The 280449-nt window shown below is 37.9% G+C and overlaps 14 protein-coding genes, 2 long non-coding RNA genes and 63 other non-coding genes across 94 annotated transcripts; 8 read left to right on the top strand and 71 right to left on the bottom strand.

Moving 5' to 3' along the window:
• Positions 1-14223: 14223 nt before the first annotated feature.
• Positions 14224-17320, top strand: mus81 (mus81 structure-specific endonuclease subunit). Its single transcript, XM_090181109.1, has 14 exons — positions 14224-14550; positions 14612-14890; positions 14951-15028; positions 15090-15170; positions 15237-15325; positions 15392-15678; positions 15887-15986; positions 16050-16290; positions 16362-16481; positions 16543-16638; positions 16718-16828; positions 16892-16995; positions 17055-17138; positions 17211-17320. Exons 1-14 carry the CDS (start codon positions 14410-14412, stop codon positions 17275-17277), a joined length of 1878 nt encoding a protein of 625 aa, XP_090037235.1. The 5' UTR covers positions 14224-14409; the 3' UTR covers positions 17278-17320.
• Positions 17321-29108: 11788 nt separating this feature from the next.
• On the bottom strand, positions 29109-29271 carry LOC149935955 (U1 spliceosomal RNA). The gene has a single exon (XR_016472624.1). It is a non-coding gene; the product is annotated as a U1 spliceosomal RNA (small nuclear RNA).
• A 3774-nt stretch (positions 29272-33045) lies between these two features.
• LOC149935954 (thyroid receptor-interacting protein 11-like) lies at positions 33046-60854 on the top strand. Of its 4 annotated transcripts, XM_090154418.1 has the most exons (18): positions 33046-33240; positions 33426-33502; positions 36591-36704; positions 50834-50908; positions 51168-51330; positions 52078-52256; positions 54962-55109; positions 55188-55432; positions 55515-55924; positions 56019-57054; positions 57140-57314; positions 57382-58322; positions 58393-58464; positions 58531-59020; positions 59855-59936; positions 59996-60110; positions 60172-60339; positions 60405-60854. In XM_090154418.1, the coding sequence occupies exons 1-18, from the start codon at positions 33147-33149 to the stop codon at positions 60729-60731; spliced, it is 4911 nt and encodes a 1636-aa protein (XP_090010544.1). In that variant the 5' UTR covers positions 33046-33146; the 3' UTR covers positions 60732-60854. The 4 variants fall into 4 exon arrangements, with proteins under 4 accessions (XP_090010544.1, XP_090010545.1, XP_090010546.1 ...); XM_090154419.1 differs by lacking the exons at positions 33046-33240; positions 33426-33502 and adding an exon at positions 33707-33750; XM_090154420.1 differs by lacking the exons at positions 33046-33240; positions 33426-33502 and adding an exon at positions 36399-36416.
• Positions 60855-61046: 192 nt separating this feature from the next.
• LOC149935953 (uncharacterized) lies at positions 61047-63085 on the bottom strand. The gene is made up of 7 exons (XM_090154422.1): positions 62903-63085; positions 62662-62843; positions 62489-62606; positions 62322-62425; positions 61968-62254; positions 61606-61901; positions 61047-61551 (listed from the first exon to the last, which is right to left on the bottom strand). The coding sequence occupies exons 2-7, from the start codon at positions 62779-62781 to the stop codon at positions 61268-61270; spliced, it is 1209 nt and encodes a 402-aa protein (XP_090010548.1). The 5' UTR covers positions 62782-62843; positions 62903-63085; the 3' UTR covers positions 61047-61267.
• Positions 63086-64180: 1095 nt separating this feature from the next.
• On the top strand, positions 64181-64343 carry LOC149935952 (U1 spliceosomal RNA). The gene has a single exon (XR_016472513.1). It is a non-coding gene; the product is annotated as a U1 spliceosomal RNA (small nuclear RNA).
• Positions 64344-69732: 5389 nt separating this feature from the next.
• LOC149935951 (endoplasmic reticulum membrane sensor NFE2L1-like) lies at positions 69733-74228 on the bottom strand. 2 transcript variants are annotated; one of them, XM_090180910.1, is made up of 6 exons: positions 74091-74228; positions 73943-74022; positions 72374-73872; positions 71945-72310; positions 71387-71597; positions 69733-70928 (listed from the first exon to the last, which is right to left on the bottom strand). In XM_090180910.1, the coding sequence occupies exons 3-6, from the start codon at positions 73644-73646 to the stop codon at positions 70295-70297; spliced, it is 2484 nt and encodes an 827-aa protein (XP_090037036.1). In that variant the 5' UTR covers positions 73647-73872; positions 73943-74022; positions 74091-74228; the 3' UTR covers positions 69733-70294. The 2 variants fall into 2 exon arrangements, with proteins under 2 accessions (XP_090037036.1, XP_090037035.1); XM_090180909.1 differs by having other exon boundaries at positions 73967-74022.
• On the top strand, positions 73806-75990 carry LOC149935950 (uncharacterized). The gene is made up of 3 exons (XR_016482317.1): positions 73806-73976; positions 74170-75743; positions 75810-75990. It is a non-coding gene; the product is annotated as an uncharacterized LOC149935950 (long non-coding RNA).
• Positions 75991-84606: 8616 nt separating this feature from the next.
• Positions 84607-128521, bottom strand: LOC149935949 (uncharacterized). Its single transcript, XR_016472348.1, has 3 exons — positions 128452-128521; positions 87375-87620; positions 84607-84869 (listed from the first exon to the last, which is right to left on the bottom strand). It is a non-coding gene; the product is annotated as an uncharacterized LOC149935949 (long non-coding RNA).
• A 1880-nt stretch (positions 128522-130401) lies between these two features.
• On the bottom strand, positions 130402-137221 carry LOC149935948 (uncharacterized). 3 transcript variants are annotated; one of them, XM_090154925.1, is made up of 3 exons: positions 135049-137221; positions 132109-132434; positions 130402-131731 (listed from the first exon to the last, which is right to left on the bottom strand). In XM_090154925.1, exons 1-3 carry the CDS (start codon positions 135603-135605, stop codon positions 130635-130637), a joined length of 1980 nt encoding a protein of 659 aa, XP_090011051.1. In that variant the 5' UTR covers positions 135606-137221; the 3' UTR covers positions 130402-130634. The 3 variants fall into 3 exon arrangements, with proteins under 3 accessions (XP_090011051.1, XP_090011052.1, XP_090011053.1); XM_090154926.1 differs by having other exon boundaries at positions 135058-137220; XM_090154927.1 differs by having other exon boundaries at positions 132109-132431; positions 135058-137068.
• A 28142-nt stretch (positions 137222-165363) lies between these two features.
• On the bottom strand, positions 165364-165435 carry TRNAC-GCA (transfer RNA cysteine (anticodon GCA)). The gene has a single exon. It is a non-coding gene; the product is annotated as a tRNA-Cys (tRNA).
• Positions 165436-165582: 147 nt separating this feature from the next.
• TRNAC-GCA (transfer RNA cysteine (anticodon GCA)) lies at positions 165583-165654 on the bottom strand. Its single transcript has one exon. It is a non-coding gene; the product is annotated as a tRNA-Cys (tRNA).
• A 107-nt stretch (positions 165655-165761) lies between these two features.
• Positions 165762-165833, bottom strand: TRNAC-GCA (transfer RNA cysteine (anticodon GCA)). Its single transcript has one exon. It is a non-coding gene; the product is annotated as a tRNA-Cys (tRNA).
• Positions 165834-165943: 110 nt separating this feature from the next.
• On the bottom strand, positions 165944-166015 carry TRNAC-GCA (transfer RNA cysteine (anticodon GCA)). The gene has a single exon. It is a non-coding gene; the product is annotated as a tRNA-Cys (tRNA).
• A 107-nt stretch (positions 166016-166122) lies between these two features.
• TRNAC-GCA (transfer RNA cysteine (anticodon GCA)) lies at positions 166123-166194 on the bottom strand. The gene has a single exon. It is a non-coding gene; the product is annotated as a tRNA-Cys (tRNA).
• A 106-nt stretch (positions 166195-166300) lies between these two features.
• Positions 166301-166372, bottom strand: TRNAC-GCA (transfer RNA cysteine (anticodon GCA)). Its single transcript has one exon. It is a non-coding gene; the product is annotated as a tRNA-Cys (tRNA).
• A 107-nt stretch (positions 166373-166479) lies between these two features.
• Positions 166480-166551, bottom strand: TRNAC-GCA (transfer RNA cysteine (anticodon GCA)). The gene has a single exon. It is a non-coding gene; the product is annotated as a tRNA-Cys (tRNA).
• Positions 166552-166658: 107 nt separating this feature from the next.
• Positions 166659-166730, bottom strand: TRNAC-GCA (transfer RNA cysteine (anticodon GCA)). Its single transcript has one exon. It is a non-coding gene; the product is annotated as a tRNA-Cys (tRNA).
• Positions 166731-166837: 107 nt separating this feature from the next.
• On the bottom strand, positions 166838-166909 carry TRNAC-GCA (transfer RNA cysteine (anticodon GCA)). The gene has a single exon. It is a non-coding gene; the product is annotated as a tRNA-Cys (tRNA).
• A 107-nt stretch (positions 166910-167016) lies between these two features.
• On the bottom strand, positions 167017-167088 carry TRNAC-ACA (transfer RNA cysteine (anticodon ACA)). Its single transcript has one exon. It is a non-coding gene; the product is annotated as a tRNA-Cys (tRNA).
• A 107-nt stretch (positions 167089-167195) lies between these two features.
• On the bottom strand, positions 167196-167267 carry TRNAC-GCA (transfer RNA cysteine (anticodon GCA)). The gene has a single exon. It is a non-coding gene; the product is annotated as a tRNA-Cys (tRNA).
• A 107-nt stretch (positions 167268-167374) lies between these two features.
• Positions 167375-167446, bottom strand: TRNAC-GCA (transfer RNA cysteine (anticodon GCA)). Its single transcript has one exon. It is a non-coding gene; the product is annotated as a tRNA-Cys (tRNA).
• A 107-nt stretch (positions 167447-167553) lies between these two features.
• TRNAC-GCA (transfer RNA cysteine (anticodon GCA)) lies at positions 167554-167625 on the bottom strand. Its single transcript has one exon. It is a non-coding gene; the product is annotated as a tRNA-Cys (tRNA).
• A 107-nt stretch (positions 167626-167732) lies between these two features.
• TRNAC-GCA (transfer RNA cysteine (anticodon GCA)) lies at positions 167733-167804 on the bottom strand. Its single transcript has one exon. It is a non-coding gene; the product is annotated as a tRNA-Cys (tRNA).
• A 272-nt stretch (positions 167805-168076) lies between these two features.
• TRNAC-GCA (transfer RNA cysteine (anticodon GCA)) lies at positions 168077-168148 on the bottom strand. The gene has a single exon. It is a non-coding gene; the product is annotated as a tRNA-Cys (tRNA).
• A 126-nt stretch (positions 168149-168274) lies between these two features.
• On the bottom strand, positions 168275-168346 carry TRNAC-GCA (transfer RNA cysteine (anticodon GCA)). The gene has a single exon. It is a non-coding gene; the product is annotated as a tRNA-Cys (tRNA).
• Positions 168347-168472: 126 nt separating this feature from the next.
• Positions 168473-168544, bottom strand: TRNAC-GCA (transfer RNA cysteine (anticodon GCA)). The gene has a single exon. It is a non-coding gene; the product is annotated as a tRNA-Cys (tRNA).
• Positions 168545-168651: 107 nt separating this feature from the next.
• TRNAC-GCA (transfer RNA cysteine (anticodon GCA)) lies at positions 168652-168723 on the bottom strand. The gene has a single exon. It is a non-coding gene; the product is annotated as a tRNA-Cys (tRNA).
• A 107-nt stretch (positions 168724-168830) lies between these two features.
• Positions 168831-168902, bottom strand: TRNAC-GCA (transfer RNA cysteine (anticodon GCA)). The gene has a single exon. It is a non-coding gene; the product is annotated as a tRNA-Cys (tRNA).
• Positions 168903-169009: 107 nt separating this feature from the next.
• On the bottom strand, positions 169010-169081 carry TRNAY-AUA (transfer RNA tyrosine (anticodon AUA)). The gene has a single exon. It is a non-coding gene; the product is annotated as a tRNA-Tyr (tRNA).
• Positions 169082-169188: 107 nt separating this feature from the next.
• On the bottom strand, positions 169189-169260 carry TRNAC-GCA (transfer RNA cysteine (anticodon GCA)). The gene has a single exon. It is a non-coding gene; the product is annotated as a tRNA-Cys (tRNA).
• A 107-nt stretch (positions 169261-169367) lies between these two features.
• TRNAC-ACA (transfer RNA cysteine (anticodon ACA)) lies at positions 169368-169439 on the bottom strand. The gene has a single exon. It is a non-coding gene; the product is annotated as a tRNA-Cys (tRNA).
• A 107-nt stretch (positions 169440-169546) lies between these two features.
• Positions 169547-169618, bottom strand: TRNAC-GCA (transfer RNA cysteine (anticodon GCA)). Its single transcript has one exon. It is a non-coding gene; the product is annotated as a tRNA-Cys (tRNA).
• Positions 169619-169725: 107 nt separating this feature from the next.
• Positions 169726-169797, bottom strand: TRNAC-GCA (transfer RNA cysteine (anticodon GCA)). Its single transcript has one exon. It is a non-coding gene; the product is annotated as a tRNA-Cys (tRNA).
• Positions 169798-169904: 107 nt separating this feature from the next.
• Positions 169905-169976, bottom strand: TRNAC-GCA (transfer RNA cysteine (anticodon GCA)). Its single transcript has one exon. It is a non-coding gene; the product is annotated as a tRNA-Cys (tRNA).
• A 107-nt stretch (positions 169977-170083) lies between these two features.
• TRNAC-GCA (transfer RNA cysteine (anticodon GCA)) lies at positions 170084-170155 on the bottom strand. The gene has a single exon. It is a non-coding gene; the product is annotated as a tRNA-Cys (tRNA).
• A 272-nt stretch (positions 170156-170427) lies between these two features.
• On the bottom strand, positions 170428-170499 carry TRNAC-GCA (transfer RNA cysteine (anticodon GCA)). Its single transcript has one exon. It is a non-coding gene; the product is annotated as a tRNA-Cys (tRNA).
• Positions 170500-170625: 126 nt separating this feature from the next.
• TRNAC-GCA (transfer RNA cysteine (anticodon GCA)) lies at positions 170626-170697 on the bottom strand. The gene has a single exon. It is a non-coding gene; the product is annotated as a tRNA-Cys (tRNA).
• A 126-nt stretch (positions 170698-170823) lies between these two features.
• Positions 170824-170895, bottom strand: TRNAC-GCA (transfer RNA cysteine (anticodon GCA)). The gene has a single exon. It is a non-coding gene; the product is annotated as a tRNA-Cys (tRNA).
• A 107-nt stretch (positions 170896-171002) lies between these two features.
• TRNAC-GCA (transfer RNA cysteine (anticodon GCA)) lies at positions 171003-171074 on the bottom strand. Its single transcript has one exon. It is a non-coding gene; the product is annotated as a tRNA-Cys (tRNA).
• Positions 171075-171181: 107 nt separating this feature from the next.
• Positions 171182-171253, bottom strand: TRNAC-GCA (transfer RNA cysteine (anticodon GCA)). The gene has a single exon. It is a non-coding gene; the product is annotated as a tRNA-Cys (tRNA).
• A 107-nt stretch (positions 171254-171360) lies between these two features.
• On the bottom strand, positions 171361-171432 carry TRNAY-AUA (transfer RNA tyrosine (anticodon AUA)). Its single transcript has one exon. It is a non-coding gene; the product is annotated as a tRNA-Tyr (tRNA).
• A 107-nt stretch (positions 171433-171539) lies between these two features.
• On the bottom strand, positions 171540-171611 carry TRNAC-GCA (transfer RNA cysteine (anticodon GCA)). Its single transcript has one exon. It is a non-coding gene; the product is annotated as a tRNA-Cys (tRNA).
• A 107-nt stretch (positions 171612-171718) lies between these two features.
• On the bottom strand, positions 171719-171790 carry TRNAC-GCA (transfer RNA cysteine (anticodon GCA)). The gene has a single exon. It is a non-coding gene; the product is annotated as a tRNA-Cys (tRNA).
• A 107-nt stretch (positions 171791-171897) lies between these two features.
• TRNAC-GCA (transfer RNA cysteine (anticodon GCA)) lies at positions 171898-171969 on the bottom strand. The gene has a single exon. It is a non-coding gene; the product is annotated as a tRNA-Cys (tRNA).
• A 107-nt stretch (positions 171970-172076) lies between these two features.
• TRNAY-AUA (transfer RNA tyrosine (anticodon AUA)) lies at positions 172077-172148 on the bottom strand. Its single transcript has one exon. It is a non-coding gene; the product is annotated as a tRNA-Tyr (tRNA).
• A 107-nt stretch (positions 172149-172255) lies between these two features.
• Positions 172256-172327, bottom strand: TRNAC-GCA (transfer RNA cysteine (anticodon GCA)). The gene has a single exon. It is a non-coding gene; the product is annotated as a tRNA-Cys (tRNA).
• A 107-nt stretch (positions 172328-172434) lies between these two features.
• Positions 172435-172506, bottom strand: TRNAY-AUA (transfer RNA tyrosine (anticodon AUA)). Its single transcript has one exon. It is a non-coding gene; the product is annotated as a tRNA-Tyr (tRNA).
• Positions 172507-172613: 107 nt separating this feature from the next.
• TRNAC-GCA (transfer RNA cysteine (anticodon GCA)) lies at positions 172614-172685 on the bottom strand. The gene has a single exon. It is a non-coding gene; the product is annotated as a tRNA-Cys (tRNA).
• Positions 172686-172792: 107 nt separating this feature from the next.
• Positions 172793-172864, bottom strand: TRNAC-GCA (transfer RNA cysteine (anticodon GCA)). Its single transcript has one exon. It is a non-coding gene; the product is annotated as a tRNA-Cys (tRNA).
• A 107-nt stretch (positions 172865-172971) lies between these two features.
• Positions 172972-173043, bottom strand: TRNAC-ACA (transfer RNA cysteine (anticodon ACA)). The gene has a single exon. It is a non-coding gene; the product is annotated as a tRNA-Cys (tRNA).
• A 107-nt stretch (positions 173044-173150) lies between these two features.
• Positions 173151-173222, bottom strand: TRNAC-GCA (transfer RNA cysteine (anticodon GCA)). Its single transcript has one exon. It is a non-coding gene; the product is annotated as a tRNA-Cys (tRNA).
• Positions 173223-173348: 126 nt separating this feature from the next.
• TRNAC-GCA (transfer RNA cysteine (anticodon GCA)) lies at positions 173349-173420 on the bottom strand. Its single transcript has one exon. It is a non-coding gene; the product is annotated as a tRNA-Cys (tRNA).
• A 272-nt stretch (positions 173421-173692) lies between these two features.
• Positions 173693-173764, bottom strand: TRNAC-GCA (transfer RNA cysteine (anticodon GCA)). The gene has a single exon. It is a non-coding gene; the product is annotated as a tRNA-Cys (tRNA).
• A 126-nt stretch (positions 173765-173890) lies between these two features.
• Positions 173891-173962, bottom strand: TRNAC-GCA (transfer RNA cysteine (anticodon GCA)). Its single transcript has one exon. It is a non-coding gene; the product is annotated as a tRNA-Cys (tRNA).
• Positions 173963-174107: 145 nt separating this feature from the next.
• On the bottom strand, positions 174108-174179 carry TRNAC-GCA (transfer RNA cysteine (anticodon GCA)). Its single transcript has one exon. It is a non-coding gene; the product is annotated as a tRNA-Cys (tRNA).
• Positions 174180-174286: 107 nt separating this feature from the next.
• TRNAC-GCA (transfer RNA cysteine (anticodon GCA)) lies at positions 174287-174358 on the bottom strand. Its single transcript has one exon. It is a non-coding gene; the product is annotated as a tRNA-Cys (tRNA).
• Positions 174359-174465: 107 nt separating this feature from the next.
• TRNAC-ACA (transfer RNA cysteine (anticodon ACA)) lies at positions 174466-174537 on the bottom strand. Its single transcript has one exon. It is a non-coding gene; the product is annotated as a tRNA-Cys (tRNA).
• A 107-nt stretch (positions 174538-174644) lies between these two features.
• TRNAC-GCA (transfer RNA cysteine (anticodon GCA)) lies at positions 174645-174716 on the bottom strand. The gene has a single exon. It is a non-coding gene; the product is annotated as a tRNA-Cys (tRNA).
• Positions 174717-174842: 126 nt separating this feature from the next.
• TRNAC-GCA (transfer RNA cysteine (anticodon GCA)) lies at positions 174843-174914 on the bottom strand. Its single transcript has one exon. It is a non-coding gene; the product is annotated as a tRNA-Cys (tRNA).
• Positions 174915-175020: 106 nt separating this feature from the next.
• On the bottom strand, positions 175021-175092 carry TRNAC-GCA (transfer RNA cysteine (anticodon GCA)). Its single transcript has one exon. It is a non-coding gene; the product is annotated as a tRNA-Cys (tRNA).
• A 5390-nt stretch (positions 175093-180482) lies between these two features.
• TRNAC-GCA (transfer RNA cysteine (anticodon GCA)) lies at positions 180483-180554 on the bottom strand. The gene has a single exon. It is a non-coding gene; the product is annotated as a tRNA-Cys (tRNA).
• Positions 180555-180661: 107 nt separating this feature from the next.
• On the bottom strand, positions 180662-180733 carry TRNAC-GCA (transfer RNA cysteine (anticodon GCA)). The gene has a single exon. It is a non-coding gene; the product is annotated as a tRNA-Cys (tRNA).
• Positions 180734-180840: 107 nt separating this feature from the next.
• TRNAC-GCA (transfer RNA cysteine (anticodon GCA)) lies at positions 180841-180912 on the bottom strand. Its single transcript has one exon. It is a non-coding gene; the product is annotated as a tRNA-Cys (tRNA).
• Positions 180913-181019: 107 nt separating this feature from the next.
• TRNAC-GCA (transfer RNA cysteine (anticodon GCA)) lies at positions 181020-181091 on the bottom strand. The gene has a single exon. It is a non-coding gene; the product is annotated as a tRNA-Cys (tRNA).
• Positions 181092-181198: 107 nt separating this feature from the next.
• TRNAC-GCA (transfer RNA cysteine (anticodon GCA)) lies at positions 181199-181270 on the bottom strand. Its single transcript has one exon. It is a non-coding gene; the product is annotated as a tRNA-Cys (tRNA).
• A 107-nt stretch (positions 181271-181377) lies between these two features.
• TRNAC-GCA (transfer RNA cysteine (anticodon GCA)) lies at positions 181378-181449 on the bottom strand. Its single transcript has one exon. It is a non-coding gene; the product is annotated as a tRNA-Cys (tRNA).
• A 107-nt stretch (positions 181450-181556) lies between these two features.
• TRNAC-GCA (transfer RNA cysteine (anticodon GCA)) lies at positions 181557-181628 on the bottom strand. The gene has a single exon. It is a non-coding gene; the product is annotated as a tRNA-Cys (tRNA).
• A 107-nt stretch (positions 181629-181735) lies between these two features.
• TRNAC-GCA (transfer RNA cysteine (anticodon GCA)) lies at positions 181736-181807 on the bottom strand. The gene has a single exon. It is a non-coding gene; the product is annotated as a tRNA-Cys (tRNA).
• Positions 181808-181914: 107 nt separating this feature from the next.
• TRNAC-GCA (transfer RNA cysteine (anticodon GCA)) lies at positions 181915-181986 on the bottom strand. The gene has a single exon. It is a non-coding gene; the product is annotated as a tRNA-Cys (tRNA).
• A 106-nt stretch (positions 181987-182092) lies between these two features.
• TRNAC-GCA (transfer RNA cysteine (anticodon GCA)) lies at positions 182093-182164 on the bottom strand. The gene has a single exon. It is a non-coding gene; the product is annotated as a tRNA-Cys (tRNA).
• Positions 182165-195331: 13167 nt separating this feature from the next.
• LOC149935886 (uncharacterized) lies at positions 195332-199094 on the top strand. Its single transcript, XM_090181586.1, has 6 exons — positions 195332-195438; positions 195506-195550; positions 195613-195654; positions 196912-196954; positions 197015-197077; positions 198136-199094. Exons 1-6 carry the CDS (start codon positions 195341-195343, stop codon positions 199045-199047), a joined length of 1203 nt encoding a protein of 400 aa, XP_090037712.1. The 5' UTR covers positions 195332-195340; the 3' UTR covers positions 199048-199094.
• On the bottom strand, positions 198120-206189 carry LOC149935883 (proteasome assembly chaperone 4-like). 2 transcript variants are annotated; one of them, XM_090181589.1, is made up of 2 exons: positions 205656-206189; positions 198120-199927 (listed from the first exon to the last, which is right to left on the bottom strand). In XM_090181589.1, exon 1 carries the CDS (start codon positions 206048-206050, stop codon positions 205658-205660), a length of 393 nt encoding a protein of 130 aa, XP_090037715.1. In that variant the 5' UTR covers positions 206051-206189; the 3' UTR covers positions 198120-199927; positions 205656-205657. The 2 variants fall into 2 exon arrangements, with proteins under 2 accessions (XP_090037715.1, XP_090037714.1); XM_090181588.1 differs by lacking the exon at positions 198120-199927 and adding an exon at positions 205520-205597.
• LOC149935885 (uncharacterized) lies at positions 200098-201124 on the top strand. Its single transcript, XM_090154405.1, has 5 exons — positions 200098-200135; positions 200200-200241; positions 200320-200340; positions 200491-200553; positions 200754-201124. The coding sequence occupies exons 4-5, from the start codon at positions 200509-200511 to the stop codon at positions 201012-201014; spliced, it is 306 nt and encodes a 101-aa protein (XP_090010531.1). The 5' UTR covers positions 200098-200135; positions 200200-200241; positions 200320-200340; positions 200491-200508; the 3' UTR covers positions 201015-201124.
• On the top strand, positions 204511-205570 carry LOC149935884 (U20-hexatoxin-Hi1a-like). The gene is made up of 4 exons (XM_090181587.1): positions 204511-204659; positions 204729-204774; positions 204855-205100; positions 205315-205570. Exons 1-4 carry the CDS (start codon positions 204639-204641, stop codon positions 205461-205463), a joined length of 462 nt encoding a protein of 153 aa, XP_090037713.1. The 5' UTR covers positions 204511-204638; the 3' UTR covers positions 205464-205570.
• Positions 206190-206403: 214 nt separating the features above from the next.
• Positions 206404-210609, bottom strand: LOC149935882 (ornithine decarboxylase-like). The gene is made up of 10 exons (XM_090181254.1): positions 210542-210609; positions 210249-210344; positions 209988-210084; positions 209843-209919; positions 209609-209781; positions 209409-209546; positions 209023-209339; positions 208859-208956; positions 206920-207164; positions 206404-206859 (listed from the first exon to the last, which is right to left on the bottom strand). Exons 1-10 carry the CDS (start codon positions 210575-210577, stop codon positions 206826-206828), a joined length of 1311 nt encoding a protein of 436 aa, XP_090037380.1. The 5' UTR covers positions 210578-210609; the 3' UTR covers positions 206404-206825.
• A 10645-nt stretch (positions 210610-221254) lies between these two features.
• On the bottom strand, positions 221255-225115 carry LOC149935881 (ornithine decarboxylase-like). Of its 4 annotated transcripts, none has more exons than XM_090181314.1 (9): positions 225022-225115; positions 224853-224948; positions 224698-224794; positions 224205-224281; positions 223967-224139; positions 223772-223909; positions 222646-222962; positions 221607-221919; positions 221255-221529 (listed from the first exon to the last, which is right to left on the bottom strand). In XM_090181314.1, the coding sequence occupies exons 1-9, from the start codon at positions 225073-225075 to the stop codon at positions 221487-221489; spliced, it is 1308 nt and encodes a 435-aa protein (XP_090037440.1). In that variant the 5' UTR covers positions 225076-225115; the 3' UTR covers positions 221255-221486. The 4 variants fall into 4 exon arrangements, with proteins under 4 accessions (XP_090037440.1, XP_090037441.1, XP_090037442.1 ...); XM_090181315.1 differs by having other exon boundaries at positions 224205-224272; XM_090181316.1 differs by lacking the exons at positions 224698-224794; positions 224853-224948; positions 225022-225115 and adding an exon at positions 224399-224542 and having other exon boundaries at positions 224205-224334.
• A 5222-nt stretch (positions 225116-230337) lies between these two features.
• On the top strand, positions 230338-233131 carry LOC149935880 (threonylcarbamoyladenosine tRNA methylthiotransferase). Its single transcript, XM_090153604.1, has 11 exons — positions 230338-230464; positions 230636-230733; positions 230793-230894; positions 230952-231182; positions 231251-231371; positions 231442-231545; positions 231607-231773; positions 231834-231979; positions 232037-232097; positions 232538-232804; positions 232865-233131. Exons 1-11 carry the CDS (start codon positions 230343-230345, stop codon positions 233129-233131), a joined length of 1686 nt encoding a protein of 561 aa, XP_090009730.1. The 5' UTR covers positions 230338-230342.
• A 113-nt stretch (positions 233132-233244) lies between these two features.
• On the bottom strand, positions 233245-267855 carry LOC149935879 (neurocalcin homolog). 4 transcript variants are annotated; one of them, XM_090180869.1, is made up of 4 exons: positions 267819-267855; positions 239442-239503; positions 234932-235442; positions 233245-234869 (listed from the first exon to the last, which is right to left on the bottom strand). In XM_090180869.1, exons 3-4 carry the CDS (start codon positions 235307-235309, stop codon positions 234669-234671), a joined length of 579 nt encoding a protein of 192 aa, XP_090036995.1. In that variant the 5' UTR covers positions 235310-235442; positions 239442-239503; positions 267819-267855; the 3' UTR covers positions 233245-234668. The 4 variants fall into 4 exon arrangements, with proteins under 4 accessions (XP_090036995.1, XP_090036996.1, XP_090036998.1 ...); XM_090180870.1 differs by lacking the exon at positions 267819-267855 and adding an exon at positions 256647-256758; XM_090180872.1 differs by lacking the exon at positions 239442-239503 and having other exon boundaries at positions 267819-267835.
• Positions 235615-267855, bottom strand: LOC149935878 (neuronal calcium sensor 2). Of its 3 annotated transcripts, XM_090180866.1 has the most exons (5): positions 267819-267855; positions 239442-239503; positions 236526-236698; positions 236174-236446; positions 235616-236100 (listed from the first exon to the last, which is right to left on the bottom strand). In XM_090180866.1, exons 3-5 carry the CDS (start codon positions 236637-236639, stop codon positions 235897-235899), a joined length of 591 nt encoding a protein of 196 aa, XP_090036992.1. In that variant the 5' UTR covers positions 236640-236698; positions 239442-239503; positions 267819-267855; the 3' UTR covers positions 235616-235896. The 3 variants fall into 3 exon arrangements, with proteins under 3 accessions (XP_090036994.1, XP_090036992.1, XP_090036993.1); XM_090180868.1 differs by lacking the exons at positions 239442-239503; positions 267819-267855 and adding an exon at positions 237337-237411 and having other exon boundaries at positions 235615-236100; positions 236526-236649; XM_090180867.1 differs by lacking the exons at positions 239442-239503; positions 267819-267855 and adding an exon at positions 237337-237453.
• Positions 267856-280449: the final 12594 nt, after the last annotated feature.

Below are 280449 nucleotides of genomic sequence, written 5' to 3'. Positions count from 1 at the left end.
AGAATAATTTTCCGCCCCTGGGCATTGTTAACGGGTTGGTCAGCTAAGTCGGGGCAAGCCAAGTACTTCGACCGTGCGGCTTTATCAAAGTTTGGCGCCCCTAGAAAAATGGCGCCCTAGGCACGTGCCTACTCTGCCTAATGGTTAATACGCCCCTGTCTTCAGGTGGGAGCCACCGAAACTAACGATGAGTAGAACTTAATTGTGGCGGTAAACCGCATTATAAATAAGCGCACTATTTTTAATGAGTGATATCACTCAGTAAGGAGGTTACGTAGTTAACATATTGTTAAACATTTACATCTCTATAAGGAGCTCTATATTTAGTAAAAATTCCATAAGGAATTATTAACCGTAATCCTCTAGTTTAATTAGTGACGCGAATAAGGGTTAACCCGTCATTTTAAATTATTAAATATTGGCCTTATAACGTTAGGTAGCAAAGGAATATTCCTGGGGGTTAGTGTATAAGTTAGCTAGTTTGAAAAGTATTAATTGGTTAGGGTTGTAGGATTTGTTTATTTTGTATTTGCTATTTCATTAATGATATTCTGTTTTTATAATTAAAACTTGTTTAATTATTCACTTGGAAATCTTGCCCTGTTAATTTAATTACTTAGTTAATATAATTTAATAGTTATAATATGCCAACAATGCCTAGTAAGTTGGTCGTTCGAGATAATTCTCGCTAGAGCAACCAAAAGATTGTTGCACCCAGTCCACTTAAAAAATACTTCAATTGTCAGAAAATAAAAAACAAGAGCGTTTGGAAAGCGAAATAGAAGGTATCCCCCATCAAATGAAATTGCACGGAGAGAAAAAGATATAATATATATAAGAATATATTATTTTCACACAATAGATTTCGAAGTGGACGTAGCAATTTTGCTGTTTTGCACTCTTTTCTCAGAAAAATTGGAATATTTATATTGCATTGGGGTAAATATTTGTTTTAAATTATTCATATGCATATACTTTTAATGTGTTAGGTAACAAATAACCAATAGTTAAATAAACTATTTCGTTAACAAACATCTGATCTTTTTCTTTTAGGCTGAACCGAAGCAAGTCACACCGACGCTATTGTTTTCAGATGAAGATCTTTTAAGATCTGATGTTTTATTGAAAATTGAAACTAATACTTTTTATCTCTCAAATTTAAAAAAGGAATTGTTTGTCTTTTTGCTTCGTACTTTGTTTTCCAGCTACAATAGTTCCAAAAGGTAATTTTTGGAATAGACCCCAAAAAAATGGCAATTTCTGTCTGCAACGTTGTTGGCAAATTAGGTACATGAAAGAAAAATAAATACTATTATTTTGACTTATAAAAATACTTTTTTCATGATTTATCCTGCTAGTGGGAATAAAACTCATAAAGAACACTAGGCTGATAAAGCTAAGCTATATAATTTAAAGCAAACCCAATACAATCTTATAGGATTTGGAGTAGTATTATTTGTGGTGAAGGGCGGAACCGTACTTCTGAAGGTTCTATATAGAACTATAGAGTGTTGAAATAGAATCCCTGGAGATGCTGGCTTTTCAAAATTAAAACGTTGAGGTGGTACCTAGAACTGTGAATGGCTTAAAAATGAACCTCACCTCTTAAGAGGAAAAGTAGAACCGTTCAGGGTTTAAACATTAACCCCTAGAGGCGCTTGATAGAACTGTATATGGTTTAATAAAGGACCTATGGAGTGCTGGGTAGAACCGTGGTGTGTTTGAAGAAGAGCCCTTGGACGTGCTAGATAGAACCGTAAGGTGGGGTGGCGGAATAGTTAGCACTTTCGCCTCGCAGCAAGAGGAGCCGGGTTCGATCCCAACTTGTGGCACTGGGTGAAAGCTCGGAACAACTCCTTCTGCGTTGAGTTTGCTAGTCCTCTTAAACTTTTCCCCCGAAGTTCTTCGGTTTCCCCTTCCATAAAAACTTGTTGAGTTTAACGGTAATAGTTAGTGTAGGGAGCTGTAGGCTCGATCGCGTGGCACGCAGGGCTTGCCACCACCCTCCTACGTGTTTTAACCCGGCCACCTGAATTAATGGCTTGAAAAGTCGCTTGATGACTTAGGCCTAAGGTGGTGCCTTGGGTATTAGCCTAGCCTAGCTGATTTTTTAAGCGGTTTAAGCTGGAACCCCTTTCGGCACTAGATGGAACCGTGATGGCGGTCAAATCAAACCCGAGGCGGCGTCAGGTAGAACCGTCGGGGTGTGAAGAGGGACCCCTGACGGCGCTTGATGAAACCGTGAAGGGCTTAAAATTGAACCCCTGATGGTGTTAGGTGGAACCGTAAGCAGTTTAAGCTGGAACCCCTTTCGGCGTGATGGTGGTCAAATCGAACCCAAGGCGGCGTCAGGTAGAACCGTCGGGGTGTGAAGAGGGACCCCTGACGGCGCTTGATGAAACCGTGAAGGGCTTAAAATTGAACCCCTGATGGTGTTAGGTGGAACCGTAAGCAGTTTAAGCTGGAACCCCTTTCGGCTTGATGGTGGTCAAATCGAACCCAAGGCGGCGTCAGGTAGAACCTATGACAGTGCTAAATAAAACCATAAGGGGGTTCGATAAAAGCCCTTGGTGATGCTAAATGGAACCTAACTACACTCTTAGAAAAAACCGTTCAAAAGGTGTGCAAATTTGAACGCTCGCGTTCATTGTTGAACACAGCAATATATTTTAGCGTTCAGCCAGAGACAAGCGTTCAAACACATTGAAATAGAAAAAAAGTGTGTAATCCTGAACAGAAAAATTAGCAGCATTCTCTTTCTCCCTCCTCTCTTGGACTCATGACTAGACGATAGCCTGGCTGATCAAAAGGCCCCGCCACCGATAAATTAAATTTATATTTCGCCGCCGAATTCATTTTTGTTATTAAAGTATAATAATTGTGTTTTGAGCTTTAAATTCGAACTACATTGATTTCTATCAGTAGTGCTATGATTTCTAGGCTGTTGGGTGTACAGTGCTCACGGTTAAAATTGGAATAATTAATAATTTCCAAAAGGTCTGGCACTACCACTGTTACTGTGTCTAATATTGGGACAAATACATTGGACTAGTAAAAAATAAGAGCAAGGGGTCATTGGTACCAAGGACCACTTAAATAATTGTAAATGTAGGGTCCGAAGGTCACAAGGACTATTTAACAAAAATCTGGGCCGCGTTCAGTAACAGCAAACGATTGGATCGTTGACTGCGAATACACTTTTTCTACTTCCGGGGGTGACGTCACGTTTGCAAACGGAGAGTGAACGAAATAAGCGGCTGGAAGAGCCAGTTATTTTGTTGATGAACGCAATCGTGACGTCACAGCACGCGGGAAGGCGACACGGCAGACGATATTTTATAAAATTTATAACAATCGTAAAAAAGCGTTCAGCAGATGTTGCGTCACGATTACAAACGGATATCAACGGTTAATAAACCCTTTCCCCTCCGTTGAGCGTCACCGAACGCAGCCTTATTTAAAGGCCTAGAGAGAAACGGAAACGGCTTTGAAAGTTTGGAGCAGCCGCGTCTCGTGAAAGAGTAGAGCTCGTATTTTGATTGGGAAATTTCAACCCCTCCGACGCATGTAGCATGTCAGGCCTAGGCTTAAATATTTTCAAAGCGAACCTAAACGAAATCTTATTTATGTTCCTCATAATGGCATTTAAATATTCCATATAATAAGTAAATATGAAAACAAAACTAAAAGTTCAAAAATCTTAACACTATTATTAAATAAAAATCCAAAAACGTTGAAGTGGTTCATGTGAAAAATTCCAGCAAAAACCTATGGGAATTTTACGAGCTTGGATCGGATGGATCCTGTAAGAATCGTCTGATTTTTTACTATTTTTAACCGCCATGCTATGGCGCTAGCGGCTTGCCGTAGTCAATGAATGGCCGCTGATTGGCTGAAGCCTAAGCAAAGACTATATAATCATTAGTCGTTGCTAAAAATGTCTTGGCGTCTCCCGCAGACGGGAGCATTCTAGGTAGTAGTATAAGATTTCTATGGGGAAAAACTGTTTTCGAAAACGGAAAAAATTTATTTATCCGCTCCAAAAAAAGGGAAAAATAAAGTCGCCCTCCAAGGTGCGTTCGTACCATAGATATAAGAAATGTATATAAAGGTCTAGATAAATTTCGGGGCGTCTAAGCCTAACATAAAATACGGAATTGACACCTAGCACAGACTTGGGGCCAATGGCTCTTAATAAAAATCAGTGGGCTCTTAAAATAAATCATTCGAACGGGGGTTGCGAGCCACCAGGGCTCTCAATTTAATTAAAAAAAAATTATTTAACATTCTACAGAAATTTCTGGAACATGATTTGTACGCCTTTTTGAAACTCTGTTTTCCTACCCTATACGAGAGCGGGATCTAGCGTTACAAATGATTATGTGTGATATTATAATGTACTTGCTTGTTTTAAAGTTAATAAATGTTATGTAAGTAACGTAATTATTTTTTATTTTCCTATTTTCCCTACCTAATTTTAAATTTTTCCCCCTAATTTCACCTCCCCCGCTTGGGCCAGTGGCTCTCAATAAAAATAAACTTAAGGGGGGTCGGGGGCCCGCAGGGCCCCCGTAAAAAATATCACTATTTCCAAGTCTGACCTAGCAGACACCGAGGAAGGCACGTGACCAAGAGCGCGAGCTCTCTTAACTAAGTGCTTGACCTTTCCGCAGGCCGTAGTCTTTAGACACCATATGTTAATGACTTTTAGTATAATTTTTAAGCAGGAGACAATGGCTCTCGCGACGATAGCACAAGCTTTCTTACCGATAGATAGCGCCTTATAAGGATAGCCTGCAGAAATTACGCGTTTCTGCTAGCTGTCACCTCCGTATTCACTCCATTTGAAATATTTTATCTAGACCTTTATATACGTTTCCTATATCTATGGTTCGTACCGTAAGTCGTGGTGAAACTAGTGATAATTGTGTTTTTAGGCCTTGTCATATAATTACAGGTAATGTATATAAAATTAATTTATTCAAAGATTGATATTACTAAATTATTAATTATTATTTTTAATACTGGTTCGTTGGGCACCCATCCCGAAATATTCTACGGGGTCTAAAGGTTTATTCAGAATGTTCGGAAACTTCCGCGAAGAGACGGTCAACGGCAATTTCGGCAAAGCCACGCAAGGGATTTAAAGAAAAATCTACGGTCCAAGAGACAACTCGATTTAACTTTAGGAGACCCAGTTAAAATCGAAGATAATTTATTGGGAAATAGTTTACATCACAGTATTTTTACCAACCTTGGTTTACATCTGCCCCAATACTAGTTTTGGGTAACGTAGGGTACGCGACGATTGTATTAATAGTTGTAGATTAAATTAATGTTTGTTTCATTAGAAAACAGGGTATTTAAATACGGATCAGCTACCAAAGAGCGAGAAATGGCTTGTTTCAATAGAAAACAGAGTAATTAAATACGGAATAACTACAAAAGAAACAGAAATTTCTTATTTCAATGAAAAACAGGGAATGTACATTCGGAGAAGCTACAAAGAGCCAAAGATGACTGGTTCCAATGGATAACAAGGTAATTAATTACGAATCAGCTACAAAAGAACCAGAAATTGCTAACCTAACCTAACTTAACCTATCCTAACCTTAACCTAACTTAAAACTTACCTAACCTAACCTAACCTAACTTAACAATGACAAATAGAAAACATTTTTTAAGATAATAAGAAACTAAAATCTTAGTTTAGTCTACAACTATTAATACAATCGTCGCGTACCCTACGTCACCCAAAACTGGTATTGGGTCAGATGTAAACTACAGTCATTTATTGCATTTGTTATTTTGTTAAAAGTAAAAAGTATTAAATAGTAAGGTAGATTATTAACAAAGTTAAATTTATTAAAGGGATCCTCAACCTGTATTGCAGAAATTTGTGAAAAGTTGGGTATAGTGGGAATACGAAGTAGGCGCGAAGCTACGCAGAGGGAATCATTAGCTAATAATTTAAGGACCTAGAAATTCAAATATGCAACGTAGGTTTCCACCCCTTTTTAATTAAGGCTTTCGTCAACACCCAATCAGAGCTTAATATAATTTGTTTGATTGTCTATTTTTTTATTTAAAACTTTCGATTAGTTCTAGATGTTACTTGAAAAGATAAGTAATTAAAAAACACGAGTCTCGATCTTAAGGTTAATGATTTAGAACTAGAAACCCAAAATTCGTCAGTGTTTGAAGTTTTGGGGGCCTTCTATTTTACGCAAGACCAAATTACTTATTACTTTCCAGGGGCGTAGGAACGTTCTAGAAGTTGGAGGGGGCAAAGAGAAACCAAAAGGGGTCTGGAGAATGGTTTTGAATTTTTAATCGAGTGTAGCTTCTCCGAATGCATGTGTACCTTTTACTACTATGTAAATTGGCGGGAAAAGACTGAAATTTAAACACAGTTGAGGTTCTATAAGCTTTTTATGCTTTTAAAATGAGAATTTGAGACTTGTGAAGATTTCTACTGACCAAAAAGTTGGAGGGGGCAATAACATTAGTTGCCCCTCCAGCAAAATTCTAGGGAGGGTCATTGCCCCCCTTGCCCCCCCTGGTTCCTACGCCCCTGTTACTTTCTTTTTTATAACTGTCAGGTGACTAGGAAATTACTTTACTTTCAGAAATATATTACAATACGGAGAGAGTGGTCATATTTAACAAGGTTTATTCTTGTACTATTTGCACTGAAGTGGTAAAACGTCACACGGTCTCAAAATGGCGAAAGCATTCACGATTTATTTTCATCATCATTTGAAATTTTAATTAAGAAGGCCAGCTGTGAAGTTACTACTATAGAAAGCGCAGTTGCCTCCATTTTTTTCTGGGTTCTACACCTTCCAATTGCAGTACTCAAAGAAACTATCGAAGACAATGGAATATTTGCAAAAAGTTGTATTTAAAATTCATTGTAAAAATGTGTCAACGTCTATCATAAATACGATAAACAAACTTTCTTAAAATTGAATAAGTAAATATTGTTTAATTTGTAAATCGATATCAAAACATTAAAATATCAATTAATCATGTATTTATAATATTTTAGGTTCAAAATAAATTATCACCCTAATGTTCAATCTAAGGAACCTATCGTTAAAATTACTTAAAGGGACTTTCAAGAGAGGCCTAGTCGTATTGAAATACGTCATTCAGTCGTAACTTTGGCTTCACAACTAACGGCGTCCGAATAACATATTTCAAATTAACAAGACAATTTTACAATATACGGGCATGTTCAAGAGACATTTTAAAAATTTTGTTAAATAACGAAACTAACTTCGGCTGTCAAAGGCAATTTCGTTTTTTTCACGAATTGGTTAAAATGTCTTGAAATTTTTATTTCGCCAACTATTGCGTTCCATTTAGTCAACAATGAAAATTAATTTTGCTAAGCACAGCGTGCGATTATGTTAACAGCAACGTTTGGTTTTGCTAACCACAACGTGTGGTTTTGCTAAATAAGCGTCCTATTTCAGCAAACAAAATGTACGATTGCGCCAGTTAGAACGTTTTATTGTGCCAATTTTATCGCTTGATTCTGCTAACTAATGCGTTGGATTCTGCTAACTAATGCGTTGGATTCTGCCAACTAATGCGTGCGATTCTGCCAACTACCACGTGTGGTTCTGCGAACTAATACGTTTAATAATGCCAACTAATGCGTATAATTCTGCCAACTAATGCGTTTGATTTTGGTAACTAATACGTTTAATACTGCCAACTAATGCGCGTAATTCTGCCAACTAATACGTGTCATTTTGAAAACTAATGCGTTTGATTTTGGTAACTAGTACGTTTAATAATGCCAACTACTGCTTTTGATTTTGGTAACTAATACGTTTAATAATGCCAATTAATGCGTTTGATTTTGGTAACTAATACGTTTAATAATGCCAACTAATGCGTTTGATTTAGGTAACTAATACGTTTAATAATGCCAACCATTTCGTTTGTTCTTGCACACCTGGTGACCAAATCTTCCAACCAAATCGGTTATTTGAGTCAAGCTAACCGTTCACTATTGAACATTTAAACGTGTTACATTCCACAAAAAGTGATCACCATTGAACACCGTCTTAGTGTGCGATGTAGCACGCAATAAATCGCGTTCAAACTTGAACAATAATACGTGCTACTGGTGTGGTGAGCCTTTGCACACTAAATTGTTCAACTTTGAACAATTTCTTTTAAGAGTGTAGGCCAAAAAAAGGTTCGAAATAATTGACGTTTTTGAAAACCCTTTTTCCAACCTACATGGAGCCTTTTTTTCCTAAACATAACTTTCCTTATTCAAGGTTTTGTAAAATACTTTCTGAGTTGCCGTATCCCACCCTGGTTAGTTTTCTTCCTACAACTTTCAACTAATTTGAGGGATTCTACTATTGTTTGAATTCAAGAATGCATTTGGGTATTCAAGTAAACCTTTTAAACCGATAGGTTTACTGATTATTTCTTGACTCAATCACTGCCTTCTGTAATCCTATGCCTTAAAGAACGCAAACTGTTACGGAACACATGGCTTTGATTCTTAAGATTTTTACACTCATTTAATCCCGCGGATCTAGAGAAAAAACTACTTGTCGTAGGCACAATCTGACAAAATTACTGTATTCCTGACGTCGCAGACAAGTGCCTTTAATATGTTTCAATTTAATTAGGTTTATTTTTAAGTGCATAATCATTGATTTAAAATGATTCGAATATTTTTAACGGCTCGCGTAAAAATCAAAGGTTCAGCGTATCGCTTAGAAGGGCAGAGACGAAGGGGAAAGACAACGGGGAGAGAACCGTTCATAGAGAGGGAAGAGAAGGGGGAGGCAGAGGTCATTACTGGTCAAGAGGCTTGCCAAAGTTCGGATTTTCAGAAACCGGAAAATATAACTAAAAGTTACAAGTCTGTGACTAAATAGGTCTTTCTATAAATTAACATTGGCCTTCTTGTTTAGAAAGAAAACTGTTTTTGCAAGGATGATTTCAATTGACCTTGATATGTATTATCTTTGGGTTTTACTCTCGCTGCTGTTCTCCTTGTGTCGTCTGCTTATTATTTTTTAAACTAAAATGTTTTGAAGTGCGCCAAGGCTGCATTTTTCTTCTGAAACAATGGCAACTAATTCCTCAAACAGGTATATATTTAATGTTTATACTATGAAAATAGCAAATTCATGATTTATTATTAATTTTATTTTGACAGAATCGAACCAGTTATCTTTACATTACCAGTTGGAAACTGGACGAAACAGCTTCTTTTTCGTTCCGTTATGAATTTCTAAAACCAATATATTTTTCAGTCATACTTAGCTTTACATTCATTTAAATTTGACACATATAGTAAGCCCTGACAAGTATATGCTAGGAATCAATGTTACATAACAGAAACGTATCAGATAAGCCTATATTTAGAATAGGCATTGAAAACAACAAAATAAATATATTTACCTATAAGTTTTCATGAAAAGCTTTAAAATACGACCTTCTTATTAAATTTTTAAAGAGAAATTAAACCTTAATCCACCGTCTACACTTGTTAGGCCTAACAATAACTCGTAAAGTTTGCTCTTCACTGGATGTGGCTGCCAAGAGGAAATAAAATAGTACTGCCAACTTTTATTGGTGAAGTTGGCGTTGCGTGACGTCGAAAAAACAGGAAAACGGCCGTTGAACATTTTATAGAAAGACCTATTGGCAGAATCTAACGTTCGTACGTTGCAGCTCTAGGATAAGAACCTCGCCCCTCCCCTTGAAATTCAATCAATTCCAGGCGGCGCATCATTGGCTCCCTAAATATTACGTCCTCTTGACGCGATTGACGTAACATACGTATATCCGCTTCGAGAGGCGTTAATAAGAACGGCTCCATTTACATTTCCTCCCCCTTTAAGTTGATTCCCCTGGTTCATGATGCGTCGCGACTGTCGGAATATAAACATTCTCTCTATAGAGTAATATCGGCGTGACGTATGTCGACGTCACCCATGCTTTTTCCTATAGATAAAAAACTGCCCTCAAAATGGCGGCCATAGCCCAAAGCTACAGAGCGATACTACTCTATATATAAAGGCCTTCGACACAGTTTCCCATGATTTGTTAATTAAAAAACTTAATAAGGTTGGAGTTCGTGGGCTTCCTCTAGAATGGCTCAAAAGCTATCTTCGAGACCGTTTAACTATAGTAAAATTAAATAGTATCTACAGTGATTCAATAGCAATGACTCATGGTATTCCACAAGGGACTATTCTAGGACCGATACTGTTTTTGGTGTACGTAAATGAGCTATGCAATCTACAAATTCATGGGCGTATAATATCATTTGCGGATGATACATTAATTTTATGTGAAGGTAATTCATGGGAAGAATCCTTTTTAAACGCTCAGATAGCTCTTGATCATCTGTATAAAATATTAAATATGAGCTTATTAACCTTAAATTCAGATAAATCTAAATATATATGTTTTGCTCAGAGACCTAAAATAGAAAATTACTATAATTTATCCATAAACATCCATAACCATTTTTTACATAACCATTGTAACCATGACTGTACCGAAATTGAGAGAGTGGAAAGTGTTAAATATTTGGGAATAACGATTGACTCAAAATTGAACTGGAAATTGCTTATTAATAATATTTCGAAAAAATTACGTGCATGTCAATATAAGTTCTACGAACTGAGGAACTTACTACCTATATGTTGGTTAAAAACAGTTTATTTTGCTATTGTCCAATCGATAATTTCCTATGGTATGGTTGGATGGGCTGGAACGTATAAGGCTACTCTGGAACCCTTAGGAGTTATCCAGAGAAACATTATAAGAATTTGTTTAAAGAGAAATCGCTACGAACAGAATGTTAACCTATATAGAGACTTCTCAGTCTATACTATTAATCAACTGTACGCTAAAATCATTTTGATCTATACTTACAAAAATCGAGAATCATTAGCTTCTCAAACGATTTATAGTACCCGTGGTATTACGAAGAAAAATTTACCAATTGAGAAAATGTTTAAATCAATTGGCCACAATCATATTACTTATCTAGGGCCAAAATTATATAACTTATTGAACACTGAAATTAAAAACTGTACTAATATAAAACTATTTAAACGCAAAATTTGTCAATGGATCAAAAATTATGGTGACGAAGGATTGAAAAATGTGTTTTTTTCTTAGTTATTAATATTTAAAAAATTTGTGAACTGATTAACCTTTAATTTTCTTTCCTAATCTTAAATCTTAAGTAGAATGTAACTCGATTGTTTTTCAAAGCCTTGATTTGATTTAAAACTATTATTATCCCCACCACGCACAAGTTTCCCTCATGTGGCTGGGGTGATGAATTAAACAACTATAAACATATTTTTGTAATGTCAACATCAATAAATTATTATTATTATTATTATTATATAAATAGATCAATTCTTGCCTCATTCTTGTTGACGCACGAATAGAAAACCATGCGATAATTTCCATGGTACCCTTTTTCCCAAAGTAGAACCACCCCAGTAAGGCCCTTCTTCCCCTTTTTCCCCATGTGATAATTACCGCGGTACTCCCCATTTTTCCCATTTGATAATTACCGTTCCTCCCCTTTTTTCTCATGTTATAATTACCATGGTACCCTTTCCCCATAGTAGAACCACCCCATCCCTTCCGACGGCGGTAGGCGCTAAAGCGTCTAACGTCTAACCAATGCACGACTTTTGATGGGTTGCGTTGTCCTTGTGTGGGGTGCTCCTAGCTTGATCTCTAGGGGAAATGAAAAAGACCCTGATGAATCAATGAGTGGTCAGAAATTTATATCCCGGTGCTCCAAGCGATCAAACAGCCTACTACACCGGCGGTCTCATCAGAATGCCCTACGCCAGCGTCCACAAGCCCGGACAGGTGACAAAACCAGCATGGGTAGCAGAACCCCACTACTGATGGTATAGAGAGCGGATGCTCTGGCAACGCCAGCCGACACCCTACCGAGAAAGGTAGAGAGCCAAGCCCATTGGAGAGACCTCCTGAAGGGGAACGGCGGGCACACAGCAGCCCGCATAACCCGGCACAGCTGGCACCGGATATCCCGGTGGAACCCCAAAAGGCCGGTAGATGGGTCCGACGTGCCCTCATACGGAGGCCCGCAGCCCCACAGCAGGCTACTCAATCCGCCGAAGCGGCCAGGTTGCCCGGCCCCTCTCCGTTAGCCTGGGCCGAAGCCCAGTATCCAGCCCACACCTGACTGAAGTCGGAGGTGGAGATAGGACCATTTGGACGGAGCTAACATCTCCCAGTGCGCCACCGCCCTTATGGGTTACAAGAGCCGGACCCCGACTCCCCGGTAAAGCCACCAGTTATTGCACACTCCGACCCCTTGAGGGCCATGAATCAATGGGTGCCTACATTATTTATAAAGAAGGCCTGAACATTTAAGAAAATGAACTTCCAAGGAATGACAGAGATGGCGATACTTTCATCATCCGCCATTCGAATAAGGGTTCTAGTTATTTCTACGATTTCTATGTATTGGTCATTGTTTTTAAGGTCAATTATTTTATTCACTGAGGGCGGAGCTCGAATGTCTTAGTACCTACTTACAAAGCATTAACTAATTAATTAGTCCATGAATAAAGTGGTAGTTCCGACCACTTCGCTACTCCTATTCGTTTATCATTCCAAGTCTGGTCGCCGACAACGAGGTAGAATATGAACTAGAGATACAAACAAATTTGGGATTAGTGGGACAGGCTTTATTTGAGCAGGAGAAATAGGCTAAAGTTTCAACTTTATCCGTGTTGGCGCCATCTGTTTCTATAAGCAGACACTTGCAAGGTATATTAAGGTTTAGTTTTCCAATAACACTATTCGCGACCGAAATGGTTCTAGATGACGCTACGGTGCTGAAGTTTTCTCGCCACTGCTTGGGTGTGTAGTGTCTGCTAGAGTCTAAATTACGTAAATCTGGAAGTCTATGCTGTTCTGTATTGTATTCTAATACTAAAAAAAGTAACTCCAAAGGGGAATAACAACTTTTCATAAAGTTCCTCGTCGGTTTTAAAACTTTGATTGTCAGTAACGTCTGCTTATACGCTACCTGTTACTGTTTTCGCTTGTCGCTAAAAGAGGGCGTACCCATAGTTTTCGGTCGCGAATAGATGTCGCCAGCACGATTTGATTAAGTTAATTTCCTAGGGCTAACTCTTCAACTCAACAAATACTGTTCCGCAAAACGGTAGGTACTAGAAAGCGGATTTGGATCTCTATTTATTCTAAATCATTAGTCAAGGTTTTCAAGGTTTTATTTTTGACTTGTACAAGAGTACACCCCTTTAAAAAATTGAGAAAATCGCTGAACTAAAAAGACGCCATGTCTTAGCAAGGTCTTAGGAGTAGTTTTTGTGCGCGTCGGAAAGGCGCGTAGGTGGGACAAGGATCCTATCTAACATATAGGATCCTTGGGTGGGCCGAGTGTTTCGGCTGGTGGACGTTGGGACGCCATGGACCTTTATCGGTTGTAAATATATTCTTTTCATTGTATATAATAATTTGTTTGTGTATATTTTTAATTTTGGCCTCACCAGCCTTTATATTTTTTTAATTAAATACTTCTATAACACTTTATTTTTTTTCTCTAATGTAACACTTAATTCTAATCTCAATTATTCTAATTAATTGCCCTAGTCAACTTAACCATAATTTAAAATCACCATTACTTTACCTAAAGATAATTTAAACTCGTACCCTAGATTCGAAATCACTCTCTCGCGCGTTGCCGATAGTGTTTACCCACTTCCCGCTGGAACTCAGAAAAAATTCGCTCCATGGTTTGCGCCTTACCGCAACCGATGGAGCCCGATTTTTCTGAGGTCACGTGCCGGAAAATGGTAAACACTTCGTAACAAAACCGTCAATGGGAAAGCTCTCAGTATGCGAATCTAGGGTACGAGTTTAAATTATCTTTGCTTTACCCAAGGTTCTTACAAGCGGCACTATATGTACTTTACCATAATATTTAAATGTGTTACACCACCACGGCCAACTTTGATCTCTCGCGCTACAGCGGCCAACCCATTCGTCGAAATTCCGTGAGCAAGGATTTTCCCCCCTATAAACTGTAGGAGTTCAGCGCCACGCTCGTTTTTGTATTGGCTTCAATCTCGGCTTCAATGCAAAAACTATTCGAAAAAAAATATTCGGCTAGGGGTGCTCAAACCATATACATCTTTTGCTCATAGATTAATATAGAATCTTCAACGAATGGGTCTGCCGCTGTAGCGCGAACAAAGTCAGTCGTGCCGACACCGACTCACCGCAGTTTTTAAATTGGTGTTTTGTTTTAGCAGGATCTGCAAGGCGTCCCAACTTAGCAGTTATTATTTTTCAAATCTTTTTATTCAATGTCGTAATTCTTTTTCTATAATGAATATAAGAGAAACTCAATCTAGACGAAGGAAGAAAATACAAATTAAAAACCCAAATCCTTTATTTGAAAAATGGATTACAGAATGGAAAGTTGAAGCAGCTAATAAAGGCTGGAAAACACAATATGTCTATGCCAAGGTTTAAGTTGTATATTGAATATTTTTAAGTTTGGCTTTTTAACTTTTGCAATATTATTTAGGCGTTGCAGTCATTACGTAGATACCCCTTGCCTCTCAAAAGTGGCAAGGAAGCCAAAATTCTGGAGTATTTTGGTGATAAAATATGCAAAATGCTAGATGACAAGCTTTCCGAATATCTTAAAACACACAATTTGAGTGATGTATCTGGCAATGATTCTGATAGCGAGCCATCTGGACCAATCTTTCAAGCTTCTCAACCTAAAAAGAAAAAAAACTCTCCAAGCTCACCCCGAGGTTCACCAACAAAATCTATTGCTTCACCAGCTAAATCTAAAAAAGTTGGTATTTTTCACCACTGATTATGCCTTTGAATCTAACAATGACAATATTATTTGCAGACTTCAAAACCTAAAGGTTACATTCCAACTCCAGGAACTGGCCCATTTGCTATATTAGTCACCTTATATTTGGCAGACGTATGTTTTTCTGAATTTTTATTTTGGGAGCCAAAAAGTGATTAATAATAAATTTATGAAGGAACAAGAAGATAAGCATTTCATGAAAAAATGCGAGCTTCAAGAGGCAGCCCAACCACGATGTGATACCTCCTTCACTATAGTAAGCGCACTTGAAGTCTAAAAGTTGTTGATGGTTAAAGGCTTACCATTTTCTTATTATTTCAAGCCAGTTGCGGGAAGTCGTTATACTGCATGGTCTTCTATGAGTACCTTGATTACAAAAGGCCTAGTAGTTAAAGATGGAAATCCAGCTAGGTTAAACTTGATAATGGGCTTGAAAATATATAACTCCTAACATAAAAGATATTAACTTTTTATCAGATATTCTCTGACGAATGAAGGAAAAGAAATCGCATTCAAATTAACTATTTCTGTCAACAATAACCCATCAACAACATCGTTAACCAATGATTATTCAGGCTCAGCTTCCAGCTCGCAATCAGTTTATTCCCAACCATCTCATTCTACTATAATTGCATCTTCAATATCCACCTCTTCTTCCGTCGTAACAAGTGCCTCATCGTCAGTGCCAAGCTTTTCCCAATCTACATTTAGCACATTCAGATCATCTCAGTCAAGTCAAAACAGTGTAGATGCAATTAACTTGGGTATATTTTCAAGTGTTATGCCAAATATGTATTTATACTTAAGCAAAATAACTATGTTGATACGATTTTGAGAATTGCTACAAATCCCTCTCATGCTCGAAAATCAAATCAACTCAGTATCTCATTGGTTTCCTTTTGCTTACATAATAAATACATTCTTGGTTACTGTTTTTGGACAATTGTCTGAAAATTTTGATCAAACTTTTAGTTAATGATGAACCACTAGAAAGCTATAGTCCTCAGTATACATTGAAACCTGGGGAATACTCTGTCGTTTTGTGTGTTGACAATTGTGAAACGCAAGGAGGGTTGGTTTTGGCATTTTTGAATTTCAAAATGATTGAATGATTTATCGAAATTATTTATAATAGGTCTAAAGGCAGCTGCAAGAAAGCCATAATTCCGGAACTTCAAAAGAATGGAGTTCAATTTGAAATTAGAAAATTGCATGTGGGTGATTTTGCATGGATTGCCAAACAATACGTTTCACCCATTCCTGGACAATTGCATATACCTGAACCTATTGAACTAGTCTTAGATTACGTTATTGAAAGAAAACGGCTTGATGATCTGGCACAGAGTATTAAAGATGGCCGATATAAAGAGCAGAAAGTACGCAACTTTTTCGTATTTACTCTTATTTGTAAAACAGCAAATTTCAATTTCAATTTTGATCTCTAAAGTTTCGCCTGAAACAATCTGGGGTAAGAAACCCAATATATTTAATTGAAGGCTATGGAGTTAGCGGCTATAATATGGGTCTGCCTGAAAAAACTCTAAAGCAAGCTTATACGAATACTCAGGTAATTTTAAATAATTTTTTTTAAGTATGTAATATGAATTAAAATACCCACGCCCATTAAGATACAAGACGGAATGTTAAAAATCACGAAAGACGTATTGAAAGATACAGTGGCTTATTTAACAATTATGACTAGACACTTACAAAGGCTATATAAAGTAAGTTTTAATTTTTTAAACTAAACATTATAAAGTGTGTAAAATATTTTGTATTGATGAGCTTTTATTTATTTTTTAGGATAAGACTTTGCTAAGTTGCACGAAAGATGAAATTAAAAAACCAGGATTATGCCCGCAAAATTCTTTTATGACTTTCAAGAAATTTAATACAGAATCAATGAAACGAAAGGTGAAGTTGTTTTTAATAATTCATAAATTTAATATACAATATTTGAATATTTTTTGTTCTTAGAAATTATCTGTAAAAGAATTGTTTGTTTTACAATTAATGAAGATCAGAGGATTGTCCAAAGAAAAGGCTTTTAGCATTACTAATAAATATGAAACGCCTGCTAAGTATATACACAATTATATATTGAGTATAATTATTTAAATTAATATTGATTTTCCCCAAGATTAATTGAAGCTTACAAAAATTGCTTGACTGAAATTGAAAAAGAGAAATTACTTAGCGCCATTAAAGTTCCCACAATTACTAGGTATTACAAAATTTATTATATTTTAGATGGAGTTAGTTGATTAACTTTGATTAATTCTAATTTATTTTCCAGTCGGAATTTTGGACCAGCTTTGAGTAGGACTGTTTATCAACTTTACTGTTCTGAAAAATTACTCTAATATTGCTTGCATCTGTTGAAATAAATAAATATTTTTATTACTATTTTATATAATATTTTAAAATTTGGAAATCTTATAATTTAAATAGATATTGTATATACAGCTTTTATAAAATTAAAATAAGGTGTTACGTTTTAATTTTTTTCATGATGGTACCCTATAACACCGGCCTCTTGACAGTGCTGCCAGGTATGGAAAATTATAATAGCAATTATCGATTTAAAAAAAAAACTTTTGCTATGAACATTGGCGGGAAATTTCAATTTTGTCAGATAAGTGGGGCCTTAAACTTAAATAATTATCCGTCAGGACATAGTAACATAATATTAGGTTTATTATGTTACTTATGGTCATGGACATAGTAACATAATATTAGGTTTATTATGTTACTTATGGTCATGGACATAGTAACATAATATTAGGTTTATTATGTTACTTATGGTCAGGATAATCTATCATTACCGTTCCTCTTCAAAAACACTAACAAAGAATCAATTTATTTATTTATTCAAGAAAAACACTTGGAAAGCCTCAGGGGCTTATGTCCAAGCTTCAGAATACAGGGAGTAGGATCATAACCAACAATAATATCAGAAATACATGAACCGAAATTATCAACGTCCAATTTTTATTTTTGTGTGACCATATCATACGGCAGGCTATTTCAGTCATTAATGATGCTGTGGGAAAAATGGTTTTGCCGGGTTGTTACACGGGCCCTTAGCGGCCCTAGGCTTGGACAGCTTTAGGGTATGACATTGAGTAGTGGAATTAGAATGAGGGTGAAAGAGTCAGAGAAATTGAGATCGAGGCCGTTATAGAAAAACTTATGGAGTAGGCACAAATTATTGAATTTGTGCCTTGTGGAGATGGGCTAAAATCCTAGGGTTTTCAACCTGGAAGGGGCAGGTTGTTTTTCCAAACAAGTGACTAATTTTGAAAATTTATTTTGAGCTTTTTGCAAAGAAGAGAGATCGGTAACTAGGTGTGGAGTCCAAATTAGGGAACAGCATGGAACAGTAATCGATGACAGTGCCCCCGCCAGCAGTAGGCACAAGTAGGCACTTGCCTATGTTGAAAAATTTTAGGCCTATTTTAGGGGCCTCTAAAAGTTTAAAAAATACCCTCTGGGGCCTCCAAATGTGACCGAAAATGATTTTCAAATTTCATTTATTTTTAAAAATTGGTCATCTAGTCCTCTAAAAAATATATCCCATTCAATTCCAATTTCCAAGAGTCCTAAAAGGCCCTTAAAAAACGTTATCTTTTGAACCACCTATTCTCAAAATCAATATTACCTGAGTACACTACCAAAGGCAGCAAACTGTGGTTTCTGCCTTTGGTAGTGTACTCTGGTAACATTGATATAGACAGGAGACATGACTAGGAGTTGACAGCGGTTGCCGCGTTGAATGAGCCCTAGCATCGGCAGCACAAAAACCAGTTCTTCCCAATCCCTGCCGCTTTTAACCCTCCCATCAAATTTTTCTCTGTTGGTCATCTTCCTGAGGTGTCTCTACAACCCAGTCAGAACCGCTTCTTTCTTCAGCGATAGTTCCCCCAATCCTCGCTAGGTAGCCCCAGGGAGCCCGACTAAAATATTTCATCTTGGGTCCGTTTCGAGAACGGAGATACCATGGTTTGGGAGGGGGTAAAATTTTGAAAAGGGGGAGATGCGTGTTCGTTGCCAACGCGAGTTTCGAAAAGCGCGCGGCAATGACAAAAGACTAGCCCGTATGGGGAAGTTCGTCTTGCGAGGGAAGCAGCAAAAAAAATGCACCTGTTCGCCTCAGTGACACCAACACAATAAACATAAGCTTAGTTTCTAGGAATTCTACAAAAGGGGGCATAAAGTGAGAAACTGGATTTCTTTGATACGACTTAAACGAAGGGAAATAACCGCGGAGCTGAAGTCGAAGCGTAAAGCATCGTATCAGTTACTACTTTGAATAGAGAGGGTCCTGGGGATTTGGGGTTTTTCTTTTTTGCACTTTGTCACTTTGGTGAAATCACGTGATTTCAGTGACCACTGACAGTAGAGAATGGACCTAGACCTTCGGTCAGACTTGTCGGAGATAACGCGCGTTTCTTTATTTAGTTTTCTGCTCCTGAACAAACAAGGTAGTTCTCGATTTCGAGTCTCTCCCAGGCAGAAATTTTTCCAAAGTCTCATTATAGTAGCTGATTTGCCAAACAGCCTATATTAAGGCTAATTAGCTATTTACAGCTAAAATAATCAAATAGCTATTCTAGCTAAATTATTAAAACAGCCTTTTTCAAGGCTAAATAGATATTCTAGCTAAATTATTCAAACAGCCTTTTTCAAGGCTAATTAGCTATTCTAGCTTAATTATTCAAACAGCCTTTTTCAAGGCTAGATAAAGCTGTTATTATTATAAAGTCTGTTTGAAGACTACAAAGCTTTAACTTCGCTTCATTTCCTTAAACCTTTTTAAGGTTATTTCGCTATTGCATTTTTAAAATATTTAATATGATAACCAGAAAATTTGTATCTGGGGCCAAAAACGACAAAAAACGGAAAAGGGAAGATAGTTTAGTTAGTAGTCAGAAAGGTGCAATGGTACGTTTTTGAAATCGTCGGCGCAAAGCCATAATGACAGTTCTGAGGAAAACCTAGGCAAAGAATTGGGAGAGGGTTTAGAATCCTTGGGGACTGATAACAGTCACTGTTTTAGTAATACTGCTGAAGTTCTTCCAAACGTCAGTAATGATATGGAAATGGAACTAACTCATGAAGGAGAAATTGCAGAAGTAATTTCAAACCCCAACTCTAAACATGCACAAAATTGATCAAACAACGTGTCCTATTTAAAAGAAATGGGCTTACACGCGTTGAATAACTTGGATATTAGTCTAGATAAATATTCCCTTCCAGTTCAGCCTAAACTAAATTATTTTCCTAAAAGATTAATTGGAGGTAAAAATCGAGGTTTCAATTCTTCTTGCTATGACAAATATCAAATGATTGAATATTCAGTTGCAAAGGATGCAGTGTATTTTTTTGTTGCCGTTATTTTTTAGGCAGTAAAAATACTGGATTTCTAAAGGGATTTTCGGATTGGAAAAATATGGGGAAACAATTCGAAGAACACTTCACTTCCAAAAAATCTCCTCACGGACTAGCCTACAAAATGTACTTAGACAACATGTAAGCCAAATCCCGTGGATCAATAGCTTGCCAGGTTAACGACTACCATAGACTAGACATAATTAGAAATAGAGAGGTCCTATCTACACACGTGGAAGTTATTATTTTATGTGCCCAACAAGATTAAGCACTTCAGGCGAACACTTACACATCCGCTGACAATATTGGGAATAGGGAAAATTTTATTGCAATATTAGATCTTTTAAAAAGAAAATGTCGTGATTTAAAATCCACGTGCGATAATATGCCGAATAATGCCAAATATAAGCACAGCACCATACAAAACGAAATAATTGGCATTTGCGTAAGTTTAGTGAGGAAAATACTTGTTCAAGAGTCAACGAATCCGGTGGATTCTACTTTGTAATAGCTGACGAAACTCGAGACAATGCGGGAGTAGAGCAGTTAAGTCTTTGTATTCGATATACTAAAGCATGAATAGTTGTCGTAGAATGAATTCTAGGGTTCACAGATTTACACAAGTTTGATTCTGAGAGTATCAGCTTGGCAATTATTAATCTTTTAAAAGAGGGTGGTTTCAAACTGGAGAATTGTGTTGCACAGACTTATGATGGGGCTAGTGTAATGAGTGGACATGTAAAAGGAGTAAGGGTGAAAGTAGAAGAAGCAGTAGGTGGCCATTGTCCGTACGTTCATTGCTACGCCCACCACTTAAATTTAGTTTTGGTTGACTGTTGCTCCAAAATATTGACAGTTAGGGAACTACTTGGTTTGACTCAAGCCATTTACAACTTTCAATTAGAAGTGAATATTTTGAAAACTCCCAAAAAGATCTAGACTACGATATACTAAAAATGCCACAGAGCTGCGACACTCGATGGTGGAGCAAAAAAAGGGGATTCACTATTTTAGAAATAGACTCGATTCCGTAGTTTTAACTTTAAAGAATCAGATTGAAAACGGAAAACACGACGAGGCTGCCACGTGTCATGGGTATATCCCAATTACAAAACTTTAACAATTTAATATTAGTCGTTGCATTAGACGAAGTATTAGGCGTAACAAATTCCCTGTCGGAATATTTACAAAGTTCCAAAGTTATTTTTACGTAAGCCGTTGCCATTTGCCAAGCTACTGTCAAAACCTTAGAGTGTAGAAACTCTGAACGCTTTGATTCTATTTGGGAAGAAGCTACTCAAATCGCCAGATCGGCTTTTATTGCAGTACATGACCGTTACAGCGAACCATTAGCTTTACGGAAGCGTAAAATTATCCCTAACAGGAGATTAAAACATATTGTGGTAACAAGTACAACGGGGACCAGGGAAACTGAAGCAAAAACCATGATAGACCAGATGAGGTCCACCTATTTTGAATTAATAGACAAATGTATTTCTGAAATGAAAATACGACTATTAGAAAACTCTGGTCTATATAAAGGTATTATGGCGTCTGACCCTAACTCTGAGAACTTCCTAAACTAAATCGATATCCTAACACATTGTAACACATACGATAGGTTTCATTTCGACCTTGATTCCTTAAAACGTAAAATTAAAATTGCGAGAAATCTAATTATCCCCAAAAAATTTAACAGCGTAAGCGACTGCTTCCACTATTTAATGACCATGGAAATTAGCTTCCCTGACCTGGTTAAGTACTACAAGGTTGTTTCATGCATTCCTGTGGCAAACACTACCTCAGAAAGAAGTTTCAGTTCACTGAAAAGAATAGAAACACGTCTACGAACAACTATTTGACAATTTAGACTTTCAAATCGGGCTACGTTGTCCATTAATCGGGATTTGTCGAATTGTTTAAAAGAAAACCCTAATTTAGTGGTTGACGAATTTGGTAAAAGCTCTAATCGAAGAGTGTCATTCTTTGATTAAATTGCCAGGGAAGAAAATTTTATCTTTCCTAAGAGAACGTTTAAATTAACATATTTCTGTCATAATTTTAAAATTTAAACTATAGTCAAAAATGTTCTTTAAAATAGGGCATTTCTAAATTAAAATATTTAGATGAGGGGCCTCTAAATAAGACCGGGCCCAGAAAACGTTTAAATTAACATATTAGGGTCATAATTTTAAAATGTTAACTATAGTCAAAACAATTCTTTAAAATAGGGCATTTCTAAATTAGAATATTTAGATGAGGGGCCTCTAAATAAGACCGGGCCTGTGTGTTATAAATTCCTGGCGGGGGTACTGATCGATGAGTGGTAAAGCTAGGGAGTTGTATAATTGTTTGATAAGGGGTGGGGATCGAAAATTTAAGTTGCGGCGAATAAGACCAGCAAAGGAGCATATGCGCTTAGTAATTTTGTGAGTATGAGTCGGAAATTTAAGACTACGATCCATTGTGATACCGAGGTCACGTTCAGAAAGAGTCAATCTACTGGTCAAAACAAGTTCGATCAGCTAAAGGCCCTATAACCCGCACTAACACTTAAAAATATTATCGGCATGATTACGTAGATCACTCATACACCTTATGTATGTAACTTCTAGGCATATTGGAAATAGCTATATTCTTACCGGGTTTCCCAAGGACACACGACCCCTTCAAGTCTATTTTTCATGGAAATGGGAAAGAAAATGAACCCCGAAAAGCTTAGCCAGCCAACTCTGACTTAACCCCATTTCAGAATGCAAGAAATTTGAATTAGGCTAGTTTTTGGTAATGGGCGGGAATGAAGTCAGAAAGAGTTGATAAACGGTAGAAAAAGCATATAGTTTCGGCAAGGTTTCGGTTATATTTGTAAATTTTCTATTCGCGACTGAAAACCAAGGCTAAGCCCCCTTTGGTTCGCCATTGAAAGCTAGATAGGTATAGTGGCTAAAGCAGCTGCTATTAGTTTTTCCTCGCCAATCTGGCGCCCTTTCCAATTTTAAGGGGGTACATTGTACCCCTGTACGGTGTACCACCCCGTTCCTACGCCACTGGATGCTAGATCATAGGCGCTAGCACGTTTTCACCACCTAGACTCGTTTCGGTCGCGAATAAACGGCTCTCATTTAAATTAGATGTCCCCTTTTGAAAGATTTATTTCGATTGCCCGGGATTTTTTTTGAGTGTCAATGACACCCGGACACTCCCTATTTCCAAGTCTGTTTCTAGGTATAACGACGTAAGAGGAATCTCCTTCGCTCGCTAACTTTTGCTTGATAGCCACGCCTCATCAAGAATGTATTTAGTTAAACCATAAGTCTATAATATTGTTCCATAAGCTTGTCACTTTGAGGAATATTTTACTGAGAGCTAGTAACGGAGTGACGTCATCACAAGAAGAAAAACTCCCCCTAGCGAAACGCTGTCAAAGGCTAGGTGTGACGCGTTAGCAAGCGGACGCAAAACGGCAACGAAGCCAGTAAAGCCGTCTGTCTTGTGAATAGCTCTCAGTAAATGTTTTGCATGTGAAGAATAGGAAGTGTCACACTTATGTTTTATGTTATACACTTATGGTTATACTTAGGGAAGATCCGCGGACATCATGGTAGAAGTTTGAGGCGCCAATGAGATAAAGAGATGTAAACTAAAACGCTTCCATAATGAAAATTGACGCTTACTTTGGCGAACTAATGACAAATTATTAACTCGTAACTTAAAATTGAGTCAATTCACCTTGGCGACGAATCAGCTTTCTCAGTCTTATCCAATTTTGATGGGAATTCCTCGGGGCAGTTCCGTCAGCCCCATCTTTTACAGCGTCTTCCTGCATGGGGTCCTACAGCTCACCCCCCCCCCCCCCCCCCTCGATCACCTAGGTGAACATGCTGACGATATCGCCGCCTGCGTCTGTGACCCGGCTTACCCACAACTATTCTCGACTATGTAGTATGTAGATAGGCCGGGAACTGGATTTCTTCGTTTGGTGTGGTTTGGGGTTCGACTCTTCAACCAATCAATTGCAAATATATGACAGTCATGAAAGCTCCCCGGCTACCAGACCCCTGTCACTTACGAGGAGACTACCCGATTTGATAATCACAGATTTTGTTGAAACTAGGTGGGTATGTAGACCTTATGGTAACATGAAATTTCACCAAGGGAAAAGTTGCAATGGGCATTAGTTTTGCCATGGCAACCGAAAATGTTTTTGACAACACAGTCTGTATATTGTCCCATTGGAAATAACAATTGATCAATTTTTACACATTTTTTTCATCAAAATATTTTAAAATTCATTTCATTTGTCAATTTTGATCTATTTTTTTTATTTAGAAATTTGAAATTGTTTTAAATTTTTTTCACAGGGGGGTACCCTTAGAAGTGCTCAGATTCCCATGTTATTTTCAATGAGAAAATATACATACTGTGTTGTTAAAAACATTTTCGGTTGCCATGGCAAAACTAATGCCCATTGCAACTTTTCCCTTGGTGAAATTTCATGTTACCATAAGGTCTACATACCCACCTAGTTTCAACAAAATCGATGATTATCACCTCGTTAGTCTTGACTCCACACCAATTTAACGTTCACCTCGTACCGGTATCTTAGGTGTCTTTTCGATGATCGCCTCACTTGGTCTCATCACATCGCCGCTCTACGAATGTCCTCGTTGAAGTGGTCAAATCTCATGCGCGCGATGTCGGTGACTCGTTGGGGTGTGGGCCGGAAAACCCTGTGGATTCTATATAGTCATATCTTCCGCTCTGAGCCCACTCTACTCATCGGCGACGGCTACTTCACTTGCTACGCTGGAGAAAACATAAAATTGGGCGGTTTGCACTTTTCTTGGTGTCCCGAATTAAACAAAGATTGGAGGCAGAGGGGGTCTTCTAACACATGCGCTTTCGGCGAGCCCAGATGGATCTTCTCCCTCTCACTCCATCTGGAGCGGTAGACACGCCTGTTTTCTATCCTGCAATACTTCGGGCGCAGTTAAGCCCGCTGGAGGCTCTGGAACATCGGTTCCCTTTTTACTCTCGGCTTGGCATCTCGCTCAATCCCATACTGGCTCTACCATACCACCAGGAGCCACATCCGCATGATCGGAACTCCACCTCTAGGATAATAGCGGCGTTGGATTGTCCAATTCAGTTGATTCAATTCTTTTTTCAACCCTGGACCGGTATGCATGCTAATGGCGCGATAGTGATTTATACGGACGGCTCGGTAGCTACAGATTCTCGAGTTGCGGGTGCGGTGTTCTCCTTTTCTTTTCTCGTTGTGGACGCACTTTCATAGATCGACTCTGGCCATTCCATCAATTGAATTGAACTATTTGCCATTTAAATGGCTTTCTCTTATGCGTCGTCGCATCTCCACGGCGATATGGTTATCTGCTGCGACTCTCGGAGAGCCCTAAACCCAAGCACGTAGATATAGAAAGTCTAAGGGGGGGGACGGGTAATAACACAACCCGATGAAATCGCGAGCGCAGCGAGCTCGAAATTTTTCGTGAGCAATAACGCATATTTAAAGTACTGGCTAGACTCGGGACGAGTGACAATGACATTTCCGCACGTGTATCAAACGAAGTTTTTTAAGTTTTTTAATACATTTAATGTTGCGCTCCTTTCGTAAGAAAGGAATCGAGTCCTAAGGGGGGGGGGGTTTAAACCCCCTAAACCCCCCCTTATATACGTGCTTGCCTAAACCAACTCTGCAAGTGGTCTCTTGATCCCGGTCGTTACAAAAATCCATGATCTGTGTGATCGTTACCTTGGTACAGTCTTGTGGGATCCCGCTCACGTTGAGGTCTGGGGCAATGAATCTGTCGATGGTCTCGCGAGTGTCACTCGGTTCGTGCGGGCTACTACTATTGACCAAATTCTTCCCTTTACTCTGGAGGAGATTAAGGTAGCCTACGTTCGGACAGTCAATTCATCGTGGACTGAGCTCTGGTGGTCCCATCCCGATCGAGGGCACTTTTCGAAACCTTTTCCGATCTATATCTTGTTCTTCAAGCTTCTGCTACGTAATGTCACGTTTCTGACTAGGATCGGATGCAGCCGATTACCAACTAAGGCCACTCTTCACCAGTTCCACTTAAGTCCCACGGATCGCTGCTCGCACTAAAGGATTTGAGAAGACTCCCCAAGTTTTATTTGACCTGCACACCAGGGCCGTCGGGGTTATCATCATCGTGCTCTTCGGAACCATGTTTTCCATGAGACATTAGTGGGAGTGCTGACGGCGGTCCATAAGGGCTTACTCCCCCGCCTAATCTGACGTTATATGTCACCAAGGTCACACTGAGGTATGATGTCAACGTACGATTCTCGTCTGCTTTGTTGCCTAACCGAGTATGAGTCCTATATAATTGAAACTGACTTATTCTGCCAAACAAAGAAAGGTTCTTCAGTAACTGAATTATAATGTTTCGTCTATGTAGACGAGGTTTATAGGGTATTTAAGATATAGGTACCATAATCACTCATTATGTTACATATAATGAAACAAAATAGTCAGGATTTGGGAACCCTTTTATTAGGATTCCACTGTACGCGAGGTTGTCCTAAATTGGGTGTTGGTTTTAGCTACCTGGCTCCCTCCAGCCTTATAGCCCAAGACAGTGGCTTATCCATGTTATTACCATAGATATAAGAAATGTATATAAAGGTCTAGATAAATTTCGGGGCGACTAAGCCTAACATAAAATATGGAATTGACACCTAGCAGACACTGAGGAAGGCACGTGACCAAGAGCGCGAGGTCTCTTAGCATTTTAGTAATAACAAGGTGTTTATTGCCGATTTTGTTCAAAGTCGGGCGTAATGTAGACCTATATGAGATATGAAATTTCCCAAAAGGAGACGTTGTACTACCCATTCGTTTTGCTATAGCAACCGAAAATGTTTTTGATCACTTAAAACGATAAAATCTCCATTTAAAAAAGCATGGGATTTTCTCGGTTTCACGAAAATTTTGAAAAATTTTGAAAATCACGAAATGTGTAATTTGGACCACATTTAGGTAAAAGTTTGGGTAAATTGAAACATTTTTACGGGAAATTTGTAACAAATTTTGGGTAAAATAAGGGAAAAATCTTATTTTAGTTGTAAGTGGTCAAAAACATTTTCGGTTGCCATGGCAACGTCTCCTTTTGGGAAATTTCATATCTCATATAGGTCCACATTACGGCCGACTTTGAACTAAATCGGCAATAAACACCTCGGGTACTCTCCTTGTAAGTGCTTGACCTTTCCGCAGGCCGTAATCTTTAGACACCATCTGTTGGTGACTTTTAGTATAATTTTTAAGCAGGAGACAATGGCTCTCGCGACGATAGCACGAGCTTTCTTACCGATAGATAGCGCCTTATAAGGATAGCCTGCAGAAATTACGCGTTTCTGCTAGCTGTCACCTCCGTATTCACTCCCTTTGAAATATTTTATCTAGACCTTTATATACGTTTCCTATATCTATGGTTATTACGGCTCCTTCTTTCCTATGAAAGGTAAAGGGTTACGTCTATTTTTCACCTTCGCCATAAGTATTTGCGATACAAGCCATATCGTATGATATAGGCCTCAACAGTAGCGGTTCTATGGGTATAGAGGGTACCTGAGCCAATAAACCGGTCACAGCCTTTGGGCCTCAGGAAATTAGATATATCTGAAACCGTTTAATTGATAAAGGTAAATGATAGATCAATAAATAGGAAATTAAAAGCCTTCGTGGGTGCTATGCCAATTTTGGAAATTGCGACCCATAAATTGGTCATTAGATATCTTTGAAAACGTTCATCTCTGTTGATTTATTATTTACTTTGCTCGCTTAAATGGTTACGAAAACATCTGATGACGAATTTTCCGGACCCCAAATGAAAATATTGAAAACGTTCATCTCTGTTGATTTATTATTTACTTTGCTCGCTTAAATGGTTACGAAAACATCTGATGACGAATTTTCCGGACCCCAAATGAAAATATTGAAATCGTGACAAAGTTGACTTGATATTTATAATCGATCGTCGTACCATTTAAATGTTTTACCCTAAAGATCCGATAGGTACCAAATACCTATCCTGGGGCGACAAATCACAAATCTTAAAGGGAATATAACTCCGACAATTACTTCCGCAACCAACCACTAAGCAGCGTTGGAATTGTTAAAAGTCATAAGAAGGAGCCGCAATATATTAACCGTTTGGAGGCAACAGAAATACTACAGCTTTAAGAGGACAGATCAAGGATTTCTAGAAACGCCGGTGATCTAAGATGAGTTTTGGGAGCGGAAATTTTCAAACTAAAGACCCTCAACCACGATGAGGTTGTCTAACAAATTTCAGTACTCTAACAAGAGTACTTTTAAAGTTATCAGTTGAACATCGTCTTTAACACGTTATCAGCTTAACGTCCTTCTTTATTTTGGCCTAACATTGCTCAACTTCCTATTTCGCAAATCAGATCGAGTCAAAGCTAGTTAGCCATAAAATGTGACGGGGAACACCTTTCTAATTGGAACCAACTTCGTAGCTCTTACGGTTCTCAAGTTAATTTTCATACGACCTTGACGACATGGTTCAAGGGCATTGCCATTTTCATAGTTGGTTGACCCCCTGAGCGCTCTATAACAGATATTCGCCCTGGTCCATTTTTAAGTTAACACCTTGTATAATAAAAAATTAACAACTGCCTTTAACACATTCGAAATTTCCCATATTTAATAATTAATTTATGACTCTTCTTCCAATTTTTAGTCACATGTAGGTGAAGAGCTGTGTGTTTAATTTTGGTATTCTAAGAGGGGGGATGAGCGCGTACGCAGATCCCCGCTAACAAAAATTTCGAGCACCATCTATCACATTTTGTGAAAGTGGCGGGAGTCAACCCAACCTGAGTGCAATGGAAGAGTCTCATCCCGGACCGCCTCCTTAATGATCAAGGCCAGTTCCACTCCAGGTAAGTATGCCTGAGTGCCGGATACCCAGATACTATAAGTACTACTCCGCAGATCTAGCTACCGTATATATTTTCCTAGAATTTCAAAATTTATCGTTTAAACGAATAATTTTGGTTTTATAATAGTTGAAAACATGTTTCGGGTATATTATCCAGGTTCTGTTGAAAACATTTTTTGATAAAGAAAATTAGTTAAGCTGACAAACGTACTTACACGCTGATTTGGCTATTGGCCTTGCCCAGAGTTCAAGTTGGTGTTCTGGGAGAAGCCAACCAAACAATTTTCGGTCTCCTAATGCTTTGCTTTTACTGTAAGGAACTCACGTACATAGAATTTAAATTATATATTTCGAGAATTCGCATATTTGGTAGCGTATTTTTCATAAAGTGTAAGTGAGGTAGTGTTAAATTTCTGTTAATTCCGATCCATTGAAACTGATTCTAACTAGAAAAATGGTAAAATCTGATTCTGGAAGAATAAATTTAAATTCGTTTTAAGTGATTTAAAGTTTGTCTGTAATGGGAAAATAAGTGAATAAAATGTCATATAACAAATTTTGGAAACTATTTGCGAAAAATATACTTCCAGCTTCTCGGCGCTATCATAATTATATTTGTACCAAAGAATGAATGGTTTCCTCCCTGATATAAAAATGATTTTTTCCAATGGTCAATTTAGCTAGGAGAGACAAAATTCTGGGCAGTGAGGAAAATCTATACCCAAAATTTAGGTCCTAAATAAATAATTAACCGATTTTCCTCCTTTTACCGTCGGGACTCCAAACTTACTTGACTACCTTACAAAACATTCCTGGCGCCGCACAGTGGGGCAAACTGAGCCCAAACCTGGCCAAAAGTCAAAAAAATAAATCGCGCGTATGAATTTTATTTTAATTTATAATATTTGTTTATAAACCACCGCACAATTTACCGGTGTTTGATTTTTGACTGCAAAATTTTATTCTCCACCAGGCTCCTTAGAAATAGTAGATTTTTTTTAGAAATTTTAAGTAGGAGGTAGGAGTTTTTGCATAGTTTTTGGTATACATTCAGGCTTGATTTAAAAGGTAAAGATATTTTTTTTGCAGTCTTTAGTTTTGGAAATATCAATACCAAGTAGACATCGATATTTTAGAGTTATGAAACTATTATACAAAGCCACGTAGTTCAAATAGTGGTAATTCTGGAAAACGACGTTAAAGGTCTTTAACTAATATATTTCTATTTCTTTTAGAATTAATGTGACTTTTAGTTACGAATTTAGGTAGATTAAGTTACAATTTTTTATTTAAGTTGATGAATGTTCATTATTTATCACAATATCGATTAAAAAGTTTGCCGATATTTGGCTATTTTCTATTTTTTTTGTACAAATTTTCAATAGAGATAAAAACGATCCACGTCGATAACATCAAAACCGTTTCCTGTAGTAATTTCAAATTTTTGTGGCACTTAACACGTGTTGGGCAAAAATTAAAAATGATAACATTGATGACCTTGAACCGTTTCTTCAAGGTCATTGAAAAATTATCTCGAGAACCGTTTGATTTAGAAACTTCGTTCCAATTACAAAGTTGTTCCTCATCATATTTAATGTCTGAATAACTTTGACCCGAATTCATTTGAGCAATTGAAAGCCGAAACATTTCACACTTAAAACCAGTTGGTCATCAAGTAAATAATGCTAAACTGGCTACAGGAAAGTTATTATGACTCGGACATAACATATGTACTGTTCACGAATATTCTATTTATTCAAATTTATGTTGACAACCATAATGGATATTCAAAAAAAATCCAATTAGAAAAGTGTTCTTCGCCATATTTTATGCTAAATGGGCTTTGAGTTTGAAATGATTCAATTTGTAAAAAAGAAAGCCAAGTAATCGAAAATTTATTTTTTAATAGCGTTTCCATTTGACCGCTCTAGATCGATCTGATCAACATTTTATGTTCCATTTGCCTGCTCAGATCAAGTTTCGCGTGTTCCATTTCCCGTTCTCGGGTGCTCCCAGATCGCCCAAAACCGATCTGCCGATTTCGACAGATCAACGAATCGAGATCGAAGCAAATTTTTGCGTGTTTCTTTTAGATTTTTTGCCAAATCAGCCGAATTCAAATTACAAGCAGACGATTGGAATGTACCATTTGCGGTTTTACTCTAGTCGATCTATGACGTCAGAGACAGATTAGGAGCGAATCTTGAGCAATCAAATGGAAAACGCTATATGAAAAAACGTTCTTATCATCTTATGACATTTTAATTGGTCTGTAACAGAAGCTAGATCATAGGCGCAACCTCGGAGAAGCTAGCGCCGTTACGTCACCTAGACTCGTTTCGGTGAAACATTAGTAATGGCTTTCACAATCTATAGGCTAATTCGTGCCTCGGGATAGCAAGATTTTCTTTCCATAGCAACCTTTTCAAAAGCTCCAGGAATAAAAGAATTTTCCTAATTTTTCCATTTTTGTCCGCTTATTGGTGACCGAAAACTATTGCTACGCCCACTTTGGTTCGCCATTGAAACCTATACACTGTCTGTTGAAACCTAGTTAGATAATAATAATAATAATGACTTCCTCTTATGTTTTTTCACTTCGTCTCAGGGCACATGACTTCCTTTTATGTAATAATAATAATAATCAGCTAGACTAATACCCAATTCACCACCTTAGGCCGAAGTCATCAAGCGACTTTTAAAGCCATTAATTCAGGTGGCCGGGTTACAATGCGTAGGAGGGTGGTAGCAAGCCCTTCATGCCACGCGAGCCAACAGCTCCCTACACTAACTATTACCCTTAATCCTCAACAACTTTTTATGGAAGGGGAAACCGAAGTACTCGGGGGAAATCCCTTAAACCAGTGGGGAGAGAACTTACAAACTCAACCCAGAAGAAGTTGCTCCGAGTTTTCACCCAGTGCCACAAGCTCGAATCGAACCCGGCTCCTCTTACTGCGGGGCGAAAGTGATAACCACTCCGCAGACGCTATTAGTTTTGGCTCATTAATTTTATTCGAAAATTTGACTATATAAATAATAATACTTGCATTTTAGTATAATTTTTGCATCGTTTGCTTATATTAAGGTACGATTATTTAAGAAAAAACGTTCTTGTGACTTTTTACATTGTAGCAGACGCTATATCATAGGCGCAACCTCGGAGAAGCTAGCGCCGTAACGCCACCTAGACTCGTTTCGGTCGCGAATGAGGAAGCAGTGAAGAAAATTTCAAGAAAGTGGAGTAATCGGAAATAAGTATTTCACAGTCTCTTATTTTTAGTTAAATTATTTTATTTAGTTTGAGTAATTACTCTTACAAGATTTAATAACACAGTTTTGAACCATTGTTCAACATTTAATAAAACCTCGTTTCAAAATTTAAAAAAACCGCGTTCTCTGGTTTCAATAAAATGCGACTAGCGAGTAGCTTGAGACCGCCATTTTATTTTGCTTTTTTAGGAGAGTTAGTTTTTAGTTCTATGCGGTGGAGATGGCGTTACTGTCGTACGCCAGCAACGAAGAGCTAAAGGTACGGTTCTAATCGGCGCGCACTTAAATATTATGAAAATCGTTCTAGTTATTTCTCAGATTTATATGGTCTACGATTATTATCCTACACGTCAGATTTATATGGTCTACGATAGTACGATTATTATCATACGTCAGATTTATATGCTCTACGATTATTATCGTACGTCAGATTTATCAGTGAACAGAAGGTAGCACTGCTTTGAGTGAAATTGAAAACTGCAGTCTGCAGACGACGCGTTTCTTAAGTTTGTGAAAATGGGGTTCGTCTCTTTTAGATTGTAAATTTTGTATATTATATTATGTTTCGTTATAATTATTAAAAATAAATTTAAATATCTAAACTTGTAATAATGTCGTGGTTAGGAAACAGTTTAAATTCAATAACTGGTCACTTATCAAATTTTACAAAGGAAGTTTTGATAGAGGGCCGAGAGGAAGTTAGCGGTAAGCCTTGGTTGACACTTAAGACAAATACATATACACGTAGGTCTGGGACGCGTTTTCATTAATCGTCCGAGGGTCTTAGCTACACCCAAAAACTGGAATATCCCTTACATTTTTATTGTAATTTTTCGAAAGACTGTGTTTTTAATTAACCGAAGTACTCAAGTTTTACCTTTTCATTTTAGATCATGGTGCGGAATTAAGTATTGCCAGAACCCGTGTTAGAGAATTGGAAATTCAGTGTAATGCACAGCGTCATGAAGTAATTAAGCCATTCCTTTGAATTGTTTTTTTATGAGTTTGAATTAGCGAAAATTATTCGTTTAGTCAAGGATAAAAAGTGTACATTTAATGCACTTTCTAAAATTATTTGCTTCTTGATTTGTACTCCTAATTACATTATATTGTATTTGTAAAAATTAGGGCTGTTTGGTGGTTGTGGTGTGTAGACCAAGTGTTGGCGAATCTTGCATCAAAATCATACCCAAGAGTATGTGGTCACACACTGAGGTCATCTTTGACTTGATCTTTACTCTTAGCATTACACTAAATAAGCGAATAATTTCCGCCTACTAAACCACACACATCTCGTTATGTACAAACCCTTAAGAGCTATTGCAAATGCACCACGATATTATTCTTCCATGCAACCATTATCCAATTTTTTAATACCTTAATGGCAGAAATACATGTATTTCTGTTAATGGTATATCCATATTTTTAAAGGCCCTATAGTTTTTATTTGTTGGTCTCACCGTGGCATAGTTCCTTTATGTTAATTCGGTGTATTCATTTTAAAATAACAAAAAATGTGAAGTCAGCAGAAAAAAATGTATTTGTCACGAGAAAGCTGTCTCTGGCTGGTCTAATTTACCATGACTCGGTATAAAACGCTCATTCCCATCATCTACCCCCAATAAATAATCAGACAAAGCATAAGGCTTGAACCAAATCAATAATATAAGCCTATAAAAAATGACAGATCTCCTATTCCGCTGTGTATAATAGGTGCCATAGCGAAAAATTGGTAATTTAGTAACCGTACACCCACCTTTAGTTAGCACTTTTTTACTCTAATAATACAAAATGTACTTGTAATACCAACTGACAAACAGTTTATTTGATACAACTACTAAGAGCGACATATCGTGGAATGTATTGTATGGTAGGTTTCATAAAAGACCCTGTCAGTGTAACTGTATCGAATTAATTTGCTGGCTAGGTTTACTAATGTTTCAAAATCTAGTCTCTGAGGCCTTCAATAGGTACTACTCACTAATCTCAGTTTATGTAAATAAAAATTGCAAAAAAAAAGAAAATAGATTAGAACTTGGAACTGCTATTTCAAATACGTGTCTTCCTGGCCCAATATTACTATTTTAAAGTCCAACTTTCGTGACTTCCGTAATCAAAATTATAGGTATTGGCTAGCAGTTTTAAAGTTCAACATAAGTATAAACTTTCAATCATAAAAAATAATATTAGTATGAAAATTAAAATTGTTATATTTAGGTATTTTTTACATGACATAAATTATTATAACAGGGTTCCCGCAAGTATAACTGAAAGTAACTTTTTCTTCTAGGTCCTTATTTTACCCTAACATTGACATTTGGTACCTAAAGTACCCTATTTTCTATAAATCAGGGTAAAGCACCTTTAGCTTAAATTTTTTTTTTATACTGGTGGCATTTTACAAAATGTTCAAACTGAGCTTTATTGATATACAATGAACATGAGTCTATTTTTAGAATAATTTAAAACTAAACACGTTTTTGGAATCCAATAATTAAAACCTAAATAAGGCTTTGAGATAATTTAGTTTACCATTGACCAATAATTTACCCTATTTTTCATGTTAAAAGTTCCTTTTACTCATTAATTTTCAGATTTTGGTTACTAAATCTGTTTTGACTAAAATGTAAATCAATAACAAAAAAATTCTTAGGAAACATCGACCAAATAAATATACAATATACAAAGTTATAAGCGTTATCGGAACTTATTTTATTTTTGGGAATTTGTATCTGAGATTAATGCCAGTTTCAGAATTTGTCATAGGGTAGGGGTTAATTAATTCACAATAGTTTTCAGTTTTGAACAAGACTGGTATAGGTAACAGTTTTATTTTTGGCATTCTGGCGTGACTAGACAACTACGAAACTAATTTAAATTTGAAAAATGGATCATATTTCTGCCAATGATCCTGATATCCATATTAGGATATGGCACTTTTATATCGTTTCTCTACTTCGGTGTCGCATGATCGCATCGACGTTTCATTCAAATAGAATTTAAAAAGGCTTCCATAAATGTTTGTAATAACTGAAGTCTCCGTAATGGGACCACCGAAAAAACATCCGATCCCATTGTTTTAGAAATTATCATCATTTTTACGTAGGCGATGGAGTCTAGTTTCATTCTATATCATGGGAAGAATAAGTAAGACCTTATTTGTCGAAACTAGTAAAAAAAATGTTTTTATAAACTCCGTCAGGGGAAGTGTTCATTTTTTCCTTACGCGTATCACGCTATGACCGGAAGACCGATAAAACTTTATGCCGGGACATAGGTAACTTGACAGTGAAGTCATCCGGGCTTGACACACGCCGCGAGACCTAATCATAGTATAGGTTTCCTAAACCGCCCCTTTGGCAGTAGTATTACGTGACGGTGGTCCTTAGTATAGTTGGACCCTTATCAGCCCCCATCCGCCCGTTCTCTTCAGTCTACGGAAAGGGGTTTTGTCCGCTCTTTTCAACTAGCGAAAGGCGGGGTCCTTTTTCGCTCTACCTGCCAAGAGACTGTCGAATTAAGTGGGCGATGTAGAATGTATATCGCCTTCCCGAACTATGGAATTTTAAAGATTTAAAACCAATAGACGATTCTTTAAAACCCATTCAGCGATTCGCTAGCGAGTAATATTACACAGAGCCTGGACGTGCAAATCTATATTCTTTATATGGTCCTAGTAAAGGTTTTCAAATTGGCAAAAACGCGGTAAAAGCCGTGACGGTGATAGAGTAGACGCGAAAAACTTGTACAAGGCCTAACAGAGATTTTTTGCGTCTACTCTCTCTCACGTCGCTTTTGCAGTTTCGAAAATTAAAATTGATGAAAGAATTGCGTTTATAAAGTGAATGTATTCCTAGTTGAGTTGATTTGACTCGAATATGGTTTGTAATTGGCTTCTTTAGCTAGCCAGGCGAATCTGATAATAGACCAAACGAAAATATTTTGTCCATTGATACCGACTGGGCTATACTTAGGCCGGAAGCTAAGATAGATAGGGTTTTATTGATTACATATGGAGTTGCTAATGAGTGTTTTTTTTTTGCTGTTGTTCGCAGCTGGAACGTCTTCGCCTGGGCAATCGAGAGCTTGAGGAACGTTGTCAAGCGTCGGATTTGCAACTGGCTTCTTTGACGTCCCAATACAGAGAACTTCAAAGAACTAAACAACAGGTGAATTAAAGTTATTTTACGTTTTTATTCTAAATAACGAATTTGGCTACCAGTTATTCGCGAGGTCTTCGAGGTCACCAGAAATTACGTGGTCGCTTACGATATAGTGGCCCCTCCCAATCGTTTTGTCCAAACAAAAGCGGGGACCTGAATGTATTTGATTTCGGGTGGGAAACCGCGCTATTTTTCAATCGTCCCTGTTTGTCGGGAGGTGTAGCTAGCTCTGGTACCGGAAGGTCAACGCCTTTACCAGAACATAACCTCTAACCTTTGCCGGTCTGGCGTACTTTTTTTGGCTGTTATCGAGGGATGGTGGGTGGGAAGTGGCGTTAGGAAAGTAAATAGGGGGTAAGAGGGGGTGGGTATGCGGCACCACACCTGACGAGAGCTCGTGCGAAAAACGTTGGTGGCCCGTGAAAACGCTCCTCAGGGGGGGCGACCTTTTCCACGTACCGACCCTCCCCACGGTTCAACTTCTCTTTGGTGATATCAATCCCGAAATTATTATTCAACGCTTTTCAGCGGTAGCGGGGAATAGAATTTACCTGACGTTTTTCACTTATTTTTTTTTGTTTTCGAAAAAATATTTGGAACTACCTTTGAACCTTAAAAAACAAAAGTTCAAATACTTAAGTGGGATTAAAGTTTCAACGGTATTAAATGGCTAATTTATAAATTACCCGGTTATATAAATAGTGATAAGTCTCTGGTTAAAATCAACAACAGTCGAAAAATGAAGGACCCTCCGGGGAAACTCGAAACCGAAAAATAGGGTACTTTAACCCGCGACTGCCGAACCGAGGAATAGAGAATGAGACTCGAGTATCAAACTTCTTATAAATATATAAAAAATAAAAGTATATTATTAAATACAGGTACGAAAAGGTGGCGGGTGAAAGGAAGATCTACACTTCCTCTTTGGTTTTTCGCGTGAAAAAGAAGGATGTTGGGTGGTGCTGCGGTGGCAGTCTGGGGACAACGAGATGGGGGGATTCGAGGTGGCTCGTTTCCCAGGCAACCCAGTCTACGATACCTGACAATGTTTTATAAGGGAGGGGTTTTATGTTAATTCTTATCGAGGGCAGGGTGACCATTCTTCCTTTATTTTATAATTTTTCCTATATTTCAATGCTTTCCTATTTTTTTCTATAATTTAACCATTTTTCATATATTTTCTATAATTTAACCATTTTTCCTATATTTTCTATAATTTAACCATTTTTTCTATATTTTCGATAATTTAACCATTTTGCCTATATTTTCTATAATTGAACTATTTTTCCTATATTTTCTATAATTTAACCATTTTTTCTATATTTTCTATAATTTAACCATTTTGCCTATATTTTCTATAATTGAACCATTTTTCCTATATTTTCTATAATTTAACCATTTTCCCTATATTTTCTATAATTTAACCATTTTCCCTATATTTTCTGTAATTTAACCATTTTCCCTATATTTTCTATAATTTAACCATTTTCCCTATATTTTCTATAATTTAACCATTTTCCCTATATTTTCTTTAATTTAACCATTTTCCCTATATTTTCTATAATTTAACCATTTTCCCTATATTTTCTATAATTTAACCATTTTCCCTATATTTTCTATAATTTAACCATTTTCCCTATATTTTCTATAATTTAACCATTTTCCCTACATTTTCCTATAATTATATATTTTGTATTTCGCGCGGTTTTCTAGAATTTCCCGCGTGCCTAGTTCGTTTTTCGTAATACAAATGTACTGAATCCCTTTGATGAAATGTAAACTGCTTCTCTAAAGAACTGCGCTGGACGGAATTAAGAATATCGTCGTCTGCTTAAAAGAACTTCCTTTTATATTAAAACAAATTTAAATTTTATTTATGCAAATTTTCCTATATGTTCCTATATTATCAAAGATATTACTCCAATAAATCGACTGTTGAATTTCCTATATTCCTATAAATCTTTTGGGGTTTTTCAGTGGTCACCCGGCGAGGGTTTTTTGTAATTTCGCCATTTTACTGTCATTTTATAATCGCGTATGTAACGTAATCACCCGTAAAAGCGTTTTCTTTAATGAAACCTTGTTCACGAGATATGACGTAAATGACGTCACTCGCAACTCCTTGGCGAAAAACACGTCATCGATTTGTAGAAGGGAAACGGAAGTTAGCGAAGCGGATTTTGAAAACACTTGGAATTTCTCGCGAGTTTTTGACTTTCACAATCTTATATAGGCTAGCTCGTACTTCGGGATCGGGAGATTTTGTTTCCATAGCAACCTTTTCGAAAGCGCAACGAATATAAGAATAGGCGCTTTAATCAGGGGACTCACTGTTCCCGATATTTTGACACGGTAGGCGTGGCCTAAATTGGAAGGCTTACTGAGGTACATCAGCCGCTTTGAAGCGCCTCAAGAATTCTGTCCAACTATCACCGCGAGTTGGGGCTTAGGAGACAGTACGTGCGAGAAAGTTAGGTTAAGTTTAGAAATGAAATGGATTCCAATAAATTTGATTAAAAAACGTCAGCCATACGTGGCTTACTAGTTATTTTTACTTAACACAATGGTAAATTACCATTACTTAAACTTTTAAAGGCCCAATTTTCAAAATAAATGGTCAAAAACTTACTAAGCCTAATCATTTAACCGACAACAACGTGAACGGTCGAACTTATCTACGAAACTACGCCGGAAATCGACTTCAGCGACGCCAAGTTTGTCCACATTGAACTAAAATTACCCGTGTTTTTCCTATTCCCAGTATTAATGCGTGCTTTTTAAAGCCTAAACAGCGAGTCCCTAAATAAAACATCTTCAAGAAAATTTCCAAGAAGTAACATTTCTGAGAGCCAGGACCTGCAAGTCACTGTTTATTTGGTGCTTGTTGAAATAATGGAAACTTTTCACCGGTAAATAGAACGGCGTGTTTTTGCTAAGCCTTAATATGTAAAAAAAGGCTACTTGGTTGAAAGGAAACACTTGTTGCATACCGTACAGGTGAAAAGTCTCCATTATTTCAACAAGCACTATATAAACAGTAACTTCTTGGCGATTTCCTTGAAGATGTTTTATTGAAGCAAAGAATATAAATATATTCTTTGATTGAAGCCTCTATTTTCCATTTTTGGTCCGCTTCTTCGCGACCGAAAACTATCGCTACGCCCCCTTTGGTTCGCCATGGAAACCTAGATAGGTAGCGGCTAAAGCAGAGCTATAGGTTTTTTTATCATCATTATTCGTAAATTTTACTAAATAAATAATGATACTTGCATTTTAATATAATTTCTTAATTTGTGCATCGTTTCCTTAAATTTTTGAAAAAAACGTTCTTATGACTAGCGCCGTTAAGCGTGCACCTAGACTCGTTTCGGTCGCGAATCGTACGTCAAAGTCTCATTGAAGTTTTTTTCTGTGGAAATGTTATACAGAGGCATACTTATGCGTGATTATTTTACATACGATAATTCGATCGAATAGAACCACGTTAAGGAAAAACAGTGTAATAGTAACGCGCTTAGATTGCCGAATGAGTCAAAACTGAGTTAGCAGATGAGTAATAATTCAACGTGCTAGCTTCATACGTGTACTCTTGATTAAAGGATCTTCTGGCGCGGTTTTTTCAAATATCTTTAAAAGTCCACGTAACAATTTTTTAGGTGATCATTATTTACCCCCGTAGCAGGCGAATTTAAGGGAATAATTGCGCGTGCCCCCGAGCGGTTTATGGCCAATTTCGAACTACACTTTTTGTTGGTACTATAGGGTTGCCACAAGTCAGGGAATTTAAAAATGGGCCTAAAAGGTCAGGGAATTTTAAGAATTTGTAAAAGATCAGGGAATTCGATTTTCTCTTGACACTTTTTGAAGGTAATTTTACTCTAGATCTTTGACAAATTCTTTGACTATCATTTATTTCCTGGAAATTTTGGCAATTTTTTCAACAGTGCAATAACCTTTTTACTGAAATATAAGTCCATTTAAATTTATTAACTTCTGATAAAAGTAAAATATAAAAAAAAAAATTGTCCTTAAAAAGTCAGGTAAAATCTCAGAAAATTTTGTGGCCATCCTGTAATAAGTTGGTAAAAACTGTTCGTTTACCCGGATAATCGTTTTAATAGTGTATCCTAGAAACAGCCACTGCTTGCGGATAAAGCCAAAGGTATTCGCCTAATGTAAATTTTTTATAGCGCTGTAGCTTAGGAAAATATTTTACAACAAATATGATATAATAAAATAGTATAATATATTTAAAAAATATATAATAAAATTAGGAAATGAATTTTTTTTTAAATATTAAAAAAGTGTATTCTCTTTGACTTTTTGGAGTAAGCGAATAATTTCCGCCTACTAAAAACGCTCATAATGAAAAACGTACGTTCTCATGATGGATGTCCCAATCATATTTGCCAGGAAGGTGTATCTGCCCTTCGATTTAACTTGCCTTTTCGCGAGTGGGTAGCCACTTCGAAAAACATTGTACACCAGGTTTCTGATTTTCAAATATTTCCGATATTTCTTAAATTTTTAATGATTTCCAGAAATATCGAAAATATTTCAGTTTTTTTCTCTAGATTTCCAACATTTCTTCGAATTTCTCGAAAATATTTCTTTGAATGTCTCTAGATTCCTAATATTCCTTTGAATTTCTCTAGATTTCTAATATTTCTCCTGCATTTCGAGATTTCCAGAAATATCGAAAATATTTCGGTTTATTCCTCTAGATTTCCAATATTTCTTTGAATTTCTCGAGATTTCTAATATTTCTCGAGATTTCTAATATTTCTTTAGATTTCTAATATTTATAAAATTAGATTTATAATATTTCTTTAGATTTCTAATATTTATAAAATTAGATTTATAATATTTCTTCGAATTTCTCTAGATTTCTAATATTTCTTTGAATTTCTCTAGATTTCTAATATTTCTTTGAATTTCTCTAGATTTCTAATATTTCTTTGAATTTCTCTAGATTTCTTTGAATTTCTCTAGATTTCTTTGAATTTCTCTAGATTTCTTTGAATTTCTCTAGATTTATAATATTTCTTTGAATTTGAGGGCTTTTTAGCCTTTTTACGGCTTTTGAATGGATTGTGAGTTCCTAAAATTATAATTAATTTTAATTTAAAAATATAAAACAAACTTTTAACTATGGTTTTTCTTACAAGGAGAGTACCCGAGGTGTTTATTGCCGATTTTGTTCAAAGTCGGCCGTAATGTAGACCTATATGAGATATGAAATTTTCCAAAATGATTCGATATGCCCTGGCAACCGAAAATGTTTTTGACAACTAAATAAGATTTTTTCCTTATTTTAACCAAAAATTGTTATAATTTTACCGCCAAAATGTTCCAATTTACTCAAACTTCATGAAATTTACCTTAAATGTGGTCCAAATTACAAATTTTGTGATTTTAATTTTTTTTCAAAATCCCATGCTTTTTTAAATGGAGATTTTTTTTAATTGGTCAAAAACATATAGGGTTGCCATGGCAAATCGAAAGGGTAGTGCAACGTCTCCTTTTGAAAAATTTAATATCTCATATACGTCTACATTACGTCCGACTTTGAACAAAATCGGCAATAAACACCTCGGGTACTCTACTCTCCTTGTTAGTGGTTAAAAACGGTCTTGCTGGCAGGGTTGGCAAGTTTTAAACAAAAGGTTTAAAACAAGTGTTTAAAACACGTTTAAAACAATTATTTTAAACAAACACCAATTTGTTTTAAACGTTTTAAACTATCTGTTTTAAACATGTTTTTTATAAGGTAAATTTTCATTGTTTTTTGTAAGATTTTGGTTATTCAATATGAGGGAAAAGGTAGAAAAAACCATTCCAAGGCTCTAAGAAATGTAAATTGTATTTATAACGGGTAGTTTGATTTAAAGATTCTCTGAAAAGAGCGACTGAAAAGGCTCGATATGATTTCATAAATTTCCTACCAGTGCAAAAATCCTACGAGCGCATTGAATTTTGTCTTTTTGTTTAAATAGAATTTATATAGCTGCCAATATACATCTATTTGGGACACTACCTATGCACGAGATAAAAGTAGGGTTGCTGTTTAGTCGGATTGTGCCGGGTTTTAAGTAACAAGAAGCACGGCCGGTCTGGACAGATCGGGCTAAAACCGACTAGGCGGCACTCCAAGATAAAAATCAAGGGATTTCGGTCCCCTTTCTCGATTTTTTAGAAATTTTATGACGTGATGGAAGTTTTAAGATTATAGAGGTACCTAAAATCTTATTTTATGTAACATTGTTTATTTGTGATGATTTATGACTGCAGACGTGCACATTTCAATAAACCAAAACTAAAAACAATGGGTGGATATTTTCCCTTTTCTTAGTTCTATGCGACCAAAAATTCCAGGATGATAGCTATATTAAAAACCCTACTACGGGTTAGGTAGTATTTGCATGGGGCATCGAAAACCCTAAGGCCGTCAATGGTTGGTCAACAACGCTTAGCGAAATTCTTGGCTCGTTTAAATAAGCGTGTACTCATTGGTTCTTCTCCCTGTGAGTTTATTTATAATACCATAAGTGGCATAATTACCCTAAGTGTGCCAATAGGAGCCTTTCCCACAGAAAATCTTCAATTTGAGCTTGTTCTAAACAGACCAAAGAACCGTAGGACTCGCGAATTCCGTTCAAGTACTCTATATGGTATTTTTAATGCTCGCGCCGCAGACGCCGCTTCGCAAACACATTACGTAAATTTCGTCACTGGAAAAATGACGTCATTTACGTCAATTTCGTTAAACAAGGTATCATGGAAAAATTCATCTTATTGACACACTTAGGGTAATTATGCCACTTATGATAATACGTTTAATGATACGTAATATTACTTTAAATGAGTTTACTCGTGATTCATAAGTATAATGATTAGTTTAAAACGTGTTTTAAACATAGTTTTTTATTGTTTATTATGTGTTTTTTATTGTTCGCTTTAAAAACAGTTTAAAACAATGAATCTTGTTTAAAACAATAAAAAACATTGTTTTTGTTCTTTTTAAAAAAAACAAGGATTTTGCCAACCCTGTTGCTGGTTCTTGCTAACCCCCAGTTGGCATGCCTCTGAAAATGACGATTAAATACGGTAAAATAGAACTTTCCCGCCTTCACTTGAAAAATCAAGTTTGAAAATGGAGAAAAGATATTTTTATCGTAACGTTTTGTTTCGATGTTTTGGGAAGGGTAGATGTTTGACAAAATCCAGTATCCCCCCCCTCCCTATTTTTTGTTTAAATGGGCAATTGACGCGGCGTTTTTGACACTCCATAGAGAACTACATTCCTCTCTCTTTCCCTGGTTTAAACACCCCCTCCATCTCCCCTATAACTTTTTATTTTTTTATTTTTATGGCACCCAACGCGTAGACAAAATTCCACCTTGCCGTAAAATATATTTTGTTTGAATATATTGAACGAGAAACATTTTATTGTAAAGTTGGAATATCCACGCCATATTTCAAATTTTCATTCCCCCTTTTTTACGCTAAATAACGGCAACAATTGCCTTCAAATTATTCTTTTCTTTTGGTTTTTGGATATAAATTCGGGAAATGTAGTATTCGATTAAAATATTGACGTTTTGAACGTATTTCATCGCGATTCGAACAATGGAGGTTTTTAATTATACGGCGCTGCGTGTCATGTTTTTATTTTAATGTTATCGAAAAAGTGAATACGTGGATCTTCCCGTTTCCCGCTTATAACTTATTTGTACGCGTATAAACCCTATTAAAACTCCCCCGAGTTGTACGATTTTGTACGTTATAGACGCGCCCGTCTACAATCTAAATGTATATTTAGGGCGGCGGCGTCATATTCGATCATAAACGGTAAACGTCGACGCGGGTCAAAGTGCATTCTATCGGTTGATTCAGTGGGAGGGGCTACGTACCTCCCTGCCTCTAACGGCAATTTCGTCCCCATCTCTTCCTCGCATCTTTCTTACGCGTAGGTAACTATTCAAATTGGGATGGCGGTAGGATTTATGCTTGACAATCCGTATTGCCATATAGAATGAAGAATGCACTTAATTTTACTTAATTATTTTAATTTATTTACTTATACTTCATTATTTTAATTTAGGCATAATTATTATTTACAAATACTTAATCAGGGTTCGTACGGAACCTGGATAACCTGGAGAAGTCAGGGTTTTTCAAATTGGGGAAAAAGTCAGGGATTTAAATAATATCGTACAAAGTCGGAGATTTAAATAATATCGTAAAAAGTCAGGGATTTAAATAGTATCGTAATAAAACAGTGATAATCCAGGGATTTAAATAATATCGTAGAAGGTCAGGGATTTAAATAATATCGTAAAAAGTCAGGGATTTAAATAATATCGTAAAAAGTCAGGGATTTAAATAATATCGTACAAAGTCAGGGATTTAAATAATATCGTACAAAGTCAGGGATTTAATTAATATCGAAAAAAGTCAGGGATTTAAATAATATCGGAAAAAGTCCGGGATTTAAATAATATCGTAAAAGTTAGGGATTTAAATAATATCGTAAAAAGTCAGGGATTTAAATAATATCGTAAAACGTCACGGATTTTATTAATCAACAAATTCTGCATCGCAAAGAAAAATTTAGGTATCTTCTCTTGGGCGCTCATGTCTGGCACCTTTTCCCGAGAGAGGAGAGAGACGCTCTCAGTATGTTGTTATAAAATATAATTCAGTTTGTGATGTTTAAAAAAAATTGTTTCACGTTGTACTTTTACCTATGAAAACATGAAAATTACCAGGAATATTGCCAAAAAACGGTCAGGGATAACCTGGATAAGTCGGGGATTTGTAATGCGAAAATTCCGTAACCCTGTTAATTGTTTTAATTTAATTATTATTTAATTAAACTTATTTTTTAAATTTAATTATACTTAATTTTTTAATTTAATAATACTTTTTAATTTAATAATCCTTTTTAATTTAATAATACTTTTTTAATTTAATAATACTTTTTTAATTTAATAATACTTTTTTAATTTAATAATACTTTTTTAATTTAATAATACTTTTTTAATAATAATCTTTTTTAATTTAATAATCTTTTTTAATTTAATAATCCTTTTTTAATTTAATAATACTATTAATTTAATAATACTTTTTTAATTTAATAATACTTTTTTAATTTAATAATACTTTTTTAATTTAATAATACATTTTTTAATTTAATAATACTTCATTTTTTAATTTAATAATATTTTTTTATTTAATAATACTTTTTAAATTTAATACTTTTTTAATTTAATAATACTTTTTTAATTTAATAATACTTTTTTAGTTTAATAATACTTTTTTAATTTAACAATACTTTTTAAATTTAATAATACTTTGTTAATTTAATAATACTTTTTTAATTTAATAATACATTTTTTAATTTAATAATACTTCATTTTTTAATTTAATAATACTTTTTTAATTTAATAATACTATTAATTTAATAATACATTTTTTAATTTAATAATACTTCATTTTTTAATTTAATAATACTTTTTTAATTTAATAATACTTTTTTAATTTAATAATACTATTAATTTAATAATACTTTTTTAATTTAATAATACTATTAATTTAATAATACTTTTTTAATTTAATAATACTTTTTTAATTTAATAATACTTTTTTAATTTAATAATACTTTTATAATTTAATAATACTTTTTTAATTTAATAATACTTTTATAATTAAAAAAGTATTATTAAATTTAATAATACTTTTTTTAATTTAATAATACTATTAATTTAATAATACTTTTTTAACTTAATTTTACTTATTTTTAGTGCAATGAAATCGCGGTTATCGTGATCGATTTTATACCGGTCACGAGGGGGGATACGTCATAGGCGTGAGCTTCATCTCGGCGGAAGACGCCGGTTTTTAAGATGGCGGGTGCTTTGAATTTTTTTAGGGGGAAGGTGCTTACCCTTTGAATATGAGGGGGATTGTGAACGCCAAAAATCGCCTCGAAATAGTAAATGGTAAAATATGTCAGCAGTTTTCGTAAAACGTACTCGAGGGGTTGGTCACTTCGCGAACTCGGTGTACACTGTCGTACCTCTGACTGTGCTAATAAGAGTTCGTGAACTCTTTAAAATCCGTATCTTTAACAGTACTAAGTACGCGAACTCGGTGTACAGGTCATCCGATAGTCACTTACCCCTCGAAAAATTCCTAGAAAGTGTGAAACAGCGAATCGCGATCTTAAGCAACTTGTTACTAAATTGAAAGAGGGACCGTGGATAAATCTGGCGTATACTTTTAACGGATGGCTTTGGCACTCCGAAGGAAGTTCCCGTTTAATATAAAAACGCTAATTAGAGACCATTAAAGGAACGATCGTGATAAAATGAGCTTTATCCACGAAAGCGGGATATTAGGGTAGCCCTCTCAACCCTCGCCGTAGAGAGCCCCTTATTAGCTAGCGTGACCACATTGCCCTCCCTTCGTGACCCTCCTGGATCTACCTTTCACCCTCGAAGGGAAAAGGGGGGAGGGATGAGACGCGTATTTCATATATTACACGTATATGAAGGGAGCGTGCGCTTCTTTTCCCCTCTTTGTTTAAAATATCAACTTTGGAGATCGGAGGTGGGGGCTTGGAACGGTAACAAAAACGGGTCTCGCTTCCCGTTCTCTCGGCAGACTCTCCTTCGGCCGCGACGCGGATCAGACAGACCCACCGCACTCTCCCGATTTTGTCTCTTTTACGCGATCAACCTGTTGGCGCGCCTACCACAAGTGCCTCCGAAATTTTGAAAACAAAGTTAACTTATCCGCGTTTTAGAATATGAAGTACGCTTTTAATACGAAGTTTTGTTTAAATGTTAACGTAATTGAACCTTCGGCCGTTCGTTTTACTCCTTTCAAACCGCGATTTCGTCCGAAGAACTTTTCCAATCCGTTTTGAAGGCATTTCATCATACATTGACGACTGGTGAGTCAAATAAACCCACTTTAAATATGTATTTCGGCTCCATTATATTCCGTTATTTTTTTTACACGTACTTGTTAAAAAACAGCCCAATTACGCGACACTCGTAAATGATTCGATATAGTACTTTGGTTTTGGTATAACGGCTCTTAGAACTTAAAATTTGGTTTCATTTTTGTTTAGCGGGATGAAAAATGTCTTGGCACGTGCCTATTAGGGGTTTTACCTGGCATTGAAATATGATTTAAACGGAGGGGTAAAGTCTATCTTTTCCTTTACCTTTGGCTGACTTGACAGGTAGCTATAAAGTAAAAAAAGCTACGTAAGCGTTTTATGTGTCTCGGTTCCACTACGCAAGTTTCAAAAGTCCGTAACCACCCTTTTACGCTCCCTCTCCCCCCCCCCCCTCCCGCGACGGTTTTTTTTTATATTTATGTTTATAACAAAACAATAGATCCCCCGTTTAAAAAAAACCGTTAAATTTATAACTCCTCCCCTTAACGTCCCGATTATATCCAAGGTATGACGGTTTTATATGTTAATATTTTAGACTTTATTTCCCAAACCTGAAGTTTTAACCATTTGATGCGCCATTGTAGATGTATATATAACGGCGTCAACAAAATTTCAGTTGTTCTGGGTTGGGGGGGGGGGGTAGGGTGTAGCTCGTTTACAGGAGGCCCTCGTATTACGAAACACATGTGTGTATGGCGGTTTGAAGCGATAAGGGGAAGCTGCCTTTACGAGGGTCATATTTACCCAAGACGGGCGCTCTATAGACATTGTATTAAGTCGTCGTTTATAACCCGGGTACATGTAGAATATCTAAAAACCCATATATCAATTTTATATATTTTTTTTTATTAGCGGCGGGCGCTAACGCTGGCTTCCATGGCAACCGCCTTATCATCCGCTCACTCGCGTATCTTGCCCCCATCTGTTGGGCTTCCCCCGTACCACCTGTCTTCAGTACCGTTGTATTTTAATTAGAGTTAGAACGCGGTACGCGACATCCTGGAAAGTAAATGACTAGAACTACCTTATTCGTTTTTAATTATTGGTTCCCATTTTTACAATTTTGGATTATTAAATCTCGTCTTGGATAGGAAAAAGTCGAACCACTCCGCCACGAAAAATAATCCCTCGTTTTATTTAATTTAGATAAATTTATCAACGTCGGAGAACGTGGGGGGGGGGGAGGGGGGATAAGAGGCGCAGTATCTTTTTTTTTCGTCAAGATTGTACTGGTCGGCGAATTATTTTCATTGTTTTATCTCCGACAGAAAATCCCCGTTCCTTTTATTGAAATACGACTTTGTAGACATTTTACTTTTATTTCTAGGAATATTTTTACTTACTCCATACAGCCAGCTTTGTTCTATCTATCACGCCATAAATTACGTGTTTTTTTTTTCAAATACTATTTCGCAATATCGTACGGTAAAGTTGGGATATGTTACCTGGTACCGTTATCGCAGTCTTGTCTCTTACTAAAAGTGATTTTAATCGAGGCTTAGGGATCATTCTTTTTATAGTGAAATATTTCATTTTCCAAAAAAAAAATTTTGTTGTAGTATATGTAAAATGTAAAAATGTACATTTCCTATGGAAATTTACTTATTTATAACCCATATTTTAATCTGAAATAGGAGTATAAACCTTTTTAGTCTGAAATAGAAGTATAAACCTTTTTTTAGTCTGAAATAGGATTATAACCCATATTTTAGCCTGAAATAGTTACTATTATAACCCATATTTTAGTGTGAAATAGTTAAATAATAAATTGCGGTTAAAACTTTTTGCATTATTGTAATCCTTGACAAATAATAAACCAAAAACAAAAAGTACCTATTGTTAAAAATAGCCCTATTATAACCCATATTTTAGTGTGAAATAATATTATAACCCATATTTTAGTGTGAAATAGTATTATAACCCATATTTTAGTGTGAAATAGTATTATAACCCATGTTTTAGTGTGAAATAGTATTATAACCCATATTTTAGTGTGAAATAGTATTATAACCCATATTTTAGTGTGAAATAGTATTATAACCCATATTTTAGTGTGAAATAGTATTATAACCCATATTTTAGTGTGAAATAGTATTATAACCCATATTTTAGTGTGAAATAGTATTATAACCCATATTTTAGTGTGAAATAGTATTATAACCCATATTTTAGTGTGAAATAGTATTATAACCCATATTTTAGTGTGAAATAGTATTATAACCCATATTTTAGTGTGAAATAGTATTATAACCCATATTTTAGTGTGGAATAGTATTATAACCCATATTTTAGTGTGGAATAGTATTATAACCCATATTTTAGTGTGGAATAGTATTATAACCCATATTTTAGTGTGAAATAGTATTATAACCCATATTTTAGTGTGAAATAGTATTATAACCCATATTTTAGTCTGATAGTTTTATAAACCATATTTTAGTCTGAGATAGTTCTAGGAACCGTATTTTAGTCAGAACATAGACCATCTACCCCAAGAAGGACTCGAAAAAAGAGGTCACAAAAGAGATGCGGGTTTTTTTACAGGAAACTGAAAAAGGCGCGTAAAAATTCTTAATTTTTGAAATTAAAATAAAAAACTCGTGAGCGAACCAACTTCTACAGAACATTTTTATTCTCGTCTTTTTACCTTCAAAACGATCTCTACTTGCCGAGCTCCTAAAAAAGCCGCATCACATTGGAAACATAATTTTTATTAGAGATGCATGCCCCCTCTTGGGGTAGGGGGTCTGAAATAGGAATATAACCACATATTTTAGTCTTAAATCAGATTTTAAACCATATTTTAGTCTGAAATCGGATTTTAGTCTGAATTAGTTATAAAACCCATATTTTAGACTGAAATACCATATTTTAGCCTGAATTAGGAGTATAAACCATATTTTAGCCTGAATTAGGAGTATAAACCATATTTTAGCCTGAATTAGTTTTATAACCCATATTTTATAGCCTGAAATAGTTTAAGAAAGTTAGTGTATTAGCTATTTCAACCCTAACAATTTTGTTCCTCCAAAAACGATTTTTGAAAAAATCAGCGAAGTTATGTGTTGCGAGGGAAAAACATTAGCTGAATTAGTAAAATACTTCACTCGTAAAAATATATATTATAAACTTCTGGTTATATTTTATTCTATTTTCTCTATAGGAAACTGTCCAAACGGATGGCGGCTTACCAGTTGGGAACCAAAATATAATTGCAAGAAACGAGACGCAAACTGAGGTTTGATTCGCCATTTTTTTTCTATCCATCGTATATCATTATTTAACACGGCCTGTTAATGATAATTTACGATGTAACGGGGCCTACAAACTAATTCCCCCTCCCACTTGTTACGGTTGTACCTGACGCCACGACAATTGACTGCCAATTAAAAGAGGCATTTTGCAACGTGTCGCTTGTAGAGCGGCCGTCCTAGTTGGAGGAGGATGAGGTCTCCCAAAACCTCTAATAGTTAATTAGATATATTTCGGCTCGTTAGGAATTATCGCGTCAGTTGCAAGATGCGGCCGAGCAGCACCACCAGCAGATGTCCGCCCTGCAAGACCATCATGACGAAAGGCTTTCTCAGCTGCAGAATTCTTATCAGCAGCGTTTGCAAACACTCGAAAGACAGCTGCGACTATTTCAGGGAGATCGAAACGGTAAGTCTACTCGCGATTCAAATTTACCATCCGCTACCGAATTGCAAAAATCACGCGAGTCTAAAAACTCCATTTTGAGAAAACGCGTTTTTGGTTTTATATCTATAATAAATTCAAGAATGTATTTATTTATACCTAGGGAGAATGTCTATGTCGAGACGGTTTTTAGCCTTTCTCTCAATCCACCCGTTGGTCCCCCAGTACGCTCCTCCGCTTAAAATAAAACGAATAGTCCCGGTATTTCATTGGCTGCTTAAAATTTACGTCACCTAACGCGATGGAAATCTAACGCCGGTGACGTTTTGTCTTTCCCCTCGCGCGAGACGGGGAAAGGCGTCCAACGTGCCCGGCGATTGTCGCAACATAATCATTCTTCCTAAATATAAATAAATACATTCTTGATAAATTAAATAATAATCTAATAATTAAATTTTATTAAAAAGAAGGTTAAAGCGACGTAAAAAATAATTATTGTTCCGAATTTCTTTCAAAAGTCACGTATCTCGACTTACTTGACTCTCGCTCTCAGGTAGTGCATCGTAAACTCCCCTTTTTTTTTCCGCCCATCCCCGTTTCCATTGAACTTATGTCGTGTCTATTATGAAATATCGTGATTACGCGACATACGGGTCGTTTGGATTCCCCCCTCTAAAGACCCTACCCTTTTACGCTTTCCATCGCCTCATTTTATTCTTAGATTAACGGTACATCAAACGGATAGGCTTATACAATTGATATCGTTTTCAGAGGAAGGCACTTCATCGGACGATGACCAAGCGCTCCGTCAACGGCTATCCGAGTTGGAATCCGAACTGAACCAGGTCCGACGGAGAGCGGACGAAACGGAATCTTTGCTTCGAAATAAGGAGAAACAAATATCGCTGTTAAATCGACAGCTAGAGAAACTGCAAACTGAAAAGTTACAGGTGAATTTTAAATTTTTTTATAGACGCGATGTAAGTTTGCAGCGCCACCCACACCCGAGTTCGCGAAATGCATTATGGATGTTCGCTTTCAATACCAATATTAGTACAAGCGTAAGTCTATAATATTGTTCCATAAGTGTGACACTTCCTATTCTTCACATGCAGAAGTTTTACGAGACAAATTGCATTACGGGCTTCGTCGACGTTTCGCGTCCGCTTGCTAAAGCGTCACACGTAGCCTTTGACAATGCCTCGCTACAGTGGCGTAGCCAGGGGGGGGCACCGGGGGCACATGCCCCCCCCCGAAACGTATTGTCGTATGTACAAATATTTTTATTTTTTTACTTTTTTTCAATTGTGTGCACCCCCCCCCCGAAACAAAATCCTTGCTACGCTACTGCCTCGCTAGGGGGAGATTTCTTTCTTGTGATGACGTAACTCCGTTACTAGCTCTAAGTAAAATATTCCCCAAAGTGGTAAACTTATGGAACAATATTATAGACTTATGGTACAAGTAATAGAGAGGTTAAGCCAGCGCCTGAAAACGTGGATGGGGAAACTCGTAGGAGTGTACACGTATCATTGTGTGTACAGCCTGCACATCCTACAAGTTCCCTGGCTGACGTATGCTTGATATTTTCTGGTGCTGGCATAACCTCTATAATATTAAAAAAACAGTTTAAATCGAAAACCCGTAATCCGTTTCGTAGCGTCGCTAGATGGTGACATACGCAACTGGTCTATTTTTCGATAAAAGAAATTTTATTTAAATCTATTACATTTACACGTGCCAATTCGTGTGTTTTTTGTTCCAGTTGACACCTCGTTTAGAACAGTCCCCCCCCCCCCCCCCCCGATAGCGTCAATTAAACCACATATCGCGTAATTTATAGGCGGGAGGGGGGGGGTAAATTTAATGGTAACCTCTCGCGGAAATGCCAAAGATCTTTATTTAGACGGCTGAAAAGAAATTCCTGGCTGGCGCGTATACTAACGGAACCCTGACGAGACGGAAAATATGATATACACCGTTTGATTATGCGCTTTCATAACGTGTCTTTTTAAAAGGGGCTAAAGTTGAAAGTCTCTTTCCGTTTGAATTACCTTTAGCTACGCTGACGCTTTTTTATTTGCTTGGCGGATTGCCGGGGGTAGGGGGGGGGGCGTAGGAACTTCTGGTGGGATGACACCGCTAGATTTTGATAACGCCAAAATTCTAGCCTAGCCATAATACGCGTTGAAATGTTTATGATATCCGATTATATTACCTTCCTTCAATTTTTTGGGAACTGGGAGGGAAGTTTACAGGGAGTGTTCCTAAAGTTTTCGGCAGTATTTATCTCCATTAAATAGAGGGGAGATACGAAACTTTTTAAAACCATTCTATTCCGTTGTTGAAATCGTAAAACTTTTGTGCTTTAACACCTAAAGGTGGTCCGTTTTTCGGGTTTAAAATATATTGACTTTCCTCCAGTGCTTAGAGGGAAATTCTTGTTATTTTATGAAAAGGGATATTATGCAAAAAACGTTCTTTGAACTGAATAAAATAACCTCCAACGAGTTCTTTAGCGAAGACCCCAACTATTTTAGAGATTACTTCCGCACCAAACCACTAAGTAGCGCCGAAAATGTCAATAAGGGGTACGGCCAATATTGGAACCCTTTATTGAGGATAAAAATACTAGAGGTTAAATTTTTTTTAATCATATCAAAGGATATGTTTAGGTTGAGATTAATAAAATTACTCGATTAATACGGAATAGATTTTGAAGGGGTTGTGAGTTAAAGAAGATGGTTGAGAGAACTTGGGAAGTTATTAAAAGACGTTTCTGACTCAATTCATATGCCAAGATGGGAGGAGGTGCCAGCCCAAAATGTCTCTTCCCCCCCCCCCCTGCCTTGGGGTGGTTAGAAACGTGCCCTTGCATAAAGAGTAGACCTGACAGTTCCATATTTAACACGCCTCATACGTGACTTTGAAGGTTTAAGGAACAGTTCTCCTTCGGTTGTGACTGCAGAGGCTATTTGGAACCCCTATAGACTTTTCTCTCTCTACTTTTCCTTTGAAAATATTACACTTATTGAAGCTCTCTTCGCAGTATGTGTTGACGCGGCGTAATGCAAATTCATTCGTATCCCTCCCTCCTAAACTGTATAATATTCTGCTCTTATTCAAGAGACTGTATTGTCAAACAACGTCAATAGGTGCAGGCTACGTTTGAGTATAAATTCCTCATTCAAACTATATTCCAGGTTATCCCAGACTATTACTATTATATTATACACGGGAGTATATTTTCCCATATACCCACTCATTCAGTACAGGCAGTACATAGGCTTCGTAAACATATAAACCAGAGTACCAGACACATTGGTATTACACATTTTCACAAAAATATTATTTTGGCCAATAAAATTGTTGTATGATAAACATAGATTTTGCTTATGATTTTTAATATTTATTAAGTTTGTTAAAATTTTTCTTATATCATATTTATAATATATTATATTTTTGTCATGTACCCTTTTTCGAGTTTTAAAGTTTTGTTTATTTTATCTAATAGCGTTAAAAGAAATATTTGTTTGGTTATTTTATTGGGAAGGTTTTCTACTTTACCGTGTAGATTATTTATCGGTTTTTTTTTAAGATCAATTTATAACCAGTTTTTAATATTTTTTCTTAAATTGTTTTTAATTTTTGGTAGAAATCCCCCAAAATTCAAAGACATTATGAAGAAGCCAAATCAAAAGAAAATGAAACGAATGATTTAACCGATTCTACTTCTCAAACGGAAAATATTGATGAAATTCACGAGCTTAAAAAGGAACTTGTTGGACAAATAAAAACTCTTGGTTTGTATTTCTTTTTGTTGTGGGTTGGGTGGGATGTTTTAAATACAGGTTTTCTGACATTGTTTGTTTAATGAATAGAGGAGCAAATATTATTGAAAGATGAAGAAATACACGATTTGTCAACTGAAAAGCAAAGCTTGGATAGCAGTTTGGTGGAATTGGATGGGCAACATCAAGAAGAAATTAACGCTGTTTTGGTTGTTAAGGAAGAACTTTCAGCTGCGAATAAAATAATATTTTTAAACTTGGAGGATGCTAAAAAGCAAAATGAATGCTTGGAGAAAGAAATTGAGAGCTTGAAGGAGCAGTTAGCTAATTCACACGTAATGCTCATTCCTCAAATCTTATTATAAGTTTTAATATATATTTTTTTGTAATTAAAAAATGAGAAAAATTTTATTTCAGGTAAAAACTGACAAAAATGATCAAGCTGATCACTCGAGGTCCATTTTGAATCAGTTGAATGAGGTCAGCGTTGATAATCAAAGGTTGGAGGAAAAATTAAAGCAGTCTGATGATGAGATTAAGAGATTGGGTAGAGAATCTATAAATCAGGAAGAAAATTATCTGAGGGAGAAGGAACAGTTGGAAAAAGAACTTTCCGAGGTCAAACTGAGGGTTAAAGAATTGGAATCTATAGTTTTGGAGAAGGATGACGGTGGGGCCACAAATACCACGGAATTCATAAGTGGTAACACCAATGCGAACACCATGATTCAACAAATTTCTTCTGAAAACGAAAATCTACAAAATGAAGCTGATGATTTGAGAACCAAACTTCGAGCTAATGCCAGGGAATTAGACCTTCTGAAATTGTAAGATTAAGTAAAATTTTTAAAATATTGATGCGTTTATATTTAGAGTTTTCCAGTTTATTGGATGTTATAGATCTAAAATTTTCTTTTCTAGGGAAATTGATTCTTTGAAGGTTGGAAACGAGAATTTACAGGAACAATTAGACCAAAGAAATGCTGTAGTTGAAGGGCTGGAAGATTCCTTGGAAAAGACGGAAAAAAGCCACGCTAAACAAATAGCGGAGAATGAAGAACAATTATTGGGACTTCGTGAAAAGTTAGATATTTTAGCGAAGGAAGACTCCCAAGTCAAGATTATCCCGGAAATATCATCTTCATCTCAAACTGATAGTGTAACTGTTTCAAATACTGGAAATAATGACATTATAAAGGAACAAAAACGTTTAATACATAGCCTTAGGGAAGAATTATTAAAAATTCAGGAAACAAATTTACTTAGCTGTAAAGTTAAAGATAACGAGGCCAAGGAATTGAGGGACCAACTTAAGGACTTAATGGTGAAAGTTGAAGAATCATCAAAATTTAAATCCAACTTACTTAAAGAAATATCGGAAAATGAGGAATTAATTGCGGAGAAAAATTCCGCTATATCTAATCTTGAAGACGAGGTTCAATCATGCCGAGAAAAATTAAGAGACTTACAACATACCGAGTTAAAAGAGGCAGAGTGGGAAAGCGACAAAGCAGTTTTACTTGAGGAATTAGAAAAATTTAGAGAAAGAACTAGTAAAAGCGAAAAATACGCGGAGGGGTTAAGTTCACAGGTTAATAATTTGAGATCTCAACTAGAGGAGTCTTCATCAATCGAAGAGAAACAAAATTTGGATCAACCTGAAAAGAACCTTCATGACATGAATAACATTTTGCAACAGAAAGACTCTGAAATTAAGTCCTTAACCAGCAAAATAGAATCTCTGCTGCTATCACAGAAGTCTGCTATAAATGATACCTCAACAGGTTGTAAGGATAAAAATTGCAATGAAAGGATTAAGTTGGTGGAGGTTGAGAGAGAGAGGCTGTTGACAGTTCTTAATGAAAAATCCCGAGAATGTAGTAGTTTAAAAGCCGAGGTTCACAGACTCTTTGGTGTCGTTTCTGCTGAAAAACAAGCCTTATTTAAGCTTCAACAAGTATGTTTCTTGTTTTTGTTTATTATTATTATTATTATTATTATGCTAATTCGGTTCTGATCATCAAACATATTTTTCAACCAAGGATAATTTAGATTTAAGTCACCAAAAGCCAGATGAAACTGAAAAAGAAATGACAAAAGAAGCACTTCACAATTTGGCACGAATCATCAAAGACAAGGACTTGGAAATAGAATCTTTGAAGCAAAAGAGCGAAACCCTCCTTGCTGTTATGCATCAAACTCAACCAGGACATAATGGTATTACCATAATAATCGTTTGACTAATATCTTACAAAACTTCTAATTTTATGTTCGTATCAATTAGATAATATTCATTTGGAGAAGCTAATGTCTGAAAAGGATGAATTAATGAAACAGGTTCAAGCCTATCAAAATGACCGTGAACAAATATCGGCGTTGCTGAACCAAAAACATCAAGAAAGTCTAGCTTATCACGCAGAGATGCAAAAGTTAAGTTCTCAGCTGATGATTGAAAAGGGTAACTACCATACCTTAAAAGAACAGCATCAGTCGGTTTCTCTTTTGTTTGAAGAAAAGCAAAAATCCCTAATAAATACTCAAAATGAAGTGGTTTCGTTGAAGCAGAGGGTAACTGAACTGGAAAGGAACCATACTGATTTATCTTCCAAGTATTCAAGCATAGTTGATAAAAACAGCGAAACAATTCAGATAAATAGGGATGAGTTCATTACCAAACAACAAATTTTGGAGGAGCTACAATCAAAAATCAAGCAATGCGAAGAATTAATTATTGAAAAAGACCGCATGATCTATCAGTTAAATCATTCTTTGGAAGAAACCAGCATTATTTTGTTCAGAAAAGAAGAAACTTTAAAGACCCTTCAACATAGACTGGATGAAATTTCATTCAAGTTTTCCGAAGCTGAGATGAAACTGAAAGAAACCGCTGAAGAAGGTGCTAGCAGTAGTGACGATGTGCAAAGGTTAAGGATGGAAAATGAAGCTTTACACGAAGAAACAAAGAGTTTGACCATGTCATTAAAACAAAGCCAGTTTGAAAAAGAGTCCATGAAGGAGAAGATAGCCACTCTAGTTCAACTTGTTCAAGAGAAAGACTCTAAAAATCACGAAAGTAGCGAGAGTGGTCGGTCAGTTTCTTCGGCTCAGTTATTACATGATTTTGCAGTCTTAGAGGAGAAAATGGGAGCGATTACTTTGGAAAGAGACCAAGCTCTCTTAGCTTTAAGCCAACAACAACAAGAAAATAAAAATCAACAGAGAGAGGTTATTAATAATGAATTTTTTTAGCTAAAGGATAAGTGACTAAATTGCACCTTTTTTCTTTCAATTAAAGCAAAAGAAGTTCCAAGAGCAAAATGAAAAGTTACACAGCGAGCTTGATAGACTTAGGAATCATTTATTAGAGGTATGGGAACTTATTTACGCAAGAAATATGGAGTTATATCTATAGTGAAGGTACTTTGCTTTTAAGATTCAAGATAATTATACGCAAGAAATCATGGCAGCTGAAGACAGGGAAAAGGCCCTGCGAATTAAATTAGCAAGTGCCGAAGACCGAGCTAGCCTCTCTACAAATGCAATTGCCAATGCCAGTTTGGAATCCCAGAACAGGGTAGATAGTTTGCAGCAGCAGTTAAGTCAAGTTATGAGACAAAGGGACTCTGCTTTGGAACAATGCTCACGTCTGGAAGACCAAATTCAACAATTAAAGGCTGCTATAACAAATTTACAATCGGCTTTGGAATGTATCCAGGGGGAACAGCGCAGAGAACTCATTGAAGCTTCTAAAGCGTCTCAAGAGAAGCTTCGTCTTAAAGAGAAAGATATTGACGTTTTAAGATCCAGAGTTTCAGAACGAGAAGCTAGGCTAAAGGAGACCTTAGAAGCATTGGACGCCGCTTCCAGACTGAGTGAGCAACTAGACAGAAAAGAACAACTTATTAATGAGCTTCGAAATGAAGGTAAAAAACTCTTTCTTGCATGACAGTAAATGATATGACATTTGTTTGTTTTGGTTCAATATTTTGCATGGTAATTGGGTAATTGGCGATGATCGTATTGCACTGACATAATTTTGCATTAGTTTGTAAGCAGTCAATGAATCCAATATTGAATAATTAGCAAATAGTGTTTTATTTGGTTCTTCTACAATGGATGTGGTTTTTTTTTTTTTTCAACTTTTTTTAATGGAACGGAGATTTTGGATGGCTGCAGCTTGGTTTAATCTCACTTGGTAACTGTGGGACAAATATTTTGTAACCCATGGTACCGGGAGAGATTGAACTATCTCAGTTGATGGTAGCACCATTTCTACACAAATATGTATTATTTGGATTCCTTTGGGAGACTGCACTCTTGAAATGCATTTTGGTCCTGGTTCTCATTATATTTTAGCATGTTTTCAAATCTCAGGTGTATTGCGGAGCGTAAACTCTCACCCTATCATTAAGTTTTTATTTTTTTTAATATTGAATTTTTATTTTTAGTAGTGAACTGTTATTTTAATAATTTGTGACAAGTGTAATTATTATTTTTTAGCATGGTTGTTTTTATAATTTACAGAGTTTTGACTTTATTTTGCATGGTTGCTCAGTATCTGAGTATTACATCAGGTACTGGTTTATTTTTGACTCACCAGTACTTGTGTGATATTCAGCCGCTGGCTACTGCCTGACAACTTTTGTTACTTAATATTTATATTTATAGTTTTAATTGCGAAATTGCATTTCTTGCTTTAAACCATAATAATTTGCTTCTATTAACCGTTATTTTTTTCTATCAATCCAATTCTTTAGTATCTGAAAAGCAAAGGCTTTTACAAAAATCCCTGGATGAGATAAATGAGTTAGAATCGCACTCTGAAGGAAAGGTTGACAAGTAAATATCTTTGTTATTAAAGGTTTTTAAGATCCTCTCTAATTTAATATGAAATTTAGGCAAATTATGAAGAGTTTGGTTTTGGGTTATCTATCTTCCCCTCTTCATCAGAAACCAGAGGTAGTTCGATTATTAGCGAGAATTCTGGATTTCAACCAAATTGAAATGGAGAAGGTATATTCAAACGATTTTTTTTTTAATTTCCCACTCTGTAAGCATTTATTCTGTTATTTAGGCTGGACTTAAAATAGGAAGGGAAAAATCATCTAGTCACTTATCTACTCCAAATCGTGGAGGGTGGATTTCGAATATTATAGGCAAGGTTGTCCCAACACCACCTACACCACCATCCGAAAGACCAACGGTGCGCTCCTCTTCACCAAGTATCACAAATCCTGCACAAGTTTGTTTCTTTTTCTTTTACACAATTTATTAGTTGTATATATTTTAATCTACCTTCTTCTACAGTCTTTCTCAACTTTATTTGTGGAATTTTTGAAGAATGAGAGTCAGCCTAATGTGCCAGCCAGAATGCCATTAGAAACAATGGCCAGCGGAAGTAGTGTGTCGAACACAGTATTAAATACTTCTCGCAATCCATCTAAACCCTCTGTCAATTTAGACTTTTTCTCTCCACCAAAAAGCAAAAGCTTGGTATCTGGTCCGGCTTCCAACCATCAAGACCATCCATTAATGAGACCCCTGTCAACAGCCCTGCCCACTTTTACCCCCATTTTGTCCAGTGAAAATGCCCCAAATAAAACATCCCAGTTTCTTGAAGAAGTTCTAAAATAATTAATCTTAATTTTATTTATAAGAAATGTATGTTAACTAATGTTTAAATTTGTTTTCTAGATGAAGAGAGTTTATATCCTCTTTGATTATATTTTATAATAAAATTTATACTTGCGTAATTAATTTAAAATGTTATATGTACCAAAACATTTTAGCAAATAAGATTGAATGGCAATATATTTTAAACTATTATCAACCGAACAATTGGGTAGGCATTAACTAAAGGTTAAAATTTATGCCAAGTTTAATAACATCGTAACAGCTAGATTTAATTTGTTTAAACTAACAAAATAAATTCATTGGATTATTTAGGGAAATAAAACCTTTATTTTTGCATCAATTTTGGCACAACATGAATATAAGCATTTTCAATTTTTTTTTATATCACAGATAAAAATGCTATAAAAACTCCTATTCTTACAAATATTACACTCTGGTGTCTAAAAACCTTTTGTAGAAATTCTCTAAAAGGGGAGAGATTGATATGCCAGATTTAAGTTAACACTCTTTCTCAAAAAACAATAGGCAAATTTTTGCTAAAGTAATACGCAAGATTTATTCCTGTAATTGGTCCTTAAATGCCTCCTGTTGAGGTTGTAATGCCTTCCTCCCTTGTATGGACGACCGCAAGAAGGACAGCCTTCTTGGGCAGCTTGTACATAACGCTTATATTCCATATCTTGTTGCATAGCTGATAACATTTGTTCCATTCTTGCGGGAATCTCTATAGCCTCAGCGCATTTTAATGAACATGCCCAGTGTTGAAATGGGACGCAGGTGTTTCCCAAATAAGGATTTTTGAATGTGAATACCTTGTAACCTTTCAAAAATTACGATTAGCAACGAATCAAAGTACGCAAAAATTAAGGCATACCCGGATAGTCTTGAAGTTTAGCTGTATTACAGTTTCCACAAATGTTAAATGTTGGATAAATATCAGCTATGTAGTCTACTAAGACATCAGGTAAGCGATATTTCAATTTATTGTTTGACCAATTGTGAAAAATATTCATTTTGGTCCCAATAACTGTTTGAGCACTGAGGAACTGGAGGCTAGACGGAGATTGCAAAACTGGCTGATCATTTTCAGTTTGAACTTCTTGATCAACTGACTGATTTGATTGAGAACCACTAATCGCCAAGATACGATCATTGAAATCTGTATGATACCTGTTGAAAATTGATTTATTGTAGAAAATTTTATTATTTACAATAGTAAATTAAAGTGGTACATACCACATGAAAGTGGCTTTGAAGTAATTATGATTGCCATGTCGATGAACCGTTTGTAAGGAAGGCATCTGAAGTAGAAAACCAGGGACAGCATCCAAACGGTTGTTGTCAATTAAAAATACTCTGAGATTTCTACAGAAAACTAAGGATCTTGGGATGCCATTGTTCTGTAGACGGTTTCCTGTTAACCCAAGGTATTCTAGTTTCTGTAAGCGGCCAATACAAGCTGGTATGGACTCCAGAAAGTTGTATTTTAATGATAATACTTTTAAATTTGGACAATTGAACAGCTTTATAAAAAAAGGTGTTATGAGTCTTATAGATAATTTTTTTTGAAAAGTGAGATGTATTTTTTACTTCATGAGGTAAGACACTCTCTTCCATATATTGATATTTGAATATACTATCTAAGTGAAATTCAACAAATTCAAAACTGTTTAGGTAACGAGTTAATAGGGACTCTGCAAGTAATATTGGTCAAATTATTAAGTAAAAACCTTTTTAAGAATTTTTAAGTAAATAACCTGAATGTGTGGTCACATTATTGAAATAATGAGTCACGATGAGTTGTTTTAGAAATATTGGGAACCTCTCTTTGGTCTTCTCTAATGTTATTGAAAGGAACCACAAATTTGATGGTATCTAAGTGGTATTAATTTTTTAAAATACATTTTTATTAAGGGTTAAGGTAATTAACCTGAACATGAGGTGGTTTGTCTTTTGACAAGTAATCCCTTAGTTCTTGCCAATTTTCTGGATCATTGTCAAGATTTTTGAGAAGTAGAAATTCATAAGAATGAAAAACAGCTGGAGACATTTTACTGATTATTATTTCTTAGGTTAGGATTTCAAAGGAATTCTCAGTTTCTGCAGATTTTTCTACGTAAATTATATTAATTACATTTTCTGAGCTTGAATCAAACTAGTCTATTAGTTACCGAAATACATTCGAGTACGAGATAACAAACCATAAAGCATTAAAGCTAATCTCGTTGTTGGTTGTTATAATAACGTAGGCTCCAGTTGGTCGAACGGAAGGCAGGCTAGGCAGCACGACAGAAGTACTCAATGACGTCATTCCAGCGACCAATAACAAGTGACAGGGTTGCCAATCTTTCCATTATATTTTCGATCTATTTAAAGGGATCCCTCACTCACAACAGGGGAAGGCATAGGGGTCACAAAAAAACTGGTTTTGAAGCACACTGCCAGTCTGGATTTTATGGTACCCCTATGCCTCCCCCTGTTGTGAGTGATGGATCCCTTTAAAACGCGAATTAAAAAAGATTGCCATTTTGGGGAGAAAAGGATGAGAGGCCTTCCAAACACCGATTCCTTTAACCAATTGGTTCACTAATAGTCGGTGAATAGTAGCGGCACCAGGAATGTTTTGTAAGGTAGTCAAAGTAAGTTTGGAGGCCCCGACGGTAAAAAGAGGAAAATCGGTTAATTATTTATTTAGGACCTAAATTTTAGGCACAGATTTTCCTCACTGCCCAGAATTTTGTCTTTCCTGGCTTAATGAACGAATATTCATTGACCATTGGAAAAAATCATATTTATATCATTCGCTGGTACAAATATAATTACGATAGCGCCTAGAAGCTGGACGTATATTTTTCGCAAATAGTTGCCAAAATTTGTTATATGGCATTTTATTCACTTATTTTCCCATTGCAGACAAACTTTAAATTACTTAAAACGAATTTTAATTTATTCTTCCAGAATCAGATTTTACCATTTTTTTAGTAGATTTAACTAGTAGAATCAGTGTATAAACGCCCTCGAGTTTCAATGGATCGGAATTAAAATAAATTTAACACTACCTCACTTACACTTTATGAAAAATACGCTACCAAATATGCGAATTCTCGAAATATATAATTTAAATTCTATGTACGTGAGTTCCTTACAGTTAAAGCAAAGCATTAGGAGACCGAAAATTGTTTGGTTGGCTTCTCCCAGAACACCAACTTGAACTCTGGGCAAGGCCATTAGCCAAATCAGCATGTAAGTACGGTTTTCAGCTTAACTAATTTTCTTTATCAAAAGATTTTTTCAACAGAACCTGGATAATATACCCGAAACGTGTTTTCAACTATTATAAAAGCAAAATTATTCGTTTAAACGATAAATTTTGAAATTCTAGGAAAATATATACGGTAGCTAGATCTGCGGAGTAGTACTTATACTATCTGGGTATGCAGCACTCAGGCATACTTACCTGGAGTGGAACTGGCCTTGATCATTAAGGAGGCGGTCCGGGATGAGACTCTTCCATTGCACTCAGGTTGGGTTGACTCCCGCCACTTTCACAAAATGTGATAGATGGTGCTCGAAATTTTTGTTAGCGGGGATCTGCGTACGCGCTCATCCCCCTCTTTAAATACCAAAATTAAATACACAGTAAATAGCTACTCGTTACCTCAATATCATCAATATTCAACTTATCAATTAGTAGAAAAGTCATGTTTATTAGGAAAAATATGGGAAATTTCGAATATATTAGAGGCAATTGTTAATCACTTCATTCCGTGGTGATGTCACAGTATCAAATTTCAAAATCGGCTTTTGAACAACATCCTCTTACGTCACGGTATACGAACGAACGATAATGCGATCAGAAGTATCAGATTATTTTAAGATTTTGGTTGTTGATCAGATTTACTTGGTTTGTAAAATTATTTACCTTTTGTTAAATTTGACGGAAGGTATCCCAACTTTTGTAAACCGTATTATCATACCCCTTCGTAGAATTGTTGAAACTGTAATAACTAATATAAAATAGAATCAATTAGGCACTAAAAGTATCGAGGGCGATGAGACGCCTAATTATATATTTTTATAAAATACTAAAGGTTTTTATTATAAAATTACTGTTAAGTGGTTACCTATTTAAAGGGGCTCCAAAGTTCGGTGGCAAAATGTGTCAGTAAAGTGCGAAATTTATGGTTGACTCTGCCAAGAGGGGTTGGGGGGAATGAAAATCATGCTCAATTTTCTTTTTTTTTTGCCACCGAACTTTGGAGCCCCTTTAACAAAATAAATCAAACCCTATCCATTTATCTCGCGTCATTCTCATAAAAAAATGACAAAATGTATGGTTTTTAGGTTGTTGGTTAAGTTTCAGATTTATTAAAACAAAAACTAGAGGTTTAAAGAAAAAAATAGCTTCGACCAAATTTGAGAATACATATCATAGACTTACATGTGTTAGTACTATCTCTAAAAGGAACCGTTCTACCAAAAACCAAACTAAAAGTGACATAAATGATTACATTCGTAGGGTTTCCCCTTAAAATGAAAAAATGCAGCGAAAATGTTGGCTCATAATAAGCAAACGGTCCAAACGGAAGGTAATTAATTTAGACCCACGCCCGGCGGTAGAAGGACCGGGCCCGTAGTTTCAAACGACCAAAGCTTATGGTCATCTGTTGGCTTAATCCTGTATTACCTTTTACTTCGAGAACAGCACTTGTAGAAATTCCTGAATGTCCTCATCCAGTGCCCACTAATGCTAATGGGAGCTCCTTCGAAACGAGTATTTTTATTAGTTTTTCTTGGGTTGTATACGTAGTATCAAAAGTAGCATAAGACCCAAAAGTGTGTCAGCTGTACCCTCACGCCTATTAAAATTTCTAATGAGACCTAGTCACACTATAGACTACATAACCTACTAGTTGGAATAGTACTAGCAACATTATATTTAGTCTATAGTCTGGCGCGATTATCTCTCTTCGCGTAGACATACCAGCGTTCTAAAACGCCTCACCTCGATTTTCGGATTTTGATGACATATTTTCCGACCCCCCCCTTCGTTTCCCTTTTTTACTTTGCGACAAACTTAATTAATTTGCTTTTGCGCTGGGTTTGTTTAGTTTATTTAGAATAAAATATATTTCCATTAAAGTTTATTTAATATAAATAAATTATGATTTATTTCGTTGTTTATAATGTCAATCAAATCATAGAGAAAATATTATTAGTAGTGTTGTAAGACAATTTTAAGATGTGGACATGATTTCAGAAATAGAAGAGAGGCTTACAAAAACCCACCTAGAGTCAAGTGGACCATGGGCTAAGAAATGATAAATCAAGGACATGCCTTTCGTTTCTACACGCGAACTACGCTAAAATCCACCTAAAGAAACGGGAGGAAATTTCAGAAGGAGAAGAAAATAAATTTGGGGACAAACTCTCGCACCATCTATCGTTTCGAAAAGCTTTTACAAATGCCGGTTTTTCCATTTCGGCGGTTGTAGTTTGAACTCGGTCTAATTTTTTATAGAAATTTAATCTTTTTTTTTTATCATTTCTAAGCCCATGAGTGCAGTGGTTGAATTCCAAACATCTAGTTTGGTTATATAAATGTAGATGGCACTAGCTTCTATTGTTAAGGCCTATTTGATACCGAAAACTATAACTACACCAGTGCTTCCACTTTGAGGAATTGTATCCCTTTTTAGGGATTTTCCGACCTAAAAGGGATTTTATTTTGGAAGAGATGGACAAAGGGAAAATTAAGGGATTTTTTTCGAAAATTAAGGTTTTTGGGAATTTTCCTAATTTTCGCTAGAAATATTTTGGTCGAGTACTTTAAATGCCGCGCCTCTACCATTATTGGAATCCACGAATGAAATAAATTGGAATTCAGAAGTGTCATAGATTTTAAAATCTTTTTAAGAAAAATCCTATTGTGAAGGGGATAAAAAGGGATTTATTAGAACCGACAGAGGGGGAAATGAGATTGTCCAAATGGAAGCACTGAACTACACCCCTTTTGTCGATGATTGAAACAAGGACAGTAGATACAGGGACGAGAAAGCAGGGAAAAAAATTTCGATTTTAAACGTCTTCATATTCACGGGGAGTTAGATGTAAACAAACCGCGGCCATTTTTAAGACGTGGTTCACCATGGACAGTATTATTGTAGTTAGTTTTTACCATTTTGATGTTAAATTAAAAATAAAACTACGAGCGTAAATAATAAAATGCCCATTTGTTTTGAACACTTAAGCCTCGTTAAGAACCGCTAAAATTAGGCGACCGCCATTTTTTTGTTTACAACTAACTCTCCTTGCGTTTAGGTCATTTTAGGTGATATATTCCAACAGAGGCCGCCAATACACTTTCTCGTCCCTGTATCTACCATAGAAATCTCATAGGTAACTAGAATGCTGCCGTGTAACTGGCAAATGGGCCAAATGCCGTGGCAGACGATAGCCAGATCTCAGCCAATCAGAGCTCAAAGAGTGGTTATGCCAAGAATTTAATGTCACCAGAGAGAATGACGTCACCTATCTCCCGCTATAGTAGCGGATCCAAGGAGGATCTTGGCGGAACCACTCTACGGCCTCTCATTGGCTGAAGGTTCAAGGCGAACTGGCGTCAAGCTCGGCCGTAGGCGGCAGCATTCTAGTTACCTATGAGATTTCTATGGTATCTACTGTCCTTGATTGAAAGTTTGAAACCCAATAGTGTATTTTTCTCTACGAACCTTGATTGAAACCTAGATAGGCTGCATAGGCAGCCGATAAAGCAGACACTATTAATTATTCCTCATCGTTATTCGTAAATTTGACTTTATAACGATACTTGCATTTTAATATAATTTTAATGTGTCGTTTGCTTATATTTTGTTAAATTTAATTCATAGAGAAAACGTCGAGCCGAAAACGTTCTTATGACTTTTTAATTTGTCTGTAGCAGACGCTAGATCATAGGCGCTACCTGCCTACCTCCGAGAAGCTAGCGCCGTTACGCCACCAAAACTCGTTTCGGTCGCGTATGATGCGGATCAATAAATTATAAGTATATTTTACTTTCAAAGAAAGTTCTTCCAAACTCTAACGTTTTCTACCCGTTTACCGTCAGTTGTAATTTTAAATATCTTTTAGAGCTGACTACATTAGTTAAAAATTGGTGGAGCAGACGAAAAATACATAGCGCCATCTCATTATCGTGCGGGCAAATAATTTTTGCAAGACTGCCAATCACTTTTCTAGAAGAGGTTTCTTTTCTCCATGGTGAATCTTGGTGACAGCCTTGGAAATAAGGTTTTTTATTTAATTGGTCCTTATGACCAGTGACCCCCTAGATTATGAAATATTAAATTGGTCTTTGTGACCAGTGACCCCTTAGCTTATGAATTATTAAACTGGTCTCACATCAAATGTTCTAATGTCATTTTATAAGCTTAAAAAAAGGCATAGAAAATCCTAGTACTATCTCACCTAAGACTACTGTCGAAGCCTACAACACCCTCTTAAATTCCCGTAGTTCCCGAGTCCCCGTTCCGTTACCACACGTAGCCTACCGTACTCGGGAGGAAAGCGAGACTAGAGGATTGATGGTTTGAGGCCAGTTCGACTCGTTCGAGGAATGCGGTAGTACGCGGAGTCGCGGACGCGGTACATAGAAATCCGGTGGATAGGGAAATAAAAATTGATAGAAACCTTGTACTAATAAACTGCTCATCTCCTATTTTTTGATATTATTTCGAATTATTAAACTGGTCACCTTCTATTTTTTTGGTATTATTTAGAATTAATAAACTGGACACGGTGACCAGCAGTCTTGGAAATAACACACGTCCACTGGTCCAAAACCAGTTTATTAATTGCTTGGACCAGTTTTTTAATTAAAATACTGGGGCTCACTGGTCCGTAGGACCAGTTTAATAATTCAATTTTTTTTTATGGGCATTGAGGCGGGACCAGTTTAAAAATTAAAGCTTTCTTCCAATTTCTACTCCTACTTTTTTCTTTCTAACACAATAAACGTCACACTTGAGATGAAGGGCTTACGAAGTTACCAGCATCCTTTAGTAGTGGTATTAAGTTACAATGAATAATGAAGTAAAACACCCAGGGCCGTAGCTAGAGAAAATGGCGTCAGGGGCGAGCTGCAATTTTGGCGCCCCTAATATAATAATATGGACCAAATTTGACGCCCCTATACCCTATCGCGCGCACGGCGCCCGGGGCGGCCACCCCGGCTGCCCAGCCCTAGCTACGGTCCTGAAAACACCATGCGGCACGATTCACGATTCGCGCCTTCTTGAATTATAAACATTTGTATTATTTCTAGAGTCTAGACCTATCCACATTTCACGTTCCATAAAAAATAATTTACAATGGGACCAATTGAAAAAAATCATGGTAAGGGTCACTGGTCCTAAGGACCAGTTTATTTTTGTAGACAATAGGGTCACTAATCCTAAGGACTAGTTTTAAAAAATTCCTTATTTCCAAGACTGGTGACCAGTGATGCCCAAAATTTTGAATTAATAAACTGGTCTGAGCAATTAATAAACTGGTCTTTGACCACCTGACCACCGTTATTTCCAAGGCTGCTTGGTGACGCCTTTAATTAAATTTTGGTTGTGACATCTAGGAGCTGTGTTTGTTGCTCCTAGGTGACATTGACGAGTAGGCTTGCTTACATCAATTCTTTAAAAATTTGTATTAAGTGACAAATGGCACAAATTTCATAAACGTCTTCCATAGTTATATTTCCCCACTCAAGAGATTACATATTAAACAAAAAAATATACTCTCTGCTTGCCAGAAACCGAAATAAAAATCAACAATTATGACAATTCTAATTATTATACTCACTATTTTCTGTTAAGTTATGAATGGAACTGCAGTATAAAAATAGTGATAATGAATTTAGTTGAACTAACGTTTTTCAAATTTATCACAAAGTGTCAATTCAAACCCTTTAGTAGTTAAATAATTGAAAAATAAAGATTACACTTGAAACTACATTTTAAGTACTTTTGTAAAATGGTGCAAAACATTTAGAAAAAAAATATTTCACAAAACTGTAAGTAATTGTAATTCAATGTTGATGGCAGTTTATTTTAAAGAGACTTTCAACTGACATTGAAAAGTGCGTGGCACCAAGCCAATATTTATTTCATATAGCGCCAGTGAACTTGTGTAATTAATAGGCCAGGGGGACTTAGTTGGAAATTTATAAAAATAAAACAGATTCGAGAATTAGACAAGTCTACTTCTAGACTTAATTGTGGTAACAAATAAAGAATTGTGTTCAACTGTAAGAATTTTGAGAAGTGACGTAATAGCGTCATATACTGGCAGCGGCACTCTGTCTAAATATATTACCAGTATCATTAAGGTTAACAAATGTTAAATATTTCCACTAATCAGGGGTAGAATTAATTTCCAACACCAGTATATCCAAGCCAAAATAGCTGGAAAGATGATTAAAAGCTCAAATCTTGAAAAGTGAAAAAAATAAAATAAAGCTTTCCATTAGCTTTGATATTTAACTAAATTTCCTCAATAACCATTAGAAATGATCATTTTTTGTGAGCTTTTCTTTTAACTCTGGCACCTCCATGCCCATTGCTCTCTCCGGAATTTTCATGGTTATTATATCTGGTGGAATTATTAATGATAGGAATTTCAGACGAAGGTCTCAATTCCCGCGTATGTCTATTAGGGAAATAACCAGGGGGATCTGGAGGGCCAGGGTTGGGGCCCATGTCGCAAATAAACTTGTACAGTTTATGATATTTTGTTAGGTATAAGTCTCTTCGACGGCTTATTAGGGATTGTTCGTCACTTAATTTTTGCCTTTCAGCCTCAAGCTCTTCCAAAGTTTGCTGAAGCTCAAAAATCTGGTCCATTTTCCGTTTACGGCAATTCTGAGCGGCTATTTTATTTTTGCCTCTGCGTCGAATATCTCGTATCAGAGTTAGCTGTTCGTCAGTCAGCTCGTATTTGGTCAGTCTTTCGTTGAATTCATCAATAGGCAGAGTCGTGATCTCTTTAGTAGTTAGGGGCAAATTTAATTCCCTGGCACGTTTTTCATCTCGACTACTGTAGTAGCTTTCTCTTTCTTCCTCAGTTCTCATTGAGTGCTTATGCGCTTTTTGACTGTCCTCATCTCTCTTGTCTCTGTCAAAAGGGGCATCATTTGATTCCTCATCCCTATAATACAAAAATTAATAATTTAATCAGTATCAACTATCAAGCTTAATAAATAACAACAATTCATTTTTACTTACAATGATGTCAAGAATGTATTTAGGCATATTTATATTTAGGGATAAAATATATGTTGACATTATCCATAGCCAACGAAATGGTCTTATTTTACATGTCACCCGCATGTTTCAATGCATTGGAAGACATAAGTTTTAAGGAATCAATGAGATACTGATCAGATTTGTTTTGACTTTTAAGGGAATGACATACTGTCAGACTTGAGTTAGATTGGGAGAAATACTGAAGATTGTTTCTAGGACTGTTCACGAGCCGAGCTGAGCGAGCTTTTTGATAGCTTGGCTTGTCTCGACTCTAGTTCGTGAACAGTCCTAATTGCCTCAACATATTCATTATCCCTAAGTATAAATAAATACAATCTTGATGATATAATAAAGAATTACTTGAAAATATCTTTTGGGTATGTATGATTGTGCAAAAAAGAATTGAAAGGTCTTGTTGACCCTGAAGCTGATTTTTGATGCGAATTAGTTGGAAGGTCACCAAATCTTCTAGATGAACCAACTAATGAATTGGGGGAAACGTTGTAGCGTTGATGAAGATAGCTACTTTTATCACAACCACTGTCACTACTATAGCCATTTGCATTAGAATCTAAATTTGAAAACAAACCAATTAAATAAATGCGTAAGCGTAACAAATCAGGGTTGGTACTTTTTTAATTTTTTTTATAAAAATCAAATCAATCAATTTTTTGATTGAAATAGAATCTTTTTGATTTTATTGATTTTTTCCTGTATAATTAGCGGTTATTTTACTTTTATCAGTTAGAAAATCTTGAATTAAATGAAATCTTAATTAAATTTAATTTTTATTTAATATTTTAGTTAGCTCAGATTTTCTAGGCATTTAAATTCTTAAAAACCTATTTTTTGCCATTTTCTATTCCTCCATTGAAATTAAATCAGCCAACCCTGTAACCAATAAGTCAAATAAATTACCACTCGAATATTTCTTTACACGGTATGAGGCTCCGTCAGTCTCCATACTATTATCAATACCAGAACCACTAACGGAAGAGGCTGATGACGTTCCATTACTACTATCACTGCCCCTTTCATTCCAATTCTTCTCAACTCTTTGATAAGAAATAGCATCATCGTGCCACTCATTTTCCGAACCCATGCAAGATACGGCGGAATCATTTGAAGCTTGAATTTGCGCAGCTAATGCAGCATCTTTATTGTCCTCGTTTGAAAATGAAGCTGAAGCTGAAACATTCTGATTCATAAGATCCATCACGTCTTCATTTAATAAGGAAGCCAAGAAGTCATTATCAGAAGTGAAGTTATCTTGCAAAAAATTGTCTGCAAAAATTATAAGTAAATAATTAATATAATATTAAAATTATATTGTAAAAACTAATTTACCTGGAATATCATCAAATTCTGTCAATGAGGGGAGAGGATTGTTCGAAGCAGTTTCGTTGGTCATGAGCGAGAGAAGAAACTCGTCTATCAAGTCATTTGCGTTTGTTTGGTCTTCTAACGGTATCGGTAAAGTACTGTTGCGTAACAAGGCATCTGAATAGTTCATGTTCGATGCTCCCATGGCCATTGGAGTCACATTATCATTCAAGCTGTACGCATTATCAACCAAAGGAGGAAGAGTCCAATTGTTGTTAGCACTAGTTGTGTTAAAAGCACGTGCTTCTAGTGCCAAGTTAGAAATTTCTTGAAGTTGTTCAAGAAGAGGTTGATTTGAATCACTTATGTTGTAACGGTCAATGGTAGAAGGAAGGGTTGAGACTGTGCTTGATGGAATCACATCCAAATATTCATTCAATATTGGTGCGGGAATTGGTTGCTGATAAGCATCGTGGTTGTTTGCAACCTGACCATATGTTACCTCTGTTACATCACTTACTTCGTCTTTTACACCCTTGGACTCGGGTAAACTCAAGTCAATATCATTTTCAAATAAATTGAAGGCTTCTTCCAAAGATATATCAAAATCATCACTGGGCACTTCTTGGAGAGTTGGAGCCGTATTGTTGCTGTTTGTTTCCAAAATAATATGTTCCCCAGTTTCAGAATCAATTCTGTAAGAAATACCATCCCAAGGATTGGGGAAGATTTCAGTCTCATTGACAGCTTCACTTTCACTTTTTTTCGTAAGAGCGCTGTCTTTGTATACTGTGTCTTGATTTTTCTGATTATCAGCGCTCCAGGAACCATCATACACATCTCTGGAAATACCCAGATCAATGTCCTGTTTCCACAAAATCTCTATGAGATCCATGTCTTCTTGAGTTAGATCAGAGTCACTGTTTTCTTCTTCTTGAGTTTGATTTCTTCCTGATATGTCACTACTGCCGTTTGTTAAAATATAAGCGAAGATATTGTTCTGGGGTGGATTGCTTTCCCAGTTGGGTCGATTGATCAAGGAATTAAGGTCATTAATGAACAAAGTCCTAGCGATCGAATCATCAAAGTTTTTAGGGTGGATATATCCGTGCAAACGATTATTAAGGTTATGATGAAAATTTGTTTGGGTATAGGCTGAACTGGGCCCTAATATTTCTTCACGTGTTAAAGGTTCTAGGTTATGTAAAGAAGAACTTCTATAAAGCTCCGGATATAGACGAAGCAAACTTAAAATCAACGACAAATGGAATACATCCCAGGCAATATACTTCTTCATGATATCTCGGGCAGAACCCTTATCAATAAGCTGACTTGATCAGGCTCATCACTAGCACTGCTACTCTCTTAAATCGAGATAAACACTGCTCACGCTTGACAATCAGATGTTTACGTAATATCTGGCATTGGCACAAGTTCAAAAACAAGTTTCTCTCGGAGACTTCAGAATATATGGGCTACAACTTTTAGTTCTTCTGACGAGGTCTATGATACACTATCATATCCTATATTAATAGGGAGAGGCGGTTACTGGTTAGGCTTAATGGCTGCGGCAAATATTAGTCCGGTGCTCACACGTTATTCTAAAAATATACGAACCATCCAAGCGGTAAGTAGGTACGGTGTCCGATAAATTGAACAAAGGAAAAATTAGCCTAAATGGTAAAGCTATTATTAATATAAAAACTTATTAAACAAGAATAACTAAATGACCTAGATATACCTATGTAGCAATTTTTACTATACTTAATACGGTATTAAACGACACTCTCTAAGTTAAATATTAATTCTAATTTTTAAAGGAAAACGCTTTGGAAAACGACGTCCTTCAAATAGACTCTTGCTCTTTCTTCAAAACAAAATGACGTCACCTTTTCGCTTTACAACGTAATGATGCAAGCGGCTGGCTTCCCGGGCATGCGCGGTAAACAGCCTCTTTTTTTTGTTCTCCAGAGGAAAGTGGCATTTACGTTTCGCAATAATTCTTATTATCGTTTTCACGTGTGCCAAAACCTTTTATGGTGGCCTAAAAGTCAAGTGTCGCTGTCGAGTTTCTTCGGCGCAAACCAGGAAAACCAAACCAAAAATTACAAGAAGCCGCGGGGCTATATCGTTTCGAACGTACGTAAACATTTTGATACAGGGTATACGGCTCTCGATAACGGCGCCAAATTCAAATACTCCAACGATCGTAACCAAAATAACGAACTCGATTCCAATTAAATAAGTCACAATACTTTCATCATTACTAAAAATAAATTATTTGGGTTAGAACGTAAAACTTGTAAAGAGAGTTTATTTTGGGAGGTTGGAAAAGATGTCGCGATGATGGGAGTTTAGAAATTTACAGAAACTTCGAACGTTGCCGCCCTTTACAGGCCTCCGCTTATTTATCCGCCCGGGAAACGTTAATCTCCAGCGGGAAACTCAAACGGGGCTCAATTTTTATCCGTCACCACCCTGGGGGCACGCGTCAAACACTTCGCTAGTCCAGGCTGCGAGTTTGGCAAAATCCAATCTACATCGTTCGATGACAGTAATGTCAACAAAAAACGGGGGCCTTCTAGTCTCCGAGCCATTGTTTCCCACCGAAGGGACTTTCGACGAGATAGGATAGTTAATGACGCAACGTATTCCCTGCGATCTCCCGGCCCCGTTCCCTCCGCCCTCCACTGGCAATTTTGCTCTCCGTCTCCGGTCCGCAACAAGCGCGTGTTGCCTGCGAGCGACGAGAACGCTTTCCCTAAATACCCCGGCTGCAGCCCATCGACAAAGAGAGGAGAGATAGGGCCAAATTAATTAGTTGTGGTTTCCCTATCGTCCTTATACTATTGGGAGTCGAAGTAGGCCAATTTCGATTCCCATCTTATATCGCACTGCGATACATAAACTAAAGCCCTTAACAGCGCGACGAACTATCGAGTTTTCCGCAGTTTCGTTTCGACCGAGATGATGCAGTTTGTTAAACATTGTTTACTTTCTAAGCCGCTACCGTGGATTAATTAACTAGCTTTGTTAAAGGAACGGCAAATTAAAATGTTAAAATATGTGTTCCCAAGATATGGGCTGCTTTCCGGACCCAAATAAAACCACCACTTTTCTAGGTGGTTTCTTTTCACCTGTTATCGGACTAAAAGTGTACTCTTTTTACCCTAAAACATTTTATTCGCCTGTTACGGCAAAGAATATGAGAGTTACTCTTCCCCATAAACTATTCGCTTGTTCAGGAGTATTAGGGCTACTCTCTTTACTCCTTCTGAAAAGGAGCCTGTGTAAAGGAGTAAATTGAATTTTGTCGTCTGATAGCCAGAATTTATCTGCTAAAAGGCCACAGGGAATGAACCGGAATTGAGTACAATATCCGACTTATTATCCGGTCAGTATAATGGTCTACAAACTCTGTAGTATCCAAAATTCAGCGTTTGCTATATTTTTTCAAAAGGCGACGCTAGTTGTCGAGGGCTACGTTGAGAAGATGCACTTTGGAGAGGATAGCTGTTCTGAAGAAATTTCATGGTAAAATGACTAAAATCGGCGTTTGACTTCCAGAAGTATTCGTGACCGAAAACTATCGCTACGCCCCCTTTGTTTCGCCATTGAAACCTAGATAGGTAGCGGCTAAAGCAGACGCTATTAGTTTTTCCTCATCGTTGTTCGTAAAATTTGACAAATATAAATAATGATAATTGCCTTTCCATATAATTTTTACATCGTTTGCTTATATTTTGATAAGTTTATCCTAAGTGCATTATATTGTTACATAGTGTGACATGCACAAGACAGACTCCATTACGGTCTTCGTCACAGTTTTGCGTCCGCTCGCTAACGCGTCACACGTAGCCTTTGACAGCGTCTCGCTAGGGGGAGATTTTCTTCTTGTGATGACGTCAATCCGTTACTAGCTCTCAATTAAATTAAAATTTTCCCCAAAGTGACAAAGTTATGGAACAATATTATAGAATTATCGTTTATTTAAGAAAAAACCGTTCTTATGAATTTTTAATTTGGCTGTAACAGACGCCAGATCATAGGCGCTATCTTGGAGAAGCTAGCGCCGTTACGCCACCTAGACTCGTTTCGGTCATTAGGCGAAGCTATAAAGTAAATTTGGTCTTAACCAACTGGTTAAAATGGGAAAACAAAAAACACGTGACTATACCAGTCAACTTCGATTCCGTATCTCGTGTTCATAGTTGGCCGTTTGAAGGTAAAGAAAGATACTGCAGACAGCTAATTAACTTCTACCTTTTTATTACAAGATGTTTTAAATAATAATAATTAGATAATTTAGATTAATCGATTAAAATTTAAACCACCATAGATGCTCTGCAGTTTTCCACAAAGTCACGTGACTACCTTCTTTTCAGCCCCCCTGGACATTATTATTTCACCTATTTGACTAACCGGATCTGCTATCACCAGCAGTGGCGTAAATAGCGCCCCCGCAGACCCCGCGGTGCGGGGGGGGGGCAAGAACTAAGGGGCCCCCAAACGTTTATGATTAAAATCGGTGGAATTTAAAAGGGCCCCAAGTCGTTTTTCGCGGGGGGGGGGGCGTAGTTCCTAGTTACGCCACTGATCACCAGATTATGATACGGAAGAGGAGGAGCTACAAAATTTCACTCCGATGTTGCAAACGCCGGTGTGGCCCTTTAAAGCAAAATAATGTGGTCTTGTTTTCTACAATAAGTTAGAAATTATCCTGGTGCATGCACGATTTTTTAAAACCTTGGAAATGATCAATAAACAAGTTCTGTGGAGAAGCCACTTTCTACGGCGGATAAACTCTATTTGTTTTCAAAGGTATGTATGAAGAAAATTTCAAAGATAAACCGCCCAATTGAGACCACACACGAAGCCTATAATAAAATAATAGCCAAGCAAACAATTTGGGGTAAAAAACTCGAAACGAGCGCCAATTCTAAAAAAAAAGTCTCCCACTTCAAGTTTCTCAAGTATTTTACTAAATAACATTCTAAAGCCCCATTTTCATGCTCGCTGGTAGCGGGTAGAAATCGACAGCGAGCATGAAAATGGGGCTTTAGGGTGGCTATATTTTTAAATTTTTATCCCCGTTAGTAGTTACGTTCCTTTTAAACATAAGCTAACGCAAACGAAACCACAGAAAGAATTTTAAATGAAGATTCATCCCAGAACTGTTTAACTTTAAATGTTTATAAATAGACAAGTATCATTTTCCTAAAAATTGGCTTGTTTTCTAAAGGTAACGGCGAACTATAAGTGTTTTAAAATACACGAGGCAAACAATTTTTGGAAGTTAGCCGGAGGGCGTTTGCCTCAATACACTTTCCGCGAGAATTTGAGTACTCCATTTAATGTAGGCAAACTTTTCAAAAAGTGAAAAGTTTCCAGAGAACGGAAGAATATTTCGGAAGAAAAACCCTATTACCGAGAAACTGCAGTTTCTATTTATATAACTGGAGGCGACCGAGAACCGAAGGAGCGTTTTTAGGCCGACATTTTCGTATAGTACCGCTCGAGGTGCTGAACTACTCGAGAACGTGGCTCCATCTGTAATCTAACTTGGGAACTATACATTACCGGAAAATTCGCCGAAGAGAAGCGAAGAAGGAAGAGAGTATTACCGCTAAAAGCTTTTAGTCTAATGAAGGTTCCGTCTCTCTCTTTTTTTAGATTTCTCCGGCAAACAAACTAGGTTTCTATTAGTGGGCCTAGGCTTAACCTTTTATGTAGGCTTATAACTCTTAACCCCTATGACCCCGCAAAAGTGGAAATGAACCATTCGGCCTTTCTTTCTTCTTTCGTTTTTTGTTCGCCCATACGAAGAATGAGCCTTAGATCATGCCAGTGTAGTTCAAATATTTGCTTGACAAACCTTTTCCCAAAAATCTTTACACAAAGGTTTTTTTTTTCCTATTTCCTATCACAGACTACTTCGGACGAGTCGAACCTTACCTAATACGAAACGAATGACCACTTTACCTCCTCTCTTACCTTTAAATACGCTATCAACTAATCCAAAACTAGGGTTAGTTTTTAGTGGTAAAATTCTACTAAATCTTTTTTTTTATATAAATAAGTATGCTCGAACAAGTTAAATTCCAGAGGAAATTGAAGAAAAGATGTATAGAAATAGAGATGATGAGAAGACGCGAAGAAAATTTTAAAGGAGAGGAGAGGGGAGATGTTTTTACGAGCGGAGTTTTCCGAAAAAATATTCGGTAATGAGTTTCTTGACTCGCTCTCGGAGGAAAAGTGTCGGAGATCTCTCAGTTGCGGAGGCAACCAGCCAAAATAAATTAATTTGCGCCGTTGTGTGTAAACCGTAAATTGGTGTTACGATACATCCCAGCGAGTAAAAGATGTATTTATCGAAAGTGAAACAAAAATAGACCAAGAGAGGTCGCTTTTAAACTGTCAAGCGTTGGTTGGCGTTCTTTCCACGCCAGCTATAAAATACGTAAAAAGGGACACCGTTTCAACTTGACAAAAATACACGCGTTCGAAAAAAAAGCGGAAAGTTTGTGTACACTCTTCAATCACACAGCTCGATTATAGTTTTGTTTTAAAGTTATATACGTTTTATCAAATGGTTTTATTCTAGAAGGTTAATTTCGCGTTGCGTTCGAGCAAAAGTTAATAAATATGTATAGCGTAAGTGTGTCAGTTTATTATCTTCCAGATAATAAGAGATGGCCAATACTGAAACGCAAAACTCGCGTGTCCCGAAGCTGAGCTTATGTCACAAGAATAATTATTTTTCAAATAATAAGCAACAAGCCTTATATGTTTTTCTCTTAAACCGAATCAGTGAAAAACCCATTGATTTCATCAGTGGTGGGGCCAGTGGCGTAGACAAGGGGGGGTTTCCGGGTCCAGACCCTCCCCTTGGGCCTACCTTTGACTGTACTAAATTTCCACCCCCTTCTCAACCCCCCTCTTAACATTCACACACTTCGACCGCCCCCCCTTGGCGAATTTCTGGCTACGCCACTGGTGGGGGCCCATAGGCCTAGTCATTAATCCGGCACTGGAGATGGCGCATTCAATGTTAAATTCACGTTTCCAAATGGTAACGTGACCTCTGGGGGCGGAGATTTTAAATAGATATACTTTCGTGTCACGTGATCAGCTCTGAGTTCTTGAAGATTTATCAAGTAGTTTTGCTTGAGTAGATAAGTTGCCGAATGTCGCCACCACAGTTCTAAGTTAAAATCGCTCCTCGTTGAGTGTATACCGTCCCTTATTTGTTGGTCTAAGCCTTTTAATGAGAGTAGTTTTATATTTTTTTGTGAACTTGAGACTGTGTCATTAGCCCTAATACGTGCTCTTTGCAAGCTGTAGAAACAGTACGTGATAATTAATTTTTTTAAGTTGCGTATGGTTCTCGCTAGAGGCGCTGATCAATTTGGGAATGACGTCAATTTCACGTCACGCAACCAGTAGCTATCAGTAATTATTTCGACCAAGTGACACACTTACGGAACATAATTATTGACTTATGATTTTAAAGAGAGAAACTTTCTCTGTTTTGTTATTGGGGCGATTCTAGAATAATTTCCTATTTTTATCTAATCGCGCAATAGACGTTACGGGTAGAAAGCGAAATAAGTTGTCGTGAGAGGGAGGGTCCGCACGCTAGCAACTCATTTAAAACGAACCTTGTCGATCGACACTCCCCCTCGCGACAAATCCACTCCGGAAAATCGTCTGCTTTTGGTCCACCTCCCTCTAAAGAAATAAATGTAAAAACTTCAGAGGCAATTTACTCAGTCGCCCAATTTTGTTTTAGCTGACACGCTCGACATACTTTAATATTAAAAAGAGGGAACTTATTTTAAAATAAATTTGCCAAATAAAAGAGTTAATTTATAATTACGAACTAAGCACCAAAAAATCGACATTAATAATAGAGTATGAACTTTCGTATTTATGGTAAATCAAAGAAGATTAATCTTCTTTGGGTAGATCAACGAATTTCACATTTCTGCCACCAGATTAAACAGAGGTTAGGGGTGATTGGCGCTAGTTACGTTAAAAAAGTAGAAGCAGACGTTTTTTTTATTTAGTTTCTACCATTGAGTTAGGAATATAGTACTTCTAGAGCCATAATTTGTATTTGATGGCACTTTCTTGAAATCACGTAAGAACCGAAACAGTTATTATTAAATTAAATAATATATATTTAAATTAAAAAGTTAATATTGTTAAAACAAATAAACACCTGGGGTAATGTTGTCTTCGGAAAACGTAAAATGGAAAATTATAATCATTATCTATGTAGCGTCTGACGAAGGACCACGGTCCGAAAGTTCCCAATATTTTAATCAAAGTAAATATTTCTAAATTCCATGAAGTAGCAGTTCTTTTTTATCACAAATCTTTTTAACCATTTTAAAATAGAACCATAGATCGAAAATTTAAAAGTTATTATTAGTCGGTGGCGTCATCTACCGCAAGTTAGTTGTGGTAATAATTTAAGCCAGTGGCGCTATCTACCACTAGAGTGAAACGAGTATAAGCAGACGACATTTAAATTATATTTTCTTTGAACGATAGACGACGCCACCGACTAATGATGTATGTTTCGGTTCGTACATGATTTCCAGAAAGTATGTTTTGGTTCGTACATCATTTCAAGAAAGTATTCCTCAAGACCCCAGCCGCAGCAGATATAAATTGTGGCTCTAGAAGTACTATATTCCCAACTCAATGATTTCAACAACCATTATTAAAAAGCCCTTACTAGGGCCCTTACATTTTTGAATACGCAATAACGCGTAAATTTTCCTTTAGTAAAATCACTATAAGTATATTGGGGCTAATTTAGCTCACAGGGCTTATTTTAAAACGGCTCGATCTTTGGATAGGGGTAAACAAAGACGCTCGCTTGGTTTAAATCCAATCGACGAGTGTCCTCAGCAACTTGGCGGCCAATAATATTAATCTTAGTTAAAGATCGAGTTTGGAGAGAAGCCCCTCTCGGAATTTTGTGGTCGTTCCCCGGTCCTCGCGTCTTCAGTCTCTATATATCGGCAGTCGAGGCTTAGCGCCCAGCCGAGGCTTAGGGCCCAGCGGAGAGTGCGGCGGCGGAGGGATATCGCCTAAGAATCGGTGAAGTCGGGGGGGAGGGGAAAAAAGGGGTGTCTCGAAGTACGGATCGAACTCGGGTGGAATGGAGCGGGCGGGAAGGTAAGGAATATAATCAGGGAATCCAAATTCAGCATACTTGCGGAACGACCTAGGCTTAGGTGCGTGGCGAGAGGAGTGCCTTCGTGGATTCGGGATTCGTTGACGGTGCCGTAGAAGCTAAAATCCGCTTCGTAGTTTTAATCCACGTTTGAGTGTGTGGCGTCGCTGCCGAGCGACTTGCGGCGGCGGTATAGGCGCGGGGCGGGGAGGGAAGGCAACGAGAGGCGGTTTCCGGCTCTTCATTGGTAAGATTCCCCGTGTTTGGCCAGTCCTTAAAGGAGGAGCTTGAGTCTCTAAGGTCATAAAACCCACGTGACTGCGAACTTTATTCTACGGAGGCAGCAGCCTGAAATGTATTTTAGCGGCGTTCGGTTTGATATTTTGACTATCAGTTAAAGGCCTAAGTTTCGATTAAGGGAAAATCTTGTACGTATATATACTACATAGGGAATAAAAATACTAATAAAGAAAAACGCGTATAAAATGGAAGATTAAATCAATCGAAATCTACTCGCGATTGTAGTCGAATATTTTATATATCTCTTTTTCCAGTCGCTAGTATCTTAATCATATTATTAAAGATTAAAAGTATAATGTAATAAAATAATATTAATATAAATATGTAACGTAGAATCGCGGTCGTTCCGTTGTTAGTGGCAAACGGGGATAGAATAAAAATACGCTTTTTATATTTGATATTAAATGGAACACGGATTTCGGCCGGTATAATGGAAATTGAGCGGAATAACAATGTGTCATTAGGCTATAGAAAGTGAACTGAATACCGGTATCAAATGCGCACTCTTTTTCGTATATCCGGATTTAAAACGACCATTGTAAATAAATAAACCAAATTAACAGTTTTATTTATTTTTTAAAAACGTAACTACGACTTATTTTAAGTTAAGTGCTTGTTAATCACTAGGCGTCTAGGACGACTTATATTAATATCACTTGAATTAAGTACTTTAAATATTAAAAGCGGTTTTTAAAAATAAAAATAATATAATTAATATATCAAATTTTATTAATATAATATAATGTAATATCAAAAGTAAATGAACCGAAGTTATCAGACTGCTATACTCCTCATGTTGGAGGCGTTTTCCTTCTGAAGTTACATTTCGAGGGGTAAGACACTCTCGGATTACTTGTACACCGAGTTCGAGTACTTAGTACTGTTAAAGGTACGGATTTTTAAGAGTTCACGAACTCTAATTAGCACAGTCAGAGGTACGACAGTGTACACCGAGTTCGCGGCGTGACCAATCGCTCGTATTTGAAATTTTGCGCGCTCCTAGGCCGAAAAAAACACGTTTTTGTATTTATGAAACCATTTTTTATACATGGAAATAGCTATACCCACAATTCCCAAGTGCAATTTATCGCTTCGAAATACGGGATTGGAAATTAGCTTTTATTTGACTCGATTTTCTAATCATTTTCATAAGGAAAACGCCCTCTGATTCTGAGCACTATTTCGATAACTTCGGTTCATTTACTTCTGTTAATATTGATTAAAAAATGAAACACTTCTAAATCTGTCATTTTTACTTTGTATAAATAATATATATAATAAAATGAATTGAGGATTTCAACGAATAATAAATGGTTATTATATAAGAAATATAAGAAATTTTATTTATTTATAAAACTATGACGTTCTTAGCGCACAAAGCACATTTTTATTAGCCATTTCATTACAAAATACACCTGACGACCTTATAGGAAAACAAAATGTAATTTTGTAGATAACGCGTTTCGGCGTTAAAACAGACCAGCTATTTTTCGTTGTAGATACGAAGTAGAAAAAAAAACAGGTGGATTTTTGACAATAGGGTGCAAGGTAGTATAGAGGAAATATTGGTAGGCAAAACCATTTGTAGCACGTGCCGCTGGAGAGGCTCGCAGGTTGAAATACCCCGAAAAACAGTCGAGCTGGCTGGAGAGAAATTGGCTCGGCACGCGCCTTCTCCGTCCGACGCCGACGCCAAGAGCGTGGGATCCTCGACGACGAACGGGCAACAATGGACGGGAATAACTGACAATATCGTTTATGATAAAGCTTCTTTCGGGGTGTCATTCGCTTTTTTTAAACCATACACGGACGAGACCCCGGCCACTCTGTAATCGTAACAAATACGGGGATCTAGGCTGAGAACGCGCGGTACAGTTTGTGCCAAATTGGATTCTAGCTGGGGTTGAAATATATAATTCGTTATAGAGGTTATAAATGGACGCGAATTAGACCCCCCCCCCCCGTATATAATAGATCACGGTGCTCCTTAACGTGGCCCACTCCAATCGAGGGTCAAACGTGGGTATGAATATATTTTGGGGATCGGTCTCCCGTCACTATCTATACCCCAGAATTGGCCGTGTAACGAACACCCGACGCTCCTAAATGTACGACTGCTTTTATCCAAATTGTCCCGTATAGCTCATACAAGAAGGGATTCGCGCAAGATGTTACCAAAGTAAATTATCGAATTTTTGGACGATTTGACGCCGTGTAAAAGCGTTCTATTGATTGAATGAAAGAGAAGCTTAGAAATTTATTTGGATTCAACGATACAATTTAAACGCATTATATACAATCGATAAAAACGTACAACGACATAAATTTACAAAATAATTTGATATTTACAATTAAAATAATAATTGGTACGTTTAAAGGCCTAGGTTTTTTCTGCCTGTCCCCCTTTAAATTAACTTAGTGGAGCACAAATACCCTGGTGGTAGGCCAATCGCTGAACATGTTGGCCTAATTTAAAGGGGGACAGGCAGAAGAAAACCTAGGCCTTTAATAAATTATAGTGTTAATTTTTATTTTTTTATTAAATTTAGAAGCGTAAAAAACAGGCATAAAATATATACAATAAACGAACAAAAGTCAAATTACAAGTGTTCAGGGAGAAGTTAATTTACAGGGGTTTATATTTTAGCTACTAGCACTTTTATCACCAAAAAATAATTATAATATTTTAAAATAAATATAAAAATTAAATATATACATAATTTCAAAGGGTATAACAATATAACCTTGCTACATATAAAAGAAATCATAAAACAATGCCGTAATTTGAAAATTTAAACGCAATGTTTTTGTTTGCGCTATAAAAACGTAACTACGCATTTATCAAATAAAACCTACACAACGCAATAATAAAAAAAATGTGACAGCGCACATCACAATCAAGCCACGTAATCCGGATTAGCAGAATTTTCTAGATCTGTTACGATGGAAGAAAGCGGAGAAGAAAATAAGACGATCCCCTTTCGGCCCCTCCCAGGCCCGGGCCCGGCGCGAGGCCTGTTTACTTTTCGTCTTAACAAATAAGGAGCGTGCGGGAAAAAAAGAGAAAAATATGAGATATATAAAAGACCTTTTTTATTGTTACAACGATTTTGACATCCAGTCGACATTAAATAATAAAATAATTTGGACGAGAAAAATCAAACCAAAATAAAGAGACGAGTTCTCTCCAAAACGTACATAAACGCGAGTGAGTTTGTTTTAGGGATTTTTCTCGTTTGGGTAAATATGCATTGCAGGAAAGAAAACTGACGAGACTAAACATACAAATTATTCCGCATAGTGAGGAGAGAGAGAGTAAGTGTTCAAATAAGCGTAGCCATTGAGTAAATACTTAGCAATGCGTGAAGAAAACGGGACCATGAAACGCTTTTGCGATAAAAAAAAGATTCGGCAAATTCGCAAAAGGGAGTATTCGGAATCGCGAAATCGTCACGACGGTGAGTGGCGATTTAAAGAAAGCTAATTAGTTTTAATACCTTTTTTTTTAAGTGCACGCCGTAGCAGCATTTTGGGCCTAGTGAAAATCTGCCTTTAGAAATGAAGGGCGTATCCATGGGGGGGATTTTTATTATTTTACTTTCTTCAATGGTGTGCCCCCCCCCAATCCCCCCCTGAACCAAAATCCTGGCTACGCCACTGCTTTCTACCGATTTTAATTTTACAGCGATAGAATATGCAAAGTGACCAAAGAAAACTCAAATCAAATGTAGGAAAAATAGGAAATTTGTAGTCGAATTATAGGATTTTATAGAAGATGATTTTTGGAAAATTACAGGAAATATTTTGGATAAATTCCTTTAAAATTATGGGAAAATATTTTGGATAAATTCCTTTAAAATTATGGGAAAATATTTTGGATAAATTCCTTTAAAATTATGGGAAAATATTTTGGATAAATTCCTTTAAAATTATGGGAAAATATTTTGGATAAATTCCTTTAAAATTATGGGAAAATATTTTGGATAAATTCCTTTAAAATTATGGGAAATATAGGTTTTGCAATAGTTATGTAGTGAGAATCCATTGTTTTAAAAGAAATTTTCTTTTAATAATTGGTTGAGTTGCAAAATTCCTTTTTTTTTGAATAACTGAAATAAATATTTCTAAATTTATAGATTTTGATATCAAAAGACATTGGAAAAATGAAGAAAATATAGGAGATTTGGTCACGCTGGAATATGAAATTTGCCTTTATACTTAGGGGCTGAATACAATCTTGATATTTTCAAAATGTTTTGTTCGTTAATCTTATTAAAAATCGTCTTAAAACGATGGTCCTTATTTTAAATATTTTTATCTGGTCCTAATTTTAAATATTTTTTATATGGTCCTTATTTCAAATAAATATTTTTATCTGGTCCTTATTTCAAATAATTCTTTTTATCTAGCCCTTATTTTAAATATTTTTATCTGGTCCTTATTTTAAACATTTTGATCTGGTCCATATTTTAAACATTTTGATCTGGTCCATATTTTAAATATTTTTATCTGGTCCATATTTTAAATATTTTTATCTGGTCCTAATTTTAAATAAATATTCTTTATCTGGTCCTTATTTCGAATAATTATTTTTATCTGGTCCATATTTTAAATATTTTTTTATCTGGTCCTTATTTTAAATAAATATTTTTATCTGGTCCTTATTTTAAATAAATATTTTTTATCTGGTCCTTATTTTAAATAAATATTTTTTATCTGGTCCTTATTTTAAATAAATATTTTTATCTGGTCCTTATTTCAAATTATTCTTTTTATCTAGCCCTATTTTAAATATTTTTTATCTGGTCCTAATTTTAAATATTTTTTATCTGGTCCTTATTTTAAATAAATATTTTTTATCTGGTCCATATTTTAAATATTTTTATGTGGTCCATATTTTAAATATGTTAATCTGGTCCTAATTTTAAATATTTTTTATCTGGTCCATTTTTTAATATTTTTCATCTGTTCCTTATTTTAAATAATTCTTTTTATTTGGTCCATATTTTAAATATTTTTTATTTGGTCCATATTTTAAATATTTTTATCTGATACTTATTTTAAATATTTTTTATCTGGTCCATATTTTAAATATTTTTTATCTGATCCTTATTTTAAATATTTTTTTCTGGTCCTTATTTTAAATAAATATTTTTCATCTGTTCCTTATTTTAAATAATTCTTTTTATCTGGTCCTTATTTTAAATATTTTTTATCTAGCCCTTTTTTTAAATATTTTTTATCTGGTCCGTATTTTAAATATTTTTCATCTGGTCCTTATTTTAAATATTTGTCTTTTCCTTATTTTAAATTAAACCAATTTGGTCTGGTTCTAACTTTAAAAAAAATCTAATTTCTGGGCAAAGTTTCGTAATTACGAAAATGGCGTGTAAAAAGTAAACGCTGCGCGTTTTTAAATAAATGAGGTCTGCATGGGCTGGCGTGGAATGGGGCGGGCAAACTTCGGGTGGGTAAGAATGAAGGCACGTGCCGTGCTATTCGGTATCAGGCGGGCGAAATAACAAAGGCAATTACCTGGACGGTGGATACCGGTGGCAGGCGTCCGACGCCAAGGTGCGTTTCGCTTTACCTCGCCATTGTTCGACGCAGAGTCGCCGTGTTACGCGCAGTTCAGCTTCATTCCCACGATTTTCGCGTCGCAGGTTGAGTTGTTGAGGTGGCCCACTGCGGGTATTGTCGCTAGTTGCGCCTCGCAAAAGGGTAGTTTCATTTACTATCCGACCTCTTTTGGCCTCTGGTGTTGTTAGGCGTAGGGCAAATCTATACAACGGATATTCTGATTTTTACGTAATTGGTGATATTTTGGGGTGTATTGATGGTTATGGCTGTTGAGGTTATAAAACTAATGGATTTAGAAATTGCTTTTATATGGAATCTAAATTATACGCTATCCATTTATGCTGGCTCAATAATACAAAAGTTGTAAGCATTTATCATAATAAAGTGGCGGATTATGTAAAAGTTCGGATAGGGTCGAGAAGGAGATGTAAGAATTTAGTTAAGTTAAAGCTACGGCCAAAGGAGGGTGAATAGTACACGGAAAGTCGGAAAACCCACCTCCTCTACGCCACTGATGACAGTTCACTATTAAAGATATATAATCAATTTGAAACCATTATGAAACTTATGTAAAATTTGGCAAAAAAGACAAAACATTTAATTTTTAGGTTAAAACGTATGGATTAAAATTGAGATTTTAACGATGCAAAATTTTGCTTACGGGGAAACAAATATTTAGAGTGAAGCCCTTAGAGCAGCGGTTTCCAATTTATTTTTGCTATGGAACCCTAAATTACCTACCTAATTCTGTCGGAACCCCAACTATTTTTTTTTACTTATCTTAAAAGACTCTTGACACAAACAAAGATGGCCGCGCTGCGAATTCCGGAATAATCATTAAAAATAACTTCTAGCTGATGATTTAAGTCCAACTACAAAATAAAATTTCAACTAAGAAAAATATCTGCATAAAAAGATTCGCGAATAAATAAAAAATTTTCGTGGTTTTTGCGATATTTAAAATTTTCAGCATTTTAGACTGGTTTCGACGTCTGGTAAGAAAAACTCTACCTAAAATGGCGTTGTGAAATGTTTTACTTTAAGAGGGCAATGCACGACCTTTACGGCTCTCGCCGCACGTGCGACATGGGAAATACAATGCGGTGAGGAAAAATGTGTCAAAATGTTCAACGCGACATAAAAGAGGTATCACGAAAGAAGGTGATGGCTGAGAGAGAGCACTATTATACCAAAATAGAAGTTATTCCGCATTGTCGCGATAACACGCGCCATTCTTGGCTATATCGACGGGGCATATCACTCGGAGACCGAGGTCAAAACGCGGGGGAAGCCACAATAATATCGCGATGGCCCTTTCAAGACCCAAATAATGGGGAATGAACCGACAATGAAGCTTTGTGCGCGGTACAACGGAGCACCTGCGAAACAGCGATTGAACACCTGTTATATGGCTCCGGATATTTTGAACCTTAAATATTTAGCGCGCCAATAACTTACTAAACTTAAAACAAAATAGTTACGATAAGTAGCGAAATTAATCATAATTTTAATTTCTGGTTTTAATCCGCAAACTGCTCCCAAAAAAAAACTAAAAATCTATTTGCTTCGAAACTGTTATCCCTTATAAGAGTGGGGGCAATTGGAAGGGCCATTTTTATGCAAATCGCCGGAGAACGGCGTCGCCAAAGTGTCGGACCATTCCCCTTCGTTTCGGGGATGACACTAAATCATCCGATCCATCGTCCTCTTAATCCTTATCATCATTATAACGCGCGCTCGTCCGTAAGCTACGTACAATATTTACCGTATAGCAGGACGCCCTATTGACGTGAATCATACGCTAGTTTCCAATCTTCCATTCGCAGCGACTTGGCCACATTTAAGGCTCGAACGCTTATTAAGCCTTATTCTAATCTACACCCGAGTTACTAAGCTTCGAAGGATATAAATACCTAATACAACATCTCCACTTTATAATTAAATGGTTATAAAAATGGTTGCGCAAAACTTAAAGTAAGAAGACGAATTTTAAACGGTAGTTAGATAGCTCGTCGAGTTTGTTTATTTCCGGAGTTCGCAATCCGTGGCCAAAGAAAACGCGTCCTATTCGTTGAAAAGTGTGGAGAGAAACATTGGATGGAGAATATGACGCTGAAAATTTTAGAAGGAACGCGGGGGAACTTCGTTAAATAACTGGGAACAATTGTACCGCGTGTACGGCCTACGCCGAGGCCTAGCTGAAAGACGTTACGCAAACTCCGGCAAATAATTCAAATCATTTCCCGAAATCAGTCGAAGGTAGCCGCGTAAATTATGTTCGTCACTGCCGGTAAATTCCGCGGCCAAATACGACAACATTACTAGGGTTTGGTTACGCTCTCGTCGCTTCGAGGGTCACTTAAGGTTGGATTCGCTAAGTTGGCAGTAACGCGAAAACGAAGGGAGTAAGTGTATAGTCTGCACCGTACGCGCATTCCGACTTGACCAAACACGAGGGGGGGGGGATTCCGCTCGTCAGAAAAGCAAATATCCGATTTATTAGCGCCGTGCCCCCCCCCCCTACCCTCCCGCATCCTCGCTCGAATTGGAAACGGAACTATTTATCGCGCGTCGTGTTGACTAGAGATGGCGTTGGCGCGGCCTAGCGAGCGAGCGCCTTAGCCGCTACAACGAGTTTATTTATGAAGCGTAATAAATGTGCAATACATAAATGATGAGAGACGTATTAAGGACTCACTAATAAGTCGTTTAATAATCATCGAGGATGATTTGGCAGAGCAAACTTTGTTAAGGAGTTAGATCGGTTCGCTCTGCTATTTGCCCTGGACAAACACTTTTCCAAGACTAGTTCTCTCTCTCTGTGGCAGGCTGAAGTACGGCGGGTTTGTAGCTCGCCGGAGTAGTTCCAACGCGATATATCGAGGAGTTGGAAATGGAGGGAGGGGGAGGTCTGTAAATTTATTTAAATACATCAAAACCCCGATAACGTAAGTGAATCCGGTGGAAATACCATCTACATGTATTATAGATTTCCGGAACGATGATATTTTAAATGGGACAGTTTACTCAATATATTTAAAGTGGATTTTCCAAGAATTCCCCTCGACGCCGATTCCCCCGGATAATTTCAATAGTTATCCATTTGCGAATTTAAAGTTTTGTTATTATCTACTTTATACTTGTATTTATATATTTATTTCGCGAATACGATAAGGTCAAACGCGTAAATTTATCCGCTTAAAGCCCGACTACATAAATCTTCGGTTTACTCTGTCTTTCACTGGAAGTAGGCTGACTGCATGGCACACGTGTATTCCAGTAAGCCTACTTCCAGTGAGAGACAGAGTAAACCGGAGATTTATGTAGTCGGCCTTTAACTAGGCAATACAGGGCCCTAACCAGGGGGGGGGGGGGGACTCGGGCCGTGCTCTACCTGGAATATAAGTGCCCTACCCAGATATTTTGGTGATCATTAAAGTTTTTCAGTTGAACGCAATTTTATTTTAATATTATAAAATTAATTTTTTTCGTTAAAAAAAAAATTAGCAATATAAACAAATAAATTTCTAAAAATATGAAATGTTAAATATTGGTCGAACCATCGCAACCATAGTCTATAAATCTCTCTTCGTCGTGACACCTGATCGTGGCCGCCTCCACGTGCTCGTTCCGCGTGCAAATCTAACACAAACCCATTGAGCATCAATTTAAAAATATACTCATACTACGCCACTAAAAACAGTGCCCTACTAAAATTTTAAGGCTGGTTTTCGATTTCAGACTAACTGATGATGGAAGAGCGTATCCCAATGAGCAAAAAAGCAAGCAGCGTGTGGTTAGTAATCATTCGGGGAACTTCAAACGCGAGTGGATCCCGGGGCGGCCGGGATTTCCCATGCCCCGAGAATCCTTACATTTCCAGGTGGCCATTTTCTCGACAGCCACTTAGCGCCAAAGCAAACTTGGGCGCCAAAAACACTCGTTGCCAGCCACTACGTACACACGGCTCCCAAGCCTCCCATACTCTGCCGTACATCGTCTGGATATCCACGGTTTCATCGCCGGCTTACTGGTCTACTGGAGTATTAAAAGCGACGCGGAGCCGGTGCGGGAACTTTTCACGTTGCTTCGAACCCAAAAACTACATTTTTAAAGATGGCAACGAATTGCACCCAAACTTATTTTAATTTTGGTTGTAATAACTGAGACAGTTGCGGCGCCACTTTCATTATATCCAGAATATAGCCCAAGGATATCAATTTAGCGATGGTGGGGGGTTGAGAGACGCAATTTCATATAGATTTTTGAAGTGCGCGTGACGCCGGGCCGTCGTTGGTCCTCCATTCGAGTACCACGGCGACGCGTTTCTCGAGAGAGTATAAAACGCCCGCCTCGAAACGACCAAGTGCGGAAAGTGTATGTTCTTCGTATAAAATTTATATTCTCATATTGGCCATCTGTCCAGCGCCTTCGCCAGAACGCGCCGGGATTAAGCGTCCCGTCAAGTTGCCTCTCAAAATTCTAGCGCCTTTTACGTCATATCCGACCACCGGATACAAAATTTATACTCTTTCGTCGCGTATCTAAATTAAATACAAACTAAAACTTCGAAAATTTCGTCTTTATAAATCTAATAGATGAAATAAATTTGTTAAAAATTACTACTTTAAATTTCCTTAGAAATCTAATAGATGAAATAAATTTGTTAAAAATTACTACTTTAAATTTCCTTAGAAATCTAAAATATATTTATTAAAAAATACTACTTTAAATTTCCTAAGAAATCCAAAATATATTTATTAAAAATTACAACTTTAAATTTCCTTAGAAATCTAATAGATGAAATATATTTATTACAAATTACAACTTTAAATTTCCTTAGAAATCTAATAGATGAAATATATTTATTAAAAATTACTTTAAATTTCCTCAGAAATCTAATAGATGAAAAATATATTAAAAATTACAACTTTAAATTTCCTTAGAAATCTAACATATATTTATTAAAAATTACAACTTTAAATTTCCTTAGAAATCTAATAGATGAAAAATTTATTAAAAAATACTACTTTAAATTTCCTTAGAAATCTAACATATATTTATTAAAAATTACAACTTTAAATTTCCTTAGAAATCTAACATATATTTATTAAAAATTACAACTTTAAATTTCCTTAGAAATCTAATAGATGAAATATATTTTTAATTTATTAAAAATTACTCAATCGTTGGAGACATAAATTTGGCGAACGTCACTTGCTCTCCCAATCGAACAAGCGCGTATCCTCTCGCGAATAGAGGATAGGGATAAAAAAACCACGAAACAACGGAATGATCCGGGAAGGTTTTTTATTGAAAGAAGGATTTGGAAGTAGCCTACTCCATTGATAGAGAGAGAGATGTGATGAAGAGAGGAGAACGGAGAATCAAAAACCTGGCGGAGTTTAGAGGGAGAAATCCCCGGGAGATTTCCGACAGAAGTATTTCGGCAAAGAGAGAGAAATGTTCAAGGGGTTTTCGGGGAGCATTGTGCTTCGCTCGCACCCAAGGCTCGGAGCAAACTTTGCGCCGAAAAAATACCGAGCGTCTCTCGTTTTCAATCTGTCGCTTTTTATCGCGCTTGAGCAGATGCCTAAAAAGCAGCCGAGCCCACTAGTGTCGTGGTAAATTGAAATTTTCATCAATTCCCCAATACCCCAGCCTCCCTCCCTCGAACTAAGTCTCCATTAAAATATAGAAGTCTTCCATTCCCTTTCTGGGGAGGACCTGACGCCAAATAAAAAAAGCGCCTCTTTATGCGAATCCTAAACAGCGTATTAAAAAGCGTTTTCCCCCAAAGATTTCCAATGTTTACGAAAGTCACGAACACTGCAAACTCGTATCGTCGCTAGAGGTGGCCATAGGCCTAGTGATAGCCTCCCTAAACAAAATTATAATCAATCTAGCGGAACGGAATAAAAAAATAAGAGAGTCCCTTCTCCAGAATTTCGTAAACATCGAAAATGTTCTACGTTCCGGCTAAAAGTGTACGAAGAATAGGACGAGGCCGCGCTGGATCGACGCGATCAACTAAAAGGAAAAAGCTCCTCCAAGATTCGAGTCTCTTCATTCTCTTTTATACTTCGCTTCACTCCAGTGGCTCCCTCTTTGTTTGTTCGGGGAAGTATAGACGAACGCTTTAGCCCGAATAAAATATTTCCGTGCGCGGGGAAAGCACGCTAAGGATTAACTTAATTTAACGACCCTTACGAAATAGGCCTAAAATACGTACTGAGAAGAAACTGGAAAGGGGGGGGGCTGGAAAGGCTACTTTCCGCTCCCTCCCGGCCTGTCCTCTTTAGCGAACGCGTTTTGAGCGGCGTAACGAACGAAGGAGACATGTAAGGTTGGCATATTCGGGACGTAACGATTCGGCCAGAAAGGTTGGCGAGAGAAGGGAGACACGCGAATTTCGCATCGATTTCTTCGCCGGGGTTCGGCCTCTTTCTTGGCGCTGTTGGGCACTGGAGAGCCGCCCCGCGAATGGGAGGAGAGAACGGCCATTCTTCCCGCTTTGTTGACAAACCTCTCCGTGATGTGTCGCCAAACGCCGTTCTCAAACTAAAGGTCCCCCAACGACGACGCCTAGCCAAGCACCCACCACCCCCGACACTCTTACTCTACAAACTCTACATCACCCTGTCGCGGATGGATACACGCATTTTTCAAGAATCTTTTCTTTGTGGGTGTTTTTTCCCTCGAAAATGGGTCCCAAAGAATCCATTCTTTAAGATAAATTACGTCTCAAAATAATATAGTTTAACCCGTAATATCACCCGATAGTCCCTATTACGGAAAATACGTGGGATCAAATCAGATTCGTAGGTTCGGTTTAACTAGCGGGTAACCGTCGAGAAACGCTTCGGTGTGAGGCGGTTGGAACACTTCTACAGGCGTTTTGGCCGATTTTCCAGAATCTGGCCTATTTCTAAAAAAATATTTTGTATTTATCCGAGCGTTAAATTTAAATTAAAACTAAGGTATTAGGACTGTTTGCCATCTGGTCTACTGAGAAGTTAGAGGGAGAAACTCAATTGGATCGACGTAAAGGGAAGGAAAATAGCAGGGGTAAAATGTTGACATAAAGGAAGACTGAGGGCGAAAAAAACTAGGTTTGATGCCGGAGCTAATTATGGAAAAGTCTTCTTTGGAAGTTGCCTAGCCAGAGATCCTTCAATACACCGGCGAACACTTTCTATAGAACTTTTTAAAGCCTTTTTTTCTTTGTGTTAAGAATTTTCCACGTCTAGCTTTATACGTCGGGGAATTAAAGGCTGGGAGTTTTACCCCGGAACGTACATAGATGGGGCTGACAGTCAATGTGTGGATAAGGACGATATCGGCTAATGTCGGAGCCGCGTTTCCAGCCTCGCTTACGTCGCCCCCCGTCCGTCCCTTAGACAGTAGACTAATCAAAAATATCAAAAGTCTCCTCTCTGATATTTGATGAGGGGAAATTCTCCTTTTCAATATCTCTCTCGCTGCAGGAAAATTTAATTAAGTTTGCCGAGCGTCGACAAAATTCAAGAGAGTTTCACTTTTATTCTTTTTCGTTATTACTCTTTCTGGATAAATCCATCTCGACATTATATCTGATGAGAGGAATTGAGAAAAGTTCTTTTTCCGCGCGTAATCTCCCATTGGAAAACGCGATATTACGTAAAGTCAATATAATATTATAATAAAATATCTTAAGAGAGACGTCTCCATACTCGTAATACTGATCATTTTGTTTTCTTGAAACTTATATCTTCGCGTTGGATTGCTCAAAATACGTTTCGAAACAAAATATAGTGGAAGGATTGAACGAAAATTAAAAATTAAAGGGCCCCTTTATGCGAGCATTCCATTGCAATTTATAGTGAAATTCTTCACCAATGATTGCATTTCGGTCACAGCAGACATATTTTAAGCCTGAGCTTCAGTTGAAATTAAACGTTAAGGTAGTTATATCAAAAGCCAAAATTTCAGCCCCAGATTCCAACAGTAGACCGGTTTCACCCTTTTGGGGCTCCCTGGATGTATACTAGATTTACCATAAGTAACATAATCACAATAAGTATGACACTTCCTATTGCTTTAATGCTAATTTTCTCACCGAACCTTTTTTCGGCACTGTGACTTGGACTTAAAAATTTAATCCTAGGGGCACGTTTAGCAGCGCTCATCGGACTCACCGATTAGTAATCGCTGACATCGGTTTCCTACTGTACGCTTTTTCGCGTTTCCGGTTTTGACGTCACGATAGTCATCGGTTACTCACCGAAGTAAAACTACTATAAAAGCTACGCCATTTAAAAAAACACCGATGACTGAATAAAAGCGTTTCAAATCCATCGGGTTTTTTTCCGTTGACTGCTACTGAACGTACCCCTAATATCGGAGAGCACGTGCTGGAGTCGCGAGGGGCTTTGACTTTGTTTAGAAGCGCGCGTGCGAATCACGCGTGATAAAAAAAACATGAGCTCGTGGCGCCGAGAAAAACATTTTTAATTTTTATCATTTTAGAATAATATTCCACCTATCCAGATATTTCGGTTTAGCGGAAGTCTCGCGTATTGCAGACACTAGATGGCTCTGTTCTGAGAAAACATCTTGATCACGCAATAACTATGAAAATCAGTTTGGTTATAAATCTCGTTAACTGCCATACTTATTGTTAATATGTTACTTATGGATTTACTGAAACCGGTCTACTGTTGGAATATCTGTCTGATTTTCTTAATAGTTCTTTTTATAAAGTAACGTGGCCTACTTGTTTAAATGTAGTTCTTACGTCACAGTATCTTACTTTGACAAGGCTACGGGCGCGCGCTACAGTCACGAGGAGAATAACTTTTTCTAGCGCGCGTGCAAAATCACTCGTGCGAAGAATACACTAATAAAGCTGGGTCTTGTGACGTAAGAGCAACATTTTAACCAAGTTGGTCAAGACCACTTTTTATTTTATAAAATCAACTATTTATTACAGAGGGAAAATATTCTTAATTATTACATACTCAAGTGGAGTAATACATATTAAGCCATGGTGCGGAATATATATCCGCGGTTTTGCGGTAAAATAGCGCCCATTGAAAACTCGAACCTGCACGGAATCTAATTAGAATAAAGGTGAATTTAACGTATTTTAAATGGATCAAACGTAATTTTGGATTAAAAAAATAATCAAATTGGATCCACCCTCACTTATCTCGTAAGAGATATATTATAAAGCTAAGTGATAGCTAGAGCTTTGGGCTAACTTTGCGGTACCTCCGTTATCAGCGGCGCTTTCGAATTAAATGGGGAGGGCCCAGATCTCGAATAAGGAATGGATCGCGGCTATTATTCCATTAACAATAACAATGGCGATAGAATACGATACTGTAAAGGCACTATTCATTGATTTTAAGCCTCGGCTCTGTCGTCCGGGTCCAACAAGAACTGATAAAAAAGAGAGTCGGGGACAAGGCCCGTATATAGCCGCGCCGTACGTGTTATACGAACAAGAAACAGCGCTTTTATCCACCATAGAAAAAGATTAACCCTCCCCCGATACTATACACCATGGTAGAGCTTTATCAGTGTCGGGGGATTTAGTCTCTGTGTCCAGAAGCGCAGTCGCTAATCGTCGTCTTAATCCCTCGTACGAGAGAGGGCGGCACGCGCCTGCCGGATATGAAAAGTTTCCTCTTCCCGCTAGCGACGAGATTTTTAATGCTGAAAAGTAGGCTTTTCCCGCAGATCCCTCCCGACTTTAGAGTTTCGCGTCGCGGTTCGAAGCCACGCCGACTGGACCCTCCCTCGCTACTAAAGCGGAACCATCAGCTTAGTCGTCTCCGAATGAAAGGAGGATTAGTACCTAGAGAGAGAAAATAAGAGTGAACGACAAATGATTCCCCCCCCCCGCGTGATACCGCCTGTCTTTTAGCGGCGACGCGGGGACCCCCCCTCCTTCCACTTTCATCTTTTGTTCGCTTTTATTGTCTATTTGTAGGCGCGTGTAAATAGGGAAACGCTACCCTCCGATTTATCCCGGAAAGCGAAAAACGCGCGCTCTGCCGGAGACAATTCAGACCAAAGTCGGCGGAAAAAGGACATTGCGACCGAGCGAAAATTGAAAATAAATCGAACGTTAAATCTTACTTTTAGTATCCATTGTAACCAAAGCGGAATGCACGCGTCCCTTTCGTATTCTATTCAAATACAGGAGGGGGCCAACATACGGATCGCCACCCCCCCCCCCGTATCTAAACCTTGTTTACGAAATTTTAACTTGTATCGGAAACAACGAACTATATTTAACGGGCGGTAAACAATCTGAATAAAGAATAGACCGTACTTAATTGATTTTGATCTATAAAACTGGGGTTTGCCTCGATCGCTTAACCTCCGTAGCTAATGATTGGATATATAAGTCGGCTTGTAGAAACATCTACGATAATCAAACAATCTAAGTCAAACGAGAATTTAGAAGGCGACCGTGCAAAAACCATTAACGTAAATGTTCGTAATTTTTAAACGACTTCGCAGCCGCGAAACAACCCTTTTTTCGCTAATCTTTTACCTGGAAAAAAGTAGATTTACAATATCAGCTGATAAAGTCAAAATTCGTTAACTTAGAAAGCCCAAAATATCTATTTTATATACAGGTATAAAAAAAACCATTCAAACGAAACCATTAAGGCAAGATGATCCTTAATAATAATAAAAAGAAAACTATCTGGATCAACGAATTACAAAGCACGCGAACGTATTACGCAGTTGATGATATTATATTCGCTAAAGTACCCTTATGGAACGGGTCCGTATTTTTAAACCCTAAGACGTCGACTGAATTTAAATAACGACTTATTCCAGCGCCAATATCGCGAAAACCCCACATATTTTCTAAAACGCGTATCTCGCCGCCAATATCTGATTAACGAAGAGCCTCCCCATTCGCGTTCACATTTTATCTCATTTTTTGCGTCGTCCACGAAACTTTACTTGGAAATTGTGGCGACCACGATCAAAGGATAGATCGTTACGAGTACCGCAGACTCGACCCTTTCCAGGCGGTTCGACGAGCGGTGCCAGTTAGGTCCTGGTCGGAGGACAGCGCGCCATAGGTCAAACCACGTGACCACTCCTATCGAACTCACGCGAATTCGCGGGCAAAGGCGCGTGACCGCGACAGAGTGCAAAGTATAAAGGGGGGGCGCGACGGGGGGTGGCGAGTATTAAAGGCGAAAGCTGGAAAAACGATCAAAATAATGTGTTTGCCTCAGAACACACACGCGCTGTGCGCCATTACTTTGATGATTTCTGGTGCGCAGCCTGTGTCAACAAGGACAAGGCGAACCTCCATTATATTGTCCCGAGCACGCGCTTATAAAAGGGCTATTAGACGCTGGAGTTGCGGAAAACGAAAGAGATATACATTATTGCTGCAGGACGAACATTATTTCAAGCCAGCCAACTAATGGAACACAACGTTTTAATTTTTTTTTCATTATTTCGTCCCAAATGGAGAAGGGAATTAGACCTTTGCGGAGGGTATTAAATGAAGAGGAAACGGAACTACGACCGGCAATCTAGGCACTCCCTCTGAATTAAACGCGTTTTCGTTTTGCATAGAAATATTCATTAACACCTAACTCTACACTTACTTCGACTATATAAACTAACAAAAAAGTTATAAATAGTGTTGTTAAATTTGGAAAAATAAAATGCGGAAAAATTTCCCGGAAAAACAAAATATAAAAAAATTGAAACAAATTACTTTTTAAGGGGTTTTAATTTTTTTTTTAAACTTTTTATCGATATAAAGCGTCTAATAACAGTAAACAATGTCATACTACAAAACATCAATAGTGTTACAATGTTAATCAGTTTAAAGCTAGTCTAGAGGTTTAGTTTTACTTTTAGATTCAAAAAATGAGGCGAAAATGCCGCTTTATTTAAATTTGCAAACAATATTAGACTAATCATGGAATGAAAACTTTTTTTTAAATTTTTTCGGAAAAATACGGAATGTTTTCCGGAAAAAAAGCCTTGGTCCTTTTCTGCGAAACATTTTCTGACTTACAACACTAGTTATAAACTTACTTCGACTAACAATAATAGCTCTTTTTTAATTATTAAAGGGAAATATTTTTTTTAATTATTAAAGGGAAATATTTTAAGTTTAATCTTTTTTTAATTCTCAATAACAATGATATCAAACCAATATAATCCCCTTCATTTTAAAAACTAGATCTTAATTAGAAACCAGTTAAAAATTCTAAACGAAAAAAACCGCAATTTTTTTGGATCATTTTCCATTTTGCGTTCGGCGAATCGGCCTAGAGCACAGCCACGGTATATCAGTCTTCTTATCGACTCCGCAGGTTTCGCGACTCTCTCCCAGTGGCGGCCCCTTCAGTCGCCATCCACGCCAGGCGTTCCAACCGGATATACCTCAGGATATATCAGAAGGGAGGACAGGGGGCGGGGGGGGGGGGGCGGAAAATGAAGGCTGAGGAGAAAACGCTCTTCGGGAGAATCGCCCGAGGCCGAGCGCGAGGAAGGACGCAGACTGAAAGAGAGGAGAAGAACCCCGCCCCTTTCCTTATCTCTCTCGGCCAATAGTGGCTAAGCAAACAAGGACATCACGTGAAACGAGAAGATACAGTTCTCTCCGCTCTCCAGTTTCCGCAGCATCCGCGAAAACCCACCTTACTTGACAGCGCGGGGTAAGTCGCGAACCTACCGTCTTCCGCTCCCGACTATCGCTCAAGTAAATCGGTTGTCGACTCGGGGTACAATATTCAGAGACGCCAGGGGGGGGCGGGCGAAGGGGGGTGGAAAAGGATTGAGAGAGAATGTTCTGCAGGAAATGAGCTTTTGGCGTTTGTTGACAGACGTTACTGCGCCCGCGCTGATGTATTGCGCGAGGAAGGGCGTAATATATATCGCCGGGGCCCGGGGCCATCTCTTGGCCTGGGAAACGTTACGGGAACGTCAGCCCCCGAAAGGCGACAGAGGGCCCGCCAATTCTCCAAGGAACTAAGATGAAATTCCGAGCAATACTCCCTCCCTCCCTCTATCTGGCCCAGCCCTATACGCCAAAGAAGAAAAAAGTCAGAAATATGATCGGAAGAAAAATAGACTATTTTTCAAGCCGTATCCGCTGGCCCCAATATATATTTTTTATATCTAATTCTTTTTTCTTCTTTGGAAGAGTTTATCCGCCCACCTTAACTTATATCCTCTTCAATATTGAGAGATAAGAATAGATATATAAACGGGGATACGAACGAAAGTGGGATAAACAACTAATATATCATTTTCTCCAAGGAGTTGACGACTTCATTATAGCGCTTAGACTCCTTTTACGCGGTTTATTATATAAAGAAAATAATAAGCGATTAAAAACGTATAAATTATAACATACGAGCCGATTTCAGAAAATAGGTCAAACATAGACCTAGCGCCTGTAAAAGTGTTCCAAGGGTTGCGCACCAAAGTGGTGTAACGACACGCACTACCAGGGATAACGTACAATTTATATAGAAAACTACTTTTTTTTTAAAATGAGATTTTGAGAGGTATAATAGCTTTTACGAAATACAAACTAACCTGAAAAGCTGTTAAAACGTATACAACGAAATAACAATCCGCGTGAGAAGCTACTTCCCGAAAGAGACGTTTACGAAGGGAAGGAAGGAGTGCGAGGGGTTCAGATTCTTACGCGACAGGAGAGAGACAACGAACCAATCAGGAACCTTTATTCCGTTACGCTTTACCGCGGTACTCTCTCTCTCTCTCTCAAAAGCATCGCGCGAACACCACACTTCAAAATACACCATCTTCCGCGTATAAACTACGCCATTTGGAAGCGTAGATTAAACCAAAGAAACGCGTCTTAACGGACACCAAGGCTTATTAAGTTCGAACACCGACGAGAACGAACTAGACTCGATCGAGGGGGGTAGCCCCGTTTCCTCGGGGGACGTCAACGGGGGTCCCGAGCGCGAAAAGAGTAACACAATGCGACCACGTGGTAATGTTTTTGTTTAGACCAAAAGCGTCGTCCGGCGCGGTGACTCTTAGAAGCGAGAAGGAGAAACCCAAATCCGAGGATCATTCGCGGAAAAGTTGGTTCTGGTGGCTGGATGACATTGATCGGAGCACCCACGCGGTAAACGGGCCACGGCCGATGGACATTTCGGGGCACGGGCGATGGACATTTGGTGACATTGGCGTCGCGGAAAGACGGACTGGGAAAGCGGGCTGAAGTTTAAAATGTTGAAAGGATATAGACGAGAAGGAAAAGTGGCTGTTACTGGGACGCTATCTGGAACTTAACTGTCTTACAGCGTGCGGGGAAAAGGTCGCTTCTTTTAAGGGGTTTGCGGGGGGGAGGCGGAGGGCTTTATTTTTGGTGTGCCCCCCCCCCCTGATTCCACCCTTAAACCTTCTAGGAACGTCACACTAGCTGGCAAAAGGGAGAAGGGGGGGGGCGGCAAAGCGCAAAGAGAGAAGCCAGGGTACATATTTGGTGGAGAAATATTTACATATTTGCTCAAAGGTAAAAGTGCATCGGTCCACATTTACTCTAGATAGAAAAGGGCCAGACTCCGCTTAAGCCCCGGCTCGCTCTTCCAATATGCACGAATAAACCCCGGCTCTTCCCAAACTCTCAAGCAAATATTTCATACGTACACACACGCCGCAATGTGCCCCGCCAGAGAGAGTAAGAGAAAGAGTCCTAACGTCGTCGCCATATACAGTAAACGTATACAAACATAAAACGCTAATATACCGGAGTCGTGTGTCTCTCTCTCTCTCTCAGAGTACATATAATATACGCTCAAATTTGGAACATTGGCTGTACGAAGAGTGCACCGGCAAACTTCCAAAAGCTCGCGGACTTTACCCGTCCCGCGGCTTTCCTTACAACGTCGACAGTCGGCGGTGGCGGCTGTATAAACTTAGCAATCCTTAAACGTACATGTACGCCGAGTAAAGTCGTTTTAACAAACAGAAACCGAGTAAATGTGTACCCTGGAATCGAGTAGAAAGTATATTTCGCGCTATCTCTTATGCTTTATTATAAAAGTTGACTTTATATCCCCCCCCCCCCCCTCGCCACCTCCGTCTACGTCGGAGAGAGTAAAGAGTTCGTAAAGCCAAGCCCCCCCCCGCGTGCTGGACCCTCTTACGCGTATCCAAGGTTTGTTCTTCTACTCCCCCATTGCGCAAATTTAACTTCTTTCCGATCCCCCTCTCTTAGAGGTCCCCCCCTCCCGTCTCCGTCATAAAAATTCGCTTCGTCTACTGCCGTTTCACCCCCCCCCCTTTTATTCGCACCCCCATTCGTCAGACACAATTTTACATACGAAAATGATTCATTATTTATCCACACTCGCGGAAATGTGTTATTCAAATTTCGAAAAAGGAGGCTTATATATACAAAACATTTCTAGTAAAATCGGTGATGAAAATTTTATTTTTGCTCTCTAAACGGTGTTTATACGCTGTCTTTACAGCTCAAATAGAGGACGAATATATTTAACGTATAACGACTTCCAAAATACACCCTAGAATAAAATAATATTCGAATATTTTTTTGAATAAAATTAAAACCAAAATAAAAATAAGACATTTTTAATTTCCGGTGCATTAAATTCATATTTTAAAATTTATCGCAAACGGTTATAAAATAGACGCTAGCATCTAGGAGCAACAAACTCAAGGAGAACGCAGCCAGCCTTTAAACACGCTAACGAAGGGTTGTGTACGAATTTCATTGGACGAGCGTCACGAGCCTTTACGCTGAACGTTTTACGGGCGGGGGGAAGACAATTTCTGAATTTTCCCCTTCCGACGGCAGCAGGCGCTAAAGCGTCTAACCAATGAAAAACGTACACAAGAAAATCCACGACTTTTGACGGGTTGCGTTCTCCTTTTGTGGGGTGTTGTGTTTGTTGCTCCTAGCTAGCATAAACTCTATGTCATATTCAACTTGTTAAAAAGTTCCACGCGCGTCTTGATATTTTGAGGTTAACGGGCTCGAGCAATTTCGCGCGAGCTCCCTAAAATATAAAAAAATGCGTGAGCCTTTTACGCTAAAACATTAAGGAGCGCGTCACACTTTTTAACAAGTTGAACAGGACAAAGAATTTATGCTAGCGTCTATTATGTACTTTGAAAAGTTTTTTAAATTATTTTTTAAATATATAGAAATATATAGAATTGTAATAAAATTAGAAAAACTTATAAGCACAGAATAGTGACGAAAAATCTTGGGCACCTAACTCGCTTAGGATAGATTTTTATAAATTAATCAATTAACATTTTAATTAAATAAATAATTGAAACCAGATGCTCGTAAGGTATGGAAAGGAGAATTGCCGAACTGCCACGGCTGGTAGTTGTCTTAACCCTGCACAGCGAAGCGCGGCGGGAAAAGTGTTTCTACAGGCGCCAGTAGACCAATTGGCCTACTTCTCCCGGAAAGTGGATAAGGATACGTAATAACCGCGGCGGCTAATGAAAGCGACGCGTGGCCTTCCATTTAGCGCGTGATATAAGGTACGAGGGGGGGGGGACGACGACGACGGTGAAGTAAAAGCTAAAACCAGACGGGCCTAAATTGCGAGGTACACATTAGATCTTCGATGAGACTGGGCCCCAATACGGGCCAGTACTTGGCCGAGAGACGGTGGTGTGCCAGCGCATTCGTCAGTTGTTTAAGAGAGAATACGCCGGGTCCCGGCGAGAGCGAAGAGTGGGCTACACGTACGTAGGATAGCGGAGGAGGAAATTTTAATGCAGGAAGCAAACATTTCCAGAGTTTGCATATATATGAGGCTACAAAATTGAAAAGACCCGCGAGTTGGCTTTTATACAACGGTTCGGCCCCTTCAAAAGAGCCAGCTTTCCAGGATTGCTCCTTCCCCCATCGACAAAATATCGCCTTTTCAACAGTTCGTTAGCCTCCGGTTCCTTTTTCGTTCAGTCTTTCAGAGGAAAAAAACATTTTTACAGAATTTGTGATAAGGAACGAATTTTTTAGACGAACTAAAATAGCATTTTTCTTTCGCGAAATGATACCTAGACGGTAATAAGTCCATTCTAAATTTAGTAATTAAGGAAAGAAATGAATAGTAAAAGTAGTTACGGGTTACGATAGAATTAAATAGCTTAAACTATAAAAAAATAGCTTAAATTTAGAAAACTATAAAAATTATATAGGAAATAATCTAAAATAGCTTAAATTTAGAAGACTATAAAAATTATATAAGGTATAATCTAAAATAGCTTAAATTTAGAAAACTATAAAATTATATAGGAAATAATCTAAAATAGCTTAAATTTAGAAAACTATAAAAATTATATAGGGTATAATCTACATTTAAAATTGGTAATATTATGTCCGCGTATAATACGGTACACGTTACGGATGGCTTAATTGTAATCGCTAAGCGGAGGCAGGTGCCCGTCAAAGATCAACGTCAGCAGCGGCCCCGAGCGATAGCCCATCTGACAAGTTTGATATGGCGCCACTAGGGGGCGGTATATAGATTTGAAAATAAAAATGGCGGAGAAATATGGAGAGAAGCTAACTTCGAAGCGTCGGGGAGAGATGGAAAGAAAAGTAGAGCTCTCAGATTTGCCAATGATAATCCGATAAGCAGAGAGCGGCGCTTTTTAAGGGCGAAGCGCGGGAACGCCAGTTATGAGCGTAATTCAATTTGCGAGACTCGGCTCGACTTCGATCTGACGCGCCAGGCGAGGAACATTCTTTTATTAGCCGCAGTGAGCCCGCGGCCCTCCCCCCTTTGACCCTCGCCGAGATATGGGCCGAGACTTATTACTGGCTTCCGGGCACTGTTACAATTTCCCGCTGCCAGAATTTAGCGCTTCGACGACTCGAGGGCCCCAACTCTTCGCGATCTTCGGCCCCGTGTGTTTATATACGCGAGCTTATATTAGGGACGAGTCCTAACCAGACCCGATTCGAATTAACCCCGCCTGATATTTACATCCAGGATAGTCAGCGAAGACTCTACTCCCTTTTTCTAACCTTCGCCAAAACTGTCGGGTCACTAAATCGGGAACTTCAGCTCTGGGAGTAAAAAAAGCCAACTTGTGTTGGCTCATTCCATATCCTTCGTTACAAAACGTTATGGGGAAGCCAAATAGAAAAGGATTCTCTCTCTCCGGTTGGCCGTACGACTTTCTAGCCAGAGTTTAGTCTCGGTCGTATCGCATCTTCTGTTTGATCAGAGAGTTCTATATTGGGCTACCGCCAAGCCCTCCTCAGTTTGATAAATTAGCAGTTGACTACAACTGGCCCAGAAACCAAAACCAAACAATACCACGACGTAGGGAAAAAATAGTCTAAGGTTTTGACCACATTGGTTTTAAAATAAAACGAAATTAACTTCAAATAAACCGAAATATTTTTACTTCTAATATTAACTCGGTATTGAAAATAGCGCCGTTTCATTTCGGTTATGTAAGCCGAAAAATTGCAATTGGGTTCTATTTTGTTAGCATTTAAATGCTAACTCTCAAATTGACCTCTGAGATAACCTCGCTGCCATAAACGTAACTTCGTTTTATTGGTGACACACATTTGGTATTATGATTTTATTTCAGTACAGTTCTTTCCAGGTTTTTCAACCGATTGTTTCTATGATATTTACAGGTTTTTAAACTGATTGTTTCGATGATATTTACACGTTTTTCAATTGATTTCCCCTGATATGTCTACGCAGGGCCGGATTAAGACTTAGGCCCAAGTTAATTTTGGTGCCCCCTTTCAATAGCGAGCGAAGCGAGCTAGGCGCTTCCTCAATTTATAATTGAGAAATGGAAGGAAAATTCATTTTGATGCCAGATTTAGTATGCCGTCATTGGCTAGACGGCAGTCCGTTAGAGAACGTTTTTGGTTCATAGGGGTGAAAGCATTTACGAAAATTACTCCGGAAAATATTTTGTGAAAAGCAAATGATTAAAGTTTTGTACTTTTATTTTTTTCGAACCCTCTTGGTGCCCCTTGTAGGCTTGGTGCCCTAGGCCCAGGCCTATTCGGCCTATTGGTTAATCCGGCCCGGTGTCTACGTTTTTCAACCGATTTTCCCAACTTACTTTTCTCAAATATTTATAGTTTCTTCAATTTATTTTCTCAAATATTTATAGGCAGAACGTAACAAGACTAGAAATGGCTCCAAACTCTAATTATGAATGAAAATTTTATCTATTACAATCATTACATTCCCAACAAAACATTTACAACCCTTACGAACTTCCCTGACATTTCATTTATATTTTTCACTAGCTGATAATAGACCCGATGGTTTTGGACGTCAATCTAAATCCCTGATTTTTCCAGATTTAACCTGTATTCCATATTATTTTCACGCTACCGAAGTACTAGAAAGGAACATTTACAACGACAAAGAAGTGGGAAAAAAATCTCCAGGTTACGGAAGGGAGTACTTGATGAGCGAATCCCAAAATCAGAGAGGCGTGAAATTTGCAAGATGGGAAACGTGCTGTCGCTTATGGGCGCGCATCGTTTCGAGGCCGGCGTTGAATCATTAACTATTCATAGCCATCATCGGACCAGAGATTTCACGCTGTTTAGTATATGGGGGGGTTATTCGGGTTAAGGGGGAAGGGGCAAAGTACCCTTATTATTTCGGTACCCTCGTAATAAACCCCGCGGCTCACCCTCCTCGCGACGCGGTTATATTATCCATCCAGGGAAGGTTATACAATAGCGCGCTGGGGGACAATAGGTGAAAGCCGGCTGGGGGGCTTCACTGCCGCGGAGTTTTCAACGCCTCTGGGACCAAACTGCCATTGTTATTACATCGAGAGTGAAGTTCCCCGTTCACAGTCAAACGACTGTTTGGTATCAAGTACGGGTTGGGGGTAAAGTTGGCGAATAAACGTACCGTGACATTTCCCACGTAATTGCGGGGTGATTCTCGACCGCTCTATATAGACGGATGATTCGCGTTGGCAGACCATCTCTCTATTCAAGCGAGAAGGGAGATTGCCAGAGAATGAAAAATGGCGGCTATTATTGAAGTTGGTCGGTCACTCGGAGGGCATTTATCGTTCTATATACTAACTAGTTTTGGGTGGTGCGAAAAAAGATTAAATCACGCGGTTTGACCCGTGATCCCCTAAATTACCGCGTCTTTGCGGTTTTAGCTTTTGCTTGTATTTTACCGTAACTTGCGCCAATCACCTGGTGGTATAAATTTTAAATTGGTTGAACCACCATAAGGATGCCTGTTCATACTCCCTTATATATTGGGCTCCATTTCCAAAAACCTGAATATTAGCTTTTGTTACGGGCCAGCGTAGAAATGTGGCTTCAGCTCTACGTAAACATCAAATTTCAATTCAATTTAGCCAAGAGGAAGCGGAACAGATCTGTTGGAAAGTATAAATCCTCGCTCCGGAAGCAGATTTTAAATTTTATTTCATAGGCTAGTAGCGATAATGATATCGAATCTTTAGGCCTAAAGGCTGGTTTTCATCAAGACAAAAATGCCACGACGTCGAGCATCAAAGAAAAAATATTGCATTAGGCCTAACGTGGATTTAATTGTGTCTGACGGGAAAATATTCTATTACGCCTATAATCTGGATTTCTTGTGTCTGACGGGAAAATATTATATTCGGCCTAACGGAAATTTCTTGCAATGACGCCAAAGTATTGTATAAGGTCTAACGGTAGTTTTTTGCATCGACGCAAAAATATTGTATTAGGCCTAACGGGCATTTCTTAAATCGACGCATAAATATTGTATAGAGTGTTGTCGTCTGAAAGCCTGCGACGTCACCATTGTAATTTGCCGGTTGATAAAAAACGGTAACTGTCATGGCGGCGACTATTAACACTACAGCTGTGACGTTACAAGTTTTCAAAATCGTATCAGACGACAACACTATTAGGCCTAACGGGAATTTCTTGCATCGACGCATAAATAGTATTAGGTCTAACGGGAATTTCTTGCATCGACGCAATAATATTTTATTAGGTCTAATTTGAATTTCTTGCATCAACGCATAAATATGGCCTAACGGGATTTTTCGCACCGTCCCGTCGTTTATCTATGGAGTTACATATTTCTAATAATTTTTACGATTATTTTCATATTTTTGTCTAAATTTAATGTCCTTCTCTGAATTTTTAATCCATCAACCGCGATTGCTACAGCACTACAAAATAATAAAAACCTCTTTTTCGCAGTGACACAAAAATATGGTATTAGGCCTAACGGGAATTTCTTGCATTGACACAAAAATATGGTATTAGGCCTAACGGGAATTTCTTGCATTGACACAAAAATATAGTATTAGGCCTAACGGGAATTTCTTGTATCGACGTATAAATATTGTATTAGGCCTTACGGAAATTTCTTGCATCGACGCCAAAATATTTTACTAGGCCTAACGGGCATTTCTTGCATCGACGCAAAAATATTGTATTAGGCCTAACGGGCATTTTTTGCACCGTCCCGTCGTTTTTGCTCTAGTGAAAACCAGGCTTTAGGCTTAAATGAGATTTCTAAAGTCGACGCGGCATCCTTATTATAGTGAACAAACAAGCTTTAGGCTTAAAGATTTCTAAAGTGCACTCTGAGATTTCACCCTAGTGAAAACCAGTTAACTATGGAGGTATATATTTCTAATAATTTTTACGATTATTTTCATATTTTTGTCTAAATTTAATGTCCTTCTCTGAATTTTTAATCCATCAACCGAGATTGCAACAGCACTACAAAATAATAAAAACCTCTTTTTCGCCGTGAGGGTGTCGGCCATTAAACGCGACGCGAAAAAAGGAATAACGAAATAAACACTCAGAAGTTGACGAAAGAACTTTTAAGAGCAAGAATGTCATTGAAATTTTGCTCTCGAGAGAAGAAGCTAAAGGAGAGTGGGAAAAACGCGTCATTTTACGACTGTTTTGGAGGGCACCGTAGTTAGACAACGAGGTGTGAATTCTCTGGCTCAATCTGCCTTAGATCTCACCGACAAACGCGCTAAAAGAAGCCGAAGCGAACCAAAAAAATCTACCAAGCATCTCCGCAGGTGCGCCCTGAACTCTCCTCAAAATCCGAGTCATCATCGTAAAAAGAATATAAATATAGTCAACGAACGCTTCGCGAATAGTACGATGTAAGCTAGAATTTGAGTAAGTGACTCTGCGTATACGAACTTCTCTCGTACCGCGTTGGTAGGTGAACGTTAAAGCGACTATAGAAAATTCAAAAGACTGACGTCCGCCACGAATCGTCGCGATCTTTTGAACTCTTCCTTTACAAGAAAATGGCGGACACGTGCAAAAAACCCAGTAAAAAGATGCCGTAATCATAAAAAGAAACGAATAAAAAGTCTCGTAGAACGCAATAACAAAAGACTTTCACCGTTTCAAAAGTATAAAGAGAAATTCTATAAAAAACCAATCTCGTTTTTATTTTAAATAAGTGAAAATTTTTGAATGATAAAGGATCATTAACCTCTTCTAAACGCGATGCCGAGAAATAAAACAAATGTAAATGAGTGGAAGCGAAGTTTCGCCGAATTGTTGGTCGAGGCCTTTGGCGTGACCCCGCTTATAGGAAGCTTGTGGCAAAAGCGACATTTTGGGAGGTGTGGGCTCGGTGGGGGAGCCGCGGAGAATCGCGAAGGGCCGAATGGCGGGCGCTGAGAGAGAGATTAGATCTCCCCCTGGTGGCGGAGTGCGGCAATATTATTTCGGCAAAGTGTTTTAGGAAATTACGGAGGATATGGCAACGGCGAAGGAAGACCGGTTACAACACGTTTCACACCTTTTTAACGAGGATTAGGAACCATAGGGAGAGACCCCGCCACCGGGGACCGACGCTACAGACTGACACTACCATCACCACCAAAATTCCGAAGGACCCAATGCTCATTTATAAGTAATACCATAAGTCTATAATATTGTTCCATAAGTCTATAATATTGTTCCATAAGTCTATAATATTGTTCCATAAGTCTATAATATTGTTCCATAAGTCTATAATATTGTTCCATAAGTCTATAATATTGTTCCATAAGTCTATAATATTGTTCCATAAGTCTATAATATTGTTCCATAAGTCTATAATATTGTTCCATAAGTCTATAATATTGTTCCATAAGTCTATAATATTGTTCCATAAGTCTATAATATTGTTCCATAAGTCTATAATATTGTTCCATAAGTTTGTCACTTTGGGGTAGTGTTGTAAGTCGGAATATGACCGAGGCCTTTTTTCCCGAAAATTTACGTATTTTTCCGAAAAAAATGAAACAAAAAGTTTTAATTCCATGATTAGTCTAATATTGTTTGCAAATTTAAATAAAACGGAATTTCCGCCTCATTTTTTCGAACCTAACAGTAAAACTAAACCTCTAGACTAGCTTTAAACCGATTAACAATGTACCCTATTTTTTCGAAATAAATAAAACCAAGTTTAAATTCCATGATTAATCTAATATTGTTTGCAAATTTAAATAAAGCGGCATTTTCACCTCATTTTTTCGGATCTAAAAGTAAAACTAAATCCTTAGACTAGCTTTAAACCGATTAACAATGGGACACTATTATGTTTTTGTAGTATGTTTACTGCTATTAGACATTTTATATCGATAAAAAGTTAGAGGAAATTAAAAACCCTTAAAAAGTAATTAATGTTTCAATTTTTTATTTTTCGATTTGCGGAAAATTTTTCTGCATTTTATTTTTCCGAAAAATTAACAACACTATTTTGGGGAATATTTTACTGAGAGCTAGCAACGGAGTGACGTCATCACAAGAAGAAAATCTCCCAATAGCGAGTCGCTGTCCAAGGATACGAGTGACGGGTTAGCAAGCATCAGTAGGCCTTAGGCAAAAATCTCCCATTTACCAACTTTTCGGACCTTCGTAGGCCCTAAAATATGGAATCGTAGGCCCTAATTTCCCAACATTTTCGTAGGCCCCTTTGCCTAGTTTGTCTTATGGATAGGGCGGCTCTGCCGTAATGCAATCGGTTTTGTGAAAAGCGCTAAGAAAACTTTTGCATGTGAAGAATAGGAAGCGTCACACTTATGTAACAATATTATACACTTATGGTAATACGAAAACTCGATCCGAATATAAAAATACCATCGAATTTCGAAATAAACTTTAGTTTAGTCGTTTATCCATTTAAAGTTTCGATCATATTATTAAATGTCAGATGAAATCGTAGAGATATTTTAAGCAGGATCCCTTAATACGATTATTCCTGGCAGATTTTGTTGCTCAGATATTTTAGGTGGGGGGAGAACGAGGGGGGGACAACGTTAAACTGGAGAAAAAAGAAGACCAAAGAGAAGAAGTGCAAGCGCATCTCAAACTTGTTCAAGTGTCCGAAAGCAGAGGGGAGGGGGGGGGGGGGGCGAAAGTGACGACAGAATGAAAAGAAGAAGAAAGTTAAAAGGGCATAATCCCCGCGCGCGCGGTCTTTCTCTAGACGCCCGAAGAAAAGGAACTCGTAAAAAAAGAGAGAAAAATCCAAGAATGAGAAATGAAACGCCTATTTTTCCGGGGCGCGCGCCAGTCATCAGGTGTCCCCCCTCCTCACACCCCGAAATAATGTTTAAAAAAAATCAGGTGGCTTTTTCGTCCCCCGTTACACACCCCCCAAAATTGGTCCCTTCTCTAGCGTGGTTCGCGTACCCCCTTAACCTAGAAAACACGATGGTAACACCGTCTCGGTACCCTCGTATTAATTTGCACCGACGCGTTATATCGTTATTAGCGCAAAATAATATATGGGAAAATTCTGTTTACCCGAAAATAAGCCGAAGAATTTTCAACGAGGTTTTAAATATTTCAATATCTTTCGAGCATGTGTACCTTTTGAATTATTTCGGAGGTAAAACGTTTATTAAAAATTATTAATTATTATAAATCGTTAATTTTCGATTAAACATTGAGATAAACCACAATTTTTCCGACTAATAATTACTATTTAAACGATGATATTTTCAGTCAAAACTACTCGAGTATTTTTTTTTAGTGGAATCCTTTATCGGGTAAATCCCCGAGGACATCCAGCTAGAAGCGAAGGTTGCTTTGAATGGGCATTCTTGGGATCGCTTGGCTTCGCAGGTGCGCGAAGATTTTAGCGCTCTTTCGCGAAAATACCATCGCAAAAAAGGGGCATTTTCGTTAAAAAAAAGTGCGGGAAGAATTGGCAAGTAGGTTTTAACGTTATATTGTTCGATGGAGAGATTGTTCGCTCGGAGAGAGAAGCCCTTCTTTTTGGGCGATCGTGGGACGCTGTTGTAAAAACACCGTATCTGGCTGAATACCTCCGTTCCCCCATTTGTAACAGGTGAGTGTCACCAATGCGTGTGGCCCACTTTATCCGCACAATCGCCCAGGAACTGACAAGGTTGCGTCATGTCGACCAAACGATGGCCAAGATAAGAAAATAGGTGGGAGTAAACTATTTAACGTAAATTGATTAAATTATTATAACACAAATGTTCTTATTATGTAAATTTATTACATTTTTAATACCAAAAATGTTTTATTACGTATATTATTTAACTTAAATTGATTAAATTACCAATAATATTTTACTACGTATATTATATAACTTAAATTGATTAAATTATTAAAATATCAATACTGTTTTATTGCGTAGATTATTTAACGTAAAATGATTAAATTATTAAAATATCAATACTGTTTTATTGCGTAGATTATTTAACGTAAAATGATTAAATTATTAAAATACCAATGTTTAATTGCGCATATTGTTTAACGTAAATCGATTAAATTATTAAAATACCAATACTGTTTTATTGCGTATATTGTTTAACGTAAAATGATTAAATTATTAAAATACCAATATTGTTTAACGTAAATTGATTAAATTATTAAAATGCCAATAATGTTTTATTGCGTATATTTGTTTAACGTAAATTGATTAAATTATTAAAATACCAACAATGTTTTATTGCGCATATTATTTAACGTAAATTGATTAAATTATTAAAATGCCAATAATGTTTTATTGCGTATATTGTTTAACGTAAATTGATTAAATTATTAAAATGCCAATGATGTTTTATTGCGTATATTGTTTAACGTAAATTGATTAAATTATTAAAATGCCAATAATGTTTTATTGCGTATATTTGTTTAACGTAAATTGATTAAATTATTAAAATACCAACAATGTTTTATTGCGCATATTATTTAACGTAAATTGATTAAATTATTAAAATGCCAATAATGTTTTATTGCGTATATTGTTTAACGTAAATTGATTAAATTATTAAAATGCCAATGATGTTTTATTGCGTATATTGTTTATCGTAAATTGATTAAATTATTAAAATACCAATACTGTTTTATTGCGTATATTGTTTAACGTAAATTGATTAAATTATTAAAATGCCAATAATGTTTTATTGCGTATATTTGTTTAACGTAAATTGATTAAATTATTAAAATACCAACAATGTTTTATTGCGCATATTATTTAACGTAAATTGATTAAATTATTAAAATACCAATAATGTTTTATTGCGTATATTGTTTAACGTAAATTGATTAAATTATTAAAATGCCAATGATGTTTTATTGCGTATATTGTTTATCGTAAATTGATTAAATTATTAAAATACCTATTGTTTTATTGCGTATATTAATTAACGTAAATTGATTAAATTATTAAAATACCAATGTTTTATTGCGCATTTTGTTTAACGTAAATTGATTAAATTATTAAAATATCAATAATGTTTTATTGCGTAGATTGTTTAACGTAAATTGATTAAATTATTAAAATACCAACAATGTTTCATTGCGTAGATTGTTTAACGTAAATTGATTAAATTATTAAAATATCAATAATGTTTTATTGCGTAGATTGTTTAACGTAAATTGATTAAATTATTAAAATACCTATTGTTTTATTGCGCATATTGTTTAACGTAAATTGATTAAATTATTAAAATGCCAATAATGTTTTATTGCGTATATTTGTTTAACGTAAATTGACTAAATTATTAAAATACCAACAATGTTTTATTGCGTATATTTGTTTAACGTAAATTGATTAAATTATTAAAATACCAATGATGTTTTATTGCGCATACTGTTTAACGTAAATTGATTAAATTATTAAAATACCAATGTTTTATTGCGCATACTGTTTAACGTAAATTGATTAAATTATTAAAATACCAATGTTTTATTGCGCATACTGTTTAACGTAAATTGATTAAATTATTAAAATACCAATTATGTTTTATTGCGTATATTTGTTTAACGTAAATTGATTAAATTATTAAAATACCAATGTTTTATTGCGCATACTGTTTAACGTAAATTGTTTAATTATTAAAATACCTATTGTTTTATTGCGTATATTGTTTAACGTAAATTGATTAAATTATTAAAATACCAATACTGTTTTATTGCGTATATTGTTTAACGTAAATTGATTAAATTATTAAAATACCAATAATGTTTTATTGCGTATATTGTTTAACGTAAATTGATTAAATTATTAAAATACCAATACTGTTTTATTGCGTATATTGTTTAACGTAAATTGATTAAATTATTAAAATACCAATACTGTTTTATTGCGTATATTGTTTAACGTAAATTGATTAAATTATTAAAATACCAATTATGTTTTATTGCGTATATTTGTTTAACGTAAATTGTTTAATTATTAAAATACCTATTGTTTTATTGCGTATATTGTTTAACGTAAATTGATTAAATTATTAAAATACCAATAATGTTTTATTGCGCACATTGTTTAACGTAAATTGATTAAATTATTAAAATACCAATACTGTTTTATTGCGTATATTGTTTAACGTAAATTGATTAAATTATTAAAATGCCAATGATGGTTTATTGCGTATATTGTTTATCGTAAATTGATTATATTATTAAAATACCTATTGTTTTATTGCGTATATTATTTAACGTAAATTAATTAAATTATTAAAATACCAACAATGTTTTATTGCGCATATTATTTAACGTAAATTGATTTAATTATTAAAATGCCAATAATGGTTTATTGCGTATATTGTTTATCGTAAATTGATTAAATTATTAAAATACCTATTGTTTTATTGCGTATATTGTTTAACGTAAATTGATTAAATTATTAAAATACCAATAATGTTTTATTGCGCACATTGTTTAACGTAAATTGATTAAATTATTAAAATACCAATACTGTTTTATTGCGTATATTGTTTAACGTAAATTGATTAAATTATTAAAATGCCAATGATGGTTTATTGCGTATATTGTTTAACGTAAATTGATTAAATTATTAAAATACCAATACTGTTTTATTGCGTATATTGTTTAACGTAAATTGATTAAATTATTAAAATGCCAATGATGGTTTATTGCGCATATTATTTAACGTAAATTGATTTAATTATTAAAATGCCAATAATGGTTTATTGCGTATATTGTTTATCGTAAATTGATTAAATTATTAAAATACCTATTGTTTTATTGCGTATATTATTTAACGTAAATTGATTAAATTATTAAAATACCAATAATGTTTATTGCGTATATTGTTTAACGTAAATTGATTAAATTATTAAAATACCAATTATGTTTTATTGCGTATATTTGTTTAACGTAAATTGATTAAATTATTAAAATAAAAATATACGCAATAAAACATTATTTGTAACGTAAATTGATTTAATTATTAAAATGCCAATAATGGTTTATTTCGTATATTGTTTATCGTAAATTGATTAAATTATTAAAATACCTATTGTTTTATTGCGTATATTATTTAACGTAAATTGATTAAATTATTAAAATACCAATAATGTTTTATTGCGTATATTGTTTAACGTAAATTGATTAAATTATTAAAATACCAATACTGTTTTATTGCGTATATTGTTTAACGTAAATTGATTAAATTATTAAAATACCAATTATGTTTTATTGCGTATATTTGTTTAACGTAAATTGATTAAATTATTAAAATACCAATGTTTTATTGCGCATACTGTTTAACGTAAATTGATTTAATTATTAAAATGCCAATAATGGTTTATTGCGTATATTGTTTATCGTAAATTGATTAAATTATTAAAATACCTATTGTTTTATTGCGTATATTATTTAACGTAAATTGATTAAATTATTAAAATACCAATAATGTTTTATTGCGTATATTGTTTAACGTAAATTGATTAAATTATTAAAATACCAATACTGTTTTATTGCGTATATTGTTTAACGTAAATTGATTAAATTATTAAAATAACAATACTGTTTTATTGCGTATATTGTTTAACGTAAATTGATTAAATTATTAAAATGCCAATAACGTTTTATTGCGTATATTTGTTTAACGTAAATTGATTAAATTATTAAAATAAAAATATACGCAATAAAACATTATTTGTAACGTAAATTGATTAAATTATTAAAATACCAATACTGTTTTATTGCGTATATATTTTAACGTAAATTGATTAAATTATTAAAATACCAATGTTTTATTGCGCATACTGTTTAACGTAAATTGATTAAATTATTAAAATACCTATTGTTTTATTGCGTATATTGTTTAACGTAAATTGATTTAAATTATTAAAATACCAATACTGTTTTATTGCGTATATTGTTTAACGTAAATTGATTAAATTATTAAAATACCAATACTGTTTTATTGCGTATATTGTTTAACGTAAATTGATTAAATTATTAAAATGCCAATAACGTTTTATTGCGTATATTTGTTTAACGTAAATTGATTAAATTATTAAAATAAAAATATACGCAATAAAACATTATTTGTAACGTAAATTGATTAAATTATTAAAATGCTAATAATGTTTTATTGCGTATATTGTTTAACGTAAATTGATTAAATTATTGAAATACCAATAATGTTTTATTGCGTATATTTGTTTAATGTAAATTGATTAAATTATTAAAATACCAATGTTTTATTTCGCACATTGTTTAACGTAAATTGATTAAATTTAATACTGATAAACGTTATTTATTGCGTAAATTGAATAAATTGTTAACACACTAAAATATTTTTATTATGAACATCATTTAATGTAAATTGATTAAATTATTAAAATATCAAGAATATTTTAGTACGTATATTAGTAAATTAATTATATTTTAATATTTTAAGTTTATATATTGTGTATTTTGATAAATTGTTAAAATATCCTGAAACATTTTTAGAGAGGTTAAGCCAATCTATTTATAAACGTGAACGGGGAACTTGTAGCCGAGTGCAGATTGCAAACAATGAAGCTATTTCTAACACTCAGCTACACGTTTACTCCACACTATTTCAAGCGGTAGATTAACCTGTCTATTATTCAGAAGAAAACACGTGGTTTTACGTTCAGTCAAAAAACCTGATAATTTTTTATTTATTTTTCTAAATTTGCATGGAGCAATTTTGCACGACAATAGAGCAGTGTTTAACAAATACGAAGTCTAATTCAGTATTTAATTAAATCACTTTCTTAATTTATATCATTATATGAATATATTATATTATATACCATAATTATTATTTCCGAGTTTTGGAAAATTACAGACCGAAATGTGAAATCTGTATGAAATTTTCCGAAGGGCACTTAGGGGCTACAAATACATGGTTTGTATTTACGAGGGTTCCAATGTACCCCCTATTCCACCCCCACTGGTTATTTAACGTAAATATAATAAATTGGTAATATTATCAAGTGTTTTATTATGTAAATTACTTGATGTAAATTGATTAAATTAAAATTTCTATCATAAAAATTATTTAGGTCAATTGATTAAATTATTAAAAAATTTACTATCTAAACTACTTAAGGTAAATGGTTTAAATTATGAAAAATTTTACCATCTAAATTATTCTATGTAAAGCTGATTAAATTGTTAATATTCAGAGAAAATAAATTTGATTAAAGGGAATATAACCTGCAAAGCAATCTTTATGGAAGACCCCTTCAATTTTTAAAATTTCCCTGTACAGTGGCGCCAAACATTTTTAAAGTCAAAGGCTAGAGCGGCCAAAGCTGCAAACGTTGGTGTTCCACACCAAATACCTGAGGTTATATTCCCTTTAAATTGTTCAAATATCCAGAAACATTAATTACGTAAATTATTTACCGTAAATTGATTAAAGTATTATCAACCAGAAGCGTGTGTTTTTTAAAATCGAATGGACTCGGATACTATTTAGAATTGTACCAAAATTAAATCCATATAAATGTTTTTTTTTGTACCTCAATCGGAGAGAGAATAACAACTTCTGAGTAGATTTAGGAAGTATCAAATATTCGTTCGTAACATTTTGGCGGGTATTTCCCATGCTTGTGTAAACTGGCGATGTTACGCAAACTCGTAATTAGACATAGCAACCCGCTAACAACTCCCCTGATATAGCCAAAAACGGTGGTTTAAAAAAAGGGGGCAAGTTGAAGGCGGCGAGAGTACACGAGGGGGAATTCCGAGCAAATAATAAATTGCGATGGAAGACGTGGAAACGGCGCTCATAAGCTGGTTTAGGAATTTTTCACGGCGAATTGTTTACGAAGCGTGAAAAGGGAGCCCATCGCAGAACGCAGCTACGAAAAAGACATAATAAATTATTTCTGGCATCTCTTCCAACTCATATTCCTGGGAAAGCCATTCGCAGCGGCGCGGATGAGGGATGCGGAATTAAATAAGGTTAAAGAAACTTCCATCGCCGCGTACAGACTTCCGGTTAGAGCGTTATCGTCGACCACGCCTAAACTACGTCATTTCCTCGATATTTTTTAAAGGGCAAGTTACGAGTACGATTCGCACTCTTGATCTAGCTCTGAAATTTTAAAAGAAACTATATTGTAATAAGCTTATTTTGGTCAATATGAAATTGAGAAAATATCGTGTTATTGAAAGACATTGTTTCGCGAAATATAAAGAAAAATCAATTGCTTCTACGGCTAGCATCAAGAGGATGGGAGAATTCTCATCAGATTCAGTTTATCCCGATAACGCGGGGGGGGGCGAGACGGGGGAAGGTGATGAGATGGAAATCTCTTCTCTCTAGAGCCAAGGATAGGGAAACAACGCGAATCGGAGCGCGGGAGAAGGGTAAAGACTGCGTGATCGGGATCTTCTCTAAGAGAAGAGGCTCTTTCGCATTGGAGATTTTAACCAAGATAGGATTTGGGTTTTCGCGGGGAGAATCTCGAAACAATCTAAAGGATTTTCTCCGAGGAGAAGAGAGATTTGTGGTCCACGCGAGGCCTTCAAACTAAATCCCGCGACAAAATACAACACGCGCTTCGATTTTATTCGAATACGTAGAAAATTCAATTAAACTGCTCTAGACCCAACAAACGGGGCCGGATTTTTGCGTTCATAGGCCCTAGCCGTGCACATGTCTAAATAAACTACATTTTTATAATAATTTTATTTATTAGTAATGGAATTTTTTTTACCATTTTTAATTACAAAAAGAACTCAAAACCAAACACACGAACTCACGGCAACGCGAATAAAAAATGACTATTATAAATAAGGAAATTTCGACATTGTAAATGGTTTTCTCGATCTTTTAAATTAGAAATTTGGGCACCCCGGCCCTAAATTTTTTTTTCTGAAATCAGTAAAAATATTAGTAAATTTTATCTAGAATCATATAAAAAATCAGTCAAAACTTCAGCTAGCCCCCCCCCCCCATCCGTAATAGCAGGTACAACCAATCAGATTGTCATTTTCAGCTTGGCTAATACCCAAGGCACCACCTTAGGCCTAAGTCATCGAGCGACTTTTAAAGCCATTAATTCAGGTGGCCGAGTTACAACGCGTAGGAGGGTGGTGGCAAGCCCTTCGTGCCACGCGAGCCAACAGCTCCCTATACTAACTATTACCGTTAACCTCAACAAGTTTTTATGGAAGGGGAAACCGAAGAACTCGGGGAAAAAACCCCTTAAACCATGCAAGCCCAATATACAACCAATTATTTGGCCCTTTAATATACTTTAAGGCAAATCCGTTCCTGCCAACAAAATGAAAATAAAATATCACCAGAGTAAAGAGGGAGAAACTTTCACCACCTACTCGCGCAGAGAGCACCCTGGTGGTGGGAAAATATACTTAATGGGCGTCGCTTCCAAACGCCCGAAGATCCCGAAATCTCTCGGCGAAAGGGTTTATACCGATAGAGCCACTTTGAACCAGGAGAGAAAATACAAAAACCAGAATTGCGCAAGGTACATGATAGTCGGGCTTCCGAATAGAAACGTACGTCGGCAGTAACCTGACAATAGGGGAAAAGGCGTCAGAGTGGGTAAACGCGATATCTTTCGTTTAAACCCGCTCCAAGTTATAGAATTTAAAACGCCTCGATTTCGATGTACAAGGCAGTCTGGGAATTAGGCGCGTATATAAATAAGAATTTTCCTCGCTTCCGATTAGTTCCGCGGGGTGGCGGTAGGGGGCGGCGCGCACCTGCATCGCGCGGCCATTTTTACCACGAAGCCAAAATACATTCGGATATAATAAAAAGAAATAATATTATATAAAACATAAGTAATTCCCGCGGCGATTTACGTTCAGGGACGACGTTTATCATAAAAATAAACGAAAAACAATATAAAAAGGAAACTAAAACAAGCCCTCCTATTGATGTTTTTCAAAGTAGAAATTCCAGCTTTTCTCCCTATATCGAGTGGAACAAGTTTCCACGTTAAATTTAAATGTTTTTATAAGTTATTGCAGTATTTAGAGGCCGCTTTTGTCTCTATAGAAGGGGTCGGGCTTGTAATATTTCACGCTCATAAATTTCAACGCCAGGCTGGATATGCAAAGCGCTCTTATCTTGCGTGATTTAGTAACGCTGTAAGCGCAAAATATTGCCTCCGCTGCAAACTGCGCTGGGTTTCTATTTACGTCAGTGGATCTGGGACGTTGGAATTATATCTCGCGAAATAGCTATAATAAACAATAAAAGTACAGTTTCGCCGGACTTCTAATTATTTTACCCAGATAAGATAAAACGTTTATTATAAGGATACTACGTCAGCGAGCTTAAACCGAGAAAAATGTCAGTCACCTTTGATCTTTCATACATACGGATCGTTTCGCGAGTCGATGTAAATTCGACGGTTTTACGGAAAAATGGGAATTTATCACGAAATGTAACAGCGTAAATGACTACCCTCTTCATTAGAAACGTTAAATTTATAATAAAAACCTTAAAGGCCGACTACATAGTTATTCGGTTTACTCTGTCTTGCATAGCACATGTGTCTTGCAGCGAGCCAACTTCCAGTGAAAGACAGAGTAAACCGAATAATTATGTAGTCAGCCTTTAATTTAACATTGTTGTATTTACTTCCAAATAACGGGATCAATTCAATTGATAGTTTTCCAATTCAATTTTGGCAAATTTTTGAAAGTTTTAATAGTGAAATATCAGGTATTAAATTGGTTTTTGCTGTGAATTGTGGGAATACAGGTTACACAGTGCTATGTTAAAATAGCCCCTTGTGGGGAGTAACAGTGTCATTGCGTGGCCCCTTGGATTAATAATAACGTAATAGCATGGCACCTTGGATTAATAATAACGTAATAGCATGGCACCTTGGATTAATAATAGCAGGGCACCTTGGGATTAATAATAGCGTAATAGCAGGGCACCTTGGGATTTATAATAGCGTAATAGCAGGGCACCTTGGGATTAATAATAGCGTAATAGCCGGGCACATTGGGATTAATAATAGCGTAATAGCCGGGCACCTTGGGATTAATAATAGCGTAATAGCCGGGCACCTTGGGATTAATAATAGCGTAATAGCCGGGCACCTTGGGATTAATAATAGCGTAATAGCCGGGCACCTTGGGATTAATAATAGCGTAATAGCCGGGCACCTTGGGATTAATAATAGCGTAATAGCCGGGCACCTTGGGATTAATAATAGCGTAATAGCCGGGCACCTTGGGATTAATAATAGCGTAATAGCCGGGCACCTTGGGATTAATAATAGCGTAATAGCCGGGCACCTTGGGATTAATAATAGCGTAATAGCCGGGCACCTTGGGATTAATAATAGCGTAATAGCCGGGCACCTTGGGATTAATAATAGCGTAATAGCCGGGCACCTTGGGATTAATAATAGCGTAATAGCCGGGCACCTTGGGATTAATAATAGCGTAATAGCCGGGCACCTTGGGATTAATAATAGCGTAATAGCCGGGCACCTTGGGATTAATAATAGCGTAATAGCCGGGCACCTTGGGATTAATAATAGCGTAATAGCCGGGCACCTTGGGATTAATAATAGCGTAATAGCCGGGCACCTTGGGATTAATAATAGCGTAATAGCCGGGCACCTTGGGATTAATAATAGCGTAATAGCCGGGCACCTTGGGATTAATAATAGCGTAATAGCCGGGCACCTTGGGATTAATAATAGCGTAATAGCCGGGCACCTTGGGATTAATAATAGCGTAATAGCCGGGCACCTTGGGATTAATAATAGCGTAATAGCCGGGCACCTTGGGATTAATAATAGCGTAATAGCCGGGCACCTTGGGATTAATAATAGCGTAATAGCCGGGCACCTTGGGATTAATAATAGCGTAATAGCCGGGCACCTTGGGATTAATAATAGCGTAATAGCCGGGCACCTTGGGATTAATAATAGCGTAATAGCCGGGCACCTTGGATTAATAATAGCCGGGCGCCTTGGATTAATAATAGCCGGGCGCCTTGGATTAATAATAGCCGGGCGCCTTGGATTAATAATAGCCGGGCGCCTTGGATTAACAATAGCAGGGCGCCTTGGATTAACAATAGCAGGGCGCCTTGGATTAACAATAGCAGGGCGCCTTGGATTAACAATAGCAGGGCGCCTTGGATTAACAATAGCAGGGCGCCTTGGATTAATAATAGCAGGGCGCCTTGGATTAACAATAGCAGGGCGCCTTGGATTAATAATAGCAGGGCGCCTTGGATTAATAATAGCAGGGCGCCTTGGATTAATAATAGCAGGGCACCTTGGATTAATAATAGCAGGGCACCTTGGATTAATAATAGCAGGGCACCTTGGATTAATAATAGCAGGGCACCTTGGATTAATAATAGCAGGGCACCTTGGATTAATAATAGCAGGGCACCTTGGATTAATAATAGCAGGGCACCTTGGATTAATAATAGCAGGGCACCTTGGATTAATAATAGCAGGGCACCTTGGATTAATAATAGCAGGGCACCTTGGATTAATAATAGCAGGGCACCTTGGATTAATAATAGCAGGGCACCTTGGATTAATAATAGCAGGGCACCTTGGATTAATAATAGCAGGGCACCTTGGATTAATAATAGCAGGGCACCTTGGATTAATAATAGCAGGGCACCTTGGATTAATAATAGCAGGGCACCTTGGATTAATAATAGCAGGGCACCTTGGATTAATAATAGCAGGGCACCTTGGATTAATAATAGCAGGGCACCTTGGATTAATAATAGCAGGGCACCTTGGATTAATAATAGCAGGGCACCTTGGATTAATAATAGCAGGGCACCTTGGATTAATAATAGCAGGGCACCTTGGATTAATAATAGCAGGGCACCTTGGATTAATAATAGCAGGGCACCTTGGATTAATAATAGCAGGGCACCTTGGATTAATAATAGCAGGGCACCTTGGATTAATAATAGCAGGGCACCTTGGATTAATAATAGCAGGGCACCTTGGATTAATAATAGCAGGGCACCTTGGATTAATAATAGCAGGGCACCTTGGATTAATAATAGCAGGGCACCTTGGATTAATCATAGCAGGGCACCTTGGATTAATCATAGCAGGGCACCTTGGATTAATCATAGCAGGGCACCTTGGATTAATCATAGCAGGGCACCTTGGATTAATCATAGCAGGGCACCTTGGATTAATCATAGCAGGGCACCTTGGATTAATCATAGCAGGGCACCTTGGATTAATAATAGCAGGGCACCTTGGATTAATAATAGCAGGGCACCTTGGATTAATAATAGCAGGGCACCTTGGATTAATAATAGCAGGGCACCTTGGATTAATAATAGCAGGGCACCTTGGATTAATAATAGCAGGGCACCTTGGATTAATAATAGCAGGGCACCTTGGATTAATAATAGCAGGGCACCTTGGATTAATAATAGCAGGGCACCTTGGATTAATAATAGCAGGGCACCTTGGATTAATAATAGCAGGGCACCTTGGATTAATAATAGCAGGGCACCTTGGATTAATAATAGCAGGGCACCTTGGATTAATAATAGCAGGGCACCTTGGATTAATAATAGCAGGGCACCTTGGATTAATAATAGCAGGGCACCTTGGATTAATAATAGCAGGGCACCTTGGATTAATAATAGCAGGGCACCTTGGATTAATAATAGCAGGGCACCTTGGATTAATAATAGCAGGGCACCTTGGATTAATAATAGCAGGGCACCTTGGATTAATAATAGCAGGGCACCTTGGATTAATAATAGCAGGGCACCTTGGATTAATAATAGCAGGGCACCTTGGATTAATAATAGCAGGGCACCTTGGATTAATAATAGCAGGGCACCTTGGATTAATAATAGCAGGGCACCTTGGATTAATAATAGCAGGGCACCTTGGATTAATAATAGCAGGGCACCTTGGATTAATAATAGCAGGGCACCTTGGATTAATAATAGCAGGGCACCTTGGATTAATAATAGCAGGGCACCTTGGATTAATAATAGCAGGGCACCTTGGATTAATAATAGCAGGGCGCCTTGGATTAATAATAGCAGGGCGCCTTGGATTAACAATAGCAGGGCGCCTTGGATTAACAATAGCAGGGCGCCTTGGATTAACAATAGCAGGGCGCCTTGGATTAACAATAGCAGGGCGCCTTGGATTAACAATAGCAGGGCGCCTTGGATTAACAATAGCAGGGCGCCTTGGATTAACAATAGCAGGGCGCCTTGGATTAACAATAGCAGGGCGCCTTGGATTAATAATAGCAGGGCGCCTTGGATTAACAATAGCAGGGCGCCTTGGATTAATAATAGCAGGGCGCCTTGGATTAATAATAGCAGGGCACCTTGGATTAATAATAGCAGGGCACCTTGGATTAATAATAGCAGGGCACCTTGGATTAATAATAGCAGGGCACCTTGGATTAATAATAGCAGGGCACCTTGGATTAATAATAGCAGGGCACCTTGGATTAATAATAGCAGGGCACCTTGGATTAATAATAGCGTAATAGCAGGGCGCCTTGGATTAGTAATAGCGTAATAGCGGGGCGCCTTGGATTAATAATAGCGTAATAGCGGGGCGCCTTGGATTAATAACAGTGCTTTACTCTAGTGTTATATATATGTAAAAATTATTAATCCAATATGGCACCACGGGTCAAAGGTACGAAAACATTTTAATCCCTATGAATACCCCTAAATTCGAGTGTGGAGTCATACCAGACGCGACAAACTGAATTTCCTATAGGGGGTTAAATAACAGGGGTTAATAGTCGACGCCTTAATGACAGTTTCGCCGCCATACACTTAGTCCACTCTATACGCGATATAATAGCAAAGAAGTATATTTTCTGGCGTGGGCTACCTAGTATAAAGCGATAGAATAATAATATTGAGATCGTAGGAGAGAATGACGGTAAAATAAATGAGAAACATTTAAAACGAAGGTGGCCACGTGCCGTGCCCCGGCGGCCGCTGTCTCTCTCTCTCTCTCTCGAACACCTTCAATATTCCGCAATCATCCGCCGTGATGTCCGCCACGAATTGTCGCCGACAGGTATATATATTCTCGCGAATACGAGTTGAGAGGGTATATTTTCTAGTTCCGTTACGAGCGTCGCCTTTTAACGCGCTGCCTGCCAAAGCGGAAACGCCCTGATCAAGGTCCGGCTTCCGGTCACACGACAAAACCCGCGACGGCGTCGGGACAGGGACTCGTGTCCGGCTCGTTCCCGATTGAGACCCGACACGCAAACCCGGAATCTCTCTCTTTTATTGTCGCGCGCTCATTGTATTCCCGCGACACCGAGCGCGATTTATTTGGTGGTTTCATTCACTAATGTATTCTATTCCCCAATACACAATCGCCCACCCACTCCACCCCCAAATTTCGTGAAATTCACACGAGCAAACCGTAGTAATAATCAGCCGTAATTATACTAGTCATCGTAATCGGGAGGGAAAAGCTATTACGGATACGATATAAACAGGACGCAAAAGGGTAATATTAATCTATATACGTATTAGGTTCTTGTTTGGGACAATTAATTGGCGTAATTCGAAATCAACCCATAATTGGTTTTGGTATAGTTATAGTCAAACAATTAGTAATAACGCGTGTGATCCAATAAAGACAGTCACATTGGGCCAGGCCGGAACTAAAAATGGTAAAGTTATAAGACAAGGGCATCCCACCTATCCGAAAAGTTTAATCAAATCCTTACTCTTAGAAGGAGAGTTAAAGAGTAATTAAATTTAAATAACGAGAACGATTTTAAGAACTGGAAACATTTTATTTTATTTTTTAAACAGTATGTTTAAGTTCTTGATAAATTAGTATTTATAAAATTAAATAAATTTTAACTTCCAACATCATAATTTTTCTAATTTTAAATTTTCTAATGAAAATATAAGTAAGTTTAGGAATTAGGGCTTCATAAATATTTTACGCGGCTGAAACTCCCCCTAATACAGGGTTCGTACCAAATTTCCGTAATTAAATTCCCTGACATTTCCAGATTTTCCCTGGCAACTTTTGTAGAATAAATGAATATTTTGAGGTAAAATCTTGAAAAATATTGATTACGTATATTTAATACATCTTTAAAAAATTATTTTTCTGATTTTTTTGGGGGCATTTTAAAATTCCCTTACAATTCTAGGTCGTGTACGAAACCTGTAATACCCCTTAGATACGCCACTGTACAGTCCAGAATTATTTGACACCCAACTTATTGTAAGTCTTAGACGATAAAATATTTTAAATTGAATTTAAAAAATATTGCACTTTTCTTAACCTCTAAAATATTAGTGTAAAAGAATAACTGAGGCTTATTTTGGGTGAACGTATTCCCCCTTCGTAAAGACGACTATAATCTCATCCCAGCGCGCATCGCCGAGAAAAGATCAAAGCCGAGTGTAAATATTTTCCAAATAACCTCCGTTAACAAACAATCCTTTTTTCTCTAAGACCGCTCTCATCAATTCATCACAATCGAACGCGGCGGAAAAAAGAACCGATAAAAAAATCGAAGCAGCAATAGAAACGTTAAAGTCAAACAAGGACCGATTGTAGCCGTATTTTACACTCTCAAAATAAAGAAAGATTTCGAGCTTTAAGTCGAGCTTCCGGAAGCCGAAGCCGATCGAACGGCGGCACGGGTTCCGTCTATTCCCGCATCGGCTCTCTCCTAAAAGCGCTCTTCCCACGTAGTATTCCCTTCTGTTCGCCGAACTGTCGTTGAATACTAAATTAGTGTATATCTCTCTAAGGGTAGGGTGGGGTGGCTTTGCGAGAGGAACCCTTGGCGAGGCGCGTAAGTGTATTTCTGGGTAACTCCTTTCTTTTTACAGAAAGTGGCAATATTTATTTATATTGCCATTTAACCGAATTCGATTTGGTAAACAAGATTTACTTAAAGTTACAAGAGCCGCCTTGAATACCAAATTCGAACCGATCGCTCGAAGTACACGGACTATATATATATATATATATATATATATATATTGAAACCTCTGTTTGGTAATAGACTGGGTTTACTTAGTGGCCTGTATACGCCAGGCTGATTGGCTCTTAGTTTGCCTATGCGCGAATAGCGTTATAAATAAGCTCTTAAATATCTCGGTATCAATTTACTTTAAAACGCGTTACGTCAATTGGAGACGGTCTAAATTTAGGCCTAAAATAGATCTACCGCGCAACGTCAACCACCAAAGATCGCAACGAAATCCAACATTTATATAACTTAAAAGGCACTCACGGTAATTGGACGACGACTGTTAAAAATATATCCAGAACATCCGAATATAATTGATATTTTGCTCTATGGTCCGCGATAATGAACTTGTAACCGTACCGTATGATAGTTAAATTCTTTTATTTCGCCGTTTCCGCAATCTGAAATATAAAGAGCCTTTAGTAAATTCGATATAATGGTTATATAAGCAATTAAAATATTTACTTTTTTCGTTGAAATAGTTGATAATTTAGTAACCGATTGATATCGGCGATGTTAAGCGGTTGACTGGGGGATATTTTTATTATGTTTGGATAGGGTCTCATAATTACCAAGCTAGTAGAATGAAGCCGCAGTATCGGCTGGGCTGCAATGAAAATATTTGCTAAGATTTTATTTGCTAACGGTTTAAAAATGTACACGAACAAATATTTAGAAAGACCTCGAGCCAGTTTGAATACGTTAGATTTGAGACGAGTGAAATGGAAATCACGTATCTATACCAATATGTATAAAGCGCGCGCTGCTTTGTCTATTAACACGCGCCGTTGAACAGCCCAAACAAAGTTAACGGACATTTAAACACCTCCGGAGAAATTCAAGAAACGCTCTTTAGCGACATTTACTGAACGGGAATTTACTCATTTAAATACAAGTAAATTAAATTTAAATTGAACGGGTAAGACTATATTTTGAAAGCTAGATTGCGCCCTGTCAAGCTATAAGCAAATTAAATTAATATTAAGATAATATTTATGTTGCTCTCATTTAAATTAAGTGTTATTTTTTTTACTTTTTAAATGAATTATACTAGTCTTTATTTAAAACTATTTCACGAGCAAATTGATCTTAGCTTTGTGTTTAAACCAAGGATGCCCATACTTTGACAACTTGGTTTGGTCAAAGCTGTATATTTTAGCCAAGATATATCAATTGTAGGCCTATAATAATGATTAAAATAAAACTTAATATTTCTTACAATACACATTTTCTTTTTATTTCTTAAACAATATAGTTGTGTACATATCACTTTATTTGCGTAATACATTGGTTAAGCCAATTTCTTTGGCTTAATTTTAATTAAGATTAAAATCAGGCCCGATATACCATTTCGTTTGTACAATACGCGCGATTTCTAAATTAAAGATCTTTGACGTAAAAAGAAAAGAATACTAATACAGGTGTGTATAAACGCAAAATAGGTTATTTTTTAATTTAAAAAATGCGTGGAATATAAGTAATATCATAAGTCTATCATAGCTAAGTATGACTGGCTTATGGTAATATAGAAAATACGAAATAAGAATTTTTTTCCTAAACTGCGATTAGCTTATATAGCGATATTTTTCATACATATTGTTCGATATGGCCATAAATTTCATTTTTAAAATAAATCAAAATGAGGCGTTATTTTTTTTTAACCGAATCCCAGAGATTATATTTACGCGAATATATAGTTCATTTTTCCCGCGAAATTAAACTCAGCACCATTTTAGAAGAACCGCGAATTGGTTCGACTAATGTTTTTAAATTTAATTTTATAAGACATTAATGGTACCGGAGTTTATTTACGTTTATGTACATTTACACATTTTTTTTTCGTCTTGAATTTAAACCCCCCATTTTCAGACTGTACAACATTTTATAAATGCGACACAATAATTTTTCTATATTTATACGAAGTCCCATTTTGTCGTATACACACAAACATTTTTCTCGCGAAGTTTCCAATGAGCCTTATAATATTTCGTTTTCAAAATAATTGTTTTAAAGCGAAATGGTTAATTATTGTTTTAAGAGTTTTTGTTAACCGAATTTAAATTAAACGCTTCGCACTTAAAAGAAACGAAAAATATTTTCTTTGTTCAATATCAATTACTTTAGATCATATTGGCCGTAAAAGTGGCTTAATACTAAATGATAAGAAAATAAATATATGTAAGATATATTATATTTAGGTGGGGAATTTTCTTAAATATAAATATACATTCGCTATTTTCGTACCGTCATTGTTTATATTAAATGGGTTTTACGAATTATAGCGAAAAATGAATACTTTTTATAAAGGCCTATTTTTTTTAATTTGAATATGTATATAATATATACACTTAGAAGTTCGAGATAGTTAGACGCGCCCGGCTCTCTAAGGCGATCTTCGACGACACCGCGGTCTCTAAAGGGTAAGGCGTGGGATGGTGGGGACACTATTATAGTCCGGGAGTGCTGACGGAAACTGGAACTCCGGTCGGACTGGAGGCCGAAGTGTGCACCGAGTAGATCGACGCGGCGCCACCGTAGTAATCGTTCCCGTTGGACGTTCCGGGAGTGTTCGATTGGTTCCCGGGCGTCCCGACGTCGGTGTCCGCGGGAGAGGAACTGGGGTGCAGGGGCGACAAGGAGGGCGTGAAGGTGGGCGAGTTGCCCTGTCCGCCGTAGCCCGATTGCGAGTTCCCCGAGCTGCCGAGATCGGCCGAGTAGGCTTGCAGCAGTTTCATTTCGCTCTTGTGCTCCGAGGCACTGGCCGCCGCGATGATGCTGTTGATGGAGAACGGGTGGTTCGAGGCGTTGTAATGAGGGTCCGACTTCAAGTGGTGGTGGCCCAGAGACTGCAGCATCGTCGGGTGGATTCCCAGAGGTAAAGCCGAACTGAGAGAACCCGGCGATTGATGTCCGAGTTGGTGAGAGTTCAGATGCTGGTAATTGTGCTGTTGCTGCTGAGTGTGGTGCAAGGGTAGCGAACCGTTACCCGAGTGTTGCATGACGTGCTGGTGTTGTTGCAAGAGTCCCTGTTGGCTCTGAAGGTGGCCGTTGTCCGAGCCGAGATTGCGAGCGTGCTGAAGACCCGACAGGGCGTCCAGGTGGTTGTTGTGGTTGGTCAAGGGCGAAGGGCACTCCGATTCCGACTTGCAGGTCGCCAATGAGCCGCCGCCACTCGTCGAGTTGAGAGCGGACATGTGTTGCATGTGCTGGTTGCCGTGTTGAGAGTGTTGCTGCTGCTGATGGTGCAACGTCTGCTGGATGGGATGTTGATTTCCGTAGTGAGATTGGTGCAGTCCTTGCACGACGTGGTGTTCCTGTTGCAGCTGGTGGTGCGCGAAAGGATTCGAGTGAAGGACGTGACTGTGCAAGGCCGAATGGTGGTGGCTCCCGTACGGCTGCAGAGACGTCATGTCGCCGGCTCCGCTGCCAGACATCAACTGGTGATTGTGCTGACTTTGGTGAAGATGAGATTGATGGGGAAGTTGACCCAGAGGAGTCGACCTCGAAGAATTCATCGAGAGGTGGCCGTTATTCTGGTGACCTCCTGAAACGTCGTAATCACCCTCGCATTAATAAACAGTAACAATATCGCGGATAGACGCGTCAAGTATAGGACTCTCTTCAAATATATACTCGAAAACTCAAAAGGATAAAACAAACAGAAATTAAGTGTATATAAATAAAAAATCTTTGAATTTGACTCGAGCCGTTTAAGTTTATTTACCAGTCGACGCCTATATAAACCATATCTATAAGAGCTACAACTTTATCATCAAACGAGATAAAAAAAAAACTACGGTTTTGGCCAAATCTCGCGTTATCTATCGCGCGAACTTCTTAAAACGTTCATTTTAAGAGCCCCAAAAACACACGGCCTCTGAACGAATGGTTACGATTTACGAAAATATAAATGAATATTACCTTGATGATTTTGTTGATGCGGCGATCCCAGATCGGAATTCCCCTGGTGATTGTTGTTCTTGGAGCTCTTGGACGACCTTTCCTTGTGTCCGTGGTGTCCGTGGTCGCCCTTGCTGGACTGTCGGACGATCTCCTTCTTGTCGCACTTGAACCTCTTCTGCCTCCGGAGGTAGCAGCCGTTCTCGAACATGTTGCCAGAGTCGGGGTGCAGCGTCCAAAAGGATCCCTTGCCGGGCTTGTCCGGCGTCCGAGGAACTTTGACGAAGCAGTCGTTGAACGACAGACTGTGCCGGATCGAGTTCTGCCATCGTTGCTGGTTTTGTCTGCTTCACAAAAATAACACAAAAAACGGTCGTTCTTAATTAACGGAACCTTAAATGGCGTTTTCGAAGATTTTGTTTACTATATACCGCTTCTTTTGGTTTTTGGGTTTCTATTTGGTTTTCAAACGTCTAAAGTCGAACAAGTGCATGCGTACAAAAGTGAAACGAGTGCGGGAGTTCGAAAATATAAGGTCCACCGGAAATGAAAAAATTGTTTAAAAATGTTCACGTTCCAAACTCTGACCCTTCCCAAAAAAAAAAGGGTTTTACAATAAGAATATGTCGCGTGCAATAGAGTAATATCGGCGTGACGTATGTCCACGTCACCCATGCTTTTCCCTATAGATTAAAAAACTGTCCTACTACTCTATAAGATGAAACTAAAAATATTTATGTTCCTATTTGAAGACCAATTTCGGTACTATACGTCGAAACGTATCAAATTACACCTACATAATTATGGATATAAAATATAGACCTTTCAATATTTTATATCTTTTAATGATAGAAAAATGTAGCCTAAAAATCGTTTTCAAAATATATAAATATTAATATATAAATAATATTTTCGTCTTAGATTTTATTAAGTTAACCCCACTGATAAACCTTGTTAATTTAAACAAAAATAGGGCTGGTTTTAAGCTATCCCATATTTACCCCAACATATTGCTTGTTTTAAGCTATCGCATGTTTACCCCAACATAGGGCTCGTTTTAAGCTATCCCATGTTTACCCCAACATATTGCTTGTTTTAAGCTATCGCATGTTTACCCCAACATAGGGCTCGTTTTAAGCTATCCCATGTTTATCCCAACAAAGGGGTGGTTTTAAGCTATCGCATGTTTACCCCAACATAGGGCTCGTTTTAAGCTATCCCATGTTTATCCCAACAAAGGGGTGGTTTTAAGCTATCCCATGTTTATCCCAACAAAGGGGTGGTTTTAAGCTATCCCATGTTTATCCCAACAAAGGGGTGGTTTTAAGCTATCCCATGTTTATCCCAACAAAGGGGTGGTTTTAAGCTATCCCATATTTACCCCAACATATTTCTTGTTTTAAGCTATCCCATATTTACCCCAATATAGGGCTGGTTTTAAGCTATCCCATATTTACCACCAACATATTTCTTGTTTTAAGCTATCCCATATTTACCCCCAACATAGGGCTGGTTTTAAGCTATCCCATATTTACCCCCAACATAGGGCTGGTTTTAAGCTATCCCATATTTACCCCCAACATAGGGCTGGTTTTAAGCTATCCCATATTTACCCCCAACATAGGGCTGGTTTTAAGCTATCCCATATTTACCCCCAACATAGGGCTGGTTTTAAGCTATCCCATATTTACCCCCAACATAGGGCTGGTTTTAAGCTATCCCATATTTACCCCCAACATAGGGCTGGTTTTAAGCTATCCCATATTTACCCCCAACATAGGGCTGGTTTTAAGCTATCCCATATTTACCCCCAACATAGGGCTGGTTTTAAGCTATCCCATATTTACCCCCAACATAGGGCTGGTTTTAAGCTATCCCATATTTACCCCCAACATAGGGCTGGTTTTAAGCTATCCCATATTTACCCCCAACATAGGGCTGGTTTTAAGCTATCCCATATTTACCCCCAACATAGGGCTGGTTTTAAGCTATCCCATATTTACCCCCAACATAGGGCTGGTTTTAAGCTATCCCATATTTACCCCCAACATAGGGCTGGTTTTAAGCTATCCCATATTTACCCCCAACATAGGGCTGGTTTTAAGCTATCCCATATTTACCCCCAACATAGGGCTGGTTTTAAGCTATCCCATATTTACCCCCAACATAGGGCTGGTTTTTAAGCTATCCCATATTTACCCCCAACATAGGGCTGGTTTCGAGCTATCCCATATTTACCCCCAACATAGGGCTGGTTTCGAGCTATCCCATACTTACCCCCAACATAGGGCTGGTTTCGAGCTATCCCATATTTACCCCCAACATAGGGCTGGTTTCGAGCTATCCCATATTTACCCCCAACATAGGGCTGGTTTCGAGCTATCCCATATTTACCCCCAACATAGGGCTGGTTTCAAGCTATCCCATATTTACCCCCAACATAGGGCTGGTTTCAAGCTATCCCATATTTACCCCCAACATAGGGCTGGTTTCAAGCTATCCCATATTTACCCAACTATAGGGCTGGGCTCAAGATATCCAATATTTACCATAAAATTAAGGCATTATTTTAAGCTATCCAATATTTACCTAAATTTAAGGCCGTATTCACAGCTATCCAATATTTACCCCTAAAATTAAGGCATTATTTTAAGCTATCCAATATTTATCCCTAATATTAAGGCATTATTTTAAGCTATCCAATATTTACCTAAATTTAAGGCCGTATTTACAGCTATCAAATATTTACCTAAAATTAGGGTCTTATATACAATTAAATACAATACGGTTATCTGTTGAGCATCTATTTGAAGTATCGGGACCATAAGCCGTGTTCGGCAAATAATTGTGGTCAGGCAACGCGTTATCAGTTGACTCGCGAACGAAGAGTGCAAACGTGCAAATATTTATATAATGGCAAAAGTAAAAAGACCATACGAGAATTTATCAATATTGCCTTACTGAACTTGCCTATAATAAGGGAACAAATCCATGATGAACTGGTAGATCTCCGAGAGAGTGAGCATCTTGCTGTGGCTATTCTGAATGGCCATCGTGATCAGGCTGATGTACGAGTAGGGAGGCTTGGCGTGCGTGTAGCTGCGACGGTAGGTCTTGTCGGCGCGGGCTCGTTGCAGGGCGGCGGCGGCCGCGGCTTGAGCCGCCGAGCCGCCGTCGGGCGAGACGACCCCGGATCCTCCGTTGGATCCCAGTCCCTGATGCTGCCCGAAATCCCGGCCGTGATGCAAATTGGAGATGGCGCACGGAGAGGCGTTGATGCCGTTAAGCAGGGTGTTGGTGGCGGCGCTGCCGTGATGCAGCGAGGGCGACATGCAGGAAGCCGCCGTCGGAGCCATCATGCCGGAGGCGAACCCTTGGCCCGCCGTTCCGCCGTAATTCATGGCTGAGACGTAGCCGGCTTGGACGGCTGCGGCGACGGCGGCGGCGTTGACGGGTTGCATACACGAAGAGGAGACGCCGGAAATGGGATCGCAGCCCGGATAGCCTTTCGTTAACATATGAACAAATAAAACGTCCGTTTAAAAACCGACTAGCTTCTTATTCGCCACGCGACAGAGTTCGTCAAACAAAGCGATAGAAACGCGCTTGCCAATATCGCCCTGAGAGTTATTGTCTATAAACTAAATCAGTTTGCGGAGCAAATATTTCTTCTCGTTGTTGACAATGGACGATTGGCAGACAGTATGATTTCTTGGTCTCGTTAGCTCGCCTTTTGAACCCTTTCCTTGGCCGGTTGGCGCGGTATTAGTCGTCCTTTTGACCCTAACTATCGGACTGATTAAGAACGGTAAATTTCCTATTTTCGATAGGTTTTCCCTCTAGTTTGAGTCCGTCGAAGGCGCGGAATTCTCCAAAACACATACTTATTCCAAAATGTTTGATGAAGACTCCCTTATCTTTTACGTCGCTAGATCCTTCGACGATAAGACAAAATACGCTCGGAACCTCAGCCGCCTCGGAGCGTCGACTTGATTGAATCACTTTTTGGAAAATTCGCGAATTTAATTTTCTTCGAAACGCGATATTCTTAATTTCGGTAAAAAACGACGCGAAACTTCGGCGGATATCGTGGCATTTTTTAACATTGTCGATAAGGAACGCGGGGGTCGTTTGGACGCGATTGTTTTTTTAGTTTCTTCTCTTCCGGATATTAAATCAGAGTTGGTCAATAATTTCGTTCGTCGTAAAAATGTAAAAGGGAAACTACAACGTCAAATTGGTTTGTTGTCTCGCCGGAGAGAGAGAATGAGTGTAGTTTTCCGGGGACACAGAGGGCACTGTTGTTATTTGGTCAACAGGAGAGACTTAGTCTCCGCGGGTGAATATTGGCGAAACTTAAGGCGCGGAGGCCGGAGTGGGTTACTTTAGTAAACAACGTAAAAGGGCGGGCTTGAAATAGTCGACGCGGGTCCCGACGAGGTGACTCCTCAGCGGCGGGGGGGTCGAGGGGGCGAAACAAAGGGCGTCTTTGCGGTGTCCCTTCTCTCTCCGCGCGTCTGTCCCTATATGCCGCGTGTCAACAAATTGCTGCCTCTTTTAACTCAGTCACTATTTCCCGGGTAAACAATTGGAACTTTTTATCTATTTGCCGTGGCGCGCTAGTTGGAAAGGTTAGTCGGGTCGGTTCCGTCTGCGTGTCCACGCGTCTCCCCGCTCGGGTCTGTGTGTCCTCGACAAACTAGGCGATGAGCACCCGCTATCACTAGAACCGAGTCAGACTCGCGAAGTACACCTTGACAGAAATCGTGTCCGAAAAAGTGTCCCGTTGGTGGCTAGCGCGGCTGACCAATTCCAGTTAACCGTCCCATCAACTGGATGAATTCGACCGGTCAATTAACGATCTAGAAGAATCGGAGACGGGGGGAGGCCACTTTTAAAAAAAGGGAGCTAAATTAGGCCCCCGAAACGTTTTCTTTTTTCGTCGACATCTACTCTGTGGACAATTTCTTTCCTAGTCGTTTTTTCCCCCACTTGACGGCTAAGCCTCGGCCTCGGTATAAGAGCGGGGACTCGGAGACGCGGCCTCTGCCGTGGACCACGTCGTCAGATGCCGGCTGAATCGCGTTCGTACCGTCGAGGGCTTAACCGGGGGCCGTAGTTTTAGTAAGAACCCGGCTCTACGAGTGGAGACTTGAAGTGTATGCCAGACTCTGGCTAAAGTAAATATCCGATTTTTAGCCAGTTTACCCCTCCCCATATAGAACGCCGCGTTAGCCGACATATATAAAGTTTCGGTACTATTATATCCGTTATATTTCGGTACCCGTCGTAAAGGCGAGCCTGTTGGGAGGGGGGGTCCCCGCTTCCCTCAAGAAAACGGCGGGGGGGAGGCAAAATGGGCTGGAACTGGGGATCTTTCTACGTTTTAGGGTTACTACGTTCGGTCCCTGTTAAAACGTACCCCTGGTAAACGGTGTATTCCACCACCGGCGTAACGAGGGGGGTCGGAAATAGTCCCCGCCCATTTGGGAACGTTGGCACGGCCTCCTACCGGTAGTTACGGGCGGTCTTGTTTCGTTTCCTCCGTCGCCATGGCAACGCGATCGGGCAAAAGTTTCATTTTATTGCGTCCCCCTTCACCCCCCCCTCGCCTGGCTCGCGCGGATTTCTATATCGAATATAGCGCGGCTAGGGATGCGTGACGTCATCCTCTCCTCCAATGATCGTTTCGGATTGTAGACGTATCGGCCACCTACCACGGCTACCTCCCCCCGTTCTCCCTCCTTCCAAGACGCTTAAATCCATGACCCCGCAATTTCACCCATTACCTACACTTTTATTACACGCCAAAGAGTCGTTTCTTTCCATTTTTATAGGCCTATTCCGTTACAGGAACGAAACCTTGACAATAATTAAAATGTATTTTTGGTATTTCTCCTCCGAATACGGTAATGGTTTCCATAGTTTCCACGTAAACTTAGAAACTGCTCTAGTAAATAATTCTGGCATCGTTACAAATGAATAATATATATTCTAATTTTTATTATTATTTTTATTGTAATAATTATAATAACATATAAGGATAAAAAATCTGGTGTAAATATTTTCCATACATTTCAAATAAGCTCTATTTTTTCGAGAAAAACATGAAGAGTATGAGTCATGACTCATAAACAGGTGTAAGACCCATCACCTCATGACTCATACGATAAGAGTTTAAAAAGGTCAATTATCATTGTTGCACTTATCAGGGACTATTCTTTGAAAGATGTCAGAGTCTTGAAGACTGACTCATTAGACTTAAATTCAAAAAGGTATTTTTCCACTCAAATTATAAAATTAAGCTATTTTAAGTGAACATACCAGTTCGTTTTAGGGTATAAAATGGAAGTAAATTAACCTGCTAGACTCAAACATGTAGAGGTAAAACTCTAATTTAAAGATCGCAAAATTTCATAATATAAAAAATTCACTTTTATTTCGAATTATTTAACAACAATTAAATTAAAATCTTTGGAAAAGAAAGTAATTTTTATAGCATCATTATTGGGGGAAAGTAATTTTTATAGCATCGTTATTGGGAAATGTAACTTTTATAGCATCGTTATTGGGAAAAAGTAATTTTTATATCATCATTATCGGGAAAAACATTATACCACCGTTATTGGGAAAAAAATTATTACCATCATTATTGGGTGAAAAATAATTTTTATACCATCATTATAGGGAAAAATGATTCTTATAGTATCATTTTTGGGGAAAAGGTAATTGTTATAGCATCATTATTGGGAAAAATAAATTTATGTACCATCATTATAGGGAAAAATCATTCTTATAGCATCATTTTTGGGAAAAAAAAGTAATTTTTATAGCATCATTATTGGGAAAAATCATTTTTACACCATCATTATTGGGAAAAATCATTTTTATAGCATCATTATTGGGAAAAATCATTTTTACACCATCATTATTGGGAAAAATCATTTTTACACCATCATTATTGGGAAAAATCATTTTTACACCATCATTATTGGGAAAAATCATTTTTACACCATCATTATTGGGAAAAATCATTTTTATACCATCATTATTGGGAAAAATCATTTTTGGGAAAACTCATTTTTATACCATCATTATTGGGAAAAATCATTTTAATACCATCATTATTGGGAAAAACAATCATTTTTATACCATCACTAATTGGAAAAACAATAATTTTGATACCATAATTATTAGTTAATAATTACAAATAATAAAAAATAATCTAAACTCGCGGCCGACTTTTGTTTGGTTCGGCGTATAAAACAAACTATTTAAATGTATTAGCTTTCGTAATAAGAAGCCAAACAAAAGTACATGAAAAAGATATCGAGACTGTTTAAACATTTAAATCTCATAACTTATATAGACAAACCATAAATATTTGAGGGTGAAACTCTGACTGTTTGCCTATAATAAGCGCACCTATTTCGCGCCCAGATATTAACCTGGGGGTAAAAACAGTTGTTAATGGAAAGCCTATAATCCGCTAATATTGTTAAAGAAACAAGAGCATTATGTACTAGAGTAATTATTGACAAAGCACTCTCTTAATACGCCGTTGAACGGTGTTGACGCAAAAACATTGACTTTGCCACCGCGTGGACTGCTCAAATGAAAAGTGTATCTTGAGCGGGGGATTACAACGCGACACTTCGTCGGACAGTTCCGCTATAAGCGGCGGGAAAGGTAAAGTTTGCGAGACTCTACTAAAGGCCAGAGTCTTCTCTCAATAGGACGATCTTAAGATCTTTAAAAATAAAGACGACCGCGCCGTTTATAATAACAATATTTATGATTCTTACAATAGATTACGCGATGAGCGAGAGAAAAATCACCTATAGTCGGAATCAACTACACCCAATTGCGCGCTTAAAGGCAGGGGAAAAAAATACCTAGCTATTTTAATGGAATAATACAAACACTCGCGTTAATTAAAATTTATTCAATTCCCCGAATATATAAATCTGTTGGTAAAAATGTATTGGCTATATAGGCCGGAAGATTTTCAATTACCTGAAACTACAATCTAGTCATAACTCTTCGTTAATTGTATTTAAGAAACTTATAAAAAAAAGGATTTTATTAGATGTTGATGATATTTACTTAAATTTATATACGTGATCTTTTTATATCTTTTTATGTTGATTTTGCACTTGTTTATTTTTGGTTTGCTTATGTTTTTTTGGTGTTAATTTAAAATTATCCAACTCATATTACCTGTATATATTGCCCACCCAATACAAGCTATGCTTAATGGGTGGGTTGTACAACCATGTACATTAATTATAAATTATTAAATTCAAAAATTCAAAATTCAAAAAAAAATATATTCTTATGCAAATTTTAGATCTTTTTGAATGAAAGTTACTTCGACGATAAATTTAAATAAAAATACACCTTCGTAAAAATAGCAAATCAGCCCTTTATTTAGAATCCCTAGCTTTTCGACCCCCCCCCCCCCCTCTTTAAATTCCTTTCCCATATTTCATTCGGCATTACCCTAAAACACTTTGGTTCCCCTCATTTCCAAACAACGCCAAGTATAGTGATCCCCCTCTGCTTACCCCCTTCCTTGGGTTCGTTTCGTTTTGGGTACACATACGGGAGAGAGGCACAAAGCAAGCAGAAATATGTTTACATAAATAATCCAACTTATATAATATAGTATAAGGAAGCGCTCTTCAAAGTGACCCCCCCCCCAATTCAAATAGTTTAATATATTTATTAGTGTTTCATCCCCCCCCCCCATCCCCGCCCCAGTATTTATCTCTCAGAGTCAATACGGTACTGTTCTCTTTCGAGAGAGTCTTTAGCGAAGAGGCCAAACAATATTCTTCCGCCGTTAAACACTTTTATTTGAAGCCGATGATTTTAAATATCGTCTCGATCCCCGGCCGACGCTTAAGGATAGTTTCTCGCCCTACAATTTTAATACACCTAATGTAAATACGTACCTTTAAGTAAATAAAGACGTTTTGATTCAATGCCAACTTTATTCTAAGATTTACAAGTATTTATATTTTTATTTTACGAATATTCCGCCAATTTTCATGATTTATTTTCTGACGGATATTACATAAAAGAAATGAATTTTCTAAACATTTTCTTAATTTGTTAATTTATTCTGAATAAGAAATATTTTTATTTTTATTTTACGAATATTCCCCCTATTTTCCTGATTTATTTTCTAACGAATATTACTTAAAATGAATGAATTTCCGAAAAACTTTCTAAACATTTTCTTAATTTGTTAATTTATTCTGAATAAGAGATATTTTTATTTTTAGTTTACCAATATTCCGCCATTTTTCACGATTTATTTTCTAACAAATATTACTTAAAATGAATTAATTTTCTATAATTTTCCTAATTTGTTAATTTATTCTGAATAAGAGATATTTTTATTTTTAGTTTACGAATATTCCGCCATTTTTCACGATATATTTTCTAACAAATATTACTTAAAACGAATATAATTTCGTTAGGAAGGTAATTAAAAATAGTCAAAAAACCTTATATACTAGAACACAGTTACTTCCTTACATAAAAAAGTCTCAACAAAATGAAATTAATAAAATTATATCTCAGTGAAAGAAAATAATGAAGCACCAAATAATTCAGAACCTTCTTTCTCAAACGAAAAATGTGAAATTAATATTTTCGTATACGAGTTAAACTGAAGGGTGAAATTATTCATAAAGAAATGGCCGGCGAATTCCGCGTGTTAAAACAAACAAATGAGGCGCGGGTTGAGGAGCATTTTTGTAAACGGAGTGACCGCTGCGAGGGAGGAATTTCAACATTTTAATCCACGGATCATTAACTCTCAATTAGTGACTAAGACTCGTATTTGTTGTGTACACTCTTTTTCCGCGGGCGGCACACATTTCTAAATATTTAAACGGACAGGTACAAACACACACCGCGAATGTTTGGGTAGGTTTTTCTCGGCTTTAAAATCAAAAAGCGAATACATTGGTCCGTTGAATTGATGCCTTAAATATTGATTTAGCGTTCGCATATTTCGATATCGACGAGAAATATTCTTGTTTCACAGCGGGATATTAAAATGTTACTAAGTTACGATAAACGTTTCCTTAAATTGTATTTCTAAATTTAGCGAGGCATAAGACGACATTTAGAGTGGCTATGTCACAATGAAAACAAAATCGATTTATTTTGTATAAAAGCCCTGATCAGAGCCGTGCAGAGGGGTCATAATCCCCGTGGTCCGGTGAAAAAAGGGCCCGGAAGCATGCTTTTAGGGCCCGGTACAGTAGGGGCCCATCGGCTAACCTTTTACCAGAACCCCCCCCCCTTAAAAATTTCAGTTAGAAGGGCCCACGACGACATAATTTGCCCCGGGGCCCGAAATATCTCTGCACGGCCCTGGCCCTGATTTTTTCACGAGGGCCCGCTGGACGCAGACCCCTCTATCAGGAGATATTCTTTACGAGTCCAGTACTCGCTAATCTCCGATATTTTGGATAATTTTTATCAGTAGTTTTTTTCTAGGAGTTTTGGACTGCTGGACTGCCGCTATTTACAAGTCTGCTGATATCGCTCCTCGTTAATAGCTCTTCAAATGTGAATGGGGTATTTTTGCCCGAGTGGAAATTTACACTTAAAACCAGATTAAAATCCATTATTTTATTTTTATTTATTTTATTATTATTATTTGCTTTATTATTATTTATTTTATTATTATTATTTATTTTATTATTATTTATTTTATTATTATTATTTATTTTATTATTATTTATTTTATTATTATTATTTATTTTATTATTATTATTTATTTTATTATCATTATTTATTTTATTATTATTATTTATTATTATTCTTATTCTTTATTTTAACGGATATCTTTTTCCCTTAAATGTGTTATTGCATATTCATTTTTCTTAATAAAAAGAGAAACACTAAAAATAAATACAATTTGGAAACCAAGCTTTATTTTTTTAGAAATAGATATTTTGTATATAGTTGAAAATTTATTTATTTTATACCATTGTGTCGTAAATATTACCTGCCAACTTCTTCCATACTGTTCGGCAAACGTAACGATAGAAATTGACCAAAAACTGCATCGATGAAGGCAAAGATTAAATTTTAAAGCTAATACGATACGTTAATTTTCAACCACATAAATTAAAATTGTTTACCATGGCCCAAATTTAAATTCATTCAATAACATTGAAAATATATTTAATTAAAGGCTGGTTTAAAAAAAAACAAATCCCAAGAACAACTTGGCAAGTGGTTTTAGGAATATCCTTTTTTATATTTGCCTTAGAAATTGTTTATAATAATGGTTACCACAATTTTAGACCAGCCTTTAATTAAACATGTTGTTGGATCGCTGTCGAAGTTACGTTATTAATAATCGCTTGGTGCATTTTAGGTGTTTCCCAATTTCGACGAAAGTTTGTAAACGCGATAACTTCTCAACCGTTGGTTGTAGAGGGAAAATTTTTCCACTTTCTAAATACGAATCGACCATTGTGAATTCAAAAACGCGCGAGTCAGTGCCGTAGAACCAATATTTAAAAAGTTGTCAAAAATGAGTTTTGACGGTACCTGCCTAAACTATTAATTTTTGGTGGACGAAACATATAAATAACGAAAGATATTGGAAAATAAATAATAGTTGCAATTGGTTTCATCGATCTATCTATTATAGTTTTCTAGCAGAATTAAAAAGAGGGCAAAAATTTCACCTGTCAAAGACTTTTTAAACAGAGTGTACACTTTTTGTATAACATTTCAGGAGTTAAATTATATTTTTTTTGAAAATTGATTACTGTAAAGTAATAAAAATAATTATTTGTATTGAAATTTAACGTTGTTTTAGTAACATGAAATATCCGTCATATTTAAATTTTGGTTACATTACTTTAATTTTCAATACAATTAATTATTATGATTAATAGTTAATGGTAATATTAATTCGGTAAAGCGCAAAACGCAACTTTGACATTTGCTCGCCTCATACAAGAAATTCGCGTTATAAGTATGTCTAAATCGAACTAATACGTAACTGTTATATTTTTGAAAGCTGCTTGGAGCGTTCTGAATTATGGGGGCTTTTACAGATAAGATAACACTAAAGGGGGATGGCAAAAGTTTTACTATAGAGCTCAGAGTTTGCCAAATGGAGCCCCCGACAGGGCTCGCCTATTTTTACGATATTTATCAGAAGCAGACGCGGCTAAAGTTCAACGAGATTAGATTCAATTGTGAAAATGTAAAATAGAGACAAAATTAATCGCCTTTTCGGTTTTTTGTAGGGGCCAATTTTGTTATATTGTTATAATTTCCAAGATCTTGGGAATTATAAATGCTATTCAAAGTAACAATTAACTTCAAATTCTCGAATAGTGAAATGACCATTTCCTAGACGGTCGTTTTTAAACTATTCTTATTTTGAAATGGAATGAGGGAATTTAGTGATAATGTTTGTGAAGCACTTTCTATTTGGGGGATGCGTGCGAGTCGGAACCAATTCACTTTCGACCACTATATTGGAGCGTTATCTCCGAAAACCCATTGACGTCTAGACAATATCCACGATTGGAAATCTTTCCAATACCAAATAAACAAGAAAAAAATATATTCCTCAAATATTTATAAATAATCAAATGGTTGAAAAGATATTTCAATAATTTCTGAAGTTTTTGAATTATAATAAATAATAATAATAATAATATTATTATATACATTATAATACATTACATTATATTAAATAAAACAATATTGTTAAATATTCAACAACCAAATATCGTTGATTTTTATTTTTCATCTTTACAAAGTATGTTAATATGGCGACCACTACTAATAATATCAGGCTCCCCTGTGATAATAATACCAGGCGCCTCTGTGATAATAATACCAGGCGCCCCTGTGATAATAATACCAGGCACCCCTGTGCTAATAATATCAGGCTCCCCTGTGATAATAATACCAGGCGCCCCTGTGCTAATAATACCAGGCTCCCCTGTGATAATAATACCAGGCACCAATGTGCTAATAATACCAGGCGCCCCTGTGATAATAATACCAGGCGCCCCTGTGATAACAATACCAGGCGCCCCTGTGATAACAATACCAGGCACCCCTGTGATAATAATACCAGGCGCCCCTGTGATAATAATACCAGGCGCCCCTGTGCTAATAATACCAGGCGCCCCTGTGCTAATAATACCAGGCGCCCCTGTGCTAATAATACCAGGCGCCCCTGTGCTAATAATACCAGGCGCCCCTGTGATAATAATACCAGGCGCCCCTGTGATAACAATACCAGGCGCCCCTGTGATAACAATACCAGGCGCCCCTGTGATAATAATACCAGGCGCCCCTGTGATAATAATACCAGGCGCCCCTGTGCTAATAATACCAGGCGCCCCTGGGCTAATAATATCAGACGCTCTTTTTCATATTGAATACTTAATAATTAAATTATAAAAATATATAGAAATTGCCAGTGGGCACCCCTCCGGAACGTGGCGCCCTAGGACATAGTCCTACCTAGCTCGTGGGTCGGGTGCCATAGAAATAACCTGGTGCACCAAACGAACACCTATAGCCCATTTTTCATAATCGAAAAAAAACTTGATTAATGCTTGTGTATATTACAAATTTTAGTCAACAAGCAGACTACCAATACTTTGTTGAAGAGCTGGTCCCAAACTCTCCTCCCCCGATTCGTCCCCCCACTCCTTTACTCAAATCCGCTCCCCCCTTCCTCGCCATCAATATCCTTTCTCCATATATGAGCAACTTCCGGGCAATCACCTGAGTAAACAGATCATCTAACTCGCCGCCGCGTTCCTTTTCAACCAGAAAAATAGGAGGGGGTGTCATTGCGAAGCCCCCCCCCCCCGTTCGTTGCTGTAATTTATCTCGTATCAGGAGAAAATATAACAGTTACGTTTCTAATATATAACGCCCGTACGCGCTTTTAGATAAAATGTAAATATGTCAGCGTGCAAGCTCGATACGAAACTTTGAAAAAGTTTGTTTCATCAGATTAAACAACGGAATATCTATGAATGGTTTTCCCCTTTTTAGCCTTCAAGTATAAGACCAAAAGTGAAAGGTTTGTTTAAAAATCGCCGCGTTAGTAGTTTATTTATACAAGAGGAAGGAGCTGCTATTTGGTCTACAGGATCCCAATATTAATACCGGGAATAAAGGTCTAATACCATGATCTTTATCCTGATTTTTCCTAATAGAAGTAAAACCGACCGCCAAAAATGACCGGTTATGGCGAAAGCTACAAATACACATTTGAAGATTCACGATCTAAGCATAATCCTATATAGCAACGTAAAACATTAATTTCATTTAAAGGCCTAGGTTTTTTTCTGCCTGTCCCCCTTTAAATTAACTTAGTGAACCACAAATACCCTGGTGGTAGGCCAACCACTGAACATGTTGGCCTAATTTGAAGGGGGACAGGCAGAAGAAAACCTAGGCCTTAAAATCGAATGCGGTTATAACTGCCATCTAAGTTTTATCAGAGACCTTACTGGGCCCCCTGGAATTGCGATTATGTAATCTCGGGCCCTTTCGATTAAAGATTTCAAAGGAGATTGCTCGCTCACAAGCACGCCTACTAAGGCTCCTGTCGTAGCGGGCCCTAGTAAGCACGCTTATGGGCCCTTTTTCCGACGGGCCCCGGGTATTTTGTCCCCCTCATGTCGTGGCGGGCCCTAGTAAGCACGCTTATGGGTCCTTTTTTCCGACGAGCCCCGGGTATTTTGTCCCCCTCATGTCGTAGCGGGCCCTAGTAAGCACGCTTATGGGTCCTTTTTCCGACGGGCCCCGGGTATTTTGTCCCCCTCATGTCGTAGCGGGCCCTAGTAAGCACGCTTATGGGTCCTTTTCCCGACGGGCCCCGGGTATTTGGTCCCCCTCCTGTCGTAGCGGGCCCTAGTAAGCACGCTTATGGGTCCTTTTCCAACGGGCCCCGAGGATTTTTCCCCCTCCTGGCGTAGCGGGCCCTTTTTCCGCCTAGCTCCCATCACAGGAACGACAAGAGAGGTACAAATGACCGGGGCTCGTGCAACATATGGGCCCGGGTTTGAATGATACGTCTCCCGGGTTTCTCTCCGAAAAAGTATAACGCCTCTCTTGGGGCCCGTAATTATTATTTTACCGGGGCCCTGTCCCATGATAAATCCCCCCCGATTGCGTGGCCATGAGCTGAACTGATTTGCCAGCTTTGGTAAAGTTCTAGATTTAAGTAGAATCTAACGCAAATTTCGTTTACATTTAAATCTTTTAAAGTATTTGACAATACTTATGGAAATAGTAAAAAAACTATAGTGAACAAAATACAAGAGAAATAGACGATAAATTCATTCATAAATCCTTAAAACAAAAAGGCGTCATCGCTCTCCTTTTGCAAATATTGAAAGCGAGTCTTGCAGGGGATCGAGAAGCCCGGAAGCGGGGATGCCATCGCTATACGGCACGCCCCAGTCTATCTACTTCCGTTTCCGAATCTCCTAATTTCCGGTCGCGTTCTTTCCCATTTTATAAGGATGAGGATGCGGGGATGCTATTACTTTTTCCGATCTGACTCTGCGCGGAGACGTCTCCACACCTTGCGAGAGAGCGCCAAATGGAGCGGAACTAAATAGGCGCGCGTGCCTTGGCATTCCCCCGCCCCCCCCCTCCCACGGCCCCCAAGCACCATCCTGCCACAGGGCACGCTTCTTTGTTGCTCTTTTCACGGCCTCCATCTCCCTTCTTCAACTTCATCCCGGATTTAGAATGACGTCATATCCCTTAACCGAACCGTATGAATATCATTACGTTTCATACGACGACATATACACCCTTAAAAAATGAGTTCGCACTAAGGGTTGAGCACCCGTTATCACTGATAATAAATAGCGAAATATCGTTGAAGTAGCGGTGCGAATCGGGTCGCTTGGCTAGGCGCCTCTGGCCGCAAAAATGTTTTCGGATATCATAAAAGGTATCAAAGCTTATTATTATAATCGGCTGAATGGGATTAATCCGAGATGTAAAAAAAGGAAAAAGGGGATTAAAACCCCACCGACATTGAAGGTTGTATCCGTGGGGCGATACCAGCCCCAGAAAAATGTTTTGAGTCAAGCGAGCGTTTTGTAGAGTAAGAAAAACGTTAAAGATCCTTTCCTTTGTGAAGATTAGATTAAGAAGGGGGCGCGTGTTGTTATAGGTGCTAAAAGTCAACTAGGCGTGAGAATTGATCCGCTCAACTTATCTCAGATTATCTATGGCGTCCGCTATTGTAGATTTTAAATACTTCTCCCCCCCCCTCCCCCGGTGGATGTAGAAAGGAAAAATGAACCGTTGCTTATCTGACCCGTAATTTTGGCAATATATTGAGCGTCGGTTTTGTAACCGTATTCTAAAAGCGGAAGATTGCCGAATTCGGTACATAACGGATGGAAGTTGTAAAATATATATTCAAAAAATGATAAGATATCACCATCCCATTCAGAAATATCGGTGACTCCAGAACGACAAGCCTTAATCTGTTACAGTCTATGAATTGGAAACTATCGCGATATATCGGATGACATAATTAGTTAAAAATAAATACTTTTTATGATCTAGTTAACACTACAAAATGCTAAAATAATGTGTAATATAATTATAATATAATGTGTAATATAATTATAATATAATGTGTAATATAATTATAATATAATGTGTAATATAATTATAATATAATGTGTAATATAATTATAATATAATGTGTAATATAATTATAATATAATGTGTAATATAATTATAATATAATGTGTAATATAATTATAATATAATGTGTAATATAATTATAATATAATGTGTAATATAATTATAATATAATGTGTAATATAATTATAATATAATGTGTAATATAATTATAATATAATGTGTAATATAATTATAATATAATGTGTAATATAATTATAATATAATGTGTAATATAATTATAATATAATGTGTAATATAATTATAATATAATGTGTAATATAATTATAATATAATGTGTAATATAATTATAATATAATGTGTAATATAATTATAATATAATGTGTAATATAATTATAATATAATGTGTAATATAATTATAATATAATGTGTAATATAATTATAATATAATGTGTAATATAATTATAATATAATGTGTAATATAATTATAATATAATGTGTAATATAATTATAATATAATGTGTAATATATTTATAATATAATGTGTAATATAATTATAATATAATGTGTAATATAATTATAATATAATGTGTAATATAATTATAATATAATTATAATATAATTATAATATAATTATAATATAATTATAATATAATTATAATATAATTATAATATATTGTGTAATATAATTAAATAATTATAATATAATTAAATAATTATAATATAATTATAATATAATGTGTAATATAATTATAATATAATGTGTAATATAATTATAATATAATTATAATATAATTTGTAATATAATTAAATAATTATAATATAATTATAATATAATGTATAATATAATTATAATTATAATATAATGTGTAATATAATTATAATATAATGTGTAATATAATTATAATATAATGTGTAATATAATTATAATATAATTATAATATAATGTGTAATATAATTAAATAATTATAATATAATAAATAATAATCAGCTAGGCTAATACCGAAGGCACCACCTTCGGCCTAAGTCATCAAGCGACTTTTAAAGCCATTAATTCAGGTGGCCGGGTTACAATGCGTAGGAGGGTGGTGGCAAGCCCTTCACGCCACGCGAGCCAACAGCTCCCTATAGACTTACTATTACCTTTAGCCTCAACAAGTTTTTTTGGAATGGGAAACAGAAGAACTCGGGGGAAAAACCCTTAAATCAGTGAGGAAAGAACTTACAAACTCAACGCAGAAGGAGTTGTTCCGAGTTTTCACCCAGTACCACAAGCTGAAATCGAACCCGGCTCTTCTTGCTGCGAGGCGAAAGTGCTAACCACTCCGCCACCCCACTGTAAGAATAATAATAATAATTAATTACTGAAGAAAATTTAACATTTTATAAGTAAAAATTGTACGTTTCGGGGGTACGTGCCCCTGTGCCCCCCCCCCCCCTCCCTGACTACGTCATTAAATTTTACAAATTAATTTTCTATAAATAAATTAAAATATTGAAGTATTACGACACAGAAAATAACGTTTAACGATCACGAATTTCGAAGTCCCAAACTACACGCCATTTTGTCAGTATCTCGTATCCTGTCGGTTAGTATCCCCGTGACAATGGGTACCTGGGGTATCATCCTATTGTGGCGTTAATCCCAGTTTTCTATGGCGGATATTTCTAAGAGTCAGCCCTAAAAAAGCACGCTTTTCCGCGGTCCTGTTTCACGATAGAAAATCCGAAATGGCCATGTTGGCTGGGTTTGGAAACATGACGTAAACGGGAGGATGCGCTCTGATCCCCAACAGAATGTGGTTTTGTACCTTTCTCATTCAATGTCGCGGATTATAAGGCGAACCCAGCCATAGAGCTCTTCATAAAAATCGCTCCTTTCCTTTCAAATCTTTGACGCCGTAAGAAAATATATATTCTGCTCTTTATAGCCGAGGTCCGAGTGTCATAACCTTGACGTTTCGGGCTTCTATAAAGGGTATTAAATTATTCTTAGCCTAGCACGGGACAACGTCAAAAATGACTTAAACCTTCATAAATTAGCGCAACATCTGTTTAAAGGCAATATAAGGGTTAAGCAATCCTTCGAAAACGTGTAGAAAGCTTCGTTTATACGCTCGTAAAAGTTTATTCTACACGATTTCGAGTGATAGCTTCAATATAGAAAATAGGGTGGCAGAAAGTTAAATAAAATTTCCGTAAATATGGAATTTAAAGGGAAACAAACCTACAAAGCTGTGGCGTAGCAAGCATGGGTGACACCCGGGGCGGACATCATTGTGTGCTACTTACTATGGTCTCTAGTTTGTGTATAAGTTTATATATTTTTCACGGTCGGGTGTCATCCCCAAATCTCGCCCAAACGGGTGGCACCCTGGGCGGACCCCCCCCCCTAGCTACGCCACTGCTACAAAGTTCAATTCAATTATGAGAAGGGATTCCACACCAAAATATTTTAAAATCTACAACTATATCCTCGTCAACCAGGCTTAGAAAGCGTGTAATAAATATACAATAAAGGTTTACGTATCAATGGATCGTTACGGGCTTATATTTCACCCGGACAAATTAATTTATTGTCGAACAAACAAAGAACGGGCTCGCGTTACTAAAATAAACCGAAGCTTTACTCTAATATCCACTATTATTATCGGCGTTGAAAAACAAAATCCCTAAACAAAATCCATAACCTATCAGTCAAATTTAACAAAAACTGGCTTTTCTGTTTGCTCGCGCGTCTCGCCCGCTGACAGCTACTGTAAATTTAATCGTAAAAAAAAACCTGGCATTTTTTATTATTTTATATAGTTTCTTTCTTTTTCATAAAAGAGAGAATCTGCTCTCAGCGAGCCCAATATCAGAACGGAGAGAGAAAGCCAGTCAATCCATCCTTTATTGGAAAAAGAAAATATTAATAAAGTTGTCTTCGCTTTTCGTTCATAGGAGGGAAAAATTGAGGCGCCCCGGGCAATTCCGCAGTTGACCTAGGGTACACCCCCCGCGTCCCTCTTTCGCAGTATCCAACGTGCTCGAATCAGCCCCCCCCCCCCTCCTTGACTGCACCCCAAATCTTCGGCGCAACTATTATTACGTCGAAATTTATTATCATTCATTTCTCCGGCGCTTGATTGACATTGCCAGTGGGGGTTTTTGGCCGAGGAGGACTTGGTGGAGGGGGGTCTCCGCCACCCTCCCCCGCGCATCCACCTCTCAATTCTTCGCCCAAACCACCCGCAGCGCCCCCGAGCGACAGTCACGAGAGCTACAGTCTGCTCGCTTCGTATATTGTATAGTATATATATATATTCCCATCACCATCATCGCTATTACTCTGTTTAGCAGCCTCTTTCCCCTGGCCGCTCCACCGTGTAATTATCGCGCACGCGTATTCCGAACTTTGACCCCCGCGTTTTGCCGAAGTTGATTGTTAGGATGTCTTTAATATATTCAACACGTATTAACATTCTTTATCGGATTATATCGACGCGTTATATCTGTTCTTGTTTACGTGAGTGTAAAGGTAAAAATAATCGCTAACGATTGTAATATTTAGCCTATTTTTCATCTATAACGCCTGTAGAAGTGTTCAACACGCTCGACACTAGCGTACTCCGAGAACACCGACTTTCAGGGGAAACCAAAAATTCGTTTTACAGTCAGTGGCGGATTGCCTACCATCCGGGCCCCAAGGTTTAAACTTTATCAGGGTCCTATGACCATGCTCTCTAAGTTCCGGGGGCCCTAGGCTTAAGCCTGATTAGGGTTCAGCAGAGGTGCTAGTCGGGACAAAATCTTCAGGGCCAGGTGAAAAAGGGGCCCCGAAGCATGCTTTTTTTAGGGACCCGGTACGATAAGGGCCACTGCTTACAGCGTATTAAAAACTCAGTTTTAATCTTATGCTACCCAGCGCTGGATTAACACTATCGGGCGCCCGGTGAAAAGTAGAATTTGGGGCCCCTAAAAAAATTCAGATCTTACTTTTTGACTTGAAATAATATTAAATAAAAATTTAAAAAACATTTATTTTAAAGACTAGGCCCCCTAACCTCGGGGCCCTCTGTGCCATGGCACACTTGGCACATGCCTTAATACGGCCCTGATGTCACCAACTCTTTTCCCTCATAAAAGTGACATTCCGTATTCGAACGACAGAAAAATACATTTTTGAGTTTTTAGTAACGCGAATGTAAACGTTGGCGGGCGTCCTGATTCTAGTGTGTCGCGTGTACGAAATAAGGCGGAACAAAAGACAACAATGGCGGAGGAAACGACGTCTCCATCTGGTGGATGACGTACGAATGCCGAGAAAGACAACTGAGTCAACAATTTTCCGTTCAATTCGACCTTAAAAAAAAGAGAAAAATAGGCAAAGAGAAATATAAGATATAGAAATCTGTCCCATTACGAAACTATTACCAACGAGTTTTTCTAGCTAGGAGCCCATTTCTCTCTGTACGAGACTAAATATGTAGACGGACGTAAAGCCCTGTTCAAATAATCCTGGAAAAATTGATGTTTGATCAGCCCTTACTGGCGCCTTTCCCCACAATAAGCCTCAGTTCTTTCTTACGTAAATTCATTCATAGCGGTTTTTCGTCGTACGAAAATGTATCGCGTCCACAAAGGCAGCAGCCTCTTGAACAAACAAGCCGCGTTATCGATACGGAACGCGACTAAAACGAAATCGAGTTCGGAATGTCTCTTAAAGGATACAAACGTCTCAATTCCGTTCTAATCACCTTTTCAAGGTCAAATTCGTACATTTGTGACATTTACAAATATTAGTACGTTTGGTTTGGCAGGGGGTTACGGACCTACGCCGTTAGCTGTCGCGCTTAGTTTGATGAATATTAATAATAAAATGTAACTTAATTTATCACCCAACCGTTGGACGTATTCAATAGGCGAAACTATAAAGTAAATTTGGTCTTAACCAACTTTTTAAAATGGGAAAACAAAATCACGTGACTACCATATCACAGCCAACTTCGATTCGGTAACTCGTGTTCATAGTTGGCCGTGCGACGGTAAAGGAAAAATTATTCTTTCCTGATACTGCAGCAAGCTAATTAACTTCCACCTTTCTATTACCAGGTGCTTTAAATAATAATAATAATTAGATAATTTATGCGAATCGATCAAAACTTAAAACGCCATTAGCTAAAGAAAATGAATAAAAATTCGTATTTTCTAGTTTAGATGGCGCTGCAGTTCTCCACAAAGTCACGTGACTACCATCTTTTCAGCCCCCCTGGACTTTATAGTTTCGCCTATTGAAACGCGAGTGTACCCGAAATACATGAAAAGCGCTTTCAAATATTAAAATTAAATGGTTGTTAGGACTGAGTGTGCCTATATAATAATGAATTAAAGTGTTGGTTGCACGAAAAATCGATAGTAATAAAAACGAATGAATGCGGGCTTGTTTTGAAGCCCAGGACGTTCTCTTTCCAAAAATGTCATTGTCGAAACAAATTTCCAAGCCTAAGTGTATTAACTTTGAGTCCGAAACTGACCTTTTTCGCTCCCCAAAATCCTGATATTTTCGGCGAATTTTCTCCTCCGTAGCACGAGCAATTTGGGGCAAATCAAAGCTGTAGTTTTATTCCTAAAATAGAAGGAACTGAAGTGGAGGGATTCTGCTTACTTGTAGAAGTTTTCCAACCAGAGGTTTTTAATCATAATATTAGGCTTATTATCGAAATAAAAATATTTTTTTACGCGGGCGCTACGCGGCGCGCGCCACCCGACGTTTTAATAAGAATTTACAAGGAGCCTTCGGTTTCATATCGTTTTCTACTACGTAGGCTTGTGTATGCCTATTTCAATTACTACTGCGTAGGACCTTTTCCTGGGTATTAAATCAACCTGCTTTTAATCCCAGATGTAAAGAAATGTATTACAGACAATTAGCCAATGATACGCTTCGCATTTTCTGACGTCATGGGTGCCGAGAAGTCTGGAAATTCGCCGAAAAACTCGATTTCCACCATTTCGACTTCTTTTTATAATAATTCAAAGACCACTTAACCGATTTTGATGAAATTTTCTGTACTTGCTATAAAATGTTTGCTCTTTCTAATGAACCATTAATTAGCCATAGCTAAAATGTCGTGCAACCAACACTTTAATAAGATAAGACAAATAAAAAACACCCTATCTTAACTACACAACAATGTGTACTTTTCAACGACCAATATATAAAAATGGTGGCTGGATATAACAGGGGTGAAACTGGGGGGGGGGGGGATTGCGGCCAGCTCAGGTCTGACAAAGAAGCGTTCAGATCCTTAGTCCAAACACAGCCGTTCTTTCGGAGGACCTTCTAAAAACAGATTCAATATCTGCCATCCCGGGCCGAGCTCACGTCCGTGGAAATTTATATCGCTGGAATTCTGCCGATTGTTGACACTATACTTTTTAACACATTCCCCAATTTTAATCCTGTTTGATCTAAAACGAATTTTCCCCTTTTTTATATTTGGGCGTCGATGGTAAGTCCAGCTGCGGACGAAGATGGCTTTTTGGAAATCGACGGCGAGGCTTTGTTTAAAGGGACCCCGAGCTGGGGTGGTCTTCCATCCGACCAAGAGCCAAAGAGTCCACGTTGAAAGTATAGTACAGCAGTCCTTCTCTCTTTATCCAATATCGACTTGTTTGGAAAGTCAACACCGATTTCTGGAGATCCTTAGATCAAACTTTACCTGGGGATTTTTTTGGACTCTTTGCCACGTGGCGAGGAAAGGGGGGGCTAAGCCGAGTTGCCGTTACTCTTCGTCGTGTTTTTATACACCTAGTTACCTTTCCAGAGTTTACCGGGTAAATATGTACTCAAAGCGTTTTATCTAACAGATGGATGAGAGCCTCGGAGAGATAGCTCATTTTCTAATTGTGACTCCCGTGGACCGAGTAAACAATGGGCCGTTCTGCGCGACCATCGAACGCGTCCCGTTTCGCGTAGACACACTGTATTTCACGCTCTTTTCAACCTATAGCTCGAGCAAACGACACTATTTTGCAAATACAAACTCTATTTTCCTCGATTTAAAATGAACACTCGAGTTCATTTGAAGTTTATTTGTATACACTCAATTTATATAATTTAGAAATTTTAACAACACTTTTTAACAGGACTTTGTTATAAAATAGGCAGGGCGAGGGGTCGGACACTTGCCATTATTTTGTACGGGATTTCGTAGAGATTTTGGCGATTTAATCATTACTTTTTGAAGTGATTTTGGGATTTCAATGTTAATTAACCAGAGAGAGTTAAAATATTTGCGATTTTAGACAAAGTGTACGGGATTTTGGTAAATGTCCGACCCCTCGAGGCATGGTTGTTCCAAACTCTTTTTGAAAGTGCAAAATGCAAAAGTTAGAAAAAGTATTTTGCATTTTACAATTTGCATTTTGAGTTTCTAGGAAACTATTTAGCATTTTGAATTTTGTGGGTTTGATATGTTGAAAAACATATTTATATAAAAAACATAAAACATTTTTATTCTGGTACTTTCTCTTTTAGAAAAAGTTCGTCTGCTATTTACTCCCAAGTAATCATAAATGGCGATACCCAGTTACTCACTTACTCAGAAGCAGACGAACATTCGTACAGTGCCACCACTTTATTTACCGTTTAAAAAATTGGTATTCTAAAAGATACTTATTAAAAATAATAGGTATTCTAAATTATATTAGCTAAAAAATGGGTATTCAAAATTATATTAGCTAAAAAATGGGCATTCTAAATTATATTAGCTAAAAAATGGGTATTCTAAATTATATTAGCTAAACAATGGGTATTCTAAATTATATTAGCTAAAAAATGGGTATTCTAAATGATAATTATTAAAAATAATAGGTATTCTAAATAATATTAGCTAAAAAATAGGTATTCTAAATGATAATTTTTAAAAATAATAGGTATTCTAAATTATATTAGCTAAAAATAGGTATTCTAAATGATAATTATTAAAAATAATAGGTATTCTAAATTATATTAGCTAAAAAATAGGTATTCCAAATGATAATTATAAAAATAATAGGTATTCCAAATGATAATTATAAAAATAATAGGTATTCCAAATGAAAATTATTAAAAATAATAGGTATTCTAAATGATAATTATTAAAAATAATAGGTATTCCAAATGATAATTATAAAAATAATAGGTATTCCAAATGATAATTATAAAAATAATAGGTATTCCAAATGAAAATTATTAAAAATAATAGGTATTCAAAATGATAATTATTAAAAATAATAGGTATTCTAAATGATAATTATTAAAAATAATAGGTATTCTAAATGATAAATTATTAAAAATAATAGGTATTATTATAATTATATTAGCTACAAAATAGGTATTCTAAATGATAATTATTAAAAATAATAGGTATTATTATAATTATATTAGTTACAAAATAGGTATTCCAAATTATATTGGTTAAAAAATAAGTGTTCTAAATGATATTTCTTCTTGAATTATTAACCAATGAAATTGACTCTTTCATGTAGCCGAGAAATAAACATTTAAGCGATAATTAAAGCAAACCAGCGCAATACAATTGCGTGGAAAGACGCGGGTGGTTGACTTGATCAACTCTGATTGACAGCCGTTTCGTGTTCGTGGTTTTTCTCCGCGAGTTTTGAATTTCTACTTTTTTATTTTATATTATTCCCCGCTTGACTTCGTCGGAAAGGATCGGTCGGCTAAACCGTACCCGCTTCTCTAACTTCCTCCGAGCTGTCAAGGAAAGTGACTCGTCTAAAACGCGGTACTGTTCAGACAACGGAGCTCTAGTTGGAGGGCGCAGAAACAGAACCAAAAGTTGGCGCAGACTACGCAAACAATTTATAGGAACAGCCCTCTCCCCTCCCCCTTTCAACATTTAACCGAAGAAGTTCGTTCACACTCCTAACGAGAATAGAGACAGCGTTCCTAAAAGGTGAAATATAATTTCATACTCTCCGCGAAACCCGATGCGAACGGCGCGGTGAATCTAGTGGTGGGAAAGATTTTAGTCCACGCGAGTGATGGAGAGATGACTAGAGCAGAGAGAGAGAGATGGAGTGGGAGGAGGAGTCCCCGATACTTCTCGAGAGGTTGGCTTTCCAGGTGGTCCCATTCTCCGACAACTTACCGACCACCTCCTAAACATTTTTCTCCTCGGCGTTCGTATGTATTTTAGACCAAGGCCTAACTCATTGTTATACAGAACCCAACAAAAAACGCGTCTTCCTTTCCCGCGGTAAGGTATGGTCCATCGAAGTCATTCCATTTGACGTCCAGTCGTGCCTTTCCGATATAAATAGAGTGAAGAGACAAAAAATGGCACCCGATAGGGTACAAAAGACGAGAAGGGGGCTAAAAGCGAGCCATTGTGCGAAAGTCAGCCGCCTTCGTGACCGAGAATACGAATCGTTCTAATATTTCTTTTCAAACGTTTTCATTTTTATTATTACGAGCTTCCGCGAAAAGTCGAGTTTTTCACTTCTTATCTCCCTCCCAAAAAAACCTCCCTTATAATTCCCGAAACCACATTGGCCACAAGGTGGTTTGTCCATACATCTACTTCTTTTCATCTATTCAAACCGCATCTGTACACCGTAAATACCGCCTTCCATTACAGCACCGAAGATCAACCCATTCTTGAACCCACCCCTGTTAAAAATGAAGAGTAAATTTCTAATGGAATTTAAATGGATTTCGAGTGGTTGGTTTTTCTTCGCGTTTTCTCTAGATTCACAAACAAAGAATATAGATAGTTTCCACTTCAAAATTCTCGCGTATTTTTCTGAAAATACCTCCCCGTACGACCACCCATTTTTTTATCAGTTCAATACAGGGGGCATTTTCTAATCCTAAGGATCCGCCGCCCCCGCGTTCAATTAAATTACCTTTTAAGCCTAAATAAAAATGGTAACCACCATATTTCACCGTAACCTTACCCGCCCCCGATAACCCTGCTTTAGTAAAGAAGAACGTATAAGGGAGGGTGAAAATACTTCATTAAAATCATCCCTACAGACCGGAAAATAAAACGCGATAAGCGGTGGCGCGGCGTAGAGTCCCGCTTTAATCTCGTTACCCGCCTTTAGTCGCGCCCTCTCTGGCCCGACGACGAAACATTTCGGGAGAGCTAATTCTTTACGTAAGGCAGCGGCGCGTCCCCTAGCGGAGAGGAAGAGGAATTAGCCTTCTATTTAAAAACGCCCCGCTAATTTGTAAACCTCCGCCAACCCTCCCTTCGCCTCTTCACGATCGGATGAAGAGCGACTGTTTTAATGCGCGTAGAAGGCGGGGGGGGGACGCCTAAAAAACCAGAAGCGTCCATTTTGTCCCCCCCCCCCAACTGATCCTTGGACCCTCGCGAGGAGTACGCCTCGATTACGGAATGGATGGTCAGCTGATAGTTTAATCAACCCTATAGGATCCGCGGCAGTTTGCGTTTGACGCCGTCCAGTTGGCGATGGGAAGTAAGGTGGAGTCCGGGGTTCAACCGGAGCGAGGTGGATTAGCTATCTCGTTAGGCTCGTTTAGATCGGGATTAAACGTTTCTCTCCTCATCCCTCTTCGTAAAAGGGAGCCCCGCGAAAAACTGTTTGGCAGATTGAACGACAGATGGCGCTGTAGGCGGCTGACCTTTGCAGCCTCCGGGTTACGTTTCTACCCAACGCCCTCTATTATTGGGACTAAACGGCTATAATATCGGAGAACGGGCGAGCGCGCGCCCGAGAGATCAGCACCCCCACGCGGCTTTTCGCGGAATCGGCGTGGACCCTGTTGTGATAGAGACGATTGAATAGAAGAATAAAAATTCTATTGTATTCTTCTAAACCGAAAACTCCTCCTACGTAGCCTTTTCCCGTCCGCGTCATTGTGACGGAGGAGTGAGGCAATATGCCAGGGACAATGGATTCCGTATTCTACGCCAGGGGGCACTTTTGTCATCCTTCTCGTACGGAGCTGAAAACGACGAAATTGAAAGTTTTTTAGATAAGGAAATTATCGAGAATTGACTTTTAGTCCCCGTCCTGTAGAGGGTCGCCATCGTGTCACGAAAACGCTCGAGAGTTATAAATTATTATGATTATTACCATCGAAGGTCGGGGGTGAGATTTAACGTCCTCGTAAAATAGGACAAATTTTCCTTTATTCTATGATGCGCCAAATTTAACGCGCTTTTAGGCACGGGGAAGTAACTGGCTGAAATGAGGGGTTAAAGTTTATATTTGCACGAGCAATTTACGACCTTGGCGATAACTTTATTCGACCGTGTCAACAAAATCTGCCGGATTTTGTTTCGTTGACAAAAGACGATCTTAAGTAAATGAGGTAATATTTTTATATCCGAAAAAAAAACCGATATCTAAATATCGGTGTAACTTGAACGAATCGCCGGAATAAAAAATACGTTGCTTTTCAAAATCGCGGGGTAATTTCAGTAACGAAAATCAGTTGGAAATTGGTGTTTGTTTGATTTTGGATTGATGAGGTCGTGTCGAGGGGCTAACCACTCTTAGAAAGTCTGTACACCGGATTACGCTTAGATTAGCATTGCCAAAGGCAGGGACTTGTAGGATTACGCGTAATCCCATTAATACAGTCAAAGGTACGGCTCTGTACACCGATTACGCGGAGTAATCAGCCCCTCGGGTCGTGTCGTCACAGGTTGTTGAACGGTTTTCTTTAATGTCACCGGTCTTTTAAAACATGGCGGTGAAATATACTATACTCAGTTGCAGGTTAAGAAAGACAAAATATCTAGTACATTTGCCGTGTAAATTCTAGCACGAATTTCCGGTAAATCGTCGGCGAGAATCTCGAATTTGGCCTGTTTACGGTTGAATTTCTAAGTATACCTGCGCGCGTTATATTTCAAAGTGATAATTAACATAGATAGGGTTTAAAAACAATTGTAATAATTTATTTTTAGTACTTCAAGTGAGGCATACTTAAAACATATTTCGTTGAGTCCACATAAACGGGCAATATGATGATTGTTTATTAGCATAATACTAAAAATACGATAAAATGAAGCTCAAAAATAATAATCTACATGAAATATTTATTGATCAATTCTTAAATGGATTATTATAACACGCAAATAATAATTTACATTAAATATATATTGATTACTTTGAAATTTACGCAATAGACATTTCTTAAATGGATTATTATAACACGCAAATAATAATTTACATTAAATATATATTGATTACTTTGAAATTTACGCAATAGACATTTCTTAAATGGATTATTATAACACGCAAATAATAATTTACATTAAATATATATTGATTACTTTGAAATTTACGCAATAGACATTTCTTAAATGGATTATTATAACACGCAAATAATAATTTACATTAAATATATATTGATTACTTTGAAATTTACGCAATAGACATTTCTTAAATGGATTATTATAACACGCAAATAATAATTTACATTAAATATATATTGATTACTTTGAAATTTACGCAATAGACATTTCTTAAATGGATTATTATAACACGCAAATAATAATTTACATTAAATATATATTGATTACTTTGAAATTTACGCAATAGACATTTCTTAAATGGATTATTATAACACGCAAATAATAATTTACATTAAATATATATTGATTACTTTGAAATTTACGCAATAGACATTTCTTAAATGGATTATTATAACACGCAAATAATAATTTACATTAAATATATATTGATTACTTTGAAATGTACGCAATAGACATTTCTTAAATGGATTATTATAACACGCGTAGGAACCTTCTGGAATTCAACAGAGAATAGGCTAAATTCGAAATTCCCGCCGCCGATTTACCGGAAATCCGGGCTATTACCTTTCCGCCAATGTACTAGATATTTTGGCCTTTCTTAACCTGCAACTGACAACCATGGAGCAACAAACACAAGGAGAACGCAGCTAGCCTTTATACACGCTAACGCAGTGTTGTGTACAAATTTTATTGGGCGAGTCTTTAAGCTGAACATTTTTCGGACAATTATTGAATTTTCCCCTTCCGACGGCAGCAGGCGCTAAAGCGTCTAACCAATGAAAAATGTACGCGAGAAAATGCACGACTTTTGACGGGTTGCGTTCTCCTTGTGTGGGGTGTTGTGTTTGTTGCTCCTAGGTATAACAACGCGTGTGACGTCACGCCATAAAAAAATCATTTCTGTAGCTGATTTTTCTAACCGAATTTTTTTAATGAGCGTTATTAAGGAAATATAAATTTGTTGTTTATTTCACTTTACCGATTGAAACAAGGAAACTTACTTTAGCACTTAATAGCTTGAGGTTTAATTCGTCTAATAGTCGTAACGTGAGTCAGTTAACTGGACGTGAACGTTCTTCTAAGGGGGGAATGGAGGGGGCGGCATTTTTCAACTGAGCTATCCCTGGAAATAGGTAGAGGAGAGAGACCCTGAAATCAAATGTATACAAAAGTACCGCCCCGGATGGCCAAATACAAACTGGTTAGGGTCATGGTCGTACGTGGGGTCCACATTTGCCCATAAAACCATTCAGCGCTTTAATTAGTTAACGAATCCGTAAAAATAGACTTACAACAAAAGTGTCTAATATATATCTCTTAATTATGTTAAAAGCTGAAAAACAGTTTTAGGGAGTTTTTCGTGCTATTGTTTTCTTCCGAAAAAGGGTGAGTCTTAAGTGAATAAAATTGTTACATACTTCTGACTACATTATTTACTTAGGATATTATTTATTATTTACTTAAGATACTATTTATTATTTACTAAGGAATCTATTTACTATTTACTTAGGATACTATTTATTATTTACTTAGGATACTATTTATTACTTACTTAGGATACTATTTATTATTTACTAAGGAATCTATTTACTATTTACTTAGGATACTATTTATTATTTACTTAGGATACTATTTATTATTTACTAAGGAATCTATTTACTATTTACTTAGGATACTATTTATTATTTACTTAGGATACTATTTATTATTTACTTAGGATACTATTTATTACTTACTTAGGATACTATTTATTATTTACTAAGGAATCTATTTACTATTTACTTAGGATACTATTTATTATTTACTTAGGATACTATTTATTATTTACTTAGGATACTATTTATTATTTACTTAAGATAATATTTATTATTTACTTAGGATACTATTTATTATTTACTTAGGATACTATTTATTATTTATTTAGCTAACTTTTGTGGCGATAACTTTATTTGACTTTGTCAACAAAATCTGGAGGATTTTCTTTCGTTGACAGAAGACGATCTTGAGTAAATGAGATCTATAATAGCGATATTTATTTAGATAAACCGCTTACATCCTTATCTAAAAATTTTCGCAATTTTACAAATTAATTTGAACGAATTGCCTGAATACATATTTCTGACTACATTATTTACTTATTATTTACATACGATACTATTTATTATTTACTTAGAATACTATATAATATTTACATACGATACTATTTATTATTTACTTAGAATACTATATAATATTTACATACGATACTATTTATTATTTACTTAGAATACTATATAATATTTACATACGATACTATTTATTATTTACTTAGAATACTATATATTATTTACATACGATACTATTTATTATTTACTTAGAATACTATTTATTATTTACTTACGATACTATTTATTATTTACTTACGATACTATTTATTATTTACTTACGATACTATTTATTATTTACTTACGACACTATTTATTATAGATTTAAGGTACTATTTATTATTTATTTAGGATACTATTTATTATTTATTTAGGATACTATTTGTTATTTACTTACGACACTATTTATTATAGATTTAAGGTACTATTTATTATTTATTTAGGATACTATTTATTATTTCTTTAGGATACTTTTGTGGCGATAACTTTATTGGACCTTGTCAACAAAATCTGCAGGATTTTCTTTCGCCATTTTTAACGGATAGAGATTTTATTTGTAATTTTTGATTTTTACAGAATAGCCTAGGTAAGAAAATTAAAATTGAAAGAATGGAAATTGGTATACTTATATTACTTATGATGCTAGTAAAACAAATAATGTGCCACAAACATTAAAATTGTGGTTAGAAAAATCTGACATTGGCTATGGTATAACCAATGAGGTAGAATAAATAGAGATCCAAATCCGCCTTCCAGGACCTACCATGATAGTATTTGTCGAGTTGGAGAGTTAGGCCTAGTAAATACACTAAAACAAATCGTGTTGGCGCCATCTATTGCGTTATTGTAAAACTAAACCTTAATATATTTTGCAAAAGTGTCTGCTTATAGAAACAGATGGCGCCAACACGATTGGATATAGTTGAAACTTAAACCTAATTCTCCTTCTCAAATAAAACGTGTCCCGCGAATCCCAGATTTTTTTGTATCAATAGTTCATTTTCTACCTTTTTGGGTATAACAGAGATTAGGTTTTTTCATCAAGTAAAAAATTATTTTTTTAATTAAAACGTAAACAATAACTAAATCAGATTTCATGCTAAAACCTTCATTTAAGTCCTAACAATTAACAATTCTTACTGCCTGTTGGTTGTGATTTAAAAGCGCGGATTTCCAAGGAATGTCATGTCCTCCTGTGGTAGCTCAATGTCACCCCGGGGGATAGCGTGTAAACACAGAGGGGATAAAATACAAAGGCTGGATGATCCTAAACGTGTACACTCGGTCACGTTTATTTTGATATTTTTTTCGTATGGAAATCACACCTGGGTCTTTGAAATCAACGGCTGGATGGAAAAATTCAAAGTTGAAATTCCGGAGCTGCAAATACCGTTTTTGATCCATTTTTAATCTGGGCATCGTATCCGTTACGAACGGAAACAATATTTTTGTGTCGTATGTTTTCGGACAAAAATTCCTCGTTCCCCCGACAGGGTAGAATAAAAGAACCCACCCAATTTTTAGTCAACGCTAAAAAGTTACTCCGTCTAGATAAAGCCGGATATCCGTGAGCTTGTAATAGCTCATAAATTTATTAGCGGAACCGTTGAAATTTTACCAAAGAGGATTTTGCTTCGAAAGACCACGTGACTTAAACAAATTTATAATAAAATATTTCGTCTAAACCACCGTACCTGCTCTACGTCACCGAGTAGTTGATTACTTCATCCAAGGCAATAATATAACAACGCTACACTAGACGGATTGATAAACTTGTTTTTACAGATTATTAGGGAAGTTTCAAAGTTAGATATTGAGATAGTATCGCCATCTCTTAGTAATTATTAGAATTAATAGGTAGTATTATGTACCGTATCTTTTGAATTTTAAATATAAATGTCCAAAAGGGCGTATTTAGGAGTGTTGGGGTTCAAAGATCAAGGGGGGGGGGATTTAAAACGTTAGGTTTAGTTTCAATCTATTAGGGGAGTGCAAATTTAGGTAGATTTTAGCCTAAGTCAAAGAAGACGGTTCACAGTAAAAAAGCCAAATGTAATAAAACTTTTGGTTAACATTAACTAGTGTTCGGAATTGTTAATTCATTATCCACAAAAGAATAATTTCCACTTTAAACAAAAGGGTCGTAAAGGGGACACTCGGATTTGAACCAAGGACCTCTCGATCTGCAGTCGAATGCTCTACCACTGAGCTATATCCCCGGCGGCTGAGCTAAATCCCCGGCGGCTGAGCTATATCCCCGGCGGCTGTTTGCGGTGAAAATGGCCATCAAAGAGTTAACAATATGGTATGAAAACTGCCTAAATTACGTAAAAGAATAATTTCCACTTTAAACAAAATGGTCGCAAAGGGGACACTCGGATTTGAGCCAAGGACCTCTCGATCTGCAGTCGAATGCGCTACCACTGAGCTATATCCCCGGCAGCTGATTGAAGTGAAAATGGCCATCAAAGAGTTAACAATATGGTATGAAAACTGCCTAAATTACGTAAAAGAATAATTTCCACTTTAAACAAAATGGTCGCAAAGGGGACACTCGGATTTGAGTCAAGGACCTCTCGATCTGCAGTCGAATGCTCTACCACTGAGCTATATCCCCGGCAGCTGCAGCATTGAAGTGAAAATGTCCGTCAAAGAGTTAACAATATGGTAAAAAACTGACTAAATTCCGTAAAAGAATAATTTCTACTTTAAACAAAAGGGTCGTAAAGGGGACACTCGGATTTGAACCAAGGACCTCTCGATCTGCAGTCGAATGCTCTACCACTGAGCTATATCCCCGCCGGTCGTTTACTGTGAAAAATGCCGTCAAAGAGTTAACAATATGGTACAAAAACTGACTAAATTCCATAAAAGAATAATTTCCACTTTAAACAAAAGGGTCGTAAAGGGGACACTCGGATTTGAACCAAGGACCTCTCGATCTGCAGTCGAATGCTCTACCACTGAGCTATATCCCCGCCGGTCGTTTACGGTGAAAAATGCCGGCAAAGAGTTAACAATATGGTAAAAAACTGACTAAATTCCGTAAAAGAATAATTTCCACTTTAAACAAAAGGGTCGTAAAGGGGACACTCGGATTTGAACCAAGGACCTCTCGATCTGCAGTCGAATGCTCTACCACTGAGCTATATCCCCGCCGGCCGTTTACGGTGAAAATGGCCGTCAAAGAGTTAACAATATGGTACAAAAACTGACTAAATTCCGTAAAAGAATAATTTTCAGCGTAAACAAAATGGTCGTAAAGGGGACACTCGGATTTGAACCAAGGACCTCTCGATCTGCAGTCGAATGCTCTACCACTGAGCTATATCCCCGCCGGCCGTTTACGGTGAAAATGGCCGTCAAAGAGTTAACAATATGGTACAAAAACTGACTACATTCCGTAAAAGAATAATTTTCAGCGTAAACAAAATGGTCGTAAAGGGGACACTCGGATTTGAACCAAGGACCTCTCGATCTGCAGTCGAATGCTCTACCACTGAGCTATATCCCCGCCGGCCGTTTACGGTGAAAATGGCCGTCAAAGAGTTAACAATATGGTACAAAAACTGACTAAATTCCGTAAAAGAATAATTTCCACTTTAAACAAAAGGGTCGTAAAGGGGACACTCGGATTTGAACCAAGGACCTCTCGATCTGCAGTCGAATGCTCTACCACTGAGCTATATCCCCGCCGGCCGTTTACGGTGAAAATGGCCGTCAAAGAGTTAACAATATGGTACAAAAACTGACTAAATTCCGTAAAAGAATAATTTCCACTTTAAACAAAAGGGTCGTAAAGGGGACACTCGGATTTGAACCAAGGACCTCTCGATCTGTAATCGAATGCGCTACCACTGAGCTATATCCCCGGCAGCTGATTAAGGTGAAAATGGCCATCAAAGAGTTAACAATATGGTACAAAAACTGACTAAATTCCGTAAATGAATAATTTCCACTTTAAACAAAAGGGTCGTAAAGGGGACACTCGGATTTGAACCAAGGACCTCTCGATCTGCAGTCGAATGCTCTACCACTGAGCTATATCCCCGCCGGTCGTTTACGGTGAAAAATGCCGTCAAAGAGTTAACAATATGGTACAAAAACTGACTAAATTCCATAAAAGAATAATTTCCACTTTAAACAAAAGGGTCGTAAAGGGGACACTCGGATTTGAACCAAGGACCTCTCGATCTGCTGTCGAATGCTCTACCACTGAGCTATATCCTCGCCGGCCGTTTACGGTGAAAATGGCCGTCAAAGAGTTAACAATATGGTACAAAAAATGACTAAATTCCGTAAAAGAATAATTTTCAGCGTAAACAAAATGGTCGTAAAGGGGACACTCGGATTTGAACCAAGGACCTCTCGATCTGCAGTCGAATGCTCTACCACTGAGCTATATCCCCGCCGGCCGTTTACGGTGAAAATGGCCGTCAAAGAGTTAACAATATGGTACAAAAACTGACTAAATTCCGTAAAAGAATAATTTCCACTTTAAACAAAAGGGTCGTAAAGGGGACACTCGGATTTGAACCAAGGACCTCTCGATCTGCAGTCGAATGCTCTACCACTGAGCTATATCCCCGCCGGCCGTTTACGGTGAAAATGGCCGTCAAAGAGTTAACAATATGGTACAAAAACTGACTAAATTCCTTAAATGAATAATTTCCACTTTAAACAAAAGGGTCGTAAAGGGGACACTCGGATTTGAACCAAGGACCTCTCGATCTGTAAAAGAATGCGCTACCACTGAGCTATATTGAGGTGAAAATGGCCATCAAAGAGTTAACAATATTTTTCAAAATCTGCCTAAATAACGTAAAAGAATAATTTCCACTTTATACAAAAGGGTCGTAAAGGGGACACTCGGATTTGAACCAAGGCCCTCTCGATCTGCAGTCGAATGCTCTACCACTGAGCTATATCCCCGCCGGCCGTTTACGGTGAAAATGGCCGTTTACGGTGAAAATGGCCGTCAAAGAGTTAACAATATGGTACAAAAACTGACTAAATTCCATAAAAGAATAATTTCCACTTTAAACAAAAGGGTCGTAAAGGGGACACTCGGATTTGAACCAAGGACCTCTCGATCTGCAGTCGAATGCTCTACTACTGAGCTATATCCCCGCCGGCCGTTTACGGTGAAAATGGCCGTTTACGGTGAAAATGGCCGTCAAAGAGTTAACAATATGGTACAAAAACTGACTAAATTCCGTAAAAGAATAATTTCCACTTTAAACAAAAGGGTCGTAAAGGGGACACTCGGATTTGAACCAAGGACCTCTCGATCTGCAGTCGAATGCTCTACCACTGAGCTATATCCCCGCCGGCCGTCTACGGTGAAAAATCCCGTCAAAGAGTTAACAATATGGTACAAAAACTGACTAAATTCCATAAAAGAATAATTTCCACTTTAAACAAAAGGGTCGTAAAGGGGACACTCGGATTTGAACCAAGGACCTCTCGATCTGCAGTCGAATGCTCTACCACTGAGCTATATCCTCGCCGGCCGTTTACGGTGAAAATGGCCGTCAAAGAGTTAACAATATGGTACAAAAACTGACTAAATTCCGTAAAAGAATAATTTCCACTTTAAACAAAAGGGTCGTAAAGGGGACACTCGGATTTGAACCAAGGACCTCTCGATCTGCAGTCGAATGCTCTACCACTGAGCTATATCCCCGCCGGCCGTTTGCGGTGAAAATGGCCGTCAAAGAGTTAACAATATTGTACAAAAACTGACTAAATTCCTTAAATGAATAATTTCCACTTTAAACAAAAGGGTCGTAAAGGGGACACTCGGATTTGAACCAAAGACCTCTCGATCTATAATCGAATGCGCTACCACTGAGCTATATCCCCGGCAGCTGATTGGGGTGAAAATGGCCATCAAAGAGTTAACAATATTTTTCAAAATCTGCCTAAATAACGTAAAAGAATAATTTCCACTTTAAACAAAAGGGTCGTAAAGGGGACACTCGGATTTGAACCAAGGACCTCTCGATCTGCAGTCGAATGCTCTACCACTGAGCTATATCCCCGCCGGCCGTTTACGGTGAAAAATCCCGTCAAAGAGTTAACAATATGGTACAAAAACTGACTAAATTCCGTAAAAGAATAATTTCCACTTTAAACAAAAGGGTCGTAAAGGGGACACTCGGATTTGAACCAAGGACCTCTCGATCTGTAATCGAATGCGCTACCACTGAGCTATATCCCCGGCAGCTGATTAAGGTGAAAATGGCCATCAAAGAGTTAACAATATGGTACAAAAACTGACTAAATTCCGTAAATGAATAATTTCCACTTTAAACAAAAGGGTCGTAAAGGGGACACTCGGATTTGAACCAAGGACCTCTCGATCTGCAGTCGAATGCTCTACCACTGAGCTATATCCCCGCCGGTCGTTTACGGTGAAAAATGCCGTCAAAGAGTTAACAATATGGTACAAAAACTGACTAAATTCCATAAAAGAATAATTTCCACTTTAAACAAAAGGGTCGTAAAGGGGACACTCGGATTTGAACCAAGGACCTCTCGATCTGCTGTCGAATGCTCTACCACTGAGCTATATCCTCGCCGGCCGTTTACGGTGAAAATGGCCGTCAAAGAGTTAACAATATGGTACAAAAAATGACTAAATTCCGTAAAAGAATAATTTTCAGCGTAAACAAAATGGTCGTAAAGGGGACACTCGGATTTGAACCAAGGACCTCTCGATCTGCAGTCGAATGCTCTACCACTGAGCTATATCCCCGCCGGCCGTTTACGGTGAAAATGGCCGTCAAAGAGTTAACAATATGGTACAAAAACTGACTAAATTCCGTAAAAGAATAATTTCCACTTTAAACAAAAGGGTCGTAAAGGGGACACTCGGATTTGAACCAAGGACCTCTCGATCTGCAGTCGAATGCTCTACCACTGAGCTATATCCCCGCCGGCCGTTTACGGTGAAAATGGCCGTCAAAGAGTTAACAATATGGTACAAAAACTGACTAAATTCCTTAAATGAATAATTTCCACTTTAAACAAAAGGGTCGTAAAGGGGACACTCGGATTTGAACCAAGGACCTCTCGATCTGTAAAAGAATGCGCTACCACTGAGCTATATTGAGGTGAAAATGGCCATCAAAGAGTTAACAATATTTTTCAAAATCTGCCTAAATAACGTAAAAGAATAATTTCCACTTTATACAAAAGGGTCGTAAAGGGGACACTCGGATTTGAACCAAGGCCCTCTCGATCTGCAGTCGAATGCTCTACCACTGAGCTATATCCCCGCCGGCCGTTTACGGTGAAAATGGCCGTTTACGGTGAAAATGGCCGTCAAAGAGTTAACAATATGGTACAAAAACTGACTAAATTCCATAAAAGAATAATTTCCACTTTAAACAAAAGGGTCGTAAAGGGGACACTCGGATTTGAACCAAGGACCTCTCGATCTGCAGTCGAATGCTCTACTACTGAGCTATATCCCCGCCGGCCGTTTACGGTGAAAATGGCCGTTTACGGTGAAAATGGCCGTCAAAGAGTTAACAATATGGTACAAAAACTGACTAAATTCCGTAAAAGAATAATTTCCACTTTAAACAAAAGGGTCGTAAAGGGGACACTCGGATTTGAACCAAGGACCTCTCGATCTGCAGTCGAATGCTCTACCACTGAGCTATATCCCCGCCGGCCGTCTACGGTGAAAAATCCCGTCAAAGAGTTAACAATATGGTACAAAAACTGACTAAATTCCATAAAAGAATAATTTCCACTTTAAACAAAAGGGTCGTAAAGGGGACACTCGGATTTGAACCAAGGACCTCTCGATCTGCAGTCGAATGCTCTACCACTGAGCTATATCCTCGCCGGCCGTTTACGGTGAAAATGGCCGTCAAAGAGTTAACAATATGGTACAAAAACTGACTAAATTCCGTAAAAGAATAATTTCCACTTTAAACAAAAGGGTCGTAAAGGGGACACTCGGATTTGAACCAAGGACCTCTCGATCTGCAGTCGAATGCTCTACCACTGAGCTATATCCCCGCCGGCCGTTTGCGGTGAAAATGGCCGTCAAAGAGTTAACAATATTGTACAAAAACTGACTAAATTCCTTAAATGAATAATTTCCACTTTAAACAAAAGGGTCGTAAAGGGGACACTCGGATTTGAACCAAAGACCTCTCGATCTATAATCGAATGCGCTACCACTGAGCTATATCCCCGGCAGCTGATTGGGGTGAAAATGGCCATCAAAGAGTTAACAATATTTTTCAAAATCTGCCTAAATAACGTAAAAGAATAATTTCCACTTTAAACAAAAGGGTCGTAAAGGGGACACTCGGATTTGAACCAAGGACCTCTCGATCTGCAGTCGAATGCTCTACCACTGAGCTATATCCCCGCCGGCCGTTTACGGTGAAAAATCCCGTCAAAGAGTTAACAATATGGTACAAAAACTGACTAAATTCCATAAAAGAATAATTTCCACTTTAAACAAAAGGGTCGTAAAGGGGACACTCGGATTTGAACCAAGGACCTCACGATCTGCAGTCGAATGCTCTACCACTGAGCTATATCCTCGCCGGCCGTTTACGGTGAAAATGGCCGTCAAAGAGTTAACAATATGGTACAAAAACTGACTAAATTCCGTAAAAGAATAATTTCCACTTTAAACAAAAGGGTCGTAAAGGGGACACTCGGATTTGAACCAAGGACCTCTCGATCTGCAGTCGAATGCTCTACCACTGAGCTATATCCCCGCCGGCCGTTTGCGGTGAAAATGGCCGTCAAAGAGTTAACAATATTGTACAAAAACTGACTAAATTCCTTAAATGAATAATTTCCACTTTAAACAAAAGGGTCGTAAAGGGGACACTCGGATTTGAACCAAAGACCTCTCGATCTATAATCGAATGCGCTACCACTGAGCTATATCCCCGGCAGCTGATTGGGGTGAAAATGGCCATCAAAGAGTTAACAATATTTTTCAAAATCTGCCTAAATAACGTAAAAGAATAATTTCCACTTTAAACAAAAGGGTCGTAAAGGGGACACTCGGATTTGAACCAAGGACCTCTCGATCTGCAGTCGAATGCTCTACCACTGAGCTATATCCCCGCCGGCCGTTTGCGGTGAAAATGGCCGTCAAAGAGTTAACAATATGGTACAAAAACTGACTAAATTCCTTAAATGAATAATTTCCACTTTAAACAAAAGGGTCGTAAAGGGGACACTCGGATTTGAACCAAAGACCTCTCGATCTATAATCGAATGCGCTACCACTGAGCTATATCCCCGGCAGCTGATTGGGGTGAAAATGGCCATCAAAGAGTTAACAATATTTTTCAAAATCTGCCTAAATAACGTAAAAGAATAATTTCCACTTTAAACAAAAGGGTCGTAAAGGGGACACTCGGATTTGAACCAAGGACCTCTCGATCTGCAGTCGAATGCCCTACCACTGAGCTATATCCCCGCCGGCCGGTTACGGTGAAAATGGCCGTCAAAGAGTTAACAATATGGTACAAAAACTGACTAAATTCCATAAAAGAATAATTTCCACTTTAAACAAAAGGGTCGTAAAGGGGACACTCGGATTTGAACCAAGGACCTCTCGATCTGCAGTCGAATGCTCTACCACTGAGCTATTTCCCCGCCGGCCGTTTACGGTGAAAATGGCCGTCAAAGAGTTAACAATATGGTACAAAAACTGACTAAATTCCTTAAATGAATAATTTCCACTTTAAACAAAAGGGTCGTAAAGGGGACACTCGGATTTGAACCAAGGACCTCTCGATCTGTAAACGAATGCGCTACCACTGAGCTATATCCCCGGCAGCTGATTGAGGTGAAAATGGCCATCAAAGAGTTAACAATATTTTTCAAAATCTGCCTAAATAACGTAAAAGAATAAGTTCCACTTTATACAAAAGGGTCGTAAAGGGGACACTCGGATTTGAACCAAGGCCCTCTCGATCTGCAGTCGAATGCTCTACCACTGAGCTATATCCCCGCCGGCCGTTTACGGTGAAAATGGTCGTTTACGGTGAAAATGGCCGTCAAAGAGTTAACAATATGGTACAAAAACTGACTAAATTCCGTAAAAGAATAATTTCCACTTTAAACAAAAGGGTCGAAAAGGGGACACTCGGATTTGAACCAAGGACCTCTCGATCTGCAGTCGAATGCTCTACCTCTGAGCTATATCCCCGCCGGCCGTTTACGGTGAAAATGGCCGTCAAAGAGTTAACAATATGGTACAAAAACTGACTAAATTCCTTAAATGAATAATTTCCACTTTAAACAAAAGGGTCGTAAAGGGGACACTCGGATTTGAACCAAGGACCTCTCGATCTGTAAAAGAATGCGCTACCACTGAGCTATATTGAGGTGAAAATGGCCATCAAAGAGTTAACAATATTTTTCAAAATCTGCCTAAATAACGTAAAAGAATAATTTCCACTTTATACAAAAGGGTCGTAAAGGGGACACTCGGATTTGAACCAAGGCCCTCTCGATCTGCAGTCGAATGCTCTACCACTGAGCTATATCCCCGCCGGCCGTTTACGGTGAAAATGGCCGTTTACGGTGAAAATGGCCGTCAAAGAGTTAACAATATGGTACAAAAACTGACTAAATTCCATAAAAGAATAATTTCCACTTTAAACAAAAGGGTCGTAAAGGGGACACTCGGATTTGAACCAAGGACCTCTCGATCTGCAGTCGAATGCTCTACTACTGAGCTATATCCCCGCCGGCCGTTTACGGTGAAAATGGCCGTTTACGGTGAAAATGGCCGTTTACGGTGAAAATGGCCGTCAAAGAGTTAACAATATGGTACAAAAACTGACTAAATTCCGTAAAAGAATAATTTCCACTTTAAACAAAAGGGTCGTAAAGGGGACACTCGGATTTGAACCAAGGACCTCTCGATCTGCAGTCGAATGCTCTACCACTGAGCTATATCCCCGCCGGCAGTTTACGGTGAAAAATCCCGTCAAAGAGTTAACAATATGGTACAAAAACTGACTAAATTCCATAAAAGAATAATTTCCACTTTAAACAAAAGGGTCGTAAAGGGGACACTCGGATTTGAACCAAGGACCTCTCGATCTGCAGTCGAATGCTCTACCACTGAGCTATATCCCCGCCGGCCGTTTACGGTGAAAATGGCCGTCAAAGAGTTAACAATATGGTACAAAAACTGACTAAATTCCTTAAATGAATAATTTCCACTTTAAACAAAAGGGTCGTAAAGGGGACACTCGGATTTGAACCAAGGACCTCTCGATCTGTAAACGAATGCGCTACCACTGAGCTATATCCCCGGCAGCTGATTGAGGTGAAAATGGCCATCAAAGAGTTAACAATATTTTTCAAAATCTGCCTAAATAACGTAAAAGAATAAGTTCCACTTTATACAAAAGGGTCGTAAAGGGGACACTCGGATTTGAACCAAGGCCCTCTCGATCTGCAGTCGAATGCTCTACCACTGAGCTATATCCCCGCCGGCCGTTTACGGTGAAAATGGCCGTTTACGGTGAAAATGGCCGTCAAAGAGTTAACAATATGGTACAAAAACTGACTAAATTCCTTAAATGAATAATTTCCACTTTAAACAAAATGGTCGCAAAGGGGACACTCGGATTTGAACCAAGGACCTCTCGATCTGCAGTCGAAAGCTCTACCACTGAGCTATATCCCCGGCAGCTGATTGAGGTGAAAATGGCCGTCAAAGAGTTAACAATATGGTAAAAAACTTACTAAATTCCGTAAAAGAATAATTTCCACTTTAAACAAAAGGGTCGTAAAGGGGACACTCGGATTTGAACCAAGGACCTCTCGATCTGCAATCGAATGCGCTACCACTGAGCTATATCCCCGGCAGCTGATTGAGGTGAAAATGGCCATCAAAGAGTTAACAATATGGTATGAAAACTGCCTAAATTCCGTAAAAGAATAATTTCCATTTTAAACAAAAGGGTCGTAAAGGGGACACTCGGATTTGAACCAAGGACCTCTCGATCTGCAGTCGAATGCTTTTTTTTTTATTCAACTATCAAGAAAACTATACATATTCGTCATATACAACAATGCCATACATCAAAAGTCAATAGAGAAATAAATACTTTTAGAATTGTCACTACTTAACACATAACAGATAAAATGTTAGGGTAATAAATTAAGAAAATTGTTTAAAACCTTTACAAGATCAAATTTAGAGGGATGTTTCAAGTATACCAGGGTGAGAAGTCTAATTTCGCGCCGTATGTTGGCCAGAAATAGTTGAGAGCACCACACACTAGGTTTGTTTAGTTCCTGCTCAAAAACTATTTTACATCGATACTTCCAAAGTTCATGCTTAATTACACTCATTAATAGAAAAAGGCAATGCCAAAAGTCGTTACACTGTCCCAATTTCCGATCAACGCGGTGATAAATAATAAGTTCGAAATGTTCGCTACCGAATTGAAAGCCTGGTTGTTGCAAATAGACAGACAACATTGTGAATACTTGGTGCCAGGTGTTTCGCGTTACCGAGCAAGACAGGAACAAATGTGCAACCGTTTCGGGGGCATTGTCACATAATGGACAACGATCCGTTGTCACAAGACCAGCTTTGAAAAGTCGACTCTTCACTGCGAGAGCTTGATGAATAATTTTGAAATTGGTAGAGGATAAAGTGGCTCCAAGGGTAGTGTTGGCCAAAGTTTTAAACTTCACTCGAGGGAGGGGACCCCCAAAGAAAGACCGCCACCGTTCTTCGCCGGAAGATTCAGGGAATGTCCCCGCAAAACGATCGAAGGCAATAGATTTTAAACTTTGCGGCGTATTTAAAATTTCACTAGCGTTACGGCGGATTTCGAGGTAAGGAATTGACCGATCCGACGACGTGAGCACCGGAGGCGCTGAAACATGAAAGAGAACAGCCCAGTCAGCTGGCAGTGCAGACCGGATCAAGGTGTACAATTCGAGAAGTCGATCGAGAGGTAATTCGCTATAAGGGAGTTCGATCTGGCACTGTTCAATCAAGGCATGAGGTCGTATAAAACCGGGGATGACTTCGTAATGGATGTCGCGCAGTGTTTTGAAGCCAGCCTGAGCCATAATACGGATTCTTTGTGATAGCGCTGTGGTAAAGAAATTCGAGGATTCAGAAACAGTGGTTCGGAAAGTGGATCTGACCGAGGCATCACGGTAGAGCCTATAGTCGTAAGATGCGAGTGCCAACTTGTGAGGAGTTCGACGTAGCGAGGCGGCATACGCCCAAGCAGAGCCCGATTAAATGGCGGACGGAAAGTTTCTTCTTGTCTTGTCAACCCACTGCCGTATTCCAACAGTAAGTTGTTGTGTATGGATTCGTCATGAACGGGTAACTCACGCAGGATGAGTGTTTGGCACTCTTGGATACGCATAAAGTGTAGTTTCTGGACGACATCCACTAAGCCAAAACCGCCGACTACCTTTGGTCTGATCAGCGTTGAATAAGCGAGAGCGTGATAGCCAGAGCCCCAAATAAAATCCAGAAAAGCAGCTTTTATTTGGGCAGCAAGTTTATTCGACAAAGGCAATACACGAGTGAGGTGCCAAAGCTTGGAAGTGGCCAGACAATTTATTATTATTAATTTCCCGAAGAGTGAAAGCACGCGCCGTTTCCACGCGCGCAAGACAGCCATAATACGTAAAAAAGCCGGTTCCCAGTTGAGAGCGTCAGAGAGAGCGTGGTTCGAAGTAAGTACTACCCCTAAGACCTTTAATGGCTCCTTGGATACCATAATTCCTTCAATCCGTTTGTCTGGTCCGTTTGTCCAAGAACCGAGCCATTGCCCGCTACTTTTGTCCAGATTTATAACCGCCCCAGAAGCGCTGCCGTAGTCATGATAAATCGATACCACGACGCGTACCGAAGTTTCAGCCGCTAAAGACAAAGTGTTGTCGTCTACATGTTGAAAGAGTACCGGGGAGTCGCTGTTGCAAATACGCAGACGCGGGATACTCGAAGACTGCGATAACGCGAGGCAAAGTGGCTCGGTCGAAAAAGTGTATAATAAAGGGCTTAAAGGACAGCCCTGACGGACAGATCTTCCAAGACGAAAAAAGTTCGTCAAAAAACCATTGACCTTGATCGTTGTACGACCACCCACCAGGAGTAGTTGAATCCATCGGAGAAAATGGGGACCGAACCCGAAAGCTTGCAGTACCCGGAATAGAAATGACCAGTTCACGAAATCGTACGCTTTCCGTAAGTCCATTTTCAAGAAAAGTCCCGGCTGTCTGTGGAGTGCCAGATACGAGGCAACGTCGCCAAGGTATCGTGTTGTGCCCGCGACATCACGGCCACGAATAGCTCCAGTTTGGCAGGGCGAAATGACTGTAGGCGCCACCAATGCCATGCGAGTAGCCAAGACTTTACCAATAACTTTACGGTCGACGTTGAGCAACGTGATGGGACGCCAATTAGACAATAACGTTAAGTCGCCGTCTTTCGGTAAAAGAATGATCATGCCTTGAGTCACAGAGAGAGGCATTTGTCCCGTGGCAAACATGACTTCAACAAGCCTTACGAAATCCTTGGCTATCAACGGGAGTACGAAACGCCAAAAATGGACTGTGAAGCCATCGAGACCTGGGCTACGGCCTATTGCCATAGCGTTCAAAGATTTGTGGATGTCTTCCCAAGAAACGGGACTTTCGCAAGCGGCAGACAAATCCGGTGGTAACTTTCCGGCAACAAAGGAAGCAAAACGTGCAGCTTGAGAGTCATCACTGTCCGACGCGCGATACATGTTTTCATAATAAGAAAATATTTCCTGACGAACGGAAGCGCCATCGTGAATTGATGAGCCGTCTGCTAAAGTCAAGTTTTTAATTGTCCGCCGGGTTTGCCGATGTTTTTCGAGACTCAAGAAATAGCCCGAAGGTTGCTCCCCCAAATCACGCCACTCGGTATTGGAGCGAATTACAGCGCCCCGCAATAGATAGTGGTCATGTTCCTTGATCAAATTTTGAACTTTGACGAATTCGCCACAAACCGGGTCTTGCATCGATAAACGACGTGACAACTCTTCCAACTGACAAGCCAAGAGCGTCCTGGTGTGCCGACGTTCGGAAGCGGCGGCCTTCCCGTAAAATATTGCGTAATCACGAATTGTACGTTTGAGGGTTTCGTACCAGTCAAAAATATACGTAGAATAGTGTTCGCGTGAGCGACTCCTAGTGATAATTCGCCTGACGCACGAACAGAAAACCTCATCCTCAAGTAGCGAATCGTTAAAGGACCAGGTTCCAGGGCCCCTAGGAACTCCTCCAAAATCAAAATGAGCGATCGCGGCGCGATGATCGGAAATCGGACAGTCACGAATAAAAGCATTTTGAATATTCAAAGAATCAAATTTTTTTACGAAAATGTAATCAATGCGAGAGCGGATAAACCGGCCAAAAACGTTGCCAGAACACGTAAAGTCCCTTTTGTCATTGTTTTTGAGTCGAAAAGTGTCAGTAACATGTAATTTGGCGGCAAGTCTATGAAGGGCTGTAAATTGTGACTTGTTAGGTCTACAACTAGCAGGAAGGCGGTCCCGTAGGCTATGACAAATATCGTTAAAATCGCCGCCTAAAATTAAACGGCCGGTAGGACAGTTAGATGCGATGACTGTAAAGAACAACTCACGGTCAGTCGCCGAATTAGGCGCGTACACATTTAAAAAATGAAATAGATCACCGGATATTTCAGCCGAAACTAATAAACTACGACCCCGAACAATATGAAAAACATTTGCAGTTTTAAAATCGAGTTTCGGATTAATTAAAATTGATACCCCGCAAAACCCCGTAGCGTCATCGTTAGATAAAAAACATTTACCGAAATACATATTTTTAAAAAGCGCAACATGAGACGAATCCCAATGAGTTTCTTGTAAAAAAATAATGTCAAATGTTTTTACATATTCCACTAGTTCTTTCATCTTATTGACATCACGTAGACCATTGATATTAAGAGAAATTACCCGGAGAACCATGAGCGTTTGGAGGTTGGAAGAAAGACGACGACAAAGCAGCTCCCGGAGACGGTGCAGTAGTAGACGGAGGAAGACTCGAGTTCCGAACTGCCTCGAGCGACGGAAACTGGAACCCAGGTTGGTTGAAAGGTAGTTGACGTTTGGCGGGATCCAAATCTGAACTCGAAGTGGGGAGGGAATGCTTCCCACTGCCCACCGCAACCTTGGAAAGGCGGTTGGCAAAAAGCGAGTCGTCTAAATCAGCATCAGCCATGTCGATGTCACCTTCTGGTTTCCGCTTTGACATATCAGACCCAGCAGGTCGTACATTTGCGGGATCCTCTGTCCTTTGTACTTTGTCGGCGACTTCATTGCGGGAACCGGAAATATCGCGTCGACGCTCTTCCATCTTTTAGGCGGCAGTACCCTGCCCAGGGCATGACCTGGCCAAATGACCACCATGACCACAGCGACGACAGATATTGTTGGGACAATCTTGATAGAGGTGTCCAGAATGGAGACAACCGTTGCAAACCCGGGTCTGTGCTTCGTGGCGAACGCGATAAACGTTTTCACGACCCATAACATCCAATACCTTTAAACTGTAAGGCAGCGAAGATACACCTTGAGGCAACGTGACGCGAACGTTACGCTCCCCGTAGTACAAGCCATCGGACTTTACCCACACGAAAGCGCCTTTAAGTTCACACCCGTAAGCTTCTAGTTTAACGCGAATAGCGTCGTCCGTGACAAACTCCGGCACTTCGAGAAACTTCAAAATAACAGATCGCGCCGATACACTTTCGACCGCCCGTAAAACGCCGCCGACCATCAACCCCGACTTAATACATTCTTCCGCGTCCGCTTCAGTAAAAAAAAACAAACAAAAAAACCACCTACACCAGGGACAACCGATGAAATAGCATCAGTTCCGAAAACCATTTTAACCGATACTGCAATAATCTCCTTAGTAATACCCGGAGTCGACAACCACAAAGACGCTACGCTTTAGCGCCTCCATAGTGGCGGCCTCCCGAAATCGGGGACAACCGTAAGAAGAAAAATAAAATCCAAACACGAAAAATGAAAACAACGAGAAAGGTAAAAAGAAAACACGGTAGAAAACCGCTAAAGTGGTACGTACCGCCGCAAGAAAACACCGAGAACGAGAGCGTAAAAAAGACAACCGTTCCCGACGAAAAAGCAAACGAGACTCAAAACTGCCTAAATTCCGTAAAAGAATAATTTCCACTTTAAACAAAAAAGGGTCGTAAAGGGGACACTCGGATTTGAACCAAAGACCTCTCGATCTGCAGTCGAATGCTCTATCACTGAGCTATATCCCCGCCGGCCGTCTACGGTGAAAATGGCCGTCAAAGAGTTAACAATATGGTACAAAAACTGACTAAATTCCGTAAAAGAATAATTTCCACTTTAAACTAAAGGGTCGTAAAGGGGACACTCGGATTTGAACCAAGGACCTCTCGATCTGCAGTCGAATGCTCTACCACTGAGCTATGTCCCCGCCGGCCGTTTACGGTGAAAATGGCCGTCAAAGAGTTAACAATATGGTACAAAAACTGACTAAATTCCGTAAAAGAATAATTTCCACTTTAAACAAAAGGTACGTAAAGGGGACACTCGGATTTGAACCAAGGACCTGTCGATCTGCAGTCGAATGCTCTACCACTGAGCTATATCCCCGCCGGCCGTTTACGGTGAAAATGGCCGTCAAAGAGTTAACAATATGGTACAAAAACTGACTAAATTCCGTAAAAGAATAATTTCCACTTTAAACAAAAGGGTCGTAAAGTGGACACTCGGATTTGAACCAAGGACATTTCGATCTGCAGTCGAATGCTCTACCACTGAGCTATATCCCCGCCGGCCGTTTACGGTGAAAATGGCCGTCAAAGAGTTAACAATATGGTACAAAAACTGACTAAATTCCGTAAAAGAATAATTTCCACTTTAAACAAAAGGGTCGTAAAGTGGACACTCGGATTTGAACCAAGGACCTCTCGATCTGCAGTCGAATGCTCTACCACTGAGCTATATCCCCGCCGGCCGTCTACGGTGAAAATGGCCGTCAAAGAGTTAACAATATGGTACAAAAACTGACTAAATTCCGTAAAAGAATAATTTCCACTTTAAACTAAAGGGTCGTAAAGGGGACACTCGGATTTGAACCAAGGACCTCTCGATCTGCAGTCGAATGCTCTACCACTGAGCTATGTCCCCGCCGGCCGTTTACGGTGAAAATGGCCGTCAAAGAGTTAACAATATGGTACAAAAACTGACTAAATTCCTTAAATGAATAATTTCCACTTTAAACAAAAGGGACGTAAAGGGGACACTCGGATTTGAACCAAGGACCTCTCGATCTGCAGTCGAATGCTCTACCACTGAGCTATATCCCCGCCGGCCGTTTACGGTGAAAATGGCCGTCAAAGAGTTAACAATATGGTACAAAAACTGACTAAATTCCGTAAAAGAATAATTTCCACTTTAAACAAAAGGGTCGTAAAGGGGACACTCGGATTTGAACCAAGGACCTCTCGATCTGCAGTCGAATGCTCTACCACTGAGCTATATCCCCGCCGGCCGTTTACGGTGAAAATGGCCGTCAAAGAGTTAACAATATGGTACAAAAACTGACTAAATTCCTTAAATGAATAATTTCCACTTTAAACAAAAGGGACGTAAAGGGGACACTCGGATTTGAACCAAGGACCTCTCGATCTGCAGTCGAATGCTCTACCACTGAGCTATATCCCCGACGAATTTTTGAGGTGAAAATAGCCTTCAGAAAGTTAACTAGAAAGTGAAAAAATGATATAAATCAATAGACGAACAATTTTCAGCGTAAACAAAATGGTCGTAAAGGGGACACTCGGATTTGAACCAAGGACCTCTCGATCTGCAGTCGAATGCTCTACCACTGAGCTATATCCCCGACGAAGTTTTCTCTCCTAGAACGGCGTACGAACAATACGCGCCGAGTTTTATCTTCCCCGGAAAGTCGCGTTCGCATACGTGAGAGGCGGAGAGGTTGCGTGGGAATTTAACCACGCATTTCGAATCGCACCCTAGATTCGAATCAGTTTGGAAATAGCGAGAAATAGTGTAGTGGATATAGGTAGAAACGGCATAAATACGTCCAACAAATAAGTGGCTAAGCATCAGCGAAAGTCTTCGTATATATCGAGTGACTCAATAAAAATATAGACAGCGCGAAGTGACAGCGATATTTCCGCTTCCGTAGAAAGTGTTACTTACACTTTTTGGCAGTAAAAAAATCGAATTTCACCCCAAAAACACTCCAGGGACTTTCTGTAAAGAACGAAAAGAGATTCTTTATTAGCGATAGGACACGGGGGTAAAGTAATGGGTGCTCCCCGCGCATCAGTGGCAGATCTGGAACGTACTGACGGAGGGGGAGAGAGAGACACTTTCGTCTTTTGGAACCGCTTTTTTTGCGGAAACTGTGCGTTTGAAGTTTTTGACAGAGAGAAAAAGAGGATAAATACAGAGTTTTCGGTCGCGAAAAAAATGTCCCGAATTCTCTTCTCGCGTTTCTCACGCTTTGCTATTTCTGTTTGGAGCAGCCGACGCCACTTCACGTCGTCGAACTGTTTTTGACACCGAAAAGGTTTAAATAGCGTCTATTTCTGCCACGGAAGGGATATAAATTGTACGTAAAATAGAGCCCCATTACAATGAAAGCGAAAAAAACCCAAAAGGTAAATGAAACGTCAGGTGAGGCCTCGTAATGAAAGGGGGTAAGAGGGTGCTAAATGGGCCAATTGCCTCTTCAAATATTAGAGGGGAACATCAGGTGAACGGATCAAAATTGACAACACTTTTTATTAAAAATTATCCAATAGGCCTACTAAAATATAAATATCTCGGCGAAATTCAGTTTCTCGATGTAAATATATCTTCAGACAGATACAATGGATGTTTTTCGGCCATTCTAGGACGCTAGCCACTAAAAATATAACTCCTATTTCCCCTCTGTTTGCCTTTCTCAGGGTCTTACCGAGGAAAAGCGCTAGAGGTAGTATGGAAATCGATGGGCGAGAGACATGTCCGAATTAAAAAGGAATATAAAGTACGCTTCTGTGATTGCCTCTCCCCTCGCCGCACCTCAACTTTCACCCTTTGCAAGCATCCACACGTAATAAAAGATAGAAGGTTTACGCGAAGAATGGAGGGGTCAATATTTATTAAATCCGGGACAGTCCGCAAAGTTGATCGAACGTGCCGGACAATAGCTGGATGCGGATCTGATAAATAATACTGTCATAAAAATGGAGCGAAACAGGGGGGGGCTATGTACAAATCTCTTCAAATTGGGGGGGTTAACGCGGAATAATATTTGCGAATGAGAGGGGGGCCCTCTCAAACAAAAAATATTTGGTCGGAAAACAATTTAAAACATTTTGCGAGGACGTTTTCATAACATTGTACTAGAATTGAGTTTGAATACTGCGCACGCATTTTGCGGTTACATATGTATATTTAAAAAATGTTTATATCCGCGGTAATTGCTTTTATGTATTGACGTTTCGAGTGGGAACAAAACCGGACGGGAGAGAGAGAACAGGCGGAAAAAAATTCCTGTCGACGAAATTCTTATCAACGCGACGCAGGCGGCATCTAGTGGGTGAGAGTGTCAACTTGAAAAATAAATAATGACGCGAAATGGTGGATGGGTTGAGAGAGAATCGGGTGATAAAAAAATAATACGTGACGTGACTGGAAAGTATATTTCAATGGGGTACTTATATATTTAACTAATAAATAAAACTAAAATGATTAACTAAATAAATAAAGAAAGATTTTAGACGCACACGCTCGAGTAAATATGAAGAACCAACAATAATCCTTTTACGAGATTGCATTTACGCGTATAATATAAAAAATTAACGTATAAACATATTTACTATTAAATAATTTGGACGGAGATATTAATAAAAAATAAAAGTAAATATTTTAAGAATCTGCTATTAAGTTTTGTGAGCTTACGTAAAAAATCGTTCTTATAAAGGGGAGACCGGTAGAGGTAGTATGTTAAGTCTGGTAAGGATGGGTACACACAAGACGACGCGGCTTGGCGGAAAATTTCTTTTTCATCCATAAAGGGAAGAAAAGATGAGGAAGAGAAAAGGGATAATGGGGAGAGAAAGATGACGAGCGGCGGCGGGGGAGGAGGCGGATAGTTCGCGAAAGAGAAGCTCTCCTCAATCAACTAAATCAACATTGGAACTCTTTGATGGGACTTGGTTACATGTAACAATTCCCGGGGCCTGCACAAACACTCCTGATCAGTGCCTGCCCCAAAACAGTCCCTTCAGCGGAGAAGCCCAACTCTCGCAGTATCCCATCCACGACGAAGACTACTTGTAGAAAATACTACAATTTCGTCGTAACGGAACGGCCGGGAACGAGGTAAATGCTGTACAGCGTCGACGCTCGGAATAGAATCAGGCGGAGGTCTTCGTCCGGATCGATTAGATCAACATTTCAAAAATATTTTGGGGAATGGCCTCGGCGGAGCCCATTATAACGAGCACAATAAAAGACCCCCCTCCCCGTCTCCACGTTCATCAAAATGGTCTTTAGGAAAACAAGGCAGCCTGCCCCCGCTACTTTTGCGGATGGAGACACCAAATAGCCCCACCCATCTTCTCAAATTGGGCCCGTTTCCAACTTTGGTCGTTAGCGCGTTTTCCTACGCTATTCATCACGCGCCTGAGATACATACCCTCCAGGCTGGCTCTTGTATACCTACAGTGAACGTATCAAGTTGTCCGCCCTAAAACATACTAAAGGATAAAATCATCGACATTTTTTCATTAAATTTAGATGTCGAAGTAAATTTAACCTACAATTTTAACCTACAATTGAAGTAAATTTATGTCATTGGAATTTTAAAAAACAAGCTTTTTTTATTTGTATATTTATTTAATAGAGGTCCCTGGTCCTATCTTTGGAGCCCCAACTAAAGGAAAAAATAACAGTTTTAAAAATATCAATAATACATTTTCGTTAAATAAAAAACAAGTAAATTTCTAATTTTCCTCTTGATAATGGTACCATGAGGGTTTTTATTATTAAAAATGTTTAAAACGCTTGTGTACAAGATTAATTCGTTGTTTTTAATTTTTATTATACAGTAAATTTCTGTAATTTGAATTTAAAAAAAAACTATTTTTAATTGTAATTTTATTCGATAGAGGTCCGTAGCGTCCTGTCGATCGAAATTTGTTAGAAGAGGCAACTTAACTCTCTTATCATTGATCGTTTGAAGAGTTATAAAGATAGGAGTGGAAATTTCATTTTCAAACAGTAGCGTAACCAGCATTTTGGTTCAGTGGGAGTCACAAATAATTGACAAAATAATATTTTTCTCCATATACACGGTCTAGTAGCACGTGGAAAAGAAGAATATCCACGGAAAATATAGAAGAGGAATAGCAACTCTAGCTTTGAAAGGATTTAAAAATATATCTCCAGGTTCTAAAGCTAAAGGTTGCTTTCGATCAATATTTCTGTAGACGAGGCCTAAGTCATGAACTTACCTGAAATTAATAAGCTTAAAGAAGTTAAAGTACCCGAGATGGTAAATCAGTTGATTTGCTATTCCTATTCTATATTTTCTATGGCATTTTTGTAACTTTAGACAAAGATTATATAAAACCACTTAGCGGTCAACGCTAGAAGCTCATAAAAGCGTGCACTTTTCAAACAACTTACAGGATTATTATTTATTTATATTTAACTACATTTAATTTAAGATGCTTACAATCGCACTCGGATTTTATCGCTATCGATTTTTGATAGATTTCAAGGATCCCGCCTTAAGTTGAAAAGTTCAAAAAAATGGACACGTCTAAAGCGACATCATACGGATTATTCGATAACTAAAAAGGGTATATTTTATATAATTTTGGTTAGTTTAATTTATTATTTTTGTAATATGTTACTCGTTATAAGAGATTTACATATAAATAACCTGTTTTTGGTAGTTTTACAGTCTTACGAAATCGAATATTATATATCTGAAGTATATAACACGTAGAAGTATCCTTATAGACACGAAAAACGCAAACACAAAAGTACAGTCACTACGCACGACGCGATTCGCAGTGGCTAACCGCCTTCGAAATTTCCACCGTAACCATGGCGACAATGTTTAATGCGCTTGTCAGATGGCGCGGATAGCCCGATTCTACCCTAATGGCAGCCTTCTAGATGGCCCGTTTCCTTTGGGTTTGGAGGAAAGCACAGTGGTTCTAATATAATTTCTATTTCTATGGTGGAAATTCTGTTGAAATTTCGTCTGTTTCACCATTATCCCGTTATAAGCTTCCAAAAACCACCGCTTGAGGGAAATAGGAAAAACTTCGATTTACTTATTTATAAACCTATTTTATACGATGTAAGAGGATAGTTATTATAATATATTTAGTACAGGACAATGTTTTCTGGCAAAACGTGTTTTGAAAAATCAGTGGGAGCGTGAGAATTAAGGTACATGCTCCAATCGGATAACATTAGCAAATTAGGGATAGTTACTTATTTCTTATTTCAGGTTATGCTTAAATGAAGTGATTATGAACAAAGATATGTTATAGAGTAAACTTCAACAGTCTCAATCATCGGCAGGGTCCATATTTAATCTATGTATACAGGAATCCATACCTCTACTTGGATTGCTTATCGCGTCAGATTTTCGTCTCGAAGTGGCTAACGGGTTTTTTGACGTCACTATGTTAACATAGCCGTCAGAGTGATCTTACCCTACGCGATACGGCAGGATAAGCATTCCAAGTAGAGGTATGGATTCCTGATGTATACGAATGGAATACTTCGAAATTCAATCCGATGGAATACTTCAATAATTTCTATCTACCGAACCCAAAATAGTTGTTGGCAATTGTGAATATTATTGTAAATAGCAAAAAATAAAAGTTATGTTCTGAGAATTTAATGCTATCACAACCATCATTATGGTTTCCGTTTTTGACGTCTTGACTTGACTTTTTGCCAAATTAGAATTGCCACTTACAAGGAGACGACCCGAGGTGTAACACACCGATTTTGTTCAAACTCGGGGGTTTGGTAGACCTTCATGTAACTTGAAACATCCTAAAGGGAAATGTCTCCATAGGCAACCGTTTTGCCATGGCAACCAAAAATGTTTTTGACAACACAAAATGGAAATTTTCCCATAGAAAATAACATGGGAATCTGACCAATATTAAGGGTACCCCCTGTAAAAAAATTTAATTTTTGAAAATGCTAAAAATAGAAAATATAAATAAGAAAATAATGAAAAAGTTCGAAGTTGATTAAAATCATTACAGGGGTACCCTTACATTTGGTCAGATTCCCATGTTATATTCAATAGGAAAATTTCCATTTTGTATTGTCAAAAACCTTTTTGGTTGCCATGGCAAAACGGTTGCCTATGGAGACATTTCCCTTTAGGGTGTTTCAAGTTACCAAACCCCCGAGTTTTTACCAAATCGGTGCGTTACACCTCGGGTCGTCTCCTTGTTAGTCAAAAGGTTCTTGGAACCCATGGAGGATATGGTGGTAATTCTTGAGGATACTTGGGGAATATACTAAAGATGGTAATATTGAGTTTATAAATTTTGCGGGCAGGCTTTTGTGCTTGTAATATGCTGTAATTTTTAATGAAGGAATTATGTTTTTTTGTAGTTAAAGAAAGGTATTTTTACGAACTTTTGAGATGAATTTTCTTTTTCACCATATCATTCCACTTGTAAGCAAGGTCAGTACAAGCTGACCCCTTCTTCGCGTTTCTAGAATAACATTATTTAGAATAACGTGGCTACAAACTTTAGACAAAGGCTTAAGGTGATGCTATTTGGATCTGCGATGACGAAAGGCTAAACCTCTTATAAAAGATCAGATCAGAGTAAATATCATTTTTTTAAATTAAATATGCCATTATAATTATCAATTATGCCAAACATTAGACGGGAATAGTAACCATTGGGTCAGAAATTTATATACCGGTGCTCCAAGTGAATCATAAGCCTACTACACCGGTGGTCTCATCATAATGCTATACGCCAGCGTTCACAAGCCCGGATAGGTGACAAATCAAGAATGGGTAGTAGTACCCTACTACTGATGGTCTCACCCTCGACTTCGCACACAGCTGTGATATGAGAGTGGATGCTATAGCAACTCCAGACGACACCCTACCTACGTAGGTAGAGAGCCACACCCTTCAGAAAGAGCTCCTAAAGGGGAACGACGGGCACACAGTGGTCCACATAACCCGGCACAGCTGGCACCGGAGATCCCGGTGTGCTCCAAAAGGGCGGGAAACAGGACCACTGCGCCTCATACGGAGACCCGCGCCCCACAGCAGGCTACCCAATCCTCCGAGGCGGCTAGTTTGCCTGAACCCTCTCCGTTAGCCTGAGCCGAATTTCAGTTTCCAGCCCATACCTGACCGAAGTCGGAGGTGGAGATGGGACCATTTGATCAGAGCTAACATCTCCCAGTGCGCCACCACCCTTTTGGGTTACAAGAGCCGGACCCCGACTTCCCGGTAAAGCCAGGGCCGTCTTTAACCTATTGGAGGCCCTGGGCACATTAGGATAATGGGGCCCCTATGACCTTGACAGAGCACTATTTTGTTAGAATAGGGACTTGGCAGTGCTACGTCACAGTTTTTTTTCAATAGTTTTTATCGTGGGGAGAAAAATATGACCACAATGGGGGCCATGGCCAAAGCTACGGAGTGCCAAGTCTCTATAGACAAAGAAAGTAGATAAACAAAGTTCTAGATTTATTTTTATTTCTTTACAGTCACATTAAATGAATAGATAATATAATATAATCCACAAAAGTAACTCTTTTAGCATTCACAGCCTCACAGGTTAGTGCTTATAAATCTATGTTGATTGAAAAAAGCTAATAAGCAAGTAGGTATTGTAGTCAGTCATTCTCGTTTGATTTTTTCGAAATAAATATGTTCTTCGGTAATAAATATCGGTTATCGTTTGATGATCTGGCAGGAACTTGGGGGCCCCTATCGATCGCGGGGCCCTGGGCACGTGCCCAGAGTGCCCAGTGGGAAAGAGGGGCCTGGGTAAAGCCACCAGTTATTGCACACTCTGACTCAGTAAGGGCCGGAATAGTAACCAAGAACAACATCTTCGTCAATTAGGCTGATTAGATTGATGATCTCTTTCCGAGAGTGTTTGTGATCGCGTACTTCTTCACGTAAAGCCACCAAAACATTCAGTTTTGTGGTAAATATAGTTCCTAGCCATCCACTTTCAAAATAATTTCCAGCTTCCATACTCTTCACAGCAGCAGCTGCTTTATCGTCGGGAGAATTTGAACTCATAATATTTTGCCATTTCTTTTCTGGTGTTAAGTAAGCTTGATTTTGGAACGTCCATTCACCTAGAAGTAATGCATTTAAGGCTTAATTTTTATAAATGATAGTTTGATTGGCGATAAGAATAAATTAGTTAATGTTCTGAACGAATGTCAAAATTGGCGTTTTAAGAGAAAAAATACACATCTCGTATTAATGTTGGTTTTCATTGGCGTGTTTCTTTTTTGTATTTAAAGCTTATTTATTAACAAACTTAATTATAAATGATAAAGATTGTTATTTATCCTGCTGGGGCTTCTTTCCTCATAATCCCTTTCAGCTTGAGCGAGAGAGCCCTGGTACGGGACCCTGCATTTTTCCAGAAGCATTAATGCAGTAAGCGTAAAGTATTTATTTAGTGGCGTACACGAACAGAGATTTTTACAAATTGATCAGTCTCTAAATCCAAAAGAACGAGCAATATTCAAAGGCAGGGAAAACACGACTACTTTATTATTACTACGAACCAAATCAGCCACAGGAAGAATGTGTTTTGAAACTTGGTCAATGATGACCTTAGGACTAGCTCCGAAATAGTGGTATTCGGTGGCGTACCATTTATTGTTTAAATTTATAATTTACTCTTAATTAGATAAAGTCGACCATGTCCATTGACATAAGTGGATAATATTTTTACATAAGTGTGACACTTCCTATTCTTCACATGCACAAGTTTCACAAGATAGACTGTATTACGGGCTTCGTCGCAGTTTTGCGTCCGATTAATAACGCGTCACACGTAGCCTTTGACATCGCCTCTCTAGGGGGATATATTCTCCTTGTTATGACGTCACTCCGTTACTAGCTCTCAGTAAAATATTCCCCAAAGTGACAAACTTATGGAACATTATTATAGACTTATACCATTGGCAGTCTCTACAGAACCAAAATGAAGGTCGGCGATTGGCAATGTTATTAGTGATTAAATATAAATATTATCGCTATTAGGAAAAAAGAACAAATATATGTTATTTTCTGGGAATAAAGTGTTTTGTATCGTATTCGTAATTCGGAGAATCGACCACAAACCTTCAAATTAACCGAAAAAGGACTTGTTCACACTAGCATTGTCATTTTCCAAGTAGGAGAGATTAAGAAAACTTTAGACGGGTAGGCAATCTGGTAGAGTTTGTGTAAATATAGTTTAAATTAGTGGAATTCCTAATGTTGATATTTACAAGCGTACCCGCGCCCGTGTTCTAAGTCCGGGAAAATGACGTCAACTACCAGTTTATAATAAACTGTGTTACTAATGAAAGACTCGAAGATACTAATGAGAACGAGGCCTAATTCTCGAATTTTAATATTTGAACACGTCGGCTACAGCTTAAGTACACACACCAACCGATTCGCGCGTTTCAATTTAACAGAAATATGGAATATAATAATGATACGCGCGTATCGTATATTTCCGACTAATGTCAAGGACGACGCAAAAAGAATAAATCAAAGATGGATAAATAGCATTTTCGCAGTTCCAAGAATGGCACTTGTTAAAATGAAGAGTTAGCTCATTCTTGAACTTCACTTCTACGAATTTAGCGGGAATGGACTAACCTTAATCATATCAAGGTAAAAAACGTTTTTAATTATTATTATTATTATTATTATTATTATTATTTAAATTATTATCTAATGCCCCGTGATTAAAATAAAAATCATAACCTTTAATTTTAAAAGGAAAACCAGAGTTTCTCTCTGAAATGGATGTTACTATTTCTGCAGGAAGTTGCGCCTATTTTTAACTTACTAATATATGTTTGTTTAGGGGACAGAGAGCTTAAAGACTAGTATGCCTGGTACACAGTTTTTAAGAACGTAGACATGTACAAGTGTTCTATGGTTGGCAACGAGTTCAATATATCTTATGAACATGGTTCAGTGGCGTAAACATGATAGGGCACACGATTGACATTAAACATTGTTCACACAACCATACATTTCGTACTATATTGTACAATATTGTGGCCAATCCGCCCCTGGACGTGGGAAAGCCAAGAATTATACCTCGTACTAGAAATAATATAAATAACACAAATTCAGTGGCGTAGCGTGTATTTCTTTCACCCGGGGCAAACCCAAAATTTGCCGCCCCCCTTTATTTTCGCAACTAAGCAAAAAATCGGTGAAAAATCTGTGATACTTTGTTGCTCTGTTGATTGCAAAAGGATTCAAGTCATTTAAAAATTAAAATTTTATTTTGCGTGTTTTTAGCAACGCGAACTCTTTAATGAAATGGTCAATAGTAATTGGTACCTCTTGTTCGATTGCCAAGAAACTCAGATTTGTTAATCTCAACATGAACATTGTAGACCTTTAATAATTTTTTATAATTTTTCTGATACACGATCTCGGCCGGCCGCGTTCGTTTCAATTTTCCAGGCCACTGGCCGCCCGGGGCCATGGCCCCCTTTGCCCCTCCCACGCTACGCCACTGAACACAATACCAATAAGTGTAATTTCAAGTCAGCGTTGGGCGAGAGTGACATGTGGTCAGAAAATGTATATACCGGAACTCCTCATCAGAATGCCCTACACCAGCGTCCACAGTAGGGCTGCCGAACCCTACCGATAAAGACAATTTGGAACCGCAACCGAACCGAAAAGTAGTAAGGACCGAACCGAACCGAGAACCGACAACCGAAATAGAATTAGGGGACAAATAAACTGTAAGCTACATCAAACTTCTTTCTTCTGTTGTTCCTGAACTTGTACTTGATAAATTATGGGAACTTATTCTCGGAACCGAGCAGAATGTCTAAATCTAAAAGTAAATCTAACTCGCGCAGCAATTTTTGCTTATTTCTCCATTTCCACATATTTGGAAATAACGTAGAACACGCGACGAAATAAAAATAAAACGTTTGACAAAATGAAATTGATTAATTTCAACAATAAACGGTTTTCCCTCCGATTAAACCAATAGATATAATTGTCTATAGTTTAGTGTCAGTAAACTCGTTCCCAGCTGATTAAGCCATTTCCCTATCCCACTTTTGTTTCCCTTTATTTCCGCGTCATGGATCAATAGTATGGGACACAATAACGCATGTGATACAAATACTTTAGAAAAGTATTCGGTTCTTTCGGTTCTAAATGGAACCGGAAAAAAACCGAACCGGGATTTTCCGTTCGGTTCCGGTTCCTAACTTCCTTCGATTCTAAACGGCGACCCTAGTCCACATAAATCTATGTATTTGTACCCTGCTGTTTCGCTTAGCACTACGGCGGCCTACGAGAATAAACAGGCCTGGACAGAAAGTGCGCTTGCGAAACCACGTATGACTGGCTCACATATAGCAAACAAACGCCCTCATCATTGCCCAGCAGTAGGCGACACCGTGGGCTGCCCGAGACCATCGCTCACCTAACTGAGGACTAGAGTGACTTTTTCTTCCACTGCAACAACTTCAACCCTCCTTAGTAGTTTACAGAATTACGAGTATGGAACACCCATGAGGTTCCAGTGACCCAGCGCCCCGATCACAACGACCTTGAGAGCCGGGTATGGAGCCCCTCACAGGCTCCAGTGACCCCATCACACCACTAGATAGGGACCCTAGTCCACATATGATTATGTATTTGTACCCCGCCGTTCCGCTAGGCACTACGGCGGCTTACAAGACTAACCAGTCAGGCCGGGACAAAAATGCACGTTGCGAAACAAGCGTTCGGCCAGTGAGCCAGTTATAATAACTGGCTCACGCCCTGATCATTGCCCAACAAAAGGCAACACGATGGGTCTGCCCGAGAACCCACCCTCGCACAGCTGAGGACTAGAGTGACCTTATTCTTCCACTGCAAATACCATCCCCGATAAGGTTATCAAATGACAGGTATGGAGCGAAGCATCGCACGAACCCAAAAACCGAGCCCAGCAATCACGGTACGACACCCGTCACCCCCGGCTGGCAAAGGGGCCGATGCGACCTGACGCGCAAACCCAGAACTCAGCCCCGGCAGCCGCAAACGACACCAGTGACCCCATTAAGGACAATCCGGATAGGGACAGTGATATCTGTGCAAATCAGCCGCAGGTTATTAGCCATACGTTGCCCGACTCTCGCCACGAGGAGGCTTTGCAATCAGGATTTAAGAGAGTCGACCCTAGTCCACAGCCCGTAGAGGTGACAAAACAGCCATGGGCAGCAAGAGAACCTTACCGCTGACAGTCGCACCTTCTACACAAGCCACTCATCCTGCCAAAAGACACAGCAATGGGGCGACCAGGTGCTTCCACTTCGCGCACAGCTGGGGGATAGAGAGTGGATGCTCTAGCATGTTTAGCCGACACCCTACCTACGTAGGTAGAGAGCCTAGCCCTCCAGAAAAGGCTCCTAAATGGGAATGACGGGCACACTGCAACCCACGTAGCCCGGTGTGGCTAAAAAAAGCCGAGAAACAGAGTCACAGCAGGCTACCAGTTTCTCCGGAGCGGCACGGATGCCTGGACCTTCTCCGTTAGCCCGAGCCGAAACCCAGTTTCCAGCTCCTACCTGACCGAAGTCGGAGGTGGAGAGAGGACCATTTGATCACGGCTAACATCTCCCAGTGTGCCACAACTCTTATGGGTTACAAGACCCGGACCCAGACTCCCCGGTAAAGCCACCAGTTATTGCAAACCGCAACCCGTTAAGGGCCGGGCGAGAGTGACAAGCGGGTTTCACACTACACAATTTTTTCAACCCGACATGGCGGCGTGTCGAAAAGTAAATAACCCGGCGGTGGCCGTTCGGCACCAGTGAAAATATCGGCGACACTAGGCTATAATTATGCTTATACAAAAGCGCGTTTTTTATTACAAATAAAATGTTATTAGTTCATTAGATATTAAAATAAGACATTTTATACTCCGTGCGACACAAAAACACGCCCCTGAATATGTCCCAGCCAAAACACCCTCTTCGAAGGGAACTATTAAAAGTCTCGTAGAGCACGAAACGATTAAAATCGACCTAAATACACAAATGCCAACTTTGAACAAATTTACATTAAAACACAATCAAAACTAGCATAACATCCAAATGAGATACTAGGCGGGAAGTTACACCAGGATCATTACCATATCTTTATTTTTAATTTTATTTTTCATATTTTTCATATAACGAAGCTATCCGTCTATGGGGAATCCCTAACGTCGCCGCTATCTCTCGACGAACAATTACTACTAAAATCTAAAGTTTCAAAACGCGGTAAATTACGAAAATTAACGTTATTGTTTACTGACGCGAAGGCGGGCAACTAGGCTTTAGGATTGTTTGTTTGAACAACTGGTCATAATGACTTCGAAAGCCAAAGTAGAAAAAATAAGGCGTAAAATTTGAAAGAGGGGGGGGGGAAGGAACACGTGAAAATGAAAACAGAAATATTAAAATGTCGATGGCCTAAATTCATCTACAAAATGAGGATCACTTTCATTTGTCGACGAATAATATCGTTCCCGGGGCACTCGAACTTCCGGATTCTGCATCCGGAGGATCTCGGCATATTTGGAAATAAAAAAATATTTAATAGATATTAAAAAAAAATCGTTTGCGCGGTGAGATACGAAGAGGATTTAGAAATTTGACAGGGAAAAAATGTTATGACAGTTTCAATTCTCGCGGGTTTTAAGGGTATAAAATTATTGACGTAACCGTGCTAAATAGAGGTTATATTTCAGATTTTTTATAGCATTTTAAAACATGACTTTCGGATATGGCCGGCTTAGCTCCTATTTGCCCCTTGTGGCTGGGCTTTACCTCACTACTTTGCTCAAAAACAAGGGTAGCTCACCGAGATATGTCGACTCTAACGTAAGTAACGCAAATCATTATAAATCAAGATACTGTTCAATTAAATTGACTCGACTATCGTACATAGCGTATTCAGTTGTGTATTAACACTAGGGACCCCAGCCTATTTCGGGTAAGCCTTAGCTAGACGCGACAATTAATTAAAGGTTATAATGAAAATTTATCCATTAATAGAGTCAATGCGTGGACTGCAATAGAGAACAATTTTCAAATACGGTAATATATACTACGATATCTAGGTAGACATATCAATTGGCTGGCTTCAAGTAGTGTTTGTACGGAGCTCCCCGAGTTTCGTCGAAGAAAATGTAAAAGAGGAATAGAAACTACCCTTATGAAAATGACTTGATCCAAGATTCAAATTTGGATCAAACTGGAATCAAGACGCATCCGGTTCGACTTTCTGTTTGGATCAAATAATTTTGATCAAATTTGAATAAAGTTAAATTTCATACATTGCAATTGGATCAAATATCAAATATTTTAGATTATAATTTTCGATCAAACTCGAATTTTTTTCTGCTAATTATGGAATCATATTTGATCCGCCATTTTCGTAAGGGTGGATTTTACAAGAGGCGTTAAATTTTCATTCAGTAGTGGCATACCTTGAAATTTTAAAGTAGGGCCCTTACCTTACCAAGACGCGCTTAAAATTTTAAAATTATAAAAGCTTTATGGTTAACACTTAAATGCCTTTAAATTATATTGAAACTTTTTACGTAGAGAACACAAATTAAAATTTTGATGATGAAGCACCAGAGTTTCTCTGCTTTAGGAAATTAAAAGATACCCCAAAATCTTTCTAATGGGCCCCAATTACTTGACCTACTAATCCAAAATTCCTGGTGCTGCCGCTGATTATCTCGACCTTTGAAAGTTTTTTTTTTACCTGATGTACTTATGAGTTAGCAATGTTTCAATAGACCAGATTTAAGTCATATACATTACCGGAAGTCAGTATCCCTAATTTTGGTATCCATAGTTACTCAAGTAACAATGGTTTTAGTTGTTAATTTAAGAGTTACTTAAAACTACGCAGCAAGAGGAGCCGGATTCGATCCCAGCTTGTGGCTCGGGGTGAAAACTCAGAACAGGTCCTTCTTCGTTTGCAAGTTCTATCTACACTGGTTAAAGTGGTTTTCCTTCGAGTTCTTCGGTCTCCCCTTTCCATAAAAACTTGGTGAGGTTACCGGTAATAGTTAGTGTAGAGAGCTGTTGAAAGACTTTCCACCACCCTCCCACGCGTTGCAACCCAGTCATCTGAATTAAAGACAATAAAAGTCGCTATCTGATTTGGGCCTAGGGTATTAGCCTAGCTGATTATTATTTATTCAGTCTTGAAAATCGCCTCAACAAATAATTTTGGCAAAAATAATACTACGATACGATATGTTTCCACCCCGTACGAACACTGAATTCTTAACAAATTTGTTTGAGCAACCTGTCTAACGTATCAACGTAACAAAATAGTAACGTTACTTTCAATTGGCAGGTTCAAGGGTGCACTGGAATTGTAAGTATCTCGAGTAAAGTAAGGTTCAGACATTGTAATTCAAATTACGGTATTTTGCAGTCCTCTCTGCAGAGCAATATCTCCTTCGAACAAGCGTTGTGTCTCATTGAAAGCTGTACTATGGTAAGTTCCTACCACGTTCATTATTCAATTCGAACAAAGATGGCGCTGAGGGTAGGTAGGGGGCCAACGTATAAATGAAATATCAGCCAGACGCTAGTATGACGGTACTTAACGTCATTATTGTCCAAAAAAAAATGGAACATTTATCCGGGTATTTCACAACGATAACTTTGAAAGTGCGTTCGCTTTTCAAGTGACGAAATACGACAGCTGAATGGCAGTCATTTGTATTCGCGGTTTATTTATAAATATCAAAGAGGAGCTTTTCCAGGATACGTTGTATGATAAAGTGATTTTGATTTATAGCGATATTCAATATAAATTTGCATCCCTTAATGACGATATTACACGGAAAATAATTTGGGGAATTCGCGAAAAACGCGCGGGCGGTATTCCATTGAAAACAAAATTTCGGAGGTTTGTAATTCTAATAATAAGTCACATTCGGTGGTACTCATTTTGCCCCGGTGTCGTTTGATTGACGCGAGGTGACTCAATAAGGAATATTTTTGATTGAGTCACCAATAGAGATCGCGTGATCTTTGAATAGACTATAGTCCTAATTCCGACATAGGTAGTGGTCGTAATCTGTTACATTATTTAACGCGCAGAATCGAGTCGATTAATTAAAATGGGTCAGTACAAGAATAGTTTCGCAATTAGCGGGTGATTACAAATAATCATTTATGACGAAATATACCAATGCAATTAGCGACAACCGATATAGTCGTTAATATTTATTAACACGAATTGATTCTATACGTAATTACGTATGCTTACGAAATAAATTTAGGCCTATTAACCAAAACGCGTGTTTAAAAATTGTTAAGATTAGGAAAACATAAACCCATCCAAAGGAAACGACTTCGGAAAAACTAGAATCCCACGATTTTAAAAAGGAAGTTAACTTAGAATATGAATTTTATAGATTAAGAGAATAATCGTAGAGACAATGAAAAGGCCTCGGAAAACAGAAGATTTGTTATTTGCTATCAAAGAAGCAATTTTTTTATTATTAATTACAATAAACGACTCTTGTTTTAATTTCGCCCTTGTAGCAAATTCCGATACAACGTTATCCGAGCGTGATGCCTAATCAAGGAGAGTCCAATCCGGTTGGTCCACTTCAATACAGCGGCGGTCAGGCGATTCAGAGGGGTCAGACTTTACCGCAAACTCGGAGTGATTCAGCTCCTGTTCAAACTCAGAACGGACCTCTACACTATAGCGCCAATAGCGATCAAGGGACGGCACCTCAACCAAACGGGAACACTGGTCAAGTCCAAGGGTCGGCACCTCAACAAAACGGGAACACTGATCAAGTCCAAGGGACGGCGCCTCAACAGAAAGGGGACACTGGTCCAGTCCAAAGCGCCCCAACGCAAATACAACCGTCCCCACCGGTGTGCGTCAACTGTAAACCGGTCCAAGTAGCTTCGAATAAACCCGTGTGCGTGAATTGTAAACCGGAGCAGTATACCGGTCAGAAGTTAAGTCCAGCTCCGATCACCTATTCTGTCCGGCGTATTCAACCGGCTCAAGTCCAAAGAGCTTCTCCGCAAAGGCAATCGTCCACACCGGTGTGCGTCAATTGCAAACCGACTCAGTACAACGGGCAAAAATTAAGTCCAGCTCCGATAACTTATACTGTCCGACGAAGGCAACCGGTTCAAGTTCAATACCAAATGGTACAACCTCGGGGTCAACAGTACGCCATTCGCGGGAAACGATCGACAGAGTGGTACAATGGACTCTTTCAAAATAGCGTCGAGAAGATGGTGCTGGAACAATACAAAGCTCACGCGCGAAGAATAAACTTGGCCGTGCAAAACGCCTTCTCAAAATCCCTGAACAAACAACCGAAGATAGTCAAAGAAATTATCAAATCGAACAAAGTAGAAATTTTAGCTTACAAGACTGTTCATACCGAACTAATAATCGATTATACATTCCCCTTTGTATTTCGATAACAAACACCGTTTAGATGTAAATTTTAATAATTAAAGTTACGTTTACAAATAAAAAGTGCATTTGAATAATTTATTTCGAAATACTTTAAAATATTATAATGAATAATGTAGCAGCAGCACGCAAAGTGTTTGGGGGCCATCCTAATACGGCACTGACCACAAAGGGCTGCATTTTTAACGGGACTTTTCCCCATCTTTTTTGAGTCTCAACAAGCCTGAAATCGCTGTTTTTATCATGTCCATACAATGAATAAAAACCCGGGTATTAAAATTGTGGACAATACATAAATATCTTCATAATGAGTGTTTCCTATAAAATACGCGTCCCGTAATACCGGTATTCCATTTTCGATTTCCTAAACACAAATATAGTACGTTGTACAAAGGAGGGGGACACTCACACTCACACACTAGTAAACCTTTAAATAAAATCGTAAAAGCCATTCTTTGCTCTTCAAAACGCAACAATACACGAAAATAATACCATAAAAAGATTAACACGCAAAAAATGGGAGGAGGTAACGTTTCGAAAGGGAGTTAAATTTGGGTTTTGGCCTACTGCTATATAAACCTAATGCGGGTTAGCTGACCGCTTTATTTACTTCTTGGACGCGTTGACCAACAGTTGAGACTGTTCCACTCGGGAAAAATTTTGTTCCAAAAAAAAAGTCGAAATTCGTTGAGATCTTTTGGTGATAAAGAAAACAACATAATTGTGTCAGTTATGCAGTCTTCAGGGTCGACAGCGACCGGCTGTGGACATCACGAGCGACGGGTCTTTTCGTTGTCGACTGGATTAATGGTCGGTGTAGTGGTCGCTTTGGTTCTGGTCGTCCCACCTCACGGCTTCTCCTTCAGCAGGCGATACGTAAGCCACAATCTATACGGAGAGGCGAAAATTGATTAATTCCTGAGAGAGACAGTTTAATTATAATCAGCTAGGCTAATACCAAAGGCACCACTTTAGGCCCAAGTCTTTCATAGTTTTTGGTAAAACGATCACTTAGTTTTGAGGATAATGTTTGTTTTATTCTTATTTCAAGGTAACGAGATTCTGCTACACGTCTCCAAACACGCAGCAAATTTTAGTAAGTTTACAAAATGTAAATATTTAGTAACAAAATATACGTCACGGAACTCCTCCAATTTCAGAGTCAATGTGTTTTGTGTGACTACTTTGCATTCCCATCAACGGTATTCCATTTCACGCTCTCAAAATATCATTTTTTTTACAAATTAACGTTTTGTTAAACTTCCTATTGTCTTTTACAGTTATTAGGATGCACGGGTTCTGTAAGTATTATTTTCATATTAAACACATTATCTGGAACACGAACGACACAAAGTAACTAAATACACGTATATTTGCAAAGGAATTTATTTTAAAGATTGGCCTATTTTTTGGTACCCAAAAAGGCAACATAATACCTTTGACATTTTTAGACCGCCCTTACAACAAACATGACAGCCACTCAAGCTCTTTGCGTAATTAACGGTTGTTTCGGGGTGAGATCTTACTTAATTTAACCAAGAATGTATTTATTAATGATCATGTTGAGTCGATTTTTAGAGTTTCTCCTGAAATCCCCCTCGTGCAGGAGGGGAAAATAGACCATGGTGCCCGCGTATCGTCTCAGCATAGTCATGATCCCTAACCATAAACAAATGCATTCTTGATTTAACCATCGTATTTAAACCCAAAATAGCAAGTCCAACAAGTACCCGCTTTTTCGGGCGGAGGCGTGCCCAGTGTCGGAAAGAGGAAAAGGGACGTCCCTCAAGAGAACATTGTCAATGTGGCCAACGACGACAAAGAAGGTCTAAGCAGTCCGGGACTAGTGGCTAGCACCAAGAGTGCTGGTGCAGAAGGAGGGTCGGAATCCAGCGCCCTGGAAGCCGTGCAAATTGTCAAGAGCGTTCACGTTAACTTGGATCTGGACTACAAGGACGACAACGATGAATTCTAGATCTTAGTTTAGTTCCTAATTATCGTCCCGTCATCCATTCCCAGAACATTCGGCGAATAAATACAATAAAATTGAATAGCAAATTATTAGGAGCGGTGATACGAGTCACTTTCAAGATCAATTGTATAATTTTAAAATAAAATTTTGTAATGCTTGTTTGAAATTGTTTTTTTATTGCGCATATAATTTAAAATATTGGGATAATTCCAAGAACGTTCGTACAGTTTTTCAACGAAATAAAATAAAATTGAACTTTCACGAACAAAAAAAAGCTTTAATAACTTCAAAATATAATTTTGTAATACTAATTTTTCATTATTGCGTGCGTAATTTAAATTATAGAGAAAACTCACGGCTAAGGATAAACATAGGCTTGGTAGGACAGTTCAATTTCGATATGTTCGGAAATAGAAGGGTTCACGGTCAAACTTTAAGGTATACTTATAGCCAAGAATTTATTTATTTATTCTGAGGGATAATAACTATGTTTAGACAGGCCTCGGCCATCATGATCGAATTGGACAACGGGAAGAGAGAGGGGGGAAGGAAAAACGTCACCCACGTGCGCTTCAGTCGCGTCCGAAAACGTTAGTTTTAGGGAACCAATGAGGTACCACGCGAAGTTAATTTTGTCCAGGGGGAGGAGCTTACTCTTCGAGCGTGACGGGGGATTGGGAGCCCGGTAATTTCGGAGGCACTGGGGAGCCACACTAAAAACCGTTTCAACAAAGCCATTCTCCTTAAGTATAAATAAATACTTAGCTAGGAATAAAAAGTGACAGTGACAAGTTGTCTTTCGAGGCAAAAAAATTCGATTCTCCGAAGCGGAGAAGAAATTTAGTGACGTCCAATGAGAATGGGGTTCTAAGCGAATTTGCAACAAAAAAAATAAACGGGTTTTAGTTTTTAAAGGGCGCTTGTCATTCGGAGGAGGCAATGAAAGAATAATTACACGGAATAAAAAGAGCTTATTTCATTGTTTGCCGTTCCGATTTACAGAATCGCCAACGACAGAAAATCTTTCTTTACACCAGCGACTTTTCCCACTCTATAGTAGGATGAGTATTCAACTCAATACACGGGATTGCTAGTCGCGTACGCGTTTTCAGTTAAGAGATTAAACTCGTTCATTAAAACTTGTAAAAAGAAAATTAAAATTAAAACGTGGGATGGTCGATTTCATTCTGTTCATTTCATTGCTTACGCGAAATAAATTTCACATTTAAAATAAAATAGGACGGCTCTTCAAGTTCGTTCCACACGTGTTATTAGAGAGGTTAAGCTTCAGTCTAGTCCTAATTGGTCAATAATTAAGACTTAATAAACACGACTAAACTAATTACGACTAATATTGTCAGTAATATGGTAAATTACTTCTTATTGACGGCTTTTAAAATTCATTTTGTGTGTGAAAATACATCTACATGTTATGGTCAAAAAAGCACGCAAAGAAGGCTATGTGCCCAAGACATGTACCTGTAGTGTCGCGCGCTAAAACGTCATTCCAAAATCCGTCAATTATCTATTTTGAGTCAAAAGTTTTATTTTTCATCAATCTTGATGTTCAAAAATAAATAATTTTGTGGTCAGTTAAACAAAGGGGGAAAAAACTAAAACAAATTACTTTCAAAATTACTTTGTATATTTTTTAAGAAAAAAAAGATATAGACAACCCTGAACTGAAAATTTAACTTGTACCCTACTATAGTCCTACGATAATTTATTCAAAACAAGGCCATGGATCAATTTAAAAAATACACAGCGGGATGGTGCTGTTTTAACAATGTATACATACGTCACGCAATGTAAACTACTCGTAATTTTACAAGGATTCTTACGCCTAAATAAAAAAGTGCATTTTGCCAGCTAACTTTTGTGTATTTTCAATTTGTAGGAATTTGACAAAAGGATTTACGCTTTTCAGGATACGGAGAAATCGAGAGCTTTCTGTTTTGCGAGTCTATTGAAAATTAACACCGTGTTTGAACAACCCATTTTAAGCCCAAATCTTTGGCATTTGATTGAGGGTTTATTTCCTCAAACACAGCTGAATTTAGAAAAATTAGTCAGGTCGCGGTGTTCACGTAGTTTCAATTAACGATCGTTATTCATACGCACGTTTTACTATATTGAAAAAAAAATATATGCCAAAACAATAATATCAAAATTAAGGTTTCCTGGCGATGAAATGGAATTTTCATTTCCCTGAACACTAAACATAATGACGTATTCTTACTTTTTAAATAAATCCCTGCTATTATCGTTAACAGGGCTTTTGTTCTTTTCCCCCCATAGAGTTGGATTTATAATAATACAGTCATAATGCTATAATTATTAGGTCCTGGAAAAAGGGGTTCTTCATAAAGTTATCTTAAATGTTACCAGGGTTGAAAAAACGTTGCTTCTGTAAATGATGTATAACTGTATACCCATCCCCAAAAACCAAAAATTGTATTTGATTAAAAAATACAAAAATTCTGCGCGTAGATTAAAATAAATCCCTTTTTTTTTGAAAATATTAAGTTTTTATTATCTGTTAATCATAGAATTGGATAAAAAAAAACAATATTAATATATTTTTTAATGAAATATACAAATCCCCAATTAAAAAATAATCAACCTGGTTTAATCCAGTAAACCCTAAATGTTACAAAAATACACTAACTTTTTACTGGAATCTAAATTATTTATTTTAAGTTACAGTCGCAAATAAATACTTTTTTAACGTAAGTTTTCTAGAGCTGAACCAATAAATTAGCGGCTTAATTTATAAAGTAATTAGTTCTTCACTTTACATTTTGTTGAAGTCATGGTTGACAATAATATTTTATAAATAATATGATTTTAAAAGACGAGATACTAAAAACATTTAATTATGTACATTTAAATGTATGTAATTAAATATTTTTAACCAGTCATGAAGTATCTCGTCTTTTAAAATCATATTTATAAAATAAAGTAATTAGTTATTTGCATTATGTAGGAATAGCCCCAAAGATATCAAATTTAAATTTTGGAACTATGCAAATTTTTTCCTGAATATTCATGATTATATTTATAATTAAAAGTATACAGCTTTTCTTTTAAAAAATAGGAAATTACTATATTTCATAATTACATAGCACTTTGTAAACTTGGCTTTGCCGCACTCAGCCCTAATAATCTAAGCTATAATTTACAAAACTTTTATCCTACCCCCCCCCCCCCTCATCTATTGATTAATAGAATTGCGCAAGAAAGAGAAATTATAAAAAAAAGGTATTTCGTAGACCACACCATCTCAAGGTCATAGGAATGGTGACGAATCTCAATACTATATTTCATGTCAATATTATACGCTACTGACTTTAACCTCTTTCTGCCTTTGACAGAGCTATCAGCTGGCCTTCAAACCTATAATAGCATCCTTTTATAAAGGATGTAAAGATATGACAGGGGGGGGGGGGGGGTAGGCAAACATCAACGGCTCAACCATCTTACGGAACCAGAAAAACATCGCATCACTTCATGGTATAAAAAGGGGTACGAGTCAACCGAGATTTAACAATCAGATTTGTAATCTGCACGGAATAGTCAACAATTTCTATCCCTCGCAATTTTATAACCACCTAAGAATTATACAAAATGAAATCACTTTTGATTCTTGTAAGTTATTTTTCAATATTCATATTAGCATCAAAAAATTTCTATCAACATAAATATTTTTTTTTAAAGGCTGCCATATGCATTTCCATTGTTTACGCCCAGGGTCCCCATAAAAGTAATTTTCCTTAAAAATTTTAGATGGAATAAATTGTATTCAAAAGTAACTTAATATTTCCGGGTCATAATTTTCCTAAGAACTCATCCTGGGAAGTCCTTGCCATCAAGCGCGCCAAAAGGCAAATTCAAATGGCCCTCTCCTTGGAAGAAGCACACCCGAATGTGATGAATTCGGAAACTTTGCAGCGCGCCAATGCCAAGCAGGTACCCAATATTGCCAGTGTGTTACTCACGATGGTAAACCCTTGACGGATAAGCGAACTGATATTGGATCTTGCGAATGTACCCGTAAAGTGTCTGATGCCCAAGCAGAGTCAAATGGCCGTAAGATTTATTTTTAATTGGAATTTTTATTTTGAGTCTAAAAACGTCTCGCAATGATTAAGTTTAATTCAATTTTAAGGTTAATTTAAATTTAATAGATAGAATAATTGAGTGCAAATTGCTAGGAGTATATTAAATTTTAATCACAAAAATAATTTTGGTACTCTGACCATACTATAGCTTTCAATTAAGTTCATTTCTTTTTTATTACTAGGCCCACCCATTGGAGCATTCATCCCTCAATGCGAAGAAAATGGTACTTATCAAAAGAAACAATGTCACGGCTCAATTGGTATGTGTTGGTGCGTAGATGAAAATGGTAAACAAACCTCTGAAAAAGTTAGAGGCTTGCTTAACTGCTAAATGGTCCATCAATATTTGGAAAATGCTTTAAGCCGTACCCTTTACTTAAATCAGTACCCATTACATTTGTAACATTCATTCTGAAAATAAAACTTTTGGTTTCACAATGCTTTTACTTCTTTGCTGTAGTGGCACTAGAACATACAAACAAAGGGTAACTCGTGATATAACATTGGTGAAAAATTCCAATACCGTTAGAAATATTCAGGGTGCTCCTTCATTTCTTTAACTACCCGAATGAAGATTAGCTCCACCAAGGAATTGTCACTGCATGAGAGGTTACAGCTGACAAATACTTGCTTCCCAGTTTTCCTACTCAGCTTCTCTGCCAAGGAAGCTGACAACATGTCAGAGGGGTCACCAAGTAAATTTGAGGTTGATACCTCGGGCCTCGGTCTTGAACTCGAGGTTAAAGTTACCATGCCAACTGCTAGATTATTCATGACTACTTTATCACCTATCCATAAATAAAAACTGTTCACTAGCTTTAAAACGGAAAATTTCACTGTGGAATTACGAATACTATCTGAAAATTCATGGTTTGAAAGATTTTTACTGGAAGAAAATTCCGTAATTTCTGCTGACATTTTCGCGCTCAACACCGAAAAGTCCAAAACAAGGAGGTGAAAACTAGGCACTAACCTTTCTCTATTCTCTAAAATACTAGGCCTGTCGGTATAAAATTAATGGTCGTGGAAGCATCGATTTCCTAACAGACCCTAGATGTCTCTTTCTCCAGGCGAAAAAGAGCGGTAAATTCAAATTTTAGAAATATTGTTCCTAATTCGCCTCACTATAAGTACTTATGGTCTCACTAAATGATCTATTTAGAACTAAAATTAACATAAATTCCAAAATTTTCTAAAATATAAAAGTTTATTTAAACTTCATTTAAAGATACAAACAGTAAATTTTTTAGGTAAATATCATATTTTGACCATTTTGCGAGAAAGGGGTTTGATGTTGAATTTTTTGTACTTTGCACATTGGGATCGCGCGGAGACCGCTCGGGATTTTACGATGACGTAAGGACTACTCCGACCGAGCAAGTGATTCCGCCAATGGAGGACGTAACTCGCCCTCGGAGCAGGTTTTTTATACCCAATGGAAAACGAAAAAAAATTACGAGCAGTCCGCCATCGCTCGGACCAGGCCAATGGAAAACGCTATTAGAGAAGGCAGTGTTTAGACACTATCCGTGCTTTAGGCCCTAAACACGGTGAAAAACAGTGGCGTACCGTACACGGGGTTTGCCAGACAGGTTTCCCTGGGCCCCCGACCTTTTGGTTGGTTATAAGACATGGTAAGATATGTATTTAATTTTATTATTCGTAACATTTTTCATTTAAAAAATCTCACTAATCACAGATGTTTAAAATATGACACTATAATTTCCCTAATGTAAGAGAAAAAATAATTACAAAATAAGGTAAGATATTAAAAGATCGAAGCGTACTTTGTGTTTGGTCCGACAAAATATTTAGTAGGTGCCGTAGGAAATCCGTTGTAGTTGGTCATCAAGGTTTTAGTATAAGCTCCCAAATTGGTAAACTTCAACCACATGCCACGTTTCAAAGGATGAAAGTTTAAGGAAAGCAAAATGTCCATGGGATCACAGGTGGGGCCCCAGAAGACGCTTTTAACATAGTAGTTACTTTGGATTTTAGCGTAGTAATTACTTTGATCGGTTTCATCGAAGGGCTATAACGCAACAGAATCGATTAAACTGTAGTTGAATTTTCTATACAAATATTGGGCCGAGCGAATCTCAGTGTTTTCCCCTATTCTTGGATGCGGTGGAATTTAAATCAAATCGGCTAAAAATGACCGCAGTTATTGAATATTAGAGTTACCAAAGTTGTGCTTGTTATAGATTTATTGGGTGATTCTGTCGAGATAGAGGCTAGAGCGCATAGAACAATGCAAACAATTTTTGGTTTGTTATTTCGTATTTTGTATTTAGATAGATGGCGGTAGCGTTTCCGTTGAGTGGCAAAAATCAATAAGCGTGCTAGCCTTCTCCAGGGCTTCCTTAGTTTTCAAAGCTCTCATCAGGCGATACTTTTCATTATCTCGCCAATGTTACCTCTTTCCTCCCCTCCCAACTTTTACTTCGCGTCGCGAAGTTCGCGAGTAAAGTTCATTTCAGAAACGCGTCCATTGCCACACTTTTGGAATAACCAATTACCATTTTCCAAGATGGCCTTGGATTTCAACCAAAACCCCCAAGCTCGCATCTGTGGGTTTTTACGAACTTTCACAATACATTTCAGACAAATCTGGTAAAAATTACGATTTCGAACTATGCGATAATGTAAAATAAAGGGCACCAACTATTAGATAACTAATAGCGGTTTTTATTTGACTGTTCTCGGGTGCTTTTTGATCACCCTGATCTTCATTTTATGTTCCATTTGCGTGCTCGGATATGTTCCGCACAATTTTCGTGTGTTCCAAGAAATGCTCTCGAGAGCTCTGAGATCGCTTGAAATCGATTGACAGATCAACGGATCAAGATCGCTATTCGAGCAAGTTTTTTTTTGGTGTTCCATCGCATTCGGTTCGCTAGGAGCAATTTATTTTTCGGTGTTCCTTTTCAGCTGGGGAAAAAGCGAGGGGTCGGACATGTGCCTGTTTTGTGTACGGGATTTTGGATTTTTTTAAAATCCAGGATTTTTTATTGTGGATATGTCATACAAAGTCTATGGGAGCAAAATTCTTGGATTTTGGATTTGTGGATTTTTTTCCAAATTTTGTACGGGATTTTCCCAAATGACCGACCCCTCGGGAAAAAGCCCTCGAATCTTATAGCGTTTTCCATTTGACTGCTCGAGATTCGCTCCGAATCTGTCTCTGACTTCATAGATCTCTCCCAAAACCACAAATGGAACATCCCATTAGCATATTCCCGCGCTTTGTGGTTTTTCGTCTGATAGTAATTTGCATTTTTGCGTCTTGGTCTGCCATTTTACCAAAAAGTCTAAAAGAAACACACAAAAATTTGCTCCGATCTCGATCCTTTGATCTGTCGAAATCGGCAGATCGGTTTTTGGGCGATCTCGGAGCACGAGAGAGAGGGAAATGTAACACGCGAAACTTGATTGGAGCAGATCCGAGCACGCAAATGGAACATAAAATGTTGATCAGAGCGATCTAGAGCGCTCGAGAGCAGTCAAATGGCAAACGCTATTAGAAACACGTTCCATTTCTCCCTTGGTCGGTTTTAGATCAATTACATTAGCGACAGATTCGGAGTGAATCTCGCGTAGTCAAATGGAAAACACTATAGCTCACTAAAACACAAAGTGATTTCCATTATAGTATAGGACTCACTTGGGAGCTCTTCGCTCGCTCGGCCAATGACCATGAAAAAAATAGAATTGAAATACACACACCTTTAATACAGATATATTTGTTCGGTTATACTTAAAGGTTAAGTGATTGAGACAGCTAAAATGTCCAGCACTCAACATGACGTATTGACATAATTCACCTAAACGCCAATGCCCAAATTTCACAATTGGTCAAAAATAAAGCTCAAAACTTCGAGGATACTTACCGTTTTCAGATTGTCTAAGTCTGACACCGAGGACTTTAGCGTAAACGTCGAAGGCTTGAATTCCCATAAATTGACCCGGTTCCCCAATTACCCGAAAGCCCATTTCGGGTGGGAAACAATCGTCCAAAGATTCTCGGATGGCAGCCGCTACTTCGGTGAACAAGTCTTCCTTGTCTTTAGGCCCTTGAAACCCTCCTCCGATATCCAATAAGTGAACGCTGTGTCCAATATTTTTCGCTTGTAACACAATTTCTTTGGCCAACTCAATGGCGTCGACGTAAGGCACCGGACTATCCGTGCAATGTCCGACGTAGAAACTAATGCACAAACTCTGTGTTTGCTTAATCATTTCTACAAAAACAAATACCGCAAAAAGTAACGCTCACCTAATACCGGACACATTCATATCTTTCTTTTTGGCTTCTTGTAAGAGGTGTTTCGCTTCCGCGTAATTACAACCAAATTTAACGCTCATTGCTGGGTACGCCGTTGTCTCTTTGCGGGGGTTTAGTCGGATGACCAAGCTAAAGTATTAAACATTATTAATATTCTCAAAGATCTTTGTATCAGGGAGAGAATACGCTACTTCGCGGTGGGGCACAAGGAATTTATTTTGCAAAGTTCGTCCATGGAGTCTATAACCATCCAGCTGATTCCCAGAGAAACTGCGTAAGACAGATGGCTTGGCAGTTTGTAAGGGTTCGAGAACATGATCTTGCTGGAGGGGACACCCAATTTCGAAATGGCCATTATCTCGCACTAGCCAATGTTTTAAGGTAAATCAGAATTAGATAAATCAGTAATTCCAAAATGAGACTACCTTGCTTGAGCAATCGAACGAGACCCCCAGAGCTACGAGTAGTTTCAACAGCATTGGGTCGTCGTTCGCTTTGACGGCTGAAATGAAAGGGACGCAATTATAAACATAAACATATCAAAGCCTTTAAAATCTTATTGAATTTCACCGTAAAATATCTCCACGGATGGTAGCTCCTTTCGCCATATTTGAAATTTCTCTAAGATTAAATCTAAAAATCCCACAAAGAAGGGTTCGTCCCAATCCTAAATAAAACTTGAAGATTTAATACGCTAATATTATTTACTATTTAGATTAAACTGTGCAAAAAAGCGTGTACGTTTAGACCAAGCACGCATAAGGTTAAGTATCCTCGACGACGCGTTTTCTGTACTGTCCATATATTTCCAAATACCTATTCTCCACTTACTGGATTTTCTTCAAGCTGCTTTACGATTAAGTCTTCTACTTCGAAAGCTGAACTGGCTGTTGATATCTCGGAGAACCATTTTTCCCTTTGAATTTCCTACAGAAATTAGCGTTCATTCGTAGCTACATTAAAATATGACCACTTTCGGGATCATCGCCAATAATCCTGGTAGAAATTTCAAATAGAGGAAAGCTCATTTGCTGTGAAAACTTTGTTTTCTCGCTTTTAAAATTAATCTACCAGGATAGTCGCCTCGTATTCATCCAATTAACCTAACAAGGCATTGCAAATACCATTTCAGTCTTCTCCAAGAAGGAATTCCCCGCCATTTTAAACTTCTAACTGTTTCTGTCGAAACTCTTGACAATTATACTAAAACACAATTACCTAATTATCTCCTTTTTATATAATTTTGGAGTTAGAACCGAATAAAAATCACACTCGAGTAAAATAATTCCGAAACACGACTGACATAAAAGCGAATTGGAATTACGTTACACAATCGTGTCTATTGTTTGAACTGTACGCTCACCTTGAAAGTAATTATATATTTTTTAAGCCCATCGCTACATGTTCTCGTTAAATCAACACAACCATAAATTAGGAAGTAGTAACAATAACAACATATGGAAAATTGCATTTTACCCTCGTTCACAAATGTCAAAAAATTAGTAAGAAAATACACCGTGACTGTCAAGAGTTTACGAAATACGTGACATAATATCACCTTGGAAAATCTTTATTCTCAATATATCGCTAAGGTAGCACGTAACGTAAAAATTAGTGAAACAAAATGAAAAAAAAAGATTCAAAATGAAACGATACGCGTGTTAGCATTAGAAAATAGGGTAAGTAAGTAATTTCGGCTTTGGCTAGTGCAAATCGGCCAGTGATGAGCATGCAAGGGGGAGTCAAAAACTATAATATATGAATTAGCCAATTGAATAGATGAATTGACGGGCACGACTGTCGGAAAAACCAGGGCCATGTTGTACGTATCTACTCAACATCAAACAGGCATAGATGCCACTAGCTACATAATAAAAAATACATTATTTTACACAGCATTTAGCATTAAATAATTTTAATAATAACTTAATATTATTAGCTAGTATCTAAAATGTAATAAACGGATAAGTTAGCCAAATGTGCTACACTGTCAAGTCGTTTTTTTATTTTTCACGCGTTATATCTCGCCAACCAAATGGTAGACCTGTTTGATTTTAGGACGTAATAATCTTGTATATTTGCCTTAATTAATGCAAAAAGAATTAGCCTAGGAGCTGTAATAGAACCAATGGCCCCAAAAGGCGGAGAACCGCCGTCCAAAGGACCAAGGCGTAGAGAATAAATAAATAATCAACTAGGCTAATGTTGAAGGAATAAAACAAGTATACAGGAGTTGTGGTGAGCTGCGAAATCGGTTAAGTCAGTGACCGTGAACCCGCGCGAGACGGAGGGGTTCAAACGCGACTAGCGCCAACTGCATACGGAATTTTGCAACTATTCTCATTTTATAGCATTGTTTTCGCGTCGTCTGGTTCATGGTCACTGACTAAACCGATTTCGCAGCTCTCCGCAACTCCTGTACACTTGTTTTATTCCTCCAAGGCATCTAGCGACTTATAATGCCTTTAAACAGGTGGCCGGGTTACAATGCGTAGGAGGGTGGTGGAAAGCCCTTTATGTCACGCGAGCCAACAGATCCCTACACTAACTATTACCGTTAACCTCTACAAGTTTTTATGGGATCCCTTGCTTTCGAAAAATTTTACTGCCAAAATAGCTAAAAATATATGATAACGATTGTTTCCGGAAGCTACAACTAAGAATATTCCTAAATTAAAGTCATTTACTTACGTTTGCATTGGCAAATTTAAAAACGTTTCTTTTCGTTTTTTATATATTTCAATAAAATAGTTCTTCACTAAAACGTCATCCCACTGGCCCTATCAGGCTATACAGCTCTGAATAGGTTTGCTTTAGGACCTTCCTTGCATACCTAAACAATTAACAACAAATATATCACCTTTATTTATTGTTAATTATTTTATAACATCCACGCGTGTATCTCTTTAATAAGAATTTAATTTTAATTATTTCCCATGGATATCTAAAAAAAGTTAAACATTTATGCAATTGTTCCAGTAGTCTTTGTTTCAAAAAGGTACAATGTACAACAAAGTAAAATTTAAAGTTATAAAACTGTGTCCAGAATCCAATCCAAAGCGAATCATGAAGTATTGGCGTTTGAAAAAGTTTTCCTAAAGCGCTAATAAAATGTGACTTTATTACACACAATTCTAAGGGATTTGTGTGAATTAGTTTCACGTACTATGTCCGCCGTTAGTGGTACAAAGACACATGATACGTCAATCGATTGGAAATATCATGCCCTCACAGGGATTGTTAAAATTTGTGAGATTTGGCGATTTTCACCCTAAAATCTACATACTTTTTTTTTAAATGAAGAGCAACTTGGTTGAATATTATATTTTAAGTTGGCACTGATCATTTCTGAACTACGATTTGGGTTGCATTAGTGGGACCCCACAACCCGCTTACGCACTATTGTCATATTCGAATTTCGTGCCAATTGATACATGTGTCAGATTTATAGCCCGGTGTACCGGTAAGATTTAAACCACACCACCGGAGGTCTATCAACAGAATGCCCTACGCCGGCGTCCACAAGCCAGGACAGGTGACAAATCCAGCATGGGTAGTAGAACCCTACTACTGATGGTCGCACCCTCGACGCAAGCCGCGCATCCCAGCAGAAGGTGCAGCAATGGTTCGACCAGCTCGCCACTTCGCACACAGCAGTGCGATAGAGAGCGGATGCTCTTGTGAAATCTTCCAACGGTTTTTTGGGGAATTTCCATTCCCGCTATATTGTAACTTGCTGGGGTCCTCTTCTGGATAGAAGTTTTCTACGCTGGACTCGGTGGCGGCTTAACGGGGTAAAACCTTAATCCTGATAGACAGGTAGATAAAAGCATTGGTCAGCGTCGCCGAGGGTCAGCGAGAGAGGGGAAAACCAGGGTAGGACCAAGCTTTCTTGTATGGAAGCGTTGCTTTTTATAAGCAGTTGGAAAGTGAAATTCGTGGCTACCACTAGGGTAACAATTTAGGCTCTATGAAAAGGAGAGCGTTAGAAACATAGTCAAATAAAATAATAGTAGTGAAATTTCCGTCTCCTAATTTAAGAAAATTAAATTAAGTACTAACAGTCTTATAATTAGTCTATACCACAAGTTCCAGAAACGCGTAAACAAAACGCAAGAGCTCACTAGGAGACTCAACAGCTCTAGCAACTCCGGCCAACACCCCACCTATAGAGGCAGATAGTCAAGCCCCTTGGAAAGAGCTCCTAAAGGGGAACGACGAGCACACAGCAGCCCAAGTAACCCGGCACAGCTGGCACCGGATATTCCGGTGTACTCCAAAAGGCCGGGAAACAGGGCCACCGTGCCCTCATACGGAGGCCCGCCGCCCCACAGCAGGCTACCCAATCCTCCGAGGCAGCCAGTTTGCCCGGCCCCTCTCCGTTAGCCTGAGCCGAAGCCCAGTATCCAGCCCACACCTGACCAATTGATACCGGCGTCATCTAACTTGGGTACGTTCAATAACTCAAATCTGAGAAAAATCTGTTTTTAATTGATGTTTGCTTGATGAGCGCTTGTCATCATAGTGACGTAGAAAGTTACTGAACGGTGTTATTCTAATCAGCGCTGCTTTTAAAGATGGCGGCTATAAATATTACGGGGCCCGAAAATCAGGGGAAGCGAACAGTAGCGGCCCTAGCAAGTTTTTCAGGTGGTTCAAGATCTCTTTGTGGCGCCCCAAACAATAAGCATTCCAAGTCACAATTTATTGGTCCCAATCTATTATTGCATTTTCGGCGCCCCCCTTATGACGGCGCCCGGTGTGGTCGCACCGTTCGAACCACCCTAGGGCCGTCGCTGGAAGCGAAAAATATTATTTTCAATAATTAATGAGTTGGTAAATGACGAAATTGTTGACGACAATATTCTTTATTGTTGCAACGATCAGTCTTTTATTTAAAAAAAGCGAAAATGGCCATTGGAGTAGCTGAGGCATATCAATAAAATGATAGGCCTTTGACCAAACCAGCAGAATTGTTGATTAAAACTTAAGTTGTATAATTTTAACTTCTCCGCCAGCTAAACTGTAAACACCGTCGCGTTTGACATCAAGACATCGAAAAAACCTTCTCTCCGAGATCGTTTTTTTCATGAGCATCGGATGTCCATCGTGAGGTCAAATCGGAAAAGCAAAAAATCGCACAGTAACAAAATGTTGGCATCGATACTTATCGATGTTTTTGATGAGCCTTACTGAACGTACCCTTTTTTTTTTCAAAACCCGGTAACTCGAAACATTCGATTTGTTTAAAAATTAATTTAAAGTGTTCGCGTTTCGCTACTTTATTTCCAAAACCAGGTAACTCAAGAAATTATTTTTCGATAAAATTCCTCTTGGTTTTATTAAGTTAATGTACAAGTGGATTGGAAATTTGTTCAAATTTTAATTTAATCTTTAAAATATAGTTAACATCGGGGGGGGGGGGGGGGGATTGTGCCCACCTAAATGTCCGTGACATCTTGTTTCATTTGAGCCAGAATATTTACCAAAGAGTCTGGTGCATGGCTAAACGCACTTTCATCGCCATCCTTGGGCACCCATTTAGACGACGACTCTTTTCGTATCGACCTTCGGTTAGGCGCCCGCATCTGCGTTCCGCACACTTGCAACTGCGGAATCATGGTTGATTCGTGGGGCACCCACGGCCTGAGTTGCGAAAAAAGCTCCGGCCGGCTCTCCCGACACGATGCCGTCAACGACATCCTGCGACGCGCCTTAGTATCTGCAGGTGTACCTTCCTTGAGCCACCTGGGTGGTCCCGCGATGATGGAAAACGCCCGGACGGAATGTCCCTTGTCCCGTGGTCCGGCGGAAAATTGTTGGTGTGGGATTTCACCCGCACAGACCCTCTAGCGCCTTCGTATTTGTCCTCATCTTCATCAGCCCCTCTCTGGGCCGCTACCCAGGCTGAAAGGAAGAAGCGCCTAGAGAATCGTTTCGTGTTTAAGGCTGTAGCTATTGAGACACTCGGGTCGTTCGGGCGCGAAGGTTTGTCCTTGGTCCACGCCATAGGCCGAAGGATTCGGGAAGTAACGGGAGAACCGCGTTCGTCAGAATATCTGCTGCAACGCATCGCGATCGCGGTTCAACGAGGGAATGCAGCTTCGGTGCTGAACACTTTTCCGCCAGGTTCTTCCTTAGAGGAATGCCTATTCTTCTTATAAATAGTTGTAAATATTTGTTCAAAGTTGTATATTCTTTATGTAAATAAAACTTTTAATTTGAATATTTCCCGGCGGATTTATAAGGAAGGATTTCAAGAGCAATATATTTTTTATCCAGATTTGAAAGAGGTTGTTCATAACCTGTCATTTTTGTTTTTTATATTTTTATTTGACTATAATTTAATAAATTCTTTAGACCGAAATGTCTTTACACCTAAAAGTCGTTACGCCAAAAAAATGTCGTACATGTACGTTTTAGGAGAAAAGAATTAGACCTTTTTTGACTTTCCGTACATTCCGCGCATGCGCCGAGATTTGTTTGTATCAGCGTTTCCATGACCATAAACCATCCCGCCTCGTTTTTTTATGCCATTCGAAACGCTCCCGAAAATAAATTGCAATATCCAGTACAAAGGTGGGACCTGCAGCAATTTGCGACGACCTGTCCAACCTGCACCTGCCAAATTTCTAACCTGTACCACCTGCAACCTGCAATTTTTCCTAAAACCAATGATCTACCCAACCTGCACCTGTAAGCTATTTCACCTGTCCAACCTGCAACCTGCGCAGGTAACCTGCAAATCACTAGCAGAAATACTAATAAAGACATATGCAGAGAAGTATTAATATATATTTTATTGAGGTAAATTCTAAAAAGTAAGCAAGTACATTAGTTCAATCATTTAAACGTATTTTTATATTTATTGTAATATTATCCGAGTCTGGGATATTATTTTAATATTAAATATTAACTGGTCTGTTAAACCGTAGAAATTTAATTATTGGTCTCCAAAATAAACGTATTTTACAGCTAAGATCCACGAGTGACGAGACTAGTGTCAAAAACGAAACTAAAACCAAACCGGCTTTCGAAAATTGATATTACGTCGAGGCGCGAGAGTTAGAGACCGGAGACTGGAGCTGGCTGGGAAAGAGTAACGGAAAACGTAATCCGAGAAGCTACACATTTCCATTCTCCCCGCGGTTATTTTAGCGAGGACAGGCACCAGTTCGTCACAGCATAGTATACATATTGCATACTAGTTTTCTTAGTTTTATGGTGCGGTAAAGCGGACCTTTCTTATATATGGCAGGTTGGCAGGTAAACCTGCAAATCTGCGATAATATGATCTACCCAACCTGTATCTGCCACTCTTTTCACCTGTCCAACCTGCAACCTGCAAAAAAAATTCTATCGTGATCTGATCTGACCTGACCTCCGCAGGTTGCAGTTATCTGCAGACCTGCACAGGACTGGTAATCTGTACAGTTCCCACCTTTGATTCAGTATCACGTTTTTAATCCAAGATTTAATATCCCCGTCCTTTAATCTATGTCGAATCCGTCTTTAATGCCACTTTTGATAGCGAAAGCAATAGATCGCATCATGTTTTCATTTCTTTTCTCTCGAGCCCTCCAAATCACTCCGATCATGATTTTATGTTGCATTTGTGAGTTCGAATATTATCCGAGAGCGATCTAATAATAACCAGCTAGGCTAAAGATTTTTAGCTTATTCACATTTCTACAAGTAAATTTAATTAGTGCTCCACAATTGTTTTATTTTCAGTTTTTGGCTTTTTCAGATAGTATTCACAATTCCACAGAACAATAAGAAATATAAGTTTATATCAACAATTTATATAATGTTATAAAGCAAGGGATTGATTTTAATTGTTTAGAGCTAGATACTACACTTTGACCTTCGACAAAAGACTGAGTTTCTTAGTTCTTTAGGCATAAACGCAAAAATAGCTTAAATTATTGCAATTTTTTTTAAAAGCCTTCTGTAGACACTATAGGCCGTATAATAAAAGGCAAATTATTATGTAATCAACGTATAATTGGTTAATATTGTCATTAACCAGTTGGGTATATTGGGTACGGTGTCATGCGTTCAGACACTTATTACAGCGTTCTATTATTAATTTGCCTATGTCGGAGTTTCTCTAGGGCTGTTACCTTGGTTATACAAAAAGTTATAGTTCCCCGGGAAATATCGAATATATATATATATATATATATATATATATATATATATATATATATATATATAGCAGTGCCCAATCACCGCACACATTCTGTAATGAAATTATAATTATCGAAAATATTCTACTTTGTTACGTTGAAGTAACAAATTCCATATCTTAAATTATGACTTAAAGGCCGAGAACGATAATCCTTTTTCTCGTGCGCGTATTTGGACCCCCACATATCTGAACTTGTTAATTTCTTGAGGAGTGACAGCTTGACCGACGGCTCAGAGCTGTTAATCAATTTGTCATAGATGTCAGTTAAGCTGTCACTCGTCAAAACATCGGATTAGAGGGCTAGAAATTCGCCCTGTTCTCGGCCTTTAAGATATGTCACAAAAATTTTTTATTAGGATGAATTTGAAATTATTAATAATTACAAAGTCAAACAATTTTAATTAGCGTAAAAGTCGAAGGCTCGAATTCCCATAAATTGAGCCGGTTCCCCGATGACCCGAAAGCCCATTTCGAATGGGAAACAATCGTCCAAAGCTTCGCGGATGGCGGTCGCTACTTTGGTGAACAAGACTTCCTTGATATTGTAACGTGCCCCAAAGGAACACATGACAACTATCCAGATCCGCAAACGGTGAGAGGATTGTGCGACACTCCTCTCTACGAGGTCCGCGCTCTGGATAGAAATAGAAGAGCTGCGGCCGAGAGAAGGCAGACCTAGGACAGTAGATACTGTCCTTGGGCAGACTAAAACCAGTCTTAGACGTAGACGTGTCGCTCACGGAGCCGCCCTACGTCGACGTCCAGAACCTGCCGCCCGCCGACCAAGCAGCCGAGAAGCCGCCGCCAACGTAGCCGTTACTTGAACCGCCGTAGAGTCGCGCCTAACTATACCCATGTATATATTCAATTGTAAATAAACACTTGTAAACTAAATCCGACGTCACAATATCCCCTTATCTATTGATGTTTTATTTCCTTTCCTACCCATAACGATGCGAGGGACACCTAATGAACAATGTCTGGAACCCAAGGGCCCAAAATAATAGAGTTACTAAATTTAAATATCACAATAGCGCGGACGCGGATTATGGGGTCCCACGAATTGAATAAAAATCTCACTTCAAATAAAAATTTATTGATGCAACTATAAACGTATAGAGCGGAAATGACCAGAGCTAGCTCAACATATAAATTTCGACTAATTTCACTTAATTTAAGAAATGTATGTAGATTCAAATCGAAAATCTACAAAAAAATCAATTGGGTCACTGAGGCAGTGACGGCGATCCCGTGGGGGCTCTGGGGCTCGAGCCCCCATAGGGAAAAACAAACGAGGGCAGAGCCCCAACAGAAATAAAATTGAGGAAAATAGCAATCAGGGAAAAATTTATAATCTCACTGCCCTTATTTGGGTCCGAATTCGGTTTTTTCACAGAAGTTATTTTGAGATTGCAGATGCGAGTAGCATTAAGATGATATAACCGTAAAATTGATTTCGATAGATTCGTCCAAACAGAAAATCGCCCCGTCGTGTACCGTATTTTAGCTAAAATACCGTCTTAAAGTATGTGGCTTAATTATCTAGCCATATACACAGATATTTTTCTAAAGATATCGACTTTTATTATCAATGTATTCATTGACGGATGAGATATAAGAAAGAACGCTTTAGAAAAATAGATATAGTTATAAAAATTTAGAGCTGTACATTTTCTTGCTGAAGTTTTAAGTATATGCCCGTGCCCCCACAGAAATATATTCCGATCGCCGCCGCTGCACTGAGGGTTTGATACTAGCTATCGATTGATATACCATTTCACCACAAACGGTTCGAGGTTAATCGCAAGAACGGCGGCAGATTTGGCATTGCTTACACAATACGGGAAATTCCCATTGCGATTTTGTGTAAGAAGCGTGTACACTACACTTAAACAGGGTCGGATTAAGCACCTATATTGCCCCATATCTAAGCACGTTTTGGTGCCCTCTTTTGATACTTTAGCCAGGTGGGGGGAGTTCCGAGGAAGCTTTTCAATTTCAACAAATCAGCTCCGCAAAAGACCCTGAAACTTTGGGGCCCCAAGCCTGGGCTTTGGTCGGTTTCTTGGTTAATGCGGCCAGCGTTAAGACATTGCACACATAAGGCTACGTCTACTAGATAGCACGTTTTTTTGCACTGTCTAAATATTTCCGAATACCTATTCTATAAACTTGAATATTTAATACGCTAATATTATATACAATTTAGATTAAACTGTGCAAAAAAGCGTGAACGTTTAGACTGTGCACGTATAAGGTTAAGTATACTCGAGGACGCGTTTTCTGTACTGTCCAAATATTTACAAATACCTATTCTCCACTTACTGAATTTTCTTCAAACTGCCTTACGATTAAATCTTCTACTTCGAAAGCTGACCTATCGGTTGATATCTCGGATATTTATTTTTATCTTTGAATTTCTTACACAAATTAGCGGTCATTTGAAGATCCATTAAAACATGACCCCTTTCGGGATCATCCCGAATAATCCTGATAGATATATCTAAAAGAACAAAAGCTATATTCGTGTAAAAATCTTTGGTTTCCCGTTTTTAAAATCCATCTACCAGAATTATCGGCATTTCAGTCTTCGCCAAGAAGGACTTTCTCGCCATTTTTAAATTATAGATGTTTGCTTCGAAGCTCTTGTCAGTTACATTATAATCAGACAGTATGAAAAGGTCTGCCGGAAGAATCTACGTTTTATACAGTTTTGGAGTTCGACCAAAATGAAAATGAGGTCCAAGTAAGTTATTTCAAAACACGATTGACATATCGCGAATTAGAATTGAGTAACACAACACACAACTATTGTATTGTTTTACCATAAGTCTACAATATTGTTACGTAAGTTTGTCACTTTGTGGAATATGTTACTGAGAGCTAGTAGCGGAGTGACGTCATCACAAGAAGAAAATATCCCCCTAGCGAGGCGTTGTCAAAGGCTACGTGTGACGCGTTAGCAAGCGGGCGCAATACCGTGTCGAAGTCCGTAATGCAGTCTGTCTTGTGAAAAGCTCTCACAAGGATAGTACACGAGTTGTTTATTGCCGATTTTGTTCGAAGTTGTAGACCTATATGAAATTTCCCAAAAGGAGACGTTGCACTACCCATTCGGTTTGCCATGGCAACCGAAAATGTTTTCTGCCACTTTAAGCAAAAATAAGATTTTTTCCTTATTTTACCCAAAGAGTGTTAGCAATTTACCCCAAAAATATTCCTATTTACCCAATCTTAATTAAATTTACCTAAATGTAGTCCAAATTACACATTTCGTGATTTTAAAATTAAAACAAAATTCGTAGGTAAAACCGAGAAAATCTCATGCTTTTTTAAATGGAGATTTTTTTATTTAAGTGCTCAAAAACATTTTCGGTTGCCATGGCAAATCGAATGGGTAGTGCAACGTCCCCTTTTGGGAAATTTCATATCTCATATAGCTCTAAATTACGCCCGACTTTGAACAAAATCTGCAATAAATACCTCGGGTATTCTCCTTGTCAGTAAAACTTTGGAATGTAAAGAATAGGAAGTGTCACACTTATGTAATAATATTATACACTTATGGCTTTACCTATATCGCGTTCAACCTCGGAGATAAGGATGAATTTTTGTAAACAAAAATTTCACAAAGTGCCCCTCGCATAGTAACAATCATTCATTAGGTACTGGTAATATTAACAACATATGGTAAATATAATTTTACATTTTAGCCACTCTCTGCTTATTTTACATGCATTGTTGTACACTGACCATCGACAAATAACTACTTGTCGATGCACTGACATACAAAAAAATACATTCTGTTGTTCGTTACGTAAAAATTGTTACGGAGAAAGTGCGAAATTAGTAAGAAAATACACAGTGACGTTGTCTCATCTTGGAATATCCTTGGTCTGGATAGATCCCAATATTTCTCTAAAGTGACACGTAATTAGCGAAGCAAAATGCAAAATGATTCAAAATCAAAGAATGTACGTGTTAGATACGGTTACCTAGTTTCGGTGTCCAAAAAGTATTTGGTGGGTGCCAACGGGAAACCATTGTACTGGCTCATGATGGACCTGGTGTATGCCCCTAAGTTGGTAAACCTCAACCACTGACCCCTCTGTACGGAAGGAAAGTCCACGGTGACCAAACAATCCATTGGATCACATGACGGGCCCCAAAATACGCTCTTAACTAACTCCGGAGCGTCACATTCACCCGCCGACCTTAACATTTCTATCTTCGTTTTGTTATAAGTAAAATTATAGTTGGGAATGCAACCAAAATGGCCTCCCGTTACGTAGACTGACTGGTAGTGGCCTTAAAGAGAACAAACCGAGCCGTCACTTAAATGATTCACTGCAAAAGGGAGTATAACCCCAGCGGTAAAGGTCAAGCTTCCATAAATACTCTATCGCGATAGTCTAGAACGTACTTACAATTCCCACAGCGAGAGTTTATCTATAGATATTTCTATACACAGGAACGTTTTGGATTAAGGGGGGTACAGCTTGGATGCTAAATTTGGCAGGCTATTTGCACCCCTTCTAAAACAATTTAGCGCTCTTTATAAAAAAATTTGGCGCTCTTTCCAATTTCAACGGGGGTACATTGTACCCCTGTACCTCCGTTCCTACACCACTGTCTATACACTTTCCAGAATGATTGGGGAATTGATATTTTCTGCCATCTAGACTGTCGCGACGGAAGCTCGACCTTCCCTGTTAAGGTTAAGCTTCTTTTAATTACTGAAACCATAAGTGTATAATATTGTTACATAAGTGTGACACTTCCAATTCTTCACGTGCAAAATTTTACTGAGAGCTAAGACAGACTGCATTACGGGCTTCGTCGCCATTTTGCGTCCGATTAATAACGCGTCACACGTAGCCTTTGACATCGCCTCTCTAGGGGGATATATTCTTCTTGTTATGACGTCACTCCGTTACTAGCTCTCAGTAAAATATTCCCCAAAGTGACAAACTTATAGAACAATATTATAGATTTATGTTGAAACGTAACGAACGCAAACTGATTAGTGATTACCATCCTCGGATTGTCGCATTCTGACGCCAATGACTTTGGCGTATATGTCGAATGCTTGAATACCCATGAATTGTCCCGGTTCCCCGACGATCCTAACACCCATTTCGGGAGGAAAGAACTTGGCTATGGCTTCCCGGATAGTGGCGGCTACCTCCAAGAACAGGCCTTTCTTTTCCTTTGGTCCTTGAAAGCCGCCACCTATATCCAATAAGTGTACGTTGTGACCCACAGAGCGGGCTTCGAGGAACACTTCTTTGGCCACCTCGATGGCGTCGGCGTAAGGAGCCGGGCTTTCCGTGCAATGTCCGACATAGAAACTATTTAAGCGCGGCGCTTTAGTCAATTTTCTTCAGAAAATCGCGAGTATATAATACATCTCGTAGAAAATTATTCATCTCCCGATACTGCTAATGTTATTAGCTTGAAACACGTACCTGAGCAGGCTACCACGGATTTTTCATATGGCGTTACGGAAGAAAAAATTGTGCGGGCGAAACACGTCGTTAGTGATTTTCCAAAACTATTTCATAGGAAAAATATCCCTAAACGATAAAATTTTTACACTTCACATATATCCTCCAAAATCTTTTACTGGGAGAAGTAACTATTTTCTTAGTCAGTTCACTAGTCCAAGGTACTAAAGGGTAAATTAATCAAAAATTAACCCAAGACGAGAAAATCGAAAACTTCCGATAATTTTAGTTTCATAATTTACTCAGTTCTATACTGTTTTAGTGTATTATTATCACCTCAAATCTACTTAAAAGATTTCCAACTCTGGGTTGTTTCTGAATTAAAAAAAAGAAACGATTCCAGATACATGTTTCAATTGTACGTCTTACAGTGGTGCCGATCCCATGGGGGCGGCGGGGCCGAAGCCCCATTGGGAAAAATCAATGGGGGCTCTGCCCCCATTGGTAAAACCGCCGATGTTAAAGGCCATTTACTTTTAAGCATCCGTAGCAAGAAAGTGTTGCCAGCAGCCTCATTCCAAGTTTATTAGTGAGCTTCGGCCCCCATTGGGGAAAAAAGCGATCGGCGCCACTGACGTCTTAGATGAATACTTCTATCGTAAGAGGGTGTATCTTATATACTTCTGATTTAATGAAACCATTCAGTCCATCACCTTATTCCATGAACGCTCATATTCAGTTTATCGCTTTCCAAGAGAAGCGCTTTGGCTTCTTCCAAATTGCATCCGAATTTGGCGCTCATTTTTAGATAAGCGGTACTTTCTTTCCGAGGATGAATTCGAATAAGCAACCTGAAATTGCCCTATCATATTAATTTCAGGATTTTGGTAATATAATGTATTAGTTACTTCGCCGCAGGGCATATGGAATGTATTTTGTTTAGTTCGTCTATTGAGTCGCAAACCATCCATCGAATACCAATTTCCGTGGCGTACTTGAGATGACTGGGTAGTTTGTAGGGGTTAGAGTACATGATACGAGTCGCTGGGACGTTCAAATTTAAAATAGCTTCAATTTCGCCCTGTTTTCACGAAAATATAATTAGAGGATTTGAATTTTGCAAATGCCATAATGAGGCTCCATTACCTTACTGGCGCAGTCAAATGAGACATTCAGCGAAGAAAGTAATTTTAACATTAATGGATCGTCGTTGGCTTTCACGGCTAAAACAAACCCCGACAGTATATCAGTATCCTCTCCTAATTGAATTTCTACTCTGAATATCGAACTGCATCATCATCAACGAAAGAGAGACAGAGGGATAAGTCTGAAGGGATTACCGGTATAAATGGCTCTCATGGGGTCCAATATTATTGTTTTCCCGGAGCCTGAGTACGCTTTCGACGACCCTGACCCTTCCTGCCATCAGGATTTCGTATTTTACGAGACAAGGAAATTCCCTTTACTTCGTAGAAAAATACCTGTACAAAATCCGTTGATAATCACAAATAATTCGATTAGGAAATAGAATTTGCCACTTGGTCATAAAAATAGCCGAGATCTAAAGTGCTGATAGTGAAAATCGTTGTTGAAGCTGTGTGATATTCATAGTAGAAATGAATACATTTAAATCTTCTACCGTAAAATATTTCCACCGCGGGTAGTTCTTTTCTCCATAGTTTATACTTCTCTAGAATAAGACCAATATTTCCCACAAAAAATGGTTCATCCCATTCCTAAAAATTGTAAGCCAATTTAATAATAAATCATCATCTCATCATTTTAAATTACTACCGGGTTGCTTTTTAGAACTTCGACGACATTTTCTTCCACTTCCGATTCAGTATTTGCCAATGATATTTCCGCTAACCATCGCTCTCTTTCAACTTCCTTCAGTATTTTATAAAATTTAAAATTATGCTGACGTTAAAATTTGTGGTCTCTGAAAATTGAAATTACAAACCGATTGAGTTTTTTCATTCATTTTGGTTTCGTCCTTTAGCGCTTCTTTTCTCATGAAATAACTTTTTTAAATGAATTTATATTTTGGGGCCCTTTTGACTATTTACAATATGAGATAATTTTCACATCGTTTACAAATTCTCGCGAAGAGCTTATCTTGTCTGTAATCGTAGTTCTAAGTCCAGAAAGATACGCAAGAGCGAGAAAGATGTTTAAAGGGGCCTTATACTTTATTTCTATAGGTGACAAACTATATTCAGCTACTGACAAAAAGTAAGTCGCAAGAACGTATTTAGTCTCTTAATAACTTTGTACGGTAACATTGGCTCCTGCGGCCACGCTCTTATAATACGTTTCAAAATATCCACGCCTTAAAATCTGCATGTAACACCATCTGGAGGTTGAAAAACTTGGATGTTATTGAATTATCTATATTCAAATGCTCGATCCGACGCTTAAGCATATTTTTGATAAAAGTTTTAAAAACGTATTATACGAGTATGTTCTATAAAGAGTAAATAATTAAACCAATTTTATAAGGGTTAAATAAGGAAATTCATTTAACTATCGAAAACTTATAAATATGGAATTCTACATAGTTTATAGTAAATATATCTTTTAAAAAAAGAGTAACATAAAAAATAAATTATATGGCGGAAGTTAAATTTTGACCTGGGTCAATCAATAACAAAAATATCGAAACTTCATGACGCTACATGTGGATTTTGAAGACTCAGCTTTACATTAGTTCAAGTTTCTTAGTGGCATAGATACGTACACCCAGGCAGCAAGGGCAACGTTTCAGACTGGTAGATTTTTCATGTTTAAGTAAAATAGACGTTTAAGGTTTTATATTAACTACCAAACTACGTTGATATTTATAGGGAGCAAACTACCAATTCCATACCACTTAAGTTTTTTAAAAATACCTACGTAGAAAAAACGTTTAAAATAATTTAGTTAACGGTATAGGGAATTTATTTGTATTTAATCAACGTTTATTTATTCTGTTTAATCAACTAATATTTTAATTGCTATTTAAAACGTTAATTTACCCGTTATTTAAACGGTATCGGTTTTTTTTTATAATTTTATTTAATTTTTACGATCTGCGACAGATGCCCCAAGTAGCAAAACAACGTTATTATTCGGATAATATTTCGTTTAGTCGTTGAAATAACTTTTTCTGATTTTTTATTCACCCTTCTTCAACGTTAATGTTTAATTATAATATTCACCATTTTTCATGTGTAAAATTGAGTATCAATATTCACTTGAAATTAACTTGAATTTTCGCTAATTTTATCAACGATTGATTTTAAGATAGAAATCCACGTTTTAATTGTTTTTTTTTTAACTATTTTTATTCACCAGTTTCCATGTGTAAAACGATTTAAAAGTCGGTAACTTAAAAAAAAGTAAATTAAATTTATTTATCTTGATATGCCATGGGGTATAAATTATCGAACATACAAAGAAGAGTGTTTTTTTTTGTTTGTCCGCTATAGGAATCTACAGTTTTCAACTTAGGTCGACCACATTTGGAAAACTATCTTATGGTACCCTGACTTTGATTTTCAAGGGTTATGGTCGGCAACACAACTTTAATTAATTGAATTAATTTAATAATTAGGTATATCCGCTATATACAAGATACTACACTTCGGTCTTAGCCAAAATACCGAGTTTCTTAATTATTTAGACATACACACGACAAAAGCTTAAATTATTGAATTTTTTTTTGAAAAGCCTTCTACCAGACAATAGGCCATATAATAAAAGGCAAAGTATTATGTTATCAACGTATAATTTATTAATATTGTCTTAAACTAGTTAGTAATATTAGGTACGGTGCCATGCGTGGAAACAGTTATGGCAGCGTTCTATTTTCAGGATGAAAGTATTTGAATTTCATAACTCGCGCTTATTCATAGGATCTGCAGATAACTAACGTTTCCCGGGAAGTCCTGGGTAACCCAGTTAGAATTAGTAATTAACTACTTACATAGTTTCTGCATGATGTTTCTTCCAAAATTATATAATACTCTGTAGGATTCCACATTTTAGGTACATATATAAGCATATACAGGTTTATTAATCGTCGTTTGCAACGATTTAGAGCAGTTCATTAAACCAAAAGTAAATAGGGGGAGAAAGTCTATCACTGCCTTCAGATTTTACCTTCCACCATGCTTGACACCCTTTTTGAAGAGCTAGTGATCACGTGATATTTCTAACCAATAAGGATAGCACATTACGCGCGAAGTAGTGCATTTGTGGTATTCCGGTCCACGCTCAAGATGAAAATTTTTAATTCTTTTCCCTGGCAACCATGTCACCGCCTCGCGATTTAAATAGTCTCTCTGTCAAATGCTGACCATTATTTCCTTCGATAACGGTTGATTTTAATTAATAAATACCATATCAATTGTAAAATAAACCAAAAAAGCTCGTAGCTATAGCTATTATTTCAGTTAAACTGGCAAATTATTAGGCCTTAACATCGTAGATTTACCAATTAGATGGCGCCACGCTCTCCACGATTTAAGTGAGTGCTATTCTAGTTACGGTTTATTTCTTTTCAAAAGTCGTGTTATTATTTTTTAAATGTCGCATTTTACTTTCTATCATATATCTACTTTATTTAGGAACTAAATTAACCAAATTATCGAAAGCAAAAGTTTAATATTCACGTATTTTATAGAGAACTATTTTTCATCGTGGCGGAGTACAACCGATTTCTTTGTGTCCCTGTAAAGAGGCGAGGGGGAAGTCATTTACGAAGCCCAAAATTTTTACCCCTCAAATAAGACGTCGTGCGGTTGGACCCAAGTGCCAGACTTTCTCCCCCTATTTACTTTTGATTAAACGTTTCATCAGCGTTTATATAATAACGATTTATTTGCGTTGTTTATAATAACGTCAGTATTTGGTAGATTTTTATGGAAACAATAACGTTTTTTATGCGTTGCCAGACTCGTTCTGTCACCGGACATCGTCAACGTCGCACTCAACGTTTAATCTCAACTTAAAATTAACCGTTTTTGAACGGTTAAAGGGAATATAACCTCAGGTATTTGGTGTGGAACACCAACGTTTGCAGCTTTGGCCGCTCTAGCCTTTGACTTTAAAAATGTTTGGCGCCACTGTACAGGGAAATTTTAAAAATTGAAGGGGTCTTCCATAAAGATTGCTTTGCAGGTTATATTCCCTTTAATCAACGAGTTTTTTCTACATGGGGTTATTACCATTTGGTCGTTGGCAGAATGACTACCAGGTTACATTGACTGGGTATTAGCATAGCTGATTATTATGATGCTATTATGTATTTTGTACTTTTTAAATCGGTTAATTTTCCTTGACCGCAATACCTCGCCGATACACTGTACAGACAGCGCCAAGTCCTTTGTGGCCGATATTTGAGCGTCATAATAGATACTTCATTCTAGTTATAGCGTTTTCTATTTCATTGCACGAGATTGGTTCCGAACCCGTCTTCGACGTAATTGAACGCACTCCGATCCAAAGAGAAACGGAACATTTTTCTAATAGTGTTTTCCATTTGACTGCTCTCGAGCGCTGTAGATCACTCTGATCAACATTTTATGTTCCAATTGCGTGCTCGGATCTGCTTTGATTAATAGCGATTTCCACTGGGGGATTTCGGGCGCTCCGGGAGCGCTCGTGATGAGATTTCGTCCTCCACTGGGAAATCGAGAGCAGCTCGTGACGAGATCTGTGTCTTCCACTGGCAATCTCGCTCTCAGAGCGAGTGCTCTGAGAGCGAAAATTTTGATCCGAGAAATTCGACGGATCGACAGATTTCGAGCGGTTTTCGTGATTTTTAAAAATGGCGGATCTAGATAGGACAATATATATTCGGGCTGCTTATTTGTTTATAGAATCGTCTTCGGATAGTTCCGACGAAGAAATAGAGGCAAGTCTTTTAAGGCAAACGCCGGAAATAGTATAAAGGCCTAAAATAATATGATAAATAGAGGATGTGGTTTATTCCTACTCTGAAAATGAAGTAAGTTCTTCTTTACGCCTAGGCCTAACCATGGATGATTAATAAAGTTTATGGAATACAATATTATTGTCCGCCATGACTTTCCGCGTATTTCGCTGGAAAATACTCGCCCCGAGAGTTGCTCTTAAAACGAGGTTGTATTTCACTGGGAGACTCGCTCGACCACGATCCTTGGAAATCTCGACACGAACTGTGACGTTGAAATCGATTTCGGGGCGCTCTCGGAGCTTCCCAGTGGAAATCGCTAAAAGTTTCGCGTGTTCCATTTCCCGCTCTCGAGTGCTCCGAGATCGCCCAAAACCGATCTGCTGATTTCGACAGATAAACGGATCGAGATCGAGATCGGAGCTAATTTTTGCGTGTTCCTTTTAGATTTTTTGGCAAAATGGTAGACCAAGACGCGAAAATTCAAATTGCTCGCAGACGAAAAACAACAAAGCGCGGGAATATGCTAATGAGATGTTCCATTTGCGGTTTTACTCTAGTTGATTAGGGGGAGATCTACGACATCAGAGACAGATTCGGAGTGCTCGCAAGCAATCAAATGGAAAACGCTAGTATAGTGTTTCACTTTTGACTGCTCTCGACCGCCGATCTGCTCTCATCAATTATCGCTGGATCCATTTCTTGCTCTGGAGCGCTCTGAGAAACCGATCTGCCGATTTCGACAGATCAACGGATCGAGCAGCTAGTTTTCTGTGTGTTCCAACGTGATGGTTTCACACGGAGAATGAAATCACTCGTAACATGCACTTCTCTCTCAAATGAATTCGAAATAAATCTCCATTAGTCAAATGGAAAACGGTATGAGATAAGTAGCGCTTTATTGATTATTCTCGAGCTGGGGGAAAACCAGAGAAAACTTATGCTTCGAGCAGACCGATCGCGTTATAACACGCTAAAACTTAATCCGTAAAGAGATAACGATCTGGCGTAATTGGCAAATCGGTTTCGAGCGATTTCAGAGCACTCGTGAGCTCTGAACATGTGAAAACTGATCAGAACAGATCCGAGCACGCAAATGGAACATGAAATGTTGATCGGAGCACTCGCAAGCAGTCAAATGGAAAACACTACAGACCTATTAAGGAAATCAGACAAACTTAAACATTTAGCTCAACAAAAGGGCCAATTTCTTATACTACCCATCAAATTTAGCAAAATTAAATTTGGTGCCATCGAATGATTGAAGACATAGATCTTGTTTTGTCAAAAAAGAATCGTCTGCTATTGAAAGCATGCATCTTTCACCCTTGAAGAAAGCATTTGGGAATGTTCCATCTTAATTTCTCATGAAATGTCTTTATAATTTAATTATTAACATGGATGGATGTAATCAAGCAGATTTAGATGATATAGAAGATATTGGAACAATAATTAAAAGGGAAAATAAAACTGATACAAGATCTATCAGGTATGCAATGGTTTTTGCATGATCATTGCCAAATGCACAAATTTTGCATTGAAATACATGACTACACTGGCTATACTTAACATTTGCATTGCAATACATAACTACATTGGCTACACTTTAAATTTGCATTGAAATACATAACTACACTAGCTACACTATTTAAATCTCTAGAAATCAGCTTGTTCCACGCCTCAAGAGAAAACGAGCAAAATGTGATGAGTTGGATGAAACTGAGAATATTACTGTCAAGCATGACAGTATTATTCCAGGTAATTTACAAATCTTAATGTAAATAAAAAAATCAATACTAAAGAACTTAAATCTATAGGAACTCAAAATGTGTATGTAAAAACTTGGGGATGTGCACATAATAATTCAGATAGTGAATACATGGCTGGTTTATTGTCGCAGTATGGCTATAATATAATTGGTAATAAATTTTAAATAACATATTCAAGTGCATTAACTAAAAGACTGTATTTGGCAGATGAGCCAAACAAGGCAGATCTATGGCTACTAAATAGTTGCACCGTTAAAGGACCTGCTGAAGACCATTTTAGGAATGCCGTTGAGGCTGGAATTGAACAGAATAAACACGTTGTAGTGGCTGGTTGCGTTCCCCAATCAGCCCCTAAAAATAATTATCTCCGTGGCCTAAGCATGATTGGGGTACAACAAATTGAAAGAATTGTAGAGATTGTTGAAGAAACTTTAAAAGGTTTTCCTACATAGCTTTACCTTATTACAAAAATATAGTCAATTCTAAAATAAATTTTTGAAATTTAGGGCACAGTGTCCAAATACTGGGAAATAAAAAGGAGAATGGTCGAAAAACTGGAGGTGCTAGCTTATCTTTGCCCAAAATTCGGAAAAATCCCTTAATTGAAATAATACCCATAAGTACTGGGTAAATTAATTAGTGTTATTATATACATGACTATAGCAGGCTGAAATTAATAAACTTGTTTCGAATTTAGATGTCTTAATCAATGCACTTATTGCAAAACCAAACATGCCAGGGGACAGTTGGGCAGTTACACTGTTAAAGAAATAATAGATCGTGCCCAACAGGCTTTTGAAGGTACTTTAAAATGTTTCTTATAGTCATTTAATCCTAATACAACCATTTGTTTACACTATAGAAGGGGTTAAGGAAATTTGGTTAACTTCTGAAGATACTGGTGCTTACGGTATTGATATTGGGACTACTATAGCGGAACTGTTGAGAAACCTTGTCAAAGTCATACCCGAAGGCTGTATGCTTCGACTAGGAATGACAAACCCACCTTATATATTAACTCATATAGAAGTAATACCGAATTTACCTTGTTGAAGTTGAGATAATTGTATAAAATACTCATACCAACAGGCAATGGCTGATATATTTTCCCATCCAAGAGTGTATGCATTTCTCCATATTCCTGTACAATCAGGAAGTGATTGCGTTCTTGGAGATATGAAAAGAGAGTATTGCATCCAAGACTTTGAAACCATAGTTCAGTTTCTTCGAAACAAGTATAAAAGAAGTGATACATATTAAATTATATAATAATATAACAATTTAACTCATAGAGTGCCTGGTCTAACAATAGCGACGGATATTATATGTGGTTTCCCTACAGAAACTGAAAAAGTAATTTAGTTAAGCCAGAAGTAGAGACTTCTAATGTTATTCATTTAAAACATGTACCTTCGCAACTTCTTGCTGATTTTTCATGAAAAATTAGTGCAGAGATAAATTCCAACTTTATAGTGACTTTTTACAACTATTAGGTAGTAAATGAACTGGTAGACAGTGTAATTTTAATAGTGGAAAAATACATACGTAAATTTGAGTTAAGATGCTTCAGTTTTTTTATTGCTTATTGAAAACTGTCTCAAACCTGTGAAGGTCAATGGTGTAGGTTAGGATTAAGATTTGTAGGTATTATCATACGTTTCTGATCCCCCTGGCGAAGGTACACGTTTCATTTTTATGGTTTAGATGGATATTTCTCACAGAGAAATATTGTATACTTCTGGTTACGTTACTTACATATCTGAGAATCATAGTTTAAAATTTTGTATTTTCAGGATTTTGAAGAAACACTGCAATTAGTAGCGAAATACCGATTTCCATCATTGTTTATCAACCAGTTTTATCCTAGACCTGGTACTCCCGCTGCCAAAATGCAGAAAGTACCTGCAAAAGAAGTCAAAGCTAGAACTAAGAAGCTGACAGACTTATTTCAGTCTTATCAAACGTATGACCATCACATAGGCCAACAATTTCTCATACTGGTCACTGAAATATCCCATGACAAACAACATTACGTTGGACATAATAAATACTATGAGCAGGTTTTAAATTCTTTCGTTGAAAATTAAGAGCAATTAAAATAGTATTTTTCTCCACTGTAGATTTTGATACCTAAAGAAGAGCGGTACATGGGAAAAGAAGTTTTAGTAGAAATTACGTCAGTGGGAAAACATTTCCTTATGGGGAAACCTATCTCACATAGAGATATTAAAGTGCCCGAAAAAATCTCAAAGATTGAGAACTTGAATGCGAAAGTATCGTGTACCAATTCAGCATGGTTGACTCCATTATGGTGTACATCTTGCATTATTTTCATTTTAGCCGCTTTATTGAGCAAATTTTACGCTTCTGCCTGGTTTGTGAAATAAATTTATTGAAGTTAACTTGATATCTTTTTTTTTACAAAATGAAATTTAAGTTTGAGTTTGGTAATTGGGTTAATTGGATAAAACTTAACATTTCCCAAAAAATTTAATATCGATATCTGTATAATACAATGTTTCTTTTATTTAAATACATGAAAAACATGGTAGGATTTGAAATACATTTGGAATTAATCAAAAATGGTCAATTTCTTTTTAATCCTAAAAAGTTTCTTAAGTTGTTTGGTCAAGGAAAGTGACCACCGAGAAAAGGGAGCAGTATTTTATTGAAGCTGCCATTTTATATATATATATTTTTATCATCTTGCATAATTGTTTCCATTTTTAATCTAGTTTTATTTCTACAATTATTTATAAACTTCTTTAATTTCTTCATCCAATATACATTCCGCCTAACTTTCGGTACAGTGAAATTTCAAATCAATCTTTAGATATTATAGAAAATCGACTAGTTTTTGCACTGTAATTTTTCTTATATTAAATTTATGTGGTCAATGATTTTTAAGTACCTTTGTTTTTGTTTAAGCTGCAATATACGCATTGTACTATAGCGGCTTATTAAGGCCACAACAAAGTTTTACAAAATGATTTTTCTTTTGAAAAAATGAGAGAATCTTACAATTTAAAAGAGTGCAAAAACCCTGTATAGAACTAGGACTACTTAGAAAACATTTTTATACACCTTTCAATTGTTAAACCCCACCATAGAGAAAAAAAAAGGGTCTATAAACGCGAATGATGTATTCAACAAAATTTTTAGTATAAAGAAACTTAAGGGTTTTAGGAAATTACGTAGGCCTTTTTGGAAATAGATGATTCTTCATAGCAGCGTTTGGGAAAGTAAAAATTATCATCTACTGGTAACAGTAAAAGGTTTCTAGTGAAATTCAAACTTTTTAGTTATATTCTTATCTTCTACAAAAATGATTACCAGTTTATTTTTATAAAGGCAAACTTGGATATATTTAGTTCAGGCGATGAATATTTTTGAAAAAATTAACTTTTCAAAAAGTGTTTCTTTTAATTAATGTTAACCTATAACGAATTAAGATTTTTAATACCATTATATTCCATACAATCTTTAATTTACTCATTCACTTTCTCTTCCCTCTAGAACCATTTTTCACAAAACCTTCACCTGACCTTAATAATACTCGTGATAAATCTTTTACATATCAGATTCAACTTCAAATCCATAACCTTTTCAACAATATTTATAGATTTTTTTCTAGTAAGATTTCACGTAATAGTGGCTTAGTTTTCATGTCTACAAAGGGAAAAAATCCACTTATGAATATACAAGTTATCTGAAAGATGCAATGAGAAAGGCTTGTTGTTTTTTTTTTCTTGAAGACACATCCTAGCAGTCTTTTAAAGTCAGTAATTGTTCATTTTGTAACTTTTAAACAAAATCAACAAATAGGCACCGAGTCAAGTTTTTATCTTCTATATCATCACTGCTTATAATTTTAGTTGAGAAAATTAAAGTAGAGGGAGGGCGGGGTTAAGGGTACCCCAGATGTCAGTGGGCCGATGCTTGCGGATCGCACTGCAACAGCCTTACTATGGAGGGATCGCTTTTGGCCCCTTCGATAAACTCGTCTAAGGAAAGCTTACCATCCATATTTTTGTCCATCTGACGGAAGATCTTGTCAGTTCTCTTTTCGGGAGTTGATTCGTCTTCAGGCATTTTCATCACAGATCCCACCATTTTATAAATTGCCTGATTATAGAGAAAAAATGTTTCAGACTAATGCTAAACCACAACCACTACAACCTACTTACAGTAACAATTTCAAGCATTTCTTGTCTAGAAATATAGCCATTTCCGTCTAAATCATACATACTGAATGCCCACTTTAGCTTTTGCTCTAATTTCCCCCTCGATGTTACACTCAACGCGCATAAAAATTCCCTAAAGTCAATCGTTCCATCACCATTTGCATCAAATGTACGAAATACGTGTTCCGCAAATTTTGAAGCGTCACCGTAAGGAAAGAAGTTTCCGTATATCTTTTTAAATTCGTCTATAGAGAGATGCCCACTCGGGCAATCTTTTAAAAAACCTTTATACCACTCCTGAATCTCCGCATCTGTGAATTCCGTATTTTGTCTTAAATCTTCGAGAACTTCCGGTCTAAGCTTACTATTTTGCTTTCCCATATTTGCTTACAATGCAAAAATGTTTGATTTTTCAATTAATTAACACTCATTAGAAAACTATTTTTTTTGCCACAATCACTCGAGAATGAAGTAAAAAATTCTTGTCCACAGGCGAATCAGTCATTTCACATTACTGCAAGAAAAATAAAATTCGAAAATCACATTAGAATTCATTATATAAATTTCAAATAACTTATGTTATACTATATCGTATGAAATTCACTAAAAGCCAACATTTTTTAAATATTTTTAAAGTTCATTTAATTATTCCTTGAAAAACAAAGTACATAAACCGAATTGTAACTATTTAACCTACAAAAATGAACAAATTAACATGGTTATTATACAGTGATCTCACTTCAAATAAACTGATAAACTAAGATTCCAAGCAAAACAATAAAAATTATAGCTTTCTATCACAAAATATAAAAACCTGCGTACATTTGTGACAATTTATAAAGTTTTGAAGCTACTCTAGAATTGTGACGATGATAAGGCATTTTGGTCCCTCAAATATTTTAATGAAATCTAGACTATATTATTGCAGTTAACGTTTTAAAATAAAAAAGGATGTATTTAATTCAAGGCTATTCCGTAGTTTCATCTGGAGGAATTGTTGACGTTAACAAGGCAGCTAAATTCGGGTCTTCAACGCAACCAGTCATGAACTCTTGCAATGATATTTTGCCATCATTATTTGTGTCCATTTTCTCAAAGATCATTTTGGTTCTTTCCTCAGGTGTGTCTGTTGGTTTATCAGTAATTTGCGACCCAATCATTTCATAGAGTGCCTATAATATATTACGAAAGTATAAACTAACTAGTAAACTGAGCATTTTAGTCGTTACTAGCGTAATCACTTACTTTCACAATTTTGGCCATTTCAGGCTGCTGAATGCTTCCATCATTATTTATGTCATACATGCGAAAGGCCCATTTAAGTTTCTCTTCTTTGGTGCCATTATTCGTAATGCCCACCGCTAATAGGAACTCTTTGAAATCAACGTGACCATTGCCATCAACATCGAAAGTTCGAAACACATGTTCGCAAAATTCCTCAGGGTTTCCTTTTGTGAAAAACATTTGGTACATTTGCACAAATTTACTCCTGTCTAGTTTCCCATCTGGAGAATCTTGCTTAAATTAAAAATAAAAGATTTCAAAATTCCACGTTAAAATATTTATTCGTATAATTAGTATCAGATTTGACACTTACCATAAAGCCATGATACCATTCTCGAACGGTTTTTTCATTGTATGAGGTGTTACGTATCAGGAAATCCAGGTCTTCATTACTAAGCTTAATACTTTTGCTTGATGAACAACCCATCGTACTTTTGCTTTATTTATTAAATGGTAGAGAGAAATTTACCACAACGAAACAAATATCTACATTGAACAAAAATTTCCTTGTCAATTCTTCCACGGGTTTCATTAACTACAGATAAAATGCGGAAAGGCAACAAATAATAGAGCACCGATTGCTTTAATGAACGCTATAAAAATGATCTACCCTTCACGGCTGAGTAGGTTAAATAAAAACACCGGGTGTAACCATGGTAACGCTTAATTGGTACCACAGAACGACGGTACAGGGACCACTGGAATGCCTATCCCTTGCAAATTGGGAATAATGATAGTGGTTGTGGAAATTTTATATGATTGTCAAAAAATCAATTAATGAAACGTTATAAGTAATTCAAAGAATTAATTTAAAAATAACCTCAATATCACATTAAAAGGTAATTTTATGTTTGTCAAAAGTAATGATAAACAATCCAAATATCCTTTCAACGAGATACTTAAGCTTATACATTTATCGACAGGTCACGTAAATATATCGCAACAACACAAAAACCAAAATTCGACCTAATCCATAATTTATACAAAGATTTATTCTACCATCAATGACACGCCTTCGAACCCACAAAGTATTACACCCCTTCACCATTTTTAAACCCCTCCCTTGACCAAGGCTTCAATTAGAACCATTAAAAACCATTCGAAATGTCATAAAACTAACTTACTTAGGGCCCAAAAAATAAGACGGTTATTAAAAATAAACTCCGCGAACTGTAGCGAAAACTGACAAGCAATCGGTTAATTCAAAACTATCTTAAAACCGATGAAATACGAGCGCAAAGTAACACCAGTCGAAGGCGCCAAAAATAAATTTTGATTCTAGGAATCTAGGCATAGATGGCAGTGCCACCCGGAGGCGAGAAAACGCGTCCTTTCCAAATAAGCCGGGAACGGGCCTTTTCAAACTGCGCCTTTAGAGATACCACCAAAGAGATACATCTACGATTACGAAATATAAGGGATACTAAACTAATTACAATAATGAAGGTTCCAGATGTACCCGCAAAACGCTACAAACGTATCAGGGAACAATTATACAACTATAACCGCCCCACCCTAGGAAAGTCGTAAAAATACGCACCATAAGCCTACCCGATACCGATTACCTTAAAAAAAAAACCGTGGTACTTTAACGTTATTACCAAAGAGAATAAAATGCAAAACACCCGCTTTGGACGGAATAATAATGCGGGGAACACCCAAAAAAGGCGAACTAAGGCGATTCCCACGCGACAATGATCATCGGTTTGGGTGGGAGGATAATATAAGGGTAAATTAACATCGTCATGTAAACAGAAGAAGATAATCGTATCAACGGTTCCCAATTTCATCGGCTGTTGATTACGACATAGGATTATTTTCCGTAGTCTCCGAAACTCACTATTACTTGGCCTAGTTCTTCGCAGTATTTTGATTAATTTCGGTAAAGTTGGGTTAAAAGTCCACAGAATCGTTCGAATTTTGTCTTTGGGGTGCGGAAGGTGTGCCCGAGTCAAGCGCCCGGAAGGCGTTTTTCATAGATTTCTTCGGTTTTCCCTTCCCATAAAAACATTTAAAGGTTACCTGTAATAGGAAGTGGTTTCTTTTCGCTTGTTCCGGGATTTCGGAGCAGGGCAAGAAGAGTAATGACGTCATTTTACTCCGATTCTGTAGTGGTGAATAGTTTGAGTCGGAGTAAAAACGTTCTTCCAAAATGGCTGCCTGTGGCCTTTTTAGCAGATAAATTCTGACTAGCAGACGACCAAATCCGATTTACTCTCTTTACACCTTGTCAGAAGGAGTAAAAAGAGTAGCCCTGATACTCCGGAACAAGCGAATAGTTTGTGGGGAGGGAGTAATTATCTTCCCTGTAACAGGCGAATAAAACATTTTAGGGTAAAAAGAATACACTTTTAGTCCGAGAACAAACGAAAAGAAACCACCTAGTAAGTGTAGGGATCTGTTGGCTCGCATGACACGAAGGGCTTGCCACCACCCTACCGCGCGCAATTAAAGCATTCAATGTCGCTAGCTGACTTTGGCCGACGCGGTGGTGCCTCGGGTATTAACTTGGCTGATTATTAAGGGGAGCAATTGATTCTGCGGACCTTTAAATTAGGTTACTATTATACAAATATCATACCATTTGAAAAGTTACTTGGTCACCATTGAAAATTGGGAACCGTTTCTACATTTAGTGACACGTACGTACGCCATCGTTAACGGAACGAGTCACGATAAACAGGTCAAAGAAAAATCGATCGAATAGGAAAGAAATTAAATCGCCGGTGATCGATTTCGAGAAATACTAACTGCTTCAACTAGAGAAAGCCATTAGATAAGTTCATGGATAGCAACTTCTCAAACGCGTAACTTCCCAGAAAGGCATTGTCTACATCGTAGTTCGCGTTAGGAAGTTGACATTGGACGAGCACCGTGCCGCTTCTAAATGGGATGACTCTCGATTGTCCGAAGGGGAGACTGGAGAAAACGAAGAGTGAGAGAGGGCCAATCCTTTCTAGGGCCCCTCGGGAAAGAGCCCGAAGAAAGGGATTAAGAACGTCGATCGATGGACCACAGAAGGAATTTAGGAGAAATCAATTTATTAGCGGGCATAGTTCCGGGTTGGATAATAGACGAGGTATTTAGGCCAGTCCCATTAGAGGGCGCTGATTAAAAATTTATAAAAACCCATCCGATAATAACGGACGTTGGAAATAGATTAATTTGATTCGTAGGCAGGTAGGTATTAGTGTAAGGTTAGAATAAAGACGTAAAAGGTGGTCCTTACCGATTGAGTTGACGAATACCGGTAAAAAAAGGAAGCGGAAATGGAGAAATCCGGAATGCGATCTGTTGGCGAAAGAGAGAAAAAAAAACAACCAATGTTTAGGGTATTTATCATGACGAAAGTCTCGAGAGTCAATGACACGAGTAAAGATTCGCGAACAACAAAATCAATAAGTGGCGTTTCATTCTCGATAGTCGAACACGTGCTCAGCGCGGCCCACATTCGAGGCGCGGAGGGAGGCCTTACGTTCTCTCCAGTAAACGCCGCTCTTCGAATCAGCTCTGCTACCACATTCTCTCTTCGACACGGCCAGCGTGTACACGCGACGAATGTCCGAGCATGAAACAAAAACGCATCGACCCGAGGACTCTTTACTCGCGGCTCTTTGACAAACAAAACGAAAAAGCGAAACTAGAATTATAATGTCAGTTTTGGACCATCGCGTTGGGGACAGGGCGGCTTCGATCTAGTTCTAACCACCCAGTCGAGACACTGAAGGGGGGGGGGGGTGGAATTCGTCACAAACATATCCCTTCGTTTTTCACATTTAATCAAACGAAACCTACAAATTGACAGCGACTATAATGTATATTAAGTACTATACAATATTATAGAGGAGGCGACGTTTCCGCCCGTTGTCATGGCAACGGGGTTTGTTTTCGGGACGTCATACGGACTGTCAATGAAGACGCCGGATTATCGAGGCTTCGGAGATTACTAGATAACGTGAGACGCGCTATCAACCCCGGATTTGTACCTGGACGACATTATTCCCACCCCGCCTTCGACCGCGGTATCTGGTAAAGCGAGGACAGGCTCGGAGGATAAGGTACATCGGCGACACCTTAACTTAGAGCCTATAAGCGCTTTCCGAGATAATCACCCGCCTAAAACCTCAGAGGCTATTTTCAGTAACTTATAATGATGCAGCCTCGTTTGCGCTTTCGGAACAGTTTTCCGCGCACAAATAAAATAACGCTTGTTTCCCCCATTAGAAATAGCACCAAATTCCAACTCCAACATCCCCGTTTATCGCGATGAAAATATAAAGGGCAGGCGCGTTCCAGCGGATGGATACAAAAAGCGGCACCCTTTAAGGATACTATACAGGGTGTTTCAGACGGTTCTGCAAAATTTTTAAGGATTTAATAAATAATAATCAGCTTGGCTAATACCCAAGGCACCACCTTAGGCCTAAGTCATCAAGCGACTTTTGAAGCCATTAATTCAGGTGGCCGGGTTACAATGCGAAGGGGGGTGGTGACAAGCCCTTCAAGCCACGCGAGCCAACAGCTCCCTACACTAACTATTAAAGTTAACCTCAACAAGTTTTTATGGAAGGGGAAACCGAAGACCTCGGGGGAAAACCCCTTAAACCAATGGTGAGAGAACTTGCAAACTCAACGCGGGAGGAGTTGTTCCGAGTTTTCACCCAGTGCCACAAGCTGGGATCGAACCCGGCTCCTCTTGCTGCGAAGCGAAAGTGTTAACCACTCCGCCACCCCAACCTTCAATAATCAATAAAATAGGATGGCGAGTTAAAAAAGCGCCAGAGAGCTTAAAGTGTGGCCTACTAGCCCCTGGAAGTAGGCTGCAACAAGCGCAAAACCAAGCAGCAGGGTCTTTAAATACTGTTTAATTTTACTTTTTTACGCTGGTTACTTCGATACCAGCTTGTGGCACTGGGTGAAAAACTCGGAACAACTTTTTCTGCGTTGAGATTACAAGTTCTCTCCACGCTGGTTAAAGGGGTTTTCCCCCAAGCTCTTCGGTTTCACCTTCCATAAAAACTGGTGTTATGAAGGGCTTCCCACCACCCTCCTACGCATTGTAACCCGGTCACCTGAATTAATGGCTTTAAAAGTCACTCGATGACTTAGGCCTAAGGTGGTGCCTTGGGTATTAGCCTAGCTGATTATTATTATTATTATTGTTTACAAAGTCCTTTTTTACCTATCACATGAACCCAAACCTTAATGTTCGCATTTCCCCGCTGCTTGCAGCCTACTTCCAGGGGCTAGTAGGCCACACTTTGAAGCTCTCTGGCGCTCTTTTAACTCATCGTAGGAAAATGGAGAGAAAACAGGCATACTTCTCAACTTACCCCCTACCACTCCTTCAAATTTTTGTATAACCTTTGGAAACACCCTGTATATATAGGATGAAATGGCATAGCTGAGCGGGCGTGGAAAAGGGAAGATTATCTCCGTGTAGTAACAACTTGTTAAATACGAGAGTAGCGTCAATTCGGCACTCTTGGGAGGGAAAGCGAGTCTAGGAATATGCTAGAACGCGTCCTGTGACCGCCAAAAGGACGAAATCCGGCTCGTGGCTTTGGCGTTAGTGTTGTCCGAATCGGGTTCGATATTGTAAGAGGGGATCTTGTCAGAAAATAGATTAAGAAAAGCGATACGCAATCGATATTATTTTCCCGGATTTTCTAGCGCGGAGACGAAATTTCTTCTTTCAACACTTCGAATCGGGGCTAATGGAATGGAACCAATAATATATTTTCACGCCAAGACACGTATCCGGAAATAGTTTCAAAGTTTCGAACATTTGTTTCGCTATAATTTTAATTACCATTCCGGAAGAAGAACGGAGAGACATTCATTATATTAAGCGCTTCTCCAGCCAGAGATCGAAAATGCCAAGTTGGCGTTTTGCAGAATTCTCCCCCACTATACCTAGCTTCCGTCTTAGAAAAGGAACAATTTTAGAACAATTTGATATCAATAAGTATTAACCGAATTTCCAATTTGACTGGTTAAAACTTATCAGCTCGTGTAATGTCAATTAGGTGAAATAAAGTTAAACGGCGTATTATTTAAACGCGATTTTTCTATTAGAATAAACAACTTTCTAAGATTGCAACTGAGTATAGACCGTTCTTGGCACCGACCCTCTTCCTAACTAAAATAAAAAATGTACAGTATCCCCCCGCAATTTTCGGGGCAGCTTAGAAGATTAGGATTTTTCATACAATACACGCGCGATGCGGGAATACTGGAGAGCGGAGCTTCTAAATTTACTTAAGCCCGTGTTGGGTGACATTAAATATTGATTCTAAAAAAACACACATTTGTTTTACGAGGTTTCTCCTTATTCTTTCATAATGTAATTAGTTTTGGTTTTATTACGAGCGCTATTAGCAAATAGAAAAATTCACCAAAATAGACCAAAAATAGGCTTGCCCCTGTAGAAGTGTTCCTCACGCGACACGTCGGTGCCCTAGGAAATGACAGCTACCAGGGGAAAAAGTAACATCCACGGATTTAACAATCTACGTAAATCTATAGATTCTTTTACGCGCGTATTTCATGGGTGTCGCCATTACCGTGCTACACGCGGGAGAACGGGTTTTGGGGGAAAGAACTTTCCATGGTAGAGCTACGTGCAGTAAGTCTATGGCAGCTGCCTGTGGAGCAAATCGTGGGAGGGTCCTTGATGGGGGAAAGACGCGCGTAAAAGAGTGTATAACAAGATTGCCACAATATGATAAGATTCAAATTCCCTGACTATTCCCTGACCTTTTAAAGTTATTTTCCCTGACATTTTAAGGCCAAAATTAGACAGTTTTTATCTTTCAAATTAGTAGTAAATTTAGTCCACTTATATTTCAGTACTAAAGTTATTTCAACGTTAAGAAACCTTTCAAGGATCTAAATAATAGCAGAATTTGCAATAGATCTAAAGTAAAATTATCTTCAAAAAATGTCAAGATTAAATTGAATTCCCTGACTTTTTTCAAATTCTTAAAATTCCCTGAATTTTTCCAAATTCTTAAAATTCCCTGGCCTTTCCCAGAACTTTTTACAAATTCGTAAAATTCCCCGACCTTTCGCTGACTTTTTACAAATTCTTAAAATTCCCTGACCTTTCCCTGAATTTTTACAAGTTCTTAAAATTCCCTGACCTTTCCCAGAACTTTTTACAAATTCGTAAAATTCCCCGACCTTTCGCTGACTTTTTACAAATTCTTAAAATTCCCTGACCTTTCCCTGAATTTTTACAAGTTCTTAAAATTCCCTGACCTTTCCCAGAACTTTTTACAAATTCGTAAAATTCCCCGACCTTTCGCTGACTTTTTACAAATTCTTAAAATTCCCTGACCTTTCCCTGAATTTTTACAAGTTCTTAAAATTCCCTGACCTTTCCCAGAACTTTTTACAAATTCGTAAAATTCCCCGACCTTTCCCTGACCTTTTACAAATTCTTAAAATTCCCTGACCTTTCCCAGAACTTTTTACAAATTCGTAAAATTCCCCGACCTTTCCCTGACCTTTTACAAATTCTTAAAATTCCCCGACCTTTCCCTGACCTTTTACAAATTCTTAAAATTCCCTGACCTTTCCCAGAACTTTTTACAAATTCGTAAAATTCCCCGACCTTTCCCTGACCTTTTACAAATTCTTAAAATTCCCCGACCTTTCCCTGACCTTTTACAAATTCTTAAAATTCCCCGACCTTTCCCTGACTTTTTACAAATTCTTAAAATTCCCTGACCTTTCCCAGAACTTTTTACAAATTCGTAAAATTCCCCGACCTTTCTCTGACCTTTTACAAATTCTTAAAATTCCCCGACCTTTCCCAGAACTTTTTACAAATTCGTAAAATTCCCCGACCTTTCGCTGACTTTTTACAAATTCTTAAAATTCCCTGACCTTTCCCTGAATTTTTACAAGTTCTTAAAATTCCCTGACCTTTCCCAGAACTTTTTACAAATTCGTAAAATTCCCCGACCTTTCCCTGACCTTTTACAAATTCGTAAAATTCCCCGACCTTTCTCTGACCTTTTACAAATTCTTAAAATTCCCTGACCTTTCCCAGAACTTTTTACAAATTCGTAAAATTCCCCGACCTTTCGCTGACTTTTTACAAATTCTTAAAATTCCCTGACCTTTCCCTGAATTTTTACAAGTTCTTAAAATTCCCTGACCTTTCCCAGAACTTTTTACAAATTCGTAAAATTCCCCGACCTTTCCCTGACCTTTTACAAATTCTTAAAATTCCCCGACCTTTCCCTGACTTTTTACAAATTCTTAAAATTCCCTGACCTTTCCCAGAACTTTTTACAAATTCGTAAAATTCCCCGACCTTTCCCTGACCTTTTACAAATTCTTAAAATTCCCCGACCTTTCCCTGACCTTTTACAAATTCTTAAAATTCCCCGACCTTTCCCTGACTTTTTACAAATTCTTAAAATTCCCTGACCTTTCCCAGAACTTTTTACAAATTCGTAAAATTCCCCGACCTTTCCCTGACCTTTTACAAATTCTTAAAATTCCCCGACCTTTCCCTGACCTTTTACAAATTCTTAAAATTCCCCGACCTTTCCCTGACTTTTTACAAATTCTTAAAATTCCCTGACCTTTCCCAGAACTTTTTACAAATTCGTAAAATTCCCCGACCTTTCGCTGACTTTTTACAAATTCTTAAAATTCCCTGACCTTTCCCTGAATTTTTACAAGTTCTTAAAATTCCCTGACCTTTCCCAGAACTTTTTACAAATTCGTAAAATTCCCCGACCTTTCGCTGACTTTTTACAAATTCTTAAAATTCCCTGACCTTTCCCTGAATTTTTACAAGTTCTTAAAATTCCCTGACCTTTCCCAGAACTTTTTACAAATTCGTAAAATTCCCCGACCTTTCCCTGACCTTTTACAAATTCTTAAAATTCCCCGACCTTTCCCTGACTTTTTACAAATTCTTAAAATTCCCTGACCTTTCCCAGAACTTTTTACAAATTCGTAAAATTCCCCGACCTTTCCCTGACCTTTTACAAATTCTTAAAATTCCCCGACCTTTCCCTGACCTTTTACAAATTCTTAAAATTCCCCGACCTTTCCCTGACTTTTTACAAATTCTTAAAATTCCCTGACCTTTCCCAGAACTTTTTACAAATTCGTAAAATTCCCCGACCTTTCCCTGACCTTTTACAAATTCTTAAAATTCCCCGACCTTTCCCTGACCTTTTACAAATTCTTAAAATTCCCCGACCTTTCCCTGACTTTTTACAAATTCTTAAAATTCCCTGACCTTTCCCAGAACTTTTTACAAATTCGTAAAATTCCCCGACCTTTCTCTGACCTTTTACAAATTCTTAAAATTCCCCGACCTTTCCCAGAACTTTTTACAAATTCGTAAAATTCCCCGACCTTTCGCTGACTTTTTACAAATTCTTAAAATTCCCTGACCTTTCCCTGAATTTTTACAAGTTCTTAAAATTCCCTGACCTTTCCCAGAACTTTTTACAAATTCGTAAAATTCCCCGACCTTTCCCTGACCTTTTACAAATTCGTAAAATTCCCCGACCTTTCTCTGACCTTTTACAAATTCTTAAAATTCCCTGACCTTTCCCAGAACTTTTTACAAATTCGTAAAATTCCCCGACCTTTCGCTGACTTTTTACAAATTCTTAAAATTCCCTGACCTTTCCCTGAATTTTTACAAGTTCTTAAAATTCCCTGACCTTTCCCAGAACTTTTTACAAATTCGTAAAATTCCCCGACCTTTCCCTGACCTTTTACAAATTCTTAAAATTCCCCGACCTTTCCCTGACTTTTTACAAATTCTTAAAATTCCCTGACCTTTCCCAGAACTTTTTACAAATTCGTAAAATTCCCCGACCTTTCCCTGACCTTTTACAAATTCTTAAAATTCCCCGACCTTTCCCTGACCTTTTACAAATTCTTAAAATTCCCCGACCTTTCCCTGACTTTTTACAAATTCTTAAAATTCCCTGACCTTTCCCAGAACTTTTTACAAATTCGTAAAATTCCCCGACCTTTCCCTGACCTTTTACAAATTCTTAAAATTCCCCGACCTTTCCCTGACCTTTTACAAATTCTTAAAATTCCCCGACCTTTCCCTGACTTTTTACAAATTCTTAAAATTCCCCGACCTTTCTCTGACCTTTTACAAATTCTTAAAATTCCCTGACCTTTCCCAGAACTTTTTACAAATTCGTAAAATTCCCCGACCTTTCGCTGACTTTTTACAAATTCTTAAAATTCCCTGACCTTTCCCTGAATTTTTACAAGTTCTTAAAATTCCCTGACCTTTCCCAGAACTTTTTACAAATTCGTAAAATTCCCCGACCTTTCCCTGACCTTTTACAAATTCTTAAAATTCCCCGACCTTTCCCTGACTTTTTACAAATTCTTAAAATTCCCTGACCTTTCCCAGAACTTTTTACAAATTCGTAAAATTCCCCGACCTTTCTCTGACCTTTTACAAATTCTTAAATTTCCCCGACCTTTCCCTGACTTTTTACAAATTCTTAAAATTCCCTGACGTGTGGCAACCCTGTATAAGACTAAATCAGGAGACGGAAGAAAGCTTTAGAGATAGAAGGAGAATAAATCGCGACGTCAGAAGCGAACGGAGCGTGAAAGACGCTATTGTCTCTAGAAGAGGATGCGCTTCCTTTTCATCGAGTTCTCTTCTCGGCGAAAGACGAAGCGCGTCAGTGGATAAATTGGAGGAACTTTGGATAATAACGCTTAAAGTAGTTTTCCATTTGCCAACCGAACCCTTCTCGCTGGCGGCCATTTCCGATTCGAGCTCGGACGAAGGCGCGCGGCGGGATCAGTCTCAACGGCGCACTTTCTCATTTCTAGGACTACGACAACAAACATGAGAGGAGGGTGACCCTGGCCTTATTCCTACACACACGCGACGCTCCTTTTCTCCGCATTATTTTTATACTTCCGCCGAACGGACTCTGATCAAGAACTTCCGCTTCGTTACTTCCGGGATCTCGCCGAACGAAAAAGAGCGGGCGAGCCTGGAAAAGAGGATCCCTGCCAAGGTCTGTCTCAGACGAAATATACGCCGACTGCAACGTTCCTACCACCTCCGCGGAACTGTCAACTCAACTCGGTACTCTCCGCGTTTAATACGCTCTACAAGGGAAAAGGGCACCCGTAAAAGTCGCGTCCCGCCTAAGCGCTCGCTGCAATCAAACTGGATACGAACGGGTTAGAACGATACAAATGTACCGTATCTCTCGTCAGCATCGTAATAAGCGCTTGACCGTTCAATTTATGGCGTTTTAAAGGCCGAGGCCATTTTATACATCACCACTAGAGGTCGCACCCTTCTCTCCGCTTAAGCCTTTTTTTTGCCTAGTTGAAAGGTTTAACGTAGCCTTATTACAAAATCGATAATAATAGGTACTTGGGGGAGAGATATTGAAGACGAATAAAAGTTACAAGTTGTCAAAAGAAACATTTTCGTGACTTGGGAAATTGTAATAATTTTCACCGAGTACTAATTTAGGTAACTGAGAACGTAGAAGTCTTACCTTCCAATACCGGAAATCCTACAATTTTACTATTGTACAGCGCCCTCTAGTATCGGTCGTGGGAAAGTTCTTTTAACATTTCGAGAAAACTTGTAAATTATTTTCGGAAAAGTTTAATTGAACTTAATTTAGTTCGCGCCACTTTAATTAAAGCTGAAAATTTTGCAAATTTTACGTACGCGTTTTTGAATCTCAAAGTTATTTCAGAAATCAGAAAATGATTTTGAGATTTCAGAGCATGATTTTCTGGGTTTTACTAAACTGATTTCGAAATTTTGGGACCGATTTTCGCCCAGATTTCTTGATTTTCAAATTTCTGAAATTATTTTTAGTTGGTAGATTGTTATTGCGCCAAGAAAAATTAAGGAGTTACTGTTTCAATTGGAAATAGTAAATTTTATCCCGGTCGAGGTTAGAACTATTTGCTCTATAAATGGTTAAACTCGTACATTCTCAATTACCTTAATACGCTCTTAATATCACTTACTGTACGAATGGAACTTTAAACTGAGGGAAATTAGTGGCAAACACGCGTGCGAAGATCGCCACCGGGAGATAATGGTTTTCCCGCACGCCACAACCTGTGACAGTAACTACTTCGCGACTCCTACGGCCGCGTCACCCACAAAAAGAAGGGTCGAAAAATCAATAAAATTGTCGTGGGAGAGATAGAAAAACAACTTAATGGAAATATAAGAACGCGAAAAAACCCACCATCATCATTAGCATCCTTCGCTCCCAATTCCCACCAGCTAAGGACTAACACTTTACCATTTCTTGAGCCAGTAGCCGCTACTCTGTTCGAAAAATATGTGACGCCTTTTAAGCGTATTTATAATAAATAGCGTAAATTCCTCGAAAAAATCCACCAAAAATAAACAATAGCAACAATTAAAGGCAGCGATCCAAGAATAACGCGGTGATTAAGCGCGCGAAGAGAATAAAACTACCTTCGTCGTAACTACAAACTGATTACGGACCATTTGGAAAACACAATAAATTAAGTTAATTCTAAGAATTTAAATTAGCATACAAAGTTTTGGAGATAAACCATTCTGGTATATATTTCGAAGTAGACGCTTCGTAGAAAATCTTTTGTTCGACACTTCAATTCTTCGTGAGCCTTTTGTTTTAAAGAATGGGATAAGGATACGGGAAACTTTTTATTTTCAAAGCCTACTTTCGGGCAACGCCAATAAGAAAATCGATTAAAAGGCCAAAACCCCGTTACACGTACACGATTTTTATTCGTTACGTTCACACTAAGCTTTCGTCGGCCAACTTTTACCTCTAATTAATCGCGTAACGTCAACGTCAAACTTTTCCAATTTCGCGGCCTTAAAACGGAGGATGGCCAACTTTAGCGTTCACACTAGGTAATTAATCGAGAAAACGAATTGCGTGATAAGTTATCGGCGACAGCGTTGCCAACCGTACTATAATTATAGTACATTTCGATAATATTACCTGAAGATTTTCTCCGTACTATAATTTCAATCGCGTATTAAATACGTTTATTGCGGTAATTTTACTATGTTTCCGATACTTGTGTGATAATATTTTTTTTTTAGAAAGTTCCTTTCTGTTAACTTAATAACTCATTTCCAGTCTGTTATATTACCTGTAGTAGGCGAAGAATGGAAATATTAAACTCCTTGGAGTGTATGGTTTGTACCTTTTTAGACTCGCAAATACGGCCGACTAGCCAAGCGTGTTTTAGGAACGAAATAGGCCGGGGAACTTAGAAGTGGGTGACAATAAAAATGTGAGTACGGCCAACTAGGATAAAGTGCTACCACGCTAAAGCGAGTAATCAAAGTTGGCCGTACTTGTGTACTATAATTTTCGAGAAAATTCCATAATTTTTGGGACCTGGCATCTCGCAGTGCGAACTTACCCCACCCCCCGCATTCAATAGGCGCGTACTGAACGTTCTTATAGAATCTGGCAACTTAAGCTGACAATACGGAAGAAAGGAGAAGTTCGGTAAAGTCTCCATAACCGTAAGAGAAGGAAATAATCGAGTGGGCGCTGGGAAGGGTGGAGGCTGGTGGGTTTGGCGTTAAGCGATTTCGTGTTATTCTTTAAGCCAGCACTCGAGCGCGAGGGAAGAAAAAGCGGAGGATCGTGGTTGGCCTGCCGAAAAATCTCGGATGAAAAGAAGCGCAAGATTAAAAAGAAAAGATGGGCCGCGTATCCTAGCAGAAAAGAGCCGCCATTTACAAGAAGACGACGGATATATTTCTCTCTTTGGCCTTCCCATTTTTGGGGGGAGAAGAAGGAACTCCCCCGCCGGTGACCTAGAAAATCAGAAAAGACAAGCGACATGTGTACGTAATGCAGAAATAACTATTTCGCTACTTTTGGCGCCTCAATCTTCATAGGCCTGTCTACCCCCTCTGTTCCCCACAAATATAGCTTATCCCCCTCCCCCCGTAGTTTGGGGGACAAAGGCTAGGAACGTGTCAATTGCGATTTTATTCATGATATAAAAAGAGAGGAATTCGGGTGGAAAATAAATGAATTTAAAGGGAGGAGGACTTTCAATTTTCGGAAGAGGAGATAAGAGGAACTTGACGTTTCGATAGTGTCCGCGTTATATTCCAAATTTTGACGGCTCTATTCTATTAACCTTCTAGTTGGTTCTAAATTTGGTCAACTAGTAGGGATGCACCGATATATCGGCCTATTTTTCTAATATCGGTATCGGCCAATATCGGCCGATACCGACCTTAGAAAAATATTTTCAGAAAACATTTAAAAATAAGAAAATTATCGATTAACTAACTAATGATAATATTTTATTTCATTGGCCACGCCACGTACGCCAGACTTCAGAAGCTAGATAGTACCTTTTTTAAACTGGGGGTTACGAGTGTAAACAAATAAAAAACCACGATATTCGATTTGTGATAGAAAATATGTATCATGTAAAATGAAAAGAAACATATTCGGATATGCTCTTGCAAACTTTTTTTAATGAAAAATTAGAATAAAATGGTATGACAGTGTACTGAACAGTCTTTTACAATGATTTTATCATTATACACTACTGTTACGATAGATGATATCGGCCTATATTACCGCCGATATTATCAGCCGTACGCTTATCGGTGCATCCCTATCAATTAGCCTGGTTTACAAAATCGTATAGTCGCGGGATTGTTGACACGGACCCAGGACCAGACGCGACCATTCCATAATGGTAAGTATCCGTAAAGTATCCGACATATTTTAGGTCGCTTGAAAGCTTCGTATATCTCGTAATAAATTTTCTAAATTAGCAACTCGTTACTTAACTACGTTTGAGAGATTTGGGCAATGCGGGCGGGCAAAATTCCGTCGGATATTCGTCTCCGTATCCATTTACGAAATGAGGAGAATCGGGACTTTGATTACTCGTAAAGACGATCGAGAAAGAAAAGTAGCGAGCGTCCAGACTTCTAAGACTGCCGGCTGAATTGGTGACGTCTAAATCGCGGCTTTGAAGAGCTTTGTCGAGCGGGATTGATAAGGTAATCGCGCGGCCCCCAATTACTGACAATAAAGTTCGATCTCAGCCAGGCCCCCATTACGGTAATTGCAATCTCCGCGTTTCTCTCTTCCTCTATTGGCTCGTAAACAACCCATTAGAAGCCGTTATTATCCTAACGTTTAATTTCTAGGCCACAGCCGCCATCTACCAACAATCCCTTCAAAATTCATCGTCAACTTTTCCCCAAAAAGCTCGCTTCCTATTTCGGAAGCCCGAAGACCCAATCTAACGTCCAGCGCAACATCTCCGCGATTGGAGATTTCAGCTGAAAACGTGGTAAAGTCTGCGGCGATATAATTCACCCGGTACTAACGCGCCCCCCTCGAGCACCATTCGTAAGAGCAGTCCGGCCAACTTCGATCGTCAAATCGATTCGAGCCACGTGCCCTTCCACCCCCCCCCCGGGTTCCATATACTGTGCCATAATGGCGAATCGGAACCAACGCCCCCTGGCGAGATTCTCTCTTTGCAGAAAGGACAATGTGGGTTTTTAGCCTTCCTCGGCTCAGATTTCTCGTATAAGGTCCATTTTTTATCCTAACGGAGACGGATGAAATTTGTGAATATTCATCGTGCGCTGAAATGGAGAAGCATTTCTCCTATCCCCTTTTCGCCGCTAGAGGGAGCTTTAATCTTTATTTTTATCCCCCATCACTGCGGAGCAAATCGAGATTACGTCGCTTTTCGAGACGATATTTTTTTACTCCCTTTTCTAAGTCACTAAGTTTCATTTCACAAAAACGTAGGATATATGTACGGTTGATTTGACAAACGCCGAGATTAGGTTGGGAGCTCAACGGGGTGCCACCGTCCAGGGTGGAGTTGTGGGGTGAAGAACCTCTAATATCGAATTAAATGAAAAGAAATTAATTATCTCGTCCACTGGTTTTTTTCATTGTAAGCGTAATTTTTTACTGGGTGGGGTCTAACATTTATTTACTAGCCTAGGATGACATTTTCATTGAAACTACCATAAAGGAAGTTACGCCTTATTAAAAGATAAAATTAATCGAAGGCATTATTTTTAACTAAATAAATTATCATATTATATTACATAATATATCTCTAAGATATATTATCCATTATTATATTTATTCACTATTATATAATATACAAGCTTGCCACAAAATTGAGATTCAAATTCCCTGACCATTTTTAAAGAGATTTTCCCCGGACTTTTAAGGCCAAAATTTTTATTTTTTTTATACTTTACTTTTATCAGAAGTTAATAAATTTAATATGGACTTATATTTCAGTAAAACGGTTATTGCAATGTTGAAAAAATTAGCCAAACTTTCAAGGAAATAAATGATAATCATAGAATTTGTCATACATCTAGAGTAAAATTACATTTAAAAAGTGTCAAAGAAAATCGAATTCCCTGACCTTTTACAAATCCTTGAAATTCCATGACCTTTCCCGGACTTTAGGGCCATTTTTAAATTCCCTGGCGTGTGGCAACCCTGAATATATCTAAAATATATTATCCATTCTTATATTTATCCACTATTATATAATATATTATCCCATTTTATCCGCATTAATATCAAATAACATTAACAACGGATGCTTATATCTTAATATATATTATATACTTCCGAATTAACATTTAAATTGTTAAGAAAGGACATCCGAGTGAAATTACGAAGATTATACACTGTATACTAATAGACTAAACATGGACCAAAACTCCTGTAGATGTGTTCTACCCACCATGCTTCGGTGTTCAAGGAGAAGCGCGCTACCGGGGCAAAAATGGAAAAAGCGAGTTGGAAGTTGGCGACCCACGCGAAAAATATTTTTTTTTAAATGAATTGAGGAGTGCGGGCATTGAAAATATAGTTAATTGCAAAAGCGAGGAGGCCCGAGAAGATGGCAGAGGGAGTGTTTATACCCCGGTGAACGGCACCAGTATCAGCTCGTTAAATATATCCTTGGCGTGCGCGATCAGCGGGTGGAAGGACTGCTTATTTATAGCGTCTTTTTCTTCAGAGCCCACGCGGTTACCAAAAGAATATACCGCTTGCTCGTGACGTCACGCCATTCTAGTTCTATATGAAGATCCTCCTACAGGTTTCCGCTCTGCGGAATTTGTCAACGTCAACGGAAATCACCCCCTCCCCAAACTTCATCCCACTCTTCACCAAATTTAAACAAATCAACTACCCCAGATTAAAAAGAAGATAGAGAAAATAAATTTAGTATTAGCCAAATAGAAACCGACAGTTGATTTCATAATTTAATTAAAAGACTATTTGATTTGAATAGTTTATTGATTCGATAAACAGTTAAATTGAAAATTTGTTTGATTTAAACCGTCCTATTTTATTGATTATTGAAGGTTGGGGTGGCAGAGTTGTTAGCGCTTTCGCCTTCGCAGCAAGAGGAGACAGGTTCGATCCCAACTTGTGGCACTGGGTGAAAACTCGGAATTACTCCTTCCGCGTTGAGTTTGCAAGTTATCCCCCCCCATTGGTTTAAGGGGTTTTACCCCGAGCTCTTCGGTTTCCCCGTCCATAAAAACTTTTCGAGGTTAACGGTAATAGTGCTTGCCACGCATTGTAACCCGGCCACCTGTTTAAGGCATTATAAGTCGCTAGATGACATGGCTGATAATTATTATCATTATAATTATATTTTTTTCCCTTCCCAAGAATCTAAACTTTAACGGTATCAGTAACAAAATGTTTGGACTAAATTTAGTAATATTAGCTTGTATTGAATTGACATTTAACGTTTTTCCTCAACCTTCAAATTTGCCACCAGAAATTGAGTAGTTTCCAACCGAAAATTTTTATTTATCGAGTTTCCTTAAAAAGAGTTATTTTTCCTTTTTGGCTAGAGTGTAAAATTGAGCCACTCGATAATAATCGAGTACGGGGATAATAGTTCCGAAGGGGGGGGGGGGAGAAAGAAGAGATTTCGCAGCCGGCGCTTAAGAATAGATCCCGCAGCCGCGACCATCCCATTGAAGGCGCCTTTCCTACATCGCATTTCTTTCCATTTGGGCCGAGTGCGGCGAAGGGAGCGTTTTGATTGATATGACGTCGAGAGCGAGTTATAAAAGAGGAGAACGACCAAAGCATTGATTCCCGGCGGCGGTGGTAGAGGACAGTCAGTCAGTGAGAAAGGTCACTTTCCCCCGCCAGGACCCGACGAAAAGTGCCCGGAATATACACTTTTCTTTCTCGAAGAGCAGATCGCTCTTTCAGGCCGCGCGCTATTATGACGAACATCGACGGCGGAAAAGTCACCCCAAAAGGAGCTTCAATGGCAGCCCGTCGGAATAAGGGGGCCGGGGTACAGTCCGCGAGTAAGCGCACCCACCGGGTCGACAACCAACCAGAGACGCTTGGAGGGGGGCTGGAATCGGAATGAAGAGACAAAAAGGTTTTTCTAAAAGGAACGGGTGAGTGGGATGCGAGAACGAGGTCAATGGTACCGCGCAACGTGCCTGTTTTCGAATAGTTTTTTCATCCGCCGGTTTCCCGCGCATTTGTCCTCTAAAACAAATTGATTGGAAGGAAGAAGCGACCGAGAGAGGCGAAGGAAAGAAAGATTTGCAATGGCGAAGTAGACGTCGTTTTTGAGAAGAGGAAGTCGGGCTTTTCCGCGAGACCCAGATTTCTTTCTCGGCGAGGAAATGAAACCGCCCACGCTCACCGCCCTGTTTGCCGACTACTGATAACGCGATTTAATCAAATTAATTGCCTACTAATTACCTTCCGATTAATTTTACGCTCAAAGGAAGCTCTGTTTTAGAGCGATTGCGAAGTCGATCGACCGACGAGTTTCGCGATATTTAGAAAATAAAGTTATTTCTCACTCGATCAATTCTTTCATTACATTTATCGATATTATATTACCAAGAAAGCTTCTTACCCCTGAAAACAAAATTAAATCAGTCTGTTATCTCATTAACTAACGTTTTCTGACTCGTTTGAGGACGTGTTTCCCGTATCATTATTATTAAATGCGTAAATAAGAAAAATTTACATCACCAATTTTGACTACTATTTTATATTTCAAAGAATTTGTAATATTTTTATTAGTGTTTAAACGAATGGTTAAGTTCATATTTTCTTTGGGGGAAAATCATTTAATTAATGTTAACTAGTCAGGGTATACAACCTACACGTTGTTTTATAAATACGAAGCATTGAACCCCAGGGTTATCTTAACTTCTAAAGAATCGCATTTGCATATTTTGTAGGACAATCTCTAACTGTGGTATTTGGGTCATACTCGACAACAAACAACGTCAATTCGCGTTTAAAATTATTGACATAATAACGAGACAAGTCCATCATCCATTTGGAAAGTGACGCGCGAAAGAAAAATGGGCTGGATGTAAAAACTCGCTTTTGTGTAGAAAAGGGGAAATATAAAGTAGGAGCTTTCAACTGCGTAAACATATTTATAGCGCTACAAAAACAGATTTCCGAAATAAGGTCTAGTGAGATATTACGGCGGGGCCAACGAGATGAGCCGGGCCTCGCCGCTAAAAAGAACACGCGAGAGTAACGGAGTGTAAAATGGAGAGAATAAAGGGGCTCCTTCGAGGGCCGAGAAGAACAACCCAACCGGAGAAAGAGAGAAGGGGAAATTCTATAGCTTCGTCGCGACGCACCTGTGCGAGGCAGTTAAGTGTCATTTACGGGCTCGTAAAAAATGAGCGCCAAGACGGAGCTGGACTAACAAGGCCCCGAGATAGAGAGAGGAGAGGAGGCGGAAGAAGCCGTTTAGGGTTCGGATTTTGAGGGTCATCTATCAAGGGACAAGCCGAAAAACGTCCGGAGCAGGCGGCAACGAATGAATAAATAAAAACCACGCAGACTGCAGTAGCCGTCAACTTTACCCTTCCCCGGCTTTCAATCCTCGTAAAAATCTTAGTCTAATACCTAAGGCACCACCTTATTCCGACTTTTAAAGCCATTAATTCAGGTGGCCGGGTTACAACGCGTAGGAGGGTAGTGACAAGCCCTTCATGCCACGCGAGCCAACAGCTCCCTACACTAACTATTACCGTTAACCTCAACACCTTTATTTCCGACAATATGCCACGTAATACCGGTTAAAGGCCTAGGTTTTTTCTGCCTGTCCCCCTTTAAATTAACTTAGTGGAGCACAAATACCCTGGTGGTAGGCCAACCGCTGAACATGTTGGCCTAATTTAAAGGGGGACAGGCCGAAAAAAACCTAGGCCTTTAACAACGTACGAATTAAGCCTAAAATTACCGTCCAAACTTCGTAATAAACAGCTATACGATGTAGGGAAAACCTTTAAAAAATTAACACGGATATTACGTGATTTGTTTTAAAGAAATACCATTTTTATACAGAATTTTTTTTCAGATCTTACCTCCCATACGACGTCAGTTGGAAGCGTGAGCGAGGCTACCGGGGCATCGCGAAGGTTCAGGGTCAACACATTTATCGGGCTCCTCCGCGGGATCGGAGAGAGACAGATGACGACGAGGCCGGAATAGAATACAGAGAGAGAGAGAGAGAGAGAGAGAGAGATTGAGAAATGGCGAATGGAATAAAACCCGCGACTGGTCAGTGGGAGGTCTAGCGGCTAAAGTCCGACACGGAAAAGGCTTGACCAGATCCAAATCCACACTGACATTTTGGTCATTTCCCGAGCCGCGGATTCCAGCATCCGTTTAAGATCCGATTCAACCTCCTCTTCATCTCTCTCTTCCCTGCCGCAAAATCTACGAAGGACGTTTGTCCACACGGAGCATGCGCGATAGCTAGCGACGGGGGGAGGAGGGGGAGAAGAAGCTGTTGGCAAACAGCCCAAATTCAACCGCCCCCCCCTTCTCCGCAGCCTTTAATCTAGCCGACCCAGACGCCCACTACAACTCCGGAACGCGTTTACGTTCGTTTCGCTTCGTTTAATGTATTCGGATCGAATCAAAAAATATATTGCTTATAATGGAAAAATGGGGGAAAGATTTATTTATCTACCCCCCCCCCCTAGTTTTTGTAGTTTTTGACATTTCGAAGATTACGTAAGCGGCCGCCGTTCTTTCTTGAAATCCCCATTTCATTGGTTCATAGATTTTTGCAAATTGTAAAACGTCGGAAAATTGATTCCTACCAGATTTCCCGCTAACGTTCAACTTGACGTCAATAATTTACGGCGAGTGCACTCGAGCCACCCTAGAACTTTCCTTTCGCAAGTCGCTACTATTTCACGGCATCCGCCTATTCAACAGCATTTTAATCTAAATTCGGAGTTACGCCGGCCAATCATTTCGTAAAGAACATACTTCTTTAGGAAATTCAGCTTGTATCAACTGGTTTCCTTCTACGATAATAATCGGGTCAAACATTTGCCATTTCACTCTTAAGAGTGGATGGGCACTCGTAAAGGAATTTACTGAAAGAGTTATCCAAATTAAGTTGAAATTAATATAATTATTATTATATATTATCAGAAGACTATATGGAATGTCTAAGGAAGATTTTGACGGCCGTGATGAAGCTCGTAGAAACGGGCGTGTCTTAAGGTGGGAAAACTCACGACAAAAACTCTCGCGCCTCGCTACCCTAATTCGACGAAAACTCGTCATTAAGCCTAGTCATGGTTGTTATATTATTAGCTTACCTGATTATTTCTTTTATAACCATACCAATACCCGAAATTAGGTATCACTACACTTCTTTCGCGAAGAACATTATAATTACTTAAATATTTAATATATTTAATTTTTCCACCTATTGTTTTCCTGTTAAAAACCGTGAGGAAAATCGTACTTTCATGGTTTTTCCACCTCTAGTGGAAAAATTCAATAAAAAATAAATAATAAAAGCAGTATATTCTTCAATTCTATTCACTCTTCTTCTGGCCCTTTTTTCATCTATCCTATTTGCAATGACCAAATTAGTCACTTAATAGATATATCAATGATTAATTTAGCATGAAAAGGGTTTTTCCCACTTTTTACCAGGTTTTCCCACATGCCCCGGCAAAAACCTTTTTTTGCCAAACCCTAAGTACGATAACAAATTGAGGTTTTTAAATCCATTGATTTATAAGCCTTTTTTGCGCGGGAAGATCGCCTATTTTTTACCATGACGACGCATTTTTTTCGCGTCAAACGCTCAAACCCCGAGTCAATTCACACAGATTGTGAAGTATAACTTCATGGTTCCAGGATTTATAATTTTCATAGTTACTTCTACGCGTTTTCGGTGTTATTATCAGTGGCGTAGACAGGGGGGGGGCACAAGGTGCACATCCCCCCAAAACGTATGGTCGTACGTACAAATATATATTTTTTCAATAGAGTAGTGTCAGTGCTACATCACGCAACGTCACCCATGCTTTTTCCTATAGAGCCAAAAACGCGCCTAAAACGGCGGCCATGGCCAAAGCTACGAGGTGATACTACTCTATGGTGTGCCCCCCACCCAAACCAAAATCCTGGCAACCCCACAGGTTATTATATTATTCCGAAACAGTTACAGATTGTTAAAGTTCATTTTATCAGGCGGGGAAACTGTAATTATCATTATATTAATGGTCATTAGTCGAAATTTCTCTATCATATCAACGAGACCCCACCCTTGAATAGGAACGTCGACGGACGGACAATGGTGCGGGCCGCGTAAGCCCCCCTATCTTCCAATTTATCAACTGGAGCATCTCCGGGGCTGAGCTGCTGAGCATCCATCTAGTCGACGCTTTCGGAAACTCCCGGCCAACCGCGTTCGCCGCATTGTGCGCTACTAATGAGTCACTAAGAACAATGCCAGGTAATTCAGTCTGAGTTTCGATTCACTAGAAAACTATTACAAATCCTCTTCATTTTGCCTCAATGATTAAACCTAGGAGCAACAAACACCAGGAGAACGCAGCTAGCTTTTAAACACGCTAACGGAGTGTTGGGTACAAATATCATTGGACGAGCCTTTACGCTGAACGTTTTACGGGAAGGGGCGAAAGACAATTTCCGAATTTTCCCCTTCCAACGGCAGCAGGCGCTAAAGCGTCTAGCCAATGAAAAACGTACACAAGAAAATCCACGACTTTTGACGAGTTGCGTACTCCTTGTGTGTGCTGTTGCGTTTGTAACTCCTAGATTAAACGGTAAGAACCATCAATTCCAGAATGACGTTCGGTATCGAAGACGAGCTACGTTAGAAAAGAGCCTTTACAAATTAGAACGTTAGAGAAGGAGTTTTTAAAATAGGCGGTTTCATTCGGGGGCGGGGGGGGACTCCGTGGAGAAAAAGCGAGCCTAATCGCGTTCTATATAGGAACAGTCACTTCCGGCGACCGCGATATATCCAAATGTAGAAAACGGTTAATGGCCGGAACTAACCTTTATAAATTCAGCTTCAACCCGCCAGTTCCGTTCGACGAGGGGAAAAGGGTACAGTCACGTTTCGTTGGTTTGCCAACCCCGTCGACAGTCGCAGTCCGCTATTTTGGCACACGATACTGGCCAAACTGAAACGACAGTCGCTTCAAAGGCCGATACGGTTTCGGTATTAGAGAGCGCTATCGGGTAACGCGCCGATTTAAAAGTCGAAACGGGCGGCAAAACGGAACAATAGCAGCGGATAGGGAAATAAAGGGAAGCCCCCAATTCAAAGAAAATCGACTCCTCGCGAAGTTTTCAGTGACGTCCGTATTACAGCCGAGAAAACTTTCTCGTAAAAGAAACAGCCATAATGGTCGGAAGGAGGTCCGGAGCCGAGAAGGTGGATGGGACACGTATCTCTAGACAGGGCCAAATTACGGAGAGCTCCCAAAAACATCGATCCGGACGACTCGGAAAAGAGGGTAGCGAAGACGCCTCTAGCGTCGAGTAAAGGCTGGCACTCAACCGACACCGACGAGCGGTCCTAGTTGGCGCGGACCGTACCCGCCCGGAGGCCGTCCTCCAGCCGCTCGGTCAGGTCCTCGGCCACGATCGAAAGGAAGAAGACGCCGGTGGCTGCGGCCTGAGCGATTAATCGATGACGGGAGGGGGCCTTCCGCGGGCCGAGCTTGGGAATTTAACGCTTAAAGCACGTGACGAGGACACATTTTACCCAGTGACGCTAAAATTACGCGCTGCCAAAAGAAGGAATGAAGCTCAAAAACCAAATAGACCCGGCAATTACGTCGAAAAAGAAATTACAGACGCGCTTTTTCGAAACTTCAAAAAGTTCGGCGTTAAAAAATTATTTTGAAATATTTCCCCACTGAACTAAGAAAATGACACTACTGGTGTAGCTTAGGATTCTTTATTACTATCTGTGGCTGCGTTCAGTAACTCTAAAAAAAGCTCAGCGCTGAACTCAACGGTCAGCGGTATTTTTATAAACGGGTTTTTTGACTTCCGGTTTTGACGTCACGTTGCCCGTCTGTTGACCAACGAAGTCATTGTCAGTAAGAGCAGGTTTTTTCGTTGCTCAACGGTCACGTGACGTCGCAGCCAGGGTTGGACATAAGGATATTTTTTTAGTAGTCAGCCTCCTACCTTAATTTATTTTAATAGTCACTGACTAGCGGGGGTAAAAATGGGGGTATAAAAACAATAAGGACACTTGAGTTTCATGATGTGATTTTTTTAAAAATTGGTATTGATGAATGCTGAATTTATAATACGCCATATTCGCCATTATGTATGAATATTGACTTGAGCCCCCAGATTTCGATTACTTTTAATAGTCAAGAGCATTTATTTTAGTAGTCAAATGCCGTGACTAGTGCCTTATGTCCAGTCCTGAGCACGGAGTAAGGCTATAGCTGCAGACGCCGCAACAGACGACATTTTACAAAATTTACAACAAGCGTAAAAAGCGTTCAAAAAGATCCTACGTCACGAAAATAAATTTCCAGATACATTGAATTGGGAATAGTACCGCTAGAATGGCGATTTCAATCTGCTTTCCGCGAAACAATTTTTGCAAAATTGAGAACTCTATCATTTGTTGGTAGCGCCATCCGCTGTTAGCGGCGGGAACTATATCCCATACAATCGAATTGATAGTACTAGTGTACTTTGAAAGTGATAGATGGCGCCACCACGGCTCCCGAACGCGCTTTTGTCATTCTAGCGGTACTATTCCCAATTCAATGGATACTTCGTTGAGAGCATGAGTTGGGAATATTAATCTAGAGATCCAATCAAATCTGCTCCCCGCGAAACAAGTTTTTGAAAATTACGAATGTGTCGACTCCTCTAAAATGACGAGAAAACGTTATCATATGACCCATTATTTTTGAAAAAAAAAATAAAAATTTGCCGGAAAACGCGTCTCATTTGAACGAACCATTGAGAGATAGACGGCGCCACGGGTAGAATGACAAAGTTTTCTCGTCATTTGGGAACAGACGGCAGTATTCTTATTTTTTAAAAACTTGTTTCGCGAAATACTGAAATCCGACGTTTTGATTGGACCTCTAGATTAATATTCCCAACTCAATGGTTGAGAGTGACTGAACGCAGCCTAAATTAGGCCTAGGAAAGCGACCAAACTTCCTTCAAACCCGCGTATTGATTTCGATTAAATAAAAAATATGACACGTAATTAGGGTACACTTTGGTCAAATATACAGGGATCAAGGGACGAGGCACTTATTTATAAGGCAGCGAAGTAATAATTTATCCCTACCACCATTTCATCCATAAAGCCGATACAAACTTCACCCCTCTCGGTACCTTGGCGTCCAGTTCGGTCGCTCTGGGAGAAGTATCTTTATGAAAAAATATAAGCGGCTTATAACTACCCTGGCGTTCCTAATACGGAGAAGACGGCGGATCATACGAGGGAAAAGGTTAAAATACACTCACCCCGAGACTAGGAGGATGCCATCTATAATCTGTCTCTTAAAAATCACCTTTGAAAAAGATGGGACGAGAGGAAAACAAGATGTCACGGACATTTAAGTAAACACAATCCCCCCCGGATGTTATAACTAAATTTCAAATAGTAAATTTGTACATAAACTTAATAAACCCAAGGGGAATTTGATCGAAAAGGAATTTTTCTAGTTACCTGGTTTTGGAAATAAGGTAGCGAAACGCGAACACCTTAATTAAAATTAATTTTTATACAAACCGAATATTTTGAGTTACCTGGTTTTGGAAATAAGGTAGCGAGACGCGAACACGTGAATTAAAATGAATTTTTATACAAACCGAATATTTTGAGTTACCTGGTTTTGGAAATAAGGTGGCGTAACGCTAACACCTTAATTAAAATTAAATTTTTATACAAATCGAATTTTTTCGAGTTACCTGGTTTTGGAAATAAGTTAGCGAAACGCGAACGAGTTAGTTGGTGCCTGCTAGGAGTAGCAAAAACACAGGAGTGTCAGCTTAGCTTACAGGATAGAGGGCCTAAGTTATTGGTCAAATTCAAATTGAACCTGTTTCTCTATCATCATTGTTGGTTTTGTTCGTCTGCTTATCTTGGTGCTCAAAAATATTTTGTAAGTGTTTCCGTCGTACCGTTCATTGGCCTCTTTTTCGGATTTAGTTTAATTTCTTTTATGCTTCATTTTATAATTAATAACTTTAGTTATGGTTTAATTTATTACATAAATTACTATTTCTGGTGTAAAACGGACTTCCTTAAAGGGCAACGCAAGTGACCATGCAGGGGGGTAAATTATCTTATAGATAAAAAGAACGACTGCGTATGCGCTATCTGCCATAGCATTTCCCTCTGTAAAAAAAGCAGAACCATATTTGCCGAATTTATTTTGTATAAATGCGCCTCTCGCGGTTTTTACGCAAAATCCACGCATTCTTTAGAAAATGGCCGAGGAAAGTGAAGTCTCCGTGCTTACCGACAAATCGGATCCTAAACTTCTACAAAATAAATGTAATAAAAAAAGATAAATATTCTGTCGGGGTATAATGATAGGGAAATTGTTAAGGGAGACGGGATATAGGAGTGTGTGTGGTGTTGAGTTTTCTTAATCCAATGTGAGGCTAGCGGCAGAGATTTACCGCGTCCAAGGCCTAATGTTTCAACTTCCATTATTAAAAATATTCAATTCACAAATAATTTTATTCCAAAACATTGTTAAATCGAAAATATCAAAGTCCAACTCTCGGAAACTAACCCAGTTCTTTTCTCCATAATAAATAAATTAAGCTAGGCCTAAATTCCTGGGTTCGTTGATTGCAAGCTAACTCAGCGAAGTAAATCGAAAAATTCGCGAATGAGAGCGAAATAGGCGCTTAAATAAAACATCTTCCCAGAAATTGCCAAGAAGTAATATTTCCGACAGCCAGGACTCTAGCCTTAACATGCCAAAAAAGTTACCTGGTTAAAAAGAAACACTTGTTGCATACCGTACTGCAAAAGTAATACGTTTAGTTCTAAAGTAATTAGTTTTCATCTTTTTCCGAAAGATAATTTTATACGAAATTAATTAACTCTGCCTCCATGAGAAGCATTAAAATTGCCCGGTAATATAAAAATATTCCGTATAATTTTAATTATTTATACTATAAGAGGATGATAATAATAATAATATTATCTTCTTATACTTAGTTTTAGTAACATTATATATTTTACCTTAAAATTTATTATCGAAAATTAACATTAGTATGTTCCTTATACACGTGAGCCGACGCGTTTCTTATCTGACGCAAAATTCTCATTGGGCAAAAACGCGTCTCCAATTGGGTTAAATATGACTTTTTGGCTAGCCACTCTAACCGTTTAACCGACCGACCGGAAATAGTTCCTCCCCAGATGAATTTGGAGAGGGGAGTAAAAACCGAGTATCTTTTATTGAAGCGTCCATAGCGCCACGTGGCTACACCAAGGAGAATAATAATTCGCGCTTGGAAAACCTACTTACGGCTTGTTGAAGAAAACATAGTCCCCCCCCCCCCCTGCATGACCACTTGCGTTGCCCTTTTAGTACAACTAGTATCAATTAGATCGGCACGAAATTCAAATATAACAATAGTGCGTACGCGGGTTATGGGGTCCCGCGAATTGACCAGAAATCTAACTTCAAATTAAATTTTCTTAATGCAACTGAAAACGTAGTTCAGAAATGATCAGTACTAACTAAAAATATAACATTCAACCAAGAATGTATTTATTTATTATCAGGGAGAATGAATATGTCGAGACGATCGACGGACACGTTGAGGCCCTAACCCCCTCACGCTAAGGGGGGGGGGGGGAGAAAAAGGAGGCGGTCTTATTTTTTGCGTCCTCGCAGCAGCGTTAATCGCGTCGGAAAACGTAATTTTTAAGAACCAATGAGATTGCAGTATTATTTGATTTTATTAAAGCGGAGGAGCATACCGGGGGGCACAACGGGTGGAATTAGAGAAACGCTAAAAATAATCTCAACATATTCATTCTCCCTGAGAATAAATAAATACATTCTTGATTCAACCAAGTCGATCTTAATTAAAAAAAAAATATGTAACTTTTCAGGCAAAAATCGCCAAAAGCCACGAAAATGGGAAAATTATTAACTTCTTGTTCCCCCGATTCTAAAATTTATAACGGGCTACCGAGGGTATGCCATACGCTTTCGATTGACATATCACCGACCCTACTAGACCTAATTGTTGAAGAGTTATGTGGAATACGGCAGCGGCGGCATCGGCTACACTGTACGCGAGCCGAGTAGACAAATCCCTGACGGATTGTGTGTAAAAATATAAGAGTAAACAAACTTTTTTATCTCTGTATTTTTTAAGGGAGTAATCCCCGGAATTAGGCATTTAAGTACGACAGTACGTAGCGTAATCCCCGGACCATGAGGAGGACATCGAGCTCGACTAGCGGCCTGCGCTACCCTACCCAAGAACCGAAACATTCTAAAAAAACGCATTATTCTTGCGAAGGAACCGTTGTTGTTCGAATGAAAATTGAAAAGAACGAAAATATTGGAATAGCGTTCCTCGCACCTTTCCAATATGAATAATAACAATGGAAATTTGGAAGGTACGCGCGTCGGTGAGATCAAAAGAATCTAATAAATTCTAAAAATAGAATTCCATCCCTCTTCGGACGAAAGGAAACAATTTTTGAGAAGATAATTTGGAAATCGATGCCGTTCAAGACAACGATAGGCTAGTAGAGGTCAGGTTTGTCCTACTTTATTTTATATAAATGGGTGATTTAAATGAATTTATTTTTAGTGTAGTAGTAATTGAATTAAATTATTATTATTGTAAATTGTATGAAGACACGAAAAACATTTGTTAAAACTAAACTAGTGTCCATGCCATCATCAAAACATTAATTTCATTCGGATTAATTTAGACTTGAGTTTAATTTACCGTTGCACGCAAATTATTAATCACTTAGTCAAGGTAAAAAGTATTAAATGTTTCAAAATCAACAAAACAATTCAATTGAAATCAAAATAAAAAAAAATCAAATCACGGGTTAGGGTTGGTTAGTTTGAATTAGTTAACTATATATTTCTGACCTCTGGGAAACGTCACAACGTTTATGGAGTTGTATAGCTTCGGAGAAATACCGATCTGATTCCTAATCTATTAAACGCGTCCGGGATTTGGAAGACTAAGTTTCCTTATCTCGAGACCTAGTTAAATTTAATTTGGGCATTTACCGAGGCTGATTAGTAAAATTAATCATTCATATCATTAATTACTTCCTTCGAAGCCGAGGATTTTCTAGATTAAGCGTTCACGACGTATTTCCAGATGAGTCCCAAGATTAAATTTTCGCGCGACCGCGGTTAAATTATAAACTAATATTTAACGTATATATTAACAAATATTATTAATAAATTTGTTTACAATTTAAATATATTATGAATTGGCGATGAACAAAAAAACTGCGTTTTCGACCAGACTAATCGAAACTACTCTCAGTAGCAACGCGAGAAAGTGCGCCGCTAATTTGAATATCTCGTAACAGTGAAATTGGCGCTATTGAAAGGGTAGCCTTAATTAAACGACGGAAGAAGACCAAGTCCTCTTTGTGCAAGATAATCCTCATTTGCATAGATAGGTCGCCAACGTCTATTTATAGTTATATACAATAAGCGAAAAACTAATTAAGCCAAATTATCCGGCCATTTTCTTAGCTCAGCGGGGGAGACACGAATGGAAGACTTATTGTCCACCCATAATATTTGGCGCTGCGGGAAATCGCTTTCGTCAAATATTTCACGGACGATAAATTGTACATGGTTACCATAACATATGCAACCTGGCCTTATTAAGACCACAAATACGCAATGTTTCTACTACATATTTTCAGGTTTCGTACAAAATTTCCGGATTTAATTTCCCTGACGTTTCCAGGTTTTCCCTAACCGTTTTGGTAGAACAAATGAATGGTTTGAGGTAAAAGCTTGAAAAATATTTATTACGCATTTTTAATACATCTTCCAAAAATGTATTTGCCTGATTTTTTTTGGCTCATTTTAAAATCTCCCTACTTTCTTGGACCATTTTAAAATTCCCTGACCCTACGGAATCATTTTCAAAATCCCTGACCTTTCGGAAACGTTTTCAAATTCCCTGACTTTTCCAGGTCGTGTACGAACCCTGATTTTACTTTTATCAGACTAGCAAAAACCTTTAGAAACAATTATCCGAATGCTAAAGGAAAATGGCAAACATGTGATGTGGAAACATTTGGTTGAAATGTTTGGGGAAGATTCTTGTTCCATTTTTAGAAAAAGCTAAGAAGATTAATAACAGCCATATTAACACGAATCCTTTCAATGTAATGAAAGAAGTTGCCAACTCAAATACTTACGAGGAGACTACCCGAGTTGATAATCACCGATTTTGTTGAAACTAGGTGGGTACGTAGACCTTATGGTAACATGAAATATCACGAAGGGAAAAGTTACAATGGACATTAGTTTCGTCCTCCCTGTGAAAATTTTCAAAACCAAAGAAAAATAGATCAAATTTGACAAATTAAATTAATTTTATGATATTTTGATGAATTTTTGTCAATTTGATCAGAATCGGTAAAAATGGAGAAAAGCGAAATATAAAAATAAAAAGTTGTATTTACCAACTAATCGCCAAATCAACGGTAATAAATGAATTTTATCAAAATTAATAAAATATAATTTAGTTGTTTGAATTTGATCAAAATTAATAATTTTTATTAGAATTATTATTATTATTTTTTAGAAGTGCTCAGATTCCCATGCTATTTTCAATGAGAAAATATACATACCGTGTTGTCAAAAACATTTTCGGTTGCCATGGCAAAACTAATGCCCATTGCAACTTTTCCCTTGGTGAAATTTTTAGTTACCATAAGGTCTACGTAGCCACCTAGTTTCAACAAAATCGGTGATTATCACCTCGGGTAGTCTCCTCGTTAGTAGTACTGTAGCAAATGCAATGGAAGACCGAGACGATTAAATTAATTCGTCTCTTTGACCAATTTTTTGATATGTTCATTGTGTACAATTTGTCAGATGGGAAAAAAAAAGAAAAGCAGCGCTTGAACCATTCCAATCTTATGATGATTGACGTTTTAAAGTAAGTAACATCGTTTTATTTAAAGATACGGGTTATTAACTGAAATAAATGTTGTCTACCTTTCAATTGAAGCGGCTTGAGGAAATATTTCTTCAAAAGTGAAATGCCAACACCAAAAGAATTCTCGTCAGATTATGTTTTACGTAAAACAGTTATTCAGAAACCTGGAACATTTACCAAGATAAATTTAAATTCTTTTTTTTACAAATTCTTAAAAACGTTAGGCCTATTTTCAAATTTCCGGTTTTGTTACAAATTCTGAAAAATCTTAGGCCTAATTTCAAATTTCCGGCCTTGTTACAAATTCTGAAAAATTTTAGGCCTAATTTCCAATTTCCGGCCTTGTTACAAATTCTGAAAACTTTTAGGCCTATTTTAAAATTTCCGGCCTTGTTATTTTAAAATTTCCTTAATTTTTACTAATTCTTAAAATACCAGAACTTTTTAGGCCTATTATAAAATTTCCCGATTTTTTTACAAATTCTTAATAATAAAATACCAGATTATTTTCGGCCTATTTTCAAATTTCTTGAAATTTTTACAAATTCTTAATAATAAAATACCAAGACTTTTTAGGCCTATCAAATTTCCTGAATTTTTACAAATTCTTAGTAATAAAATACCAGGAACTTTTACAAATTCATAAGACTTAAGGCCTATTTTCAAATTTTATTAATTTTTACTAATTCTTAAAATACCAGGACTTTTGAGGCCTATTATCCAATTTACTGAATTTTTAATAATTTTTAGTTATAAAGTACCAGGAATTTTTACAATTTCTTAATAATAAAATACCAGAACGTTTTAAGACTAATTTTAAAATTCCCCGAATTACCTTGCGTCTGACAACACTGTTGTAGCTTGGACGAACACTTACTGGACTCTAAACCTAAGAAAAATCCCTGGTTCCACGATTGTCATCGCCCGTCAGCGTTCCTACTGAGAGAATCGCGAAATATTTCCAACCAAATAAAAACAAAACACGTGCGCAAAATGTCAGATAACCCGCATTCCGTCGTCCGCTCTGCTATTTTTGATAGAAGTGAGGCTTTTGGAATTTTAATAGGCTTTAGATCTAGGAGGATGCCATTCATATTGCCAGCTTATATTATTCAGTAATAATTGTATTGGAATAAAAATGATTTAAGAGGAGCCTGGTTCGATCCCAGCTTGTGGCACTGGGTGAAAACTCGGAACAACTCCTTCCGCGTTGAGTTTGCAAGTTCTCTCCCCACTGGTTTAAGGGGTTTTCCCCCGAGTTCTTCAGTTTCCCCTTCCATAAAAACTTGGCTAGGTTAACGGAAATAGTGTAGGGAGCTGTTGGCTCGATCTCGTGGCATGCAGGGCTTGCCACCACCCTCCTACGCATTGTAACCCGGCTACCTGAATTAAGGGCTTCAAAAGTCGCATGATGACTTAGGCCTAAGGTGGTGCCTTGGGTATTAGCCTAGCTGATTATTATTTAAAAAAAAAATGGGAAGTTCGCTTTAATGTTTTTGCATATATAGTTTGTGTGAAGGTTTAAATAGATAATAAATTTAAAAATGCCTAATCACAATGGAAATAAAGGTGTAAGCTTTGACGACAGTGACGAGGTAAGAACGCTAGGCCTAACGTCGTCCGCTAATATTCGGCACGTGTTTACTGTTTAGTATTTGGATAGAAATATTTCCAATACTTGACACTACGGCGCTACAAGCGGCGCTGCCGTAAAAGCACCAAGCGCGCCATTTGGTTTCGGGTCCAGTAATTATTCGTCCAAGGTTGTAGTTTGGGAACAGAATCCGGAATCCGCTAGAATGAAATAACAGTATCCTCGAATATCCGTCGGCATAAAGGAGCGTGACCTTTGCCGAGAGAAACGACCGCAAAACGAAGAAGCGACACGTACGAGCGCGTATGGTAATCTTATCCCATCGCCGATAAAGTATACATAAATTATTAGCGGGTTTTTCCGTCAGGGGCGCACCCCGCGTTATGTTTATTTAATGTCGGAAGAATCGGAGAGAAGCCGACGTTTTTTGGCAGTGCCGCCGGACGACGGCCAATTCAAACTAAGTTACAGTCACGGAGGCGCTCGCAATTAACTTGATGAGAAAGACACTATTTTTGAAACATTAAAACCGTTCGAGCGTTACCGCCGGGAGGAACCAGCGTCCTCTCGCGGGATCGGCACGTATTAACGGGATTATCGTCAATTTTCCTATAAAATATCAATGTTTCGACAAATTTTTTACGCCAACCAAAGAGCATTACCGAATTGGCTCTAATAAATTGTAGTTGATAGTAGAGGCTTAGAACATTTAGATTAAAGATAACCGGGGGTTTTCATTTTTAAATTTAAGGAATAAAATTCTGATTATTATTTTATTGATTTTTAAACACTTTATGTTAATTGCTTAAAAATAAAAAACCGAAATTTTTAATTTTAATTAGTTTTTTAAATGAAAAATTAACAACTAAATATTTTTAATCGAAATAAAATGTATACCTAATTTTTCTTAAATGTTTTGTAATATTTCGCTTTTTTAAATTTGTTTTTAAATCCGAGTGAACACCCCCTTAAAATATAATTTGACATTTGATAGTATCTAAGTGAAAGGTTTGAAATAAACCTGGAATCGAGCCGTTTAGGTTAAAATAAGCAAATAACCTCGCGGGTATATCTACGCGAAAATAAAACATCTTCGAATAGTTATCACACTCCGACGGAATGGAAACAAAACGTTCCAACATTCTAAAGAGAGCACTTTCAATTCACTACGATTAGCGTCTATAGCCCGCGTCATCCTCACCCGAAAGCGACGTCGAAGCCGGGCCCGAGAACCGGAATCCAGCCACATTGGCCGGGCCCGTCTGTTTACCATATACACAAAGACCGCTACACCTCGTCACCAGCGTAAACACGAACGGCTAATTTATGAATTCGCCGTTGAGAATATAACAGCGGGGGTGTTCTCAGTGGGCGTGAGCGCATTCGAGTCATATCAGCCGCGGCCGAATTAGTAACGGAATAATTGATTTTATAAAATAACAAGATGTCACGGATATTTAGGTACACACAATCCCCCCCGATGTATTAACTATATTTTAAATATTAAATTTCAATTTGAACAAATTTCCAAATCATCTTGTACAGTAACTTAATAACCCCAAGACGAATTTGATCGAAAATGAATTTTTACCTGGCTTTGGAAATAAAGTAGCGAAACGTGAACACGTCAATTAAAATTATTTTTAGACAAAACGAATTTTTCCAGTTAACTGATTTTGGAAATAAGGTAGCGAAACGCGAACACCTACATTGAAATTAAATTTTAGAAAAAAAACAAAAGATTTTCCGAGTTACCTGGTTTTGGAAATTAAGTATCGAAACGTGAACACTTCAATTTAAATTAAATTTTAGTTAGACGGCGCCTGTATCAATTGGCACGAAATTTAAATATGACAATAGTGCGTACGCGGGTTTTGGGGTCCCGCGAATTGGCCAGAAATCTCACTTCAAATTAAAATTTCTGAATGCAACCGAAACTGTAGTTCACAAATGATCAGTACTACCTAAAAATTTTATATTCAACCAAGTCGCTCTTAATTAAAAAACGTTACGTACATTTTAAGTCGAAAATCACCAAAAATCAATTAAGTGGGCAAATACCCCACTCCCGGGGACCCGATCTCACAAATGTTAACAATGCCCACGAGTGCATGATATTTCCAATTGATTGGCGTACCACGTGTCATGGTACCTCTTATGTACCGCGAGAAATCGTGCGAACACCATACCTTAAAACTAATACACATAAATCCCCTAGGATTGTGTGTATGCCCAGCTTGTTAAAATGTTGCTCTTACGTCACGAGACCTAGCTGTATTAGTATATTCTTCGCACGGGCGATTCGCACGCGCGCTTGAAAAACCTGTATTCCTCTGGCGACTGTAGCGCGCGCTCGTAGACTTGTAAAAGTTAGAGACTGTGATGTAAGAGCCACATTTAAACAAGAAGGCCACGTTACTGTATAAAAAGAACTATAGCGTAATAGCAACGGCTCCGGCGTCATATTTTTAATGTTCGAAGAGCGAGGCTGTTTAGGGATTCTCGAAACGAAAGTTTCTGTAAAACGCGCTCGGACCGAATTATCCACGCTTTGTAATAATATCCACGTACAAATTTTACGTTCTTCAGATTTTTGGGGAGGGTCGACTGAATAAATTACCTCTATAGTAACGATGACGGAGATATAAATACCACATTTTTAATTGGAGCGTACATTTTCAAATTTAACACATTTTATCCACTATTTTGAGTAACTGTTTTCCCCAAAACAAACTGAATTAATAGTGGGCAAAAATATATAGGAATTCTAGGATCAAAATTATAAGATAATTATAGGACCAAATTAAAGTAAGTTTTATATCGATCTAGAAATTTAAGGGTTTTACGATTTTGGTAGCAGATATTTAAATTTAAATGTTTTAAGATTTATTTAGCCGATCTAGAAATTTCATGATTTTACGATTTTTGTAGCCGATCTAGAAATTTAAGGGTTTTATAATTTCTAGATCGGCTACAAAAATCGTAAAGGGTTTCAAGATTTTTGTAGCCGAATTAGAAATTACATGGGTTTCAAGATTAATGTAGACGATTTATAAATTTTATGGGTTTCATGATTTTTGTAGCCGAATTAGAAATTATATGGGTTTCAAGATTAATGTAGCCGATTTATAAATTTTAAGGGTTTCACAATTTTTGTAGCCGATTTATAAATTTCATGGGTTTCAAGATTTTAAATTTGATTTCAAGATTCCATTTGCTTTGTTTTTCTGTTATTGCAAAACGCGCGTGCCCTCGACATTTCGTGGCGTATTGTTAAGGGCTGGAGTATACTGAATAGGCCTCAAATTCCAATTAGTATAATACTGGAGGCAAGTTTGAAGTAGAATAGATGCCAAATAATTCGCCTTATTCCGAGACACGTTTCGATCCGCGGGGCTTATACTTTCTGGGCCGCACGTTCCCATGGTAACCGAACAGAACCGATTTCATCCTGGTCATCAAAAAACAATACTTGTATCATAAAGGATTCCAATGTTTCCATACAGAATCGCCTACGTTGCCAAAGTTTTATCATAATCTCCGCGAATACAAAATGTACGTACTAACTGTATAACGAGATCCTAAATAGGTTTAAAGGCCGACTCTACATTGGTATTCGGTTTACTCTTTTTTTTTTAACTGGAAGTTGGCTGCTCGCATAGCACACGAGCCACGCAGCCAGCCAGCTTACAGTGAAGAGACAGAATAAATTGAGCAACTGCGTAATAAGCTTTTAAGATTACTCAATCAAATCTCATTATTAAAACGCGATAAAAAATGGGAAGCCTTTAAGCTAGCCTTTGCATTAGGAATTTTTTAAAGGACCGCAACGCGACTTCTGGTTTCAGAATGACCATTCGTTAGAAAATAAATGGACAAGAACTTAGAAAACCATTATTTCAAGTAATAAGTAAAATATTGTTAAGTAATCTTTGATTAGGTTTCAATACTATGATTTTAGTGAATATACCAAGCAAAAAATTGTATCCAGCGAGTTAAATATTTTACAGGTTGTCTCAATTATCGGAAATACTTAAGAATCTCGCCTAATACGAAACACAACAAAATTTTTGAATATTAATGAATCTTTGCTGAAATTGTTGAGTAACTCGTTTGGGTGAATTCCCGCGAAGCTCTGGGATCAAATTTCGTACTTGATTTGAAATTGCATCACCGGGAGATCGAACTGGGAGGGTCGCGAAAAATCCTGATCCGACTCGTGGACAAAAACGATTTCCAGTCTACTTGTCCGCGACCGACAGAATTAACATATCTAGAGTTAGCAATAAGGTAAAATTTGAAAGCGACTCTCCGAACCGAAAGCTTTGTAAAAGTGCACCAATTTTGCAAGTTGCCCTTGACGAGATCCCGCAGGTGGGAGGCGCAAAATTTGTCAGGTCTCCACTGCGGGTATAGCACTTAGCTTAATTGGCTACACGCTAAATACACTGTGACGCCGCAGAAATGGCTATTATGAAATTGAATCTATCGGAATTCGTTATAGTCAGTATTTTCTTCCGTTTGGTCGATGATGCGAGGACAAAACGATCTTCTGTATTTATGCAGCACCGTAAGGCCCCCCAATTAGGTAATTACTCAATTTTTACACGTCGCGAAAGACTATATATATATAACCGAGGCTTGTTTCACCGTCTGGAATTTTGAAGGTAAAAATTGACGTCAACGAGCCCAGCTGACACTAATACTGATTACAGACAAGCAGCGTCGAAACGTGTTGAGATTTAAGAGTACTCGTAAAATGGAAAACAGCATTTCAGATTTTAACGAATATGACTTCTCCCAGAGAAGATCTAGGATGTCCTCCTCGATTGTCCGCCTTCCCGAGGCTCAGGTCGAACCCCGTGCCCTCCCGAGATTCTCGGACGGTGTGGCGATGACCCTTGACATTTTAATATGGTCTAACTATACCATAACGAAGAAAATTCTATATTAATGAGCTAACAATTTAAATTACGCTAAGAATTTAAATTACGCTAATAATTTGAGCTAACAATTTAAATTACGCTAAGAATTTAAGCTAACAATTTAAATTACGCTAAGAATTTGAGCTAACAATTTAAATTACGCTAAGAATTTGAGCTAACAATTTAAATTACGCTAAGAATTTAAGCTAACAATTTAAATTACGCTAAGAATTTGAGCTAACAATTTAAATTACGCTAAGAATTTGAGCTAATAATTTAAATTACGCTAAGAATTTGAGCTAATAATTTAAATTACGCTAAGAATTTGAGCTAATAATTTAAATTACGCTAAGAATTTGAGCTAATAATTTAAATTACGCTAAGAATTTGAGCTAATAATTTAAATTACGCTAAGAATTTGAGCTAATAATTTAAATTACGCTAAGAATTTGAGCTAATAATTTAAATTACGCTAAGAATTTGAAATAATAATTGCGTTAAGAATTTGAAATAATAATTGCGTTAAGAATTTGAAATAATAATTGCGTTAAGAATTTGAAATAATAATTGCGTTAAGAATTTGAAATAATAATTGCGTTAAGAATTTGAAATAATAATTGCGTTAAGAATTTGAAATAATAGTTGCGTTAAGAATTTGAAATAATAGTTGCGTTAAGAATTTGAAATAATAGTTGCGTTAAGAATTTGAAATAATAATTGCGTTAAGAATTTGAAATAATAATTGCGTTAAGAATTTGAAATAATAATTGCGTTAAGAATTTGAAATAATAATTGCGTTAAGAATTTAAAATAATTTCTACTTTAAATATCCTTTTTAATTATCAACCTGTCACTGAAATATTTTGCTTGCTTTAAAAGGCAGTACATTCAATAAATATTAAATTATTCAATTTAAGTAAATTAGCCAAAATTCCATAAACAGCACAGAAAATACTTTTAAAACCATAAATATTTCTTATAAAACTTGGAAAATGGCTAAAAATCTAAAAACCAGTTTGGAGTTTTTAAAATATTTTTTTGAGATTAAAAATACAATATACCTCAAATTGATTTTCCCACAGGTTCAAACGCAAAAAACCCTCCATTTTCCATAGCGTTAAATCGATTGTTAAAATCGAATTTCAACCGCTAAAAGTTTGCACCCGCAAAGAAGCTTTTATATATTTCGATCGACAATAGCGGTGTATACAAAACTCATTTGACATTCTTGTAAAGTCGCGAATTCCGGCAACATAGTTTCTTTAGCGTCCAATATTTGTATATCGAAAACACGGAAATATTAGCCTGGCCGAAAACTTGACGAGAACGCTCGCCTAAATAAATAAGAAAGCTAGCTTACTCCAAATGCCTACGCGTTAAACGCGACGCAACACGCGATATATTTTCCTGCGCCACTTCTTTTCGCGCAAAAAGAGATCGAAGGGAAGAAGAGAATTCACAGGTGAAAGCGAGTACGCGAAAGTAAAAACGCAACTTCTAACAATACGTAGAATCGAGAGAGGACGACCATTACTCAAAGATTAAGGCTAGGATTATTTAGTAAGGATGGAACTACTACTATCAGTCGAAGCGTAAAGGTAGGTAAAGTTCGCGAGAAGGGAAGGGGATCAAGAATACGCCGTTCGTACGATCGGAGCGATTCGCTGGTGCGAAGGTAGAGAGTTATGAGGAGTCTCCAAAGTGGATTAAAGATTCATGGAGGAAACTCTGTCTCCCCCCCCCCTTCTATCCCTTAAGAAGTGCCGGGGGGGGGGGGGGACTAGCCCGGGGATAATCGGGCTACGATGGGAAGCCAACGCTACAGGCGCGCTTTTAAAAGGAAGCATATAGCGTATTAGAGTTATAACGGATAAAACTCGAGTTAAGAATTTAGAAAAATAGAGCGACGAATGAAGCCATCAAAGGCTAGTTCTCTCCGTCTTTGAAGCGGACAAAAAAAAGGCAATTTGAATATATTAGGGATAACGAGTGAAACCGTATGTCTACGAAGTACACGAGGAAGTACGCTTCTTCGCGATAAGTACTCGAAATAAATAACAAGATGTCACGGACATTTAAGTACACACAATCCCCCAGATATATTAACTTTATTTTAAATATTAAATTTAAATTTTAACGAATTTCCAATCATCTTGTACGTTAACTTAACAAACCCAAGAGGAATTTCATCGAAAAAGAATTTTTCGAGTTACCGGGTTTTGGAAATAAGGTAGCGAAACTCGAACACTTTAATTTAAATTATTTTTTAGACAAACCGAATTTTTCGAGTTACCGGGTTTTGGAAATAAGGTAGCGAAACTCGAACACTTAAATTTAAATTATTTTTTAGACAAACCGAATTTTTCGAGTTACCGGGTTTTGGAAATAAGGTAGCGAAACTCGAACACTTTAATTTAAATTATTTTTTAGACAAACCGAATTTTTCGAGTTACCGGGTTTTGGAAATAAGGTAGCGAAACTCGAACACTTTAATTTAAATTATTTTTTAGACAAACCGAATTTTTCGAGTTACCGGGTTTTGGAAATAAGGTAGCGAAACTCGAACACTTTAATTTAAATTATTTTTTAGACAAACCGAATTTTTCGAGTTACCGGGTTTTGGAAATAAGGTAGCGAAACTCGAACACTTTAATTTAAATTATTTTTTAGACAAACCGAATTTTTCGAGTTACCGGGTTTTGGAAATAAGGTAGCGAAACTCGAACACTTTAATTTAAATTATTTTTTAGACAAACCGAATTTTTCGAGTTACCGGGTTTTGGAAATAAGGTAGCGAAACGCGAACACTAAATTATTTTTTAGACAAACCGAATTTTTCGAGTTACCGGGTTTTCGAAATGAAGTAGCGAAACGTGAACACGTCAATTTAAATTATTTTTAGACTAAACAAATTTTTCGAGTTAACTGGTTTGGAAATATGGTAGCGAAACGCGAACAGTAAAACACGTTAATTTAAATTGATTTCCAAATAAACCGAATTTTTCGAGTTACCTGGTTTTGGAAATACGGTAGTGACACGCGAACGAGTTAGATGGCGCCTGTATCAAATGGTAAGAAATTCAAATATCACAATAGAGCGTACGCGGGTCGTTTGGGTCCCACGAATTGATCAGAAACCTCACTTAAAATTAAAATTTGTTAATGCAACCGACAACGTAGTTCCCAAATAATCAATACTAACAAAAAAATAATTTACAACAAAGCCGGTCTTAATTTAGAAAAGTTACGTACATTTTAAGTCGAAAAACGCTAGAAATTAAATTGCCAACAATTACTAAAATGGGCAAATGCCCCACTTCCGGGACCCCGGATCTCACAAATGTCAGCCATACCGGCAAAGACATGATATTGCAATTGATTGACTTACCGCGAGGAATCTTGCAAACACCAGCGGCGGTGGACACCATACGTGAAACTAATACACACAAATCCTTTAGAATTGTGTTTAACAACCCAGTTTCATATTTGCGAGAAGCGGGAAAGTTTAAAATGACCAATTTGCTCTTATTTTCGACCAACATTTTACACCAGCGGGTGTGTGACCATCTTCGATAGCCAGGCTGCAGCCGTAACGACATTTGACCTTTGAACTGGACAGGCGAAAGAGCTCAACCCGTTTTACCCCCCAATAAAATCAAAATAAAAATGCCCGGCGAAGCCCATAAAAAGGGTTTTAGTAGCAAAAAGTTGGGCAACTGCCGCCCGATCCGGTTTTTACAAGGAGATTAAGCCCCTTAGAAGCGCGCCTACGGATAACGCGTAGATTGGGGGAAATTTAGCTACGCGAATGAATAAATTACGATTATAATTGCCTAATTAAAGTAACGTAGCGTTCGTACAAAATTAATGTCCCTGATTTTTTCAGGTTTTCTCCCCTAACCAATTTTGTAGACTAAATGAATGGTTTGAGGTCAAATTTTGCAAAATATTTCATATGTATTTATAATACATCTTTAAAAAATTTATTTTACTGATTTTTTGGTATCATCATTTTCAAATTCCCCGACTTTTCTAGGTTTTCCAGGTCGTGTACGAGCCCTGGTAACGTCAAACTAATTTCGCGTTAAAACCCAAATCCCGTGGAAATGGGCATTGTCTACGCGTTTTATGGTAAGAGCTTAATCTCTTCACTATATAGGTACTAACCCCGAGGATCACGAATGGTCGCTTTATGGCGTGAACCAAAAAAGGTCAGTTCGCGATACTCGCGCCCAAGTAAGCGCCGACGCTTTAGTTTCAGCTCACTCGCCCCCCCCCCCCCCCCGCACGTCGTGGTCCCGATAAATACTAAAGCGAAATTGTTCACGAACCTACTCAAGTATAAGGAAACTGATAGTGATTTTGCACACGTTGATGGGATAGTCGAAACGAATATATACTCGTTCGTCTTTGATGCCGAGCTCCGAAAACGAATTTTTCCCTATAAAAAAGTGGACAATAGCGAGAAGTCCGACATTAGTGCAAATCCCGTACACCGTGAAAAATTAGTTTAAAAATCTCTAAATCAGCCTAAAAAACAAGAAATCAACACGAAAATCGTGCCATGAAATCTCAAAAACAGTTTTGAGATGCAAAATTGACAAATTTCCGACCCCTCGTGCAATAGGTGCAATAGGCAAAAATAAAAACCAAATAGAGGACAATGTTAAAGGGAACTAAGTCGAAAAATGTTCATGTTTTTAACGTAACTATTCCGCAAACCAGCCGACAATCTTCACCTTAATTACAACAAACGTTTTGTAAATGTCCCAGAGAAAATAGAGTGTCCAGATGACACGCCCAAAATATCGGAGCAAAATTAATCCAAAAGTATTTTGAAATCCATCCAAGGTATAGGTACCTTTAATTGATTATATTATATATGAACAATTACCGATCCGTTGACATCGTGGTAAACGTTCTACTGGCGTGCGAGGGGCTAACCAGTAAGAATTTGCCTGTACACCGATTACGTAATCATTAATGATTACGCAATGAGTACAGAATAATTACGCAATGAGTACAGAATAATTACGCAATGAGTACAGAATAATTACGCAATGAGTACAGAATGATTACGCAATGAGTACAGAATGATTACGCAATGAGTACAGAAATATTACTTTAAAATTGTTACAGATGAGTAATTGAGTACGGGAGAATTCCAATGAATACGCGTGATTACAGATGATTACGCGCTATAACAAATGATTACAGATGAGTACGCGTGATTTCGTAATGATTACGGGTGATTACAGATGAGTACGAAGATTACAAAGGATTACGGGATTACGAATGAGTACAAAAGATTACGTAGTCATTACCGTTAGGGTGTACACCGATTACGGGAAGTGGTTAGCCCCTCGCTGGCGTGTGCTTACTCTTCGAGCATGAGGTAGATTGGGAACGACGCTCAAAATCGTCTCAACAAATTCATTTCTTCCGAAGTATAAATCAATACATTCTTTGTAATAATTTTATATAATAAAATATATATACTATAATCATATGTAACATAATTCCTCATAAGTATACCACTTCTAGTTCTATTTCTTCACTAACGGTTTGTTTCACAGATATTGCGTCATCCGTACCGTACGTAATATTTGACGTCATCGAATCTCAAATGCCGATTATGCCGTCGCGCAATTAGCTCTACGTCTGATAAACCGACGACCATTATTTTACTAAACAAACCTGTTTGAACAACCAAGGCTTAGGAGCTAAAATGAACTACAATATAGTGTCAAGTGCTGTTAATGCAATTAATTTGCAAATTAATGAAGTTCTCGGAGACTCGGGTTCTAAAATAAATTTGCATTGTCAAATAAAAGAAGCGGGTTTATTGGAAAAAATTGTTGAAATTCAGGTTGAGCTTTTCCGGGGCACCTACAAGGTTGGAATCTTCGCAGATTTTTTCGAGCCTTGGCCTAACTCTTCTAGGCTTGATAAGGGTTTTAATAACGCTGGCGGAATATCCCAATTCGACGACTAGTTCCATTTTCGGAAAGCGATCACTGAACCGAACCGTATTGGTCATTTTCCACAACCATTTCTTTTTCAAAACCACTCATTATCAGGGTGACCAGGGAAAGGCTTTGAAAATAGTGGCAGTGTTAGAACTAGATGTTCTATTTTTTTGGGGTAATTTTAAAATTCCCTTACTTTTCC

The sequence above is a fragment of the Leiobunum rupestre genome, chromosome 7, assembly GCF_980474605.1.
Source record: "Leiobunum rupestre chromosome 7, qqLeiRupe1.1.hap1, whole genome shotgun sequence".
NCBI lineage: Eukaryota > Metazoa > Arthropoda > Arachnida > Opiliones > Sclerosomatidae > Leiobunum > Leiobunum rupestre.
This window is presented reverse-complemented; position numbering and strand designations above follow the sequence as displayed.

Bases quoted from the DNA above. Each gene is read 5' to 3' on its own strand.
- LOC149935878 (XM_090180866.1), bottom strand. From the start codon at position 236,639: ATGGGTTGTTCATCAAGCAAAAGTATTAAGCTTAGTAATGAAGACCTG. The intron at 236,447-236,525 runs GTAAGTGTCAAA...TTTTAATTTAAG, and splicing joins AATGGTATCATGGCTTTATG to CAAGATTCTCCAGATGGGAA. The intron at 236,101-236,173 runs GTAAGTGATTAC...AATATATTATAG, and splicing joins AAATGGCCAAAATTGTGAAA to GCACTCTATGAAATGATTGG.
- LOC149935883 (XM_090181589.1), bottom strand. From the start codon at position 206,050: ATGTCAGCAGAAATTACGGAATTTTCTTCCAGTAAAAATCTTTCAAAC.
- LOC149935953 (XM_090154422.1), bottom strand. From the start codon at position 62,781: ATGTCTCCAGCTGTTTTTCATTCTTATGAATTTCTACTTCTCAAAAAT. The intron at 62,255-62,321 runs GTAAAAAATACA...TTTTTTATAAAG, and splicing joins AGAGTGTCTTACCTCATGAA to CTGTTCAATTGTCCAAATTT. The intron at 61,552-61,605 runs GTATGCCTTAAT...AATTTTTGAAAG, and splicing joins TAAACTTCAAGACTATCCGG to GTTACAAGGTATTCACATTC.
- LOC149935954 (XM_090154418.1), top strand. From the start codon at position 33,147: ATGTCGTGGTTAGGAAACAGTTTAAATTCAATAACTGGTCACTTATCA. The intron at 50,909-51,167 runs GTTTGATTCGCC...TCGGCTCGTTAG, and splicing joins GAAACGAGACGCAAACTGAG to GAATTATCGCGTCAGTTGCA. The intron at 60,340-60,404 runs GTTTGTTTCTTT...CTTCTTCTACAG, and splicing joins GTATCACAAATCCTGCACAA to TCTTTCTCAACTTTATTTGT.
- LOC149935885 (XM_090154405.1), top strand. From the start codon at position 200,509: ATGACAGCCACTCAAGCTCTTTGCGTAATTAACGGTTGTTTCGGG. The intron at 200,554-200,753 runs GTGAGATCTTAC...AACCCAAAATAG, and splicing joins TAATTAACGGTTGTTTCGGG to CAAGTCCAACAAGTACCCGC.
- mus81 (XM_090181109.1), top strand. From the start codon at position 14,410: ATGAATATAAGAGAAACTCAATCTAGACGAAGGAAGAAAATACAAATT. The intron at 15,029-15,089 runs GTATGTTTTTCT...AAATTTATGAAG, and splicing joins TCACCTTATATTTGGCAGAC to GAACAAGAAGATAAGCATTT. The intron at 15,326-15,391 runs GTTAAACTTGAT...ACTTTTTATCAG, and splicing joins AAAGATGGAAATCCAGCTAG to ATATTCTCTGACGAATGAAG.
- LOC149935886 (XM_090181586.1), top strand. From the start codon at position 195,341: ATGGCCGGCTTAGCTCCTATTTGCCCCTTGTGGCTGGGCTTTACCTCA. The intron at 195,439-195,505 runs GTAAGTAACGCA...TATCGTACATAG, and splicing joins CGAGATATGTCGACTCTAAC to CGTATTCAGTTGTGTATTAA. The intron at 195,655-196,911 runs GTAATATATACT...GTAACAAAATAG, and splicing joins GAGAACAATTTTCAAATACG to TAACGTTACTTTCAATTGGC.
- LOC149935951 (XM_090180910.1), bottom strand. From the start codon at position 73,646: ATGAAGAAGTATATTGCCTGGGATGTATTCCATTTGTCGTTGATTTTA. The intron at 71,598-71,944 runs GTAATTTATTTG...TTTCAAATTTAG, and splicing joins TGTAAAGAAATATTCGAGTG to ATTCTAATGCAAATGGCTAT. The intron at 70,929-71,386 runs GTAATTCTTTAT...TTTGTATTATAG, and splicing joins TACCCAAAAGATATTTTCAA to GGATGAGGAATCAAATGATG.
- LOC149935881 (XM_090181314.1), bottom strand. From the start codon at position 225,075: ATGAGAAAAGAAGCGCTAAAGGACGAAACCAAAATGAATGAAAAAACT. The intron at 224,795-224,852 runs GTAGTAATTTAA...TACAATTTTTAG, and splicing joins AAGTTCTAAAAAGCAACCCG to GAATGGGATGAACCATTTTT. The intron at 224,282-224,697 runs GTAGAAGATTTA...GGTTTGTTTTAG, and splicing joins CGCGGTGGAAATATTTTACG to CCGTGAAAGCCAACGACGAT.
- LOC149935948 (XM_090154925.1), bottom strand. From the start codon at position 135,605: ATGTTAACGAAAGGCTATCCGGGCTGCGATCCCATTTCCGGCGTCTCC. The intron at 132,435-135,048 runs GTAAGGCAATAT...ATTTTTGTGAAG, and splicing joins CCTTATTATAGGCAAGTTCA to CAGACAAAACCAGCAACGAT. The intron at 131,732-132,108 runs GTAATATTCATT...ACGACGTTTCAG, and splicing joins GCATCAACAAAATCATCAAG to GAGGTCACCAGAATAACGGC.
- LOC149935882 (XM_090181254.1), bottom strand. From the start codon at position 210,577: ATGGCGGGGAATTCCTTCTTGGAGAAGACTGAAATG. The intron at 210,345-210,541 runs GTATTTGCAATG...TAATTTCTGTAG, and splicing joins TCTTGGAGAAGACTGAAATG to GAAATTCAAAGGGAAAAATG. The intron at 209,547-209,608 runs GTAGCGTATTCT...TTAATACTTTAG, and splicing joins TCCTTGTGCCCCACCGCGAA to CTTGGTCATCCGACTAAACC.
- LOC149935880 (XM_090153604.1), top strand. From the start codon at position 230,343: ATGAAATGTCTTTATAATTTAATTATTAACATGGATGGATGTAATCAA. The intron at 231,372-231,441 runs GTAAATTAATTA...TTTCGAATTTAG, and splicing joins ATAATACCCATAAGTACTGG to ATGTCTTAATCAATGCACTT. The intron at 231,546-231,606 runs GTACTTTAAAAT...TTTACACTATAG, and splicing joins TGCCCAACAGGCTTTTGAAG to AAGGGGTTAAGGAAATTTGG.
- LOC149935879 (XM_090180869.1), bottom strand. From the start codon at position 235,309: ATGGGAAAGCAAAATAGTAAGCTTAGACCGGAAGTTCTCGAAGATTTA. The intron at 234,870-234,931 runs GTAAGTAGGTTG...CTCTATAATCAG, and splicing joins AAATGCTTGAAATTGTTACT to GCAATTTATAAAATGGTGGG.
- LOC149935884 (XM_090181587.1), top strand. From the start codon at position 204,639: ATGAAATCACTTTTGATTCTT. The intron at 204,660-204,728 runs GTAAGTTATTTT...TTTTTTTTAAAG, and splicing joins TGAAATCACTTTTGATTCTT to GCTGCCATATGCATTTCCAT. The intron at 205,101-205,314 runs GTAAGATTTATT...TTTTATTACTAG, and splicing joins CCAAGCAGAGTCAAATGGCC to GCCCACCCATTGGAGCATTC.